Here is a 288,358-nt window from a genome sequence, read left to right on the forward strand (position 1 = left end):
TTGATGTTCCATAGACAATGCCTTACACAGCAAAGTGCTTCTGGGGATGGGAGCCCGCTGACCTTCCCTGGAATCCTGACTGCAAGTTCTGTTTAGAACATGGGGTCTCATTCTGAGAAGCTCTTAGTATTTATCATTCACAAGAAGTTCACAGGTTCCAGAAAACACTGGACAGCATTCAGGGGAAAGAAAAGGGGCAGAGATGGAGACACCTGGTCAGTTTGGCCAGAGCATCCTGGGCGAAATGCACTGAGGGACAGAGAGGCAAATGCACACTGGTGGTGGGGAGAGGAGCAACGCAGATAGCAAAGACACTGTCCAGACAACCTCCCAACTCAGGAGAAGGGACTGAATCCAAGAGGAGAAGAGGAGGCATGAGGCTGGGTGCTGAGGCATGCCCCGAAGTCTATGAAGTCTATGAAAATCAGACACCTGTAGACTTGATTTTGGTGTCCTGATAGAAAAACAAAACAATGCTGGCCATAATTTTTAAAGGCTTTCATATTTTGGGAAATAAGCTTCTCATTTGAGGGTAGATTTAGTTCCCTCCCTCTGAAACGTGTTCAATTCATGATTTCTACTTAATTCAGATTTTCTAGTTTTGTAACAACTTAAGCTGGTTGATCTAGCTTGCAGGCAGGCAGGCAGGCAGGAAGGAAGAAAGGAGGGAAAGGAAGGAAGGAAGGAAGGGAGGGAGGGAGGGAACAGTAAAATAAAAAAAAAGGAAAGAAGGAAGGAAGAAGACTACAAAAGTCTCAACATGAAGTGTTTCTGCAAGTAAACAAGGAATTCCTGCTTTTGTACCAAGGACTCCATAGTTGTCTGGACTCCTTAGGGGCCACAAGGCCACTGGCCCTGGTGTTTCAGTGAACTGTGAAACAAAGCACTGACCCGCTGCTGTTCCACCATAATGCCTCCAATCTCTGGGCCTCGAGGGAAGATAGTATTCGTTCATTCTGCAAATACTTATTTAGGATGTACCACTTGTCGGGTGAGTGGTGAGCGTGATGGCTGACAGGCAGACACAGACAATAATCAAGTACACAAGTAAAGAGTAATTAAGTCCACTTATTTTGGAATTAAATAATTTGGGGTTCAAGTCATAGTTCAGTTTTTGACAACCACGTCACTTTGGGTGAGACACTTAAATGTGTAGAGCCTGCACTTCCTCACTTGTAAAGGGGAATTAAAAATGTGGGTATTGAGAAGATAGAAGTAGATAGGTTAGGTAGTGCTTAGAAAGCAGTTCCAAGCACACAGCTACTATTCTTCTTACGAATGTTTTGGAAGGTTAGAGTGCCCCTGAATCATTGAAACACTCTTATGGGAGCCATACCTTAACACATATGACTGAAGATTTTAGGTAGAATTGTCGAAAAACACAGAAAAGTAACGAAGAATGTGACAAGCCCTTGAGACCTGGGGAAGGCCAGTCAACTGAAGTCTTAGGACAGAGCAGAGGGAGATGGATTAGGGATATAGGGCCATAAGCATGACCCGGACCTGTGCCAACGCACTATCTCTGGTGAGCTTTTTTCCATGGTTTGATGTAGGGTGAAGGAGCCCCTGGGCCCTTGGGGGTTTCTCAGCCAAAACAGCTCCCATCATCATTGCTTTCTCCCCTGTTGTTTCTTGGTTGTTGAGCCCAAAAGTGTGTGATGCCTCGAAAGAGGTTAAAGATGGGCATCATCTCTCCCTAAAATGCAAGCTTAACCAGCAGTGGCCCATCTGGAAGGCTTGTGTTTTTCTCCTTCTTCTCTTGCATATTCTCAGAAACATAATAAGTACATCAAAAAATGACTTTTCTTGATTTCTAGCAAGAAAAATCATGACTTCCTTGATTTTTAATGGACTGACCATTGTGTTGTCCTGGAAAGCCAGATGTGGAGCAGACAGGAGTGAACATTTGCCTTCAAACTTCAGTGTCCTGGCCTGTTCATAATTTGATGAAAAAGGCATTGATTTGTTTAAAAAATGTAGAATATGTGAATGTTTAATTACCAGATACAGCAAGTAACCCACCAGCTCTCTGGCTTATAAACAATAATGGCCCACATCCCCTCCACCTTGTTCCTAGAGCACTAAGCCTGTCATTGAGGTGGCTTGGTTTGGAAATTTCGCTTTGAAATTTCTAATGAATAACTTGCTGGTGGCTGTTTTCAAGGATTCTCAGAGGACCTTAGCCTTTTATCCTCCCAGCAGTTTCATCTGTTATTTTTCAATCATTTTTTAGGTGAAAAACAAAACAAGTAATCATTATGAAAAACATAGAAAATACAGATAAGCAAGACAAATGGGGGGAAATACCCAAAGACTCACCTAAAATCCAACTATTCTCGTTGGCCTGCTGAAACCAGTGGTTAACTGGGAACACACTCCTCACTTACGTGCCAAGCACCACATTCGCCTTGTCGTGTATTATGGCATTTGATTATCAGAATAACCCTCATCCCTATTTTACAGATGAGTACAGTGAGTTTAGAGAGGTTACAGAGCTTGCCCCAGGGTGCAGGGCTAGTGAGTGAGGAAGCCAGGATTTGATCTCAGGAGGTGGAACTCCAACAGGAGGGGATGCAGTGCTGCAGGGGTGTATGGGACCCTGGTACTGAGAGCTGGCAGTCATTAGGAGAATTGCAGGAGGACCACAGGGGACAGTTTATGCTAAACCTGACCTTCACAGTTCACAGGAGCAGCAACCAAAACACCACATCCCTCCCAAGGGCCCCAGCCGAGAGGTCATTTCCCAGCATACAGTTCCTAACTCTCACCTCCTGCTTCCATTCAAAACTTCCTCAAAAGCACTTCCTGTTTTCTGTGACTCTCTGTTGAGAGTCTGTTTTGGAGTTTCTTATCTCCAAGTTTTGGAGAAATCTAATCTTGTCCCTGGGGTTCTGGAGCAGGTCACAGAGCAGGTGGAGGGTGAGATGGAGGGGAGAATACTCACAGTCTGACCTCAGTCTCATGCCTGCAGACCCGTGGTGTATATAACACAAGGGGAGTGATACTTTCTTGTGCAAATATGACTTTTTTTCCTTTTTTGTGTTCCCTTTACAAGGACATTGCCCCAATACAGACAGGGATATTGTTTTCTCACAGATGATCAGAATTTTAACAATAGGAATGTAAAGAGAAAAAAGAATCAGTGTTCAGAATTAGACTTTCCCGATAGATTTCTGAGTTCACAATGATCCAAAAGCCAAGGCTGAAGAGAGAGGAAAAGATTTTCTAAATTCCTGGAGCCAGTCTGAAAACCTGTCTTATGAACCTAGAGGTCAGTGTCATCAAGGAATTAATTGTCCATAGCTTGGTGGAGTTGGAGAAAGAAGAGAGAAGAGTCACCTCCCAAACTTGGGGAGCAACAGGGGTTTTCTGCAAGAGGCTGAGGGCTGTAGCCTCCTTGCACTCACACCTGGGGTGGCTGAGCTTAGAGCATGTGGGCTCTGGAATATTTCCACACCCAGGCTTGCATGGAGGATGGGAAGGCAGGTCAGACAGGTTGGGATGACCAAAGGCAGCACACACGGACTGCTCAGAAGACCCCGGGACACTTTCACAACCATGGGACGAGGGGTGGTTCCCTGAACAATGAAAGAGACTAGATTTAGGGGAGTGCGATGCAGGCCAATTTATTTCAGGAAGATTAAAGGAATATGATAGTTCTGGAAAGCATACTGGAGTAATGAAGCCCAAGAGCAAGGTTACTGCATGGGTGAAACAGAAAGGGGCTAATTAGTTCCCAGAAAATGGGAGGAAATGGTCAAGTGTTGATGAAGCCTGAAGTTTACAACCTCTCCTTAGGCCTATACTATAATTCCCATGGCTATGCTCTCATGTTCAGTTTTATTCAGGCATTAACAAGGACAAAGGTTGACAAACATAGAAAAGCAATGCTAGAATCTCTTTAATGGTGTGGACATTCTCTTCATCAGCCTCATGAACTCAGATTTGGGATGATGCTTCCTGGCTGTTGTTGTTCTTCCCCACAACTTGTCTTCCTCCTAGCTGACTTCTCTGCATCATTTGCATGGCGGAGTGTTCAGGGAACTTGAGGGATCTACACACTCTGTGTACAAACCTCCTCCTCCACGATACCTGCTCCATTATTTGTTAGCACAGCTATGATGCTGCTCACAGATTGTTTTCACTCCTAAAGACAGTGGTGCAAGGCAAGGTGACCTGGAGCAAGGCCATCCTGAGTGCCCACCCAGCTTCCCAGGAGCCTGTTGGAATTTGGAAGGACATTTGCCTCTGTTTATAAAGCCTGGCTTTTTGCTGAAAGCCAGGGTCTCAAAAATTTTGTTTTGTTAATAGAAGCTAAGCCCCAAACATTTGGCTCTTTTTCGTTCCATTTCCCCTTTCACAATCTTAACTATTCCCAAGACAATGGATACCTCTGCCTGTATCAAGCGCAGATTGTCAACAGGAAGAAAGTCAACAGGAAGTAAACACTATTATTTCAAAAATACTATCCTCATCCATTTAAAATTAAAGGGCTAGGAGAAAAGGCTGTGCCAAACAGTATTTTAGAATGGTCGAGGCTTAGTGCCCAGGATCACCCATCCAGAGGCTTTGCAAGGGTTGGACAGACATGGCCCTGAGAGAACCCATGGCTTGATGAGCTGAGTGCAGGCTGAAATTCAGGCCGCACGGGCCCTCCCTCTAGGCAACTCTGAGCAATCTACAAAGTCTGCATGAGCAGACAGATAATCTGCTGCTGCATACAGGACACACAGAGCTCACCCCTGCTCACTAAGGCTTACCTCCTAGGATGCCTCCTAGGCAGGCAGAAGTTAAGGCTGGCTTGCCACACTCACATTCTAGGACCAGGGACCTGCACCTGCCCTTGCTACGCTGACCAGTCTCCCAGGCTGTCACCACTGCCCTTGGAAGAGCTCACACTGCTGATATTCCAACTTCCTTTCTTGCTCTTGCCAAGAGGTGGCAAGAGGGTTCCCTTATTCACCTGCCCACTGAAAACCAAAATTTTTTTTATTATAGTAAAATAGATATAACATAAACTTGACCATTTTCACTATTTTTGAGAGCGGCATGAAGTTCATTCGCATTGTCGTGCCACCATCACCACCATCCATCTCCAGAACTTTCTCTTCATCCCAAACTGAAACTCCCAACCCATTCAACAGTAAATCTTCATATCCTTTTCTTCTAGCCCCTTAATTTTAAATGGATGAGGATAGTATTTTTGAAATAATAGTGTTTATTTCCTGTTGACTTTCTTATCGACAATCTGCGCTTGATACAGGCAGAGGTATCCATTGTCTTGGGAATAGTTAAGATTGTGAAAGGGGAAATGGAACGAAAAAGAGCCAAATGTTTGGGGTTTAGCTTCTATTAACAAAACAAAATTTTTGAGACCCTGGCTTTCAGCAAAAAGCCAAGCTTTATAAACAGAGGCAAATGTCCTTCCAAATTCCAACAGGCTCCTGGGAAGCTGGGTGGGCACTCAGGATGGCCTTGCTCCAGGTCACCTTGCCTTGCACCACTGTCTTGAGGAGTGAAAACAATCTGTGAGCAGCATCATAGCTGTGCTAACAAATAGTGGAGCAGGTATCATGGAGGAGGATTCAAGGTGTCTTTATAGCCTGGAAGACAGAACAAGGGACGAGAAGTACAGGTGGCAAGTGTCAGCTCACGCAGGAATTAAAATCTGCTTTTCTAATCCTCCATCTCTGGGACCATTTGAGCGGAGACCGACTGACCCTCGTATTTCATGGCCGGTGATGCTCTGGCTGAACTTCAAGACATTCCATTTCCTCCTGACTCTTGGATCCTATGCCCCTATTTTAAGAGCAACCAGAAATACTGTGCTTCCTAAAGTGTGGCCCTCCCTCAAGGGCCTTGGGTAAGTTTTAGTGTTCAGGGGATGGAATAAACATGGTCATGAAATATGTCATGAGATGGGGCCTGAGGGCTTTTCCTGAACTTCTATGCATAGCCAAGAGCAAAGGCTCCTGAGCAAACAAAACACAGCAGTAAACCTTTAGAGTCATGTGGCCCATGGTGAACTTTTCACAATTCCAAGGAAATGGAGAAAAATGCGGAGCACTGGGTAATTTTTTTTCCCCTAAGATTAAGTTATTCCATTGAAAGGAATGTTAATTATTCTAAGACTGTACCCTTCCTACTTTTTCTCTCTCGTTTCCTTCCTTCCTTGCCTTCCTTGCTTTTTTTTTTTTTTGCTCTGTCGCCCAGGCTGGAGTGCAGTGGCACTATCTCGGCTCATTGCAGCCTCTGCCTCCCGGGTTCAAGTGATTCTTGTGCCTCAGCCTCCCTGGTAGCTGGGATTACAGGAGCGTGCCACTATGCCCGGCTAATATTTGTATTTTTAGTAGAGACAAGGTTTTGCCGTGTTGGCCAGGCTGGTCTTGAACTCCTGGCCTCAAGTGATCCACCAGCCTCGACCTCCCAAAGTAATGGGATTACAGGCAAGAGCCACCGTGCCCCACCCTTCCTTGCTTCTTTAATTTTTTTCATTTGGAATTTTTTTCTCTATTTATTAATTTCTTTTCTTTCTTTCTCTTGGGGCACTATGATTGGTGACAGCATTGGATAGTTACTGCAGTTTCTGTGTTCTTCGCAAAACAAAGTGTCAGAGTGTCAGTCCTCCATGTTCTTTAAAAAGTTTGCTATTTCATAACATTCTCAAAGTGTGGGAACCACTGGCAATAGCAAGGCTTCTCAAGGTTTAAGCGTCAGTTAAAAAAAAAAAAAAAGGTAGCCAGGCACAGTGGCTCATGCCTGTAATCCCAGCACTTTGGGAGGCCAAAGTGGGTGAATCATGAGGTCAGGAGATTGAGACCATCCTGGCCAACATGGTAAAACCCCATCTCTACTAAAAATAGAAAAATTAGCTGGGCGTGGTGGCACGTGCCTGTATTCTCTGCTACTTGGGAGGCTGAGGCAGGAGAATCACTTGAACCTGGGAGGCGGAGGTTGCAGTGAGCCGAGATTGTGCCACTGCACACCAGCCTGGCGACAGAGCAAGACTCCATTTCAAAAAAAAAAAAAAAAAGCTACTCTTTATTGGAAATAGCTTTAAGGGGCAGAGAGAAGTTATAAGATTCCTTTTTATTTCTCATTTTCAAATAAAAAATGAAAATAGTAATTCCAAAATGACAAGAGAGAATCTAATCAAGCCTTTAGTGTAGTTTTGCCCAGCTTGTGGAGGGATAAGATAAAAATGTCACTGGGTGAAAACAATGAGATAAATTCACAGCTGGGAACATTGTACAATATCACCAGTGTTGCATGTTTGCTCGGTAGCTGGCTGTTCTCCATGTCAGCAGGATGTATGTGGCTTGTTTTTACTCAAGGTTCTCCAGGAGTATGTGTCCAACCACCAAGGTGGGCAGCAGAGTTTGGAGGCTGAATCCTTTGGTACCTGGAGCGGGATGGCAATGGAACCACACAGAGAATGGCCCAGAGCACTGGGAAGGCTGCCTTCCCAGCAAAAGGCACCCGCACAGAAATTCAGCCCATAAAGCCAGGCAGAGAAGGACATGAATGACAATTGGATAATGAGTGTTGGCATTAAAAAGCATTTAAAATAAGTCACTAGACAATTAAACTTGCAATGTCAGAAAATCTTACAGCTTATGTATAATCAAATGAAACTAAACTTGATAGAGTGTTCACCAGATTTGACAATAATCTTTAAAATTTATGACATTGCCTGTAATGGGTTTTGAAGCTCAAAGTTTTCTAAATTGGTAATGAATGTAATTATTGAGTAATTAATCTCTCATGATGGTGGAAAGAATGAATTTTTTCCCTTCTCGCTAAAAGAGTAAGATTACAAAAGCTGTTATATGTAGCAAAAAATTTGGTAAAAATTATTATAAAGTGTGTTAGCCATTGATTACTAAAATAATGTTTTTCTGGGAGAAAAGAAAACCAGATAGAGTGCAACATAAATGCAAAGTTTTGCTCAGCGATTAATGTTTTCTCTTTTTGGATTTTAATTGTTATGTACTGACAGCCAAAAACCCCCACATATATCATGTCCAGTCCGAAATACAGAAAAAAATGTGCATAAAGATGTTTAGCTTAGCTTTGTTTTCAACAGGGAATAACGCCTGAGTGTTTCACAGTAGGGAATTGGGATATGACAACATTATTATAGTATTTTGCAGCCGTTAAAAGGAATGTTTCTGAAAAGCTTCTAATAACATTGTGAAAAAGCTGTCATAATCTTCCGTTTTAAAAAAGCAGGGTATAAAATTGAACACTTCATATGATTTCAGCTGCATTAAAACATGTCTAGAAAACACAACCAAAGGGAATAAAAACTTTCATTGCCTCAAATTACCCCAAAGGCAAGGGGCAGCCCGTGGCCAGGGAGGGCCAGCCTCAGGACTGAAGTTGCTGACTTGTGCCTACGGCGGCAGCAGCTGCTGGTTTCTCCTTCCATGTTAATCTGGGTCACAAAATCTCGTGATTTACAGAAGCAGCTCTGGCTCATTCTTGGGTGACCGGCCTGCCTTCTTGGAAGACAGGATGATGCTCATCAACGCTGGCTGTGACGCAACCTGAGGGCTCTGCAAACTTCCCGTGGGTCACACACTGGGGCAGGAGCCCCAGCATCTGAGTGTCCGCTCTGAGGATGGAGCGGGTGGGATGGGTGAGGCAGAGAGGAAGAAAGTTCTCCAGATGTCCTGGTTAGTCACCCTGATTGTGGGAAATGCACACTCATGGCTGAATCAGCAAGAATCAAGTCTCTTGGTCAGAAAAACAAGCCATTATGGCCTAAGAATCTCTCACCACACACACACACCACACACCAAACACACACACACACCACACACACACACACCACACACCAAACACACACACCACACACCAAACACACACCCCACACACCAAACACACACACACCACACACACCACACACCAAACACACACACACACCACACACCAAACACCCCACACACACCACACACCAAACACACACACACCACACACACCACACACCAAACACACACACACCACACACACCACACACCAAACACACACACACCACACACACCACACACCAAACACACACCCCACACACACCACACACCAAACACACACACACACCACACACACACACCACACACCAAACACTCCACACACACCACACACCAAACACACACACCACACACACCACACACCAAACACACACACACCACACATACACACATCACACACACCACACACACCCCCACACACCAGATACACACATGCACACACACCACACACACCACACACCACACATACACACATATGTACACCACATATATGCACACACCACACACACCCCACACACAACCCCCCCCACACACCACACACACATGCACACACACCACACAAACACCACACACACACCATACCACATGCACACCATACAGACGCACACACCCTACACACCTCACACACACCACACACACATCACACATACACACACCACACACACCCCCACACACCACATACACACATGCACACACACCACACACACCAAAGCACACACACATGCACACACATCACACACACATATATGCACATACCAAAGACACAGACTTACCCCTATATATACATGTGTATACACATACACATGCACAATACACATATACACATGTGCATATGCACACTAACTCTGCTACACATGTGCACAACACACGCATATACATTAATGTACATGTACACAAATGCACACATTTATGCACAAAATACAGATGCATACACCTGCATATACATGTACTCTCATGACACACACATGCACACACACATATATACTGCAGTATAATATACTTAGTAGAATACGATGAAGGGCCCTCGGTTGGGGTCAGATGGCCTGATGCTTAGTTTGAATTGTTAATAATGGAACTGTGTAATTTTGTCTAGATCTTTTCATCTCTGCTTCCAGCCGCCAGAGTGAGGTCGACTCAGACCATCTGGGAGTCTCTTTAGTTGTAAAATTCTGTGATTTCAACGGAAAGGACGGTATCATTCACCCAGAGCTCACCTGAGCTCCTTCTCTCTACCCTGAGGAGAATCCTGGGGGCTGGAGTCACAGCATAGGGTGCTTGTGAGGCCGTCCTCACCCAGCACCAGCCCCAAGAGTGTTGCCACCAGGGATAGCCCAGCGTCCCCGAGGACCTCTGCTGTGGGCAATCCTGTGGCTTCTTCCTCCTCACACCGACACACTTCTTCCCTCCTTTCTGATAAAGAATCAAGAATTTGCTGTGGGAGCAAATAGGTAGGAATCAGCAAGCTTCTGAGGCTCAGCGCTTCCAGGAAGAGATCAGCAGCTGTCTGTCCTGAAGGCATTTCCAGAAGTTCCTTTCTGCTCAGCGGAGGTGGAAGGGAGCTCACTGCTCCTTAACTCTCCCTGTCAGAGGTGCCTCCCTGGCCCACCCTCTCTGGCCATGGCATTCATTTAGGGCAGACAAGCGGTTCCTGTCCTGAGTCAACATCTGGAAGCCACCAGGCCCTGGGCTGGGAGGATTTGGAGCCTGTCATCAGCATGTGACTTTTGGTTGTGATGCTAAAGTCTGACCTCACCCTCAGGTTGCCACCCAAAGCCCAGCTATGATCCGGATCGCTGAAGATTGCCCTTGAGAGCAAATTCCTCAGGCAGCTGTGGAGCTGAGCCCTGAGGACTCAGTGAGCCAGGGCTGGGCCCTCACCCTCACGCTATTCCTCATAAACAGTTCAGTTTAAGTTCTCAGGAATTCATAGTCCTGCAAAGACTGTGGTGCCGGGTCTCAAATACGAATTTAAACTAAAAACAAACCCTCTGCCAATCAAAAGAGGAAAGAAGCCAAACAGAACTCTCACTTCTTCCCCCTCTGAGGACCACTTTAAAGTTTTTTTTTTTTTTGAAATAACAAATATTAAATTCTTTAAAAAGCAATCAATCCCTTTTCCTGTCCCCTTTTTCTGGGGGGGCTCCGCTTTGCTGAGCTGCTGTAAATACAATAGGTAGTCTTGTACATTACTCTGCCAGCTTTATTGTTACCTGGACATTTTTAGGTTTCAGCTTTATCTTTTTATTTTTATTTTTTAAAGAAAACTGTGGTAATATATATAAACACAAAATTTACTACTTTACCCAACTTGAACTGCACAGATCAGTGGCGTTCAATACATTCACATTGTTGTGCCATCATCACCACCATGCCCTCCAGAAACTTTCTTCGTCTTGCAAAACTGAAGCCATCTTTTAACTAATTCATTCATTTATTTTGAGATGGAGTCTCGCTCTGTCGCCCAGGCTGGAGTGCAATGGAGCAATCTCATTTCACTGTAACCTCTGCCTCCCGGGTTCAAGCAATTCTCCTGCCTCAGCCTCCTGAGTAGCTGGTTTTACAGGCGCCCCCTCACCACGCCTGGCTAATTTTTTTGTATTTTTAGTAGAGACAAGGTTTCACCATGTTGGCCAGGCTGGTCTCGAACTCCTGACCTCAAGTGATCTGCCTATCTTGGCTTCCCAAAGTGCTGGGATTACAGGTGTGACCTGCCACGCCCGGCCTCCATCTTTTTATTCTTTTTTTTCAGACGTAATTTTTGCGCTTGTTGCCCAGGCTGGAGTGCAGTGGTGCGATCTCAGCTCACTGCAACCTCTGCCTCCTGGGTTCAAGTGATTCTCCTGCCTCAGCCTCCCAAGTAGCTGAAATTTCAGGCATACATCACCATGCCTGGCTAATTTTTTTGTATTTTTAGTAGAGACAGGGTTTCACCATGTTGCCCAGGCTGGTCTCAAACTCCTGACCTCAGGTGATCCACCCACCTCTGCCTCCCAAAGTGCTGAGATTACAGGCATGAACCACCGCGCCTGGCCCATCTTTTTATTCTTAATGAAAGCTTCCACTTCTAAGCTCAGATCCCCGAACTTCCCTCTTGGTTTTACAGCCCGGCTGTTATCTAGCCGTTGTTTATGCAAGAACAGCCAGGCTGGGCCCCTCACTTTGGAGTGACTTTTCTGTAGTCACTCTATCAGGGCTCAGTAAGACCAGTGTGGACTCTGAACAGCGACAGGGCCAAATTTAGTTTTATGATTTTTGTGAATCCTGTAGTTGTCACCCTAACACCTTTTCTACAAAAAAGACCAGCAAAATTTCCACTGAGTTCTGATTCTTTTTAGAAGTTGAAGGGGTTGAGATTTTGGAATCCATTGCAACTCCCACAAATGCCTTCAAGCCCACACCGTACTGGCTTTGGGTCCCTGGGATACTTTTGTCCACACTGGAGACCTCAGGCACCCCAAGGTGGCCCAAGTTTAGACGTGGTACCCAGAGGCTGTTACACTATAGTAAAGAGGTGACAAGGAACATGGCACCTGAGTGCATTTCACAGCAACTCTAAGAGACAGGGTCCCATGATTGGCTTTTCTTTCTGACTCCTAAAATTTGCACCTTTTGATTCTCACTATGGACACAGGAGGTAAGCTATGGTCTTGTTTCCTCCCTTCTGCAGGGGAGACAGCCAGCTACACATAGTGAGCAGTGGCCAGTTTCAGCCTGACCAGAGCTCCTGGTACAGAAGACTCCAAACTGCCCCCTGAAGAGTCCCCCAGGGCATTTCCCAAGATGGGGCAGTGAGTTGAGTGATCCTTAAGCTCTTTACCTTTAGGTTGCAATGATTCCTGACTGTGGTCCCAACATTTCAGGAGCCCGGGGACCCCACAATCATATGAACAGGTGCCTGTCCTAGGACTTGCATGAAACAAAAGCACTGGCTGGGTATTGTGGCTCACGCCTGTAATCCTCTCACTTTAGGAGGCAGAGGTGGGAGGTTGGCTTGAGGCCAGAAGTTTGAGACCAGCCTGGGCAACATAATGAGATCATCTCCTTAAAAAAAAACAATTAGCCAGGCACAGTGGTGTGCACCTGTAGTCCTAGCTACTCAGGAGGTTGAGTTGGAAGGACTGCTGGAGCTCTGGACTTTGAAGCAACAGTGAGCTATGATCATGCCACTGCACCACAGCCTGGGTCACAGAAGCCAAGACCTCTCTCTCTCTCTCTCAAAAAAAGTATTAAGACTTTTGCAGTAACTCAAATGTGTCTTCCCAGCATCCTCCCTCACCTTTCTTCCACTAACAGAACCCTAGTCTTGGGGAGAGCTGCTCCTCCCCCAACAGCTCACTGGGTGATGAGGCCAATCCTAGTAACTCTGTCTTTTCCAAATTTGCACAGGGATAGCTATGTGACCCAAGCGAATCCAGTCAGAGTCCCACTCTGGGATTTTACATATAGATGCTGCAAGAGACAAACCCCTTCTCTCTGGTTTTTAGCTTACCTGCTGCTATAGGAAGCAGTCTTTTGAAGTAGGAGAGAGTGAGGCCAACACTCAGGAAGGAGCTGAGACAAGAAAAGGAGTTTCCACTCCTTAAGGCGACCACAATTTCCCTTTCAGTCTCATCCTTTGTAGACACAGCTATGTCTAGTTTTAATTTTATTCATCAGGACTTCTTTTCTCATTACAGAAGTTAATCATGTTTATTGTAGACAACTTGCTTGAAACAAAAATGAACTGCAAATGTAAGAAAGGCATGAAGGTCTTTTTGCTGTAGGTTTTCTCTTCCTCCTGGTGCCGTCCCCATCATTGAGTAGAAGTCGCAAAGCTTCCTCTGTTCCCTGTTGCCAAAACTAAAAGAGTCAGTTTGGTTTTTTGGTTCACCCAAGAAAAATCTGAGGAGCCTGTTTTATTTGCAATGGGAAGAAATGTGAAAATTATCTGAACTCTTTTCACTTTCCCACACCATTCCTAATTTTAGTAATAATCAGCATCCAAATAACCCTGAGAGTTGAGGTGTAATGATTTTCTAAGTTTTGGACTGGGTTGTCCTGCTATGTGGGGTGACAACAGTAAAAACACAACAAATAAAAAGAAATCCTTTTGAATTAAAGATCGAAAATACTAATGCAACGAGCAACAGTTTATTTATAAAAAAAGAAAAAACAAACAACTTTTTAACGACATTTTATAGATTAAGTAAAAATACCAGTATTAATATATATGTATATACATAGTGCATATATATATATACATATGATATAACATTAACATTACATGCTTCTCAGGACAGAAGAATTAGGACATGTTCCCTCATATCAATTTAAAACTCGATCACAACTTAAAATCATGGAAGAAAACTTGCTTCCTTTATTTTCTGCTTTTAGACTTCAAGTACAGGAAGTTATCAAACCAGGATCTAAATGTGGAAACCATCTGCTATGCATCAATTACAAGGGACTGCCACAAATGATGAGTCAGGGGTCTTCTGAATTCTTACAGTCTCTGTAACCCTACAACTGTGTCAGCCTTCTACCTGAGATGAGAGGGAATGATGAAGCGTGACAGTTTGTAGGTTTCATGTGGACGTTCACATTGACATTGGAACAAAAGCAAACTGAAAAATGTCTTCCTAGAGCAACAACACTGATCATAAAATCACCCTGGAGGAGGATTCCCTTCTCCCCTTTCCTTGCCAAACAAAACAGAGAAACTGTCAGAAAACAATACAAAACAAAACTCAGGGTGAAGCACCTCTGGCGATGATCAGCATACAGCAAGGGACAGAGAGGTAGCGTTTCCTTGGTGACAGCTCCTGGCTGACTCTGATGATTTCAAACACACCCTCTTCTGCAAAAGGCACTCACATATTGTCTGTTTATAAATCACACAGTGGGATTCCATACATGGGAGTTTCTCCTACAAATATAAAAGAGATAAGCTGAGGAAATGGTATAACAAAGAAAAGCGTATAAGAAATACACATTTTGGATAAATATGCACTTTTCTTTTTTAAAGGACAATCAATATAGTAGTTAAAAAAGGTCATTGAAAAGTTAGGGATTCCAGCAAAATTATCAGTAAGAAGCAAGGTACTGGAGGATGAGAGATGGAGTCCAAAACACTGAGAGGAGGTACACTAGCTTTTCAAGTGGCCAAAGTAAAAGATTTGTTCTGCTCTTAAACTGCAATGACCATCCACAGACAACGGAATGAGAGGGGGAGGGAGGTAGCGGCAGAGAAACAGGTCAAGCTGGAGGGAGGAGTGGCATCCCCCTGGCTGTGGGTGCAGGAAGAAACACCCTCAGCATCTCCAAAGGGAAGGATGGGCTACATCACCCCCTTGCTTCTGCAGTCCAAACAGACCCTGCCCAAGCCAGAGGCTGCCCTCACCGGGACACGACAGAGCTAATGGAATTGTAAGAAGTGCCGCTGTTGCAGCTCGAGGCATAGGCCTCCTGGCCATTGCCATCCAGGTTGATTTTGAACACAGAGGATGCCTTCAGCAAAAAGTCTGCGGCATCCCGGCGACCCAGCTCCCTCAGTTTGGACATGAGGGTGCCCACTGTGCTCTCAGGGTAGGTGGTCCATTCCCGCAGCAGGGCGTGGAGGGGGCTGGGGAGGAAATCCTTGGGAGCCCCGTTATTGGTGTTGTACTTTGCCACGAGGTCAGGGAGGCCTAAGTTCATGGCGAGAAGGCACCAGTCCTTCCCCAGGGGGTCGGGCGGGTCCAGCAGGCGACTCAGTTTCCTCCGAGTGAGGAGGTTCAGGTCTGATGCGTGGATGTCCATGCCGAGGCTGGCCTGTGAGTAGACGTCATGACATCCGAAGCACATGATGCTGCTGAAGCTTTCCTTGTACCCCCCCATGGTGTTGGTCAGTGAGGTTTCCTTCAGAGTCTGTGCCCGGAAGAAGTCCCGTGGCTGGTAGATCATGACAGGCTCGTGGTGCTCCCGCAGCTGCTGGGGGCTCAGGTAATGCTTCACGGTCAGGAGCCCTGGCAGCGTGGTGGTCATGACGTTCTCAATGGTGCTGCACACTGAGTCCAGCAGCAGGCAGCACTTGATCTTCTCCGTCTCCAGGCCGCGGACCTGGACCTCAATGCCCTGGCCGTGGTTGACCAGCAGCACCAGCAGCTCGGCCCCACGGTTGGCCAGCTTGCAGCCATTCACCCACAGGCGGATGTCCGCGTCGCCCTCCGTGCTTTGCTGGTGGATCCACCGGCACAGGTTCACCTGGACCTTGTGAAAGATGCCACACGGGAAGGGGGTGAGGTGCTCCACAGGCACGATGCGCACGCCGCCATACACCATCACCTCGTCCTCCTCATCGGCCCAGGAGCGGTGCAGGTTGTCTGTCTTGATCAGGGCTGGGATGTCCACCATGGTTCCGCTGCTCAGGTCCCGGGCGCAGATGTCCATGGCATCGAGGATCTGCAGCAGCTCCTCCACGTCGCTGTCGGGCACCAGGCGCTGGATGTCCTCCACGGTGTAGCGGCCCCGGTAGTGGTGCAGCGCCCGCGGGGTCTCCACGGACAGCAACTTCCCCAGGACGTTTGTGCAGAGCCAGCGGGGGTCCAGGAGCAGCACGTCCTGAACTGTTTCACTTTGCATGATGTTGATCTGCGGGGGGACAACAGAAAGTCACGCTTAGGGGCAGAGCCCTGGCCAGGTGCACCAGCCACTTAGAGCACTAAAGGGCCTGATCCCGGCAATAGAGGCTGAGCAGATGCTCTAAGGGGTGACCCGAGGCCATTCCACATGGATGCGTCTCAAAAACCAAACACCGAGTGGAGAAAAGCAGCTTGAAAATGTCAGAATAGAGATTCTGAAAAACAATTCCCCTGGAGTCTCCAAAAAGGCCAGCGAAATGAAAGAACTAAAAAAAGGGAGATGGCAACCAAATGCAATGAGTGATTTTAGACTAGATTCTGAATCCCAAAAGAGGTACATAAATAAAAATAGCTTTAAAAGAAATTATTGGGACCAGGGGCAAACCCTTGTATGAGGACGATATATTCAACCATAGTACTATATTAATGTTATGTTTCTGGAATCATCAATTATATTGGGTTATGTGGGAAAATATCCTTCTCCTTAGGAGATATAGGCTAAATTATTTAGGGAAGAAATGTCATCATGTCCGCAAAATAAATAAGTAAATAAATAGAAAGGAAAGGAATTGAGCAAATGTAGCAAAATGTCAACAATTGATCAGCTTACATGTAGTAGGCCGGGCACCGTGACTCATGCCCGTAATCCCAGCACTTTGGGAGGCTGAGGCGGGTGGATCACTTGAGGTCAGGAGTTTGAGACCAGCCTGGCCAACATGGTAAAACCCTGTCTCTTCTAAAAATACAAAATTTAGCTGGGTGTGGTGGCTCATGTCTGTAATCACAGCTACTCGGGAGGCTGAGGCAGGAGAATCACTTGAACCCAGGAGGCGGAGGCTGCAGTGAGCCGAGATTGTGCCACTGCACTCCAGCCTGGGCAACAGAGTGAGACTCTATCTCAAAAAAAAATTAATTAATTAAAAAAATAAATAAATGCAGCACATATGAGAGTTCATGGTACTATCCTTGCAACTTCTCTAAAGGCTTGAAAATTTTCAAAAAAGAGTCAGAACATTGTATTATTATACCATTATGTGAATGTTTAACACATACACATAGAAAAGGCCTGGAAGAATATGCTGCCACGATAATAGTTGGCCTCAGAGAAGGGGAGAGAGGAATGAGACCAGAGATGATGGCTCAAGGGGACTTTAGCTTTTTGGTTGTGTTTATTTCTTAAAAAAATAAGAAAGGAAAAAAAAGTGACAAAAAACAGAAGGAACTTTCCCTTTATGGAAGAGTTCTGCTTCCTTTCTTGGAGAGTGGCCATCGCACTGGACTCCCTCACTTGGAGGCTCTGACTCCACCGGGGACCACACGGTAATTTCCCGCCCACAGTCTGGCTTAAACCTGAAAGATGCCCCCTGTCTATGAGTCTATTCAGAATTGAACCTAGGTTGAAAATTCCTGGAGGGCAGAGCCAATATTGATCTAGTTCCTGATACAGCATTTGCTGGAATACCATTTGCAGTTTGGTCCTAAACACTGCTCATCACCTCAGGCTCAGGAAAGACGAAACTGTCCCATAGTGGAGGAGAACAGGGAGCTAAGACAGTCAGCTAAACGTAGTGTGGGACCCTGGGCGAGGAAACAGAGTCAGAAGGGCCATTGGGGAGTTCTGAAGATCTGCAAATTAGATATGGAAGGCAGGTCTGGAGGAGGCCTGGGGCCAATCCAAGTCGGGCCACACAGTGTAGTTCCTGCTGCTTCATTTCCCGCCTTCTTTATGTCTTCATTTACTTACTAAAGTCTCAAGAGCAAGCAGGGATGTAATGACAAATAAAGGAGACTATATGATATGATCTAGAAAGTTGCTAGTCTACTACTAGAAAGCGAGGGACTCCTGTGCCAAAGGAGTTTAGAATTAGAATTGACACATTTTTTATATCCAGCAGTATCTTGTCATCTAAGATGTGGTCCTTCACCTGTGTTCTTCCTTGGATTCAATCACTTTAAAGTATTCCTGGATGAGTTGGCAGATTCTCTGGCTATTTAACTGGGAGTTTAAAGGCTGATGAAATTACTGCCCGGCGGCTCCAGTTTTCAAGGTCACTGGCTTGTGGATTCAGGTTTAGTTTCAAGAAATTTGTATGACTCATATAAACTGGCTATAGGGCCAGACCTGGCACCTGAGATTGGGGAGGTAAGCATCTGGCTTTTAATAATCTCAGAGCTGCTTTTAGTTGCAATATTCAGAACTGCTCTTCTTGGCCCACACTAGTTCATGCAGGCTCCGGATTTCACATGGTGGAGAAACACGAAGGCACCGCCCCCTTTCTGGGGACAGGCATATGACGCCATTAGAACAGGGTTTCCAAACCGTGCCCCGGTGCTGAATGTCACAGAACCAGAGCAAAGCCTCCCATTCTCAAACATTTCTGCTGGGCATTGCTTGCTAGAGTTTTTTAATGTGCATCTCTAATTATGATTACTCTGTGTATCTGTGCACTAGAGTTCTCTGTCTCTGTATCTCCACACATTGTCTCCACAAGGACACCTCACTGCCTTTTCTCAACTGTTTTCACACCCAGGAGATCTGTGTGGAGCTGATAACTCCATGCTGATAGAAAGAAGTCATCCTGAAGGCTGCCAGGAGTAGCAGATTAAGTTCCTGGTGCCCAGGGGGAGTGAAGAGAGACCCAGTCACCCAGGGCAGCGGGCACTGCACTCCCAAACTAACAGACTCTGGAAACAAAAGCAAAACACGACAAGACAAAATGACAGCTCCTAAGGTGAGCCGAGAACTGCAGTTCAGAGCGTCACTTGAGGCTGTGTTTGTCACACGTGTGGAAATGTTGTAGGTAGCTGGACCATTTCCACACTTCTTCCCCAGGCTCACACCACCTCCAAGAGCTGGAATTTGGGACAGGCTGAGTCCCTGGCACCTCTCACGACCCCCTGCCTGGGATCCCAGGGGCTCACCTCGCCTGTGCTGTGGAGCTGCTGAGCAATGCGCCTGAGGTCCTCCTCGCTGGCCAGAGGGTTCAGCTGGTCCTGCACGTCGTATACAAACTGCTGCAGCGACATCAGCTGGTTGGGTCCATTGAGCTTCCTCCAGGAAGGCAGCGTGGAGATGATTTTCTCACACAGGTGAGTCATGGGAGGGCAGACCTAGAGGGGGCAGGGCCAGACAGGTTAACTCACCTGCAGCTGTGGGTGCTCTGAGCCGAGCCACAGTGGAAAGGACACCTTTCATTCAGGCGCCTTGCAGGTGATTTGATGAATGAGTGAGTGGGTTTTTTGTTGTTGATGATTTTTTTTTTCTTTTTTTAGACTGGGTCTCGCTATTGCCCAGGCTGGTCTCAAATCATTGGGCTCAAGTAATCCTCTTGTCTCAGTCTCCTGAGTAGCTCCGACTACAAGTACACACCACTGTGTCCGGCTAGTTAGTGTTTTTTGGGTTGAGTACTGGGGCAGTTGTCTTTTAGACTTGCTTTTAAGCCTAATCTATTGCTCAAATATAAAGTTTTATAAAGGCTTTTTAGTTCATGTTAAATAGATTTTGAGTCTTCCAGGAATGTTTTTGGAATTGTGGACTCAGTCACTCAATCAACTAATGTTCACCAACTCCTAATGTATGTTTTACTCCCTCACTTTTTCCTCCCTCCCTCCTTTCTTCCCTCACTCCCTCTCTCGTGACTGTTTCACTCAGGCAATTATCACTTTATGAACAGAGGAAAAGAGAATGAGTATCATCATCAATATTAGAATGAGTGTTTACCAGTAAATTAGGCACTCGTGGGGACTGTTGTTGAAATATTGTTTCCAATTAGACCCATTCTTGGTATGCAGGCTGAAGTGGATTTTTAACCTTTTAACTTGGTTAATTAAATCAGCATATGTTACAGACTCATGTAATCCACATACCTCTGAATTAGAAACCACACAAGCCACAGGCTGCACTGTGCCATTAATTCCGCACTCCCCTCTCAAATTCTTTTATGTCAGCTAAATTCTACTCTGCATTCAAAAACAAAATTCTCAGGGTTGAGTGCAGTTGACGTGGCAGGCTCCACCTGCCTGAGCTCAGGAGTTTAGGGGTTGGGCCGGGGGTGTCTGAGAAGCAGCAGATCATGCCAGAGCCCAGCTCAAAATTCTCCAGGGACGCTCCCTCCTGCCTCAGGAAGGCAGCCCCAGTCCAGACCTGGTGGGGAAGCACAGGGGCCCTCACAGACTACTGTTATCCCAGATCACCGCCCGGTTTCTGTGACGGATTCCTCCCAGGCCTCACCGGACTACCCCTATCTTCTGATGATGCCACAATGGGACCCCAATGAGGGTATCTGGTGTGAAGGGCAGGGTTTTCTGGAGACAGGAAAGGGTTTCCCGAGAATTCTGGAAGCATGTCTGGAACCAGAATCTGGTGTGGGAAGCACAGCATTTTCTTATTAGCAAAGCAGTTAAAAAAAAAAAAAAAAAAACACCCAGAGGCAGCTTCAAAGGTAAGAGAGGGAGATGGGCATCTGCCCGCGTTTGTCCTCAGGCCTGGGCAGCAGGAAGACTCCAGAGTGAATGCCACCACTTCTCCACTGGGAAACTTGCCCTTTTCTTTCCAATTCCGGAGAGTTTTTGAACATTACGGTGTGACCATTTACCTGTCCAAAGCATTGAGAATGCTTTTTCCCAGCCTATTTCACCTTTCAACTTTGTTTACTTACTTGTTTGCCAGAAAAAATTTTAAAAAATGTTTAGATTTTCAAATAGGCGTATTTTCTTTTAAAACTTCTAGGGTTTTAGATCTTGGGTTTAACAGGTTTCCTCAGTCCCTAGTTATTTTGAAAATACACTCTCCACAATTTCTATTCAAGATATTTATTGTTTTATGTTTTTACATTTAAAAGTTTTAATCCACTTATTTTTGGACTTTGTAGGGTGTAGGAATCCAACTTTATTTCCTTCCAGACAAATAGCCAGTTGTGCCAGGTTCATTTATTAAATAATCTTTACCCCATTAAATTCAAATGACATTTATTTTCCATTATATTTCTAAAGATATTATGATTTACTTCTATACTCTCTAAGCTTTTCTTCCTATTTAACTGTATTGATTATCAGGGGCTTTATAATATGTTTAATTAATTTTTCCATGGAAATTTTAAGATAAAAATCCCAATCCCTTCAACCCATTCAGATGCTAACTGAAATTGTATTACATTTATATAACTAGGGAAAAATAAAATATTTAGTCATATCTTGCAACCCAAGAATGCAGTCTCATTTCCTTTGTTCATTTATTCTATCTTTCAAAAAACTTTGTGACTGTTTTTCTACTTTTCCGAATTTTCTAAATATTCCACAATAAGTTACTGTTGAATTATTATTATTATTTTTTTTTATTTTTTCAAAATTGGCCAGGCATGGTGGTTCACACCTGTAATCTCAGCACTTTGGGAGGCTGAGGTGGAAGGAGCACCTGAGCCTAGGAGTTCAAGACCAGCCTGGGCAACATAGTGAGACCCCGTCTCTAACAAAAATCAAAAAAATTTGCCAGACATGGTGGTGCGTGCCTATAGTCCTAGTTACTTGGGAGGCTGAGGTGGACAGATTGCTTGAGCCCTGGAGTTCAAGGTTACAGTGAGCTATGATCACACCACTGTACTCCAGCCTGGATGACAGTGTGAGATCCTGTCTCTGAAAAAATAAAATAAATAAATAAAATATTTTTAAAGAACCCAATAAATCGGTAAGAATTTTGTAAAACTGAAGTGGTCCACTTTTGCCCATAATAACCCTTCAGCTCCCATCATCTCCTTGTTTCTCTATTCTTCCTTTCTTTTCCCAGAGCACTAGGATAAAAACATGTCCAGGCAGACACCTCTTACTGGGTCCTACTATGAAGCAGTTCCCTGAAACCAGAGGCAAACCAGGAAGGAAGTACAAAGGGGTCCAGGCCCTCTCCAGGGTATACTTACTGCAACAATCTGGCTTCGTATTTCTTGCAGATGATTTCGAAGTACCTTCATGTCCTTTGACCCAGAAGCCCCAGCATCCAGAACAAACAGCTTATTTGAAATGTGAAGATCATTTCCAAACCTAAGGGAAGAGCAGCAGTCTCCTCAGCAGTGAGTCAATCTCCCCAGGCCTTTCAATGGGGGGACCAGGCTCCTACTGGCTCAAGAGGCTGGTAGGGGGGAAGGAAAGTTCTGGTGTCCTTGCAAAGGCCCCTCCCCATCCCTGCTGTTGGTGGGCTCTGCCTCATCACAGTGGGTGCAGAGACTTGGGGAAATTGGCATATGGTCTTAGTCATAGGAGCGGGACCTTCAGGTTTGCACGAAGCAGCAGGAGCACAGCATGGAAAGATGTCAGCTTCTCCCGAGGCAGGAAAGGTGAGGCCTAATGCTCGCACCTTACAAGTGAGGACAAGAGATACTGTGGAAAGTGGAGGGACTAAGAATAGAGGTGTGAATGCAAAACCTACATCACTGACCTAAAAATATTAACAGAAGCCCCATTTTTATATCTGAAAACAGATATAGTGTCTCAACACAATAGATAAGCGTCTCAAGTTGATAATGCAAGATCAGAGATACTAACATATTATATAAAGCTGCAGGTTCAAACTTTTTTGATACACTCTGAGTAAAAACATATATTTTACATCATAATCCTGTACATACCCATACTCATCAGTGAAACAAACGTTTTACAAAATAATACTTGACACATCTGATCTATCCTATTCTGTCCTGTTCTGTCTTTTCCTGTCCTATCCTATCCCGTTCCATTCCATCCCATTTTAAAAAGAATTGGCCATGACTTTCTAGATGAGTTTTAAGACTCACTAGTAGGTTGCAACTTATATTGTAAGATATACTGATTAGTGTTTCTGAACACTGAATACTGCGTACTGAAATCTAAACAGCTAAAAGAAGTCACCTCCGGGCAGTGTTGCTGGGAGGTAGAAAGAAGGGGGTTGCTTTCATCACGTGTTCTTCATTTGTATTTGATTTATTATGTGGATTCATTGTTTTAATAAAAATGAAAAATAAAGATTATGCATCCCTAATCCAGAAATCTGAAATCTGAGATGTTCCAAAATCCAAAAACCTTTTGGACAAAGACAAGACATGCAAAGGAAATGGTTATTAGAGCATTTCAGATTTAGAATTTTTGAATTAGGACGTTCAACTGCTGTATACGTAAATATATTAAAATCCAAACAAATATGAAATCAGAAACACCTCTAAAGCCGATCATTTCCAATCAGGGATACACGACCTGTAGAAGCAAAGAGTTGACCAAGAAAGAAAGACCTTTAAAACCTTTCTCTGGTTCATGAGACTTCCTTTGTACTTTTCACACCTCTGCTTCAGTTCTCAGGGAGAGGAGGCTACCTGTGAGCTGGAGACTAAATGGCTGCCCCTCACCTGTTCCTAATCTCTTTCAGCAACGATGTGTCTTTGTCATATCCAAACTCGCCTCCAGCCGGTCGAGGAACATTCATGATGTCAGCGTGGGTGGCCACCAGAACAACTTGGAGTGGGTTCTTCAGCTTGCCACCGAAGGCTGGGGGCAGAGAGGGAACTGCTTCAGGGGGTGGGTCCTCCTACCTGGCTGCCTCTCCTGCCCAGGTGAGGGGGGTGTGTTGGCCTCATGCCCAGGCCGACTCTCCAGGTACAAGTGCAACCTGCCACAGAGATGAAGGCCCCATGCCCGCTGTGCACCGTGACCCTAGAAGGCCCCAGCATGGCCAACGACAGGATGAGCCCATCTCCTAGGCCACAAGGAAAGTTGCTCAAAGTGGACCAGAATGACTAAAGGCAGTTTCTCAAGTCTCCAAATAGCCCCTACTTACAAGGAGAGGGAAAATTTAACCTCTGACAAAGGGGATGCCATTTACAGGACCAAAGAGAGACGCCTGAGCACAGCAACACCACAGAGATGGGTCAGAGATAAATGACCTGCAAGTCACACAAAGAGTCTCCCACTTTGTGGAGTGTTTAAAACAAATGAAAAAAAAGGGAGAAAGAAAGAGGCAAAACTGGCAGTACCCAGAGGGGCATTAAGCCCAATTCCTTGTATTATTATATGCTTTTCCGGAAAAAAAAAATTGACTGCTGAGTATTGCGTTTCACCAGGGAAGGCTGCTTCTCTTGTTGTGGGCAAAGACCAAAAGAAGTTTATTTCATGTTATCCTCTCCTCTAGGAATAAAGTTAAGATAACACATTCAATCAACATGCTCCCTTTCTTCATTTCCCTCTCTCTTTTTTTTTGAGACAGGGTCTCACTGTGTCACCCAAGCTAAGTGCAGTGGCACGATCTAGGCTCACTGCAGCCACAACCTCCCAGGTTCAAGCAATCCTCCTGCCTCAGCCCCTCAAGTAGCTGGGACTACAGGCACATGCCACCACACCTGGCTAAGTTTTTGTATGTTTTGTAGAGATGAGGTTTTGCCATGTTGGCCAGGCTGGTCTTGAACTCCTGAGCTCAAGGCATCCGCCCACCTTGGCTTCCCACAGTGCCAGGATTACAGGCGTGAACCACCGCACCCGGCCTCTTTCTTCGTTTCTTAGTGGAATTACAGGATGAAGAAGAGCTCATCCTGCTGACTAATTCTGTACCCTTTAGGTAAAGGTGCAGTAGCTATCCAAGCAGGGATTCCATTTTGCACCCAACATACAATGACCATGGCTCTCAAGGGTAGAAAAAAAGTGAGAAATGCCTCTCAAAGGATTGTTCAGAAGTGGGCCTCTGAGGCAGGAATATACAATCATGAAACAAAAACGAACACCTGAGCCCCAGGAAGCTTCTCATAGTGGAAGTCTCCCAGCAGGAAGGAGAAAGGAAGTTGGCTCAGCTGTTAGCCACAAACGGTGGGATCTGCTCATGGCCCGGTGCAAGGCCAGCAGCAGCAGTGGCAGGAGCCTGGAAGGAGGAGGCGATTCCTGGCCAACCACAGGTAGGACATCAATGGCCTGCAGGGACTTAGCTCACCTATGGGTTCTTCAACTGGGACAAGGGACTTCAGGAAACTGAGCCAGAAAATCACTTGGTTCAGCTGGATCTCATAGGGCTCTTCTAGACTAAAGACAACAACATGGATTGACGTGGGATCATTTGCAGCAAAATAGTCATAACAGCAGAAATACACAGGATTTCCAGAGAACTCCCACACGCTGAAATCGCCAACTCCTACAGAAAAAGAAAAATGATAACAATCGTGAAACACCACTAACCAAATTTCAATCATAATTTCTCTTAGCATTCCAAGGATTCGAAGTAGGCATAGTGATACTTATGGCATTCTTCTGTATGTGTATACATCTTGTTATGACTTGGGTATGGTTTGTTCCCCACTAAAACTCACACAAATCACTCAGTGAGGTGATGTGGGAGGTGAGGCCTGGTGGGAGGTGTTTGGGTCCTAAGGGCAAATCCCTCCCAAATGGCTTGGTGTTGGTGGGAGTGAGTGTGTTCTTGCTCTTGTGAGAGTGAATTTGTTCTCATGGGAATGGATTAGGTCCTGAGAACGTGGATTGATGTAAAGCAGGTTTTTGTCCCTTCCCGTGTGTCCACTTCCCCTTTGACCTTCTGTCACATTTAGACCCAGCTCAAAACCTCTCACCAGAAGCAAAGCAGATGCTGGTGCCATGCCCCTTGAACTTCCCAGTCTGCAGAGCCATGAGCTAAATGAACCTCTTTTCTTATCAATTACCCTGTCTCGAGTATTCTGTTACAGCAACACAAAATGAACTAAGACACACATCTACTGAAGTCCAGATCGACTTGTGTCACACTTACCTATCTATAGCATGTATATCCATGTCTGTTTTTCTACTTATGTCTGCACCTGCTTAACTCTTTCCCTAAGTACCTTCATTATTATGTGTGTGTATATATATATCTATATCATGACTACTTCTAATACCCTGGAGTGCTACACACACACACACACACACACAACATGTACACATATATGTGCATACCTGGGTGCTTACATGGAAATGTGTGTGTGTGTCTGTATACATATATATTTTGTATTACTCCCCCTCAAATATTGGTATATTTAAAAAAAGAGAGAACCACCTGGGGAAAAAACAAAGATCCATCAGGTCATATTACACAGAAGTGTGAACATCACATCCACAATGACACGGTTGTAGGCTCACATATCCTTAATACAGACACTCCACCTTTACTTGCAGAATTTACTCCTGACAAGGAAGGAGCCAGGGACAAACTGCCCACTTTAGGTTTGTGATTCCCAAACTCACAAAGTCCCACAGAGGATTAAATGAGAGAAGGTGGGTGAAAAGATTTTTTGTCCTGAATAAGTATACATGAATTTTGGAACATGCCAGGGTATAGGATATTGAATGTAACAGTGACTATGAAAAGTCACCTGAATTTGGCTCAAGAGGGACTGACTTGGCCAGGTGAGTGAGGGCCCTGTCCAGGCTGCTCAGAAGAAGCAAGAAGCATGCACCGGTGTGAGATGCAGAGCTCAGCGGTTCTGCCTGCACAGGAGGTGGGTGGACCTGGGAGGAGGTGGGGTCCTTCAGGCAGGAAAGTGTCAAGCACGGGTCAAAGGTTGTATGTGGGGGCAATTGCTTTCCCATACTGGAGCTGTGCAGGCTGCCCGTTTCCCCAGAAGTATCTGCAGGTGAGATTCCACCTGCCGCTCTCAGGATGCCCGGAACCTCCAGTGGACCTGAGATGCCTCCTGTCTACACTGCCACATCCTGCCAGGACTGTGGCCGCCCACCACTGGCCTCTGCGGCGGCCTGGCAGGGCCACTTCCATCACAGGATTTGAAGGCTCCCTTCACCTAGTTTACCCCTCAGTGCTTACTCTGCACCCGAAATCCTGCAGTCAAGATGCACTCTGAGATCTAAAGGGTTTTTCTCAGCCTTGTAGTGAAGCAGGAGGGACCACCCTCCAAAGCTGGCTGCTTAGGCCAAGCATGGAAAGTTCTGGTACCCAGAAATTGGCTCTTGGAGTGTGGGGTCCTGAGGTGGGTTGGGGCTGGGGCTGTGAGAGATCAGATGGGAGCACGGCCTGGGGTCCCAAGACAAGTTTCTCTTCTCCCTGTGCTGCCACGGCCAGCTCTGCTCTGGGGAGCTCAGAGGAAGCCCAATTTTTAAGAGAGCAAGATGCACACAGACCATGAACTCCTGCAATTTTTGCCCCTGGTGCAGGGGGACTCTTCACCCATGTGGGCCCTGAGATTAGCCGAGGGAGCTGCCTGGAGACTGCATAATGGCATTGCTCCAGAGAGGGAGCTCAGGCTGGCTCCCACGCACTTTCTGAGTCCTAAGCAGCTCTACACTGCAGCACCATTTGTATATTCCAAACACCCCTAGACTGCATCCTGCTCTGTAGCCCAACGGCCTTGGCATCTCCACATCCCTAGAGCCCCACTGATATCTCCGCCTGCAGCCACCACCTTGGCTGGCAGCTGCCACCAAGGTCTAGGCATGAGCCATTGACAGAGACCCCACTATCCCTAGCAGAGTAGTGGCAGTGCATTTTCATGTGCCCTAAGGGTGGAATCCCCTGTCTGCAGCCACTGCTGCTGTGTCCACTGGGTCCTGAAGTACGTGCAAATCACACACTCCCCAGCTGGCTGCATACGGCTGCTGACACTGAAAGCAGGACAACTCTTCCCAGTAGCAGAGCCACAGTGCAGCCAGTGCCTCCCTGACTCAAGCATTTTGCAGGGGCTGGGGATCACATGTACCACCAGGGGACCTGAGGACAGGCCTGCTGAGCTGGACTCCACAATCCCCTAAGTGCCTGAGTATGCTGTCTGGGGGCCTGGGGATCACCTAGCCCAGTCCACCACCACTGGCACCTGAGCACTCCTCTTAGTGGCCTGAGGTCACACCCAGCCAACCTACCACTATCATCACAGCTGGCGCCCACCTGTATATGCCACCTGTGGGGCTAGGTACTGGCCTGCCTAGCCCATTGCAGCCACTGCCAACATCAGCACAGATTGCTTGGGAGCCAGAGGGTTGTCTCACTACGACTACTGCCATCACTCATACCACGCCTGCTGCCCAGGGAACTGCTACCCACCTGGCCCACTGCTACTACTACCAGCACTTGAGCAAGCTGCCTGGAGGCCCAAGAATCAACCTACCCAGACCCACTGGTATCAGTACCAGCATACACCACCTTGGGGCCCAAGGACAGACATGCTTAGCCCACCACTGCCACCACTAGGTTCTGAGGACTGGCCCACGTGGTATCCCCATCTCCAGAAAAACTTTACCACAGCCTCTACTAACAACCATACCCTAAGCCACTGAGAAAATTAGACACCACTGGAGCAGTTTACAGCTGCAAAAAAATCATATGGCCACTATGCTACTGCATGCACCCAGAATCAAAGCCAAAGTGCCCTACTCAACCAACACCACAGACACATCTTCAGGAAAATGCCCTCCCCTATGAAAGCAAGTTCAAAAAGTTCAAAGAAGTGACTATTATACCAGATGCACAGATATCAATGTAAGGACATAAGAAACATGAAAAAGCAAGGAAATATTACACCTCTGAAAGAGCACAATAACTCTCCAGCAACAGATTCTAATGAAAAATAAACCTATGCAATCTAAAAAAAGTACTCAAAATCATGACATTAAACAAGTTCAGTGAGGTACAAGAGAATCCAGAAAAACAATACAAATAAATCAGAAAAACAACTCAGAATATTAATGAGAAGTTTACCAAAGAATCAAAATAGAAATTCCAGAATTGAAGAACTTTTTGAATAAAATAGAAAATTTATTCAAAAGCTGCAACAATAGACTAGATCAAGCAGAAGAAAGAATTTCAGAAATTGAAGATAGGTCTTTTGTAATAATCCAATCAGACAACATTAAAAAAATAAAAATAAAAAATAAACAAAGCTCTTGTGACATATGGGATACCATGAAGCAATCAAATATTCAAATTTTTGATGTCCCAAAGGTAAAGAGAAACTGAAGGAGGTAAAAAATCTATTTATTAAAATAATTGTTAAAAGCTTTCCAGGTTTGACAAGAGATTTGGAAATCCAGATGCAGGAAGCTGGAGAGATCTCCAAATAGATGCAATTGAAAAAATGTCCTCTCCTTGGCACATTATAGTCCGATTGTCAAAAGTCAAAGACAAAGGGAAGTCTGAAAACAGAAAAAAAAAAAAAAGTGTAGTCACTTACAAGGGAATGCTCATCAGACACACAGCAGATTTCTCAGCAGAAATTCTACTGGCCAGGAGAGAATGAAATGCTATACTCAAAGAGCTGAAAGACGAAAATTGTCAGCCAGCAAAGTTAGGCTTCATAAGTGAAGGAGAAATAAAGTCTTCCCCAAACAAGAAAAGCTGGGGGAAGTGATCACCACTAGATCAAATCTACAAACAATGCTTAAGAGAGTTCTACACCTGGAAGTGAAAGGACAATTCTTCCATCATGAAAACACACGAAAGCATAAATCCACTGGTAGAGCAAACATATTAAGGAAGAGAAAGGACTCAAATATTACAACTACAGAAAGCCACCAAAGCACAGTGATAATGAGGGAGAAAGAAAGGAATAAAGAATATACAAAACAACAAAAAATCAATTAATAAAATGACAGGAATAAACCCTCACATATTAATAATAACCTTGAATGTATATGGATTAACTTTTTCACCTAAAAGATACAGACTGGCTGTTTGACTAATAAAACATGGCCCAACTATATGCTGCTGACAAGAAATCCATTTTATCTATAAAGATACATATAGATTGAAAGTAAAGGGATACAAAAAGATATTCCATGAAAATGGAAACCAAAAGTGAGCAAAACTTGCTGTACTTATATTAGATAAAACAGACTTTAAGCCAAAAACAGTAAAAAAAAAAAAAAAAAAAAAAAAAAAGAAGGTCATTATATAATGCAAAAGGGACCAATTCAGCAAGAAGATATAACAATTCTAAACATGTATGTATCCATCGCCGGAGCATGCAGATATTTACAGTAAACATTATTAGATCTATAGGAAGAGATAGACTTCAATACAACAGTATTTGGGGAATTCAACGCCCCATTTTCAGCATTAGGCAGATTATACAGACAGAAAATTAACAAAGAAACACTGAATTTAAACTGCATGTTAGACGAAGTGGACCTAACAGACATTTACAAAACATTTTATCCAACAGTTACAGAATACACATTTTCTCATCAGCACACAGAACATTCTCCAGGATAGAACATATATCAGGACACACGAAAAGTCTCAACAAATGTAAAAAAAACTGAAATCATATCAAGTATCTCCTCAAACCACAATGCAGTAAAACTAGAAATTGATTAACAAGAAGAACTTTGGAAATTGTACAAATACATGGAAAGTAAACAACATGTTCCTGAATGACCACAGGGTCAAGAAAGAAATTAGGGGAGAAATTAAAAAAAAATTCTTGAAACAAATGAAAATTAAAGCACAAGACCAAAATCTACAGCCAAAGCAGTGCTAAGAAGGAAGTTTATAACAAAAAGCTACGTCAAAAAATCAGAAACGTTTCAAATAAATAATCAAATGATGCACCTCAAGGAACTAGAGAAGCAAGAACAAGCCAAACCACAATTTAGCAGAAGAAAAGAAATAATAAAGGTCAGAGAAGAACTCAACAAAACAAAGGCTAAAAAAATACAAAGAACTGATGAAATGAAAAATTGTTTTATAATATAAACAAAATTGCTAAACCATTTGCTAGACTGACCTAGAAAAAAAGAGAGAAGACCCAAAAGAACAAAATGAGAAATGAAAAGTAAGATATTACAACTGATGCCACAAAAATACCAAAGATCATCAGAGGTTATTATGAACAACTATATGCTACTGGAAAATCTAGAGGAAATGGATAAATTCCTAGACAGATAATTTACAAAGATTGAATCAGAAAGAAATAGAAAACTAGAGCAGACCAATAATGAGTAATGAGATTGAATTGGTATTAAAAAGCCTCCCCAAAAAGAAAAGTCCAGGTTTGGATGTCAGAAGAACTAATGATTCTCCTCAATCTATTCCAAAAAACTGAAGGGGAGGGAATTCTGCTTAATTTATTCCATGAAACCAGCATTGCCATGATAACAAAACCAGAAAAGAATGTAAAAACAACAACAACAACAACAACAACAACAACAACAACAACATCATTACAGGCCAAGATCCCCGATAAACACAGATGCAAAAATCCTCAACAATATACTAGTAAACCAAATCCAACAGCACACAAAAAAGATGATACACCATAATCAGGGATGCAAGGATGAGTCGACATAATACACCACATCAACAGAAAGAACAAAAGCCATATCATAATCTCAACAGATGCTGAAAAAGCATTTGACAAAATTCAACATCCCTTCATGATAAAAGCTGTCAACAAACTAGGCATAGAAGGAACATATCTCAACGTAATAAAGGCCATACATGACAAACCCATACCTCAACATAATAAAGGCCATACATGATGAACCCATAGCTGACATCATACTGAATAGAGAAAAGCTGAAAGCTTTTCCTTTAAGATCAGAAATAAGACAAGGATGCCCCCTACATCACTCCTGTCCAACACATTACTGGAATTCTTAGCCGGAACAATCAGGCAAAGGGAAAGAAATAAAAAGCATATAAACTAGAAAAGAGAAACTCAAACTGTCCCTCTTTGCAAGTGATATGGTCTTATAACTACTAAAGACTCCACCAAAAAACTCTTAGATCTGCGAAATAAATTCATAATAGGTAAAGTTGCAGGATACAAAATCAACCTACAAAAATCAGTAGCCTTTCTATACATCAATAATGAACTAGCTGAGAAAGAAATCAAGAGGGCAATTCCATTTACAATAGCTGCAATAAAAATAAAATACCCAGGAACAAATTTAGCCAAGGAGGTGAAAGACCCCTACAAGGAAAAGCACAAAACACAGACGAAAGACACTGAAGAGGACACAAACAAATGCAAATACATGCTGTGGTCATATATCAGAAGAATCAACATTGTGAAAATGCTCATACTACTCAAGGCAATCTACAGATTCAATGCAATCCCTATCAAAATACCAATGTCATTTTTCACGGAAATAGAAAAGACGATCCGAAAATTTGTATGGAAACAAAATAGTGGCCAAATAGCCAAAGCAATCCTGAGCGTAAAGAACAAAGATAGAGGCATCTCACTACTTGACTTCAAAATACACAGCAAGGCTATAGTAACCAAAACAGCATGGTATTGATATAAAAACAGACACATAGACCAATGGAACAGAATAGAAAACTCAGAAATAAATCCAGGTATTCATAGCCAAATAACTTTTGACAGAGGCACTAAGAACACATATTGGGGAAAAGAACACCCTTGTAAATAAACGCTGCTGGGAAAACAGAATATCCATATGCAGAAGAATGAAACTGGACCCCTGTCTCTCACTATATTCAAAAATCAACTCAAGATGGATTAAAGACTTAAATGTATACCCTAAATTATAAAACCAGTAGAAGAAGACAGGCTTCAGGACACTGGTCCTACAAAGATATTGTGGATAAAACCTCAAAAGCACAGGTAATAAAAACGAAAATAGACAACTTAGAGTGTATTAAACTAAACAGTTTTTGCACAGCAAAGGAAACAATCAACAGAGTAAAGAGACAATCTGTAGAATGGGAGATAATATTTTGCAAACTATTTATGTGACAAGGGATTAATATCCAGAATATACAAGGAACTCAAACAGCTGAACAGTAAAATAACAAACAATCCCATCAAAAAGTCAGCAAAGGTCTACAATAACCAAAACAGCATGGTACTGGTACAAAAACAGACACATAGACCAGTGGAACAGAATAGATAACCCAGAAATAAAGCTGCACACCTACAGCCACCCAATCTGCGACAAAGTTGACAAAAATAAGTAATGGAGAAAGGACTCCCTATTCAATCAATGGCGCTGGGATAGCTGGTAAGCCATATGCAGAAGAATGAAACTGGATTCCCACCTTTCACCATATAAAAAAATTAATTCAAGATGAATTAAAGCTGTAAATGTAAAACCTCAAACTATAAGAATCCTAGAAGAAAATCTAGGAAACACCATTTTGGATACTGACCTTGGGGAAGAATTTATGACTAAGTCCTCAAAAACAATTGCCAACAAAAACAAAAATTGACAGGTAGAACCTAATTAAAGAGCTTCTGAACGGTAAAAGAAATTACCAACAGTGTAAACAGATAACCTACAGAATGGGAGAAAATATTCAGAAACTATGCATCCAACAAAGGCATAATCTAAGATCCAGAATCTATAAGGAACTTAAAGAGTTCAACAAGCAAAAACCAAACAACCCCATTAAAAAGTGGGGGCAAAGGACACGAACAGACACTTCTCAAAAGAAGACATACAAGTAGCCAACAGACATATGAAAAAAAGCTCAACAGCACTAATCATCAGAGAAATGCAAATCAAAACCACGAGATACCATTTCACACCAATTAGAATGGCTATTATTAAAAAGACAAAAAAACAAGAGATGCTGGTGAGGGCATGAAGAAAAGAGAACACTTATACATTGTGGGAATGTGAATAAGTTCAGCCACTGTGGAAAGAAGTTTGGAGATTTCTCAAAGAACTTAAAACTACTGTTTGACCCAGCAATCCCATTTCTGGGTATATATCTGAAAGGAAACAAATTGTTCACCAAAAAGACACATGCTATAGTATGTTCATTGCAGCACTATTCACAACAGCAACGACATGTAGGTGTCGTTGTAGGTGCCCATCAATGGCAGACTGGATAAAGACAATGTGATACATATACATCATGAAATACTATGAAGCCATAAGAAAAGAAGACAATCATGTCTTTTGCAGCAACATGAATGGAGCTGGAGGCTATTATCCTAAGTGAATTAACACAGGAACAGAAAACCAAATATGGCATGTTCTCACTTATAAGGTGGTACTAAACATTCGGTACTCATGGATGTAAAGATGGCAACAATAGTAACTGGGGACTACTAGAGGGGGTGCGAGGGAGGGATCATTTGTACCCTAAACCTCAGCATCATGCAATATAACCAGGTAACAAATCTGCACAGGGACCCCTGAATCTAAAATACAAGTTGAAAAAGAAAGGAAAACCAAAATGAGCAAGAACCTGAATAGAAATTTCTCAAAAGAAGACATACAAATGGCCAACAGGTAAATGAGAAAAATGTTCAATATCACTAATCATCCAAGAAATGCAAATCAAAACCACAGTGAGACACCCTCTTACACCAATCAGAATGGGTATTATTAAAAAGACAAAAAAAAAAAAAAAAAAAAAAAACCAGAAGCTGGCAGTGATGCAGAGAAAAGAGAATTACTATATACTGTTGGTAGAAATATAAATTAGTACAGTTATTATGGAAAATAGCATGGAGATTTCTCAAAAAGACTAAAAATTGAGCTAACGTATGATCTAGTAATTACACTACTGTGTATTTTTCCAAAGGAAAGGAAATCAGTATATCAAAGGGATACGTGCACGCCCATGTTTACTTCAGCACTATTCATAACAGCAAAGATACGGAATTGACCTAAGTGTCCATCAAGAAACAAATGAATAAAGAAAACGTGGTATACACATAACAGAATACTATTTATACACAGACATAAAGCAGAATGAAATCACGTCATTTGCAGCAACATGGATAGAATTGGAGGTCATTATGTTAAGTCAAATAACCCAGGCACAGAAAGATAAATACTGCATGTTCTCATTCACATGTGGGAGCTAAAAAAGTTGACTTTATGGAGGGAGAGAGTAGAATGATAGATACCAGAGACTGGGAAGGCTGTGTGTGTGTGGAGGGGGGAATGAAGATAGGTTGGTTAATGGGTACAAACATGCAGTTAGATAGAAGGAATACTTTCCAATGTTCAATGGCAGAATAGGGTGACTATAGTTAACAATGCATTGTATTTTTCAAAATAGCTAGAAGAGAGGACTTGAAATGTTCCCAACACATAAAAATGACAAAAACTCAAAGTGATGGACACCTCACATAATCTGACTTGGTCATTACATATACATTCTATACATGCAACGAAGTATCACACGTACCCCATAAATACGTACAAATATTATTAATTTACTCAACGGTCATTTATCAAGCACCTACTGTATGCCAAATGCTTTACTAGGTGCTGACAATATCCCAGTGTTTAGTTTTACTGTTTAGGGATGGCAGCCAGCCATGCTTCAGTCCTGGCTCACTCTGAATATCAGTCTGTGTTGGATTTCCTTCTGGAAGCGACAGATACAGCTCAGGACAAGCTCCCTTTAGGGATGACTTACAGCCCCGTTGAAGGGAAACCTGAGGTCCTTCCCTTGGGGCAGGCAGGGCATACCATTCAAATAAGCGTTCTGGATGTCGATGGCCTTGGTGGACTGGTCATCGGCCGAGCAGTGCGGGTGGTGGGTCGGGGCCACGAACACCTCCAGCATCCCTTTGGTAAGGCCCGGCTCGAACATCATGCTGCGGCTCCTCACGCTCACGTTCTCGCAGCCTGGGTACAGGTTGTTGATGCTCACTGAGACTGCAGGATGGAAAGGATCACATGAGTACTTGCAGGGGGCAGTGTGTGCCTGTCTCCCTCCCAGGCTGGCCCTGAGGTTTCCTTATCTGGAGCACGCCTCTGTCCCCACTCCAACTCTGGCTTCAGGGTGAGTGTGTCTGCCCTCACACGCGCAGGGCAGCAGTGTTCCCAGCAAGGCTGTGGGCTTTTCCGCTTGCTCTACCTCCCCACAACATTTTCTGCCCCGCCCTGTCGCCCTGGTGGCTGGTCCTAGGGATTGTGTCTCTAGGCTGGCTTGCCATGTGATTTCTGCTTAGGGTCAGCCAAGGGGAGGCTGTGGAGAGGGTGGGAGGACAGAGGTCGGGTTTCTTCCCCTCTCACTTCCTGCTACTTCTCTGATACTCGCAGTCTCTGTCTTCCTCCAGCTCCCACTGAGCGACTTGTCTCTCTTGCACATGAGATTATTATTGCAGGTTAAATGGAAAATGATTTCAGACAGTAGCAGGCCATAGCATTAAATAACGCTGAATCACACACTGTGAAAGCTACTCCTTTTTGAAATTCCCTTGAAGGCCTTGCAGTTGTTCTTGCAGCAAGTCTCCGCTTGAGGCCTTCCGATTTTACCATTTCCTCAATACCTGCTCATCTTCCCTTTTAATAAAGAGGGTGTGGGCATCAGCGTATAGCTGGATTTTATTCACATTGGTTGCTATTCACTGCATTTATTTTTACTTATGGCAGTGACACTGGGTTCCCATTTATGATAGGGATATTAACTTTCATTTTCAAATCAATGTATTTTAGTACATTTTAAAAAGTGAGTCAGTTTAAAGGAAACATTATGTAAACAATGGTGAACTTGTGGGTGTTGTAGGGTTGCTGAATAACAGAGTCTGGGTCCCCTGCGTTTGGGCATAGAGCCTGTGCTTCCTCACTATCTCAGTTACTCATTGGCCTGCCCCTCTCCCTGTCTCTCCCACCAGGCTTGTGCAGGCAGAAGCTGCCTTTCTGGTCAGGACTGTGACCCAGGGCCCACGGAGGGTGCTCTGCAAGAACTTGGTGAACGAATTGCATTGGAGAAGGGATTCATTAATCCTAACTGCAGTACCACTGGTTTACAATTAATACAACAGACATTGCAAGGCATTAAAGAAGTGACCGTTTCACCTGGGTATCTGACTTTAAAACAGGCGATCCAAACACCAAGGTAATCCCTTACTTAAAGACCAAAGAGTTAAGACTTCGGACATGGATAATGGGGGTATCCAACGGAGGGGATGAGGAGAAGAAAAGTGGATCCTAAGGGCAGGGTTAGGTACAGGGAAAGGAGAAAGGGCACTTGGAGGGCAAGATTTATTCTTAAAAACACAAACGCATGTTATATTTCTGTAGGAAAGTTGGCAGATAGGAATGTAAATAGAAAACAAAAGCAAAATGATGTAAGCCTTGATGTCATCGTAGCTGCCATTTTAGTGTATTTCTCTGCATATTGTTAATCCCAGTCTGACAAAAGCTGTGGGGTTGCCCAAGAATGGGTCTGTCCATTTCCCTGCGACCTGGAATCTGTGTCTGGGTGACTGCCTGTCAGGAACAAGCCTTGTTTTAGTGGCATGTGGCCGTGTGCTTAATGAGAGCAGACGTTGGTAAATGGCAGTCATTCCTGCTCCTTGGTGGCAGTTTTCGTTGGGAGGATAAAAGGTTAGGATAGGCTTTGTACAAGGTGTTATGAAAACAGTAATTTCATGGAGAAGCACTGAAATCTCTCTCTCTCTCTCTCTCTCATATCCCACCCTCCCAACCAGAGGTTCAGGCTGCAGTGCCCTTAACCACAGCAGAAGCGTGCTGCCTCCCTCTAAGGGAGCAACTAAACCCCACTTAAATCCTCAGGTAGAGCAGAAATCACACTGGTGGCCAGGCACGGTGGCTCACGCCTGTAATCCCAGCACTTTGGGAGGCTGAGGCAGGTGGATCACAAGGTCAAGAGTTTGAGACCAGCCTGGCCAATATGGTGAAACCCCGTCTCTACTAAAAATACAAAAGTTAGCCTGGTGTGGTAGCATGCACCTGTAGTCCCAGCCACCTGGGAGGCTGAGGCAGGAGAATCGCTTGAACCCAGGAGGCGGAGCCAAGTTCCTGCCACTGCACTCCAGCCTGGGCGACAGAGTGAGACTCCGTCTCAAAAAAAAAAAAAAAAAAAAAAATCACACTGGAAAATGGAAAGGTGTGCCCGTGAATTCCTTATGCAGGGTGTCATTGACAAGCACTGGCTCAGGCACCAGATGTTCTGGGATTTGCCACCTGTGCACCTCAGGGAAGCCAACTGACCCCTGAAGGCTGCAGTGAAAACAGCGGTAAAAACACCCTGGAAGTTGTCACGTGGATTAAATGAGGCATCGTTCAGACCATATTTCTCCCAGTTCCTGGCACACAGTGCTCTATAAATACACACGTATCAGCAATATAATAATACAAATTGTAACTCTGTTTTGGTTAGTCTTTCTTCTCCTCATTTCAATTCTATAGCTGTGTTCAGAGACCAGAAGTTGAAAAGGGCATATAAATCTCAGCCAACTCTCCACTAGGAGCATGGGGAGTTACCCATGCTCCCCAGCGTCCTCCCTCATTGAGGGGACGTAAGAGAAACACAAACTGTAACACATTTGGCATCAACCTGGGCAACAGACCAGGCTCTTCTGTGACATCATATATAGAGAATGAATCAAGGCACAAAGCACAAAATTGTCCTGGTTTAGGAAACTCTTGGAAGGTCTCTTATCTTTCCACAAACTAACTCGCTCTGTCTAAAGGAGGATTCAGTTGGAATCACACCCAAGATTGCATCATTTTCTCTTGCTCACTGCCAGGTGCTTCCTGATGGCCCCCTAATATGAATCAATAACCCTGTCTGTGGAAGGCCCGGAAGGCAGCAAAGCTTCCCAAGGAGGGTGGATGTGACCAGAGAGACCATCCCTGAAAACCACTAAGGAGCCTCTGGAAACCTGTATCCAACCTTGAACTGAGCAGGATGGTGCTTCCTGGAAATCCCTTTTTGTTGCTCTTTGTATCTACAATACTGGGTCTGCCTGTAGCACTCCAGAAAGAAGGATAAGGAGTGAGGACCCTTCCTGGGCTGGTATTGGATCTGTGCTATGCTTGGACTGTTTGAGTTTGAGCTCTTTTTGTCTCTAAGGCCAGAGCCCCTGAGTAGAATGCAATGCAATTTGCAATTGTGTCCCCAAAGCTGACTGTGCAAATTCTGCAGTTTACACATTTATACGGATGGACCTTTGTGTCTGTGGCTGCGATTTCAGTGAGGCCCTTGTTTTGCAACTGCCAAGTCAGTTTGCTACTGCTGGACAACAGGCAGCACACACAAGGCCACCAGCCAACCTGGACCTGAAACCCACTAAGGCCACAGGGTCCAGTACAGGCCAAGTGACCCAAACACAACTCCCTTCCCCCCTAGACCTTGAGAGGAGAGAGTGCAGAAGCCAACACCTGCTGGAGAGACAGGGGCCAGCGTGGAGGTTCCTACCTGTAGGCTTAGAAGCCAGGGGTGAAGGTGGGAACCTGCTGGAGTTGGTGGAAGACAGTCTGGGCCGACGCCTTCTGAAAAAGCTCCTCAGCAGCCCACACTTGAGAGATTCTACAAGGGTGGTTTTTCCGGATCCCGAGTGGCCAAACAGCTTGAGCTTAATTCTTGGCTGCAGGTTCTGTGTGGGTCGGAGCTGCTGGATGAAGAGTCCTCGGTGCGTATCCTGAACATGGATGAGAAAGAGCCAGTGAGTGACAGAAAAAGAGGCAAATAATGATTCTCAAGGTTCCTAATCCCTGGTGTGCAGTTTTTACCCATGCTGAAGATATGTTTCTTTCTTTCTTTTTTTTTTTAATTGAGATGGAGTTTCACTCCTGTTGCCCAGGCTGGAGTGCAATGGCGCAATCTCGGCTCACCGCAACCTCTGCCTCCCAGGTTCAAGCGATTCTCCTGCCTCAGCCTCCCGAGTAGCTGGGATTACAGGCATGTGCCACCGTGCCTGGCTAATTTTGTATTTTTAATAGAGATGGGGTTTCTCCATGTTGGTCAGGTTGGTCTGTAACTCCCGACCTCAGGTGATCCGCCCGCCTCGGCCTCCCAAAGTGCTGGGATTACAGGTGCGAGCCACCGTGCCTGGCAGTATGTTTATTTCTATCTCCAATGAAAACTTTGAAAATTTAGGTAAGATTCACCTAACATCAAAGTCACCATTTTCGAGTGTGAAATTCAGAGGCTTTTAGTGCATTTTCAATGCTGCACGACCATCACTGCTGTCTCCTTCCAGAACGTTTGTGTCACGCCCAAAGGGAAGCTCTGTATCCGTGAGCAGTCACTTGCCATTCCCCTCTTTGCTCAGCCCCTGGCAACCATAGAGATGTTTTCTGTCTGTAAGAATTTGCCTATTTCCATTGCATTTTGCTGCATGACAAGTTGGGTGGAGCAATTGTGAAGCCTTCAATTTTTTTTTTTTTTGTGGAACCCCCCCACACTTTATTTAGAAATTTATCAGAAAAACATAATTGGATGGCCCAAATGTCCACCTCATAACTGTAGGTCTGGAATAGGAACCTTATCTTACTGTTAACTACCTACTAGCACTTTTGATTTAACTTCATAGCAATGTCACCTGTATGTGAATATTAAAAATATCTACCATCACTTTTGGTTTCAACCACATGGCAACCTAAGAAGCCTAGGAACAGACCTACAACAAACCGGGCTCACGCCTGTAATCCCAGCACTTTGGGAGGCCAAGGCGGGCGGATCACAAGGTCAGGAGATCAAGATCATCCTGGCTAACACGGTGAAACCCTGTCTCTACTAAAAATACAAAAAAAATTAGCCGGGCATGGTGGCGGGTGCCTGTAGTCCCAGCTACTTGGGAGGCTGAGGCAGGAAAATGGCATGAACCCGGGAGGCGGAGCTTGCAGTGAGCGGAGATTATGCCACCGCACTCCAGCCTGCGCGACAGAGCAAGACTCTGTCTCAAAAAAAAGAAAAAAAAATTAATATATTACCGAACACATAAAATAAAAAGTATAATCAAAAATTTACCCTAATCAAGTAAGAGGCTGAAAGAAAATGGAAATCCAGGAGATCGAGAAAGTTAGAAGCCTTCAATTTAATCATGAAATAGGATCAGCCCTGTCTGACCAGCAAGAGCGTCTGTCCCTCTCTATGTGGAGGGGTCTGGATCCTTTAAGGCAGTAATGAGACAAGAGGATGAGAGAAGGGGCACTCCAAGGTACAAGCTCCATGCTGCAGAGGGGGCTGGGAACACAATATCCTCATTAGTTTCTTCTTTTTCCATCCGACAGGGAGAAGCAGGAGGCTCCACAGAATGAAATAGTTCACTACTCACTCACTCCATCATTCATCAACCAGCATTTCGGGAGGCCCTCCAACCCCGTGCTAAGCACAGTGCTGACAACAGGAAAATCTAGGCTCAGCCCAGATCCATGGTCTTGGGGAGATACAGACATGTGAACAATTTCACATCTAATACCAAGTAAGAGCTTTTAACAGGATAGTATAGGCAAGGTGTTCAGTGCACCGAAGGGAACCTACTCAAGGTTTATGTGATGTGGCACTGACCATGCCACCCTGGTGTCACACCCTCTCACAAGCCACCGTCCCTTCCCACCACTCCTGCCCTGCTCCCTAACAAGGACCTGTTTGGAGCCGTGAGGTGCAGCCTGAAGCGTCTTCCTCACCCTTACCCAGGAGGACCCCCTCTGCTTTAACCTGCAGTTCCCACAAACCCACAAAACCTGTCCTGCCTGCCATCTCCTCCTGGAAGCTTCTTCCCACCATGTGTGGCTCTCCATGGTGACCCCCTGGCCTGTAATTATGGGGTGCTCTGCCCCTCTAGACCAGGAGCCCATCTGTGGGGACAGACAGAATTCCCAGCCCTGGCAGGTGTAGAATCTCCATAAACCAGTGTCATATAAATGACAGAACTCAGAGGGACCCATGCAAGGGCGTCTCCATGTGATCTACACGTGGCGGGACCATTCCTTCAGTTCTAAATCCTGGGAGGCGCTCACTTACTGCTGATCTCTTCCAGCAGCCAAAGCCAGTGTTACTTTTGCTGTTATAACTGCATTGCTACAAACTCATACATAACTCTCCTGAAGGCTTTGATTTTCCTGTCTCCATTTTCAATTCCTAAGCCAGGACCAGACTTCCTCAACAGGAACTACACTGACCCCTGGTGGGCACTGGGGAAATCTGAGGTGGCATTTTAGTTCCCACAATGTTGAGAGGATGCTCCTGCAGCTGGACGCTGGGTGTTCAGACACCGTGTAACAAAATGCCCCTCACAGCGAAGAATTCTCCTGGGTCCCCTGACTTCTGAGCATCTGATGAGCATTTATATAGTGGAAAAGCCTGTTTACAATCATCTGAGCTGAGAACTTAACTACATTTTACACATCATCCAGAGGGTTTTGGGGGCAGTATTTAATACATACTGAGTTATCAATGAATGCTGCTATTTTATAGATTGGCAAATAATTACACTTTGCTTTCTTCCTTTTATCTTTGTTGAGTGCTGTCTCCGATTTCTGGGCATCAGCTCAGTATGCTGCTGTGGTGCTGGAGCTGCCATCCCAGCCCTCCAGTGTCCATGGGCGTCTGTGGGGGTTGCACTCAGTGATCCTGTGGGTGGGTGAAGGGACCAGCCAAGTTTCCCAGCCTCCTCCTACCTGTGTCCCAGCACATGCATGCTGACATCCAGCATATTTCACTATGCACATGCTCCCACAAGGTCTGTGTTATATTACAGTTAGGGCACGCTACTGATCTTTTGAATCTATCTGTGTAGTAGGTGCGCCCCTGTCTATAAATTCTACTTTATGAGGGCCAAGGGAGCATGACACAAGGTGTGTTGTAAAATGCTGGGGCAGCTGGGGTGGAGGCCATGATCTGTAGAACACGAGGTGGTCCTTACTCTGGTGTCTTCTTCTGACCTCAAATCCCAACAGGTTCAGAGACAGAGCACCACAGGGAAAGGAAAGGGCTGGGGGTCTTGACAGCAATGTCCCTGACTGATTACCTGAATCAGCAAAAAAGCTGGACAGATTCTATTATGAGGAGTTACTCATTGGGGGTGGCACCTGTCAGGCTGGAAGGAATGGGGCTCTGAATTCTCCCCAGCGCCACGTGCACCAGGTGCGCCCATGCTGCTGGGCTGCCACCGACCCTGGAGCAATTCCACCTCCCAGCCTACTCCAGCCTTCCGCAGCAGTCCTGGGTCTTCCTTGTGAGTCCAAGGCTGTACCCACACCACGCCATGCATGAGCACCTGAGCTGCGTCCACTGTGCTGAGCAGTGGTCACCTTCCATGGTGAGCGTCCTACGGGGTAGATAAAAACTTCCCCATCTATTCCCTGAACGCAGCTCCCGCCACACAGAGATTCTTGGTACTGGCCCAAGTCTGCTTCATCTGAGACCGGGGGAAGGCAGAAAACTGCTCCTGGTTAAATCCAGTCACCAGATCCCGGGTGCCCCCATTTTGGGGAAGAAACTGTGCCATGAATCTGCCTACAGCTCTTTCTTCCTGTTTCGTGCCTGTGGATCTTGACACTTTGAGCTTCAGCACACACGTCTGTCCTGTCTGCAGGAATGGGGCAAGCTCATTCCTTCTGCAGGAGTCCCACAGGCCCTTCCACTCTCAGGAGACTTGAACCATGGTGAACTACAGACACCGCTGCCCCTGTGAGAGGCTTCTAGAAGCGACTGAACCTGCAGGCTGACTTGCTCCTGTGTATGAGGGCAAGCTATGCCTGTGACTTCCCTGTACTGACAGTCCAGCTCACTCCTTCAAATTCCACGCAGGGCAATGCTGGTTCAGAAGCTCCTGGCAATCTGTTTGCCTGTTTCATGGGCCAGCACAATAAATGCAGAAGGAGGGAGGAGGCAGCAGGAGGAGTTGAGACAGATGTGTTTCCTGTCTGCAGCAGTAACTTCCACGTGCATGGCGCCTTCCAGCTCATGCTATGCCTTCACTCACATTCCCTATGAAAACCTCCAAAGAACCTTTGTGGTTAATACCATCCTTCTCCCTTTCAGATGAGGAAATTGAGGGTCAGAGGGGCCAAGGCACTTGCCCAAGGTGACAGAGCAAAGCCAGAACTCACTACCAGGTCTTCCTCCCACTGCTGGACACTGAAAGGGAGGTGGCAGGTTCCTCAGAAGCAGAGGAGACAGGAATAGACAGGGATATGCACATTGAAGGTGAACTCCACAGCACTGAGGACCATCCAAGGAGGGCCCCCCACGGTGCATCCCACTCGGAAGGCACTTCCTGAATAGGGCACCCTTTGGAGTGAAATATTTCTGTGGAGGGACTCACCTGTCCTTGGTGCACCCCCTTCCCCTCCACCAGGAGCTGTCAGCCTTGGCTGAGATGTGCCCACTCACCCTTCACCAAGTCTTTGGGAAGAGAGGCCAGGAAACTGCACTGATCTAGACTTACAGAATTCACCATCATCTTGAAAGGCAAAGAAAAGCAAAATATCCTCGGTTATTTCCCTTCACAAGAAAATCTCAGCTGATCCTGGAAGATGACCCCTCATCCTGCTCACTAAGAACCTTGGGGAATCTAAGCACATCCGAATATATCTCCCTCATTGGTGGAGGCACGTTTCCACGTTTCACTACCAGATGGCAGATAGGGACGGCTGGGGCGCAGGGGCCTCTCCCTGGGAAAGCAGCTTTCATCCACTCAATGATCTGTCTCCAACTCAGAGGGGGCTCCAGGCCAGGTCTAGAAGGTGGTAGGAAGACTGATTTATTTGGAGGGGGAGTTCAGTAGTCCTTACACAGTGTGTTTAACACAAGTTACAAGACAACCCTGAGATCCTGCCGGCACGAAGCCCAGGCTGGTCGGGCCCTCCCTGGCTGGGCCAGGTGGGAGCCATGTGCAGCCAACACCTCTAGGGGAGAGGAGAGGGGACTGTGGTGCCACCAACATTTTTGGCTCATGGCTTGAAGTGCTCTCCAGTGTGTGTCCCCTAGGTCTGTGGGTGTGGCTGGAGGGTACTCAGGAGACCTGGGGCATCCAGGGTCTGGGCAAGACCTCCTGCAGTCAGGGCGAGACCAGGCTGGGGAGAGGAGGAGGCAGAACCGAACTCCAAGGAGCGCAGAATTCTGACTCAGAACCTTCCAGGTGGTCATAAGGGTGTGTGTGCGTGTGTAGGGTAGAATATATTTACCTGTATTAGCTCTAGTCACATCCTTTAAATATTTACACAGGAGTAGGAGCCTCCCTGGTATTCTTGCCCAAGGCTCACTAAGTAATAGAGCCTGGACAGCCCCAGTCCAAGCACCGTCACATCTCCCCTGGCTGCCAAGATCACCTCCTATCAGGTCCCTCTGCTCCCCCTCCTGACCCCGAGGCTCCAGTCTGGGCAGCCGGGGGAATTCCTAAACCTAAGGCAGATCTCACACCTGCCTGCACTTGGCCCAAACCCAATCTCCTCACCCCCTGGGTAAGGTCTATAAAGCTGTGTGACCTCTCGGGTCATGTTGGGCATTGTTCTCTGCCTGCACCCCCGGGTACATCCTCTGGCCCTAGCCCAGTTACCCTCCTTCTTTGTTGTTTTATGCTTGAGCTCCTCCAACCCTTCACTACCCAGCCCCTTGCACTCCCTATTCCTCTGTCTTCCTCCAGCCCTTCCTCGGGCTGCTTCCTTCTTCTTGCCCTTCAGGTCTTGGTTTCAGTGTCACATCAGAGAGGTCTTCATCAGCCAGGTGAAGGTAGATTCCACCATCCTCTCATCTCACTTCATCCTGTTTCAATTCCCTGCATGGCACCTACCCCAGGAGGCAGCAACCCTTTCTGTAGAGGGCCAGATGGTCTCTGTGGCAACTCAACTCTGCCATGTATGAACACCAGCCACAGAGAAGAGTGTGTAGCTGTGTCTCAATAAAACTTTATTTACAGAAGTAGGCAGTGGGTTGTAGGCCATTGTTTGCCACCCCTTGAGCTGACTTACACATTTTTCTTATCGGTTTCCTAGCTGGGTTCTGCCGATTTTGTTCACTGTGGTCTCTGCAGTGCCTATAACAGCTCTTACAGTAGACACTGGAAATATCTTTTCAGTGTGTGAGTGAGTGAATGTTATTTGGTAACTGTGTTGCTCTTTGAAGCCCTGGTAAATCTCCTAGTTTCTACTTTTCTTTCTTCCAGTGCTATTTTTTTCCCCAGCAACTTAGCTTTCACTTTCTCATCAGACAAGAGGACTAAACATTAGCAAGCTGATGGGGAAGACCATTCACGGTCTGGGAAGGCCAGATAAGAGCACTGAGAGGCGATGTGGCCTCGCCCATGTGGCAGGGTGCAGTAAGACTGCACGGATGGTGCAGCAACTTTTAATTATGCAAATGCAGTTTACAGGTGGTGAATTTTTCAATCTGGGCAGCTCCCAAATTGTTTTCATTTTTCAAAATATTCCTGGCCACCTTTCTTCACTGTTGGGTCTTAGGTTTAGTAAAAGCAAACTACTTTTTTTTTTTTTTTTTGAGACAGAGTCTTACTCTGTCACCCAGGCTGGAATGCAGTGGCATGATCTCAGTGCACTGCAACCTCCACCTCCTGGGTTCAAGCGATTCTACTGCCTCAGCATCCCAAGTAGCTGGGACTACAGGCACGCACCACCATCTCTGGCTAATTTTTTTTGTATTTTAATTTTAATTTTTTTGTAGAGACAGGGTTTCACCATGTTGTCCAGGCTGGTTTTGAACTACTGACCTCAGGTGATCTGCCTGCCTCAGCCTCCCAAAGTGCTGGGATTACAGGCGTGAGCCACCGCACCCAGCCTACTTTTAATTTCAGGCTTACGGAAAATCTGATTAGAAGGACGACCAAACAAAATAAAAATAAGCCAACTCCTCAACCCCCTTGAAATTCTTATTTTAAAATCAGGTAAGAATGGGGCTTGCAGTGATTATAGTAAAAATGGATGCTGATATAAAATCTAGATCAACCCCTCTCCCATAGAAGGGGTCCCTCCTTTCTTCTAGAAGGAGAACTGGGTTTGGCTGAGCAACAACACAGTCCTCAGGCAGGTTTGGACAGCTGCATGGGGCTTTGTTACTGACTGAGCACAAGGAAGTAGAAGGTACAACTTCCTTCTGTGATAAAGTGGTACCTACAGCCAAGCAGGGGCTCTCAGGGATCCCCCAAAGCAATGATGAACCTATCAACAACCTTTGGGAGGGAGAAGCAGACTTCATCTCTAGCATTTGCTGATTCCTGCGGTGCAAATGCTCCCTCCCTGGCTGATTTCAAGACTCCCATGTGATGTCACCAGGTTGGGAAGACAAGTTCGGCTCTCAGGGACAGCACCAGAGGCTCCTGCACACCACTGCCCCAGTTCACTCAATGTGGAGGTGGGTCAGAGTCGATCCCATGCAGCTCAGCCCTGCCCCAGGTTCCTTCTTCCCCAAGAGCTGTAGCCTTGGCCTCAGCAGTCTTCAGTGCTCCTGCCCCTTGAACTCTCCAGTGATCAAAACAGCCAGTCCCTCTCCCCTGCACACATCTTCCACTACTGTGGGCAAACAGGATGATTTTGGTTCTATTTCCAGATGCCAAATCCCATTGCTTCCCTAGCAAATATAGTTTAAAGACACATTCCTAGGCAATGTCAACTGATGAGAGCTCAGAGCATAGATAGAAAGTATTTCTTTTGCTCAATTGGCCCATTTGGAAACCAAATAAAATGGCAGGCAATGTAGGGCCACCATCCTCAGCTGTCCCAGATACAGATCTCTCCCCAGGATTGTGCTTTGGATCAACCTGCAGTGGTTCTTGCAGAGTGTGGTAGCACCCTAGGGGCTGAGGGAAAATACGTGGAAGGATTCTTTTGGTTTTCACAATATGGCTGTAGGGAACGCTAGCATGTTAGATGCTTGGAGGCCAGGGACAAGAAACATCCTGCAAGGACAGGGCCTCCCAGTCACCCAAACTGCCAACAGCATCCAGTGAGAAACACTGGGGAATATCAAAGAGAAATGAATGGAAAGGAAAATGGTCCTAAGATGCTCTGCAGGGTGAATGACTTCTTTCCCTTCCCCTCCCCCATCATGTACCCGATTATCTCCTCCTCCAGGTGACCCGAGTTAGAACTGCAGGTCAGTCCCCTTCCTGGTGTCCTCCACAGGCACTGCCTGCTCCTGGGCTCCCACCACAATCCTCAGCGATGCATTCTCCAAGGAAGCTGCTGCAACAGCTCAGTCATTTCCAATAACCAAATTCCAGTACCGGGTGTGCCCAGGTGCCAAGCAGTTACTTGCATGGGGATTTATATTCATACACAAGGAAGAAAGACCGCGATTAGCAATGCTTGGCAGACAACTCCTCCCATTCTGGCTAATCAAGAGCTAACGTCGAGAGCCCACTGAGGGATGATGAAGACAAACAAATTCCAGGGGCTCTTTGAACACAGCATCTAGAAGATTCTGAGGGAATTAGAACCCTGGGCCTCCCCACGGGAAGATGATCCCTGTGCACTACAAAGCAGGGCGGCTCAGCACAGGCACAGCAGCCAGTGTGGAAAAGACGCATCCCACCTGGCCAGGAATCTGCCCTGGAGCCCCCCGAGCCCATTGATTAAAAGCAGATCACAGGTATTTCCAGGTCAGGTCAGGACCTCAGGTCTGCACTGATTAGCATGCTGCTCACCTCTGTGAATCCGGGTTTCCTGCAGCAACATTCCCCTCTGTAAACCTTGGGGATGTTGTAAAATCACAGTGCCCCCTACACACACTGAGGACTCAATGGTGGCTGTCATCACAAATGACACTCAGGGTGCCCAGCCACAGGGGCCACTGCTGCACCTCACAGCTGTTCCAGAGTGGTCTGCAGGGTTCCAACAATAGCAAGAAACACGTGGTGCTTACTGTGTGCAGGCACTGTGCAAGGGACATCCTCTACATTGACCCATCCAACCCTTATCACGGTCGTGGGAGGTAGCAGCTGACTCAACCATTTGACAAGCAAGGACACTGAGGCACAGAGCTGTTGAGCAGCTTGCTAGCTCACCCAGCTAGAATGTGGCGGAGCTGGAGTTGGATCCCAGGCCATCTGACCTCCAGTCTCTGCTCTCAGGCACTACTCTGTATTTTGCTTCTACATAAAGATGAGGGGGGATTTTTCACTGGATTCTGGGTGCTAAGGGGGATGTTGTCCTTTGATTAGGGCATTAAGATGACTATTCTGACCAGGTGCAGTGGCTCACACCTGTAATCCCACTGCTTTGGGAGGCCAAAGTAGGAAGATCACTAAAAGCCAGGAGTTACAGACAGCCTGGGCAATGTATTGAGACAGCCAGGAGTTAGAGACAGCCTGGGCAATGTATTGAGACATTGTTGCTAATACAAATGTTAAAAATTAGCCAGGTGGGTGTGGAGACACGTGCCTGACGTGCCTGTAGTCCTAGCTACTTGGGAGGCTGAAGCAAGAGGATCACTGGAGCCCGGGAGTTTGACGCTGCAGTGAGCCCTGACTGCGCCACTGCACTCCAGCCTGAGCCGCAGAGCAAGACCTCATCTCAAAATAAAAAAAAAAAAAGAAGAAAAAAAGGTGACTATTCTTTTCCTTGACCCCTCCTTTAGAGAAAAAGACCACAGGATAATGGTAAAACATAAAATAATATTTTGTATTTTATAGTTTTTTCTATTTTATAAACTATAAAATATATTTTATATTTTTGTACTTTGTATTTTATAGCTGTAATAGTCCACTTCCCATCTCTTTTAAAAATCTAGGCACCAAAAACAAAGGTACCAATGGATAGAAGAAAAGAAAATCCCAAACTGAGACAGGGTGAGAGCCCGCCCCCAGAAATTCAGAATTCTAAATGGGAACAAGCCCCTTTCATCGCTGAGGATTTGGAGGAAGCGCCGCAGCAAGGTGCTTTGCATCCCTACTCCTCTCTATGCCAGTCATCTAAGCAGGCTGCAGAAAACGGGGACAGAGGATGGGAGAAGGACCTCCCACCCACCGATCCGACCATCCCCGGCTAGCGCAACACTGCTCTCCCTCGGTCCTTTTTCTGGGCATTCCTTCACTGTTTTCAGACTCATCCAGGAAGGGTATATGTGGGTTTGCATCTCACACAGTAAGCTACTTTTAAGTCAAAGAAGGGACCATTGCTAAGGGGGCATGGGCAGCAGAACACAGCACAGCCCACGAGACGCCTCCTCCCTCTGCATGAGGTGGGTGTCCCGAGTGACCTGATGGGGTGTTGCAGGTCACCGTGCTGCAGCTGAGTGTCTGCCTCACAATGAGCTGACTGCAGGTCCCCCTGGCCCCTGCTCTGTGATACAATTTCTTAGATGGTAAACAGCACTTGAAGTTGAGAGCGAATGTGGTAAGCGGATTTCCAGAGGGCGGTAGTGGTGGAAGTGCTGGTGCTGTGTGAGCTGAGCCAGGGCATCACACACCTGGGAGGGCACAGCATGGGGACTCAGGGATGCAAGCCAGGTGCCAGGCACTGCAGGTGGGTTTGCAGCCTCTCTGTGTGGAAACCTGAGCACATCTGACCAAGCAGGCTTATGCACTCGGTAAAGCTGTCAGGCCTGTCGAAGAAGCCTTTCACCCTTCCTTAATAGTGTTTCTTCCTACTAGTGGAGCATAATAGAGACCTAATAACTGACAGGAAAAAAAACTGTGCTCTTTTAGCCTGTGCAAAAAACAGACTTCTCTTCTCCTTTCACTATCAATGGATGCTGCCCGGGTAATGGATGTACACTGGCCTATAGGCGTGAGATTCTGTGCCCAATGCAGGGCCCCCTGCTATGTAATCCAGCAAAAGCCAGAGGTTGCAAACCGGGGCCTGTGTTGTGTCTCTGGTTTGGCTGGTCCTCTGCTTCAAAGACAGTGAATTTTAAACTTAGGAAACTCTATGAAAAGGCTCATTCTTGAATGCTAACCATGACTCACGGGCTCTCCCTTGCCCCTGCTTGTTTTGCCTGTAAACAAAAAGGTTTACCTTGAGTTTCTAGTCCAAATTCGCAGGCATAATGACACAGTCCATAATGGTACAGAGTGAGAAATCACTAAGCCCATAATTGTAATTTATGAATTTCTGGTAAGAACAGGTGAGTAAGGCTAGGGAAATTTTACCTGACTTACCTCTTTCTGGATTTTCCAGGACAAAGGGGAAACTGAATGGCAGCTCTCAGAGGTTATTAACATCTGCTCAGTGCCTCTGAGGCCAGTTCTCAGAATCCAAAGCAGAAGGGTATGAAAATCAATCACCCATGATTTTACCCCTGCCAGGTCAACTCCAAAGGGTTTTAATATGCATATATGAAGTGTGTCTCTCCAAGTCTATATTCTGCATGAGGAAAGAAATTATCCCAATCTGTGGCCCCCCTGCCCCTGGCAAGACCACAGGACAAGTATGAAAATTCAAACTTCAGGGGCTGTGAAGGTTATGACCTCACCGCTTCTCCCCCAGGCACTTCTCAGTCTATGTGGCAAGAACTTTGTGGGATATCTGGAGCATATTTTGGACATTATCTTCTCAGCAAGCACTTAAACCAACTGAATTATCATTTTATTTCTAGTTTGTGGTTTTTAAAAAAAATGATTACCATTGTTATAACATTTTTAAAAAAATACAGTAATTAAACTTTTTTTAAATACAGTAATGGTTAAAGAAGAAAATGTTGAGTTTAATAGCAAAATGGAAAAACAACACTTCTATCATTTTCTTTCTATGCATTTTAACATAGTAGAGATTATTACGTATATACAATCTGTCTTCTGCTTTGAAGCCCAGTGACCCCCCCAAGCAATAAACTCCTATTAGTAAAACTTCTTAAAATATTTAAAAGGCCAAAGCCATTCTATTCTATGGCTGTAGGACCCTTTACTAGACATTACTATGGGTTATCTGTGCTTCCAATTTTTATTACTGTATTATAAATAATACTGTGGTGAACATCTTTAAGCATAAAACAGAGTTCCTAGATTAAAGGGTATGGCTATTGTGAAGTCTCCTGACACAACTGTTATGTGGTAGGCTGGAAAGGGTACACCTGCCTTTACTTATTTCTGTCATGTTTCTTTAAGCCTTAGAGCAACAATGTTTGATAAACAGGAGCTTAACAGCCATCTTGGAGCTCAAACATAAGAAGGAAAGAGGCAGAGTCAGCGTCCTCATTCTCTGCTACTTTGTGGGAGTGGTTTATTATAGAGAGAATGGGAGAAGGAAAACCAGGCACAGCAACTGCAAACAGGCTAAATGATTTCCAAGTCCAAATAGAGAAGAAAACAGATAGGGAGCTGATGCATTTATACCGACTGACATGCAAACCACAGGACAGGGACCACTGTTCCTAAAACCTGGCTGTCTAGAGCCTCGTTTTGCTCATTCTCAAATAAGGAAAAAGACTGAGACTTTTTCACATAAACACGGGTAGAGAACTTCAGACCCATAAACAGAACTTCTCACCTTTCGAAGTCTTGCAAGGAGACCTGCTACGTGCTCGTGCTGTTCCGATCTAGCAAGATCTTCTGCCGTCTTTCCATCCTATTGGAGAAAAATGCATTAGTTCTTTTCTCTGAAAAGGAGAGCTGTGTGTGTTCCATACCCCCATTCCGTGGGTCTGAGGCAGAAACAAGCATAGCAGGTGTGAGAAGCAAGCCAGACAAGCAAGAGCATGTCTTGGTGTGTTTCTCTGGCTGTGCAATCCTTATTTCACTTGACTGTCCAGGACAGGAAGGTAAGAAGCAGGAACAAAGCACATGCTGGTGTCTTCCTGTCCAACAGCGACACCTTTCAGGTCCACCGGTTTAATAACAACTCAACAGCCCCCTCAGCTGGCTGGTTCCTCCCTGTCCTGAACCCCTCTCTCCAATCTCCAATCAGGCAGACAGTAAAGATTCTCAGGTGCCAAATTCTAGTTAGTGCAAGCTACTGTGTTACAATCCTTAAAGGGACAAACTCAATTCTTGCATGATACCAGCTCCTGGTAATTACTGTGCATTTCAAAGGAAATACTTAGTTTGACAGGCAATTTTGATTGAAAGATTTTTTGGTGAACAGCAAACAAGGAAATAAGAGTCCACAGCACTTTTATGCTTGCTTTTTATTTAGAGATTTTTTCATAGGCTGCAGTTTCACACTGAATAAATTTGTTTCTGTATCTACACCATGAACATACACGATGACAGCAAGTATTTATTGAACACCACCTCATAATATGTGCCCGACCCAGCTCTCAGTGCTCTGCAAGCCTCAGTCCTTGAAGTCACCCCTGGGAGGCAGAAGCTGTCACTGTTCCCCTGCCACTGGGGAGAAAAGGGACATGTAGGGGCTGTTCTGTTGCAGTTTTAGAGATCACTAAAAATTCAAAAGTAGAAAAGATGAAAAGCAATTTAAAAAAATGAAAATGAATGTTTTTTTTTTTAAAATAAAAAAGTAAGGATCTGGTTTATCTATCAGTGTGTATCAATAACAAAGTTGCATCCCTGTAGAAGCTTAGGGATATCCGAAATCTACTTAACAGCAACCTCTCAGTTCCTCAACCCAAGTCACTCCCGGAGTCATGCCTGGGGTCCCATTCAGACAGTGTTGCTCAATCTTGCCAACACTGACATTTTGCACAGGCAATTCTCTGTTGCTGGGCCTGTCTTGTGCCTCTTAGAAATTTTAGTAGCATCTCTGGTTTCTACACACTAGGTGGCAGTAGCACCCCCTAACTCCCAGTTGTGACAACCAAATAGGCATTGGAAATTGTTGGGGGTGGGGGCAAAATTGCCTTGCTGAGAACCACTGCCTTAGGCTGCCAGTTGAAGCCCAGGTGGCTGCTCCGGTGGAGGCTTGCTGTGCAGTTAGAACTGCCCGTTTCTCTCTGTTCCTTTAAATTCCTGAAATATCCAAATATCCCCCAGTGGGCAGGCCAGGGCTTCAGGCTTGCTTTGGGGGTGAATTAAGTGCCTTATCAGACACTGCATCTCCAACCAGGGATCCATGCCAAATGCTCTAGTTTTTTTTTATGGACACAAGAAAAGTCAATAAAGAGAAGGGCGTTCTCCATTACACTCTGGAATCACCTGTAAAACTTGAAAATATCCTGTCGCCCAGCTCCCACACAGGCACTGCTGTCAGCAGTATGGGGTACATCCTGGGCTCCCAGGTTAATTCTATTATGCAGCAAGGTTTGGGAACCACTGCCCTAGTTAGAAGAAATCTGAGCCTTGACTAAGTTTCCTGCCCCTGACATGTCTGAACAGGACGTTCCTCTTGCAGAGCTCAGATGCACACAAAACACAGGCAGAGGCCTTTCGCCGACAGGATGAACTCTCCACTGTTCAACCTCTTCAAAGTCAAGAGAACCACCATCAACAATACTTCCTCACAGCCAGGCATGGTGGCTCATGCCTGTAATCCTAGCACTTTGGGAGGCTGAGGTAGGTGGATCATCTGAGGTCAGGAGTTTGAGACCAGCCTGCCCAACATGGTGAAACCCCGTCTCTACTAAAAATATAAAAATCAGCCAGGTGTGGTGGTGCATGCCTGTAATTCCAGATACTCAGGAGGCTGAGACATAAGAATCGCTTGAACCTGGGAGGCAGAGGTTGCAGTGAGCCGAGATCGTGCCACTGTACTCCAGCCTGGGCGACAGAATGAGACTCCGTCTCAAGAAAAAAAAATATTATATATATATAAAATAAAAATGTTTCTCACATTTGCACTGCACTTTACAGCTTGCAAAACATGTTGCTCTAAAGGACACTATTCAGACTTTCAACAGAAATGCCTGGCAGTGCAGGAGACAGTCTAAAGTTGGGAGAAGACCCAGTTTGAAGTCCTGAACCCACCCCTCACCGGCTATGTGGTGGGTCACTCAGCCTTCCCAAGCCTGGGTTTCCTCATCTGCAAGATGGAAAATGGCACCCTCCCTGCACAGGTTCTTGAGCAGGTGAGAGAAAACCAAATGGAAAGAACCAGCACAGTGCCAGGCACAGAAGAAGCAAGCAGTGTTGGAAATTATTCGTAGAAGAGCTGAGAATTGCCCTAACTACCTGGCCTTCTGTCTGAGAGGGAAAGGGGCAGAAGTCAGATGTCTGCATTTCGATCTTGGCTCTACTGGACACCCCGACGGAGGCTGCAAAAGCAACACTTACACTTGCTGCCCTCCTCCTTACCAACAGGACTCATGGACTCAATGAAGTGCATGCATTGAAAAGATATAGAAAGATGGCCAAGTGTCTCGGCACTCAGCTGTCCATCATCTCAACGTGAGCCTTGGGGACCAAGTGGCTGCAGAAGGGTGAGTTGGGTCCAGAAATCATGGTGTCTCTTGTGCACCAGCAGCCCCCAACACTACATTCTAGACTGTGGGCAGTGATTCTCAAGTTGGCCCCATGACATAGAAAGAAATCCATGGAAAGGTGAAAGGCCACTTCACTTATTGTGTTCAAGAAGCCAGAGCCCCACAGGCCAGCCAGTTTTAGGAGCCTGCCCTTCACAGACATGCTGCTTATTGACGTCTGGGGAAATGCTCACAGTCAGGACTTCTAGTGACACGTGTAATATGCTTTGCAAAGGAACGGATGGGGTTTCAACTGAGGCAAGCATTGACAGGGAAACCTATTTGTGTATCCCCAGTGAAAAGATGATCTGAAAGAATGTGCACAGTCATTTAAACATCTTTAGATAATGTTGCGGAAAATACGGATTTTTTGTTAACCTACAGAATTATAAGGGCTCATCTCCTTAGCACTCGGTCAACAAACACTCCATGTCCTGCCTGGACTATGGTGCCATTCATTTTTTCCTTCCTTCCTTCGTACTTTCATCTAGCAGGTATTTACTGAGTGTGTATTATGCACAGTCCTATGGATACAGCAGTGAATAAAACCAACAAAAGTCCCTATTTTCATGGGATCCAGAATCTAGTGGGGAGGGCCGACAAGAAACAAATAGGTGAGTAAAATGCAGTAGGTCAGGTAGTGATAGGTGCTATGAAGAAAAACGGGGCAGGGGAGATGAGGGGCAGCCCTGGGGGGTGGGGGAGGGATAGGATTTAAAATAGGGTGGTCCAGAAAGGCCTCCCTGAGAAGGTGAAGCTCGAGTCAAAACCTGCAGAAGGTGAGAGCGCAAATCACATGGTTACCTGGGGAAGGGCCGCTCAGGCCCGAGAATAGCAAGTGCAAAGGCCCCAGGGCGGTGGATGGCAGCACTTTTGAAGAATGTCAAGGAAGCTCATGGGGCTGATGCGGAGGGAGAGGGGAGGAGGCAGAACAGGAGATGGGGGTCAGGGAGGCAATGTCAGGGGCAGATCCTTGGGGAAGCCCCCATTTGAAGGGCTCTGATTCCCATGAGAAGCTGCTAGAGCATCTGAGCAAGAAGGACGAGATCTGACTTATGTCTGACCAGGTGGCTGCGTGGGGACCAGGCTGTGGACAGGTAAGGGTGGAAGCAGGGAGCCCACTTACGAGGCAGCAATGAATTCCCAGTGATCCCTGCCCAAGGGCTCACTCCTCCTAGGAGAAATCAGGATACGATTCCAATAGAGCAAGGAAGGCGAAGGGACTACCAGCCCATAGGGGCAAATCACACACGCCGGAGAGGCTGGGACAGAGGAGTTTTCCTGGGCTGGAGGTGAATGTTGATGGATGAGGAGGAGTGGGTGCCACGGAGTCTTCCCTGAATGTTATGGGCTGTGTGCCCGCATGCCCGTAGCGGGCATTCCAAGTCTCTCTCACTCTGAAGGCAGAGTGCCATCAGGTACCCTCAGGGCAGAAGTGGGCAGAGAGATGTGTGCCTGTGTGTACTGACGCTGTGGGCACATTATGCGCAGGGGGTGAAGGGGGAAAGGGGAGTCCAGGGTGAAAGAACAGCAGGTGACAACTCCATGATGGGGGAGCCGGCAGGGGCTTCCCAGGACCCGGCCACAACTGAAGGGGTGCAGAGGGGAAGGGGAGGCTGGGCAGAGGCTGCAGAGGTCACATCCTGAAGGCAGAGGAGCCCTAGATGGAGGTGAAAGTGGAGCCCACCGAGTGGCTGGCATTTCTAGAAAGAGAACCGTGGGGCTGGGATGGACTGGTCCCAAGGGGCAGGAGGCTACCATGCAGGGGTGGGTTAAGAGTCCGATTGGTCTGGAGGAGACTAAGGTTAAGGGTGACACCCTTAACCAGGTGGGGGCTGGAGGGGCGGGTGCTTCGTGGTCATGGAGAATTGGGAGGAAACTTAGTAGGCTGCCGGCTAGATGCAAACAGGTGAGGAGAGAGTAAGGAGGGTTTCCGTGATCCTGGGCAGGGTGACAGACAGGTGCTGAAGCCCTTTGCAGAGGCTGAACACTGGGGTGGAGGACGCACAGAACTGGAGGGAGGGATCCTGGTGTGGGGGGTGCCAAGGGTCTCTGAAGGTGCTGTGTAAGGCTGGCACTCAGGGGCAAGCAGGGACCAGAGACCTGAGCATGGGCCTCAGTGTTGGACAGCTGCAAGTCTGGGGGCCAGAGAGGGCCAGGGAGATGGAGAGGGAGAAGATGGACCAGCAGGAAACAGAGGCCTGGGGAGAAGCAGGACGCGGGGACTTTCTCATCCCAGGCAGGAGTGTCAGGGTGCACCAAGGGCGCCCAGTCCTGGGGATATCCAGTGAAAGAGGCTCAGGGGCAGTGGCTGGGGCTTGGGTGGAAAGATAACAAGGAAGCAAAAGGAAGAGCTGGCTTCGAATCAGGGACGGGCTCACAGTGGGCGGGAGCGGAGGCAACAGCTGGGCCAGGCTCATGGGGGCTTTGGGGTGGCTGGGAAAGTTCTATTCTTGACCTGCGTGGAATTCAAAGGTGTTTGTCTTATGGAAACCCACTAAGCTTTATATTGGTTTATGTGCTTTTTTCTATTTATGTTTTATAGTAAGAAAGTTTAGAATGAAAGCTGTCAGGAGGTGAGTGGGGACTCTGCTGAGGGTTACGTGGAATGGAAGGCAAGACAGTGGAGGGTGCAGGAGTAGGGGAGGCAAGGACAAAGAGGGGACAGGACACGCAGACTTGTTCAGGTCATCCTGGCTGAGGACTCAGCGGAGCAGGAAGGCGGCAGCAGGGGGCGCTGGTGGTCAAGGGTGGTTCTGAAGGAGAGGAAGATGGAACTGCTTCTGGAGGGTAGGAGGAAGGCCTAGGTGCTGGGCCTTCCAGGAAGACCAGAGGCCCCTCCCTAGGCCTTGACTCAGCCTGAAACCTGGGGAGTAAGGATGCGCTGTGAGTGCACAGAAGGAAAAAGCTTTGTATAAACCAAAGAACGTGAAAGATCTCAATAATTTAAGAATACTGGAAGTCCTCACCAGATCAACTAGGCAAGAGAAATAGAGGCATCCAAATTGGAAAAGAGGAAGTCAAATTATCCCTGTTTGCTGATGATATGATTTTATATCTAGAAAACCCTGAGGATGTCACCAAAAAATTCTTAGAGTTAATAAATTAATTCAGTAAAATTTCAGAATACAAAATTAACATACAGAAATCAGTAGAGTTCCTACATACCAATGACAATCCAGCCCCAAATCAGGAAGGCAATCCCATTTACAATAGCTACCAAAAAAAAAAAAAAAAAAAAAAAAAAAATCTAGGAATATATTTAACCAAGGAGGTGAAAGATCTCTACAAGGTAAACTAAAAAACACTAATGAAACAAATTGTAGATGACACAAACAAATGGAAAAACATCCTGTGCTCACAGATGGGAAGAATTAATATTGTTAAAATGACCATACTGCCCGAAACAATCTACAGATTCAATGCAATCCCCATCAAAATACCCACCTCATTTTTCACAGAATTAGAAAAAACAACTCTAAAGTTCATATGAAACCACAAAAGGGCCTAAATAGCCAAAGTAATCCTAAGCAAAAAGAGCAAAGCTGGAGACATCATATTGCCTAATTTCAAATTACACTAGATGGCTATAGTAACCAAAACAGCATGGTACCCACATAAAAACAGACAATGGAATAGAACAGAATAGGGAACCCAGAAATATAGCCACATGCTTACAGCCAACTGTTCTCTGACAAAATTGATAAGAACATACACTGGAAAAAGGCCACCCTTTTCAATAAAGAATGCTGGGAAAGTTGGATAGCTATTTGCAGAAAAATGAAACTGTATCCTTCTCTCTCACCATTTGCAGAAGTCACCTCAAGATAGATTAAAGACTTAAATGGAAGATCTTAAATTATAAAAATACTGGAGGAAAACTAAGGGAAAACTTTCTAAACATGGGTCTAGGCAAATAATTCATGACTAAGACCTCAAAAGCATAGGGAACATAACTAAAAATAGACGAACAGGACTTAAACTAAAAGCTTCTGTACAGCAAAAGAAATAATCAACAGAGTGAACAGACAACTTGCAGAATGAGAGAAAATATTCGCAAACTCTACATTCGACAGGGAACTAACATCCAGAATGTACCAGGAACTCAAACAATTCAACACAATAAAAACCCCCAAATAATCCCACTTAAAAGTGGGCTAAGGACATGAAGAGACATTTTTCAAAAGAAGACAGCCAACAAACATGAAAAGCATGTTCAACATCACCAATCATCAGAGACATGCAAGTTAAAACCACAATGAGTATCACCTTAACACCAATCAGAATGGCCATTACTAAAAAGTCAAAAAATAACAGATGTTGGGGAGGATGCAGAGAAAGGGAACTTTTATACATTGTTGGTGGGAATGTAAATTAGTACAACCTCTATGGAAATCATAGAGAAGTTATGCATGGCAACTTCTCAAATGACTAAAAATAGAACTCCCATTCGTTCCAGCAACCCCACTACTGGGTATCTACCTGAAGGAAAATAAATCATTATGTCAAAAAGATACCTGCACTTGTATATTCACTACAGGACTATTCACAGTAGCAAAGGTAGGGAATCAAACTAAGTGTCCATCAACAGAGGACTGGACTTAAAAATTGTGGTATATGTACACAGTGGAATACTACTTGGCCATTAAGAAAAGGAAATCAGGCTGGGCGCGGTGACTCACGCCTGTAATCCCAGCACTTTGGGAGGCCGAGGTGGGCGGATCACAAGATCAGGAGCTCCAGACCATCCTGGCCAACATGGTGAAACCTGTCTCTACCAAAAATACAAAAATTAGCTGGGCATGGTGGCTTGCACCTGTAGTCCCAGCTACTTGGGAGGCTGAGGCAGGAGAATCACTTGAACCTGGGAGGCAGAGGTTGCAGTGAGCCGAGATTGCCTCACTGCATTCCAGCCTGGTGACAGAGCGAGACTGTCTCAAAAAACAAAAACAAAAACAAAAAAATAAAAAAATAAAGAAAAAAGAAAAGGAAATAATGTCCTTTGTAGCAACATGGATGGAAATGGAGGCCGTTATCCTAAGTGAAACAATTGAGACACAGAAAACCAAATATCACATGCTGTCACTTAAAGTGGGCACTAAATGATGTGTACACAGGGAAGAACAGTGTGGAATGATAGACAACGGGGACTTGGAGGGGTGAAGAGGAGGGAAGCATGTGGAGGATGGGAGTTTGTTTGGTGGGTACAGTGTGCTTTGCTCCAGTGATGGACACACTGAAGACCCTGACTTCACCCCAGTGTAATATATCAGTGGAGAAAATTGCACTTGTACCCCATGAAAATATAAAATAATAAATCAATCAATAAATTTATTGACAGGTTAGTATGATAATATTTGCATACCTTGTGCTAATATATTATTGAAATTCATTTCCTCCGTTTCTTTTTCCTTCTTCCATGTGGCTGCTAGGAAACTTAAACCGAGGGATGTGGTGTGGTCACGTTTCTGAGGGCGACATCCCCAGTAAGGCCCTCCAGTCTGGAGGATCTCCCTGGCCCTGCGGAACCCTCCCCTGGCTGCCCCGCGGGAGAGGAAGCCCCGGTTCCCTGCGGGGAAGGCCGGGCCCACCCAGCTCTGCTCACTCTCCCATCTCCTGGGCCTCCACGCCGGCTCCAGACATTGCGCTCCCACCGCAGGAGGGCACTGGAGGCCGCTGAGCCCTGGTCCTGAACAGGGCGATCCTCCCGGGACTCTGTCTGGCAGAGACGGCGCCTGGCCTGCAGGTTCCAGCGATGCCTCCCGCAGGGGCACCCCCAGCCCCTGTCCATGCCCTCAGGACCCGCTCCTTCCTGTCATCACGCAGTCCCATTCAGTGACTGTAATTGACGGCTATGACTCTCAGGTCAGCATCCTTCTCCCATTTCCAGAAGTCTCCTGAGGGGCACGTGCCTGTCTTGTCCCTCTGGACTCCCTGCTCTCACCGCGCCCCCAGTGTGTGCGGAGTGACTGCGGGTGCGGTGTGTGTAGAGTGACTGAGGGGGCTGCAGAATGAGCGCTGCAGGTGCGGCTCCGAGGTTAGCTCTGGGCACCGTGGGAGGGTCCTGGGGACAGAAGATGCTTTTCCTGCGGTGGGAAGCGGGAGAGCGAGGAGGTGCACGGAGGGACCTGAGGAGGAGCCAGGCAGGGACCACCGATACAGATGTCGTGGGGAAGGGCAGAGGGGCCTGCGGCTCACGGAGGGACCCCACACAGGGGGCCGCACATTTCAGCAGCCCCAACCCGCACTGCGGTAATCTGCAGCGTCAGCTGCTGGCATCTTCAATAATGGCCTGGCTGGGTCTTTCATGAGGCCACACATAGGACAAAAATATTTCTTCGTCTTGAAAATGCATATAAATGCTCTGTTAGGGAGTAACTGGAACCTGTGCCCAAGCATGGCTGGGTAGGGCTTGACAATGGCCAACCAGATCTAGCAAGGCAGGCACAGCAGGGTGATGTGGGTATGGTGTGTGCGTTTGTGGTGGGTGACCACATGCCCCAGAAAGGGGCCTCATCCCATGTGAAGTACTGGTAATAACTGGGCCAGCAGCGAAGGCACAGAGCTGGGCCCCCCACTGCACAGATCAGACCTATTCCTTCTGGGGAGGGAATGACATCCCGGTAACATGAGTGCATACGGGGAGGCGACATCCTAGCCCCAGCGGTCAGCAAACAATTTCTGTCAAGGGCCAGGCAAGTAGGTGTTTTGGCTCTGTGGCCCATATGGTCTCTGTCACAACTGCTCAGCTCTGACACCTGGCGTGGAAGCTGCGAGGGCCAATACAAACCTTGGGCATGGCTGTGTCCCAATAAGACTTCATTTACAAAAACCAGCAGTGGCATATGGCCCGTGGGCCATGGTTTGCTAACCTCTGGATGATCTCCAGGAAATGAGGCTCTCTTCCAGCCTCAGGGCCTGAGGTGGGCTGACACATTAAAGCACCACTTGGTCTCCTCAGAGAATCACGCTCTGTCAGCAAAGCTCTAATCTGTGACTCTCCCACAAAGACTGGACGGTCAGCCTACTCTCAGGCCAGCAAGCACTCTAATGGTAATATTTCACTCCAGCCATAAAATTGCAACCATACCTTATTAGCTGATGCATTTTCCTTCTTGGGTATTTCATGAAATGTGAATCAAAGGGTTTCCTCAGCAGGGAGGTGCTAGGTCTGGCATCCGGAACAGGGAGTGAGGGAACTGAACAGATCTCACTTAAAATACTCCACAGGCCTAAAGCAAAGCCGGACTCTAAGCAACTCCCGCTTATGGCACCCGGCAGCCTGGTCTTGTGGGGCAAACGTGGAGACTGCACCCAACACCCACTGAGGATTCTTCCTCCCCCAGCTCCTTCTAAAGGGCAGGGGCTCCAGCACCCTGGGGCAGAGGAGCATTTAGGAAGGGGAAGTACACACACCCCACAATGCAGGGGCCCTGGTGTGTGACACGAAAAACAAAAAGGCCAGCGGGAAGCAGCGGAATCCCTGGCAGAGCAGGGTGTGGTGAGATGAGAAGAGGAGGAACATTAAGGAGACATTAGGCTGGGCATGTGTGGGCAAATGTCTGTGTTACTGCAATGGAGGAGCTGCGGCTGAAGCCTGGCTGCTTTAGAATGCAGAGTTGCCATGCAAGCCCTGTCCCTCCTGCTCTGGAGGCGCCAGAGGCTCCCAGCAGCTCCCTCCTGCACGAAGCCCTGTGGGCACTCACCGCGGTCAGCGCCTCCACGCTGGCTCCCATCAGACAGAGATACCGGACAACGTCTAGGATTCCGTTGTTGGCCGCAAGGTGCAGAGGTGTTCGTCCATACTGGGAAGAGAGAAAAAAGGCCAAAGGTCATTCTTCTCACGCAGTTGCTGAGGATGACATTCCGGAGATACAAGCTTAAGGAAGGGGTCAGGGCCCACCAGAAAGGAGGAAGGAGCCATCTCCCTTCTCCTGAAACTTGCTCTCCACTGGGGCAGGCCAGCCAGGAGAACCTTTCCAAGTACTTTGCAGTTAAAAGAGGAGCTTCAAAATACAACTTCAAAGGTAACTTAAGTTCAAGTTTCCTCCTGTGCTGGCCTGAAGGACACAGGAGCCAAGGGCTCAAAGTCCAGGGTTCCAGCAAGATCTGTACCATAGTTCAAATTTAGACACAGCCAGGGAAGAAGACATGGAAGACAGATATTGAAGACATCCTAATTAGTGAAAATCCCAGGACAAGCCCATAAGCCCTGTTTGTGCCTGCGGTTCCCAAATTGTGTGCCAAGGTACCCCAGGGAACGGCACTGAATTCTTAGGGGTGCCCACGAATATCTAAAGTTTTTGATAAGAAACGTGGTTCTGAGACCAGGTGAACTACTCGCTTGAAGTGGTGCAGAGTGTCATCATTAGACTGCACCACCCTGCCTTCCATGACATCATGTCTTTCACAGCGGGGGGTTGGTGGCTGCCCTGAGAGGAACCAAGAGTCTTGAGGAAATCACTGTGGACAGGAAATGAGGCCGTGTCCACTCTGAGTCCAAGGTTTCAGAAGTGCAGTGCCCAATGGGAGCACTCATCAGATTGTATGTAATGTGGTCATGGAAGAAGGAAAAGAAAATATTAGTTTTCTTTCCGTTTATGTGTATTACCTTTCTCAGCTGCTGCTAAGCTGTTAGGACATAAGTGGTTACTAAGTTGTTTGGACTGAACCACTCAATGAACAGAACTGTTAGGGATTTCTTTTGATCTAGGGGAACCATGAAAAAATAATTACTGAAACCCTGAGGATGTTGTGAACTGAGAAAGTTTGGAAATTTTTTAATGCTATGTATTTTTAAATATCAGTTTTTGTTATAAAGTTAACACATGCTCTTTTTAAAAATCCAAGCAACCTAGAAAAACATATAATACAAAATAAAAAACTTCCTTCTCCCCTCCCGCCTTACTCTCAAGCTCTCTGGCTCAGAGCTGTCCCTGTTTAACATTTTGGTCCCTTTCCTCCCAAGCTCTTATCTATGAATCCTCAAAAGGAGAGAAATAATTTAAACAGCCCAGATGTGGTCATAGCCCACCTTCCACTCTGTCCCTTGCTTTGTCCACATAACAGTAGATTGGAAACACTTTTCCATGCCTGTAACGGGAGGGATCACATTCTCGTGAATGCCTGAATTGCACCCACTGTGTGGCTCTCATGATTCATTCAGCCACCGAGGGGGGACACTAGGCAGTTCCAATTCCCAGCTAGTGTAAACACTGCTGCAGTATGGGATACGCTCATATTTCTTTATTATTATCTTCTGCAGTAATGCAGAAAACAGATACTAAGCTTTCAAGCATTCTAGAGTTCACGTGAGAAGGAAAAGGGAAGGTTTTGAAGACTGGGTGAAATGTTTAGAAGATGTAATGTAAGGGAGATGTAATTTTGGTTGTAGAATGCACAGTTTTCTAGAAGGGAAGAAAGCTGAGGAAGAGAGTGTGATGAAGAAAAGGGCAGAGGAAACGGCCACTGTTGAAGGGCCCAGGTTGGGACAGAATGACACCAAACCCCTTAGCCTGAAATTCCAGGTCTGCCACCACCTGGACCCAATGTCTCCAGCTTCATTTTCTCCCTTCCCCATAACCCCCTCCCTAAATACCTACCCCACACCCCCTGTGTGTCAGTGACAGCCCACAGCAGACACACTGGCTTCCCTTGGTGGAAAACAGGCTTCCCTCTTCTCCATCTGTCAAAGCCTCGATCATCTTAAGTGATCACCTCTGAAAAGCCTTCCCTGATTTCTTTAATATATGAATTGTTGCTTCTGTGTTTCTGGAGCACCTTGTGCCCATCACAGCAGCAATGACAACATGAGATGCTGCTACATCTGAATGTGAGTGTCTCTAAAAGGAGCCTGAGGGCAGAGCCATTCACCTTGGCATCTACGAGTTCCTCCCTCCGCGCTGGGCACAGTGCTGCCCTGGAAGGGCCTCGATAAACACCTGACAGGCAGGGAGTCCTCTCTCATCCTCCCAGATGCATGCGTGTGCACAGCGTGCCTTCTGTCTGTCCTTATGGGAAGCACCGACTCAAAGAGGGACAAATGGGTAAGGGCCGTGCATTCTGCGCCATCTATTCCCTTTCCTTTCCATGCTTTCTAACACAGCAAGTTAAACAGCCACTCTCCTGATTTCCATACAAGAAGGAGGAAGAATGCAGAAATGTCTGTTTCACTGCATGAGCATCAAACATAGCCATGAGGTCCTGTCACATACTGGTGACAGGGTAGAATTTGAATGGCCATTTTTATTTCTGGAGGAACTTAATCCAGATAAGGAAAAGGCAAGACCATGCAATGGAGAAAGAGCAACAGCCTCCTTGTAGAATATGGATGCCACCCCACGCTCACTATCAGTTACTTGAGTGAATCTCTAGAAAGCTGGATGTGCTTTGGTGGGAAGCGATGCCTTCTGTTATGTACCTGTGCTTCTTTCAAGCCCTTCTAAAGCCCCCATCACCTTTCCTTTTAAAAAAAAAAAAATAGCAAAACAAGCCTGACAGCAACCCTTCTGAAGAAGCTGTGAGATCCCCAAAGTCAGGGTGTGCTGATGATGGGAGCGCCAAAGCCAAGCCGGGGAGCCTGTCTGCGGGGGCAGAGATGCAGAGCTTGTGTGCAGCCAGCACACTTTTGTCCAGATGGGCTCTGAATTACGGGTCTGAATCTTGCTGCTAATTCCAAGGGGTTGAAACTGGAACTGATGATTTTCACATCAGCTGAGCTTCATTCAATGACAAAATCATCTACAGAAGGCCCTCTATGTACAGCTGCTCTGCCATAGACAGTGATTACGCAAGTTTATGTCAGCATTTATCGACTTTACTTATAGATATTTGTAGCCTGAAAAATGTGAGACTTTTCCAGTAAATAAGCCAGTGGTTTCAAAACATGAAAGTCTGGGACTGTCTTGTGGATTTTTTAAAGAGTGTATTTAACAAGTCAAGTTGTGCATTTAGGTATGGAGTGAAACTGGGAAGAACACATTCCCTGTTTAGGTTAGGGCAAAGCACCATGAGATGCTCAGCTCCTCCTCTCTCCTCTCGCAGGGGAGAGCTGATTCTAGATGCTGCACACATAGCAGGCCCCTGGGCGCACAGTGGGAATGTCTACAGAGAGTCAAATAAGTGCAGATGTCCCTTGAAGCTGCTTTTGATTCATTTGAAGAATCCTAGACGGAAACCCAAGGTCTTGATGCTACTTCATGCTACACTTGGCTTTCCCCTTAAGCCACTTACACAACTGACTTGGCAAGATTAGAATGGGACAAACTAAGAAAGCAACCAGCAGCTAATGGCTAACACCTGGGATACTGCCTTTCCACACAGTCTCAGAATGTGAAATTACCAATTTCAATTTCTGTTTGAGTTAATCACATAACATGCAAAAGGAATAAGTTTACATAAAAGTATAACTTTCCAGCTGTTTCAGATATCCTTTTACCTCCAACAAACCATACTAGAATCCTACTGGCATTGTACACGCCATTCATAAACATTTCCTGAAATTAAAAAATTAATTGCGCTTGGACTTCATTTTTAGCATAATCGTAACAGCATAACGCTTGTCTTTAATACAGCTACAGGGCCAAAATCACAGGAATCTGCAATATTCTATGTTGTTTGGTAATGAACATCTATATGGAATTCAGAGAAAAGGGAAGGTGGTGGCTAAAATATAGAAGTCAACATTTTTTATGAACCTAAAAGCACAGTTATTTTCATTTCTCCATTTTTCACCAAACGATAGCATCTCTTTGGTCTTATCACATTTATTTAGCACAGAAAAAGGTACTAGGAACTTTTGCCCATAAAACTCTCAATGCGGAAAGCTAAGAAGAAAAATATAGGGCCAGGTGTGATGGCTCATGCCTGTAAACCCAGCACATTGGGAGGCTGAAGCGGGCAGATCACTTGAGGTCAGGAGTTTGAGACCAGCCTAGCCAACATGGTGAAATCCTGTCTCTACTAAAAATACAAAAATTAGCAGGGCATGGTGGCACGGGCCTGTAATCCCAGCTACTCAGGAGGCTGAGGCATGAGAATCGCTTGAACCCAGGAGGCAGAGGTTGCAGCGAGCCAAGATTGGGCCACTGCACTCCAGCCTGGGTGACAAGAGTGAGACTCTGTCTCAAAAAAATAATAATAATGATAATAAATAAAATAAATAAAATAAGAGAAATACAGTCCTGGGATCAAATCTTAATGTCACTAGACATTTTCTTGAAGACTTGGTGCTCTAGAAAGATGCTACAATTTTACCATGCCTCTCTGATTCCTCTACAGAGCCTCATGCTCACAGGCATGTACACACACACACATACACACACACACACACACACGGGATTTCCATCAGTGTACACCGAGTTATGGAAAAAGTACTTGTTATTATAATAATTTTCTGTTTATCTATGAAATTATTCAAAAGTCACATGTAAAATGCAACCTAAGATGGCAAAACCCAGGCCGGGCGCGGTGGCTCACGCTTGTAATCCCAGCACTTTGGGAGGCTGAGGCGGGCGGATCACGAGGTCAGGAGATCGAGACCACGGTGAAACCCCGTCTCTACTAAAAATACAAAAAAATTAGCCGGGCATGGTGGCCGGCGCCTGTAGTCCCAGCTACTCGAAGAGGCTGAGGCAGAAGAATGGCGGGAACCCAGGAGGCGGAGCTTGCAGTGAGCCGAGATTGCGCCACTGCACTCCAGCCTGGGCGACAGAGCAAGACTCCGTCTCAAAAAAAAAAAAAAAAAAAAAAGATGGCAAAACCCTATAAAAAAGTACATGTCCATATAAAGTAATATTCACTTTCAACAACAAACACATGCAAATAGAAACTTGGCCAAAATCCAGGATCAGGTGGGAGCACACAGAATCAGGACCCAGGACTTGGGGGATGGACACAGAATCAGGACCTAGGATCAGGTGAGAGAACACAGAATCAGGACCCGGGATCGGGGGGTTGGACACAGAATCAGGACCCAGGATCAGGTGAGAGAACCCAGAATCAGGACCCGGGATCGGGGGGTTGGACACAGAATCAGGACCCGGGATCAGGTGGGAGGACACAGAATCAGGACCCGGGATCAGATGGGAGACACAGAATCAGGACCCGGGATCAGGTGGGAGACACAGAATCAGGACCCGGGATCAGGGGGTTGGACACAGAATCAGGACCCGGGATCAGGTGGGAGGACACAGAATCAGGACCCGGGATCGGGGGTTGGACACAGAATCAGGACCCGGGATCAGGTGGGAGGACACAGAATCAGGACCCGGGATCAGGTGGGAGGACACAGAATCAGGACCCGGGATGAGGTGGGAGGACACAGAATCAGGACCTGGGATCAGTTGAGAGGACACAGAATCAGGACCTGGGATCAGGGGGATGGACACAGAATCAAGACCCGGGATCAGGCGGGAGGACACAGAATCAGGACCCAGAATCGGGTGGATGGACACAGTTGGAAGCTGTAGGGATCCTGTTCTCTGTGCATACCTTGTTTGAGATGTCCAAATTGCAGTTTGCTTCACAGAGGGCCACCACAATAGGCATGTTGCCATCTTTACACGCCACGTGGAGGGGAGTATTGCCGTGCCTGTCTTGATAATCGACGAAACACCCTTGGCTGAGGAGAGTCTTGATTACCTCCATCTGACACCGTCTCACAGCCAGATGAAGGGCAATGTGTCCGTCCTGGAAACAAACCCCAGAGATCATGAGAGCTTTTCACTTGGGCATGTGGCCTCCGTCTCTCCACCTTTCCTGCCGCCACCAAGTGAGGTTTAATTGGCAACAAGATCACTACTAAAAGGCCTAGTGGAGGATTTAAATGAAGAAACTTTACTCCTATAGCAGGGGTAAGGATGCAGAAGATGCGGAGCTTTACATGTTCCTCTCTAAATAATCACAGCCTAAGCTGAACACCAGCTTGATTCATTTAGGCTTCGGCAGTACAATCAGATAGAACATAAGTAATTGTTGACACTCCAATGCCCTCTTTAATCAAAGCATTTGTAAAACATTTTTAAAAACATTTGCCCAGCAATCTCTGCCAATTTCCTAAATAGAGAGCCTATTATTTTACTTTGCACCAGGAAAAATGTGAAAGTATTGTGAAATAACTTGCTCAAGGGCTGTCATATAAATGAGAAGCAGATTTAACATGTGTAACCTCTGCATCCTGTGAAAAACCAGCCCGGGCATTCATTCTACTTATTACAGAATCCCTGATGAACAGATGTGTTGAGTTTTAGGAGCTGGGTGGAGAGTTCTGAAACATTTCTAAAACCTACTGTGCTAGGGTTCCTCAGCCTCAGCGCTACTGGCATTTGGGGCTGGGTGATTCTCTGTCGAGGGGGCTGCCCTGTGAGCTGCAGGATGTTTAGTAGCACCACTGGCTGGGATCGATGAGACGCCAATAGCAACCCCCATCTCTAGTTGTGACAACCAGAAAGTATCTCCAGACATTATCAAACACCCCTGGTGGCAAAGTCGCCCCCACCCAGAACCATTGCTCTATATCAAGAAAATAACTTCACAAAGGGCGGATATTAAATTAACTACAGAATCCCAAATCTAACCGTATATAGCAACATCACAGGCTTGTTTTAAGTACAGATCACAATAAAAACAGATGAGGCTGAGTTTGTTTAACTAAAAACATGGAACACCTGGTCTAGCATCGAGCTTGCCAGAAAAGAGTGGTTTATTGTCTTTTTACAACACAGCAGATGATAGAAATAAGTAAAACATCTATTTCTTTGTTTATCTAAAAATTAATAGTGTGTTGCCAATGTTAGTCCTCAATGAGAACTGTCTCGGATTCAGTGAACATCACTGTACCTGCTCTAAAGCTAAAAAAGCTAAAAATTATTTAGAGACCAAAGTCAATTGATCAATTCATGAATTTTGTTATGTGCCACAAATTAATATTAATTGTTAAATACGATATAGAAAAGTTCACAGAATCTTTGGAACAGAGAAGAGACGGGGTAATTACAGTTTGCTGCATTCAAGTTTATCTTAGGGAAACAAACTGAGGAGTCTTGTGGTCCCTCTAGACCCCTAGACCACTTCCCAGTGACTCATAAGGCAAGGTGCCTTATGAGTCTTCCCCCATAAGGCACCTTGTCGCAAGCATTAAGGTCGGCTCCATGTTCGGCCAGACATTCCACGATGTCGTGGTAGCCCCTGGCAGAGGCTGTCAGGAGGGACGTCTCTCCTTCTCGGTTCTTGATGTTCACGTTACAGCCGGCCTCACAAAGGGCTTTGGCCACAGAGTAATAGCCGTGCCAGGCAGCACAGTGCAGGGGGGTTTCTTCTTCCTGGCCAAGGAGGCAAGTACAGAGAGGAGGAGAACACAATAATGAGAAACAAAGTATAAAGCAAGGTGAGAGTCGCTGTCAAATTTGCCACAAATGCAACCAAGGCAGCAGAGGGAAAGACCTCATAGGTATTGGAGTGAAATATTAATCTGGAATAAAATAACAACATGAGTGTGAGCCACCAGCATTAAGAGGTAGATCTGATGTCTCTCCTTCATTAGTTTTCCTTCCTCAACACTTGTGTGTTTGATGAATTTGGCTTTCTCAGCATATGACCGACAATTTACTTTCAGGAGCCCGTTGAAACCATTGGCCCTGCTTCTCTGAACAATAGAGCCTTCGTGCAGGTGCATTATAGCATGTTTCTAGTAAGTGCCTCGCTGACCTTATCTGAAACTACTAATAGTAGGTGAGCACTTCCCTGGGCATGAATTCTTCCAGCAACCTTGATGCCTCTAGCTTTCTGTCATGTTTACAACACAAGGTGAGTGGTAACAGTATTGTTGCTTCGGCAAGAAAATAATTAGGAGAGCCACACTTCAAAACGTCAAGGGAAGCCCTTATAGACCGTGAGGCCTGTATCTTCAGGATCAACATCGTTAGATACATATATGCACCGATGAGAGGCCACCCTCGTGCGGTGGTTACAAATGAGGACTCTGAAACCAGACTGTGTGTTCAAGCCCCAGCTCTACCACTTCTGAGCTTTGTGAGCCTGGGAAAGTTACAGAAACTTTCCCTGCCTCAATTTCCTCATCTCTAAAATGAGAATGATTACAGTAATCCACCTCATAGGGCTGTTCAGCAGATTGAATGCATGAATGAATGAAGTGGTTAAACCCGATCCTGGCAGTAGCACCTTGCACACCTTAGCTAGTACTTCTGTTTGAGTCCCTGTCCTTTGAGCCTTGCCCTCGGTAGTGGAAGACAGAAAACCTAGCTTGGATAAAACTCTAAAGGCCCCGACTGTACCATCTGGCTGCCTGTACATTCATGTATAGAGCAGAGGAAGGGAGGATGTCAGCCACGACCCACCTTGTCCTGGATATTGGGATTGGAGCCGAAGCTGCACAGTAACTGAGCCACGTCAGCGTGGCCATAGCGAGCTGCCACGTGGAGGGCCGTCTCTCCAGACTGCAGAAGTAAAAGAGCTGGTGATTCAGAGCCACATCCGTGAGCAGGCTATGGAGATGAGAACCCAAGGCCTACACCCAGGCCTGCCTGGTTCCTCTCCGTCCCCTTTGGTTCCACCCACCCACCTCGGGCAGATGCCCCTGTAGTGGCTAGGATGGGGACCTGAGGTTGGGGTGTCCACGACACAATGAGTATTAAGCCCACACACTTGGCTCATCCTGTGAAGTGCAAACAACTCAGGAGAAGGCGCTCCCTTTTCCATGACAGCTGTTCTCAATCTTCTTTATGTGCTGATACTTCTAGCTGTGTGATTTTCTTCTTTTTTAAACACAACATTCTCTTTTTACTATTGGGTTCATCATTCAGCAGTTACTTAAATGAACAATTTTATTTATTAACAAGCTTCTCATTTCATTGCCTATGATTAGAAACTTGTTTTATTATACTCTCAGATATTTTCTCAGAAATTTTAAAGAATGTCTCTATTTGCCCATGTAATAACGTTCTGTGAATTAGTAACAGGTGCAAATCCTTTAAGATACTTTACTTCTATCCACCTCACAGAAAATCATCAGAATAAACAAATTTTAGAAGACAAAACAAGATATAGTGTTGCCACCTTCCAGATAACTGCCATAATAAATGTGTGTCTCTGATATGAATGTTACCCCTCAGATATGGTGCAGTGCACAACCCATGCAACTGTGTGTGGCAGCTTGACTAAGCGTCGAATTAGTCTGCCAGTACTGGAAGCAGAGAAGTGTCGTACAGTAGAATAAATAATGGATGAGTAGGTAGGAATCCCAGGTTCAGGTTCCAGCACAGCCAATTAATTCACAGAATTGTTGTGTGAACTGAATGAAACACACACATATGAAAACAAGGTATCTTGATAAATCAGTAACTTTTATAACACTGTTGTGCCAAAAAAAGCCTTACTTTATTACTTTATGTGCATTGTCTCATTAATATCTTCTAGTGTCTGTGATTGTCAGGTCAGCACTGTCAGCCACTTCAAAGAAGAAGAGAATGGGAGAGATCCGCTTAAAAGCACAAGGTTGAGTCAGGAAGAAAATCGAATAGAGACCGAGGTCTCTGTCTGGTTGTCTTTCTACTAGAACTTTGAGGTTTTTATGTTACGGGGATTATAATTCAATGCGTGTGTATTATGGCAACTACCTGAAAGATTTTGGCTTAAGGCTGATTTCAGTATTACACCAAACCACAGGCAACAAGAAATTTCCAACTTAAATGTTCTGCAGGTGAATTCTGGTCCTGATTCCTTTCCTTTGGGTCCCGATGCACATGGTAGGCCAGCACTCACACTCACATGCATCCATTTACTACCTCCTCATGTTCCTCCTAAGAGAAGTGGCCTTACCTTGTCTTTCACATCCAAAGGGCATTTGTTCTCATTGAGAAATTTCAAGGTATCGACGTGGCCATGCCGAGCAGCCCAGTAGATGGCATTGGACCCGCCCTGCAGGAAAATCAACCTGAGGTCACGTTTCTAGAGAGCTGACAGCACCAGATGCATGCATCCCTCAGAGTCACTGTATTTCCCTTCCTGTGTGATGACAAACCCCAGAGGAGCAACTTCCCAGAGGAATAAAACCCTCATTCTATTTTACACCTTTGACAAACGTACCGTGGTTACACAAGATGCTAGCACTAGGGGCACCTGGGTGAAGCAGATAATGGAACTCTCTGTACTACTTTTCCAGCTTTTTTTTGTAAATCAAAAATGATTTCAAAATAAACAATTGCTTATAAACAATTGTTTTATGTTTGCAAACCCTCATCTCCCCACTCTGATTAGGATTCCCTTACTGCAGAGGGCCAGATCTACTCCACTTACAGCTCTGCTGACGTCTACAGAAGCAGGTAAACACATTTCTCATGAGAATAATTAGATAATAAAACTTTTTCATGTGTGACATCTAACATTGTTGAGTAAATGTGATCGGTAAGAAGTAAAATCTGGGTAGTGTACAAAGAAATGCTGATGTCAAGCAGCAGCGCCAAGGGGAGGATAAATGATAAATGTTTGCCTCTTTAACGCATGTGTCAGGCTGTACCAAGCTGTTTAAAAGCAGCTCATCTTCCTTTACAGGAAACTGAGAAACAAGTTAGGACATACATTTTTTTCCTCTGTTACCCCTATGATTAAGAGACACTTGAAAGTACTTTAAAATTCAATTCATTTCAATAAAAACAATTATGACCTTATCCTGGACATCGATTCTTGAGCCTCTTTTAATGAGCAACTGTAGTATTTGAATATTCCCACAGCCAGCAGCAATGAGTAATGGAGGTGTCCCGTGCTAGAAAAGGCAAGAAAAAAATTACTAATTTTCAGGTTTGGTAGGAAAGGAAAAGCCCAAACGACGATTGCTGTTCCCACACACCTTCCCCTGTCTCAACAAACATAGAGCTACCACTGCGTGGCAGGAAGAGAAGACAGGTGGAAGGGTATAAAACCTTTCCTTCCCCTTTTGGATTCTCATCATCGGGGACATTTTCATTAGCAGGATGAGAAGATCTAAAATTTCATGGGTAGAGATATAATATGTGAATGAAGGAAGGCCCTCAATGCAAAAAGACCTTATTTGTAACTCTAATCACTTTCTAAACAGAAGTGATTTTCCCCACAGTATGGAGCTTCCAATTGGAAGGGAGAATGGAGAAGCAGATAGGGTCTTTCCTTGGATATGGAAGGGCAAGGTCACTGTGACCCACCCCTCTACCCTGCTGCAGAACAGAACCAGACCTTGTTGGGTTGGTTAACATCATAGTTGGACAATGAGCCCAGAAGGTGCTGCAGGCCTGGGACGTTGTCATCGTTGATGGCATGGATGATGGCTTTCATCACAAAGGAGTCTTCCTCATCCTTGAGAGAGACAGCCAAGATGGAAACAGAGTTACATGGCTAGCCATGCTTTTCTTACCAACATAAAAGAAACCTGTGCTCACTTGTTAACAGGGGCATTCGGAGGAAGGTAAGCCATTTACTCCCCAAATCCATACAGTCACGGAGGGACCTAGGAAGGAATTTTTGCTCCTTCCATGTTGCAAACAAGCACTATCTACTGTTTATCTGGGCTTTAATGTCACCTGCAGTATAGCCCAGAGACACAGTGTCCAAGATCCAGATTTCAAATAATGATGATGACAAGTAACCCTTTGTTTCTTAAGAATCTGTCAAAACATAGTGCCTAAAACCACTGTGAAAATTTTTAGGTATAACACAGACTCTCTTCCTGGATAAGGAAAAAGAAAAGCCTATTGCAGCAAAGAAATGATGCCTTTGAATAAGATATTCTCAATTTGCAATTTTTCCAATTACCTAATTGTTTTCTGATCACTTGAATTTCTTCCATTGCTAGGTATAGAATAACATGGCAAAAATCTCTGAAAGCTGGTCCCAATTATAAAAAACAGAAAAATAAAAATTAAAAAATAGGCTCTAAATAAAGAAAATAAAGGCTAGAAATCAGAAAACTGATGCATTTCTAATTACAAAGGAAAAATAACCAGAAGAGTAGTGAACAAAAACTGGAAAAATCTTTGCCACTCTGTCAAAATTCACATTAAAACTAAGGAATCAGCTAGAAAAATCCTAAACAAAATTTCTGAACTTATAAACACAGAATTATGACCACTGGAATTTCAAATCTGGAAAAGTGTATCTACAGAGGCTGAATCTCTGCTTGTGGGGGAGAATGGAGAAAACATTTCTCTCCATCTGCTTTCTCTTCTCTATAGATCTGAATCCAAACACTTTTCATGTGGGTTTTAGTAATATTTGTATAAAATGCATGTTTAAGAATGCCACTGGTTTTGCTTTTCTATCACAATTCAAGTCAATGACTAAGAGGCATTTACATGAAAGTGCAAGTCAAGAGAAATGGGGAAAACAGAAGGAATAAAGCAGATTGTTATGACTCATCCCCATGATTAGAATATGGAAATGAGGGAATCTGACCTCTGGGAGGGGATCTTTCCACCTGGAGCTCCTATAAGACCCGTGGTCCCTCTTCTACCCTAAACTTTTCACTGTGACACATGTATTGTCTCCCAGTTGAATATTCAGTGATTTCAATTTGCAGTCTTTAATCATTCTCATTATCTTACATAGAGTCACAGTTTTTATCTTTTCACTGGTTGCGCAGCCACCCTCTAACAATTCCCAAACAAAGCCTCCTCTTCTCTCTCTATTCGCCCTAACCTGCTTCTCTTTTGCTTTTTTTTTTAACATCTCCAATCCCATTTCTCTCCACAAGGCTCGATGTGAAGCCTCAGTGAAGCTACTAACTTAAGGAGAAAAAAGGGGAGCTGGTGTTTGCAGTTCCCACCCTGAAGTACTTGGCTCCACCGGGAAAATGCTGACTGTTCAGTTAAAGGGGCAGGGTAGTTCCCGCAGGACGACTGTGGCTGCCTTGTCTGGAGTCCCCTTCACCTCCTGACTTAACAAAGCCCCGTTGTTTGATTGTCAGGGGAAAGTCTTGTTGAATTCAGATGCTTCCACTCATATCTGAAGAGCTTATCTGTGATTAGGTTTCAGTTTGGATTAGAGGGGAAAATAAAGGCTAGAAATTGGAAAATGAATGCATTTCTAATTACAAAGAAAAATAACTAGAGAGTACTGAACAACAAATTTGATAAATCTTTGCCACTTTGTCAAAGTTCACATTAAAACTAAGAAAGTTGGAGTTATATTCAAGGGCCTTGGGCAGTCAACACCAGGCCAATCATGCAACCAGGTTTGGCCTTCTGGTCTGCTAGGAGACACATCAGCAAGCAGCACTGCATTCTCCCTGATTCTTTGGTGCGAGTGTGTGGGAAGGGAGTGGCGGCTGTCTGTCCCTCCTGTGCTACTGTTAACCAAGATTCTTCTATGTCAGCGGCTACAGTTCATGCAAATTAGGATAAGCTCTTTTCTCTTCTGCTGGCTAACCTCTCTTTTACCAAAATATCAGTGCGTGTGTCTCTGTGTGTGTGCCTTTGCTGTGCGTGTGTGTGTGTGTGTGTTGGGGGGGTGGTCTGTGCCTATGTTTGCAACAAGGTGGAGGGTAGTGTTAGAGGTATGGGGCTATGACGGGGGACAGCACCATCCAAATTAAAGAGAAAAAAAAGAGGAAAGAAGCAAGAGGGTGCATAAATCAGCACCCCCAAGCCCCTTCGAGGGGATCAAGAATAAGCTTGCCATTTCCACAACTTCAGGTTCCTGGGAGGTTGAACAAATAGAACAGCTGGGACATTCTGAGTACCCAGTGCTGAGAAAGGAGCACCAGGGCACACGGGTTTGCTTACCAGAGTATCATCGCTTCTGGCAACACTCATGTTACTTCTGGACAGGAACGACCTGGATAATCTTTGGCACAGTGATATCAAGCGAACGGATTGCTTTTTTTTTTAAAAAAAAAAAAAGGGAGGGCGGGGAGAAAAAAGGTAGGGTGAGAGGAGGAGAGACAGCTTATGTAACAATTGTCAAATGAGTACAAACGACAAAGCCTTCGAGATCTTGTTCATTGCTATCAGCATGTACTCTCCCAGGGTGGGCAATCCTACAGCAGATTGGGTTGCATTTGCTTAAAGAATAATTTTAAAGGTCTTATAAATCAAGACAACAGGATATAGAGATTCTCCTTCCATGTTTCATTATTGAACTATAGAGCTGGACACCCCACATCCTTTCTCTCTATATATTTTCTTCTCTGCTCTTTGGAGAAGGTGATCTGACCCTTGGTCCCCCCTCAGAGAAGCACAGACTGCAGGGGCCTTGCTCTGTGTCCTTTGTGCCACACAAGCAGTGATGGTAGACAATGTGATAACCAATACGCAACAGCTGTTGGAAGTGAACAGCTGGGGGACCTCTTAGTCTATAGAACAAACATCTCTGCATTTACTCTCAAAGGCAAAAGTACAGTTAAAGAATGAGAGCGAGAAAGAGAAATGGTTGCTCTCTCTCTATTTTAAGCCTAATTCTAAGGACTTTTGAGAATCTAGTGCTGTGGTCTTCCTCATCCCTACCATGGCACCCCAAAATTGGTAGGTGTGAAAACGAGGTACATTTCTGGCCCTGAGCTGGGAAGACACGGTAGGTACCCACTTCCTCTGGGTTTGACATGACCCTGGGCACAGGAAACCATCCCATCACCTTCTTAGCCCTGAAGTGTGATTTGTTCCAGGAGGTCTGCAATGCCTTCAGAGCTATGTCCCACCCAGCCCCTGTGGAGGCCATCCACACTGAAGAAGGAGAACAGGCCACCCTGCAAATGCTCACGGCCCCACCCCACCCCCACTCCAACCACTCACAGATAAAGGCTGGGCTGAGAGACCCATTTACCCAAGTTACAGCACAAATGTAATCTCATGCTGCTTACCACAAAGAATGAACTTATTTAAAATGTGGCTTGTAGTATTAGAAAAAGATTTCACTATAATTTTACAGTGCTGCTATAAAAATTTACACTGAGAATGGTTTTGATGAAAAAAGCACAAAATTACATTTAACGGTATGAGTTAAAGTGACTAAAATATTGTTTTTGCTTGTTTTTGAAAATAGAGTAATGGTGCAGAAGACTACAGGGTGGATTAAAAAGAGGAAAAGATGTATTTTCCATTTTACCAGTATCAGAGGAGATGGACCCTGACCACACACTGCTCTACACAGGAAACAGAATTTGTTAATCCCTCCACAACAAACAATCTTACTTTCCATTTTTTCCGGGCTGCAAACTTCTTGAATTTCTCCATGTTTACTGCTGATGCTTTTCTACTAAGTGCCTGTTGTGTATCTTTAGGCTAAAATAAAAATCCAGGAAAAAAAATTAAAGCTCTCAAATTACGAAAATGTGTTATATGACAATTTCTTGAAACATCTCCTTATTCAGGATGCTTACACATTCACCTTATTAAATTAGCATAAGAAGTTGGGATAACATGGAATACCTAGGCACCTTGTCTTAGCGGGCTCACTCTTCTGAGGGTTTCATATCATCCATGAGCACTGGGGAGAAGTAGAGCTTGGGGTCAAACTAAATCACGACTTTCCACACTGATAGTTTGGGAATGGCAATATTCATGGTGAGGCTATGTTATGAGGCATTCGAACTTGGGTATCTTCAAGTAATGTAGAGTTGAGAGGGATCTCAGAGGTCAGCAAAGTTAGTTTGGCCTATAGCAGGAGAATTCCTTGTACTATATCTTTTTCAGTACATGTATTTAGCTTTTGTCCTCCACCTCTGGGAGGAGGAGACACCATAGCTGGCTAGGAGAACCCAGGTAACCGCTGGGAACTTGCACAGCAAAGCTATTTGCCCCCAGAGCCTGATTCTGTGATGTTCACTTCTCTGTTTCATGATTTTATTCTGTAACTATCATACTTTCCCACCCTTAGCCCTTTCTGCCCTGGATTGAAGATACTTTAATCCAAATGTCAACCAGGCCAGGCAGGTAATGTAAAGGTGTAATGTTCCAGGGGGCCCGGTTCCCCAGCACCAAGGCGCCTGTGCCACTTCCCGAGGCCACGTGGAATGAGGGCTTAGTGTCAGCAGATCTTCAGATTTCCCAAGAGAAGCTGGAAATCCAGATTTGATTGATATTTACATGCTGGAATCAACATAAAATTTTAAATATACTGTTTGGGCCAACACCCCACAGGTCACTTCAAACATAGTTGTCGAGTGGGCTTGACCTTTTACAATCCTGCTCTGTGCTGGCTTATTCCTCTCTCCCCACCTCTGGGATCATTAGGATACAGTCTAACCTGTCAGCTTTTCTTAAAATATGATGCAAATAGCAAACTTAACACTCCAGGTGTGACGTGTGGTTAGCAGTACTCTATGACACATGAATATCAGGGTGCCCAAACCAATCACATAGAAAGTGATCTAAACAGTTTCGTAATATGCAACTCACCTTGATCCAGGGATGCTGCAAACTATCTTGAATTGTCATTCTCTTCCTTGAGGGGAGGGGGAGAAAGAAAAAAATGCTGTGACCATAGCAGCAAATACTAAGGTTGTTTTCATGCTGGCTGGGCCTGCCAAGCAGACACTCTGGAAAATGCAGTTCAGGGAAGAAAGCCAAAAACAACATCAGTCTTTTTGTGATTATTTCACTGTGCCTGCAGGGACTGACTGAGTGGGGGCAGAGGGCCCTGCTTGCATTTTCTGAAGCGTTTCACATGGCATGCTGCCCTCTGGCAGATGAAGCAAGCAGGGTCTGAGAAACGTGGCCCTATGCATGGAACAGACACAGGCTCTGGGCTGGCTGAGGCCGTGGCCAAGCACCTTTCAGGAACGTGGACACTCACTTTGGATCCTTGACCAGAAGTCTTCTTATGAAATCTTTGGCTAGGGCACTGGTATTACTGAAGTATTCGTCCTCAAATTCGTAGTTGACAGCGGATACATTTGCTAACGTTTCTTGCTTAGTGTCTCCAAGAAATGGGGAGGCCCCACTTAGGCTGTTAAAAATAAAGTTGGGCACAGAACATTAATGATGACCCCTTGGTGTTGTTATTTTGCTCCTATAACATCTGGAGTGTGGAATAATTATAATTTAATTATTATAATCTGGTGCTCGAATAGTCACTTTAGAGTTTGATTATATTTCATAGGGCTTTAACTGTCAGGAGCAAATGCTTCAGCTTCAGGCAAAAGCATTCACTTAACAAGTTAATTTGGAACAGCGTCTGGTAGTTTAAAGGAAACCTGTTTTCTCAGCAGTGATGGACAGCTATGCTTTCCTTCAGTGATTATGCTACAGTTTCTGATGACTCATTTCGAATTAGGAGAACATGTTTAATTAGTATAAACTAAACATGTTTTGGGGGTGTAAAATGAATATGTTTACATCAAAAGCATGCATAAGCTGAAAAGATCAACACAGCACATTTAACGGTTAATTAAACCTATGGTCTCACAGAAGAGAAGAGAGTATGAGTTTTGAATTCTGGTACTTACAGGATATAGGTTATTACCCCGATACTCCTAAAAACAAAACAAAACAAACAAAAAAACATGTCAGAAGAATAGTCAAATAAATCAGAAAGCAAACAACACCAAGGACATACTCCTTACCACATATCTGCCTCAAGACCAAGAGGTTCATAGTTGACTATCTCAGGAGCTAAGAGGAAACAAACACTCATTTAGCTTGGGAGGAAGCAAACTAACCGATTCTATCTTCATACAACAACCAGGAACATGTACCAGGGAAAGAATCTTCCAGCAGGGGAGGTTTGCCAGAATAATGTTTATGAGATGTAAATGACCACAGGAGCAAAGAAACTTACCGACGAACTCTGGAGTCCCAAATATGTTTTTAAATTCATTTCCAAAGTCAATTTTATGGGCCAACCCAAAGTCAATGATCTTGATCCGAGGTTTGGGGACATTTCTATCCAAAAGCATTATGTTCTCAGGCTTGAAAAAAAGAGAGAGATAAATAAAAATCTATGATATGTTATGCTGAGGACAAGATGGCAGAACAGTTCTCTCCAAAAAAAAAAAAAAGGCCAAAAATTAGGGAAGAAAGGGTGGTTGGAAGAGAACAGGAGGAAAATACATGTCTTGCTCTAGGTTCTCCCTGAAGCAGGCCTGAGACAAGGATTCGGATGCAAGTGGGTTATGTGGGAGGGGACACCAGGAAACACTTGGTAGGGGAAGCAGATACAGGAAACAGAAGGAAGCTGCTACGAGGTTCCTATCAAGGTGGGGGTAACTGGGGGAATGGAAGAGGAAAAGAACTCAGCGTTATTCCAACTGTAGCATGAGGGAGCTGGGGTCTTTATCCACCATCTCTCCATCCTCCATGGCTGACAGCTGCTTCTGTGGAAATTTTTATTTTGCATTTCCAGCTCCCAGGGCCAGAAACAAGATGCCAGGAAGAGTCACAGGTATTTGCAGCAAGCCCTCTGTTAGGCTGTATATGAGTGTGTGCCTTTGCATGTTGTTTGTGGGGCCAGGGGGGACGTGAATGGGACATTGACAGCTCTGCTACAAAAGAATGGGGAAAATCCTCCCTCCTCTGAAATCCTATCCCAGCTCTACTGGTCTGAATCAACTACTCGGATGGAGCACACGCTGCTGTACCAGACCACTTCTCGCTGCCTTGAACTGGAACCTCCCACCATTGCCACTTCCTATTGCTCCTGTTGTGTCTTCCCTTCCCAAAGAGACTACACCTCTGTCATGGCTGGGAGGACGGCTTACATGCCCTTTCATCTCCAACAGCGTCCTGCATCCAGCCAGGCAAATGCCCCAATTAGCCAATCTGAGTTTGGTTTGCTTGATTATTGGTGACAGAGTTAGGCCATAAGCCTTTGCATCACTCAACACATTTTCTATCTTAACATGCCCAGAGCCACAGAAGGAACCAGTGCCAGTCACTGGCTGCTGGCTAATGTCCCAGTAGCCAAGAGCAGCCCCCTTACTAAAAAACCTGGCTCCTAAGACCCCTTGTATTCGTTACCAAGAATTCCAGAATGTGGCCAGGCGCGGCAGCTCACGTCTGTAATCCCAGCATTTTGGGAGGCCGAGGCAGGCGGATCACGAGGTCAGGAGATCAAGACCATCCTCGCTAACACAGTGAAACCCCATCTCTATGAAAAATACAAAAAATTCGCCGGGCATGGTGGCGGGTGCCTGTAGTCCCAGCTACTCGGGAGGCTGAGGCAGGAGAATGGCGTGAACCCGGGAGGCGGAGCTTGCAGTGAGCCGAGACCGTGCCACTGCACTCCAGCCTGGGCAACAGAGTGAGACTCCGTCTCAAAAAAAAAAAAAAAAAGAATTCCAGAATGTAATCAATTATCGTTAAGCCTCTATCCCACAAAAAGGTTAGCCATCCCAGTGGGAGGCATGTACTCTATGCTTGCCGATTTATATTGATAATTCTGTTTGTTAAACTGGTACAGGAAAAATAATGTAACTCTTTCAGATGCCTCAATTTTTCTTAGCAGAGGAACCACCAAGTCTGTGATCTGCACAAGCTTCTATCTGGCTTACACTTTGAAACGTACCTTAAGATCAAAGTGGGCGATTTGAAGGGAGTGCAGGTAGTAAACACCATTAAGAATTTGTTTGAGAAATTCAGTTGCTTCCTCTTCAGTTAAAGATTCCTTTTCAGCTAAGAAGTCAAACAGCTCGCCACCTGCAACGCTGAGAACCCGGAAGCAGAGGTTATTGGTAACAATTCTGTTTCATATTGATTCCTTCTCTCATAGACTATTGGTGCGCTCAGACTTCAGACAGGAAAACAGCATAAAGACTATGCTGAAACCGCCAAGCACGGAGTCAGAATTCTCTGTGCAGGTTGTTGACAATTCTGCATTCAGACACATTTGTGCTTGAAAGCACTTGGGAACCATTTTCCTAAGGTTCCATGTTCACAAATGAGAGGAGGTGCAGAGATGAAACGTTGTGAAGAAAATATCAGTGTATCTTTAAAACATTTTAATTAAACATATTTAGAGGTGATGTCTTAACTCTAATGACGAGAAAAAATCTGCAAGCCAGCTTTGTACAGAATTTATAGTGTATATCTTCTTATTTCAATTAGAGAGTACTTGAAAAGTTCATAAACTGCATGTTTAATTAATTCTTTAAAACTCAAATTCACAATATACAGTCTGATAAGGGATTTTTCCTTTCTTGTTTAGTATTGGTTTGTATGTAAATACTAACACATTTATAAAAATCACATTTAGTAGCCTGGGCGCGATGGCTCACACCTGTAATCCCAGCACTTTGGGAGGCCGAGGCGGGCGGATCACAGGGTCAAGAGATTGAGACCATCCTGGCCAACATGGAGAAACCCCGTCTCTACTAAAAATACAAAAAAAAAATTAACTGCGCATGGTGACGTGTGCCTGTAGTCTCAGCTACTAGGGAGACTGAGACAGGAGAATCGCTTGAACCTGGGAGACAGAGGTGGCAGTGAGCCGAGATTGTGCCACTGCCCTTCAGCCTGGTGACAGAGCAAGACTGTCTCAAAAAAAAAAAAAAAGAATACATTTACAAAAAAAGCAAAATGTATGTGGTTGGTTGTGGATTTTTTTAGTTTGTTTCTCTGTCCAGACTGTAAGTGGGTGGAGGGGAGTGGTCAGCACCTCCCACCCCAGCTGATGGCTACTGCTGTATGCCCCACTGCCCGCACAGAGCCAGGCACACAGCAAGCATTCAAAACTTTATCAGGTGGATGGACGAACAAGCTCCCCTAAAAACTCCACGGTAGCGATGAATGGCAAATAACAGGGAAGTTTTAATAAGAGTTTTTATAAGTTAATCTTTATCAAGTTTAACCATACATTCACAACATAATAATTAAGTGCAATTATGCACAAACTGCTGTATTCATTATCTTTCTTAGGGCAAGAGCGCTCCCTAAACATTCTTACTCCATTCAGAGTAAGAAAATTGGTGCTCACAAGATCAGATAAGAATGACAAAAAAGCTGTTTTCTTAGAAGTTTCAGATCCCACACACCTTCACCCTCCGGGTCAGTGTTTTCCTTAGCATGGTCTAGAGTCCGTGGGCATCAGAATTGTTTGAGGATGCTTTAAAAATGAAGATTCTGAGCCTCACTTTCAATCTGCTGTGTGAGGGCTTCCAAGAATGGTGACCAGAAAACTCAGCATTTTTAACAAGTACCTGAAAAACTGAGACCATTTTCCCACCTCTTAATTCCACACTCCTGCTGCAGGGCCTCCCACTGGTTTATGGGGATGGTGGAGTGACTCTCCTACCCTCAGGGGCCTGGCAGAGGTAGCCACACCCTCCTGTGAACAGTCTACAGGCCTCCCCTATCCTCCAGGGGACACAGCAGGGCCTGGGCCCAGTCAGGATGCCGAGGAGTCCAAGCGAAAGGTGTCCTGCATGGACCCTGCCTCAGGAGTGGCCTTGCTCTCCTCCCGACCCCTCCCTACACTCCCCACCCTGCTCTTGGGAGATGCAGTCTGCCCCCACCCTCTCCCCTCCCAGGTGCCCTTGGCCTCACAGCCCCCACACTGTCTCCCCATGGAACAAGGCAAGGCCTCCCACTTCTCACTTTTGCATCTTATTCTTAAACAACAGGGGGAGAGAAAATTCTTCAACTATAGGGGGGGAAAAAGAAAAAGTGGGAGATTGTGAACCAACCCCACCCAAAGAAAGCTCTCCCATCACACCTGGGTCTCCAGCCCTGGCTTCTGTGCTCTCTGGGGCACCCCGCACCACTGGGGCTGACTCAGGCACCGTGGCCACGTGGTGTGGAGAAGTCAAGTGCCCGCATCCAGTCCAAGTCTTAACTTCTGCCATGCGCTCACCCTGAAACCTGGAAGGTTATCCCTTCTTTTGAGCCTCATTTCCCCAAAGAGGAGTCATAAGACCTCTTCCCTTGAAGGTTATGAGGATGAAAGGTAATAGACATGTGTAACTGGCAAGGCTGGCACATGGGTAAGGTCCAGCTTGCAGGAACGAGTATTGTTATAAAGAAGGCCACTGTCACCCCTGTAGCATACCACTGCTTCCTACAGGATCCAATATGAAAGCCCCTTCCTGCCCGCTCCTCCTCCTTAAACTGGTCCAATGGTTGAGCCTAACCACTGTGCTTCCCAGGAGGAAGGTAAGGGGAAGGAAGTGAAACTTCTGCTGTGAATGTGGTGCCCAGCTGCCGGCTTTCTCTCCGTGGCCCTCTTCAGGGCCTCCCGACCCCACCTCACTCGCACTCTGCTTGTGTTGTCCTAGAGTACAGAGATGCATTTTTCAGACAATGAGAAACGTCTGGAGTTTGGCTGCCTGGTTGGGGTGAATCTTCCAGGACCCACACAGCCGGCACAGCCTGCTAGCCCTGAGTCCTTTCCAGGGGCTCCACTGTCCAGCCTTCTGGCAACCCCATGCTGCCCCGGCCTTAGGCTTTGCCGCTGTTCTCTGGCCAGGTTTCTCTCCCTCCCTGACAACCTAAGCTTTCTTCGGATCCACGATCTCCTTCTCCTGCTGGCTCCGTCTTCTGTGAGGCAGGATGGCAAAAACGAGGGGACCGTGGTTCAAATCCTGCCAGGACCTCCAACCTTGCTGAGCCTCTGACTCCCCTTCTATAAAATAAAGGGTAACATCATAGCTTACGGAGTCGTCCTGAGGTTCCAGGACATGTAAAGACCCTTAGTGCTCGATAAATGCTGCTGTCTTTCTTCCCATGTGGCTTCAAACCAGAAGTCCTCCCATGGCAGCAGGGGTGTGCTGGTGAGGGTTTAACAGCAGGCTCTTTGGGGTTGGGGTGGGCAGAGTCCATTCCCGAGGTGTCACATTCCCACCATGGCCGTCTCAAACTCCCCACGTGATGTCAGGGACGGTGGGTGGAGTTGGGGAGGGAGGGGCACTGGAGCAGTGACCTGGGTGAGCTGGGATTGACACGGCACTGCCAAGCAGCCACCTGGCCTGCCATGGCATTCCACATTTTTCCAAAGACGGTCTGACAGCATCTCATCCTCATGCTCTTCTGCACCGTGATCGTGCCATCCTCCCTCAGGCAGTGGGCGGCATCTGTGGCTCCACCTCTTGAATCTGGGCAGGCCCCGTGACCACTCTGACCAATGGCACAAGTGATTTTGCCAACTCTGCTGCAGCTTTTCATGGACTGGGGGCCTCCAGGTCCCACCTCCTGAAGCCCTCAGGTAAGATGCAAGAAGTATGATGATGCCAAACCACTGTGCCATGTGGAGAAACCCAGGAAGAAGAGATGTCCTTGGAGAACAAGGCCAAGGAGCCTTGAGCAAGGAAGGCACCTTAGAAGGGGACCCACCAGCCCGGCCGAGGCCACAGAGGTCAGAGACTGTCCATTCAGTGACTGATCAATGAGGGAACATAACAGGGCCTGCCAAACTTCTACCAAGGGCAGATCCTAGATATTTTAGGCTTTGCCAGCCTTGCAGTCTGTCCCAACTACTCAGCTCTGCTAATGTATCATGAAAGCAGCCACAGATGACATGTACATGATGGGTGTGGCTGTGTTCCAATAAAACTTTAGTTACAAAATAGGTGGCAACCTGGGTTTGGCCTAGAGGCCATAACTTGCTGACCCCTGATATAAAGACTAGGTCATCTCAGCCCAACCTGGGGCAACTCTCAAGGGTCATTCTGGCCCCAGAACTCCCTGTTGGCCAACTGGGGCTGCCACTAAACCCATTCATGCTCCCTTCTCCTCCTCTCCAAATCTTGATCCTAAGTACAGTTCTTAATAAACACCATGCACACTCTTCTCCATCTCAGAGTCTGCTTCCCAGGGAACCCAATCTGCACCCCACTGGGTCTGGGGTAGTTTTTTACATAGCCATAGAAGGCTGGAACATGCACCATCTTGAACTGGGCTTGTTTACTAGGCTCAGCCAATGGAAATTAGGCTTGCCCTTCTCTGGCCTGGTCATCTCGTGCCTTATTCAGTATCTGTATCCTCAGAAACTCAACTCCACAGGAGTAAGGACAATGAATAACCCTGGAACCCCAAGAGTTAGGGACCAGGACTGCAAAGTGGTGGTGCCTGATCAAGACTGGGAGAAGGAGAGCACTAGTTGATCCTCTTAGTTTTCATCATTGACCCTTCTCACAAGTCCCTGTTCAAATCTCAACTAGTTATGAAGCAGTCCATGTCATGGCTTGTCCAGGCAGCCAAGTCCTTCAGTTAGACATTAGAAAGGTTAGGAGAGCCCCTATCCCACTAGGTCAGGACTTATAAACTGATGCCCAGAGGCCCTATGTATTCACTCCATCCCCCCTCACCCATACACACATATACTCATCTTCCTTCATATCTACATATGTACACATCCCCTTTCATCCCTACATACCCATCCCCTTTCATCCCTACATACCCATCCCCCTTCATCCCTACATTTCCTTCATTTCTACATATGTACTCATATTCCTTCATCCCTACATATGTACTCAATCGCCTTCATCCCTACATATATACTGATCACCCTTCATCCCTACATATATACTCATCCTCCTTCATCCCTACATGTATACGAATCTTTAGTTCTACATAAGTACTCATCCTCCTTCATTCCTACATATATATTCATCTTCATCTTACATATATACTCACCCTCCTTCATCCCTACATATATACTCATCCTTCTCATCCCTAATGTATACTCATCTCCCTTGATTTCTACATATGCACTCATCCTCCTTCATCCCTACGTATATACTGATCACCCTTCATTTATATATATATATATATACTCATCCTCCTTCATCCCTACATGTATACTCATCTTCCTTCATTTCTACATATGTACTCATCATCCTTCATACCTACATATGTACTCAACCTCCTTCATCCCTACATATATACTGATTCTCCTTCATATCTACATATATACTCATCCTCCTTCTTCCCCACATATATACTCATCCTCCTTCATCTCTACATGTATACTCATCTTCCTTCATTTCTATATAGGTACTCATCTTCCTTCATTTCTACATAGGTATTCATTCTCCTTCATCCCTACATATATACTCATCCTCCTTCATCCCTACATGTATACTCATCTTCCTTCATTTCTACATGTATGGTCATCTTCCTTCGTCCCTACATATATACTGATCACCCTTCATTCCTATATATATATATATACTCATCCTCCTTCATCCTTACATACACACTCATCCTCCTTTATCCCTACATGTATACCCATCTTCCTTCATTTCTACATATGCACTCATCCTCCTTCATCCCTACATATGTACTCATCCTCCTTGTCCCTACATGTATACTCATCTTCCTTCATTTCTACATATGTACTCATCCTCCTTCATTCCTACATATATACTGATCACCCTTCACTCCTATATATACTGATCCTCCTTTATCCCTACATATATACTCATCCTCCTCCATCCCTACATATATACTCATCCTCCTTCATGTCTACATATATACTCATCTTCCTTCGTTTCTACATATACACTCATCCTCCTTCATGCCAATTCATGAAGGCAGATGTTTTTGCCATGAACTCTGCTTATAAAATCTTAGGTAATTAATCAAAATTATTGAAACTAAATGATTTCAGCAAATATTTGGGAGCATGATAAGCATTGTTTGGTAATTTATTCCCTGTTTGGCCCCCAAATCTCTGAAGGTAGAAAATGACTTGAGGATTTTTCACATGCATGCTGAGAACCAGAACTCAAATGCTCACAATGTTGCTGAACAGCAGAATCTGGTTAACAAGGGAATCAGTCAAAAAACCTTGCACTTTTTCTCTTTGTTCCAAATTCTACAATTTGCTTAGGAAAAGGGAGGCTGATGGAAGGAGAGATGAGCAGTCTGTGCAGCAGATTTAGAAAGCAAGTTAACCTCCTTTATTAGGCCTTTGAGTCAGTGTTTTAAATCACGGCTTTATCAGGGAAATCGTGTGAAATGAATACTAATGAACATTTGCTGTTTTCACCAAGAGAGCTGGAAAATACCACAGTTCTTTCTCTTCCCAACATGTCTTTTACTACCACCAAAGCCTCCCTAAAAGTTGGCCATGACAGAAGGTATTTAGGACATGTCACTACATGAAAAACACAGTGGGCCTTTTAATAATGCAGGAGAAGGTATTGCAAGATTCCATTTTCTAAATTAAAACATTCTGGAGGGTTCCTGACTTTTGCTAGGAATTGCCCAAAATATAACAAGACTTGATTTGGGATCCACTCTGGTTATCATCTAAGCTGCAGAGGACCCCTGTCTACATACTAATTACCCCGTGAGGCCCATTTCAAGGCAAACGTTAGGTTTCTTCAGAGTGGAAGAAATCAGGCACCAAGTATGCTCCCCCAGGGCACACCTTCGAGGCCTGGCTCCTCGGTCACAAAGCCCTGGGAGGCAGAGGCACCAGCTCCAATTCTGGCCTCAAGGGGTGGGTGACTGGAAGAGATGTAAGGAGGTCATATCACCTATCTGGACCTCACCTTTGCTCTATGTACAATGAGAGGACTGAGTAACCAGGTTAAGTGGTTCTCTAACCTTAGTGCACACAACAATAATTTGGGAAATCTTTTTAATGTAATTTCCTAGTACCTACTTCCTGAGTGAAGCCCCAGAATCTGCATTTTAACAAGACTCTGTTCATCCTGATGCAGAGATGACACACAGATAAGCTCATTTCTCAAGGCCCTTCCAGCTCTGGTATTTTAAGATCCTCTGATCTGTGTGCAGATGTGGCAGAGCCTCGGCTGTGTTCCCACCATACTACCCTGTTTCTTGCAGGCCCACAACTAAGGGGCATTTCCCAGCTCCTTGAATCCAGGACTACTTATAGCTAGTAGAATATGGACCAAAATGATGTGTGCCATTGCCGACGTGGGCCCCAAAACATCCGATGTGATCCCCCACCCACACTCTCATCTCTCTCTTTGGCCACTAGAACACAGGTGACCCAGCACAGGACTCCAAGAAGGACCAGGAGGCAGCAAAGACTAGGTAGAAGGAATGTGGATCCCTGAGTCACTGCCTGGAGGAGGTCATCAACCTATCCTATCTGCATGAGACTTTGAATGAGTGAGAGATAAATCCTATTATGTTAAGCTACCAGATTTTGTGGTTGTCTTCTGTCTGCTTTAAATAATAAAACTATTTAATCAGAAGTAATATTGTAATACATTTTATAAATTAAAAGAAAGTGACCAATGCAAAGCACAGAGCATGCTAACTGTTGCGGCTATCTATTGCTGTGTAACAAATCTCCCCAGAACGTTAGGCTTTAATCATGACAATTATCTTATGGGTCGGGAATTCAGGAAGGGTTGGCTGGGCAGTTGTGGCTTAGGGTGTGTCATGGGGTTGTAATCAGACAAAGGCTGATGCTGAAACGGCAGGGGCACTGGAACAGCTGGGGGGCAGTCTGGGCACCTCTCTCCTTGTAGTCTCATGTCTCTGGGTGGTCTCTCTATAGGGGCTAGTTTGGGCTCCCTCATAGCACATTGGCCTCAAGACAAGTGGACCATTCACAGGCAGGTCAGGGCTCCACATCAAGTGTCCCAGCAAGCAGGTGGATGCTGCCTCAGAAGTAAAACAACATCGAAAGGGCCTATCCAGATCCAAGGGAAGGGGGATTTAGAATCCAGTTCCTGATTTCAGGTGTTTGGCCCTACAGGTAGGACAGCAGATAACACTGAAGCCATCTTTGGAAAATATAATGTCACACTGACTATGATGAAGGAAATGAAATTTCCAATTTTATTTGATCCTAAATGTATACTTTAAAGGAGTTAGGCCCAGGCATGGTGGTTCACACCTGCAAACCCAACACTTTGGGAGGCCAAGGCAGGGTTGCTTGAGGCCCCAAGTTTGAGACCACCCAGGGCAACACAGTGAGACCCCCATCTCTACATAAAATTTTAAAAAATATATTAAAAAAACAATAAAAAAGAGTTAGGTATAGGTAGTGCATTAGTTTGCCAGGGCCACACTAACAAAGTAGCACAAATTGGGTGGCTTAAAATGGCAGAAATTTCAGGTTACAAGTCCAAAATCAAGGTGTCTACAGAGCCATGCTCCCTCTAAAGCTTGGAGGGGAATCCCTTCTGGCTGCTTCCCAGCTTCCGGGGCTTTGCCAGCAATCTCTGTGCTCCTGGGCTTGTAGAGGAGTGCTCCCATCCCCGCCTGCACCTGGCGCTTTCCCTGCATCTCTCCCTATAGGCTGCCCTCCACACACGTCTGTGTCTGCATCCACACTCCCCCTTTATGAGAACACCAGTCATATGGATTAGGGCCTACCCAAGTGCCCTCATTTTAACTTGGTTACATCTGCAAAGAATGTAACCAATGAGAAGAATGATCTCTTTCCAAAGAAGATCACATATTCTGAGGTCCTGGAGGTTAGGACTTCAACATATTTTTTGTGGGGGAGTATCCAATCCAACCCATAATAAGTAATAACTCCTCACAAGCTGCAAGCAAAATATTATTACAGGTTGGCTAAAGCAATTCAGGAAACAAAGAGAAGGAAAGGGGAAGATAATTAGAATCCACTGAAGTGTTTTCTTAGCCTTGCATTTGGATTCCCCTGTGAAGGAAGGGCTCATTCATGTACTGCTATAAAAATGTTTTAATTCAGGTCAGAAAAATGTGGGTGAGAAATATATATCTGGTGCTCTCTTTGGGGTTTAAGTAACTCCCCAAGCATTTTGAGATGATTCCTCCTTTACCGTAACTATCCTGGTGTATACAGCGTGAAGGAGTGAGGTGGTCCCCAACTACCTCTTGGCTTTGCCTCTAAATAAACCAAGAACTACCACTCAATGCTCTGTCATCACCACTGTGTTGAATGTTCTTTCCTGTTAATTTAGGGGAAGCCTTGAAGGGTGTTCACACGCTCACCTCTCACATTCTAATTTCAGTTCCTTGGGTCGCTGGAGGACTTCGCTGAATGAAAACTGAAGCTGGGAACAGGAAGGGAAAGAAGGAACACGGGGCATTCCTTTCTGCATTTGTCGAACAGGAGTGGATTTAAGGTTGGAAATAGATTCAGGGGGTCAGAGACATTTTTTGCTTCTATGCTCTGTTTCCCTCAAATTAAATGAATCATATCAACGAAGTTCGTAACCCTAAGGCCTCCTATGAATTAGCCCTATCTTCTTTAAATTCAAAATGCAAGCTGTATCTGAAAATACATGTTCTGTCTGTTTTCACCTCAAATTCAAGTTCAAGTAACAACTTAAAAGGAGCTGCATGGATTCTCATAGAACAGCATGCATGCGCGGCACTCAAAGCTCATGGGGGAGGGGATCTTTCCTTTTACCCAGGGAAGTGGTGTGAAAGCAGGAAGGAGCCTCCTGAAGGTCTCTAGAACAAACCCCTATGGGAAGAACATGGCTCAAGGGTTCAGAGGTACTGCAGGCAGTAGCCTGGTTTGCATCGGGCTCTGTGTCCTCAGAGAGGTTAAGTTACTTTCAGAGGCACAGTTTCCGTGTCCAGAAAATGGGATATTAGTTCCTATGCTTCTAATGGGATTGATGAAGAGAACATGGCTAGGATATGAGCATCTGGCACATGGCAACGGTGCAGGATTCCCTGCAGCAATCCTTGGCCTGAACTCCTCACAGCCATAGGTGAGAGGAACCCTTGAAGCTCCTGTGAGTGCCTCTTGCCCAGGTCCTAGGTTTACAGCGTGGGATTCTGATGTGGACCTCAGGCTAATGACGGAATAAGGCCCGCACTCCTGTGGTTAAAGAGTAGGGTTTTGCTGAAACAGATGGACATTCCTGGGGCCAAAAATCTGGGGAAGAGGTTGGCTCTTAGACAGGAAACAGGTAAGCTGGAAGGTGGGCCACGGCTACATGGGAGAGGGAACACTGTCTGCATCTTTTCTTTGGGTCTAGACACAGTGGAGTTTAGATATTCCTGAGAGCTGCTGGGGGCAAGGGGAGAGGGAGCAAGCGAAGTGGGTGGGTGGCCAGGCTGAGCAGGGAGGAGGTGTTGGCCATTCCAAGCTTGGCACAAGAACCCTGCGATTTATAAGCAACACCACCTACTTACTGTGACTCTATTTTCCTCCTGTCATTCTCAGCTCTCAGTAAAGTCTTATTTAAAATTCTTCAGTTGTCCCAGCTGTGAAATAATAAATTAAGCAAAAAGCATTCTTCTGCTTAAGCGAGTGTCAAGGGGACCTGAGGCCAGGATGGAGGTCATAGATGTGATGAGAGAGGACCCTCAGGAGCAAGGTCAACCTCCTGGGCCGAGGCAACCACACCCAGCCACCCCTCTCCATGTGGGCGCCTCCCCATGGCCAACCTGCTGGGTCTGAACTTGCTGAGGAAGATGGTAGGTTTCTTTACAGCCACCGTTCTGTTTGGAAAAAATTGAATTTTGGCTTGGTGTCTTAAAAATACACTGACCTTTAGAAAAATTTAAACATCTAGCTATAAAACTGAAGCTGCTTCTGAACATCTCCCCTCCTCCCCAATACTGGCCCTCCCCCTCCCTACCTCCCCAAAAGCATGCACTATCACGAGTATGGTGTACAGCCCTCCGGAACTTTTTATATGAAGTCTATGCACCATATGGCATTGTTTTATGTACATTTTAAGAACATAAATGACGTCAGAGTCTATGCATCAATCTGCAATTTGCTATTCTACCTCAGCAATACCCATTGCTATCGATCTCTTGCATCCTCATCATTGTAGCCTAATGTTCACCTGAAGGTCTACCCTAACCGATGGTCTTTACATCCATTCCAAATTTTCACTATCACAAACTAGAAGGCAATGATTCCCTGTGCACCTGACTACTCCGAGGATGTGACAGGTTTTCTAGGCTCTAGGCTATCTAGCCCAGTTTGGAATTTCTGGGTCAAGGTGATGCTCGGTTGCAGGCTGGGCTGCATAACCTTATATTCCTCCAGCAGCAGTTCATGAAGTTGTTTTGGCTTCACGTCCTCACTTGCTTGTTGTTGTTGTTGTTGTTGTATTTTAAAGAGACAGAGTTTTGCTCTTGTTGCCCATGCTGGAGTGCAGTGGTATGATCTCAGCTCACTGCAACCTCCACCTTCTGGGTTCAAGTGATTCTCCTGCCTCAGCCTCCCGAGTAGCTGGGATTACAGGGGTGCACCACCACACCCAGCTAGTTTTTTGTGTTTAGTAGAGACAAGGTTTCACCACGTTGGTCAGGCTGATCTCAAACTCCTGACCTCAGGTGATCTGCCCACCTTGGCCTCCCAAAGTGCTGGGATTACAGGTGGGAGTCACTGCACCTGGCCCTTGCTTAGTATTATAACTTTTACCAATCGAATAAGTAGAAAACATGAACCAATGTTTTATCATACACTCCCCTGCTTAGTGGCAAGATTGGTCATCTGTCATGTTTAGTGGCTGTTTGTAACTGAGTGGGTATAAACTGCATGTCCACGTCCTTTGCCCATTTTCTTACTGAACCATCATAGTCATTAACTTTAACTGATTGATGGGTGCTCCTTACATATTCTGGATACCTCGCCTTGATCTCACATATTCTAAATGTTTTCTCTCAATCTGTTATTTGCCTTCTAACTTTGCTTAAAGTCATGTTTTGTTAAAGGGATGTTTTAAATTTGAATGCAGTCAAACTTATCAATCTTTCTGCAGAAATCAGGATTTTCTAAACCAAATGTGAGAACAATAAAATCGCATGTGGAATTTAGCAGCTGCGTGGCCCAGGGCAAAGTACTTAATCTTTCTAGGCTTGTGGATGTTAACAACGGCTGCCTGTGGGCCCAGAGCAGCAGATGGCACCTCACAGAAGTCTCCAGCACTACTGTGCCTACCCAAGACCCTGCAAATCTCTACTGGGAGCTATTCGAGGGCAGCATTACATACTGATGATTGCCTGAGCCCATTACAGTGGAAACTGGAGCTCCTGAGACAGCTGACCGTGTGCATCTCCTCCCCACTCCGCATTTAGTGATGCTATGCTGGCAGCTGGAGACTGGCCATGTGGGAGCATTTATACCACAGAAATAGGCAAACATTACCAACCAAAGCTCTCTCCCCTAGGGAGCCTGTTGTTAGAGCTTTACCAGCACACCACTGACTTATAGTGTCCAAGGCACAGCATCTGCCTGCATGGCCTTCAGCTGAAAGCTGCTGTTCCTGCTGACGGACAACTCTCATTAGAAAATTCATTCCTATAGCGACCCGAGATCTACCTCTGGTCACATAGGTGCTGGTTCTGCCTTCTGGGACAGCGATTAACAAACTGTTTCTGTGAGAGGCTTGCTGGGCCATGTACTCTCTCTTGCACCTGTTCAACTCTGCTATGTATTCTATTTTGCTTTCATTCTTCCACCATTTGAAAATGTAAAAACATTTTCATTTTCTTCTTAAGGACTACACATATGCAAATGATGGTCTCGGGCCCACCGGCTGTAGTTTGTCAACTACTCAAGAACAATGGAGGTCACAGAACGCCAGCCACGCTGTGGCCTGCACAGTCACCCTCCCACATCCGAAGATGGTTATCATATGCTCCCTGGGTGTTTTCTTCCCAAGCCTAGGGTCCTGCCAGTGTTGCTCTTAAAGTTAATTCCACATAAAGGTGATTTAGGAATGCTTATAGAGTCCGCTTCGCTGGGCCTCTGGAGCTGTGGTGGGCATTGATGCTATAGGTACAGTTGATGGCGAGAAATGGACACAGAAAGCTGACCCGAGGTCAGTCGGGTGCTCTGGCCAACTCAGGATCTGGAAGAAATCAGGGGATAGGGGTCCTGTCCACTTGCTGGCTGAGTAATCCAGGGGAAGACACTTAACCTTTCTGCACCTCTGGTAGAATAAAGATGGCCACAAACCCTTTGGCACTACCCATTGAGAGCTGTGGTCTCTTTTGCTGCATCACCTTGAATCTGAGCAAGCTCTGTGCCTGCTCGACCAACAGAATCTGAAAGAAGTGATGCTGTGCCAGTTTCCAGGCCCAGGTCTTAAGAGACTGTCAACTTCCATGTCCTGTTTTGGAGGACCTGCCCTTAGGTCTCAGCCGCCATGCTGTGGGAGAGCCCAACTAGCACTGTGGAGGAGCACAGGTGGAGTGGAACCAACAGCCCTGACTGAACTCGCAGCTGACAGCCAGCACTACCTTGTCAGTCATGTGAAAGGACATCTTGGAAGGGGGTCCCCTCTGAGTGATCTGCAGCATGTCAGGGGCCATCTAAGTAGGGAATCCTCTAGCCCCAGGCATCTGCTCCAGCTGTGGCTGCAAGGAGTAGGGAAAAGGTGTCCCTGCTGAGCCTTGTCCTAATTTCAGATTTGTGATCAAAACAAATGACTGTTGCCACTTCACATCAAGAAGCTTTGGAGTGCTTTCTTTTGTAGCAATAGAATCTCAGAACCCTGCTTCCTTGGGCTTTTGTGAGGATTAAATGACACGATGTATCTAATACACCCGGCATATAAAAAGTGCTCGGTGAATGGCAATTATCAGCATTCAGAAAAAATAAAGCTGCTTGAGTTCCCCTCCCAGTCCAGGAACAAAGTGTTACCTCCTATCTGAGGGGTTTTGCTCCTCAGGCCCAGCTTTCTACAGAGGTGGATGTTTTTTCACGGTCTCTACATTAAATGAGATCAAATGAAAGGCACTTATGAGCAAGAGCATGGCACACAGTCCTTGCTCAGGAAATGTTAGCTCTATCCCCGCCACAATCTCTTCCTCTCAGGAACCCAGAACTTTTCATCAAAACCATCTTGTCTTACACCTCCACTCCCAACCCACCCTCTAGCCCATAGCATCACCACTGCACCCGGTCCCCAATGTCTCCCAAAACTAACAGGCAATTTTATTCCAGTTCCTTTGTGTCCTGCTTGATGATGGGGACAGACTGTCACTATCAGCACAGAAAACCTTATGTTTCAGAGATGTATGTCTCGTGCATGAGGGACCAAACCTGTTAGCTCTGCCAACTGTGCCAAGAAAAGAAAGATTCACATTTGGAAATACTTTGGGATTCCCAAAAGGTCTCTACCCTCAAAAATGTGGTCTTCCACAGGCATGAAAGACTAATCTGTGAAGCTGCATTAAGGTCCAGCCTGTGTGGAAATGGAAGATTTTTAATGTAATCACTTTCATTCGTAAGTGAAAAAAGCAAAACCATGACTTTCTTTCAGCATCCAAGATGGAAACAGAATGCTGGATTGGTGAAAAGAAAATGCACCATGATTTATTAATACCAGCAGGCCCAGGAGGACATGGGGCCAGACCACTTTACTCAGCTGTTAAGAAGGTGGAAGTCATTACCAGCACAGCATAATAAACAATTGTGCTTTCAAGTCCTAGTGGGCCCCTTATATGATTACCCAACCCACTGACTCAAATGATGGCATGCTCAAATTCAGGGCCAAATGATCGAGTGGCAGTTTGCTGAGGCGCGGACTTTCAAACAGGAGGCTGCAGTTCTCAGCTTGACATGGAATTTTTAAAAAGTCCTTATTATTGATTTTTTTTTTTTTTTTTAGAGATGGAGTCTCACTCTGCCACCCAGGCTGGGATGCAGTGGTGCAATCTTGGGTCACTGCAACCTCCGCCTCCGGGGTTCTAGCAATTCTCCTGCCTCAACCTCCCGAGTAGCTGGGACTACAGGCGCGCCCCAACACGCCCGGTTGATTTTTTGTATTTTAGTAGAGATGGGGTTTCACCGTGTTGCCCAGGCTGGTCTCGAACTCCTGAGCTCAGGCAATCCACCTGCCTCGGCCTCCCAAAGTGCTAGGATTACAGGCGCTACAGCGCCCAGTCTATTTTTTTCTTAAATTGAGGAAGCATTACGTGGAATATAAGGAGGCATTTATAAAACAAGCCAACAAACCCAAAACAATCTTTTTTCTCTCTCTTCCCCTTTCAGGGAAGAGAATCTACCTTCCCTCTACCTATTGAATATATCAAAATGACTGGAGTTCTTGAAAATGTGCTCTTGGTTCAGAGACAACCTTCAGGAGAAGACAACCTTTAGTGCTGTTTTGTGAGGTACCGGAGCCTGCTGCTCAGGCAGCAGGGTGACACTCACACCCTGCAGGGTGTCTGGTGTAGGAGGTTGTCACACCTACGAAGGATTCACAGAAACCACAGCCTCCTACCCCAACACTGGGCATTGGCTCAGTTTCTGATTCTCTGCTTGCATTTTTGTTTCCACAGGGGATAGGGAGCGAGGGGGCATGGGAAAGAGAAATGGATGGGGGAGGTACCATAAAAATACTCCAAAGAGATGAAATCAGAATTTGTTAAAGTTCCCAGAGACCTCTTAGAAATGAAAATGGTGGAGGCCATCAACTCAGAGAAATAAAAAAAAAAAAGTGCAAGGCAGCAAGCATGAAAGCCATTCTAGAATGGTGGCTCAATGTGCATCCCAAGTCATTCCATGGGCCCAAAGGATGCCCTTGGAGAGAGATGGTAACGTGTGAAAAAGGGCTCTGATGTTGCCGAGGCTCTACCGAGCCCAGTGCAGATGTGGGGGAACTGCGGATTGCTGGATTGCTGATGAGAGGCTGACGGTCTAGAGTCACCCAGCCCACAGTTCTAACAGGCAGGAGAAGGTAGAGAGGGGCACTCAACAGTATCCACTTCAGGTGAAATTAAAAATGAATTCAGATGAGAAACTGAATGAGAGAAAAAAGCCCAGAGTCAAAGTGGATCCTTAGCTATCTGCATCAGGAATGCAACTGATTTCAAACCCAAAGCAAGAGGCAGACCCCGTAATGTCCAACATTCAAAGAACTGCAGACCACAGACCACCCTGAGCTCTAGATTTCAAGAGAAACACAGAGTCTGGAAAATACTCAGAAAATGGCACACCAACAATGGGAGTGATACACACGAGGAAGACGAAGAAGACTGTTTCCTCCCTGGGAAGGTCAGGGAGGCCGGGAGATGCAGAAATGCTTACTGCAGATGGCTACAGGAATGGAGGAAATCTGGACTAGGTGGTGCAGGTAGGAAGCCCACCAGCCTCTGGGATGGCATCGCCCAGTTCAATGGCCGAGCTTGACAACCGGGTTGCTGTGAATGAGATGTAGGTGTGTAGAGGCACAGGCCTCTCCCCACACCTTTGGGTGTTGCATGGGGCCCTGGGGTATCCGGCTGGACCTTCCGGGTGATCATCTCCAGCCACAAACAACCTCAGCCATTTACCACAGTGCTCAAAGTAAGTGGTCATGACCAATGCATGCTATCCCAGGGCAGGAAAGGGAGGGAATCCTTGCTCTAGGCAATACTTAGAGGAGGGAGGGTAGAGAGGAAAGTGCCTGACAGACAAACTATAGCTCCATCCTCCAGTGGGCACATGGAGATTCCCGGGCTGGAACTAAAGAAAGTGCTCAGGCACAGAGCAACAAGACACTTAACAGCCAGAGTGGCCGCAGCACATGCCAAGTCTCTGGTTGCTTTAATGGCTTCAGCCCAGGCTTTGGAGACCCACAGAAATAATTAGGCCAATCAAAAGTGGGGCAAATGGAAAAGCAGGGGCCGCCAGGCATCTCTTCAGCCTGGGTAATTATAACTGGTGCTGGAACAAAAGGCTGGCCAGAGTAAACCAATCAGGGACAGCCATAGATGGGTTTTTTTCCAAAATCAATCTGCCTGGGCTAGTTGAGAACAAGGGAAGGCTATTATCCAGGGAAACACAGACCACCACCACCTCCTCCTCCTCCTCTTCCTCCTCCCTGGCCTACTGCTGGTCCTCCTCCTCCTCCTCCCTGTCCTACTCCCGGTCCTCCTCCTCCCCCTCCTCCTCCTCTCTCCCTCTCTCTGCCCCTACTCCTTCTCTTCCTCCTCCTTGACTGGGCTTAATTCTCCCTGTCCTTTCATGACCTGGAAATCCCAGGACAGAGGACCACCAGCCCATCAGAGGCACACAGCTGATCCAAAGGATGTGCTGCCTGTTCTTTAGCCACCTTGAGACGTGGAGAGCTGCAATTTTAACAGGCATAGAGCAGAGCGATTCTTCCCTTAGTCTGAGGAGGGGGAAGAAGGGTTTGAGGAGGAGGAAGTGATGGAAAAGGGGAAAGAGCTGGAATTCACTCAGCAGGTGGTAAGGCTGTCACATGTTTTCTATCCCGGTTTCCCTCTTTGAGCTCTAAAAAACCCGGCCCTGAGAGGAGAGGGAATCAGAGACCAAGGAGGGGCACGAGCAGAGGGTCTCCACCGCCCACCTGGGGAGAGGGACAGGGAGCGGGTGGCCTGAAACCCTGCTCTGCTGCAAGCAGGGGCTGAGAGCAGAGATCTGCCCCCACCAGAGGCCTCTAAGGAGAGCAGATGAGGTTCGGATCTCCTTTTCAACAGCATCGTCTGTCTGGGCCCATGCATGGCAGAGTGAGAGTGGGGTGCGTGCCACGGAGGATGCTGTAATGGGTAAAGGAGACTTAGGATTGTCTGAAGAGCTCATCAGCTTTCTTTCCTTCTTTGCAGAAATATGCATTGGCACCTGTTATGTGATGGGCATGACTCTATCAGATGACAACAACAATCAGCAGCATTAGTTTCAACTGCCCACCTCTGACTGTCATTGGCCTCTAGCATGACAATGCTGGCCATATAATAGGTTCTCAATGCCTGTCCTGTGGAGTCCCATCGACTGTCCTTCTATTGGGCTCCTTCCCATCCCATGCATCCAGCTCGAACACATGGTCCTGCGTCTCAATCCTCTCAGGCCCAGGGTGGAAATCAGCTCTGCTGACAAACTGCCCTGTTCTCATGAGAGAGGACTACTTAGAGTATGGCAGGTCATGTGCAAGGCAGAGCCTTTGGGAAGCAGTGCCTGTGGCTCTGTTTCCTCTCTTCATCCCACTGTCCTTGCCATGAAAAATCTCCTCATTGCAGTTCCTCAGGGTCCTTACTGTTGTTTCCCAGCCAGTCTCTCTGACAGAATTCAACTTTCACCACTTTCACTGGGTACTGACAGTGTGCTAGCATGTACGTCCTCTCCTACAAGCTTGGCATAGAAAAATAAATCAGTAAAATTCAGGAAGCTCACAGTCCACTGCAGGAGAGACACATAAACGTTTAAAATACAGTACAGTATGTGCTATAATCGACACACGCCTAAAAAGTGAGGAAAACACAAGTACAAAAACAATTAAACCTAACTGGAGTGGGCAGGAAATCCAGAGAGGGTGACATGTGAGCTGGGTTTTGATGGATGAGTAGGAGTTCTACAGGGGAACAGGTGTGATCTGGCAATGGCAAGACGTTCTCTGTGGGTGGAGCATCAGGGCAGAGGCAAAGTGGCATGGAAGAGACATGGATGGATATGGGGAGGGGCCTGGCCACAGGTTCAAAGGCTCTGAACCACTCTACCAATCATGGACCCCATTCAGTGGGCGGGAGGGAGCCATCCAAGATTAAATCTTTCTTGATATATAATTCACATGCCATACAATTCACTCTTTTAAAGTGTACCACTCACTGGGTTTTAGTATTTTCAGGGTTATGCAACAATCCCCACAATCTAATTTTAGAACATTATCACCCCCAAGAGAAGCCCTGTGCCTATGAGTAGCCACCCCCCTCCCACCACCCTCCCACCACCCTCCCATCACCCTCCCACCTGCCCACGGCAGCCACGCAGCTACTTTCTGTCTCCACAGATATGCCTACTCTGGACAGTTAATGTCAATAAAACCATAGGGTGGGTGGTCTATTGGGTCTGGCCTCTTTCACTTAGCATGTTTTCAAGGTTCATCCATGTTGTCACACGCACTTATTTTCCTTGCCAAGTAACAGCCCATTGTATGGACATACCATATTTTGTTCACTAGCTGAGGGACATTTGGTTAGTCTCCACTTTTTGGCTAGTGTGAATAATACTTCTACCACTTTCATGTGTAAGTTTTCATGTGGAAATATATTTTCATGTCTCTTGGATACAATCTGAGGAGTGGAAATGCTGAGTCCTATGGAAACTATGTTTAGCATTTTGAGGAACAGACAAACTGTTTCCCAAAGTGGCTGGAACAATTTACATTCTAACCAGCACTGTTTGAGCATTACAATTTCTCCACATCCCCACCGACACTTGAGATTGCCTGTCTTTTTGATTAGAGCCATCCTAGTGGGTGTGAAGCGCCATCTCACAGTGCTTCTGAGTTATAGATCCTACTGACTAATAATATTGAGCATTTATTCATGTGCCATTCACCAAAGATTCTTCAGCAAGAGAAGCAGCTGTTTTGTAATGAATCCAGGGGTGAGCTCAACAGGAGAGAAACTAGAGGATTCTGTAATAATTCAGGAAGAATTCTTGAGATTCTGGGCCATGGCCAAAGTAAGAGAATGGTAATAAGGGGAGACTCAGAAGCTCTTTCAGCGGCAGAGCCTGCAGGACATCACGGAAGACTAGATGTGTGGCACAGTGGAGAATGGGGGAGAAGAATGAGGCAAAGAAAGCTCCAAGGTTCCCAGTCTGAGTAACCAGGAAGATGCAGATGCCGTGGACTGAGCTAGAGAAGCAGAGGGGAGCAGGGACTATGGAGGGAATGCTATGAGTCCAGTTTAAGACACGTGAAGTTGAGGTACCTGGGGAGACCCGTTTGGGTGGAAATGTCGAGTAGGCCACTGGAGAAGCCAACTGTAGGGCTCCAGAGAGACCTAGAGATACATCTGTAGGGATTACCAATTTATTAGGAGGTGACAATTCAGTATCATGGGCTGCATACAAATTAATACATTTTGCAATAAATATCAGAAAGTTTTGGCAGCACCCTTTCAGTGGCAGTAATGGAAATGGAAGGTAGACGAAAGTGATCTGAAGAGGGAATTGCATCCATTATAAACATGGATGCCAAGGAGCACCAAGACCACTCGCATCCCTTCTGAGATGGATGCGGCACACAAGGGGTAGAAGAGGCAGGTGGTGTGGAGCTTTCCTGCTAGGCAAGTGGCCCTGGCAATGGAAAGCTATCACCTGCCAAAGAGCCAAGACTTCTGACCCTCACCCTCCATGTCTCTACCTCCCCATTCCAATAAGGAAGTAGAAAATAGGAAAACAAAAGGGGATCATGCTTCCAAAAAATGTACTCCCTTTTAAAGAATTTCTGATGGGCACAGAGTCTTTGAGAGAAGAGGGCATGAGATCAAATGGACCCTAACTATGCAGTAACAAATTGTGCATTTTTCAGTGGAAGGATGCCATTGGGGGAGGGGGACACTGGGAAGTTTGGGTTGTAAATACTTAGCTACAGCATCAGGACTGAAGTGTCAACTGGACTAGAGAACCAAGACAAATCTCTTTGAACCCAGAGCAAGGTTACTTTCTCTCTGCCTCTGCAAATCTATGCTCCAATCTCCTATATCCACTTCTGGGTTTAGGGAGGCTGCTCATAGAGACTGAATCAAAAGGTTCCCTTGAAAACAGGACACTAGTTTGGTTTGGCCAACAGGTAGCCCCACAGAAAAGAAGAACAGTTTCCAGCCATGTGGCCGTGGATTTGGCTGAGGCCTTCTACTGAGGCTCAGCTTGTGTTACGCAGTGCTCTCCAGGAAGTTATCCATTCCAGGGTCCTCACACCACTCCCCTGTTTTACTTTTCAGGCCCAAGGGTGATGACAGCTCCATTCTCAGAGGGTGCTTCCCCATCACTTATCATGTTCTCTAAACCTTGCACACATGTTTGTTAAGTCTCAAATTTCCCTGTTTGTGTGGGTCATCTGCTTTCTGGTAGGACCCCAACTGACCCAAACCCTGATACTCAAGAGGATGGGGTACTTTGCTCTTTAGGAAACTCCGTCAAGAGTTTTCTGAAGCTCATGCAAGTAAATCAACGTTTCCTCCCAAAACTGTCCTTCTCCCGGGTCAACTAACTGGTTCAAAACTGTCCTTCTTCCTGGTCAACTAACTGGTTCTTGAGCCACACGTGACTCTGTTTCAGATCCTGCTGTTCTTCCTGCTCTATCTGGACTTGACATCCACGTATTGGGCCAAGCACAGTCTTAAGTGATGTGGGTGCCACAGTAGGACGTAGTCTTGCCCTCAAAGAAACATATCCAAGGGGCATATAGGCACATGCCACTATCACACCAGAGCCCCCATGAAGCCATCCCACTCCTGGGCTTCAGCAATCCCACCGGAAAACTAGAACATCTTCTACCCACCCCTAACTTCATGGAAATGCTAAGAAATGAGGGGCAAGAACAATGCAGCCACGCTAGAGAAGGAAGCAGAAAGGTGAGGGGCCCTGGGAGGCCAGGTTGGCTTTCAAAGCTTCTAAATCACTGCGTTCAAATGGATGAGGAGCAAATGTGTCTCCAGAACCACTGGAATGTGAGAGTCACTCTCAAGAAGGAAGAGCAAAGCTGGCCAACCAGCCCACAGACAATGGGGCCTCGGAGGCAAAATCCTACAGCGGCTTAGCAGAATCCTAGGGCTTGGAAAACTAAAACGAAAGAATTCCCTCCACAAGGGGCTACTGTCTGAGAATGAGCATCTCTCTGCCCGCTCCTGCGACCTATATGTGGACAGAGGGGGCACAGCGTTCCTTATCTGCAGGGTGGTAACACCACTCTCCCGGAGTTGCACACAAGGATTAAATGAGATCATTTCAGGGAGGTGCCCACTGTGGCTGACTCAGAAAGGTAAAGTGAAGTGCAGTTTCCCTTTTCCTCCAAGGAAAGCCACTCAGTCATTTAACCATATCCTCTCTTCAGGCAGTTTGGGAAGACCCATGCCTAAGTGCGAGTGCCTTAAAAGTAGTGAACATTCTACCCTACATTTTTGAAATAATCAACTCTACTTGAATTTTCCTATCAAAATATTAAGGGAAACATCAACGACACTTCTGTCATCCAGGGAAGACCAGGTCCTTGAGCCCATTTCTATGTAACTCTGTTAATTGAATAGTGTTAGCATCTCACGGTAGCCATGCTCGGTCACTGCCTTCATTCAGAGGCTGGAAATGAAACTGACATTTCAACACGGAACAAGCACATATTCTCAGCGGTCCCACTGGAGCCCTGATGTTCCTCATTTGCATTGCAGTAATTTTGACAATATTAAAAACAAGTTACACACAGGGAAAAAAAGAGTTGTTAAATAGAAGAAGGTGAGGTAATACTTGGTTATCAGGAAATACAAATTAGGAGAAAAAAGCAGTATGAGGTTGTTCTTGGAAGTATTTGCTTGTTAAACCAGATTTTGCAAGGACGTGAGGCAGAAGGGGATGCTCTGAGGGGCTCAAGGACGTCCTGGGAAGACTGTCACTGACCTGCTTGCAGATACTGATCTAATAAGGCAATGCTCCCATGACCTGCGGCCTAGGCGCTCTCTGTCTTGGAGTACCAGCTGGAGACAAACCATCCCCGGATGCCTGTCTCCAACCCTCACCCCAGTCACCATCCCAGAATTCTGGGCACAGCAAGACCTGGATGTGGACTCCGTATGACCAGAGTGGAGGAAAGCCAAACGGAAGGCTTGAGTGGAGCCTGACCACCAAACGGGCAGTCCCATGGCCTGGAAGGGACTTGGCTCTGGGTGGAGAGAGGCAGCTGCCCGGCCAGGATGGTGGCAGCCACAGTGCCGGGGAGCGCATGACAAGGATGGGGAAGATACTGGAGCAGTGAAGAGAGGGAACTGGGCAAGAGGCAAAACCAGTACACGTGAGTGGACAGCTAAAGCCACAATTCCACAAAGTTCTCTTCCATTCCACCCACTTGATGTGCAGGTTGGGGAAGCGGTTGGCCAAAACAGGAAGAAGAAGATATGAGATCAGGGAGAGTTTCTACGAGGAAGTATGAACAATTTGCAGGACCTGCACCACCCCAGAGAGTGGTGTAGAAGAGTCCAGTCCCTGGGAAGGAGTGTAAGAATAGTCACCTGCCTGGAGCTGTGAATAAGCAGCATTACCTCAGTTTCCCAAACTTTAACCACGATCATGGGTCTTTCTTGGAGGTAAGCAGAGATTCCAAATATTACTTATAGCTCATGTATTCAGCATGGAGAACATCATGGCAGATACTAAAGTTATGACTATATCCTAAAAACTACAGATCTATGAGCTCACAGATACCACATGGGGTTTGTTTGTAAGACTCCTATTGTCTCAGTTTTTCTTAAGACCATGCAGAAACAAAATAATCCACTTCAGTGAGTGAAAATACCTATTTAATAACATTAAGGGAACACGTTTCAACTGAACTGGCAAGAAGTGAGAGTGTGGGGGAAGACACACACAGGGTTTTCTTTCTCAAGAGAATGCCTGGATGGAAAATAACCTATTTTACATGATTTAGCTCTGCTTTGAAAGGCAGAGACTGCTGCCAAATGCACTTTACTTCTCTGCCCTTGCCTAATAGTAGATATCTGAGGAGCGGGATGCCAGAAGTGGAACCCACAAGAGCTCTTGAAATTACCTTTGTGAATAAAGACAAAAGTTCAAAAAGTCAAAAGAGCTGGCTCGAGCTCAGAAAAGAGAACAAATGTGGCAGCAAAAGAAGGCATTGAGGAAGTCAGAGAGTGTGCTACTGTGGTTCGTGAGTGCCCAGAGAGAAGCAGAGACAGGGAGACTGAAGGGCTCTGCGCCACACACCCCATTTATCAGCTTCCCTAAGTCCCGACCACCACATTCAGCTCTGTACAATTTTTGCCACTTTTAAGATCCTTTGAAACTATCACTTTAATCACTGCATGTGTTTCTTGAAAGGCTCTTGTGATTCTGATCTTGCTGACCAAGGCACCATGTGTTCGTCTACATACATGCACCATGCTGACATACAATGAAAAACAAAGTTGTATTTGCATTCTGATTATTTTGCATCTCAGTTTGGTTATGAAAGAGAGAGTGAGCCAACTGAACCGTGATCCTACATAAAGCGACCTAATATTGCACAAATGTTTGAATACAACTTAGCAGTTGTTTGTGATGGGCAAACTGAATTCTAGAAATTATTAACTTAGCCAAAGTAAAACACAGAGCTAAAAAGAAGAGTTGTTCAATTAGGCACAGCATTTCAGTTTTGCAAGACGAAAAGGCTCTAGAAATCTGTTGCACAACAATATGCATAGAATTAACACTGCTGTACTGTGCACTTAAAAATGGTTAAGATGGTAGATTGTATGTTGTTTTATCATGATTAAAAAAATCAGTAAAATTTACCTTTTTAAATATAAAAAATGCATTATTCACTCCACGCTCTGCACTTGGCTACAACCATAGCAGACTGCACTAATTAAATGGAATTTCCTGTCACAAAGAAAGAGAGAGAAAGCTAAATGGGGTTACTCTGTTTTAAAGATGTGCTTCGAAATGGAAGCAGAACAAATAAGGGGAGACATTTAGGATTGGAGAACCAAACCGCCTTGATTTCTCTGGAACAATCCACTATGCCAATACTTACTTGGCCATCTTAGCACTTTTACTTTATAATTCTTAACATGGTAACCCTTCAGACATGTGATCCAGAGCCACTTGGGTGACCATCCTGAAGCAGGCCAGAACCTGGTGATGTCCATTTCTTCCTTATCTTATGTTAGACTCCAAACCCCCATCCCCTCTCCAATCCTTCTATGCTCAGGCTATCTGCAGGGAGTAAGATGTATGTATTGCATCATTTTGCAGTTACCCGATGGCATTACCATAATTAGGCATTATGTTTTGTTTTGTTTCTAACTTGCTTATAGAATTTTAGATTAACATGCGAGTAGGTTCCCAGTCCAGGAAATCTAGTTTCTGTCAACTGGTGCCTCTGTGTTAGTTTCCTAGGCCTGCCCTAACAAAGGACCACAAATGGGGTGGTTTAAAACAACAACTTGTTATCGCATAGTTTTGGGGGCTGGCAGTCCTCAGTACGTTGGCAGGGCAGGTCCTTCTAAGGGATCTGAGGATGAATCTGCTCTATGCCTCTGTCCTAGTTTCTGGCAGGTTCCTTGGCTTATAGATGCTTCACTCCACTCCTCTGTCTCCACAAGGCCTTCTTATAAGGACACCAGTCCTATCAGATTAGGTTCTCTGTGCTACTCCAGTATGACCTCATCTTAACTAATTACATCTAAAACAATCTCATATCCAAAAAGGTCATGTTCTGAGATACTATGGTGCTATGGTTTGAATGTTTGTCCTCTCCAAAACTTAAGTTGAGATTTAATTGCCATTTAAGAGTGTTGAGAGGTAGGGACTTTAAGAAGCAATTTAGGCCATAAGGGCTCCTCCACCTTCATGGGTCGGTTTAGTACCTTTAAAAAAGGGCTCCTGGGAGTGGGCTCTTGCCCTCTTACCACGCGATGCCTTTTGCTATGTTATGACAGTAAGAAGACCCACATCACATGCAGCAAAATGGACTTCCTGCCTCCAGCACTGTAAGACATAAACTTATTTTCTCTATAAATTACCCAGTCTGTGGTCTTGTTATTGCAAAACCCAAAATGAACTAAGACAGGGACATAGCACTTCAACACATCCTTTCTGGGGAGCACAGCCTCTCAAAAGATGAACCCAGACCAGCAGCATCCGCATCACCCGGGAATCTGTTAAAAACGGAAATTCTGGCTTTCAAGGTTAGGAAAAAAGAAAAAATTGAAATTCTGGCAGGGTGCTGTGGCTCACAATTGTAATTCCAGCAACTTGGGACGACAAGGTGAGAGGACTGCATAAGCCCAGGAGGTCGAGACCAGCCTGGGCAACAAAGTGACACTCTGAAGCTACAAAAAATAAAAAATAGCTGAGTGTGGTGCGACACACCTGTAATCCCAGCTACTCAGGAGGCAGAAGTGGGAGAATCACTCAAGCCCGGGAGTTCAAGGCTGCAGTGAGCTATGATTGCACCACTGCACTCCAGCCTGGGTGACAGAATGAGACCCTGTCTCAAGAAAAAAACCAAAAAGTCAATACTGAGCTGGGCCCAGTGGCTCATGCCCAAGTCCCACCTATTTAGGAGGATGAGGCAGGAGAAGCACTTGAGTGCGGGAGCTTGAGGCCAGCCTGGGTAACACAAGGACACCCTGTCTCTGCGAAAAATAAAATTGAATAAAAATGCAAATGCCTAGGTCCCACCCCAAACCCACTGAACACAAAACTCTAGAAGCTTGCCAAATAGTCACACAAGCCCTTCAGGCAATTCTGATGCATGCTAAAGTTGAAGAGCCACTGTTTTAAACTGTATATTTAAAAAAATCATTTTATAATGCTAAGTGTGCATCCTGCCCTTCCCATAGAATCACTAACCCTTTGAGGCAGTCTTTCTCATGTTACTTCTCCTATAGTAGTGATCAACTTATTGCTTACATAAAACAGGCTAGAATTTGGAAGTCTGTGCAAGACATGCAATCTTCAGATGTTTTGTCTGTTCATGAATACTATGAACTGACTGCCAATATTAAAAATCTAGATTACAGACTTTTCCTGAAAAAACTGGAAGAGCTGACAACACTGACTCCAAAATTACACACAAGAACAATCAACTGATTGGTGGCTGTCCCTTCGGGGTGGGGCCTCAGGGCTCCAGTGGGTCACAGTCTCCACGGCTGGTGCATCCCTGACACTGAGGCTTCATGGAGGCCAACCATCCTCATTTACATTGTATGCCTAGCCCCTAAGGGCACTTGGGTTTTAACAATGGCTGGGCAGACAAGAGCCAGACAGAAAAATGCATAACTATCCACAGACCAAAATACTTAGCTGTTTCTGAGCAGCAAGTTTAGGAATGGAAAGCTAGAAGCCAGGGCTGCTGATGAACAATGCCACACACTTTAGAAATAGCATCGACTTTAAGTTCTGTGAGTTTGGCTTCGCCCTTCACCGGATAACAAGGCAAGTTATGAAATGATTCAAGCACTGAAGATAAAAGTTTTGTAGTGGCTTGCCCGTGTGACGATGTGTGGGTGAGCTGCAACACAGTAAGAAGAAATTTTGGTATCGGCACGACTTCATTAGAGAACAATGAGACATGGAGGACATGAAACCTGAAATCGTGATTTTAAGAAATCACATTTGCCTCCTTCAGGTATATGCTATGCTGAGCTGCAATGACAGATCCTCTGTGAAATGATTCTCCAGTGAAGCAAGTGGGGGAAAAACACATGACTTTAAAGCGACTTTCAGGCTTGCAAAAATGGTAAAGGGCAGATCCTGGACTGGGATTTGACAACTGCACCATTAATGCAGATCCCAAATAGTTTCTGTACAAAGGACAGAAAAGATACCTTTTTGGGTCAGTGGCAGTGGTTCATGAAATACCAAGTGAAGGGGTAGTTTGGGATGTTTATTTCAGTGGGAAGGATGGGCCTGGAGTCTAGAGGAGAGAACTCACATATATAAGGTAGAGACAAGTACAAGGCTTCAACAAGGGGACCCGTTTCATCAGTAACCCTCAGAGGAAGTTCGACTTGCCTTGGAGTTCATGTCAAAGCAGTAAATCCAAAAACTATATCCACTCAAAAATTACTGAGCCAGAAGATTCAGACAAACAGCCACTATTACCTCATGGGGTTATATTCTGACAAGTTCTTCATTTTGATTCTCTCCTTAACCACCACTGTACTTCAGCATTCTTAAGAAAGAAAAGTGGAAATAGAATCTGTCACTGATGACTAAAGCTTCTGTTAAAGACATTAGAATTTAGGATGATAATTTTCTCAAAGGCAAAGATGACTGTTTCTCCTGGACAGATTTAATATTTTCAATAGTCTATTAAAAATTATAAAACATAACCTCCGCCGGGCGCGGTGGCTCACGCTTGTAATCCCAGCACTTTGGGACGCCGAGGCGGGCGGATCACGAGGTCAGGAGATCGAGACCACGGTGAAACCCCGTCTCTACTAAAAATACAAAAAAATTAGCCGGGCGTGGTGGCGGGTGCCTGTAGTCCCAGCTACTGGGAGAGGCTGAGGCAGGAGAATGGCGTGAACCCGGGAGGCGGAGCTTGCAGTGAGCCAAGATGGCGCCACTGCACTCCAGCCTGGGCGACAGAGCGAAAAAAACATAACCTCCAAAACAAGTATAGCAAGAAGAAAAAAAATTGTAACACACCTCTTTAAGGTAATGTAAATATATAAAAAATGGGACAGACTTCCAAGATAATAGTAAGGGTGCACTTTCTGTTCTTAGGTACTTAGTGCCACTGTATTATCAGGGTTCTCCAGAGAAACACGCATTGTACTGTGCATATGCATCCTACGCATCATATGCATATATAGGAATTTGCTCACATTATTATGGAAGCTAGCAGGTCCCCAAATCTGCAAGGTGAGTCGGCAAGCTGGCAACTCAGTAGAGCTGATGGTGTAGTTCCAGCCCAAGCCAGCAGGCTCAAGATGCAGGAAGAGCTGATGCTTCAGTTTAAGTCCAAAGGCAAGGAAAAGCTGGTGTCCCAGTTCAAAGCCACGTTAGGCAAGAAAAATGGTCTCTTACTTAGGGTCAGCCTTTTTGTTCTATTCAGGCCTCCTGCTGATTGATGGAGCCACCCACATTTGCGAGTGTGTTCTGCTTTATTCAGTCTACCAATTCAAAATCTAATCTAATCTCACCCCAAAAACATCCTCACAGGCATGCCGAGAATAATGTCTGACCAAATATCTGGGCTCCTCATGGTCCAGTCAAGTTGACACATGAAGGCAACCATCACAACCCCTCAGATGCCTGGGTGGTGAAGAGGCAAAAACAGTCAGCTCCCACGGGACACTAGAATTTATGAAGAGCAAATAACCAGGGACCTGTCTAGCCCTGTGAAGGAAGTGGCCAGCTCCTAAGGGCCCTCCCGCTCACTCCATCTAAAAGCTGTTCCTAGTGAGATGGCTCAGCTTTCATTTAGGGTCATCAAGCAGTTAACAATGTAAAGCTGTATGCCAAGATGCAACTATTAGAAAGCCTACAATTGAAAAACAGTACAGAGCCCCACTGGTAGAGCAATTGGAATTCTCACCCATTGCTGCAGCGACTGTAAAACGGTATGCTCACTTTAAAAGACAGCTTGGCAGTTTCTCATAAAGTTGAACATACATTTACTACATGATCCAGCAATCCCAAGATCTCTAGGTATTTGCTGAAGAGAAATAAAAAGCTATGCCCACACACAAGTCTGTATGCGAATGTTTGTAGCAGTTTTACTCATAATTATCAAATACCAGAAACAACCCAAATGGGTGAATGGATTATAAAAAATCCATACAATGAAATCCTACTCAGTAAAAAAAATGGACTCACTCTTCATGCACAAATCTCCAATGCATTATGCTGAGTGAAAGAAGCTAGTTTCAAACACTTGTATACTGTATGATTCTATTCACTGGACATTTTCAAAATGAAAAAACAGTAGTGATATGGTTTGGCTCTGTGCCTCCATCCAAATCTCATGTCGGATTATAATTCCCAATGTTGGAAGAGGGACCTGGTGGGAGGTGAATGAATCATGGGGGTGAACTTCCCCCTTGCTGATCTCCTGATAGAGTTCTCAGGAGATCTGGTTGTCTGAAGTGTGTAGCACTTCCCCCTTCTCTCTCTCTTCCTCCTGCCAGCCATGTGAGGATGGCTCTTGCTTCCCCTTTACCTTCTGCCATCATTGTAAGTTTCCTGAGGCCTCCCCAGCCATGCTTCCTGTACAGCCTGCAGAACCATGAGTCAATTAAATCTCTTTTCTTCATAAATTACCCAGTCTCAGGTCTGCCTTTATAGCAGTGTGAGAATGGACTAATACAAACAGTGATGAAGACCAGCTCAGGGCTTGCCAGGGGTTAGGTGGTAGAGGGCAGGCGTGAAGGAGTAGTATTAATACAAGGGGTACTAGAGTATTTAGGGGTATGGGAACTGTTCTGAGTCCCAATTAGAGTGCTGGTTACATGATTTACATGTGTTAACTTTCATAGAATAACACAACCCTACTCCAACACTATATTTGCTGTATTATAAATAAAATTTTTACATAATCAAATGGTAAAAAAATAATTACATGCCACCCAATTTAGGCACAGAGTAAATGCACCTAATGGGAACTATCTATGAATTGGGGTCAGACAATAGAAGCTGAATGCACAATATGTACACGTAGAAAGGCACAAGAGGGGCAGTGACTCATAGGCATCACTCAAATATTTTAGTATGAAATGAGAATAAGTGGCATGCTTGAGTCACTGGGCACAACCTGGGAATTATTTGAAAAGGCAGAATAGTTGTGATTTGTTATGTTTCTTTTTCCAGGCACTTTGTATTCACTGTCTTAAGGCAGGAAATGTAGGCTTAAAGACAAGAAAGGATTTGCCCTGGATTTTGAACCCAGTTCTGTCTGGTTCCCCAGCCCCCATCTTCACTCTAGGCTGTTGCCTCCCAGGAGCCACATAAAGCCACAGTGAGGATTACACCATGATTTGTTCCTTTTTCTCTGTCGTACCCTAAGCAAGTCCTTAATCTCCTGGCCCCTTAAAGCTCTGTTCTTCCTTTAAAGCAAGAGTTCTCAGTTGCGAGGGTGGGAGGATACGGGGGGAGCAGGAGATTTTGCCCCCAGGGTACATGTGGCAATGTCTGGATATATTTTTAGTTGTCACAACACGGGGGAAGAGTGCTACTGGAATCCAGTAGGTAGAAGCCAGAGATGCTGCTAAACATTCTACAATGTTTAGGACAGCCTGAAGGAAGAGTGATTCAGCCCAAAATGTCACTTGTGCCAAGATTGAGAACTGCTGATTTGGAAGGGGGGAGGAAGGGAGGAAGTAAGGAGAGAGGAAGGCAGGGAAAGAGAAAAGGAAGGGAGGAAGGGAGGAAGGGAGGAAGGGAGTGAGGGAGGAAGGAAGGAAGGAAGGAAGGAAGGAAGGAAGGAAGGAAGGAGAGGGAGGGAGGGAGAGAGAGAGGGAGGAAGGAAGGAAGGAGAGAGGGAGGGAGGGAGAGAGAGGGAGGAAGGGAGGGAGGAAGGAAGGAAGGAAGGAAGGAAGGAAGGAAGGAAAGAAGGAAGGAAGGGGAGATGGAGGGAGCGAGAGAGGGAGGGAGGGAGGAAGGAAGGCAGGCAGGCAGGCAGGAAGGAAGGAAGGAGAGACAGAAGGAGGAAGGAAGGAATGAAGGAAGAAAGGAGAGAGGGAGAGAGAGAGAGGAAGGAAGGGAGGAAGGAAGGAAGGAAGGAAGGAAGGAAGGAAGGAAGGAAAGAAGGAAGGAAGGAAGGGGAGATGGAGGGAGCGAGAGAGGGAGGGAGGGAGGAAGGAAGGAAGGAAGGAGAGACAGAAGGAGGAAGGAAGGAACGAAGGAAGAAAGGAGAGAGGGAGGGAGAGAGAGAGAGAGGAAGGAAGGGAGACAGAGAGAGAGGAAGGGAGGGAGGGAGCCTATTAATCTCATCTACAAACCAGCACAGTGTTAGGTATTTAAAAATTCTTATCTCATTTATCTTCCCATAAACCATCTGAGATATTATTAACCCCATTTTATGGTTAAGAAATTTGTAGCTGAGACCCATAAAGAAATGTGCCCAAATCTCAGTGATGAGACAAGATGCCGTGGGGACCGCAGGCACCTGGGATTGCAAAGTCGAGGTACCTGCAAGGTGGCGCCTGGGAGCTGGCCTGGCAGCTCTGCCAACCTTCTCCTCTGGTCTTGAAAATCTCTTCTTACGCCTAAGGTATCTGCAAAGAAGGAGGCCATTGGATCGCAAAGAAGGGGACTGTTGGATGGGCAACAGGGCAAATCTGAATTCAAGAGGCTGAATTCAATGGATGGAGCCTGTCATCACTACGAGCCACTGAGGATTGGTTTGCCTTCAAATCTTCTTTGGTTCCATCCATCCCTCCTCCCTCAAGGCACTCACATCTCGCCTCCATCCCAAAAGCCCGGAGACAGAGCAGATGTGCGCCCCAAGCTGGCTTCCTGTCCTCTCTCGCCAGCATGTGCTGCTGGACTCAGCCACAGGGAGTGGGGCCCCACTCAGCACAGCAGGCAGGAAGCTGGGGACCGGAGGGGTGGGAGAGGGAGATGAGAAATGCCACAGAATAACCCGCTGCAATCAGTTTCCCATAATAACATCCGATGGGCATGGCTTGCCTGAGAAAATCAGCAACTTGCTTTAAAAACAAGCCCTTTTTGAGCGATTCTGGCTCAATTTTACCCATTCTTATAATTAGTGTTGATGGAATTAACAGTTAAAAATGGGGTTCATGCATTTAAGATGGAGGGGGAAGAGATGGGGGAAGAGATAAAGATAACAGAGGAAGAAAGGCAGAAAAACAGAGAGAGGACAGGAATAGAGTGAGAGGGGAGAAGGACATATGTTTGAAGCTTAACAGGAAACTCAGAAAATAGATGTGCTCATGACAAAGATGAACCCCAGAAAGTGGTGAACCGCAAGACTGGGAGACGCTCTCGCAAACTGGGTGAAACCACAGTGATGGGAGCTGCTCTTTAGAGTTTGTTCTAGATCCCTGCAGCTGGGTTTCAGGTCAGGCAGCAAGGCATTGTTCTCACACACCTCATACAGCAGAACCAATTCCTGATCCCTCTCTTGGGCTCACTGTGGCGTGGTCCAGCTGGAACGAAGCTGCCAGCTGATGCCCACCATACCCTCTCCCCAGCCTGGCCCAGGCAGCACTCACAGTTCCAAGATCAGAATGACGTCCGTCTTGTTCTCATAGACCTCGTGCAGGGTGATGACATTGGGGTGCTGGATCTCCTTCAGGATGCTGACCTCCCGCTCGATGTCCTCGCGGCTCACACCCCGCCGGCTGGACTTAGTCCTCCTTTTCTTGATGAATTTGGCGGCATACTGGAGGCCGGTGCTTTTCTCACGGCATTTCTTCACAACCGCAAACTGTCCACTGAAAAGAGAAGATGGAGGATTCTTTATCGTTCATAAAAAAAAACAGGATTTGAGTGAGGACGTGGCATGGTGCAGAGGGGGACAAGAGAACTGTGAATAGGAAAGTTCCAATTGTGGAAAGTAACAAATTAGGTAGGGATGTTTCTTATCATCATTCAGTTACACTAAGCCTGTTTCTTTATAAACAATCCTGCAAGGAATATACTTTTAAAGTATATTTTATTGAAAGAGTGATCATGTCTCCATTTCTGTCCTCTCCTCCTTCCCTCCCACTTCAGGTCCTGGGACAGCAGCAAGGAGCTCTGTGATCTGACCTCACTTCCAGCAAACTCTTTTCCTGCACGTCTAGTCTCTGAGCCTGAAAAACAAGGGATTGAGACCAGGGAATCGGTAAAAAAAAAAAAAAAAAAAAAAAAAAAAATATATATATATATATATATATGAAGTCCTGCCTTCAACAACATATTTCTAGCACCAATATTAACCAATTTAAATACACAAAACAGAAAAAGGTCTATTATTTTGTTCACAATTAAGCGACTGATAAGTCATATGTACCAAATATTTGTTGGTCACTTCTCCAGCATTATCTCCCCTCTCCTCCCTTCTCAAGGTATTTCTACCCAGGGATGTTTGTGGTTCTGGGGAAGCCAATTCCACTCCCAACTGTAAATATGGATCATGTGACCTAGGCTGAGCCAATCAGTTCACTCCATTCTCCTGACCACAATGCCAGGTAAGACCCTTCAGAGGATGCAGAGACACAGGCTTTCTGAGACTCTTTTCTCTTTTGAGTGTGCTAGAACCCCCCAAAGCCGCTGCCAACTATCTTGGGACGACGAGGAGGGCCACTCTTAGTTTGAAGACAACCACTGCAGAGGCAGAGCCAGAAAAAGGAAAGAAACCAGGTCTGCAGTGACACCATGGAGTTGCTGGATCAGCCCTGGCCTGAAACCATCTGCCTGTGATGTTTCAGTGACATAAGCCAATAAATTCCTTTTATGGCTCAAGTCAGTTTGATGGGTTTTCTACTTCTTGCAGAGGAAAGTACCCTAAACGCCACAGCAAATAACCAGATTCCCTTTCCCATATATTAAAGACTATAATAACACAACTTGACTCAAAATAATAAGGGGTAGGCAGTAAGTGGGTGAGACAGTGAGAGGTACACAGGCCCCCCTGATAGTCAGTGGAACACAACAGAAAGACCCTCTTGGACCCATGCTGGTGCCCTTCGTTCTTCCCTAGTGCCCGAGGAAGGGTCGATCCACGCATCGCAGGATCTGTATGTTTCTTGGTACCTGCTGGAGAACTGCTATGTAAAGAATTACCACAGGTATTTTTAGCTGGCTCTATCCTCACATGAAGACAAAAGCCAGAAAGAAAAGCAAATTTAGGATAATATTTTGATGTTAAAGAATGGATACTTTAAAACATTACTCATTTACTTTAGCAGTAGGAGGCCAGTGAAGAAGAAATGCAGAGAGGATTACCTTTATAGCCGTGTCAAATTTTTTGCATGACAGGTTGTTAATACCCGCTTTCCCCCTGCAGCAGGATAGCTGAGAAGCTGAAGAATAAATCACACTGAAATGCCAGCACCGACTGCCTGTAAACTTGCTACCTTAAACAGTTATGGGCTCTATGTAATGACTTTATTACAACCAAAATACAATTTCTCTGAGGAGTAAAAACCTTTCTTTATTGTGGGGTGGAGGGTGGCAGAGATGGGGCATATGGAGAGAAGAGGGAAACCAGCCTGAATTCAAAAGACAGTCAGCTGCTTCCTTTAGAGTCCGGGCCCCTCCTTACAAAGATGTTATTGTGTCCCCACCAGGCAGATTCAAAACGACCCAGGATAGGGAGGCCAAGCCCAGGCCAGCCAACCAACAAGCAGCTGATAGTTCCAGAGGCTGGGCCCATTCATACCTCACACATGGCCATAGCAACTTGTCTCAGAGACTTACAACTCAAGGCAGACTCAGTAGTTTCAATCGTGGTGCTTTAAAATTCAAAACCAAAAAGCAGAGAAAGAGAGAGAGAGAGAGAGAGACAGAGAGAGAGAGAGAGAGAGAGACAGACAGACAGACAGAGAGACAGAGAGAGAAAGACTTTGGGAGGCCGAGGCGGGTGGATCATGAGGTCAAGAGTTCGAGACCAGCTTGGCCAACATGGTGAAACCCCGTCTCTATTAAAAATACAAAAATTAGCCAGGTGTGGTGGTGCGTGCCTGTAATCTCAGCTACTCAGGAGGCTGAGGCAGGAGAATTGCTTGAACCTGGGAGGTGGAGCTTGTAGTGAGCCGAGATCGTGCCACTGCACTCCAGCCTGGGTAACAGAGCAAGACTCCGTCTCGGGGAAAAAAAAAAAAGAAAAAAGAAAATACTTCTGGCAGGAGAGTCACAAAGAATTTCAATGCAAGCCTAGATACAAAGACTCTTCCATGTGCGTTGTCACCTCCAAATGTTCTATATTGGAAGTTTCTCCATTTTATTTATGGGAAGATGGTAAGTAAAGGCAGGTTAGCCCTGATGGCAGGATGAAGGCAGATGCTGAATGTCATGTGTGCTCATGCCCGGGTGAACTGTGACGCCTTCGTTTACAGCGAAACCTGGGGAATGCACTCTGTCACCTGACAATGGATCCCTCACTCACACTGCAGGGTCCCCACACGAAAAGTGCTGGCTGGTGAGGAGGGAATAAGAGCTGGTGGGTAGGAAGGCTCTGTGTGGATGCTGGGGTACTGGCTAACCCTGACTGCAGAGAGTAAAATGAGGGTCTAGAATGAGCTTGAGAAACTTGTTCTAGACCTACTGCAATGTCACCTCTTTTAAGATACCGTTCCCTATCTTCCCTGACACCCCTAACAATCTATTCCCTTTCCTCCAATCTGCCATATCCCTGAGTCGAAAGAGTCCCCCGTACCCCTCAGGGGCACCTGCTGTTTTCTGCCCATTCTTGCCTTTCCCACCCTCCCAGACTGCCAATGCCTGGGGGACAAAGGGCTGCCAGGCTCATCTTCACATCTCCCAAGGCCCTGGGTACAGACCTACTTCATGTAGTCCATGCACAACGCACATATGCTGCAGCTGACGCCTGAATCTATAACCCTGAGAACCCGAGGAGTTAGACAAAGGGTTCTGCATTATAGTTCAACAGACTTGTGTAGCGGCTAGGAGCCAGCTGTGTAACCCAAGGTTTATTTAGGACTTAGCCACTCTAGGCCTCAGTTTTCTTATCTGTAGAGTGGGCATAATAAGTGCCTGTCTTGGAGGGAGTAGGATGAAATGAGCACATGAAGTGTTTAGGACAGCACCTGACCATAAGGAGTCTTCAGTAACTGTTAGCTATTATTAATCTGTGACAACTGGAGTTATTTTCATCAGCACACTGTTGCCTCAGTCTCACAGTGATGCAGTATTATCCCCCCAAGTACCTACCTCTCATGACTGCCAGAGAGAAAAGAGCTGTCATAGGACCAAAAAAAAAAAAAAAAGCCCACGAAAGGGCTGTACTGTGCTAACGATGTGTACAACTATTGCTAAATCCTCACTCCCTTCCTCCTTTTGCTGCCTGTCCCTACCCAGAGGGTGCGTTGCCACTTATAACTGCTCAGGCAGGCTGGCCTTGGGAGCTCAGAGTCACAAGCTGAGCCAAAGTGCCAGCAGCCAGGCCCACCTGGGGGCCTTTGTGTATGCTGGGTAAGCCTGTTAGGCATTTCCATAGCACAGTCTCCTCAGGCAGCCAGCAAACTGTGAGGACAGACTCCTGGAGGAGCAACTCTTCCCTAATCAGAGTAGTTTGCTTTGTGAGGTCTAATTCGAGTTGGACTGTTGGTGAATTGCTGCTCCGATCCCTTCCTTCCTAGGCAGCTGGGCCTGGACCCGCTTTCCACCCTGGATCGGGACTCCTTTTGGGGGACACTTCCTCTTCACCCATCCTCTGCCTCCCCAAAGACAACAACAACTTAAAAAAACAGCTTGTGTTTACTCTTCTGGTGAGAATTCCTAAATCGTGTGCCCCCCAGAGGAATACTGTGATTCAGCTTCAAGGGCAAGCTCAGACAGACCAGGGAGCAAAGCGGCCACACACAAAGCAGCAAGGCCACTGCCGCAACCATGCTGGGGGCGCTTGTCCCTTCTGCCCCATCCTCACACCCATGCACTGAGGCCAGTCAGTAATTAACAACGATACGGATGGCTGCATTATTAATTAATTGCCATTAATACAGCTAGGGCTGTTCAATGGATGGGGGAAGGTAGCTCTTTACTGGAAAACAGAAATTCTTTGCATGCTATGACATTTTATTTTGATAAAGCAGTACAAGTGATCCTTATTATTCATGGATTTTGTACTTGTGAATTCACCTACTTAGTAATTTTTTTTTTCTTTTGTTGAGACAGGGTCTCACTCTGCTGCGTAGGCTGGAGTGTGGTGGTGCAATCACAGCTCACTGCAGCCTTGACCTCCCGAGCTCAAGCAATCCTCCCTCCTCAGCCTCCTGAGCAGCTGGAACTACAGGAGCATATCACCACACCTGGCTAATTTTCTTTTCTTTTTTTTTTTCCAGAGATGGAGTCTCGCTCTGTTGCCTAGGCTGGTCTCGAACTCTTGGGCTCAAAGCAGTCCTCCCACGTCAGCCACCCAAAGTGAGGGAATTACAGGCATGAGTCACTGCAGCAGGCATAAAATTTATTTGTAACCTCCAAGTCAATATTTCTGGCACTTTCACAGTCACTTGTGGACATGCACGGATTGTGGAAAATTGGAGAGGATCGTGGAAAACTGGAGAGGCTGCTGCACACGTTCCTAGCTGAAGTCAAACAGCTGCCTTCTTGCTTCGGCTCTCACACCGTAATCGAGTGTGCTCTCCGCAGCCCATTTAGTGTCACGTTTTTTATTGGTAATTTCACTGTATACAATGACCCCCAAGTATAGTACTGTTGTGCTGTCTAGTGTTTCTAAGCACAACAAAGCTGTGATATGATTCAGGGAGAGACTACATGTGTTAGATAAGCTTCATTCAGGCATGCGTGATGTGCTGTTAGCCGTGAGTTCAATGTTAATGAATCACATATATATATAATAAGATGTCTTTAAACAGAAACACACATAAAACAAGGTTGTGCAAAAATGACAAAAATGATTTGACCAGAGACTCACAAGAAGGTAACCCTGGGTTTCTTTTAAGAGCAATGGTTTAGTGTTTGCAGTGAATTTCTAGAGAATAACTCTCACACATAATGAAAGTCAACTATATGCCAACTTTTTTTTTCCAAAAAATGCACTAAAATTCTTTATCATTTAATAACTGACAGAACAGTCTGTTGCATTAGATATAGACATCACATTAATTTTAATATTAAAAACTTTCCACTAAATGTAATAAACATTTATTAACTACTCATGGTCAGATCCAGACAAAGATAATGAGACACATTCTTCCTTTAATGAGTTTTATATTAAAAAACTTGATTCAAATGTAATCACCAATTTTATTAAAAAGAGGAAACGCATGGCGAAAAGGAGCAAGCTTCATAAAGAACAGGCTGACATCTAATTTCTCTGTCTGACTCACTAATATATTTAATCTGACTACTACCTCTGCAGTCACTGAAGAAACTGTAACCAGGATTATATGCAAGGCTCTTTACACATATTTCTTTATTAATAATCACAGCTCTATGAGATACACATCGTCATCTCTTCTGACCAATGAGAAAATCAGGTCTCAGAGAGATTTTTAAAGATTGTCCCAAATCACTGAGCGAGTAAGTTGCATACTAAGAAATGAACTCAAACTCAAGTGTATTTGCCTCCAAAGCTCCAGGTACTGAGCCCCATTGCTGTGTGGACCTTGTACATATTATGTTTGTCATACAAGTCATCTCACTGTGAAGTTACAGACAGACTCCAGCATCACTCTAGGAAAGTGTTTTGTGAGGGGAAAGCAAAGGGCGGGGGTTTGTGGTTAAATCTGTTTGGGTCATGTTGCTTTCTCCTCCCAATTGAAGACACACAAGGTGTTTTAATGAATTAAAACTTTTGCTTTAAGATGCTCTGAGGTGCCATGCAATAAAAGTACACCACGTTTGTGCATTCAGGAAGCATTCTAGTAACAATCAGAAAGAAACCCAAGTTGATTCTCAAGGTCAAGGCATAAGGATGGCAGCATTCCTGTTTCTGTAGGTCTTCTATAGTTCCTGGTGCCTTAAAAAGAAACCTGTTTAACTTCTGTTTAATCCAGTCAGTTCTTACTGTCAACTTTATTTGTGGGAGGCTCTGTTCACATGGGAGAATGAAGGTGTGGACATACAATGTCAGAGAAGACGTAACATTCAGAATGGAAGGAAAAAGCATAATCTGACTGGACATGACAATTAATGTCTCTGCTGCATGAGCTGGTGCCAAGCCCAGGGTCTAACCTTTTCATTGCTGGCCCTGATCCAGACACGCCATTAGAACAAGTTCTCACCCGGAGCAGGTGGGTGCAGATCCAAAAAATAAAGTGACGAAAACAGCATCTCCTTCTTCATGTTTTTACTTTAAATATGCATCTACCCAATACATATGCAGTTAAAAATTATTTATGGTAACTAGTATTATGATGAATTCTCTACATTAATGCTGGAAACAGATCTGGTATAAATCTAACAGCTGATATGTTCCATCTTTACACTCCTCCCAAGTCTTTGCAATATGGTTTCTCATTAACACAAAATAATTTCTACTTTTGAACTCGTTATCAAATCCCTGGCTCAGTTTTAGTGGTGGTTGATGGGTGATCTATTTTTGTAGAAGACTTTTGCTGCCAGAGTAGCAGGCAGCTTGAATTCTGCCAGAATATTAGAATTACAGGTTGTAGGTAAGGGGTGAGGAACAGAAACGGTTTCTCAAGGATGAGTTAACATCTGATAATAATTCACATTTACAGCAGGAGATAAGACCCTGAGGGTTTACAGACTAGGGGAGAGACAAGCATGAAATACTTCACTGTAGGAAGAGGAAAAAAGGGGACGCAGTTGCTGTTGCAGAGAGGGTGCAGTTAGGAGACCCCTGCCCAAGCTGGCCTCCTAGGCTGTGCCCTGAAGGCTGAGCGTGATTCAGGAGTGGAAGAAGGTGTGTGTTTAGGGACAGGGTTTCCGAGAGGAGGAACAGCGTGAGCAGAGGCAGGAAGGCATGAAAGAGCCTACTTCGTATTTCTAGAGGAAGAGAGGAACGGCAGGGAGGCGTCAGGTCAGACACACAAACAGGGCCCTGTGCAGATGGAGCAATGTCAGCCCCAGCTCTGCCAATAAGTTGAGAAAGCAGGAGGCCTCTCTGAGCCTCAGTTTCCCCATCTGTGCAAGTATGATGACAACATGAAATGAGGCCATGCATGTGAGCGCACACTGTTTTCTCTAAACACATCAAGCACATGGAAAGGATGAAAATTACCAAGCTGTCTAAGCTTCGTAAACTTCTCAGAGAAGCCAAGAAGACAGGATTTCAGGAGCTGAAAAGCAGCACCAAACTTCTCCTTGACATTTTTCTACGCAACAACTTTGAAATCTAAATGTTAAGTCTCTACATTTTTTCCCCCATTGGAACTCAACAAAGCTATTTTCATTTCGGACGGAGACATATTTGGTTTGCCTCCTTTGGTCCTCAAAGGCCCCTGCAGCTTTGCTTAGATGCTGAAGCTTTCAGCTGGAGGTAGGTGATGGGAAGCAGACAGCATCTTCCAAAGATGGATTCAGCCATCTTTCTATCCCACATGCTCTCTTGAGTGTGACCCTCCAGTCTCTAACCCTTGAATCTGAGCAGGCACCAGTAACTTGCCTAACCCACAGAATGTGGTAGAAGTGATCCTGGAACTTCTGCCTGAGTTCTTAGAAGCTCTCTCTTGGAAGCCAACCAGCATGCTGCGAGAAGCCTAGGCTGTGTAGAGAGGTCACATGCAGTTGCTCCCGCCCGCAGCTCCAGCTGAGCTGACAGCAGCTGTCAGAGGCCAGGCACGTGCGTGAGCCGTCATGGACATCTGGGCCATCAAGTCTTCAGATGGCTATAGGTCCAGCCAACCTCTCAATGAGACCACCTGAGAGACCCAGGCAAAACCCCCTAAGCTGGGTCCAGGCATCCCACAGAAGCATGAGATTTAAGAGACCATCATAAACTGTTATTTTCAGCTACCACGTTTTGGAGTGGTTTGTTACGCAGCAATGGGTCGGCAGAACAGCACTGAAGAATCTGGGATGGTGGGTTTAATAGATCACCCCAGAAGTTGTGCAGGGGAAGGACTTGACAGAGAAGGTGACTAGGTCGCAAGCAGCCTCACAGGAGAGCATGGGAAAGGAGTGAGGGTGTCCAAACCACCCTGAATGCAGGCCCCGTCCCAGGCTCAGAAAAACGGGCCCTCTCATCCCATCAGCACGCATGGATTCACTTTTCAAGTTCTCTGCTTCTCATCATGGCAACAATTTCCCACCTTTCAAGGAAAGTGCTGCGTCATTTAGGAGGGACCTCAACACAAACAACAAAACCCAAAGACCCTCACTGAGATGCCTTCAGTGTTCTGGCTGGGCAGGGCTTGTTGCTGGCCTCCAACTTTACCTTCCCCAGTCTCTGCAGTGAAGCAGATCTCCACCCTGGGAAACACACAAATCCCAAATGCTATACACGATCCAGTAAATGCAGCTACCTAATCTTCCTCCTGCCTGGTGTGAATGCCCAGTGCGTACCTATACTGACTTCACCTTTAGCAGAACGCATGTGAAGAGGAAACACTCTCTCTGCACCTTCAGTGGGAACCCCTTCTTTGATCCTAACCCCAACAGGTTCACGGATTTCAGCACAGGATGAAGGCAAACCCTGTATGGGAACTCAGTACTTCAGCACCAAGTGGTACACAATTCCCTTGGAATGTAGCCCACATTTGGAGTTGTTCTCTTTCTGCCCTTTGAGAAGCTACGAGGCAGAGGAAAGCAATACTTTTTACCAAAAAAAAAGCAAAGCAGGTGATTTTAAGAAAATTATTATTATCATGAAAAAAAGTACAACCCTCCAAGAACTATTTTAAACTAATACAAGGGCTCAGTTAAATGGGCTGTGATTTGCAGAGCAAGCAGCTCAGGTTGCCACGGCACCAACAGGGAGAAGCGGAGTTTACTGAGGGGATAAACAGCAGTCCGTCACCCTGGGAACCAGAACAACACACAGAGGTAGGAATGAGATGCAGAAAGAGAAGCGCGAACAGCGCAATGGGCCAAGGAGAGCAGAGGAGACGTCGGTCCCTTGGCGAAAGCATCCTTCCAAGGACAAGGTCTCCTGGAAGACTGCAGAAGAGAAGAAAGTGGCATAACCGAGGACCCAATGCCAGCATGGGTCGGGCTCCATGCACTGGTTTGGTATTGCAAGTGGGGACAAAGAAACCAAATATGCTGAGAGTCAGGTAGCTCAAGATACCTCTTTATCATTAAGAAATTTACAAACCAGAGCAGCTGAGGATTAAACTGAGGGGAAATTAGAAAGATAGCAGTGGGTGCCTTCATTCACTCCCTCTTGTTCCTATGATACCTCTTTGCAGGAGGAAGGTCCAAGATCCATCTGGAAGAATATTTCCCAAAGTGGGTCTTTGGAGCTCATATAAAGAGATGCTGCTTGGAGAAAGGGTGTCATGGCCAAGCAAGTTTAAGCAAAAGTAGGTAAACAGAGTCACAACAGGGTGCTCTATGCAGGACTCAGCAAACTGGCCCTTTCCACGAGGGGCAATAGCATTCGGCATTTCACATGGTTTGGGGTTGCTGTTAACCACAAAACCTTTTTCCTTCCTTACATATTTTTGGTTATGAAGTATTTTGAAGTCCAGTTTTCTTGGGAAGGTGTGCTTTGGTCCTCTCTCCCAGTTAAATGGGCAGCTTCCTGGAAGTGGACTCTATATTCACTGTTTCCTTTGCATTTTCACACTTTCAGATTATTCCCTAAGGCAGGATGCCAATCACAGTGCCTGCTCCTTCATGGGCTGGAGGGCCAAGCACAGAGTTGGAGGTGGGAGGTGCCCAGGTGGATTCAGACCTTCCTGGGACTGACCCATTAGAAGGGTGTGGACCAACTGACTCAGGCCTGGGAGAGGAGGCCACCCACCTCCTCAGGCCTGGTGCTCCTTCTGCCTCCTTCTGGCTACTGGTGAAAGGGCTGCTTAGAGGCCACAGGCAAATCTATGATGGATTCAGCCCTCTTCACCACTTGAGACTGGCAAAGGATTTGGAGTTTTTCTTTTATTTCGGGCAGGCAGTGGGGCTAGGTATTTTGGGTGGCAACTGAGAGCAGATGGACTGGGTATAGAGAGCACATATTGGCCATGACAGCTACCTCCAAGGAAGAGCATGGTGGTGATAGGAAGGAGCCCGGAGCCTGGCAGACTCCTTAGAGCACAGCCCTGAGCCTAGAGATGCATCACTGCCTTCCTCTAGGCCCAGTTCCTTCACTTTCTGGGACTCACTGCCATAGTGAATCCTACCTGCTTCAGATATGGTCCATGACTTCAGGAATTTACTAACAAGACACGTCAGTGCAACAGACTTACAAGTGCCCAGTGGGCGGTGTGCAGAGTGAGCAGGGGCCCTGACTCCAGCTAAAGGATACGTGAACTGCACCCACTTTACTCAGCACCATCCCTAAGACCTAACACAGAACACCCGCCTGCTGCTTGCTGTTTGTTTTTGTCTGTAAAGCCACAAACAACGGAAAGGAAGGAAGAAAGTAAGTGTTGGGAAAGCATAATTTGATACAATCTAAACAGGGCCTCTGGTGGATCAGACAAATAAAACAAACAAAACAAACAACAGCACTCCATATGTTTTCTCCAAATATAGTAAACCCTACATCAGAATCATAGCTGAACTCTTGAGTCCAGTTTTACGGAGACTAAAATGCCCTTATACAGAGAAGGTAGCTACAGATTACTGTTATGCCAGGATCGGCTGTTCCATTTCAATGAATGCTGACCACATTGGATGACTGGAGGTCAGAGCTTCCTGCCCCAAGACCCCAGTTGAGCCCCCTGGCTCTCGAGTGGTTCTGGCTAAGACTCAGAGAGGTCAGCTCCGTGTTTGATCACTTTGACTTCACCATTCTATTGCCTTGAGCCAATCCTATCATTTGATCATCCTGACTTTGTCATGTAATCCCCTTTCAGCCAGCGAGTCAAAGTTAACTGGACCATAAGGAATGATTTGTTCTCAACTTGGCAAGCTGCTCTCGGCTGAAAAAAAATTGACAAAGAAGGCAGGAGGTTCATGTAACTTCATGGGGAAAGAGAAGACAAACAAAAAGCTAAGCTGAAGTTCCTTATTCCATGGCCAAAAGAAGAAGAAGAAAGTCAGATGTGTTTAGGGTGCTAAGATTCAAGACAGGGAAGAACCAGCTAAAGGGAAAGAAAAAGGACAGAGCTTGGTGGTCTGATGGCATAGGTCATTACCGTGTGAATACTCTACTAAATTGCCCAGATTAAAATACAAATTGTGAGATACTCTCCTCCAATATTCACCCTGCTCAGTTCTGGAGCATGAGAGAAGAACAAAGGAAGATGAACAAAGAAAGATGTCTAAATATTTACATGGTTTCTCCTCGTGATTTAAGTCAAGATACTATTCGCCTGCATGTTTTTAAAGGGTAGGTTTGGGACCCTCTGTCAGGCTTTGTCATTGGAAGAATTAGCTCCACCTCATACTAGGAAGTCTGCTCTGAACTGACGGAGAGTTTGCACTCAGTGTCTTGGGAGAAATTCAAATATGCCTGGCACTATGTGGCATTTAGTGCAGTTGGGTGGCCAACATGCTTGGGAGACACCATTCACAGGTCTGTCCTGCTCTGGAGACTGAATACAACTGAGGGTAGCCAAGCTCCTTTGGGGTCTTCCGTGTCTGGGGTTGCAAGAGTTACAGGCCCAGGTCTCAGGGAGGCAGTGAGTGGGTGTCTGGCTGTCAGCCCGGCAAAGAAGAATCCTTTTCACAGTGCTCTAGGCCAAGCCATTTCCCATGATGTCTACAGATCTGTCACCTTGGCTCTGAACCAAGTGGGGACTCACCTTGTGGAGGAAGTCCAGGGGGAGGAGAACATGGGGAGGGGATCGCAGGGTCACTTCAGGGCAGGCAAGAAGAGGCTGGCAGGGAAAGGCACTGCTGGAGTTACCTGAAGTGACAGCCACTCAGATAAAACTGAAAGATGATAAGTTAAAGAGAAACCGGAGCTCCCGGGAAGCCTGAGTATTCTCAATGGAAGCAGAACTCCCTGGAAGTCAGCCACAAGGCTGACTTCACCCCCACGGCCCGATCCAAGCAAGCATGCAGCTTATCATGAGAGCTAGGGCAAGACTGTATCCACCACGGCCAGGACAGTAAAGAGACCGATGGCGTTAACTCTCGGAAGTGCCACTTTTGAAGAGAATGTGTCACTAATTAAGTCTCAGGTCAAACACTAAACAAAATAAAATACAATTAGTGTGAATGCAGTTTGGAGGTGGTATCTCCTGAAGCAGGGATTGTAAACCTGATGACCTTTCCATGGACCATTGCTTCCAAAAAAGTGTGGAATATGACTTCCATGGGACATGAAGTGATCATCACTGGGGGGCTTTAGAAGCTCTGTGGATGGAAACATAATCCCCTGGCAGGGAAGGGGGTGAAATGGGAAGTCCACTGGTAGGCGAGAAGGGGGAATGACCTCTCCTACAGCCCATGCTGGGTTTTGGTGGGAAGCCCTTTCTCTTGCTGGGTTTCCTCCTCATCATCTGCAGTGGGCTGGGGGCTAAGGAGCTCTATACCCCTCCCAGCATGGGTGGCCTTGGACCCTGCAGAGCTGGGGGTCAATATGGTCTTGTCACTTGGATCAAGAGGCTTTGCTTGTCTGCAGTGATATGGAAACACTGAGGCCAGACAGCCTGGCCTGTTTAAAGAATCCACCATACTCAGCATAATGGGGCCTAAAGGAAATGGTGGCAATGGACCTGGAGCGGAGGACGGTCTACCAGAGAAGCAAAGATGCCTCTAGTTACACGTGTATCACTACAGGCCTCCTGTTTCGACTTTCTACTCCAGGGTACTGACTTCCATAGGGCTCTGCAACGCCTCCAGAAATGAAGGCAACTGGACTTTCAGGTGAAGAGGTGGCTTCACGGTGGAGGTAAGCTCTGAGCAGAAGAGGCTGGCTACAAAGCTGTACGATCTTAATAAATCAAAATCTGGAGCTTACTTTCCACTTAATGGGTGTGTGAATACACAATAATAGAACTCATTTTTCCAGCTACTTTATCATTTGTTAGACATGAGATACATCGCTAGTCACTACAATGAGAACCACAAACAAGTAACATGAATACTAGAAGAACCGGTTTGTTGAGTTTACATTTTAATTTGCTTCATAGTGACCCACCAATGCATTAGCTTTTAAAAAATTTTTAAGCACCCTTGTATATAGGATTCTTTCTGAAAAATTAATACCACTTTTGAATCCCCAGAGCCTAACATAGTATATTGGAGAAATTTTTACTATTAATACATGTTGACTCTCAATGCTTTATCGGTTCCTAAATTTATGTGCTGACTACCTATCTGTTTAAATTGTTTCCACTGACTTTCTGAACATGGAAAAACAATTGCTCCAGCATTGAAAAACATCATGCAAGATGCCAAGATGCCCATCATTTGCTTTAAGAACATCCTGGCCCAGGGCAGTCCACATGCGTTTACTTTTCTCATTTACTGGGCTCCGATTATTTTACTAAGCCCCAACGGGCCCTGTGGGAGCTGCCTACATGCTTTTAGAAGCCTAAGGGACAATCGGTGTATTTCAGATCCTGTACATCCATCTGAAAAGCAAAAGTATAGGACAGACCTCACATGGGCCATTGACAAACTTCAGGGCAATTCTCCTGGTCTCCTAGAGGCTAATTGTTTTAACTAAGCAGTTGCCTTCAGCCATTTCAGGTAACTGGGTAGATTCCCTAATTGGAGCACAACCTAAATATTTTGTAAATAAGAATTTTTCATAGTCATTTAGTAATTTGTAATTGGCCCTTGAAAGGATAATGCAGTTTGTTAACTCCATGAGGTCAGATTTCTAAAAATTGGGAAACTGGAAAGTAGGACTCAAGATCTTGTATGAATACAACAGAATGGCACAAATAGGTGGGGTGCAGTGGCTTACGCCTGTAATCCCAGCACTTTGGGAGGCTGAGGTGGGAGAATTCCTTGAGCCTGGGAGTTCAAGACAAGCCCTGGCAACATAGTGAGACCCCATCTCCATAAAAAATTTTTAAAAATTAACTGGGCTTGTGGTACACGCCTGTATTCCTAGCTACTTGGGAGGCTGAGGTGAGACGATGGCTTGAGCCCAGGTGCTAGAGGCCACAGTGAACCATAATCATGCCACTGCATTCCAGCCTGGGTGACAGTGAGACCTGTCTCAAAAAATAAACAAAATTTTTTTTAAGTAGCACAAATTATTCAGGAAGCCTCAAAGAACTGAGAATTGGAAAAGAAAAAAAACTCCAAAACTTAAGTTTCAGTTCTGAGAAAGAAGATGGATGGAAAAGGGTTAAAATGGCTGATCAGAGTTGATGGTGGAATAGGAATATAGGACACAAAATTAGGCAACTCTTTTAGCTTCCTTTTTCTTTTTTTTTTTTTGAGGCCAATGATCTGCACTTGGGAAAGCATCAGGAAAACATTGTTAAGGTGGAACCAAAGCTTGAAGTAAGAAAAGAGATAATAAAAGATTGCCTGTTAGGTATTTTTTTAAAAAATTCGAGTCTCCACGTCTGAGTAAGTTAAGTCACAGTGTGGCAGAAGCAATCTCATATCATTGCTGGCAATCATAGGCAAATACTAATGAGTGAAGCCACATTGATGTTCAAAGGGAACCAAATTGGAGCCCTCGCCAAGATTAATTAGCTTATTAATTCCTAGAAAACATCAAGAATCAACTTTTGATCTGATGAATTAGAAATACTTAGCAAATGGTCAATGAGAAGCAAGAACTTTCCCCTTGCCCCAGTTGGGTTGTAAGAAAAGTAGAATGGAAACGGATATAGATTTTAAAAGTGTTTTGATGTCACCAAGGCCTGTGACCTCATTTTTCATGATATTTTGGTGGATGAAATGTGAATCACCATATGGTAGATTTTGGTGAGTGGAGTGCAGGCTCCTGTATTTATGCTGTGTCCTCAATAAGGTATTTTTCAGGACATCCTGGCCCTGATACTTCATTAGATATGTCATATGGAAGCATATTTATCACACTTTTGAATGGCTAAGAGAGCCAAAGAGGAATGGCTAATATACTCACTGACAGAACTTGGAATCTAAATTCTCCCAAGAGGCTGAATAATCAAATTTGCAAAAGGAATAAGCAGGAATTTCTGTATTTGGGTTCAAAGAAATGAACCTCACAAGTACAGGATTGGGGAGGCCTAGCACAATAGCAGTTCATATAAAAAAAAAGTACTTGATGGTGCTAGCTGACCTGTCTAGTGTCACAAATGACACAAGTGTAGTGTAATCTCCCTGCTAATGGTGTGAATGCAGCCCCTGGTGAGTTTAAGGGGTGTTGTGCTCCTGTGCTCGAGTCTGGGCCCTTCATTTAATGGGAAAGATGCTGATTATATACATGGCAGTCAAGAGAGCACAAGCATAATAAAGAAGGTTTTGCTTCTGGGCATGAGAACTGTCCATATCGGAAAGGTGGTAGTTAGACCATCTGCCATGAATTCACAAACGTATTTCAGCATCAAGTGGGAGGCTGGAATATGGTCTCTAAGATTCCTTCCAACCTTAAGATGCTCTGTACTGGCCGGGTGTGGTGGCTCACGCCTGTAATCCCAGCACTTTGGGAGGCCGAGGTGGGAGGATCACCTGAGGTCAGGAGTTCAAGACCAGCCTGACCAACATGGAGAAACCCCGTCTCTACTAAAAATACAAAAAAAAAAAAAATTAGCTGGGCGTGGTGGTACATGCCTGTAATCCCAGCTACTTGGAAGGCTGAGGCAGGAGAATCACTTGAACCCGGGAGATGAAGGTCATGGTGAGCTGAGATTGCACCATTGCACTCCAGCCTGGGCAACAAGAGCAAAATTCTGTCTCCGCCCCCCCCCCCCCCCCAAAAAAAAGATGCTCTGCACTAATCTGGATGGTTCTCATGGAGATTTTCGTTTAGTGCACTTCTCATTTAATTAAAAGCATACATAGCATGGAGTAAAGTAAAAATCCTGTAATAGACTTTCTTCTTCATGCATTTTCTGAATCTCTGTGATCATGATGTTTCCAGACTGAAACTTAAAATAAATCCATATTTCCATCAACTTCTCTAGTCTCTATTTGGAAATATATTTTATGCATCTGTGCCTTCTGAGTGACAGAGAGTATCTACAATCTGAGAGGAAATGCACAGTTGGGAGAAAGAATGCTGGATGCTGCCCTCCTCTGCCATTTGCCATCTGTGAACGCTGATCCTCACAACCTTTGCTGAGTCTCAGCATGGTCATTTGGGAAATAAAACAAAACAAAACAAAACAAAACTGAATTGAATAATGCTTAGCCTATAGGGCAGCTGTAGCACTCAAAGGAGATAAAAAGGTATGATTATGTTTTAGATACTGCCTGCTACCACACAAATATAATGTTAATATCTGGAAGGGTTTAAAAGACATCACAGCTCGGAATAGAACCGCTGTGTCTATATCCAAGGATCCCTAATAGGTTTAGGTCAGTTTCTAACAGGGGATGGAAAGGAAGGAAAGGATCCTTTTTCAACAGGATTCAGAAACCACCAATTCAAGTCTTCCAAAACTAAAACTTAGCATAAATATCCAGACAGATAAAATTATTTTAATCTCCTGCATGGCATTATGACTTATGCACTTTGGAGGCAGAGGGCTTGCTTTTATATCCTGGCTTTGCCATTTACTAGCTGTGTGATCTTGGGCAAGTTCCTCAACCTCTCTGTGACTCAGGTACCTCACTGATCGACAAACAACGTATTAACCATATCTTCCTTAAAGGGCTGTTGTAAAGATTAAATGAGTTATATATGTAAAGCTCTTTCAACAGTGCTTGATATGTAATAATATGATTACTATTATTGCATATAGTTGCTTAAAACCACCTGCATCTTTTTGGCATGTGACAAAGCTCATACATTGTTCTATTGGGGAAAATGAGAGAAGGCAAAAACTAAGCAAGCTCTACTGTTTTCTGAAGAAGCCATCACGAGCGAGGGCTGCTGAATGGATCTCCATGAAGGCTGCTGGCTTAGGGACACCTCAGCATGTGGCAGTGGTTGTTTCCCTTTCATTTAAAACTGATTATGCTTATGAAACACTGAAGTATTGATGGCAAAGGAAAGCACAGGAACAAAAATGACCAATTCCCACGTCTTGGGCCCTTGAGTAACATTATTCGGATGTCGTTCTGGCCTTAGAAATGGATGGCCAAATTTTGTGGGTAACCTCACCCTGGGATAATTATAAGTTATTGCTCCATCTCTTGGAGAGCCACAGAAGAAAGACTCTAACTGAAGCTGTTTGAGGCTGTTTCTAATTTGAGCTTGCATGAATTCAAAGAAGCCTCAAATTTCTCATGCTGACTTTGAGGCTCTGATCATGTAAGACCAGTACTTATTCCGTATAAGAAACACACGGTGAGCATGCTCCTGAGAAATGTTCAATGTTAGAAAACAAAGGTTGAAAGTAAAATTTAAATAACCTAAGGGAACAGAGAATGATCTACTTTTTCTTCCGTTATTATTAACGTTGATGTAAAATGCTGCTGGCTGCCTTACACGAAGGCAGAGAACATGGCGGAGAGCTTCCTGCCAGGAAGACTGGCCCCATCTGCCCAACTTTGATGAACTAGGCAACCTGTACAGCGATTACAACACATCTGCTTCCGAATCTCAGCTTTAGGTGAGGGAGAAGAAGGAGTTTGATCTTGCTAAGGATATAAAAATTTAAAACACAGAACAGTGTTCTACATCTTCTCCTCTCAGCAAACACTCACTGGACAGGTGGGTGAAATTGATTTACTCAGCCTTGGTCCTTGGAATTCCAAGTTTCTCTTGTTAATGTTTAATTTATTGGCTCAATCACTAAACAATGTTACTTAGAGGTTTTTCACTATTAGCTACTTAAACTATGATAATAAGATAGGTAAACAAACTGAAGAAGGTGACTTTTAGGACACTCGAATTAACTTTCCAAATGCTGGCTGTCACAGGTTCAGAAGAGTTAATGTTAGTGATTCAGAATAAAACATATGAAAATGAACTTTGCACTGGTTCCAAAATTCTAACCTCCCTCAGACATAGGCAAAAAGAATAAAACTTTACACAATAAAATCTATGAAAACTTATAGTCTGATTATCTTAAAGTTGACTTGATATACATTAATGTATTTAAGCACTAGTGTCAATTATTTGTTTAGATGACGTGTCCAATAGTGTTTTATCACAGGAAGTAGGTTATAGTTATGTAATCTTCAAATTACATAATTACATAAGTATATACATATATATAACTATGTGCATAGTATAACTGTATGCATATACATACAGTTAAATTTTAAGCAATAATCATTTATAAATTAAAACAATGACTTACTTTGAGACAGAGTAGTCCATCACAAATATAATACAAGCCACAAATGCAAACCACATGTGTAATCTGAAATTTTCTTCTCTTTCATTGGAGACAGGGCCTCACTCTGTTGCCCAGGCTGGAGTGCAGTGGGGCGCTATCTCAGCTCACTATAGCCTGGAACCCCTGGGCTCAAGTAATCCTCCCACCTCAGCCTCCCAAGTAGCTGGGATTACAGGTACACACCACCACATCTGGCTAATTTTTGTATTTTTTGTAGAGGTTGGGTTTCACCATATTGTACAAGCTGGTCTCACACTTCTGGCTCAAGTGATCCGCTCGCCTTGGCCTCCCAATGTGTTGGGATTACAGGTGTGAGCCACCATACCCAGGTATAATTTGAAATTCTCTAGCAGTCACACTAATAAAAGTAAAAAGAAACAGGCAAAATTAACTCTAATATTTTGTTTATCCCAATATATTGAAATGTTATAATTTAAGCATGTAGTCAACAATGAAAATGATTATGATAGATTTTGCCCTTTTCTGCGTGCTTGAACCCCAGTGTGTGCTTTACACACACACAGCACATCTTGTTCAAACCAGCCCTACTTCAAGTGCTCGACGGCCACAAGTGGCCTGTGGCTGTCATGTCAAATGGCACAGCTTCAGGCTAATTTTATAGCTATAATATAAAACTAGGACATAGCTTAATTATTTATAGAAAGGAAGCAGAGGAGATAGTTGTGAAGTCACTCAGATGAACCATAGCTAAGTCAGCACATTAATCATCGGAAGATAAAAGGTATGACTGTTCACCTTATTAGAAGAATAACAGAGATCAAAATTAGCTTAGAGACCCAGACTGTGTATTCTGGATAATTTTCTTAACATGATGTGAATACATTTCCAGCTCATAATTTATGTGCACTAAGATAGTTTTCTTTTTAAACATATTCTGCTGTTTGGAGTACAGAAGCCAAATAAACAACCTACATGCTACAATAAGCATTTGTGTACTTGAAGGCATCTACAAGTCTCCATTCAGCCTTGTTTAGCGAATTCCTGTTAGTATAACCACTGGTTCAGGCAGATGAGTTTATGGCTCCAAAAAGGCAAGCATCAAGATTTCTATGGTCTGGGAAATGACTTTCTGGATATGACCCCAAAAGCACAGGCAACAAGAGCAAAAATAGACAAATGGAATTACATCAAACGAAAAAGTTTCTGCATAGAAAAGGAAACAATACACACAGTGAATAGATTACCTACCGAACGGGAAAAAGTATTTTGAAACTATACATCTGATAATGAGTGAATAGTCAAAATATATACATGGTACTCAACTCCAAAGCAAGAAAACAAATAACCTGATTTTAAAATGGGCAATGGACTTAAGAGACATCTCTCAAAAGAGGATATATGGCTGGATGCAGTGGCTCACGCTTGTAATCCCAGAACTTTGAGAGGCCGAGGTGGGTGGATCACCTGAGGTCAGGAGTTTGAGGCCGGCCCAGCTAACATGGTGAGACCCCGTCTCTACAAAAAATACAAAAATTAGCCGAGCGTGGTGGTGGGCAACTGTAGTCCTAGCCACTCGGGAGGCTGAGGCAGGAGCATCACTTGAACCTGGGAGGTGGAGACTGCAGTGAACCGAGATCATGCCACTGCACTCCAGCCTGGTCAACAAGAGTGAAACTCCATCTCAAACACACACACACACACACACACACACACACACGCACACACACAATGAGCTATCATTTCTCACTTGTTAGAATGGCTGCTATCAAACAGACAAAAGACAAGTGTTGGTGAGGATGTGGAGAAAAGAGAACCCTTGTACACTGTTAGAGAGAGTGCAAATTAGCAAAGCCAGAATGGAAAACAATCTGGAGGTTCCACAAAAAATTAAAAATAGAACTACCATATGGTCCAACAATCCCACTAGTAAGTATATATCCAAAGCAAATGAAATCAGTATGTCAAAGAGATGTCTGCACTCCCATGTTTATTGCAGCATTATTCACAATAGCCAAGATATGGAATCAATCATCAGTGGATGAATGAATAAAGAAAATGTGGTATATATGCACGGTGAAATACTATTCAGCCAGAAAAAAATAGTAAGAGAAATGAGTTCAAGAGAGCTATTTTACAACATGGTGACCATAGTTAATAATGTAATGTATTCTTGAAAAATGCTAAGAGAATGAATGTAAAGTGTTCTCACCACAAAAAATAATAACCATGTGAGGTAATGCATATGTTAATTAGTTAAATTTAGTCATTCCACAATGTATACATACTTCAAAACATCATGTTGTACACAGTAAATGCATGCAATTTTATCTGTCAATTTAAAAAATAATTTTAAAAAGATTTGTATGCAGCATACCAATAATACAGCTACAAAAATGTATCCAGCCCCAATATTAAATAAAAATAGAGATTATGATTCAGCTGATTTTAAAAGTATGGTCCTCCTTGGTAAGCGGATTTTCTGTATGATCTTAATTATTTCATAGTTACCCTCACCCTCCACCTCCAACCCCATGAACTGAAGAAAGAAGAGCAATGATAGAGAAAACATGGTAGGCTGAAAGCTTCCAACGAGGCTGAAGAGTTATCATGATGGAAAGGGTGGACTAGTCAGTGGGAAGGAAGTGCTGTGAGTATGGCTGCCTGGAAATGGAGGTTTGGGTGGAGTTTCTTGTGACAGCAGTGCAGTAGAGGAGAAGGTGGCTGGAAATGAGGAGGTCAAGGAACTCCATGGTGGGGTGCAGGTTATGACAGTGGGGAGACGAAGGGGAAGGCCGCAAGCTTAGATTTTCACTGCTCACAGAAGTCTGCTCTTTCTCTATGCATCACATTTCTTAAACTTGGGGCCAATTCATTCTTCTCCACTTTCAAGTGATCACAGTACTGATATTCATTATTTCCCCTTGCTTGTCAAAGTTGTAAGAATTAGCAAACCTATTGGTTGGGGCTCGTTACATTTGCTGTACGCATTTGCGGGTACAGTGCTGAGTGCTCCTGCCTAGTGGCGAGTTTAAATATGCTGAGGAACAACTGGAGTCTCTACCTGCATTCCCAGTGACTGCTACTTACATTCATTGATTTATTAACCCATTCAATGAGCATTTCTTGAACACTTATGTGTCAGGCATAGTATATGAGATACCACAATAAAGGGGGAATCTGTAATAATGAAATACTATTCTTCCCTATCCTGGCTGTGAATTACAACCTCTTAAGAGTCTTTCTCCTTATTTACCATTTCTTTGCTTATTTCCTTCATCCTATTAATAACAGAAAGAAAAATGGCATGCCATTTTTAAAGTGGCCAACTGTATATACCCTTGACCTGGAGAAGACAAATCCCGAGATCGCAGAGGTCAACCGCTTCTTGACAAAAGATGAAGGAATCTGGGGTCTCAACTTACCATGCAGCAGCTGCTGCTGCTGCTGCTGTGGTTCTGATCACCCAGTATCTCAAGGTCTTTTATGGTACAGTGACCCCATTAGAACCAGGGAGAACTGGCTGGGCATGGTGGCTCATGCCTGTAATCCCAGCACTTTGGGAGGCCGAGGTGGGTGGATCACGAGTTCAGGAGTTCAAGACCAGCCTAGCCAAGATGGTGAAACCCCGTCTCTACTAAAAATACAAAAATTAACCAGGAGTGGTGGCACACGCCTGTAGTCCCAGCTACTCAGGAGGCTGAGGCAGGAGAATCGATTGAACCCGGGATGTGGAGGTTGCAGTGAGCTGAGATAGCACCAGTGTACCACAGCCTGGGAAACAGAGCGAGATTCCATCTCAAAAAAAAAAAAAAAAAAAGGTGGGAAAATTGGCAAAGTATGACCATAGTAAGGAGAAACACTTCATGGCCATCAGTAAATATAGCAGAAACAACTGAGGAGGTGCGTCAGTCTCGACAAACTTGCCAACTGCTCCTGACCACGTTTTAGGTCTTGAGCACCGTATTGAAGAGCAGTGAAGACTGTCACTCAATGTCAACCATTACTAAGCTCCAACAGGCTAGACGCTTCAGTCCCAGAGACTCTAATGATCGCTGTTTCTCTGCTGGCTTTTTCATGACATAACTAGCCTTTTATAATAACTCATTTCACCTCCAACTCCACTTTGCTTTCACCACTTGGTACAATCAGAAAAGAAGCCAAAATTCTAGCAACTCTTTCACAATTGTTTTACGTAGACCCATTTCAGATCTCACTAGCTACTCCAGCTCATTAAAAAAAGGAACCGGAGGAGAAGGCTGCACCTGGTATAGGGCCACATTCCAGCAGAGTACAAAATCAATCTTTGTTAAAAAACATAAAGTTGATCATTTTAAGTGGTATATTTGAAGGCCTCCTGGATTTGTTTTCTTTTTAAACCTTAGTTATTTTTTGTAAAGCACCAAACTCTGTATGTGAGGCCCTATTCAAATTAAATTTCAGTTAAAATGTCTTACTACATTAAGCCCAAGAGTCTCAAATTAAAGAAAATGAGTGGGAATAAATATTTAAAAATACATATGACCTCAAGGCACAAGATCTATTCCAGATGAAAGGCACAAGATGAATTGCTGGTTTGTTCCCTGGCGGCAGACATCTTCCTGTGTAGCAAAGTTTCTCCAAGTTTCCAAATCAGTCCAGTCCTGGAAGTTTTAAGGCTGACTCTGTTTTGTAGGCTGGTCATGTGAGTACATTGCTTTTGACCCAGAACAGCTTATCTTCCACAGGCCAGAAGGGAACTAGGGTAGTTAGGGGGAAAGAATCAGATTCCAATTTACAACCCAAACGAGCTACAACTACACACAAACAGCTGAAATGGGCTGCAAAGACTCCAAAACCACAGGCTGTGGGGCCATATTCTCTAATTATCGGTCATGATAAGTATGCAATTTTAAATCCATTTTGATTTCAGGATATTGTTGTAAGTAAAATTAACTAAGTTTTTTTTTTTTTTTTAAGTTACAGCTTGATTCCATCATCATGGCTTGTACTCAGGCAAACCAGACTTTATTTGCCTACAAAGAGATTTTAATTGCCTATTTACTTAGTATCAGGATGTTCAAGGGTAACCCCTAGCCAGGTGCCATTCATTGCTAGTCCCTGCTCCTCCCCTCAGAAGGGAAAATGAAAACAAAGGCACAACTATGCAGTTTGAGGAAAGCAATGTGTGTCCAAGGAACAGAGGTGTCCATGCGTCTCCCAAAGCTATGGACGTTTGGAGCCTAGTCTGAACAGCTAGGGAAAGAGTGTGCAACAGACTTTTACATGATGATTTTGAAAGCAGTTAAGGAGACGGAAAACAAGTGGAGAGAACTCAGATAAGTTACACGATAGCTATCTAACTGCATCACGCATTCATTCTGCTAACTCTGTAGCTGAGTGGGAGAGGGTTTAGTGGTCCCATGGAGTTCCGTGTAATTTACATTTCACGGTAGTGTCAATGTCAAGTTGTACAAAGGGCACATGCTAAAATAATGATCAAATATTCACATTAAGTGTCCCCACATGCTGACGGACCCTACTTGGAGCACTGCTTCTCCTTAAAACTTCAGAAAACCTCTTTAGAACCTTAACCGCTCGGTCCTACGTGGGAGACCCATATATGTCTTCTTTACAGAGGCAATCTAATCACTATTGGGATATCACATAAGGCCAAAGCGATGGGAGCTTTAGAGCAGGTAGTAAAGTCATACAGAGTAGGAGCCGGTATTAATCTTTGTATTTGGTCTTATGCTAGCTGTAGATATAATCTTGTATACAGTAAGTGCTCAATATCCAATGAACTCAACTGTGAAGCAAGAAATTCCTCCAAAGCTAAAGAGATAAAGGATAGAATTCATTACTGTGTTGTCTGCTATGGAGATATTTTCCAAACAGAAAACTAGGGCAAGTTATCTAAAAAGTAAAAATATACTTATGAGAACAAAATATTTGAGATTGCTTTGCATTGGGAACCACCCTCATGTAGGTTTCCAGTTGCCATCTCTGGAAAATCCCTTTTACCATAGAAGGTAACTATTCACAGGTCCCAGGGATTAGGAGGAGGATATGTTTGGGGGTCACTATCCAGCCACATCTCCAAAATGAGCTGATCATAATGACATCCCTTTTTATTTATTTATTTTTAAAAATAGGAACTGAAAGGAAATATCAGGAAGAAAGAGCACACAGGGCAGTTTCATCAATGACCGTGAAGTTCTCCAACCCACAGTTAAAGAATTTCCCTGCCTGCCTCTTCAACTGCTTTATCTGCTGTAACCACTGCCATTAAATAATGAGGCCTTATATAATGACATGATTCTCTATGTTTTTCATACAGTCCAGCTTCAATGAAAACAGCATTCTCTATATACCAGTGAGTCCCCACCAAGCCACCACTTGGGCCTCCAGACACTTAACACACATTCCTGTGTTATACATCACTGCTAGGCTTTAGAAAACCTTGATCCACAGTGGCTACTTCCTAGTAGTAGGTTGGATAATACTACTTAATACATTTTTATTGGAGGAACGGATGGATGGATGAATGAATGGATGGGTGGATGGAAGGATGGATGAATGGGACAAAACATGTTCAGGAACCTTTGGAATAAAAGTAAGGCGATCATTCATTCCTGCAGCTGATTTCCCTGAATTGTAAAAAACAGAAATAGACGAATCACTTTGAAATAATAGAAGAGAATGTGTAAATGTGTGGCCAGAGTAGAAGATTTCAATTCTTCTTTCTGCTCTTGTCCTTCCCAGCTTTTCCACCTCCCAAGTGATGCCCAGTTCTGGGTGCCTCTGCTATTATTCCCAACGTAGAGCAACTAGGATGTAAAGGTGCCAGAAGCAGCTTTAAAACTATGATGGATCTACCATTTCCCCACCACCTTTCTGGCACAGAGCTTCTTCTGGGAGGGTCCCAAAACTAAAGCTATTAACCTGCATGGCTTTGCCACTGTGTCAAGCTAGGATGACTGCAAGATGTTAAATGAAAGGGTGGAAATGTGCTCTTCCTCTTCTCTATCTGGGTAATGCACACTCAGTTTGAAAGGAAAGTATGCAACAAGTCATTCTCTGTTTCAATCAAACATCATTTATCAAGGAGGTCCAAGAAGATGGATTATCTGATTATTTTAGTCAGAGGCCCTCAAAGACTTCCCTTTGTGATGCACTGAAGAAGTGCACTTGAGTGAGTGTGTGTGGAGCGGGTGGGGAAATGTGTGTACTGGTGGGGAGGGGGTGCAGTGTCACCTTGGAATAGATTATATATACTTTGGTGAGCCTGAATAATTTAACTTTGCAATGCTATGTGTGCCTTTTGCTGCAGTATCCCAGAGCATTGATTAAGGGCCTTTATGAGGGTGTCATCCTAAATGCCACACTGGTCTAGGCTGGTGTGCATGGCACAAAGAGGCTAAATGGTACAAAACATTAGAGATGAAGCCCAGATACAATAAAGATGGAGCAGCAAGAGCAGAGCTGAGAAGCCCAGATGGCCTCAAATCCCAAGATAAGACGAAAATCCCCAAACTAAAGCTGTCAGACATTGAAAGATAAACATGACTCTGAAAGATGAGTAAAAGGAAGATGAAGACACATGGATGTAGGAATCTGTGACCACATTCACAGAGAGCTGCTAGAGGTCAAGGGCATGAACACTTGGCTCTGCAAAGTGGCAAATGGGATTGTTTTCTGGTTTTGTTTGGGTTTTGTATTTTAAGATAATAGCCAACTTTAGCAAAAGTACACGGAAACAGGCACTGTCTTATTCAGAGTGGGAGTAAAGACAACACAACCCTTCTGGAAACAAATTTAGCTCCATGTAACAAGAACCTTTAAAATGTTTATAACTTTTGGCTCAGTGCATCTACTTCTAGGAATCTATCCTAAGGAAATAATCAGAAAAGCAATCAAAGATTGCTTTACAAGGCTATTGGTACCCACCATGGAAGAAAAGAATGACATTCACCAGAGGAAAACGGTGGAGCTAATTATGATAAATCTACATGGTCAATCTGATGCCAGCTTTGAAGATGAAATTAAAAATATATCATGCATTATCATAATGTAATATTCAGTTAAAAATGTAAGCTATGCAACTACAAAAATCGGTATGATCCTAATTTTTTATTAAAAAGGACATATAGATGCAAGGCTGCAAGCTAATATAGCAAAATGTTAACATTTAATGGGATCTTTCGGGGCATGGGATTATGAGAGAGTCCTATTTTCTCCTTCAAAGTTTTCTATGTTGTTTTCAAACTTTCTACATGAGCATGAGTTACATTTAAAATTGGAAGAAGGCTGCCACCAAAAAATATCAGAGCACCAGGAAATGAGGTAAAGGCAATGGAAATGTTCTATGGCCTGTGGGTAGCTTCTCGCCTCATCCCTGTCATTGCCTCTGAGCACCTGCTCCAAAATAATTCTTCCTCCAGTTCCAACCTCCATCCCTAGGAATAGGGGAGGGGAAAGGGAGAGACTGAGACAGAAATTCTTTAGAACAGAATTTTTCAATCCTGGTTACACACAGGAATCACTGGTGGAGTCTTTTTTTATTTTTTTACTTTTCCTGAGATGGAGTCTCGCTCTGTCACCACACTGGAGTGCAGTGGCACGATCTCAGCTCACTGCAACCTCCACCTCCCAGGTTCAAGCAATTCTGCCTCAGCCTCCTGAGAAGCTGGGACTACAGGCCTGCATCACCAGGGGCCCAGCTAACTTTTGTATTTTTAGTAGAGACGGGGTTTCACCATGTTGGCCAGGACGGTCTCGAACTCCTGACCTCAAGTGATCCACCATCCTTGGCCTCCCAAAGTGCTGGGATTACAAGCGTGAGCCACTGTGCCCGGCTCACTGATGGAGTCTTTTAAAACATCCTCGTGCCTGGGCTCTGCCCCAGACTCATTAAATCAGTATCTCTTGGGGGGGACCCTGGCTTTCGTATTTTAAAATGTTCCTCAGGGAAGTCTAAGATTCAAGGAGGTCTGATAACTTAGATGTAGAGACTAGTAGCTCTCAGATGTTAGTACTCATTCAAATCACCTGAAGTCTGGTTAAAACACAGATCGCTGGGCCCCACCCTGAGTTTCCAATTCCGTTAAGTCTGGAGTGGAACCTGAGAATCTGCATTTCTAACCAGTTTCCAGGCGATGATGAAAATGATGCAGGTCCAGAAACCACACTTTGAGAACCACAGCTGTGCACACACAGCTTCTTAGGTTTGCCTCGTTGATCTTGAGTTCTATACCAGATTCCCATACATATTTGACTGTTCAAACCAGAATATTATCTCTTCCCCTAAACACTGAGCAGCAAAGTTTTGATCCAAAGAAGGCAAAAGGACAATCAAGGCAGAGAAAGGAAATGCCCATTTATGGGGCAGCTGCAGGTTGCTGGGCACTGGGCTGGATCCTGTGTGTCCATACCCTGGAGCTCCCCTTGTGCACACAGCAGTGCTATAAGGAGGGCACTGCCATTTCTATTGTAGGACAATTAAAACCGAGATCCAGGGCCAGGCGCAGTGGCTCACGCCTGTAATCCCAGCACTTTGGGAGGCCGAGGTGGACAGCGAGCACTTGAGGTCAGGAATTTGGTACCAGCCTGGCCAACATGGTGAAACCCCGTCTCTACTAAAAATACAAAAATTGGCCGGGTGTGGTGGTGGGTGCCTGTAATCCCAGCTACTTGGGAGGCTGAGGCAGGAGAATCACTTAAACCTGGGAAGCGGAGGTTGCAGTGAGCCGAGATAGCGCCATTGCACTCCAGCCTGGGAAACAGAGAGACTCCGTCTCACAAAACAAAACAAAACAAAACAAAACAAAACAAAACAAAACAAAACAAAAAACAAGATCCAGAGAAACACAGTAATTTATCAGTAACAGGCAGCTCATGAGGGGCAGAGGCCAAAATGCAACTAAGGCTCACCAGTCACCCAAGCCTGCTTTCCTTCCTCCAAGAACAAACACATTTGACAAGATAAAACTATCCCCAGAAGCAAATATGCGCCTGAAGAGACATGATTTAGATGACAGTGGAAAACATAAGAGCAAATATAGGAGTCCACTGTGCTTTGCTTTTTATTCTTATAATTATTAGCACAGATAATGAAGCAACACACTCACTACAGGAAAACATTTGCTCAGCTTGCCTTTAGCACAAACTCAAACACATTTTCATTACTGACCCGTGTGTGTGTGTACGTGTGTACGCATGTGTGTGCATGTGTGTGTGCATGTGTGTGTGTGCGTGTACGTGTATGAAAAATGAGCTCATCAAAGTCCACCCAAGTTTGGAATGCTGAATGCTAACATTAAAGAGATGCTCAAACTGAGACATCTGACTACCGCTAACCTGAGCTTGTTAGAGAAAAAGCAAAACGTTGAACCACGGAAAGCATTTTCTTGGGTTTCAGGACTTCACTGCATTCACAGCCTTCCTCCCAGGCACGGCTGGGTCTATCGTGGGCCCCATGAGGTATCAATTCTATCTGTACCTTCTGTTCTGCCTTGGACTTCCCTTGCCAGGGAGCACCTTAGTGCCTGAGAATGTGAGGGTTGTTTTGTTCGAGTTTGGGATGATTAGGTTGAAGAAAATTATTCCCATTTTTCCACCACTCTTCGTACATTCTCTTCTAAAGGGAATACGTTGTGTTTGCTGTTAGGTCAAAAAAAAGTCGGGAGGGAGAGATAACGTTCAGCCCACTTATGAGTCTTCATCTGTACAGAAATTTGGAAAATTGCCACTCAGCCCTGCACTAGCTCTCAAAATCTATTTGATTCTCAACATTTAAATAATATTGATGCCACTCCTCAAATTACTCCTTTGTAACCCCCATGGAGGAACAGTGACACGCCTGGGACTTCCAGCTCGGGGCTTTGTTTTTTCGAAATCGGGATCTCAGAAACCACATGCTCCTTAAGGTTTCTTGCCCTTACCACACCCCATAAAGCACCCAATGCGACACAGACCCATGCACTCCTTCTGGTGCTGAGGCGAGGCCCATTTTTCTACTCCTGCTGTGATTGTTATTGTGAGGCTCTTTGCCGGGCTCCAAACACACGTGCACATCCCCAGCAAGCTGAGGCTGGCACGAGATAACAGCTATGAATGTATGCATCTTGCCTTCTACCTTTATTTTATTTTATTTTATTTTGTTTTGTTGAGATGGAGTCTGTTGCCCAGGCTGGAGTGCAGTGGTGCAATCTTGGCTCACTGCAACCTCCACTCGGGGTCAAGTGATTCTCCTGCCTCACCTCCCAAGTAGCTGGGACTACAGGTGCACACCATTATGCCTGGCTAATTTTTTTGTATTTTTAGTAGAGATGGTGTTTCACCATATTGGTCAGGCTGGTCTTGAACTCCTGACCTCAGGTGATCCACCCATCTCAGCCTCCCAAAGTGCTGGGATTACAGGTGTGAGCCACCACACCCGGCCTTATTTTATTTTTTTGAGGCAGAGTCTCGCTCTGTTGCCCAGGCTGGAGTGCGGTGGCATGATCTCAGCTCACTGCAACCTCCACCTCCCAGGTTCAAGTGATTCTCCTGCCTCAGCCTCCCGAGTAGCTGGGACTACAGGTGCACAGCACCACGCCTGGCTAATTTTTTGTGTATTTTTAGTAGAGACGGGGTTTCACCATGTTGGCCAGGCTGGTCTCAAACTCCTGACTTCAGGTGATTTGCCCACCTTGGCCTCCCAAAGTGCTGGGATTACAGGCGGGAGCCACCATGCCTGGTCACCTTCTACTTTCAAATTTAGATGACTGCCAGCAGACTTCTCTTTATATTTGCACTCCATGCCAGCTGTAATTAATTAAATTATTAAGCCATGGTTAATTAAAATCACCTCTAAGAGCCAGCTCTGCCTCCTCTTGGAGGAACGATTAAGAGATCCAGCATGACTGCAAACCTCCTGTGATATATATAAAATGGCTGGGAAGCATCTGTTGGAAATTTTTGGGCCAAATCCAAACATTACCTAGGTTTGAATGACCTTAAGACCCCAATGAGGTGGAGATGGTAGTTTATCCCAATATTTGATCTTCACTGTGTCTTGGGTCCTAGAATTACCCATTTTTAGCTGAGAATCTGGCATTTGGTATAAAGATTACTTTTCCTAGTCTTTCTTATGGCCACATAACTAGCTAGCTGTGGCCATGTTGTTATGTTCTGACCAACAGAATGTAAGCAGAATTATGGTGTGCAATATCCAAGGAATGTCTTTCATGCGAAAGGACATGCCTTTCTTTCTGTCTTCTTTCTTCTTGCTGGGTGGAATGAAGATGTGATGGCTAATGCATGAGCAGTCATCTTGGGCCATGAAGTCAAAGTCTCATGCTTAGGATAGCACAGTGGCATAATAAAAGGAGCCAAAGTCTTTGATATCACAGAGCTGCCATATCAGCCTAGACTCCTTCTATATGATATAGAAATAAATTCCTATTTCTTTAGGTCATTATTATTTGAGGTTTTCTGTCACAAGCAGCCCAAACTAATCCTAAGCATTCAGTAATGAAAACATCTCTAAAGAAACCTTCAAAACTCAAAATAATCAAAGATCAGCTCCCATTAGAATTATAGAGATAAGGGGCATGAAGTCAACCCTGCAAGAGCATTTCTCACAGCTTGGTCAATTCCTGGACACTAGCTCCCTAGCTTGGTCAATTCCTGGGCACTTGGAGTATTGAAGCTTTAAAGAAGTAACTAGATAAGATCAGAGTCCTGAGGTGACAGGACACTGACATAAAGTGCTGACTGGAGTTGAAGCCACTTTCTTCTTCCAGAAGTCTGATCCTTGGTGGTCAGGAAGAGGCGGCACAGCACAACCATGTTGGGGAAGCCCTCAACTGTGCTGTCCTTCTCTGCAAACACACCAAGCCTCCTTCAGAGCTACATATCCCCACTCTTCCAAACTCACCCCTCACTCCCTCTCTGCTCCTTCTCCCATCATCTCTGGATGTTGTATTACTGTATTACTGTGTGCAATGAACAGAAAGCCAGTATCACCATCTCTCCAGGGAGCAGAGTTTCCATCCAGGAGAGACAGAGCTTTAGAGCCTCCTATGAGGAATGTGCAGTGCATGATGGGCTTGCCTGGAGGAAGACGTGGCTCAGGTTACAAGGTAGGAAATGAAGCTCATTCCCCTGGGCATCCGAGGTGGGTTGTCAGCTGTGGCAGATGTCAGCAAGAAGGAAAGACACGAACTTGTACACACCCTTCAGCACATGATACCATTTAACATGCAGTCAGGGCCATTTAACATGCAGTCAGAGTTATTATGAGGAGGGAAGGCGTTCTGAACCCCAGGAGGCTGGGTGCTGTCCGTGTGGCCTTGCAGAGATCACAGATACGCTTAGAACCCCAGTTTGCTCAGTGTTTTGTAAAGCAAAACTCCTGTCTTCAGAATCAGCATCTGGAAGGTGGGAGGAGAGCTGTGTGTTTCAGAATCTCAGCCAGGCTTGGCAATCTCTAGCTTAGAACCTCACCACCCAATGCATTCTGTGGGCTGCAGCATGGGCCTCATCTGGATGTGTGTTTTAAATGCAGAATCTCAGTCCCCACCCAGACCTATAGTGTTAGGCTGTTCTTGCAATGCAAGAAAGAAATACCTGAGAACGGGTAAATTACAAATAAGAGAAGTTTAATTGGCTCACGATTCTGCAAGCTGTATAAGCACGGCACTGGCATCTGCTCGGCTTCTGGGGAGGCCTCAGGGAGCCTTTACTCTTGGTGGATGGTGAAGTGGGAGCAGGCACTTCACATGGGGAGAGCACAAGCAAAGTGAGGGGGAGGAACTACACACTTTTCAGCAACCAGATCTCATCAAAACTCACTATCACCAGGACAGCATCAAGCCATGAGTAACTTACCCTCATGACCCAAACACCTCCCACCAGGCCCCACCTCCAACATGGAGGATTACTATTCAACACGAGATCTGGGTAGGGACAAATATCCAAACAATATCGCCTACTAAATTGGAATCTGCCTGATCCTCAGGTGACTCATAAGCACATTGAAATTTGAGAAAAGCTGGCTCCCATCTGTAATGGCACGACTTCAAGGAGAGTATAATATATTTAGTAGCCATCGTCATAGAACCCAGTCTAAATACTTGCTCTTCATTTGCTTCATTAAAAAAAATAAAGACCTCTTACTATGAGGATTAAAAGTGTTAATGTATAAAAGGCATGGGGCAGTGTGAGACGTTAATGAATGCCAGCTTTGTTTTTGCTGCTACTACTATGATTATTAGCTGCTATATTCATCAGTCTAGATTTACCAAAACTCAAGAGAACCACTGAGGGATGGGAGTCGCCAATGCTGAGCAAGTCTTTCTACTTGTGACTTTTTTATTCCCAGCCGTTGGCACGACAGAATCCTCCCCAGTGAACAAAGAACTCTTAAAAGGTGGCCTTGGCTGATCCACAAAGGCAAAAGAAAACACAAAGCCCTGGAAGGAAGATCCCTGGGACTCCAGGGTCTGCAACCAAAGAGCTGGCTCGAGCCAACAGCAAGGCCAACCACTTAGCCCCTCAGGAGAGAGGCCTCCAACCCCCATGTCCCCATCCCAGGGGACACAGAGGCACCACCTTCGTGTGAGAGAATAATCAAGGGTATCCCCCAAAACTCCAAAGGCCCCCAAACTCTCTCATTGGCACACATGCACTGCCTGCAGATCACTGTTTAAGGAAAGTGTGCAAACGCTCTCTACATGGCATCAGCTGAAGCTGGACTGCTGGCAGACAGATGGGCAGCCGTAGGATGCAACCATCAATTTGTGTCACTGGAACGTTTGCAAGGAGACAGACCAAATGGGAGAACCAACCCTCTCTGTTCCCTTTTCCCTCTCTGCCTGCTTCGCTTCTGGTCTTTGTGTGTGTGTGTTCGGGGGTGGGGGATGGGGCCTAGGCTCTGGGTCTCTTCACAAGAAGTCAGGTTCCCCACAGAGCCAAGTTCCCCTCATGTTTAAGTTCCAGGAGAAACCAGTCCATGATTACAATTTCACAGGCAAACACCAGCAACAGCTCAGACACTTGCTCCAGGGTTCCCAGCAATGCTGACTCTGCAGAGAGAAACAGAGAGCAGAAGCCTGGGGTCTCCCATCTTGTCCTCAGGTAATGGCTTTTATTCCCAGGGTACAATTAAGTCACTGTTCCCTTAGTGTGTGTGTACCAAATACACAATGCCTTCTATTCTCAAGGCCTAAAGAATACAGGCGTTGGCATGAGGCATCCACATTTTCTTTAATGAACTAAACAGCCCAACCTGAAATTCAAGTGCTAAACTTTCAAAAGCAAACAAAAGGCTCGTGTTCCAGTCCAGTTCACTGAAACCAAGTGACTTTTCTATCAGCCTCAAATCCTGGGGGTGTTTACTTACTTATTCTTCTCTTATCAGCACAGTTAGGGGTCAGTTCCACATGTAAGCAAGGGAAGCAAACTGAGCATACGACACTTCAGATGGGAAGAAAAAAATCTCTGAGACTCTTACTCGACACCCTATGTGTTTCCCAATGGTTTCTCTCCCCTCTCTGCTGTTCCCGAAATCTGGGGAATCAGGCATTTTGAACAGCTGAACAGGCAATTCAATCTTTGGGATGAAATCTTCTAAATCACTGCCATGAATGATGACTCCTTCCTATAAAGAATTCCCTAAGAAGTGCACGTCTGGGTTAAGCCAGGTTTTCACTCCTCAAGCAGTCCCTTGTTTGTAGGTGTCACATAGACTACAGTTCTGCAGAGGAAAACACGTATTATTTACAAGAGGTGCAACTGGCTGTTTGGGTTTTTTTTGCATAACAAAATAATGAAAAGAATGGGAAAGCTCCTGTCCCAACCTGGGGCTAATATTCTTCAAGGTAAAGCAAAGTATTTGATGATATAAAAAGAGGCATCTGGCAGATTTACATCAAAGCCATTTTAGGCTGTTATAAAATTAGTTCCCTAAACATAATTTTTCTCTTCTTTGCTAATGGACAACTTCTAGTACCTCTCCGTGTTAATAATTAGACAAAGCTGGAGTCAGAAGTGAAGTTTCTATTAGACACAGAGGCATAAACAGAGTAAGAATGAACTGTGTCTTGTGTACATATGAGAGGGAAAGTGAGGTTCAAGAGTCCATAAAAGCTTTAGTAATATTTGATCAGCAGTGTTTGTGCCTTCTTTTTCCTGGACTGCAACTAACATAAATTTTTCTCTTATCAAAGTGATAAAAAAAAAATAGAAAGTGACTCAGTTATGCAAACTTCAAGATAAGGTGTAAAAGAATCTGATGCAGGAAAAAACACACATTGCTTTTGTCTTATAAGCATTTCTAGCTCATTAAGACTCAGAAACACAAATATAATAAGACCAGAAATAAAATCATGACATTCAGAAGTCTAGAAGTAGTAGTTTACAGTGATTTCATTAATCAGAAAGTAATACCTAAAACTTTACTTACCAATTTAGTGAAAGTTGTTTTCTGAAGTCTTAAAAATAAAGGAAGAGGACAAATAGTTCTCAGCCTTGCATTTATAGCTGTTTGGCACCACTTCTATAAACCACCATTCCAGCCAAGGAACTTAACACAAGATTAACGGACTGGAAGACCTCTCGTAGGGAAAGCCTGGGTTTAACCAAAAGGCACTGCTACACACCCGAATGCATCCGCGTTGACACTGACAGGACCCAGTTCTGCACCCACTTCCTCTGAAAAACATGGCCTATCAGCCTGAATTCTCCAGCAGTGAGAACTTAGGTGATCACACGTTTTGAGCCTAAACTGACATCCATTTCAAAAAATCGATTTCCCATTCAACTGCTTGTGAAAAGTAGGACACTAACGTATCTATAGGTATTAATTGCAAATAATGAAATAACCTATCTGTGTATTTCTATACGGGCACCTGCGATGAAGCGCGTATGTCAATGATCACCTGAGTCTCACTGGAGGTAGAGCTTTTAAAAATACAGGTTCCTGGGCTCGTCCTTGAACTCTGGATTCAGTCCATGGGGCAAAGCCCAGCAATCTGCATTTTAACGAGCTCCTGGGTGCTTCTGATGCACAGTGAAGTCTAAAACTCACAGACTGGAGTAGTAATTCTCAACCATCGTCAGTGGGGGAGCTGTTGAAAGTCCACATGCCCTCACCAGACTCCACACCAATTAAGTCCTAATCTCTGAGGCTGAGCCCAAGTACAGGCAGTGTTTAAAGTTCAGAGGGATTCCCCAAGCAGCCAAGGCTGAGAGCTACTGAGGTTAATGCAAAGGGATGCTGCTTATTAAAAAAACTACAGGTGACCTGGCGAATTTCCTCTATCAAGAGAATCTGCCTCGCCCACACTTTCCAGTATTTTTAAATCACTTCTCCTAAGTAAGCTGGATTCTGTATTCCTCTAAAATTCCTTTCTCAGTATAAAGTCTGCTCATCACATCAGACTACCACACATCTGAGGACAAGAAATGAGTTCTTTACTGTGGAGAGCTCTCCTTTCCCACCCAGGAAGTAAATGATCAAGGCCTGCAATTTGGAGGTGGACCAGTTTTGCAACAGCCCCAACACTATATGGCTCAGATACCCATTACCCACTCTGCAAGGATTTTTAGAAAATGATTTGTAATAACTTGGGTGCATCACACAAAGTACATGTGACAGACTTCCCCTTCCATATCCTAGTGGGTTGTCACCTTGTGCAGAGAGGATGGAGGAGGCACAGTCAGGCTGCAAGGTGACGCCACCCACACTGCATCCCACCTTCCCACTCTCTTTAGCCAACATTCCTTGAAGCTGGGGGATCCGGAGCAGGCACAAGAAGATGCCTCCATGAAAAAACATCTCCCCCACAGACTGCATTAATTAGAAGCTAAATCGCTTCAACAAAACTCTTTTCAAATGCAAGTACCATCAAAAGAAGCCTATTCACCAAGGAGTGTTGCTTTAATCCACTGATCACAACTGGAGTGTTGTGTGGGATGGTGTCTGTTTGATCCAGAGCAATGGGCACAGTGTTTTGAAAAGAAGTGAATCCACTGTCAATATTTTAAAACTCTGATTCCTAGCAATGCATGAAGACTTGGAAGAGCTGGCAGCGTTGGCCCACGGCCTGCAGGCAGTCAGTGCCCACTGCATAGCGACTGCCCCTTCAGATGGCCCCATGCGCTCCAGCTGGACACAGGCCCGCAGCTCCCTAGTGCCTTATGCCTGGGCAGCTTCACTCCTCCTCACTGCTGTCTGCAGAGCCAACTTTTCTTTCATCAGTAACTCACCCTAAAGGGGCAGAGCTGGTGACAGCTTTGTAATCACAGTTTTGGTCTTCTACTCATTTAGCCATGAGACCTTGGACAGTCTTCTTGGAGCCTTAGTTTCCTTAGCATTACTATTTCAACTGATAGTGGCAGCCTTTTTGCAGTGTCTATAAATATTAAAAGAAACTGAAAGTGAACACGAAAGCATTTGGGAATGATGGAGCAGTATGCCCATGTAAACGATCGCTAGCCAATCCATTCAACACAGCAACTCAGAACCCTTGAGTCATGCTTGGGAGGGATGCCATGGAGGGAGGTCCAGTGGGGTGGGGCTCACAGACTCATTCAGAGGCAATCTGAGGAATCCAGGTGGTGGCCCTATGAGTGCAACAACTCCATCTCCAGCACTGAGAAAAGCTTAATCCGAACGAGGGCTCCTACCATGGGAAACGTGCTAGTGGAAACCAAGAGGCTACAAGTTCTTGAATTCAAATGAAGAGGCTACAAAAAGCATCCTCACAACCAAGCCTAATTCCCTGGCTACTTCCAGTCTGACCCTGCATCTCCAATTGTGACCGAGGTCTACTGATCCACACCTGGTCTTTCTCTAACAGGAAGAAACACAGGAGGATGGAAAGACATAGAGGGGGAGGAAGACAGTCACTTATTTCTTCCCCACGCCCCATTCCTTTCCCTACCCCCATTCCCCCACAGCCTGTATCTCCTCTCCCTATATTATCAGTTTAGTAGGATATTTGCATTTTGGCAGGACTTCCCTTTTCCAGGGCCTATCAGCTGAGTCGAGGAGACAGCAGATGGCCTGCTACACAGCTCATTTGAGTACATATTCGAGACAATAATCAGCTACAGATTGACTTGGCACCAGCCACCATGGGAGGAGAGGCCAAGCATTTCTAAAGTCCACCACGTTCCCATGACTTTGCCTTCACTTGCTTTGCCAATAGAAAGAGAATATTTTAATCTCACAATAATTTGTTTTGGAAGGAACTCTAGATTTCACGAGCAGTCCATCTATATCTTCAGATGAACTGCCAACGTGAATTCTGCGGAGCTTCTCTGTGCATTAGCAACCCTTCATTAATGAGCTTTCTTGCTATTTTTCTTTGCAACCAGGCACCTGAATGTATAGGTATTAGTTCATGCTCTTTCCATAGTGATTGCAAGGAGGGACCTGCCAAAACCCCCTGTATGCTGTGATAAATTTCTGTTTCATCAGTGCAATGATGTGTTCAGATAAAGAAACACGGTTGGCCTGAGATGACCAGCTTGTTAGTGTTTGCTGCTTTCCTTTCATCCTTCCAAGAGTCCAACCAACGTGTCCAACCCATCCTTGTTCTTCTCATTCCGAACATCAGTCTACAATTTTGCTTCATTTTGTGTTTATATTTAGTATTTGTCACAATCAGCCAGGTTTGCTCTAGGCTAGTTCTGTAGTCATCACTACTTACATAATTGATTCTCCTCACCTTATTTTTGGTAGATCCTTTAAATAATCTGAGCTTACTTATTTAGAAAATTTCCTTACCAATAACTATTTACCTCCCTCCACTTTTCCTCTTTCATTGGAGCATTTGGGGCATTGCTTACAGCCTCAATTTTTGGAGGCCCTACTTTGTTGAGTCATATCATCTTGGAGATATATAGATTCTACTTTCCTAAAGAACAAGAATTGCTTAATAGTTGACTACCAACTCTATAATGACATAGCTGAGGTGCAGTTCCAAGAACTCTTAATAGAATGCAGAGGGCTGGGTGCAGTGGCTCATGCCTGTAATCCCAGCACTTTGGGAGGCCGAGGCGGGTGGATCACGAGGTCAGAAGATCGAGAGTATCCTGGCTAACATGGTGAAACTCCGTCTCTATTAAAAATACAAAAAAATTAGCCGGGCATGGTGGTGGGCGACTGTAGTCCCAGCTACTCGGGAGGCTGAGGCAGGAGAATGGCGTGAACCCGGGAGGCGGAGCTTGCAGTGAGCCAAGATCGTGCCACTGCACTCTAGCCTGGGCCACAGAGCAAGACTCCATCTCAAAAAAAAAAAAAAAAAAAAAAAAAAAAAGAATGCTGAGACAGAGAGACAAAAGGTTCAAATCTCAGCACTGCCACTAAATGCTGTGTGACCTCAGGCAAGATGCTTAACTTCTCTGGGTCTCAGTTTCATCACTGGCAAAATAAAGGGAATAATGCCTACCTCTCAGGGTTCTTAGAAGAATGAAATGAGATAATACATGTAAAGAGTTTAGCACAGTGCCTGCCATATGGTAAAGATAAGTGTTCGTGTACAACTAGGAGTAGCGAGTAGCAATAATAAAAATGATAGTAGCAGTGGAAACAGGATGATAAAAAGAAAGAGTGAAAAAAGGGGAAAAGAACAGTAAATTGAAAACAGTAGGTCTGGGTTCAAGACCAAACCTCAGATTTCAAGAAGTCAGATTTGAGTTCCTCATCATTTTACTTCTCTTCTAGGCAGAAAGAACATCACACATTCAGCCTTCTTTGGAGGTCCAGAAGCTCAGAAGGTAAATTCCCTTCAATCTGTAACCTGAGTTAGTGCCATTCTAGCCATTCTCCTATTAGCCTGCTGCAATGACCTGTAGTGAGGCACTTCACCTCTCCTGGCTTTACTTTCCCCAACTATAAAATAGGGGGCATTGGAAGACATGACCCCTCGAGCTCCTCTGCTTTTGATCCTGAGAGCTGCATCCTCAAGTCAGATGCTGCTCTGGACAGAGCATGGGGTGTGATTCTTCAGCGTTTTGCTTCAATCCCTCAGAGAAGCTCCCAGAGGCAAACTTGTCTCCCTGAGTTCTGTCTCATGTTTTTCTTTCTCTTTCTCTACAGCCTGGACACTTGTTTTTCATGCTCTCAACTGTTCGCCCTCCAGGCTGCCAGGACCTCTGCAACGTATCCTGGGAGTCACCAAGTATCCTGGGAGTCACCAAGGAGCTGCGGTGGTGCTTTCTGGAGCATTCGCGACCTCAGGCCCTTTGAGCTTCTGTGTGAAAAGTCTTTCTGGGAATTTAAGCGCTCAGCAAAATGTGGATAGGGTCTTCCTGGTTTTCACTGTGTTTTCCCGGACACAGTGAAACCCACTTGCCTTCAGCCAAAACCAATGAAGAAATGAAACCACAGGGCTATCAGCTCTTCCTCTTCAGAAATCCAAGAGTCTTTATTGCTTCTACCACATAAGAAAGTTGGAATCAGAATAGCCAGTGGCACTGGCTATGGTTTGAATGTGTCCCCCAACTTGATGTGTTAGAAATTTAATCCCCAATGCAACAGTGTTAAGAGACGAGACCTTTAAGAGGTGACTAGATCATGAGGGCTCTGCCTCATGAATGAATTAATGCAGTTATTGTGGGAGCTGGTTCCAGATTAAGAGGATGAGTTTACCTTGCTTCATCTCTCTCTCCCTTCCTCCCTCCCTCCCTCTTGCTCCTTCCTCCTCTCTCTCTCTCTCTCTCTCCCCCGCTCCCTCCCTCCCCATCCTTCTTGCCTTCTGCCATGAAATAACACAGTAGGAAGGCCATAACCAGATGCTGGTGACATGGTCTTGGACCTCCCAGCCTCCAGCACCATATGCAAAATAAACTTCTATTGTTCATAAATTACCCATTCTCAGGTACTCTGTTAGAGCAGGAAAAAGTGGATTAAGACAGAAACCCTCATTTCCCAGATAACAAAAATGAGCCCTAAGTGGTGAGTCATTTGTCACATGTCTCAGTGAATGGGACAGCCAGGACTGGTCAGCCATACCCCCTGACTCCCAGCACAGTGCTCATGATCACATAGTAGTTATTCTCTATGCCTTGTCACCCAATAACCCACCAAGCCTACTGTGTGCCAGGATCTGAGTCAGGGCCCAAGAGCCAGTAGAGAGAAAATAGACTCTTTTCCTACAGAGGTCAGCATCAGACTAAACTGTAAACAAATCAGCAGCGTGCAATGTAGAAAGTAAAGTGCCAGTAACAGAGATGTGTATGGAGGGCACCAGAGGGAATCCGGAGAAGCACCTGGGTTTTGAAGACAGGAAAAAGAAGCTCCAAGGAGGAAAACGGGAGACAGGCATCCTAAACTAAATAAAGAACATATCCAGGCCGGGCGCGGTGGCTCACGCTTGTAATCCCAGCACTTTGGGAGGCCGAGGCGGGCGGATCACGAGGTCAGGAGATCGAGACCACCGTGAAACCCCGTCTCTACTAAAAATACAAAAAATTAGCCGGGCGTGGTGGCGGGCGCCTGTAGTCCCAGCTACTCGGAGAGGCTGAGGCAGGAGAATGGCATGAACCCGGGAGGCAGAGCTTGCAGTGAGCCGAGATTGCGCCACTGCACTCCAGCCTGGGTGACAGAGCGAGACTCCGTCTCAAAAAAAAAATAAAATAAAATAAAGAACATATCCAAAATGGTGCCAAAAACTATGCCATTGTGGCAAGAAGGTCTGTGCGGCTGTCACAGAGGGCATGAGCAGGGAATGGACACCGATCAACCACTGGGCACGAACACACCACTCCAACCTTAGAGGCCCAAACGGCAATCATTCACATGCTCACAACTCTGTGGGTTGCAACATGGGCTGGGCTCAGCTGGACAGGTCATCTCCTCCTCCTGCTGCTGGCTAGGCTCAGCCACGTGTCTGCAGTCTGAGAGGCGGGGGGTGGGAGGTGCTGGCTGCTGGGCTGACAGCCTCACCTGAACATCTGGTGGTGTGTGCTGGCTGATGGCTGGGCCTCTCACTTCACATGGCCTCTCATCCTCCAGGAGGCTTGACAGAGCATCTTTACATAACAGCAAAGTGTCCCACAAGAGCGAGGTCTAACCTTGGACATCACACATGTCTCTCTGCAAGACTCTGCTGGGCAAAGCATGCCACAAGACCAGCCCCAATTCAGGCAATACGGGGAGTCAAGCCAAGATGCAACAGGGAGGCACAGTTCTCTGAGACCATGAACACTACAACCCACCCCAGAGTGGAAAGAAATAGTGTTAGTGCAGGTGTTCACACTGTATCTTTCAAATGGGAGTGTGAATCCCTTAAATTCAAAAGCATTCAAGGAGCTTAAAAATCATATTCATCTTTGTGCCCTCAATTGCTACTCCCATAATTCTTCCTCATACAGTATGTGTTTAATAAATTTGTGTGGATTGGTTGACTAAATTCTGACAAATGCATGTACTTATAAACTTAGAAATTGGAGTTTACCAGGAAAGAATGCCCGAAGGTACAGTTAATAAAGAACAAAGAGTCTCTTTTGCTTACAAAATGCTTCTAGACAACAGAATAGAAACATGAGCATTTCACAAAGAGGGGCCCAAGATCTGCCCTGAAATTCACCAGTACCAAATCTCTAGGCGGATCATCACCCTCCTTCCATTGTCCAACCTTCACTCCAAATCACATCATTTGTCATGAGGAAAGTAAAAAAGCTTAAGAGGTCAGCACTTGTTTTAGGTTCTATAAAAAAGCTAAGCAAGTCATCATGCCTGGGAAGAATCCTCTTTAAATCATTCCTTAAGTTTAATATACAGCAAATTGTCTTTGCTCTGCAATAGCAGCAGACTTTTGCTTCAATCTGTCTTCCAAATTTGGGCACCTGACATGTTATTATTTGATGAGTTACACCTGGCAAGATTTATTTATTTCCTTCTGGACATTGTGCTTTAAATTAGGCAAAACAGTATGTCAGGTGGTTACATGGACAATCTCAACTTCTTTCAGGTGTAAATAACATAGAGACTTTCAGTTAGCAAATGACTCAATTCCTAATACTTTTCTATAAAAATATTATATAATTCTCTATTCAAATAACTACTGTGGCATTGACAGTCATCAAATATTTCAGGGTCCTCTCCTTTCAGCATGAGGTAGGAGGACACACCCATGCTTTCACATTGAGTGTGGCCATGTGACTTCTGGCCAATGAAAGTGGGCTCAACTCCTCGTGTTGGTTCTGGACGAAAGCCTCAAGAGTCAGTCCTTAATTTGTGACAGCCTCTTCCTCACCAATGTGACTGCAATTTTCCACACGGTGAAGGCTTCATTAGCTTTGGTCCTGGAGTTATGACACAGGAGGACAAGGCTCCAACTAACTCACGTTCGCTATTGGGATTGTTTGTCACAGTGGCATGACTTTGCCCATCCTAACTCAGTATAACTATGATGAACATATATAGCTCAACTGCTGTGTCTTCGTTCCATCACCTGAACCCCAAGAAGGTAAACACTGAAGACCATCAGGTGGATACAGAACTGCAGGAGGCCTGCCCTGCACACCCCCCTTCACTCTCCCCATGAGAATCCCCACGAGAATCCCTACATTACTCAGGGCAGCGATGAGTCTCTTCTCCATGCTCTGGGGTGGAGTGAGGGTCCCTGTGGCCCAGTCTGGATGATGAGAAGTGCGCAGAGCCCCTTGCAGGTAGCTCACAGGGATGCCCATTCAGGGGGCCAGTAAAGCCGGAGTGCACCCACTTTTGCTTCCCTTCCCTTCCCCTTGCTTGAACTCTGGGCATGGTGGATGCAGCTCTGGTTGACACCCTAAGGAAGGGGGCAGAACCCAGGGGAGCCTGGGTCTCCAATGGCACTGAGGAGCTGCCAGGTGAGCACCGTCCACACACAGCCCCACTTCTGGATGAGAAGAAAATGAACCTTTAACTTATGTAAACTGCTGTCTAAGGGGCTTCCATTTCTAGCACCCAAATGCAATGCCTATCAAATTTCCATGGAGCAGGGGACTCCCCCAGGGAAGGTCTGGGGAATTTCTTTATTCAATGGGAAGTTAATGACCCAGAGAAATAAAAAATCAATGAAAGGTTTCATTAGAATAGAAATTCACTCCGGCTAACATATTTGGTGTATTTTTTTTTTTCTTTTGAGACGGAGTCTCGCTCTGTCACCCAGGCTGGAGTGCAGTGGCGCGATCTCGGCTCACTGCAAGCTCCGCCTCCTGGGTTCACGCCATTCTCCTGCCTCAGCCTCCCGAGTAGCTGGGACCACAGGCGCCCACCACCACGCCCGGCTAATTTTTTGTATTTTTAGGAGAGACGAGGTTTCACCGTGTTAGCCAGGCTGGTCTCGATCCCCTGACCTCGTGATCCGCCCACCTTGGCCTCCCAAAGTGCTGGGATTACAGGCGTGAGCCACTACACCCAGCCACATATTTCATGTATTTTGTAGCAATGATTGGGGAGGGCATAAAGACTCTACTCTTGCTGCCCAAAAGATAGGAAATAAGCACAAACTGCTCCTCATCTAATATATTATTGGTTCAGATATTTTAATTTCATATTTTATTTTGGGGAAAAGGAAGGGAAAGCAAGAAAAACTAAAAGACAAGGGCACTCAAATGTCCACTAATGGATGAATGACTACATGACATGTGATTTGTACACATAATGGAACAGAATGCAGCCTTAAAAAAGGAAGCACATCCTGGCCAGGCGCGGTGGCTCACACTGGTAATCCCAACACTTTGTGAGGCCGAGGCGGGTGGATCACCTGAGGTCAGGAGTTCAAGACCAGCCTGGCCAACGTGGTGAAATCCCGTCTCTACTAAAAATACAAAAGTTAGCCAGGCGTGGTGGTGGGTGCCTATAATCTTAGCTACTCGGGAGGCTGAGGTAGGAGAATTGCTTGATCCTGTAAGGCGGAGGTTACAGTGAGCGGAGATCATGCTACTGCACTCCAGTCTGGGTGACAGAGCAAGACTGTCTCAAAAAAAAAAAGTACATTCTGACACGTGCCTCAACATGGATGAACCTCAAGGACATCATGCTAAGTGAAATAAGCAGGTCACAAAAGCATAAATATTGCGTGATTCTACTCATGTGAGGTATCTAAAGTAGTCCAAATCACAGAAACAGAAAGTAGACTTATATCTGCCAAGGGGTAGGGGAAGGGGGAGTTTGTGTTTAATAGGCACGAAGTTTCAGTTTTGCAAGATGAGAAAGTTCTGGGGAAGTGTCACGCAACAATGTGATATAGCTGACACAACTGAATTGCAGGCTTTAAAATGTTTAAATGGTAAATGTAATGTTATGTGATTGTAACCACATATTAAAATAAAGTTTCAAATAAATTTTAAAGTTCCAAGGGCAGGCTGCGCATGGTGACTCACACCTGTAATCTCAGCACTTTGGGAGGCCAAGGCAGGCAGATCATTTGAGGTCAGGAGTTCTAGACCACTCTGGTCAACACGGAGAAACCCCGTCTCTACTAAAAAAAAATACAAAAATTAGCCAGGTGTGGTGGCATGTGCCTGTAATCCCAGCTGCTAGGGAGGCTGAGGCAGGAGAATAGCTTGAACCCAGGAGGCGGAGGTTGCAGTGAGCCGAGATCGAGCCTGGGTGACAGAGCAAGACTCCAACTCAAAAAGAAAAAGAAAAAGATTCAAGGGCAGAGGAGGGAAGAAGAGAGAGGAGTCTTCATAAACCAAGCGGGGGCCGGAGGGGGCCACAAAAGAAGCCGATGGAGGCAGAGGAAGGGCAAGATAGGGGGCATGAAGGATGGGGGCCCTTCTGAGGAGTGGGTACATGAGTCTGGTGACACTGGGTCACTCACTGGGGCAGCAGGCATCAAAGGTCCACACCAGAGTCCTTTCTAACACCTGGGACTATTGTAGACATTGGCCTGCTCACTGGTCTCAGTTCAAAAAGAATCATGGAACAATTCTTGAAGTTCAGAGATTCTCACAGTCTGAGCTGCTTAGTACCTAGTAGGGGCTCAGCAAAGATCTTTCAAATCAAGCAAATGACCAAACAGTGCTAACCAAGTCCAAGGCATCCTACATCCTGCTTTTGAGAGTGTTCTGGGAGGGCCCACAGCTGCAGGGAAAGTCCAGCACGGTAGCTACTAGTCACGGTGCTAGTGAAATTTAACTAAAATGAAAGAATATTAAAAATATACCTTTTTGGAAACACTAGTCCCATTTCATGTGCTCAACAGTCACATGTGGCTAGTTGTTACCACATTGGGCGGCAAATAACATTCCCATAATTGCAGAAAGGTCTACGCGCAGCACTGGTGTAGATGGTACCCTACCCTACCCTACCCTGCCCTGCCCTACTCTACCCTACCCTACCCTACCCTATCTTGTAATAAAAAGAAGCCTACCTGGGGCATTAGAAACTCTAGAGTACTAGAAATGACACATAACCTCTACCTTAATTTCTTCATTTGTAAAACAAGGATAATATTTCATCTAACTTATAGAGTTAAGTGGATTAAATTAGATAATACACGTCAAGCACAAAATCCCTGTCTCAGAGTACAGGCTCTAGGAATGCCAGCTGTCATTTTGTTGGGGAGAAGGAGGAGATAGCTGGTGCATGCATGTGCACACACACGCATCTGTGATTTCTTACAGAGAGAGACCATGACTTACCCTCCCCTCCCCCAGAGTGGGAACAGTTTTCAACAAATGACTGGAGTGGGTGGTACCTCCCTGGTGCCCCACTGGGTAGAGGCCCTGTGGGCAGGTTCCAGGCAGTCTGGTTTCTCCTTTCCCACCTGCTTAACAGGAGTCCGCCCACATGGAGCATGGGAATCATGCTTTCAGCATGTGGGAGCCCAAATGGGTAGATGCAGCTCACAGAGCGGGCTCTAACTGAGCCCCCACGTGGCTACAGCAGGCTGTCCAAGGAATCCAATGAAGCAATGAAGGGGTCCGCAGACAGGAACTACCAAGTCAACAAAAACTCCCTCCAGCACAACCCTTCCCTGTAATGACAAGTAACAAACAGCAGAAACCAAGAGACCAGCTAGCATCGAGGAATTGTTCCTTTTCGTCAAAAGGGACGTTGGTGTGCAATGACCACCTTACAGCTTGTGTATCTGTACTCATACAGCTATGTGTGTGTGTGCATATGTGTACTTATGTATGTGGAGCATATTATTAAGTGATTCTGAGATCCCGTATTCATGGAAGATTTTTAGTTGCAAAGCTTATTCAACTAGATGCCTTCATTCTTTTTCATCTTGCTTTATTTATTCTGTCCTGTTGATCTGTGGGTATATCCTCAGGGGTGCAATGCAGTCCAGTGGGCTGCTCTTGACAAAAGAGCATGATCCATTTTGGTAAGTATCTCCTGGGATGCTTCAGGGAGAGGTGCTGACAGGCCAAGATGCATACCCACTGTGCAGTAACATGCGAGTCCCTAAGAGAGTCCATGACCACCACATGAAACCAGACAGACCACAAGCTTCTGACAGCTCTCAAGGGGCTGGCAAGACGACAGGACTGTGACAAGCTAACTGCCCATTACCACACTGGGCAGGACCTTACAATGCTGATGATCAAAATTAAAATGAAAGATGTATTATGGCAGAGCAAGTAAAAGAAGGAAAACATCCAAAAGATTCCAAACTGACTTATCCAACAAGAGACACACCTGGCTAAAGGATTCAGTTTTTGTTTGTTTGTTTTCAGACGGAGTCTCACTCTGTCGCCCAGGCTGGAGTGCAATGTCATCATCTCAGCTCGCTGCAACCTCTGCCTCCCAGGTTCAGGTGATTCTCAAGCCTCAGCCTCTCAAGTAGCTGGGACTACAGGTGCATGCCATTACACCGAGCTGATTTTTGTAATTTTAGTAGAGACATGGTTTCACCATGTTGGCCAGGCTGGTCTCGAACTCCTGAACTCGAGTGATCCGCCCACCTCGGCCTCCCAAAGTGCTGTGATTATAGGCATAAGCCACCGCGCCCTGCCAAGGATTAGGTATTTTTTAAAATCCAATACATTTTTCTTTTAATGGATCACTTCTCCATGAGTAATGTTTTAACAGGAGGGGGTTCTGTAAGAGATAGAAAAAAAATCTGATGGCTTTGTCCCAAGATCATTTGTCAATAAAAGCTACTGACCATTTAATATTATTTTAAATTCATAATTTCTTAATCAGCATGGTTTTAGAGCTCACAAAAGAGGATGTTTTGAATCACAGAAAGAAAGCTGTATTTTCTTCATGAGATGAATAATCTAATTTGGAAGGACGAGGAAGGCAGTGGATCAAGCGTAGAAAGAACAGGACGGGAAGGTACAGGACAAAGGGTCTCCCCTGACAGGGCCATGGTGGGAAATGAAGATGTGGGTTTCCAGACTCTTCTCAGTTGGATCTGAGCATTCCTCACGGGGCTGCCTGGGTGGATGTGTGGCTGCCAGGTAACACTTGCTTTGAACAAAGGTTCTGAGCCAGAGGTTTGAAAATCACTGGCCTTACAATACCAGACACTGAGCTTCGAGGATGTTGAGGAAGAGCTGCTCCTCCCCACAACACTGCCAAGAGGGAAGGGTGAGGAGAAGGGCCCGGCCGCCTTCCTCTTTTCTGTCCTTTATGAGATATGAATCCCTAGAGGCCAAGGGGAAAGCTGAAGGTCAACTGCCCACCTCCCCCAAGGTTCCTGATAACACATCTCAGAGAAGCTCCTCTCCCACCCACAACTGCAGGGCTGGCTCTGCCCAGCAGGCACAACTCATGTCTATTCTCACTCCCTACTAGAAACAAGGACCAAGAAAAGCAATTCCAAACCTGAGGAGAGCATTCCTTCTCCTGAGGGTATGGACTGAGGACCCACACAGGCCTCGGCTGGAATGTTCTCCAGCGAGCTCCTGGAGCGGGAAGTACCACGGCCTTGTACCATGATCATGAGTGAAAGACCTCACCTTTCAGAGACCAAACCCCGCTCTGTGAAAGGGTAGCTGAGGCTACTCCACAGGGTTTCAGCAGGAGACCGCCACCCTCTCCATGCTCTGCCAATCCCCCGCACTCTTCCTGACATTAGCATGATGGGGCCAGACTGTAGCATTCACTGATGTGGCCAGAATACTGACCCATGCGTGGCTTCCCACGACACTGAATAAATTCATGATTCAAAGACAGCAAATGGAAGCCCCTTTGCCCGTGACGGGCAGCATGCACAGTGGGTACGGGCACACACACATGGGCACCTTCCCCAGCTCTGTGAGCTTTGACAAAGGAAGCTTGGGCAAAGTACCTTGCGTCTCTGCACCTGTTTCCTCCTCCACAAAATCAACATAATACTTGTACCAACCTCACAGCGCTGTTATGAAGATTAAATGAGGTAACACAGGAAAAAGCACTTAGAACAATGCCAGCCCACACAGGTGCTGGGCTGCATAAGTCATTATTAACTACATGTCCACCCAAAATGTTCTTCTATTTTTGGGTCCTGCATCACTGATAAGTTTCAGTGACGGAGATTAGAATACAAAAAAAACATCTCTTCATCTGCCCCTGGGCAGTAATTACCATGGTGGCATTTACTCTTGCTTCTTTCTTCATAATACCTCATTTTCTCATTTGTCTTTTTAGGAATAAAACAGTATCTACTGGCAACACATACTAGTGACTACTTCCATTCCTTTAAATAATAATTTTCCCGTGCAATTGTTTAATCATATTGATGTGGAACTCACCTACCTTTTAGTTAGCTGGTAATTTTTAATAGTGTGCTCTTGCATGATTGCATATTTGTTCTTAACAATAAGTTTTAAAGTGCTTCTGGCCACAGTGGCTCACACCTGTAATCCCAGCACTTTGGGAGGCCGAGGTGGGCAGATCACCTGAGGTCGGGAGTTCGAGACCTCAGTTCGAGACTGGCCTGACCAACATGGAGAAACCCTGTCTCTACTAAAAATACAAAATTAGCTGGGTGTGGTGGCGCATGCCTGTAATCCCAGCTACTCGGGAGGCTGAGGCAGGAGAATTGCTTGAACCTGGGAGGCAGAGGTTGCAGTGAGCCGAGATCGCACCATTGCACTCCAGCCTGGGTAACGAGCGAAACTCCATCTCAAATAAATAAATAAATAAATAAATAAAATAAAGTGCTTCATGATAAATAAATTTCGCTTTGTTTTTTCCATTGTTGTTTGTGTTACTAATATTTCTTGAGGAAGAATATCAGATAACCGCAGGGTGTCATTCTCATCTAGTCCTTGTGTCTGTGACAGAGAAGGAAGAGAAGGCAAAAGGGAGGGCAGATATGTAGCTTAAAAGGTCAAGACAAGGCTTATCTGGGACCTAATTGTCTGACTTAATGTCTGCTTAAGAAGGTGCTGTATTACGGAAATGCCCTAACAGGACAGCTAGATCAGGAACTGGGCTTTCTGGGACCATGAGGTTTAGAAATAAGGAACTTCCTTTGCTGAGAAAAAGGGATGTTATGTAAACTCCCAAGTCCTTAAGTCATAACACTGAGGCTGCCATTGAGGGCAGGGTGATGAGATCTCAGTGCACACCCACATAGCTTTCCCCACCTCTTTGCTCAGGACTCTGAGAGGTCCATGCAGGGTTCCTGCACGTTCTAGAAAGTTCCTTGGCACTCAGAACCCTCTCCAGAGATCAAGGGGCCTCTACAACTGATGCCATCATTAAATTCTCACTGTAGATTGTGGCAGAGAACTTGCCACCAGAAGGGCTTCCCTTTAATGACCTCCAGGAGAACTGGCTGAAGCCAAGGGCAGAAGCCCTGCCACCCTCAGACCTCCGGTGGGGGTGGGAGAAATGACTACACAGCCTGGGTGGGAGACAGCATCAGCTTCCTCCCTCCCTCCAGAGCAGTCAGGCCGAGGCCAGCTGATGGCGCTTTGCTCATTTGGGTCCAGGTTGCCATGGAGATCAGCGGTCTCCCTAGATGGCTCCTGACTACAGAAGCAACTAGCGCATTACTGCCGAGGGAATCTACATGAGCGCCGTAAGTCCTACTGTGGAGAGGGCCTTCGTGTGGAAGGCTCCTAAGGGTGGTCCTATCCATCTTCCGGCTTGAGTCAAAGACAGAGTTCCAGCATAGTCACTGTTATGTCCAGAGGTAAAAATTCTTTAAACTGAATTTCCTAGATGAAGTAAAGACATTTTTTTTTTAGTATTACATTTTATTTTTACTGCTTCTTCCAGTATTGCACAATCCCATAATTATTGCTACTCAGCTAAAAACATGCCTCGAGGCATTGCAGAAGAGAATAATAATTTTAAAAACTGGAGTCAGCAACACGAACTCTTGAAAGCACTAGTATAAAAGCATTCAAGAAATAACTTCCTCTGGTTTCCTTGGACTTGTTTAAGAGATCACTAATGGCAAAATCAAGTGGAAATTTTAATGGATCAGTAGGTCTTTATGAACTGTAAGTTCCCTAGATGAAAATCAAAATGCTGCCCGTGATGTATACCTTAGAACGGGATTGCTGACCTAAGGTCTGGGAACCTGCTAAGACTATGGGCTTATGCACTGAGTATTTGAGAGCATTTTTCTGAAAAGGGGAGCACAATAGCTCTCAACTACTCTCCAAGGGGGTCCCCCAAATGTTAAATTTAGAGTTTGCTTAGTTGACAGCAGAGTTTCCCGATCTGGTTCCCTTTTGTTGCTCAGCGAACAGGTAAAAACTCAGTGAAAGGCAGACTAGGAATGTTCTCCTGCCTCCCCTTTCTGCCCACAAGCCACATGTCTCATCCTTTTTCTTCCACTTTCTCTCCTTATTGCCCTCATCTGTGGAATAGTGAAAATAAATATTGAGGCCAGGCATGATGGCTCACGCCTGTAATCCCAGCACTTTGGGAGGCCCAGGCGGGTGGATCACTTGATGTCAGGAGGTCGAGACCAGCCTGGCTAACAGGGCAAAACCCCGTCTCTATCAAAAATACAAAAATTAGCCGGGCGTCGTGGTACACACCTGTGATCCCAGCTACTCAGGAGGCTGAGGCAGGAGAATCGCTTAAACCTGGGAGATGGAGGTTGCAGTGAGCCGAGATCGCACCACTGCACACCAGCCTGGGCAACAGACCGAGACTCCATCTCAAAAAAAAAAAAAAAAGAAAGAAAAGAAAAAGAAAATAAATATTGAGCACCCTAAGCGCCAGACATAGTGCTCAGGGCTGGGGATACAGGGACAAACAAGACATAGCCCACGTCCTTAAGGGGTGGAGAATCGGATAAAAGAAAAGATCCCATGAATGGCTAACTGAATGCACATACTAATTATCAAGAAGCATATGCACAGGATGATGGCAAAGGCAGAAAGACTGCTGTGTAGATACCAAATATTTCCAATCACCCAACCCCACCCACATGACAGACACAAGTCAAGGAAAAAAATACTCAGGTCTGATGAGTGAGATTTTGTTGGTTTTCTGCCTAGCTGGCCAGCTGGAACTTAAATATCAACAATGTCAGGACCAGAACAACGTGTCTTCTCAAAAGTAGATTTAAATTCAGAGACAGAAAGTAGAAAGGTAATTGACAGGGGCTAGGAGGAGAAGGAAACGTAGTTAATATTTAATGGATACACAGTTTCAGCTTGGGATGATGAAAAAGTTCTGGAGATAAATGTTAGTGATGGCTGCAACACAACGTGAATGTTCTTAGTGCCACTGAACTGTGCACTTAAAAATGGTTCAAATGGTAAATATAGCCAGGCTCAATGGCTCACACCTGTAATCCCTACACTTCGGGAAGCTGTGTGGGAGGATCGCTTGAGGCCTGGAGTTCTAGAACAGCCTGAGCAACACAGAGACCCCATCTCTACCAGAAATCTAAAAAAAAAAAAAAAAAAAAAATTAACTGGGTACAGTGGGGCATGTCTATAGTCCTAGCTACTTGGGAGGCTGAGGCAGGAGGATCACCTAAGCCCAGAAGCTGGAGGTTGCAGTGAGCTATGATTGCACCACTGCACACTAGCCTGGGCAACAGAGCAAGACCTTGTCTCCAAAAAAAAAAAAAGTACATTTTATAGCACGTGCATTATACAATAATAAAATTATTTTAATTGATTTTTTTGTCTGTACTTGATAAAACGAGATGCCACCACTGCCTATGTGTGCCCGGGTGCTAGAGAAAATTAGTGTGTGGGCCACAAGTCTCACAGCCCTAACGTACATTAGGTTCTTCCATATTTTCCAGAAAGTGGTGCCCCTGTCACTGTTCAAGCTGGCACACTCCTTCCAGCTGCAGACATCCCTCCCTTGTCCTCTTTGGGATGGGGTCAGCGGGGTTGGGACTGAAGTCCTAGGTACAGAAAGCCCTGGGCTGTGGTGTTCTGGGCAGACCAAGCCTCACACTCCCTCCTGAGGACTTCCTGCCAAACAGTATCCCCTCCCTACTTGCTGGCCTTGCCAGGCTCTGGGCTCCCTACCGGCTCCTGGAAGCTGTGGGACCCCCGGCAGGGCCCTGCCTGGGCTGAGAGGCACAGTCTCATGTTTCCAACACCAGCAGCCTGAAAGGTGAGCCGGCCTCACAAGGCCTGCTGGCTGGTTTAGAACTTGATCTTGGTTATCACAGGGACTCCTCGCCCTCCAAGCCCCTCTGGCTTACTGGCAGCTGAGATTATTCTAGAGTGTAGTTGTTCATCTAGATTCCAGCTGCCCACAGAGGCATCTGAGACTCGCATCTGCTGCAGGCTAGACTTTCATGTGTCTATCAGCAGCACCTGCCCCTCGGAGATGACAGCACAGGGTGATGCTTATCTTCGGGTCTCTCCTCCTGGGCTCTGCGGTGACTCTCTCCGGCTTGGTTACAGCTTCTCCACGTCGCTGTATCAGCACCTGCACTGCCCTGAGAGAGTTCATGGGCCCCTCACCTTCCCTTGAGGATGAAGGAGGATGTGGCTCTGGGCCAGCTCCCAACTCCCACCATGGGCCCACGATGGGTCCCTGGGTCCCTTCTCTCGCCCTTATCCTCAAAAGCAGCTGCTGTCCTGTCCTTCATCCACTGTTGCTACTGTCCTGGGAACAGGACCATCTCCCCAGCTCCCCACTTCCTTACTGGTCCAGGTGACCGGATCTTAGTCTTTAAGGACTTCATCACCAACCTCAAAGGGAAACCAACAGATTGGCTTAAAATCTAAATTAACAGGCTGGGCACAGTGACTCACACCTGTAATGCCAGCACTTTGGGAGGCCAAGGTGGGTGGATCATAATGAGAGGTGACAGCATTCTGGCAGTCCTCACAGCCCTCGCTCGCTCTTGGCGCCTCCTCTGCCTGGGCTCCCACTTTGGCGGCACTTGAGGAGCCCTTCAGCCCACCGCTGCACTGTGGGAGCCCCTTTCTGGGCTGGCCAAGGCAGGAGCCGGCTCCCTCGGCTTGCGGGGAGGTGTGGAGGGAGAGGCGTGAGCGGGAACTGGGGCTGCGCGGGGTGCTTGCGGGCCAGCTGGAGTTCCGGGTGGGCGTGGGCTTGGCAGGCCCCCCTACTCGGAGCAGCCGGCCGACCCTGCCGGCCCCGGGCAATGAGGGGCTTGGCACCCGGGCCGGCGGCTGCGGAGGGTGTACTGGGTCTCCCAGCAGTGCCAGCCCACCAGCACTGCGCTTGATTTCTCACCGGACCTTACCTGCCTTCCTGCGGGGCAGGGCTCGGGACCTGCAGCCCGCCATGCCTGAGCCTCCCACCCCCTCCATGGGCTCCTGTGCGGCCCAAGCCTCCCCGACGAGCGCTACCCCCTGCTCCACAGCTCCCAGTCCCATCAACCACCCAAGGCTGAGGAGTGCGAGCAAACGGTGCAGGACTGGCAGGCAGCTCCACCTGCAGCCCGGGTGCGGGATCCACTGGGTGAAGCCAGCTGGGCTCCTGAGTCTGGTGGAGATGTGGAGAACCTTCATGTCTAGCTCAGGGATTGTAAATACACCAATCAGCACCCTGTGTCTAGCTCGAGGTTTGTGAATGCACCAATCGACACTGTATCTAGCTGCTCTGGTGGGGCCTTGGAGAACCTTCATGTCTAGCTCAGGGATTGTAAATGCACCAATCGGCACTCTGTATCTAGCTCAAGGTTTATGGACACACCAATCAGCACCCTGTGTCTAGCTCAGGGTTTGTGAGTGCACCAATCGACACTCTGTGTCTAGCTGCTCTGGTGGGGCCTTGGAGAGCCTTTGTGTGGATACTCTGTATCTAACTGATCTGATGGGGACGTGGAGAACCTTTATGTCCAGCTCAGGGATTGTAAACGCACCAATCAGCACCCTGTCAAAACAGACCACTGGGCTCTACCAATCAGCAGGACATGGGTGGGACCACATAAGAGAATAAAAGCAGGCTGCCCCAGCCAGCAGTGGCAAGCCATTCGGGTCCCCTTCCACATTGTGGAAGCTTTGTTCTTTTGCTGTTTGCAGTAAATCTTGCTACTGCTTACTCTTTGGGTCCACGCTGCTTTTATGAGCTGTAACACTCACGGCGAAAGTCTGCAGCTTCACTCCTAAGCCAGTGAGACCACGAACCCACCAGAAGGAAGAAACTCCGAACACATCCGAACATCGAAAGGAACAAACAACTTCAGACGCGCCACGTTAAGAGCTGTAACACTCACCACGAGGGTCCGCGGTTTCATTCTTTAAGTCAGTGAGACCAAGAACCCACCAATTCTGGACACAATAAGGTCAGGAGTTCGAGACCAGCCTGGCCAACATGGTGAAACCCCATCTCTACTAAAAATACAAAAATTAGCCAGGCATGGTGATGGGCGCCTGTAATCCCAGCTACTTAGGAGGCTCAGGCAGGAGAATCACTTGAACCCAGGAGGCGGAGGTTGCAGTGAGCCGAGATCGCACCACTGCACTCCAGCCTGAGCGACAGAGCGAGACTCCGTCTCAAAAAAAAAAAAAATCCAAATTAATAGACGTGATGATGTTGCCCAGTTTTAAGAAGCAGGATCTGTGGTTTGTAGCTGCTGTCTCCACCGCACTGAAGCGGCACTGGGGAAGAGCTGTCCTGGCTGCTGCCCAAGGTGGGGGGACCCACCAGCTGGGCCTTCTGCCTTCAGGGGACCATCCTTCCACATCTGTCCCCAGGTTAGCACCCTCCCCAGGGTCAGAGTATGTATCCAAGAGAAATAAAAGCACATATCCACAGAAACACTTGTGCAAAAATGTTCCTAGCAGCTTTATTCGCGACAGCCACAAATGGCGTCCATCAACAAGCATGGCTTGCTACAGCTTGGCTTAGCTGTAGTCCATTTCTACAATGGAGCACTACTTGGCAGTAACAGCAAACCACTGGTACATAAAACAACCCAGGTGCTGGTGTCATAGGTTGAATTATGACCCCCTCAAGTTTGTATACTGACGTCCTAACCCCCAGTACCTTATTCGTAAGGTAGCTTTATTTAGAAATACAGTCATTGTAGATGTCATTAGTTAAGAAGAGTTCATCTTGCAGCAAGTTGCACTCCCAATTCAATATGATGGGTGTCCTTAGGAGGACCATAGGTCCTTAGGGGGAAATTTGGACATAGAGAAGCAGAATGCCATGTGCAGACTGGAATTATGCTGCCACAAGGCAAAGAACTTCCAGGAACTAGCAGAGAAGCCTGGAACACATTCTAAATGACACCTTGATCTTGGACTTCCAGCTTCCCAAACTGTGAGGTAATAAATTTCTCTTGTTTGAACTACGCAGTCTGTGGTATTTTGTTACGACAGCCCTAGCACACTAATGTGGCTGGCAACAGAAGTCTTACACAAAATAATAAACACACTCTAGGATCTCATCTACATGAAGTTCTTGAACAGGTTAAACGAACCTATGGTGAAAAAATCAGAACACTGGTTTCCTTTGGAGGGATGGGGGTGGGAATGATTGAGAAGGGGCAAGAGAGAACTCTCTAGGGTGATGGTTAATGTTTTGTGATTATCCTGACAGGGGTTCAGGTTACACAGGGAATGCAACTGTCAAACCTCATCAAAGGACATGCTTAGGACTTCTGCATTTCACCACATATAAACTTTACTCAACACAGAGAAAACCAGCAACAAGTACCAAGCTCTAGGAAATGACACCCATGACGAAGTCTTCAAAGGGTGAGGTATACAGACACCTGCAACTTACTTTGAAATGCATAAAGTAATGAAGATGGTGTGATAGAGGGAAAGATAAAAAAAATGTTCATTGTGGATCTGGGTAACAGACACATGGGTATTCATGATACTTTTTTTCCCCCACTTTTCCATATATTTGAAATTTTTCATAACAAAATGTGGAAAAACATTAACACTGATCATGGTTTCTTTCAGTGCTCTGCTACAAGTTGTACAAGTGCATTGCTGAGGCTCTAGAAGGCACGTCATAAAAGCAATGTAAAAGGAGGGGCGAGGGGACATTATTTTGTGCTGAGATGTGTACTGTTTGTGATGAGAAGTGTTCTTCACTCTACATTCTTTGTAAAACTAATTTAAATTGTGTGAAACGCCTAATTAAAACAGAGTAAGGTTTGGGTGATACTAAGAATATTTTCGTCATTTCAGAGACAGTGAGGATAACCCAAACCAACAAACTACATTAGAATGAAATCCCCAGCAATCTCGTTACAATATAACCCCCCCATATAAATCATTCTATTATAAAGATACATGCATGGGTATGTTCACTGCAGCACTATTCACAATAGCAAAGACATGGAATCAACCCAAATGCCCATCAATGATAGACTGGATAAAGAAAATGTGGTACATATACATCATGGAATACTATGTAGCCATAAAAAGGAATGAGATCATGTCCTCCGCAGGGACATGGATGGAGCTGGAGGCCATTATCCTCAGCAAACTAACGCAGGAACAGAAAACCAAACACTGCATGTTCTCACTTATAAGTGGGAGCTCAGCAATGAGAACACATGGACACAGAGAGGGAAACAACACACACTGGGGCCTGTTCGGGGGGATGCTGGGGCCTGTTGGGGGGATGCAGGGAGGGAGAGCATCAGGAAGAATAGCTAATGGCTACTGGGTTAATACCTAGGTGATGGGATGATCGTGCAGCGAACCACCATGGCACACATTTACCTATGTAACAAACCTGTACATCCTGCTAATGCACCCCTGAACTTAAAATAAAAGTTAAAGGCCAAAAAAAAAAAAAAAAAAAGGAATGAAATCTACTCAGTGGGTGATGAACTACCAAAAGATGCATTCTTTACAACCTACTGTGGAGGGTGGATTTTGTCCATAGCCCCACAAAACAGAACCAGACCCTGAAACATACACACGAAGACTTGGCTGAGAACCTCAGGTACAGTGCAAGGCAAATCTTCAGTGCACACTCACCAGGAGCAACATCAGTACTGTGTTCCCAAGACAGTAGCCAAATCCATGGAACACTGGCTCAGAAATGGTTATCCCAAAGAAAAGATTTACAAAATAATAAGAATGCCATGCTTTCCTCTTTGAGTGAGGGAAGAAACTCTGAACACAAAATTTAGTTGTTGTTGGGGAATCCAGTGTTTCGGCATGAGCTTAAAGAAAAGAGTATCAATCAATTCCACTTTTCAATAACCAAATGTTTTTTATTGATTACGTTACCAAGCTTATATATTGCAAGAGAACAGACCCAGGAACAGGAGAAATGTAGTCCACAAAGTGGTGAGAGAGATAAAATATAGGGGAGAATCATCATTCCCATTTTACAGATGGTGATACTGAGGTTCAGTGTTCCACGTCACATAGCTATTTAGGGGAAAAACCAGGGGTCTAACCCAGGCCTTCTGACTTTGGCCCTGGTGAGAAAAAAAGATTTATGTTTAGGAAACAGCTTTGCCCCTCCAAGCCAAGGGGGCCTTGCGAAAGGTGATGGTGATGCACACAGCCTCTGCCGCCAAGCTGGAGAGTGAATCCTGATTTGCTGGCTGTGTGACCTCAGGCAAGCCTTACTCTTTGTGCTGCATTATTGTTGCTTAGAGAAGGTAGCATAACAATGTTCATCTGACGGAAGCCCCAGTGAAGTGCTTAGAAAAATGCCCGGCCCTGTACATGCCGACCGAATCCAGGCCAGTGCTGGTCAGCACTTCCGCCACCAACTGGGCGAGGTAGGTGACTCATTTTATGTGTCAACCTGACTGGGCCCTGGACACAGATATGTGGCCAAACGTTATTCTAGATGTTTCCGTGAAGGTACATTTACCAGGAGCGTAACATCTAAATCAGCACACTCTGAGTAAAGCCAACTGCTCTCCCTAATGGGGGTGTGTGGGATCACCCAATCAGCTGAAGGCCTTCAGTAGAAAGAGACCAACCTTCCCCAGGAAGAGGGGATTCTGCCAGCAGACGGCCTTCAGAGTCCAGATGCGGCATCAACTCCTCCCCAGTCTCCACCCTGCACCCCCACCCCTAACCCTGACTACCCCAGCAAATTCTGGACTTGCCACCCTCCACAATCACAGAAGCCAATTCCTTAAAATCAATCCCCTCCTACACACACACACACACACACACACACACACACACTCTCTCTCTCTCTCTCTCTCTCTCTCTCTCTCTCTCTCTCTCTTCACACACACATATGGTTCTGTTTCTCTGGAGAACCCCTAATACATGTAGCTATTTAAATTAATCTTAAATTAACTAAAGTCCACAAAAACTAAAAATGCAGTTCCTCAGTCTTACTATCTGAGTGCTCAGTAGCTACATGTAGGTAGGGGCTACTGTACTGTTCAGCAGATACAGAACATTTCCACCACTATGCAAAGGTCTTTTGAACCGTGTTGATCTAGAGAAGGAAATGCATCTTTTCTCTGGAAGCCAGTAACAAGTTTGCGAAGACAACGGAGGAGTTCTTGGCATTATCATCATCATCATCATTAATCCAACATCAGGATTTTATTGATTATTTTTATATCAAATTATTATTATTACTACTATATTGGGTTTCCAAAGCCGCCTATAATTTTTTTGTTTTTTGGGACAGGGTCTGGCTCTGTCACCCAGGCTGGGGTGCAGTGGTGTGGTCTTGGCTCACTGCAACCTCCACCTCTCAGGCTTAAAGCATCCTCCCACCTCGGCCTCCTGAGCAGCTGGGACTATAGGCACATGCCAACACACCTGGCTAATTTTTGTGTATTTTGTAGAGACGGGGTTTCTGGCCCAGGCTGATTTTGAACTCCTGAACTCAAGAGATCCACCCACCTCAGCCTCCCAAAGTGCTGGGACAACAGGCATGAGTCACTGCACCAGGCTAACTTTTTTTTTCTTTATAAAGGTAATATGGAATGCAGATTGCTCTAGGCAGTGCAGCCTCTTCTAACCTCATCAGAGTCCTCTGTTAAAAGAACGGGTAGGGAAAACAAAGAGATGAGATGGAAAGGAGGGAGAATGGAATACAAGAGAGAAAAGAGAGCTGGGTAGAAAGAGGATGGGGAAAGACAGAGAAAGCCTCATTTGTCTTGTCACCCAAAGCCAACATGCTGTCTCTGGATTGATTCCACATCTCTGTTTTCTGCATGTTTGATGCTTTAGCATTGAGGCCTTGTTGACCCTCGAGGCACTGCCCCTCCCAGAACTAGCGGATTCCTAGAAACTGTAAACTCACCTGCACATCTTTGCTATGCAAACCAACCAATCCACAGCTCAGACCACCCACCCCTACCTCCTATGGGCCAGAATTCTGCCTTAACCAACCAAGGATCAGATGCCAGGCAACCAGGGACAGTATCTACCTCCCAGAGCCTGCTGAAATTCCCCTAACTAGCCAGCCCTAAATCCTGTCCATTCCTTTCTGCAGAAACCACAGTAGAGGCTCTTGCCCTCGTTTTCCGCTCACTCCCATTGCCTCCTGACAGATCCTGCTGCTTCTCAGGGCAGACTTGCATCGCATGGGATGCTCCTCCTCTTGGGAACTGTGAGATCTTTTCATTGGCGGCCATCTCCCAGATCTGTAAGCTTCACCATGTCTGAATAAAACCTACACTTTAAAATGGTTTTGCTCCACCACCACCCAGTCTCACCACAGGAAAGCTCAAGTTTATTTAACTGAAAATCAACTTCCCAGCCAAGGAGCCGGCTGGACTCTATGACTCAACCCTCTATGCTATGGGAAGTACTGAGAATCTGTAAGTACTGCAAAAACAAAAACAAAAAACAAATCCTCTTCTTTTACACTTTCTGAGGATACAACAAAATGGTCTTACAGAATCATGAGCAATCACTGAAATATAGCGTCTTATGGAACTGATGAGACAATCAGATGAACCCCTTTATTTTAAAGCTGAAATGCGGCTGGGTGTGATGGCTCATGCCTGTAATCCCAGCACTTTGGGAGGCTGAGGCGGGTGGATCACCTGAGGTCAGGAGTTCGAGACCAGCCTGACCAACATGGTGAAACCCCGTCTCTACTAAAAATACAAAATTAGCCAGGTGTGGTGGTACATGCCTGTAATCCCAGCTACTTGGGAGGCTGAGACAGGAGAATCGCTGGAACCCGGGAGGCAGAAGTTGCAGTGAGCCAAGATCCTGCTATTGCACTCCAGCCTGGGTGACAAGAGCAAAAACTCCATCTCAAAAAAAAATTTTTTTAAGCTTAAATGCCTCACCCAGGCTCACCAGCCGAGTCAAGGCTAAACATTCTGACTGATGCCTGTCTACTTTGCCTATTTTCTTCTAGTACCTTCCACGTTCGCCTAAAATTGAAAGAAACTAATGAATTAGAGTTCTTGCTCGTGGTCTACTGATCCTCTAGTATTATGTATATTTTAATTAAAGCAGCCATTACAATCTCTTCATCCCAAGTAACTGCCAGAGCTGAGATTATTAACAACAATTTAGCTGTTGGTTCAGGAACCCTTTCTAAAGCTCATTAAGCACTTCCTAACACTGCACCCGGGAGCCTGGTCTGCAAGGAGAACTGGGGAGACCAGTCAAGTGGAGGCCTCGGATTTTCTGAATAAAAGGTGTTAAGCACTTTGGCAGCTGGTCTCACAGCCTCTGCTCTTCAGGAGTTTTGTACTTGCTGCAAAGTGCAGGGATAGCTGATGATAATCTTCCAGATAGGAAGGCAAATTTGAACAGCCATCCATCAAATTCTGAAAGTAACCTAGAGTGTGTGAGGACAACCACCAACAGTACTGAAGATGGGCTTGTCCTCAGGTCCAGAGTGGCCTTGTCTGTGAGAGGCTGGGGACTGGGCTGCAAGGGTGCATGGAAGCTGAGCTGTGTCACTACCTCACCTTGCGGGGGTAGGGAATGGGACCAAATTAAAATCTTCATTGTTCAATTTCACCCTCTAGCAAAACGTCTTTCTTCCTGCATTTTGGGTACATTTTGGGTAGGAAAATTAGCTTTATGCCTGTCTTAAACACGCCTTTTAAAATGATCGTTTTCCAGCTGTCCCTTGTTCCCAGTTTGAAGTCTTACATGCATAATCCATCTCACCAGTAAGGGCCCGAGAAAAAGGACTGTCTGTAGGGACTACCCAAAGCCAGCTATTAAAAATAAATGTTACAGCCACTAAAAATATCACAAAAATAATAATTTTCAGAAAGCTGCATATTGTGTTTGGAAGGAACATTAGAAAAATTTTCTGGTGTATGTGTATACTTATATGCATATTTATATGTACATACATTAATGTACACAAGTGTGTATGCATGCATACACACACACATACACATTCAGATATATTCTCATGTACTATATATTCTTCACCATATCTATAAAATTTTTCCCTGTTCATACATGCAATATCTAAAAATGAAAATTTGTCATTGTCAAAAAGCTGTATTAACTAAAACTCATGACAGAGATTTGAGTGAGTGGAGTTACGGGTGATTTTTCTCATGTTTCTAAAATTTAGATAATGAATTATGTTGCTTGTATAATTTGTAAAAGTTAAGCTAACATATTTATATACTTATTCATGTATGAAAATTTGTCATTGTCAGAAAGCACTTATTAACTAAAACTCATGACAGAGATTTCAGTTAGCGCACTGATGGGTGATTTTTCTCATTTTTCTAAAATTTAGATAATGAATTATGTTGCTTGTATAATTTGTTAAAGTTAAGCTAACATATTTATATACTTATTCATGTGTGTTCCTCTTTTGAAACTTTAACTGAAATAATTTCATAGATTGAATCCCTGCCTTCCAGAGGATTATATATTTACAATTTCTACCTTTATTATTTCAACATGAGTTTGTTTTTAAATATGACAGACTGCTAATTAAGGCCACATGAAATCTTCTGAGTCCTCAATCCTTAAAACTGTAGCATAATACTATAATAAACAAAATCCAAACACACAAGACTACAAAAACAAAAAAGAAAAAACAAAACCCTCTTCTCTTACACTTTTTGAGGATGCAACAAAATGGTTCATCTTACAGAACCATAAGAGATCACTCAAACATAGCAAAGATAATGCATTTAATCTAGATATTTTTAAAGTGAGTCTTTTACATTTTTCCCAAGTTTTTATTACCTTATCCAGCTCACAAACTGTATTGCCAAACAATGTAATGCTTAATAAAGCAACTATTTAGAAAAACCTCAGATAAGGACAAATGATTAATTTGCAGAAGGTTCCATGAAATGAAAAAATAATCCTGAGTCATTTTGGCTGATTGTGTTGTTTTTATTAACTACATAAGAATCCACCTATCTACCTCTTCAGAGAACATTTATTAACAATGTATTTTAAAGAAACCGCACTCTCAAAATGATTCATAGTCATATTCAACTATTATTAGGCAATGGAAATTGTGTGTATGAAAAGTGTTCATTTGTAAGTGATAAGCACTGAGAGAAACTCAGACATAGGTCCATTAAGGAGGCCATTATAATTTTGTTTTTGTGTGAAGGTCTCCTTCTTGCCTTTTCTCCTCTACTATGATAAGAGCAATTTTCTTATCAGATCATCTGTTTTAGACATTCTTAAGCAGAACTATCACAGCCCCGACCAAGAATTGTATGTTGTTTTGCACATAAATGTGAAACCTTAAGTAGCATTTTTATACGTTCTTTTAACACTCTCTAACTTGCTCTACACAACATGTCCCATATTTTAAATCCCTACTTATTAAAATAATTCTTATAAAATGTCCACAAACTTCATTGCAAAAGCAATAAAAATTTGTTTTCTAATGTCACCCATGCAGTCTATATTACGCTAATTAATGGTAAAAAGACATGCTAGCTATGAGCCAAGTTACCAGAACATCTATTTATGATTGTGATGCCATTTCATGCATGTCCATGAACTCTGTCCTGGGGAGCGTGAGGCATGCATGCAGGCATCCCATTGCTGAAGGCCCAGTGAGGGGTTCCATATTGACTCCAAAGCCAGACAGATCTGGGCAATGGCAAAGCCATTAATCTCGGACTCAGACAGACTTGAGTTTCCCCTTCTCACTGGCCATTTGTCTTTAGGCAACTGAGCCACTCAGCCACAGCTTCTTCATCCTTAAAATGGGAATGATCTTTCCTACCTCAGAGGGTTTGGCAAGCCTTCCATAAGTCACTGAGTGAAAGCTAACCAGTACCATAGTTACTTGGTAAACACTGATTTCTCTTACGAAGCAGAGACCATACACAGGAAAAGCCAGCCAGAATCCCTATGGCACAGGGCAGCTCTAGTAAGGTAAGGAATGATGTGCATGCTGGTTACAGTGTCACACTGAAATGCTAACCACAGGGTCAGGGATGCCTGGCTCAGAGCATGCCTTTATTCCTTACTCTCTATGTCACTGTCGGCAAATCCCTCAATTTCCTCACCTGTAAAATGGGCATGATGGCATCAGCCTCTTAGGGCTGTTGTGATGATTCATGAGATGATCTATAAGAAGCAATGCTAAACACTGACACTGTCTGACCTGTCTTCAGTACTCAGGAAATGTTACCTATTATTGTTCATACAGAATTTCCCACCTTAGAAAACTCAGTATTAATCTTTCACTGCCAATCTGGGATTAAATTGAGCTAAATCATTATGAAGTCCTAAAGGTACAGATTAGTAGGAAACTTTGCTGACCCCTAGGAAAAACCCTGTAAGCTATTTTTATCTAAATAAGTCCCTGACTCTTTCTCATCAGAACCCAGGGTTTGTAATTCCTGCTGCTGTCATTAAATTCAGGGTCTAAAACAATCTGCTAATTTCTATTTCTTGAAAAATGTATTTTGATTCTGTGTTGCTATCAACACCACTTTCCAGATGAATGAAGGCACTCTCTGATCTGAGACCCAAACAAACAGGAAAAGCATAAATATGCATGGCCTATGTAGACATGTGATAGATACAGAACAGGAAAGCATGTATCACATTGGGTAACGGCAATGGCTGTACAAGTCACCATAATATTTGTTGCTATATAATACATAAATAGTAGTTCATGAAAACGTATCTTTGAGAAGTTCTACCTCTTCTTAATTGTCTTCAGTTTGAAAATAAGTCTCATATTTCCTCCTCTGCATTTCTTGATTGGTTGACTAGAGTGTTTTTTTCTGAAAGCCACATGATGCTTCTAGTTGGATCTGTCCAACTAAACTACAACAGCCTATAAAGTCTTTCTCCATCTTTTTTGCTTTTTTTTTTTTTTGAGACAGTCTTGCTCTGTTGCCCAAGGTGGAGTGGAATGGCGCCATCTCCGCTCACCGCAACCTTTGCCTCCCTGGTTCAAGCAATTCTCATGCCTCAGCCTCCCGAACAACTGGGATTACAGGCACACACCACCACATCCAGCTAATTTTTTGTATTTTCAGTAGAGACAGGGTTTTGTCATGTTGGCGAGGCTGGTCTCAAACTCCTGGCCTCAAGGGATCTGCCCGCCTCGGCCTCCCAAAGTGCTGGTGTTACAGGTGTGAGCCACCATGCCTGGCCCTCCATCATCCTTTAAAGTGCTGACAGAAGAACCACTTACACTCGGTTTGAACATAAACTACATAGGAACACATAAGCCTTTCCCACCAGTGGAATAAAAGTAGGAACCAATATCCAATGTTTATTAAAAAGACGTTCTATTGAATGTTGCAATTTTGTATTTTCTAAGAATGGTTTTGACAATGTGTACAGAATCAATACTACTACTGTTTGAAAAATCTGAAGTATTTTCATAAAAACGTGATAAAGTACGAGACTGTTCCTGATAATTATTTCAAATTATTTTCATTCCTGCGTGAGGCTTAGATTGGTAAGAAAAACTCAGAACATATTTCTATGGTGTGTATGTCACAGTCCAGATGAACTCGGGGAAAGAGAAAACAGTTCGGTGTGAGTTTGCTAATTCAACAATTATAGGTCAAGTATATGTCAGCCCTAAAAGTTAAAAGATAATTAGATGCAGGTTCCCTTAAGAGACAGGTAAGTGAGCAACCACATTGTGGTATGATGTATATAATAATGGAATTATTTACTGTGGTCACACTGATAAGCCTATTATCAGTTATGATTATTTATCTTGGCAGACTGATTTCACAGCTTTCAGGAAAAGGTTACCTAGTAGTTCCCCTTTACTCACAGGGGATTCATTCCAAAACCCCAGTGGATGCGTCAAACCATGGAAAGTACTGAACACTGTATCTACTCTGTTTCTTCCTATATATACATACCTGTGATGAAGTTTAATTTATAAATTAGACATGGTAAGAGATTAACAACAGGCCGGGCATGGCAGCTCATGCCCGTAACCCCAGCACTTTGGGAGGCTGAGGCAAGAGGATTACCTGAGGTTGGGAGTTCGAGACCAGCCTGGCCAACATGGCAAAACCCTGTCTCTACTAAAAATACAAAAATTAGCCAGGCATGGTGGCACATGCCTGTAATCCCAGCTACTCAGGAGGCTGAGGCAGGAGAATCGCTTGGGCATGGGAGGCGGAGGCTGCAGTGAACCGAGATAGTGCCACTGCACTCCAGCCTGGATGACAGAACGAGACTCTGTCTCAAAAAAAAAAAAAAAGAGAGAGATTAACAACAATAATTAGTAATAAATACAATTGTAACAATATACTGTAATAAAAGTCATGTGAATGTGGTCTCTCTCTCTCTCAAAATATCTTCTACCGTATATCTTAGCAACCTCAGTAAATAAGTTTTTTCCTTTCCTTAAGCCGAGAACTTCCACCTCTTCACTTAAAGGAAGCACTTGACGGCTTCTTTTTGGCACATCCGAATTGCCAGCATCACTACTCTTGGGCTTTGGGGCCTTTAAGAAGTAAAATAAGGGTTCCTTGAACACAAGCACTACTAGACTATGACAATTATTGATCCGCAGAAGTCCCTGAGTGGCTAACAGGCAGGGAGTGTAGACAGTCAGCGAATATAGACAGACATCGTGAATAGCTGGACAAAGGATGCTTCCAATCTCGGATGGCATGAGACAACAGGAGATTTCATTGCTCTCCTCAGAAAGGTGCGAAATTTGCCTGGGCCCGGTGGCTTATGCCTGTAATCCCAGCACTTTGGGAGACCGAGGTGGGCAGATCACCTGAGGTCCAGGAGTTCAAGACCAGCCTGGCCAACATGGTTAAACCCCATCTCTACTAAAAACACAAAAATTAACTAGATATGGTGGCAGGCCCCCGTAATCCCAGCTACTTGGGAGGCGGAGGCAGGAAAATCGCTTGAACTCGGAAGGCAGAGGTTGCAGTGAGCTGAGATCATACCACCGTACTCCAGCCTGGGTAACAGAGAGACTCCGTCTCAAAAAAAAAAAAAAAAAAAAAAGGTGAGAAATTTAAAACTTATAAATTGTGTATTTCTGGAATTTTCCATTTAACATTTTCATATCGAGGTTAAATGTGGGTAACTTTAACCTCAGAAAGCGACACCAAGGATAGGGGAGGACTACTGTACTTAGCTTTCACAATCACATAAAACCCATAGCTTAAACTACACATCCGTACATCTTAAACTTCAGTAACTGCTTTAATATAATACAATTCTTATCACTTTCAGACTAAATTTAAGCTAACATACAAAGAGTTTTCATAAAGTCTACCTATATAAGATATATGTAGCATCCATATGTTTATACACATGTAGTATACATATTTTTATATATGTAGGCTTTTATGAAAACTCTTTGTATGTTAGCAATAAAATTAATCCTTAAATTAGTTATAATTTAATTTTATATTTTAAACTATATATGTTTAAATATAAATAAAGTAGATATTTTAAGATATATTTTAAATATATAAAATCCAGTGGGGCTGTTTAGCAGATTTCTTAGTATCCAAACAAACTTACTGTCTAACAAACACAAAGATTCATCACAGCCGATGACACAAACACACTTAATTTTTAAAACTCAATAAATTTTTTAAAAGCCAATAAATAGTTTATAAAGCTCTAATAATTCATTGCGGTTTTGTAATTTATTTTTTTAAGTTACAAGTAACATTTAATGTCAAGCAGACGAGGTTTTGTTTTTTAATCTGTTACAATTTTCTTTTTCATATGTGGGCAATTCCTGTGGAATCAGCCAACAAGAAAACAGCTCGGCAGAAAGTCACTCCCATAAATACTGGGTCTCACTTATTTCAGTATTTTAAAAGAACTGTTCAAATTTTTGTTCTAACAACCGTCTCAAAGACAAATGAACCGTGTTACTGAAGATTTCAGTGGACTTCAGTTAAAGGCATTTCAAAGTGAGAAAATAATAGAATCTTAAGGCGAATGAAAGGATATAGCTTTTATGTATATAACATGAGCACAGATCTGCGAAATAATCCAAAATAGACATCTACTCACACTCGGACATCTACAGATATGCTCGGGAAATGACTGAATATTTACAATGATTCTCTTTGGGAGTGGAATTTTTGGTGATTTTTTTTCTTCCCAGTTCTCCACCTCCAATGGCCGTTATTACTTTGATAATTAAAGGGAAAAATCTTTCTTCAAGAATAAATGGACTCCAAGAGGGCAAACCCCCCAAGTCATTCTTTAGTGCCATTATTTGGCTCAATTATTAGACTATATATACTTCAGTGGGAAATTAACATCTTAAATTTTCTCTGAAAAGATTCCACAACTATTGTCTTGGTGAATTCATTTAAACAATGACATTGAGATTGTAGCTTTAACTTTAATTAGAATCCTTTTGACCTTAAAGTAAAAATGGGAAGATACTGAAGTCTTCAAGCCATCTGCTGAGTTACAAAGCATTTCGGGCCAGTAAAACAACTGTTAATTCCTAAGAGATTTTAGATAAAAAGCTGGCAGCCACTACTTTTGTAAATGAGAGCACATTGTGACTCCTCTCAATCCCCAGCTTGCCTCGGCCCCTGCTATCTGATGTTTACAGCTTTAGGGGCTTGATTTTATGAGGATACTCCTTCCTGGGCCTCAGAACCAATCTGGTCCTTACCAAGATTTTCTTCTAACTTCACAGCTGCACACTTCATACCATCTGCTGCTTCCAGAAATCCTTCTCCATTAAGAACAGATGATAAGAAATGCATCCTCCCTGGCATTCTCCAACGCTCCTGCAGACACACTAATGCGCACACACAGATCATACCATATATGCCGCATACATATATCTACACTTACCATGTATGCCACACATGCTACACATCTACACACATGCCAGACATTCCAGACATGCACACCATATTCCACATACACACACATATACCATGTATATCACATATACACACATGCACATCCCATCCACAAACTACACATACAAAATACACAAGTATACATACACATACCACATTCACAACACACCACACACACACACACACAAAACCCCACACTATACCCAGAAACATCTCCCCATACACCCAGCCCATCAAGCAGAGCTGGCTGGCTGCATACACACTATGTGATGGAGGATACTGATGCACTGAAGAGGGCCTCCAAAACACGTGAAAATCTCATAGGGGCCGGGTGCGGTGGCTCACACCTGTAATCCCAGCACTTTGGGAGGCCAAGGCGGGTGGATCACGAGGGCAGGAGTTCGAGACCAGCCTGGCCAACATAGTGAAACCCTGGCTCTACTAAAAATACAAAAAATTAGCCAGGTGTGGTGGTGGGCGCCTGTAATCTCAGCTACTTGGGAGGCTGAGGAAGGAGAATCGCTTGAATCCAGGAGGTAGACTTGCAGTGAGCCAAGATCGGGCCATCCCACTACAGACTGGGCGACTGTGTGAGGCTCCATCTCAAGAAAAAAAAAAGAAAACCTCATGTCTCCAATATCAACTTTTTCAAGGTAAAGTTTAACCTAAAACAACTATTACTGCTCTGATAGTAGAACTAACACCACTACTCCACTAGAAAAATATAAAATAATCAGGTTAATTAAAGTTCTTCCCCATTGTTGAATTTTGAATAAATTTATTGTTACTGTGCCTATTCAAGACAATAAAGAATTTAAATAAGAATAAAATATTCTCAAAGAGAATATAATTTGCCCTCAAGGCAAATAACATAGGAAAAGTAGCTACAAATATGCAAAAGAAACAAGATAATCCTAGTTAAATTTAAGTTCGACATGGGTAGGGGTGGTGGGGGAAATTAGCTCCCTGATTTATTTATTTATGCAATAATAAATAAAGCACTTAAATCCGTATTTTAAGTGCTTTAATTTTTATTGTGTTATTTATTGGTTAAGTTAAAATTATTATTCCCCAAAAGATTTTTACAATTCCCACATGACTTGCAGATTTTTTTTTTTTAACTAATTGTCAAAATCTTAGGCTCTTGGCTTTCAAAATCAGTATAGACAGATAAAAGCTTTAATTATTTCGCATTTCGCCAGAGGAAAAAGTCTGCATCATAAACCACATCTGGGCAGCATGCTCATGCACATGGTGTCTTAAAAACACCTTCACTTGCAGATAGGCACCAAGACTTACACCTTCTACCCTCGCCCATCCTGAGAACGTTTGGGAGCTCTCTGTGCTTTGTGGGTCCAAGAACAAACCAGAAAACCCAGACACCTCACACTAGTACCTCTGCTACATGTCCTTAACCCAGAGGCTGTAGCTTTAGGGAAGGGGCTGCTTTGGGGACACCAAACTGCTCCTGAGCTCCTAGAGAACGCAAGAGCTGATGTGAGCAATATACTAACCTAGAAAACAAGAAAGAACATAAATGAATCAGCTGGCAAACCCCACTTCACTTGGGAGGGGGAAGAGGCTGGGGAACTGGTATAAATGACCCTCTTTGAAAAATCAAGTATCATTTTGTTTCTCATTACCAAGGTAACAGTCTGCTGTGGAAATTTCAGAAAACCGATGAGCAAATGGAAAATAAAAAGCACCCAGATGCAATCCTCTGCCCAAAGATAAGCACCATGGGCCTTCCGGTTTACATCTGTGTCACCTTTTTTTCCCCTCTTACATACAAACATATTAAGTTGCCTTAACTCTGTGTCTTGGGGGAAGGATATTACTATACCATTGCCTACTTTATTTAAAATAATATATATTTATCTAATGATTTTGCAAAGAATTTCTTTAGAAAGTTTATGAATCGCCACAGTCTAAGATACCTTGAATTATGTTCCTATGATAAAGAGAAATAAAATACTGATGGGCTATATATTTAGGTTAAGTAGGGCAGAGACTAAACTTTCTTGGAGAAAAAAAATCACATTTATAGACAGTATTACATTAAAGGAACATTATATATTTGATATCAAAGGAGACCTTCACACATGAGAACCCCAAATTAGGATCCCATATAGACCAAGTTTCAAATGTTCAGCTGTTTTTTAATCACACTCAAAGCTTAGCAGGGCTTATAATTTTTATGTAATTCAATATCAAAAGACAGATTAGTTTCCCATAAAATACTAGAATTAAACACTAAAATAAATCTAAAAAACACTAGTGTGATACAGCATGCTCATAAGCATCTCTGTGCTGATTTTCTGCTTGACGATGCCTGGAGAACAGTAATCCCCCCGTCCTTAAAGTGCAGGAAAGGGGGGCTAATGGAAAAGCAGTTCTCAAGCCAGAGGTGACACCAGAAACAGGGGCCATTACAACAGACAGAGCTTGGCAGGATTTGCCTGGGGCTAGAAACACACAGAAAACAGAAAAATGGATGGTCTCTGTGTCATCTGTGTATCCAGTTCCACCACGGGCTTCAAGAAACTAAGAACTGATGGTGGGGATTTCTCCTTTAATCTTCTGAATAATGCTTTCCAGAAAGTGCTCTTCCTATTGATAAACACATTTGCACACATCAAATCAATTACAGAAAATAAATCAAGAGTCGGACGCGGTGGCTCACCCCTGTAATCCCAGTACTTTAGGAGGCCGAGGAGGGCAGATCACCTGAGGTCAGGAGTTCGAGACCAGCCTGGCCAACATGGAGAAACCCCGTCTCTACTAAAAATACAAAAATTAGCCAGGCGTGGTGGCGCGTGCCTATAATCACAGCTACTTGGGAGGCTGAGGCAGGAGAATTGCTTGAACCTGGGAGGCGGAGGTTGCAGTGAGCCCAGATCATGCCACTACACACCAGCCTGGGTGACAGAGCAAGGCTCCGTATCAAAAAAAAAAAAAAAAAAAAAAAAAAAAAAAAAAAAACAAAAGAAATGAAATCAAGAAAGGACACCTCACACTTTAAAAATAAGGGTATCTAACAGAAGGCATTTAAACCATTCACTCTACCTGTCCCAACAATGCTTACCTAACGAGAACACTGCAGATGCATAAAGTGATTTTTGCTGATCCTCAGGTTGGAAATGGAATCCAAACTAAGGCATCCTACTAATAACTCAAAATAAACTCAATGGAAAGTAAACATTTATGGAGTATCTGCCTGGAAATCAGCATTGTATGTAGGGCCTTCAAAGATCCAATGAAATGTCCAGTGTGGTACCCCTGCCCTTGAGAGCAATGACTGGGAGAGGCAGAAATTGTCAATTTCAAAATTGCCAAGCCAAACCAATTGGAACAGCATGGCAGCATTAAAAAAAAAAAAAAAAAAAAAAACTGTCAAAATGAGCCAACTGCATTTTGGCCTTATGTGTGGTATATCACACATTGCACATATACTGAAAAGTATGCCTAATGTTTACCATGCATTTTTTCCTAAGAATTCATAGCAGCTTGCAAAATTAAAAAAAAAATCTCCCAGAAATTGGAATAATAATTACCACAGGCTCACAGTCTAAGAAAAGTGTTTTTAAAATTGCAAAGCATTATGCAAATGTATAATTAAATGGGCCTAAATGACAGGAACCTGAGAATTGCTGTTAGAAAATGAGGGGACACGGCCAGGCGTGGTGGCTCACACCTGTAATCCTAGCACTTTGGGAGGCCGAGGTAGGCGGATCACCTGAGGTCAGGGGTTCGAGACCAGCCTGGCCAACATGGTGAAACCCCATCTCTACCCAAAATACAAAACTAGCCGGGCGTGGAGGCATATGCTTGTAATCCCAGCTATTCGGAAGGCTGAGGCAGGAGAATCGCTTAAGCCAGAGAGGCGGAGGTTACAGTGAGCCCAGATCATGCCACTGCACTCCAGCCTGGGCGACAGAGTGAAACTCCATCTCAAAAAGGGCAGGGCAGGGCAGGGCAGGAAAAGAAAAGGAGTGGACACATGGACCAATTAGAAATTGTTCTTATCATAAAAAATTTCTTTGACCGTCAAAAGTTTCCTCACTGGTCCTTCAGGTAGCAGGTTGCCTATGTCTTTCAAAGCTCCAGGAGCCTTCTCTGCTCATCTCTGCTCCCCAGTGGTGGCTAGCACCCCACGGGAACAGGTGCCTTCCAGCCTGAGTTGGCCTGCGGTCTTGGACCTGTCCACCTGGCTGGTGCTGCCTGTGAACACATGATCACTCCTTCTCCTGCCCTTCCATGCGGTCTGGGAGAACATAAATGTATTGTAAAAGTTAAAGATGTCAAAGACTTCAGCATCTTTACTTTCACAATACTGGTCTGGTGCCTAAGCACTGATAAATGTCGTTCTCCCAACAGTTTCTCAAAGACTGCATTACTTTATGGACAATTTCATTCTTTTATTTTTACATGTAGATATGCATACATATATACACACACGCATGTGTATATATATTTTATGTGTGTGTACACAAAATTTACAATGTGTGTGTGTGCATATACAGGCACACATTTTTTTTAAGCCAGGCCTTAATTACATTATATCATTCTGCTTGTTCCCATCTGCTTTCAACTCCCACCTTTTATTCCATTCAGGAAATGAAAATATTCCATACCCTTCAGACTATGCCTAATCAACAGTGGAAATAAAAGCAACCCACTGTTGAAATGTTCTAACATCTGCAACTTATTCTGAAATACATCAAAACTGAGATGGACAGATGATTGTACAGAGAGGCGATAAAGGAAATGTGGCAAAATGTTAGTAATTACAGACTCTGGGTGGAGGGCAAATTGGTGTTCCCTGTACGGTTCTACCAACTTCTCTGTATATTTAAAAATTTTCGTAATAAAATGTTGGGAGAAAAAAGGGAGAGGTTAGAAGAGGAGACATGAGGTTTTTTTCTTCTCTCAAAGCATCAGCTGGCTCTATTATGAATGGCTGGATCCATGTATTCACCAGTTTACACATTTCTTTCATTGTCTAGCATTTTCAGTTTTGCATAGGGGGTATAAAAACGCTATCAAAATAAAAATTATTACATTATAATCTACATGAAATGAACACATTTTAGATTTTAGAATTTTCTTAAAAAACATAGGATAAAGGCACAACATGCCTACCCTAATGATATAAACCAGGGGTCAGCAAACTTTCTGCAAAAGGTTAGAGGATAAATATTCTCAGGTTTGAGGGCCACATGGTCTCTGTCACCATGACTCAACTCTGCCATTGCTGTGCAAAAGCCACCAGAGACCAAACAAATGGGCATGGGTGTGTTCCAGTAAAACTTTATTTATGAATACTAAAATCTGAATCTCATATAGTTTTCACGTGGCACAAAATACAGTTCTTCTTAAAAATCTTTTCCAATCATTTAGAAATGTAAAAACAATTCTTAGCACAGGGGCTCTATAAAAACACAGTGGGCCAGATTTGGCCTCGGAGTTATAGTTTACTGACCCTTGAAGTAAACCATAGGGCCTTGGCAATGTGTGGCACCGGTTAATCATGGCACTGTGTGATTGCCAACATGAGGAAATCAAAGAGTGGCATTAATCCCAATTTGGCCAGAAAGAAGAGATCGAGCCTAGCTCAGCACTAAGGCCTGTTCAGGAACGTGTTTGTTAGTAATGATGATGCCTCTTAAAAGGCAAAACCAAGAGTCGGGCCCATAAGCATTAAGCATTTCCTAGAACACATTAATATCAGCCCAGGGGGCACATGGGGGGAAAACTACTGCATAATAAGGAGGCCCTTGGGGATTTCTCTGAACTCATCCGCACCTCTCAGACTTGCCTCTCTTCCTGCATTCCAATATTCTCTAATATTCTGTGGACATTCCTTTATGTTCACAGGAAACAACAAGACAATAGTTGAACTTGCAGGCAACCAGCCTTTTAAGCTATGTACAATAGACAGCACCTGTATAAAATCCTGGGCATAATTCTGGTTGTGACAGTTCAATGCCCTACACTGGGGAGGGGACTGTTTTTTCTCAGCATTAAACTGAAGTGACAGCTCCTCTGCCTTTTTCTACTCATCCTCAGGTCAACATTGCAGCACAGGTTTGCACCAGTCTGAGACACCCCAGTCTTTGCTGTGCAGTGAATGCCTTCTTACCCCCAACTTCTCCCTTCACCACCTACAAAGGCTTCAGATGGACTCACTGTCCTAACTATTCTTCTTTCTATTTATTCTGGTTCCCCAAATTACAAAGTATACTCTATGAAGAAAACATAGGAAAGCCCCAAGGGAAAAATCACACCCATTTTCAAATATTGTTTCTTCTTTGAATGACCAGGCCAGAGGCTGGTGGCACCAGTAATGAACTCCAGCCAGCTACTGGCAGTGAACATCGGGCATGGATAGAAGACCAGCCCTCTAGTCAGAGGGGACTCACACACAAGCTATGAACCACACTGAAGTGGAAACGAAAAGCTCGCTGAGCCCACTTCATGCAACAATGCAATGATCAGAGCCTTTTTTCCCTAAATAATATTTTTGATGTAGATCTCTCCCCCTAGCCCCTTCTCATTCCAGAGAAGGAATTAGATAGATATTTTAAAATATATCCACGCTTCCACTTGACTACCCAAAGGGTAAGCATTTCCTAAATTCACTGGTCTCTGTTTTTAAAAGGCCTGATGCTAATGCTTGGTTCACAGCTGCTCCATCCCCCTGGGGAAGGAAGTTACTTAAAATCTCCTTTGAAGAAGAGACCTGCATGAATATGGAGAGGTCACTGGTCTGGCCCCCATGACTACCTTTGTTCCAGGGAGGATGACATTCAAAGGGGCCCCTGGGGGTTTCCTTGGATGTTTGTTCCCACCTGCGACAAGGAGGCTCCCCTCTGTGCATCCTTCATGTGGCTCCAGTACATGAAACCCCAATGTCACAAAGGGAAATTGGCTCAGTCTGTCCCATAATGTCAGAATTCCCTAGATGGTGGGGTTTAAAAATTAAATAGCATGTCTCTCTTTTTAAAGAACCAACTTCATATTCCTCAAACAGAAAGAAATTATTGTGAAATTTCTGAAGAAGTACAGTGGATAAAAGAACTTTTCATCCATTATTAAATCTAAAAGGGAGTGCATGGGGCTGCATATTAACTTCCTCTTCCAATTTCGAAATGGCTTAAGGAAAGTAGACATAAGATGTGACCCTTGGAGACACAGAGGTTGTTAATGTGCTTAATATAAATTCCCCTTACAAAACAGACTTGAAATTAACTTGCACATTTAAAATCAAGCTACCCTATAGAGGGCTAGATGTAGGAACTGGTAATACAGCCTGTGTTGGTTAGGCAGTGTCTTTGAGATTAATACTAAAAGTTACAAGATCTCTCAACTGCTTCCCCAGGACTTCTGATGACCAAATCAAAGTGGCAGGCTCAGGTTCAGCTTATTCCTCACATTCTGGAAAATATTCTAAGTTATGGTGAGTGGAATAATAACAATAGAACATAATGGGACCCATATAAAGTTCTCACTGGGGAAAAGAGAGGGGCAAGATTAGGCTGTGCTTTTTCCATTCCAAATCCCAGAGGGGGAAAGCCTAAATAATAAAAACAGCACTGCGTTGAGGACTTAGGCACATTCTCTCATTTCGTCTGCACAGATCTCTAAGGAAGTTCTCATTATTTTAATGAGGAAGCAGGGGCTCTGAGAAGCTCGGGTGGCATTAGGGAAGTTAGGGAGGCATCAGCTCCTCCTCTGCACCAAGCATTCTTATGAATCCCAAATTTAAAGGGCCAGAGGTGGGTAGGAGGAAATTTAGAGCAGATGACCACAGAACAACAGAACAGGTCTGACCTGCTCTAGGGGCAGGTGACAGGGACTTGCCTCCTGGCATTCTCCCAGCCTAGCCTGAGCCCAGTGGGTCTGGTGGCTTCTTTGCTCCAGGCAGCCTCAATGCAGTCAAGGGTCCTTGCAGATAAAGGAATGTCCACTGCATTCCATGTACTGTTAAAACTCTGTCCCCTCCTGTGCAACCTGGGCCTTCCCTCTGCCTTTGCAGCCAAGAAATAAGCACAAACTGATAATCCAAAGACCGTGCCATGCATCCCCCAGAGCACGTGGTATACACTCCCTAACTTTTTGCTGAGCATCCACTACGTGTCAGGCACTGTTGTAGATGCTTGGGATAAAACAGACACCAACTCTCCTCAAAGAGTCACAGAATAAATGATACCCTTAATTTTTAATTTAAAAGATAAATTAGTAAGATTACGTTAAAAATACCTTAGAAACTACTAGGTACTAGTGTTACTGGCAGCAAATCTGTACGGGTCTGCAGCAACCTCAATTCTTTTCTCCTCAAAAGAAAGAATTCGACCAAGGGGGCCTAAGGCAGAAGAAGAGACTGAGGCAAGTTTTAGAGCAGGAGTGAAAGCTTATTAAAAAGCGCTAGAGCAGAAATGAAAGGAAGTAAAGTACACTTGGAAGAGGGCCCAGGAGGCGACTTGAGAGATCAAGTACGCGGTTTAACATTTTGACTTGGGGTTTTATACGTTGTCATACTTCTGGGGTCTTGTGCCCCTTCTCCCCTGATTCGTCCCTTGGGGTGGCTGTCTGCATGCTCAGTGGCCTGCCAGCACCTGGGAGGTGAGCACACACAGTGTGTTTACTGGAATCATACACATGCTTCCTTGAAGCATTCTTCCCTTACCAGTCGAATGTCCCTAGAAGGTCATATACCAGGGTATAGTGCGGCAGAAAATGGGGTATGGTGTGAGGTTAGAGGTGGCTTTTTTTTTTTTTTTTTTTTTTGAGACGGAGTCTTGCTCTGTCACCCAGGCTGGAGTGCAGTGGCGCGATCTCGGCTCACTGCAACCTCCGCCTCCTGGGTTCAAGAAATTTTCCTGCCTCAGCCTCCTGAGTAGCTGGGAGTACAGGTGCACACCGCCACACCCAGCTAGTTTTTTTGTATTTTTAGTAGACATGGGGTTTCACCGTGTTGCCCAGGCCTGAGCTCAGGAGTTGGAGGTGATTTTTATAGGGAGGTCAGTTTGGCTTCACTGAGAAAGCGACATCTGAACAAACGCTGCAGGAGATGAAAGTTAGCTGTGTGGCTCTCTGGGGCAAGAGCATTCCAGGAAGAGGGATTAGAAAAGGCACGGTAGGCTGGGCGTGGTGGCTCACGCCTGTAATACCAGCAGTTTGGGAGGCCGAGGCGGGTGGATCACCTGAGGTCAGGAGCTCGAGACCAGCCTGACCAACATGGCGAAACCCCATCTCTACTAAAATTACAAAATTAGCTGGGAGCGGTGACGCACACGTGTAATCCCGGCTACTCGGGAGGCTGAGGCAGGAGAACTGCTTGAACCCAGGAGGCGCAGGTTGTAGTGAGCTGAGACATCACCACTGCACTCCAGCCTGGGCAACAAGAGAGAAATTTCATCTGGAAAAAAAGAAAGAAAGAAAGAAAGAAAGAAGGAAAGAAAGAAAGAAAGAAAGAAAGAAAGAAAGAAAGAAAGAAAGAAAGAAAAGAAAGAAAAGAAAACGCACTGTAACAATAAGCTTCCAAATGGATAAGGCATCAAGGTGCCTATGCACGCTCAAGTTCTCTGAAGTCTGATTCACACTGGCAAGTGTTTAAAGTATGCTGCTCTCTCACAGTACATTAGTATCAGTGTCAACGCAAGTGGCTTGGTGCACAGAATTCAAACTACCTATATATGTATTGGTGTATGAAATATTGTGGGATGCATGTGTGCAATCAGAAGGTTTCTGAAATTTAATTTTCCATTTCAAAGTCAGGAGAAAGGAGGATTAATGACTTTGGCATTTTGGTCAGCAGACAATTGTTCGCAGACAAGGTCTCAGCCATAAGATTGCTTTCCACCCGAGGATTTTCTCCTGGCTTAATGTGTGTGCTTCGAAGAAGTATTTTAAATGTCACTTGCAAGAGGAGGATGTGAAATAAGCACCTGGGAATAGTCCCAATAATCTGGCCAGTAACAGTTCAGAAAGAAGCTCAGTGTTTGGAAACTGTCCAAAGAAAACATTAGGCTTGTGTTTTGATATATTTGTTAATGGAAGACAATTTTGCACACACACCTATTTAAGTGACGTTTAAAGGCTTTGGGGATCTTTTGCCAGCTCACCTTCCTGATAGACCTAGATGCAGAGAGCATCTAATTCCAGGAACGGACCTCGCCTCAGTAGGAGCAAGCTCTATTTTGTGCTCTGCTGGAGCCAGCCTGGCCAGCCCTGGCATTCCCTGTACAGTGCATGGTCATCCATGTAAGGTCGGTGAGTGACAATGGAAGCAGAAACGTTCCTGTGGCATGGAGTTGCTGTTTCTAGACTTGCAGACCCAGCAGGCTGCAAAGACTATTGGGCCTGAGAGGAAGGAATCAGTGTCAGCGACCCAAGAGCCCCATCTCCTCCAAGCCCCTCAACCTAGAGCAGAGGATCTGAAGGCAAGCGATTAACCCAAGGACGTACAATGCGCAAGAGCACATACGACAAGGGCAAAAGCAGAGTGTCTTCAATGCCACCCTTGGGTGGTTTTACAGTCACTGGGAGACCAACACCTAAAGAGGCAGAGTGAATCTCTACACCAGGCTTTGCTCTTACAGAATGTTTATGGAATTTTGTTTCCATCAGCTAAATAATCACAACTAACAACATCATGGGTCCTTTACCTTCAGGTGTCCTCTTTCACAGTCGAAGGCCCTGGGCAACCGGTTCTTTCTTCCCCTTCCTTCTTGGCCCCCACTACTAATGGGAAGAAATTCTGTCTTACAATCCTCCAACTGTTTTTGAAGTAGAAACAGCATATGGGGATAGTTATGTTTGGGTTCTGAGTTTTCACAGAAGTCCTTATAACATGTCTAATTGGCATCAACATCAAAGAACGTATGTTGTTCACCAGAGAGAGGAGAGAATAACCAAGGATGGCTGAATGGTTAGCTGTCAATCAGACTTGGGCACGGTGACACCACCACTACCATCTCATCACCATAAAGGACCACTCAGTACACAATTATACAGGACGACTTGGGGGATGCTGCCCAAAAACCTTTGCCCTCAAAAAGAATACCAAATATACCTGGTTAGAATCACAATGATTCTCTAGAAAGCTTCCCACAGACTAGTGGAGGGAAATAGAATACCAGGAAGGCATTGGAAAAATCCAAATGTCATTCAGTTGGTGAGTGAATGAACTGTAGCATATTCATACAACAGAAAACTAGCAATAAAAAAGAGATGAACTATTAACGTAGACAGCAATGTGGATGAATTACAAACGTGTGATGCTAGCCAAACTTAAAAGGTATATACGCCATGATTCTATTTCTGTGTCTGTCTTGAAAAGGAGACACTGCAAGAACAGAAAACTGACAGTGGTTGCCAGATGAAGTGAGGTGGGGAGCATTAACTCTAATACACACATGGAAATTTAGGGGATTATGAACTATTGTACGTCCTGATTACAGTAGTAGTTCCATGACTATGCATTTATTAAAACTCAGAATTGCATATTAAAAGGTGTGAATGTTACTGAACATAAACTATACCTTTTTTCCTTCTTTTTTTTTTTTTAATTGTAGAGACAGGGTCTTGCTACATTGCCCAGGCTGGGGCTGAATTCCTGGCTATAAGCGATCTTCTTGCCTCAGTCTCCCAAAGTGCTAGGATTACAGGCATGAGACACCACTCCTAGCATATAAATTATACCTTTAAAAGGAGCCAAAAAATCTAGTAGAAATCAGTAAAAGAGCAAAACCCAACAAAAATTTTAAATATTTACTGTTTCTTGGTAAATTCAATATTTTAAAAACAAACTTAAAGGGATACTCGATCTGCAGGCCTATAGCTCAACTGACTATTAAGCCTGGTCGTGAGCTTCAGAGCGACTGAGCCCTCACCCCAGGCAGAAGGCAAGAGAGAGGGGAAACTAAGCTCCTCAGACATTCAGCACCTGCCCCATGCTGGGTGTGAGGAGCTGGGAGCAGCCACAGTGCCAGGTCTGAGAGAGCTCACAGTGGGAAGAGAGAGGAAAACATGGAGGAGGTGGAACCGAGGCCCTCAGCCCTAACAGGGCTGCTCTGACCAAAAGAACCGCCTCAGGTTCTTTTTGGAAACTGACATTTTGGCCTTCATTTATTCAACGCAATTTTTAGGTAAGCACTGCATTGGGCAGGGTGAAAAACAGATGTAGAAAGTTCTGGTACTCATCCAAACACACAGGAAGACACAGTCTTCCACCCAACTGTTTGTACAGGGCCATCCACAGGCTCCCAAGGGGTACAAGGGACCCCAGGGAGACCTCAGGGTACACCATTCACACTGTTCGGTTTTTGTTTTTGTTTTTAATCTTTTTATTTCCATAGGTTATTGGGGAACAGGTGGTGTTCAGTTACGTGAGCAAGTTCTTTAGTGGGGATTTGTGAAATTTTGGTGCATCCATCACCCGAGTGGTAAACAATGCACCCCATTTGTAGTCTTTTATTTCTCACTCCCTTCCCACCCTTCCTCTCTAAGTCCCCAAAGTCTATTGCGTCATTCTTATGCCTTTGCATCCTCATAGCTAAGCTCCCACTTATGAGTGAGAACATACAATGTTTAGTTTTCCATTCTTGAGTTACTTCACTTAGAATCATTGTCTCCAATCTCATCAGTTTGCTGCAAATGCCATTAATTCATTCCTTTTTAGGGCCGAGTAGTATTCCATCGTGTATATATACCATAGTTTCTTTATCCACTTTTTGATTGATGGGCATTTGGGTTGGTTCCACATTTTTGCAATTGCGAATTGTGCTGCCGTAAACATGCGCATTCACACTGTTTGAGGTGTGAAAGGACCTGGCTGGTGTCCCCTGGGATTCTGTGAGGAGGTGGTTCTGGCAAGAAACCCATCCCGGCTCTACTGTTAGGCTCTGAGAAAGAGGAAATTCAAGGGCTCAAGCATGTGCTTCCCAACTTTCCACGTCAGCTTAGGGAACACACAGAACTGATCTCTATGTCCCCTGCAGCCTGAGGGAACCACCTGAGGGCCCTGAGGGTGAGGGGGTCCCAGGCCCAGCATGGCTGGCACATAAGGGGTGCTCCCTGACTCTCGGGTCCAGCTGCGGAAGGAGAGATGCAGTGGGCCCAGAGACCTGAGGAACAGTTCCAAGGTCAGGGCATGCTGGAGTGTGCAGGGCCTTTGGGCCAAGAGAAACAGGCACCCCTTCCCCCAGGGAGAGGCCCAGAGCATCAGTGGACTCCAGCCCCTCCTCTTTAAGAACCTCTATCGGGGAACAAAGGGCTCATCCACCAGGAATGCTTTATCCAAGACACTAACTTGCCTCTCATGGGCTATACCTGTTTCATCCACCTCGCTGAGTAGAGATACTGCAGACCATCTTTCAACATGTTTAGACAGTGAACTCACTAGCATGCTTGTGATTCTGAATATAGCAAACATAAACACCGTAAGGCCTGTATTTTCCTAGAGTGGGATTTCATCAGTCTAGCTCAAGTTTCATTTCTGAAGCTCTTCACTCCCCAGCTCACAAGAGCTCCTGGAAATAGCAGCTTTGCTGATTCCCTACAGCTACCAACAGTGCAGGAAATCTCCCTGGTTGAATCCAGCCAGCCCTCAAACCATGTTTTGATGAGCAAATGGTAACTGAGGGGTTCTGGAAAAACTACGGCTGGAGCCACACTTCACACTTCACACCAAAATAAATTCCAGGCAAATCACAGATTTAAACATACAGAATAAGCCATCAAAGTACTAGAAGAAATTATGAGAAAATACTTTAAAAATGAATTTAAAGTGGGCTGGGCACGGTGGCTCACAACTGTAATCCCAACACTTTGGGAGGTCAAGGTAGGCAGATCACTTGAGCCCAAGAGTTTGAGACCAGCCTCAGCAACATAACAAAACCTCTTCTCTACAATAAATTTTTTAAAAATCAGTCGAGTGTTGTGGCTTGTGTCTGTGGTCCTAGCTACTCAGGAGGCTGAGGTGGAAAGATCTTTTGAGCCCAGGAGGTCGAGGCTGCAGTGAGCCATGATTGTGCCACCACACTCCAGCCTGGGCGACAGAATGAGACCCTGTCTCAAAACAAACAAACTCAGAGTGGTAAGGGCCTTTCTAACTGTGATACAAAACCCATAAAAGATTAAATCAATTTGATAAATCCGACTACTTTAAAAAATATAGCTGTCTGGGACAATGAAAAACTTCTGGAGATGGATAGTGGTGATGGGTGCACAACCAATGTGAATGGACTTAACGCCACTGAATGTGCACTTAAAAATAGTTAAAATGACAAGTTTCACATTTTATCACAACACAAGAAAATATAATCATGGGGAGAAAAGCACCAGAAACAATGCCAAAAGACAAATGACAACCTACAGAAAAGATGTGCAAATCATAACATGAACATAAAGCTATTTAATATATAAAGAGCTCCTACAAATTAATAAGTCTACAAACCTAGAGAAAAATGGGCAAAGAGTATGAATAGAAAGTTCAAAGCAGAGACAAATAGTTCTTAAACACACTTGAAAACATGCTTACACTTATTCATAAAAATTGATGAAACTACACTTATCAAAGTGGCAAGAATCAAGCAGCTGTGAGACAGAGAAAGAAGCCAGCTTTCTCTTGTAGTTGGGCTGAAAACTGACTTACAGTCTATGAAGAGTAACTTGGTAACACCTACAAGAATGACGGATGCATGTTCTCTTTCATCCAGCAATTCCACTTCTAGGAATTTACCTACAGATAGCTTCAACATTTTATACAACAGCAATCATTGCAGAATTGCTTATAATAGAAAAATTAGAAAAGAATCCTAGAAGTTCACAGATAGAAAGGATTAAATAAATGACAGTAAATCATAGAAAAGAAAAAGGCATTTCTTCCTATGTAGTAATGGAATGATTTTCAAGATATGCTATGAGGTGAAAAAACAAAAAAGCCAAAGGCAGAACAATGTGTATAACATGCTATGATTTCAGTAAAAACATGAAAAAATTTATGTTTATCATCTTAAATAGGCACAGAATATATATGGAACAATCTCAAGAATCACTAGAAGGAGCTAGTCACTGGAGGGCAAGATACTGTCTTTGACTTTTGAACTATGTGAATGTATTACATATTTCATTTTAAAAGATGTAAAGGGACCTGTCTGAGAACAAAAATACAACTCTTGTTCTCCATAACTGGCCATTCTAGTTAAGTATTGTTGGTGACTACTGTCTTAGTCCATTTTCTGTTGCAGAATGGGCAATTCATAAATAAAAGCAATTTATTCAGCTCGTGGTCCTGGAGGCTGGGAAGTCCAAGAGCATGGCGCTGGCACCTGGTGAGCGTCTTCTTGCTGCATCAAAACGTGGCAGAGGGCATCACATAGCAAGAGAGCAAGAAAATGCTCACTAACTATGCTCGGGCCTCTCTTCCTTTTATAAAGCCACCAGTTGCACTCCCACAATAACACATTAATCCATTAGCCCTTTCATGCATTAACTCATGTATGAATTAATCCATTCATGAAGGCTCTGACTTCCCAATCACCTCTTAAAAGCCGCACCTCTCAACACTGCCACACTGGAGATTAAATTTGAACATGAGTTTTGAGGGGAAAAATATTCAAACCAAAGCAACTACCATAAGTCATCAAACTGCTAGATAAGAAGATCTTCTCTTTCCTAAAAGATTGGGAATAAAATTGCCAAAAGATTGGATAAAGCTGGAAAAAAAGTACACTGAGTGAGACGTCATCCTTCTCTTCTTTTCTGTGCCCCAGTGCTGACATCCTACCAGAAGGCAGGACATGGCAGTTGAGTTCTGACAGGGGAGACAGTCTCTGGTGCCCCTCCTTTCCTGTGATTCTTCAATGCCCACCCCTGACCTTGTCCTCATGGGATAAGAACTGGAGTCCCATGGACTGGCTCCTGGTCCCAGCTTTGAAACCTCATTCATCCATCCCACCAATATTCACTGAATCTCTCTCTAATCATACATTCAGCACCTCCTTGGGTCTGGGGCTAAAGACTGAATAAGACAGACAAGCATCTGCCTTTCCAGACCTTGACAATGGAGCTAGTGATGTGCTCCAGCCTGCCTGTGCTGGCTTACAAGACACAACTGTTCATTTTTCAGGAATTTCATGACCCGGTTGCTAAACACAGACACGCTTAGGTGATATAGAATCCAACAATGCTTCAACCCCTGCAACAACACCAAAAGCTTAAAACATGGCTAGCACTATTGCAATCAGCAGTGCTGAAGCCAAAATGAAGCTCAGCTGAAGGAATATAATTTGTACAAGGTGAGAAATAGTCTAATAGTAGATCACATATTAGATTTAATGGTAATAAATTTACTAGGTAAAAACTAGTGAATTGGGATGCAACTCTGTTTGTCAAACCATTGTCAGTCATAGGTTGGCCCCAGTAAAAATCAATAAAAGCATTCTGTGGGCCTACATTGGCTGAATGGAATTCATAATAAAGAGTGCACATAGTTTGTTATTGGCTGTAAATTGTGGTATATACCCTTTGTATCAATACTTGTATAGATGTATGTGCATGTCTATTTATACTAAGTATGTATATATACCTATGTATGTATGCACACAGGTATGTATGTATACAAACACAAACATTTCAATTCACCACTGCATTGAACTCTGCTGCCTCAAGCTTAACTTATTTGAGCTCCGGTTTCCCAGTTTTTAAAAGAAGTATAGAAAACCACTTCCCACCTATCTTTGAGGGTCAAAAAGAAACCATATAAGCTATAAAATTGTTACTGATATCCTAATTCATCCCCCCAAAGTGGCTGATTTTTGAATACCTGCTTCAAACAACTTTCCCCTTGTCTTCCGGCGTTCAAGCACCTGTCTTCTTGTCTTCAACCTCTTTATTATCACAGGAAGAAGTGCAACCCAGAGAACGAGAGTTCCACAGAGCTGAAAACTGCTGTCTCCAGCTGTGCCTGTCCCTGTCTGAGCAGGGAGGACTTGGCTCTCCAAGGTCCTTTCACAGCCTCACACCCCAGCAGTTCCTCCACTTCCTCCCAGAGTGTGAGGAGGCTAATTCACACCTTGTTGTGATGCTGGCAAGGCTCCCAAACCCTCAGCACCAGAAGCCTATTTTTCCATCAATCCATTTACACAATTCTGGAACCCTCTGCTTCTTCTCCCTAGGTGCAACTCCAAGCTCTTCCTATAGAACTAATTTTAAGCCATAATTAAATCCTAACCTGTTAGAACACATGATAGGTGTATCTACAAGCATGAGAAGCAATTAAAACTTACCTGGGAAGAAGTCAATTCTATATTAAGACTTCCTTCTTCCTTTTGGGAGCTCCAATTTCCTTTTTTTGTTGTTGTTTCCTTATCTTTATTGACCAAAAAAAAGTCACAGCATTTCAGACTACTCAAACACACAAATACTAAAAAAGCCACCCACAGTGACAGCCTCGTCCCTAGTGTCTGGATCAAAGGCCAAGCTGGAGAGCAGGTATGTCCTCTCGGCCCTATTCTCTCAGCATCCCATGGCTTCCCTCCCACCCCCACTTCACTGATGCCCCTGAGAGCAGTTACAACTGTGCAGAAATGAAGCCACTTTCGAGAAGGTTGGGCCCCACCTCATTATCACAGAAAAAGACCAGGTCCTGAGGAAAAGTCAGTAGTGGTGCTAACTCATTGCTCGGAGGATGCTGGCTGCTCCTGGGCCTGGCTGCCATCCCTGTGTCCCAGACATGGGGCAGAGAAAAAGGCAGAAGGACACTCCCCAATTGGCAGTACTGGGCAGCAGACAGAGCGGGCCACTGGTCAAGTGACAGCCCCAATCCACCAGGCAGATGTCTCTGACATGATCAGCCAGACACTCCCAGGGAATATGGCTTTGGTTCATAAAAGGTTTGGGTAAACTACTCTCCCAGAAATCATAGCAAATCAACCAATCATACTCAGATTCCTGGAGCACCGGGGCAATACAATTGCCATTGGGTTGCAGCGAGGAGGGACACTGGTAAACATCAGCCCTCCAAGAGGGCAGAAATACCACTCCTGTCTATTCCAGAGTACTTGGCATGGGCCAACAGCAGTCTTTTTATAGGGGCAACTGTGGAATCCTGAGAAGAGGAATGAAGGTAATGGTGCATGCGGGAGGTGCCTGCCATTGCTGCCTGCTCTCCAGGGCCCCGTGCTGAACCCAGTGATAAAGCTGGGGTTGGGACCAGGGGCATCGGCCGGGCCCAGAGCCCCAGCCCCAGGAAAGCAGACAGGGACAAAGGCCTAAACAAGCAGGACTGGGCACAGGGCCCCAAGCTAAGCTGCTCTTCCTCCTATCAGTCTGATGTTACTTAATCGACTTGGCCAAGGAGCACCTCTTGCAAAATCCTCTGTTCTAATCTGCTCACAGCAGTTCTTCCTGCGATCTCTACTTTTTTTTGACTACGCGTAAATCTTTTTTTTTTTTTTTCCTGGAAAGATATTACTGGATGGATGCCTGTGACCCTTTTGAAGGGGTGGCTGCTTTTACTGAGGGTGGAAGTTCATCTAACATTTTACAGCTGCCAAATACTGGGCACGAGCCAGACTCTTCAGGCACCAACATGGATACCCACATAGCTGTGTAGACACTGATGTGTCAGCAGAAACCTTTGTACATACAGTTCTACGCTACTCTACAGATACAGAGAAATAAGGAAAAGGTGACACTGCTAGAGAAAAGTTAAGCCATCTGGGCATGGTCAGATCACAGGCTCAAAAGACATTTGGCATAGTCTACAGTCATTTCCAGAAATTACCACCCTAGACCCACCTAGTAAACAGTTGTGAAGCTCCAATTTTCAAGCATCATTAAAAAAGAGCAAGATTTGACAGGATTGACTGGCCAACATCAATGAGATTGGCAATGGCAAAGGGTTAATATCAGTTTCCTTAGGTTTTCCCTTTCAAAGGGCAAATATGGCTGGGTGCAGTGGCTCACGCCTATAATCCCAGCACTTTGGGAGGCTGAGGTGGGTGGATCACCAGAGGTCAGGAGTTCAAGACTACCCTGGCCAACATGGGGAAACTCCATCTCTACTAAAAATACAAAAAAAAAAAAAAATTAGCCAGGCGTGGTGGGGCACGCCTGTAATCCCAGCTACATGGGAGGCTGAGGCAGGAAAATCACTTGAACCTGGGAGGCAGAGGTTGCGGTGAGCCAAGATTGTGCCACTGCACTCTAGCCTGGGCGACAAAGCCAGACTCCACCTCAAAAAAATAAAATAAAATAAAATAAACGGCAAATATTCCAGGGCAAACAACTGTGCTGTAAAAACACAGGTTCAGCGACAGATGAATGCTGCTTTCTTTCAGAACCCCACTAGCCATGCTATGGGGCAGATGGGGACCCAGGCACCCACGATCACTGGTGCCCATTTCCTCTTCTGTAGTAGAAATGTGGTCAACCACATTTTATTCCCACTAGACTCACCTCCCCATTCTGCTTTCAAATTTAAAAACATGACACTGGGACTAGCTAACATGGTAATAAGTACCAACAGATTTGGGGAAAATCATCAATGGGATGGAAAGGAAACAGCCATTTTATCTGAAGCCTACTCTATCCCAGCTAGCAGAGAGTGATCTGGGACCCCACTTTGCACCTTTATGGGGCTGTCACCTCACAGGGTTATGCCAAGGATGAAAACATGTGCACAACACACTATGCATCTTAAGGAACTTTTCAGCAATTCCTCAGTTTACCTTTAAAACTCATAGGAACCATGGCTACAATCCTTCAGTTCAGGATTTTGTAATTCTGACCAGTTAATGAAATTGATCATCAAATAACAGGTATTTCTGAAGGGCCTTGCAAGATGTGGAGAACAAAAGAATTATGACACTTTACAGGCTCACAATCTAGGAAAGATGTGCACACAGAGAGAGGGGCGGGGGAGAACAGTGGGGAGTCTTAGTGCTGGATGAATGTGTCAATGAGGAATTACCCCAGGAGTTTGCAAAAGGAGGACACTGCTTGAGGTGGGAGGCTCAGGAATGCCTTCAGAGGGAAAATGGACTATAAACCCAGTCCACTGAGAAGTAGAGAGGCCCAGCAGATGAGTTCTGCAGATACTGACCACCTGCACCCCCAGAAGAAAGTAGTAATGCAGCAAGCCTGCAATCGGCGCCCACTAAGTGGACGCCCCTTCCTGGTTATTCTCCATCTGTCCCATCTGTCTGTCCTCCCCTGCCCCCAATCGCATTCTTCACTCTTCCCTATACACTGCACCACCCTGGGTGGCTCCCTGCAGGTGGTTCCTGTTAGGTTTGGCTAATGAGAGGCACTGGTGGGACTGTGGGGGCAGGAAGAGAGAGGTTGTGATGTTTCTTCCCCAAAGTGGCATGTACTGGTGACCCCCCTCTATGGCTCCAGTGCAGCCCTAGGCATGGTACATGCTCCCCTTCTGCTGCCAGACAGTATGTACCTGACCATCCCATAACCTACATCTGGACCATCAGAAGGGCCCAGTTGCCTGCCAGCACCCTGACTGCCACACCTTCCTTTTGCACAATACCCTCCAAATCCACCCCTTCAAGCTTCTCCAATCCACCAAGCCTTGGTTAGCACATGGGAAAATGCCCCAACCGCAGGGTGCCTACATACTGTAGGAAGCATTCTTCATACCTCCTGCCAGGGGGCTGAAGAGCTAAATTAAGCCATGTGGGCTGCCCCTGGCCACACACGCAGCATGCTAAACCATCCAGCCTGCTGGAGAGGCAGAAACCAGAGGCCTAAGAGAATAAGAAACAAGGAGTTACCTGACATTGAAGAAAAATTAGAAACCAGCCTGAAAAAAAATCACGGCTATTAGGCAGTTTAGAAACAATCACCAAGACAGCAAGCAGGATGTCACCCTTGGGACAGAGCAGGGCAAAGCAAGGTCAGATAGCAATGGGAAGTTGCGGGGCCATGACTCATGACTCATGAGGCCTGCTCAGCAGGAAAGGCAAGGCAGAAACTCCATGTTTGCCATGGCTGGACTGAACCCCAGGGAGAATAGGCCCGCTGGGAGAACCCGATATGGGAGAACCATAGCTATGACCTGGCTGGCTCTTGAGCCCCAACAGTATGGATGCTGCAACGCTGGCAGTGTGCAAGAGGATCTGGAATCCAGTAGAGACATAAGGGAAAAATTGGAGTAATGCTGGAGACAGAATCCCAGCTTCCACGCCAAGGAGAAGGGCAGAAGCTGGGGGGCAAGTACAGCCAGAGAGTGAACTCCAAGTTGGCAGCAAACAGCAAGTGGCCACATTTATCTGCATCCCTTCAGAGGCAGGGACGTGCTGGCTGGGATACTTGGGCAAGTCCATAACTGTACAACTCTCTGCTTTGTGTTCTCCCTGGGGATTCAGCTGAGTGTGCGGTGAGAGCTGGGAGCTAGGGAAAGGAGGGCAAGGGCAGCTGCTGACCACTGCAGGGAAATGGGGGGGAGGCTGGTAAGACCGACCTGCAGGAAAGGGTCATTAGGAGTGGGCAGGAGAGGTCAGCAGGATGGACTCTGAGAATGGGAAGAAAATGGCAGCTACTTGCCCTGCAGCTCCTGCTCAAGAGCACCCTGGTGGAAGCTATTTGTTACCCACGTGGTCCCCTTTGTTGATGACCACAGATCCACAGAGTTGGAAGGGATCCTCAGAGTCTATCAGCTCAATTTCCTCCCCAAATCGGCAATCCTTTCCTCAGTATCCCCACCAGGTGGGTACTTAGTGCAAACACTGCAGTGTCCACCACTTGTAACCTCACTTGCAGTCTGCTCTGCTATTGGACAGCTGAGTTCTTCCTACTAAGCCAACCTCTGCCTCCTCATGGCTCCCACCACTGACCCCCAGTGCCACCAAAACAAGCCTATCCCCATCCAAAAGACCATCTATGTGTGTTTTCATGGGCTTCAGAGCCAGAGAGGTTCAGAGCTGAATTTCAGTTCTGCCACTTACTCATTTCAGCAAATTAAATTACTTAATCTCTTTAAGCCTTGGTTTATTCATCAATAAAACAGAGCAGGGCTTAGCAAATCATGGCCCACAGGGTAAACCCAGACCATTGCCTGTTTTTATTAGAACACAGCCACACCCTTTCGGACACATAATGTCTGCGGCTGCTTTTGAGTTACAACAGAGTTGAGTTGCTGCAACAGAAACCATGTGGCCCACGAAGCTTACAATATTTACTATCTTTACATAAAATGTCTGCCAAGCTCTGAAATAGAGGATCCCCATAAGAGGCTAGTTTGAGGTATTAAATGCAGTAATATTTACAAAAAGATGCACATGGTGATCGACTCCATAGCTAAGTAAAATACATTATTCATGAGATACTCGGGTTCTCTGGCTTTCGCCTTCTTTGGACTCCCCCAAGTTTGTCAGTGTCTCTCCCAGAACAGAACACTCTCATGTACCGGATGCAGAATGACCTTAGCAAAAACAGAGAAACCAGCAACTCCCATTGTAGACATTCCATTTCTATGGTATAGACAAAAGCTGTATTTTCTTCTCAATGCAGTCACGAGGCTACGGGTTCCGCAGACATTTGTAATTATCAAAGCTCTCAGACTCTTCTCCAAAAGGACACTGTCATGACAAGTCTCCCTGCTGCTGCATTTGAGCAATTGCTTTTTCTCTCCAACTTAATTGTCTGGCTTCATCTTTATATCTGTTACATTTAATCATGTTGGGCTTGGTTCAATCCAACAATTAATGGGAACCCTCCTTCCATCATTCATTCATGTCACTCACTTAAATGTTCAGTTTGGGGCTGGTTCTTGTGCTCAATTCAACAACCAGAAAACAAGTCACAGACCTAGATCACGGGAGCTTCCAGTCTTAAGGAAGAGCGTGACATTTGAAAGTAATTATAAAAATAGGTATGGAATTTCAGTGGCTATTTGAATGGAGAGGGAAAAGTGATTCAACAGGGCTCTGACACCCGCAAGTCTCACCAGCAGATTCTCCAGGTCATACTCATTGTCTGTGTCAGCCCAGACCTCTGGGACACAGGAAACTACGCACTCCTGGGACAGTCCATACAAATCAAAGTACAACAGCAACTGCCCTAGACCTCACACTCAGACCATCTGGCAGCCTTTTCTCTTCCCTCGCCAGCTCTGGACACCCAAGGTCAGTATCTTCTCTCAGCTCATTCCACAGGGGTGTTTTCTTTGCCTACTAGGTGCAGGCTCCTCCTTCCCTACACCAGCTCTAGCCCCCTAAGCACATCAGTCAAGACTGATCTCTCTTGATCTTGTAGTCCTGTGGTTCTCTATGGAGGGTGGGGGAATTTCACGCCCCTTCACACATTTAGCAATGTCTGGAGACATTTTTGGCTGTCATAAAGAGTGTGAGGAGGTGGCTGTTACTGGCATCCAGTGGGTAGAGTCCATGGATGCTGCTAAACATCCTATTATAAATATCCTATCCTAAAATACAATGCACAAGACAGCCCCCACAACAGAAAACTATCCAGAACAGGCTGTCACTAAAGCCGAGGTTGAGAACACCTGGTTTAGAGGAAGCAAAGAGAAAAACAGGCATTGAACATATCGTATGAGCCAGCACTGTGCTAGACATTTTAAACTTCTTTAAACTTCCCTTCCAAGACAGTGACAGTAGAACAGGTCACAAAATGAGCTGCACCACCCACCACCCAATTTCCAGACATGGCTTAGCAGCTGGGGAGTCCAACTATTGCTTCCAGCATTTTAAACACACTATTCAAGGCCAATCATCTTTCTGAACCTCGGTTTTCAAAATGTGAATTACAATACCTACCTCCAGCTGCTGGTCTAGAGTTCCTAGCAAATCTTAGTTTCCTTGTCCCCATTTCTTTCATGTCTTATTTCCAGTTTTCTCCAAGGAAGGCAAGGGTAGAGACACACACACATACCCACACTTGCACCCACCTGCTTACATTTTTATGTCGTCCACAATAATCTGAATGAAGGAATGAAACCACGTCAAAATGATCTCTCCTTGGCTGAACTCCAAAAAACATTTTTCCATGCTTCATCTCACTTCCTATTTAGGCTTTCCAATACTGTTGGTTGTGCAAAAGTCTGTCTATCCTACATGACTAGAAGCTTGCTGAGATAGAGGGCCCTGCCCAACACTGCAGCAAGATCATTCAGATATTCAATTAGCCCTTGAGGAATGAATAAATGATGGGCAAATATTACGGTTCAAATGACAGTTTCGTTTAACAGCCTATTTATGGTACCTGTTTATAGCTTATTTGTTGTCTATTTGTTAGTTCCCTTGACGTTTTACCTAAATTCACCTTATAGACCCAATTTCCGAGCATTTTCCTTTTCAGATTTTGTCAGTTTTATGTTACTTTTACAAACTAAAGATACCCACCCAGCAAGCCCAAAGAACAAGAAAGAATTCTTTAAAAGAAAGCAGCCTCTCAGCCAGGCATGGTGGCTCACGTCTGTAATCCCAGCACTTTGGGAGGCTGAGGTGGGTGATCACCAGCCTCTGAGGTCAGGAGTTCGAGACCAGCCTGGTCAACATGGTGAAACCCCATCTCTACTAAAAATACAAAAATTAGCCGGGCATGGTAGCACACACCTGTAATCCCAGCTACTTACTCTGAGGCAGGAGAATCTCTTGAACCTGGAAGGCGGAGGTTGCAGTGAGCCGAGATTGCACCACTGTACTCCAGCCTGGGCAACAGGGCAAGACTCCGTCTCAAAAAAAAGAAAGCAGCCTCTCACGCAGCAGCCATGTTTCTTGAACAAACCGGACCCCACTCCAGGGGAACAGAATGAGTACTTAGACATGTAAGTGGGCATTTACCCGCAGCAGCTGGCAGGGCCTCGCCATTCAGTACATCCTAACAATCCAGCCTTTCAGCCACCAACCTAATAGGCTTTTCTTGGCACGGACAGTTCTGGCTTGGCAAAACACTCATTTTCACTTCTTAAATTGGTACGTGTCACAACTGAATGGAGCTTCAGGATCTGCCGTCTGTCTCACATGCTGCACTAGGCTTCTCTTGGTCAGGGACTCAGGTGTCCACACTCATCTCAGACTCCTTTCTCCATAAAGATCCATGAAAAAAAATCAATTATTTGTATCCCTAATCAAATTCCCAGCGTCTTATTTGGCCACTTAAGATGGCTTTTAAGCCAGGTGTGTTGGCACATGCCTACAGTCCCAGCTACGCAGGAGGCTGAGGTGAGAGGATCACTTGAGCCCAGGAATTTGGGGCTGCAGTGAGCTATGATCACACCACTGTGCCTGGGTAACATAGCAAGACCTTGTCTCTAAAAAAATAAACAAACAAATAAAAGATAGTTTTTCATTGAAAAAGCAAGCTAGAAAAATAAAATCAAGCCGGGCGTGGTGGCTCACGCCTGCAATCCCAGCACTTTGGTAGGCCGAGGTGGGCAGATCACCTGAGGTCAGGAGTTTGAGACTAGCCTGGCCAACATGGTGAAACCCCATCTCTACTAAAAATTCAAAAAATTAGCTGGGCATAGTGGCAGGTGCCTGTAATCCCAGCTACTCGGGAGGTTGAGGCAGGAGAATCGCTTGAAACCAGGAGGCGGAGGTTGCAGTGAGCCAAGATTGTGCCACTGCACTCCAGGCCAGGTGACAGAGTGAGACTCCATCTAAAAACAAACAAACAAAAACAAAAAAACCACACACACACAAAAACAAAAACAAAAAAGAAAAAGAAAATCTACCTTTCAGGAACTGAAGCACACTGCATTAAAAACAAGAATTGATGTGCTCACGTAGTCTCAGGTTCCCTATAACACCAGGATGATATCCCTCAAAGCATTTCCAAGTAGCCTCCTTGCCGAGCAGCTAACTCCTCCTGGCTACAGAGCGGCTTTTAGTTGTGTCTGCTTCCTTAAATGCATCTCTTCCCATCTTAATAGATCTTCCTTAACATGAAGCTTTTCCTCCCTTTCCCATGGTGTCTTGTAGACTTTGAAAAGGGTATCCCTTGAAGTTCTGCCTTCAGCAGCCAACTTTCAAATGCACAGCTAAATTCCTAGTCAATATGTTTCTTAGGAACCCTAAGCATCATCTAATGAGCACATTAATAAGGTGGACTCACCAAGGGAGCCTGGCACATAAACTGAGTCCAGCCAGAAGGAGGCAGGCATACCTAGAAAAATGGATCAGACAAGCAAAGGCAAACTTGGCAGAATGAGCCCACCAGGCAGGCTGAGCCAAAGAAGAGACAGGCAGAGAAGAGAACGAGGAAGGATGAAACTGAGGAGAAGTGAGCCCTCACCCGCACTCTGCCTGTGGGAGGCCAGGCCAGGAATAAATGAAGAAGAGGTAGGACCCGGGAACACAGATTCGGAAGCATGTTATACGGTCTCTCTCCCTCTCTCTCTCCTGTTTCTGCTCTGCCTTGTTAAACAGCGTCCACCTCGCGAGCACTTACTGGGTGCCTAGTACCATGCCAAGCACTTTATACATATCACAGACATCCTCACAACTACCTTATGAAGTAGCCATGATGACTATCCCCATTTTACAGATGAGAAAAACTAAATCTCACAGAAGTGACTTTCCCAAAGTAACAGCTAATGTGTTTTGTGGAGACAGGGATTTGGGTCCAAAGCCCTGAAACACTGTTCTAAGTTCTGCATATGTACCTTTATAAGGCAACTAAATAAACATGGCTTACTGTGCACTTAGCTGAATCCCAACCAACACCAGAGACAAAAGGCCATGTTCTCTACCCTCAGAAAACTCGTAGTCCATAGGGGAAGCCAAGAATCCCACGCATAAGTCCCCTGTAATAAGAATGCCAAGTGGCCAGTTATCTACTCCAAATCGTGAAGGAATACAGGAAATCAGAGCAAGAGCCTTCCTGGAGGAGTAGCCTAGGACATGCTCTGGAGAGGTTGCCAGGAGAAACTGGCTGGGCCATTTCGCATGGGTATTTCCTTCTCATTCTCCAGGTTATTATAACTTCTCTCAATGCAGATAAAGTTTATCTGCACTAAAGAGAATGTTGCTTCTAAAGACAAGACCTACAAAAGGATGGTTCATATTAATGAGTAATATTCTTAAAACAGGATCTACTCATTCAATGCCCAAATCACACTGAACAAAACCAAGGGACTTCCTGCTTCTCCATGGCCACGAGGCTGACATTCTCCTGTCCACTCCATACGTGTCAAGCGTTATCTCTTCCAGCCAACGAAGGGGTGGGGAGGAACGCACAGACTGACAACGTTTCATCCTGTAGATATTCCACTTGTGCTAATTCACTTCCTCTCCCAAACAATTGAAACGGATGCCTGAGGCTGTACGTAATGGAATATATGATGGAGCCCGGGGCACACCCTTATTGATTCTAAATGGGCGAACTGTAAATATCTTCTGTTTAGTCCATCTATAGTGATTTAGAGAAAGGGCAAAAGCGGCCTGGCCGTGAGCTCACTGGTGCCACTGCCTCCATGAATGGCAAAGGAATGGAGCAAGTGAGAAAGAGGCCTCCTCCATGTGCTGTGGTGCAGAAGGAAAAGAAACCGCGATCATCTGACGCCAGAAGAGCTCCCAGGAACGAAATCTGTGAAAGATTCTGGCATTGCTCCCAGAAGTTCACACACTGATTGTAGAGACTTTGAGTGGCAAAGCCAATATCTAGGAAGACAATTTTCTATATTCCCATCCTAAGTGCACAGAAAAAAACACTGGCAGGATGGCCGGGCACGGTGGCTCATGCCTGTAATCCCAGCACTTTGGGGGGCCGAGGCGGGTGGATCACCTGAGGTGGGGAGTTCAAGACCAGCCTGACCAACATGGAGAAACCCCATGTCTACTAAAAATGTAAAATTAGCTGGGCATGGTGATGCATGACTGTAATCCCAGCTACTCGGGGGGCTGAGGCAGGAGAATCGCTTGAACCCAGGAGGCGGAGGTTGTGGTGAGCTGAGATGGCCCCATTGCACTCCAGCCTGAGCAACAAGAGCAAAACTCTATTTCAAAAAAAACAAAAACAAAAGAAAAGAAAATGCTGGCAGGCTGTGCTTTCAATTATACTGATTTATAGGCCAATGAAATATTATTTTAAGATAACAAATAACTTTTTAGCGCTTTTTGCCTTACCAAATTCCTAAGGATAGCTCTTCTGTGTATTATGTACCATTCAGCATCTCCAACGTCAGCAGCACCCGTTAAAAGTCTGTTCTCTACAGGATACGTATACCTGCAGCACCTGTAGCTTTGTTTTTATAAAGCCAAACAGCTTGTAACTCCTAGTCTATTAAATATTACACTCCAATGGTTGCAGCCTTTTATCACTTCGCAGAGACACACATTTCTGCTGCTTACCCATAAACCACAGATGGCCCCAAAAATTGAGCTTTACACAGAGGCGGCAAAACAATTTAGAAAAACCTCTCAAAGGAGGGTGGAAAGATCGGAGCTGAATCAACACTAAATTCTGACCTCTTCTCTCTGTCTGTCCCATCGTATTCTTCTGCCACTTTTTCTCTTGCATTGCTTTAGGTGTACCTATCCTCTCTCAGAGGCAGCCCAGTCCTGGATAAACATATGAGGTGATAGGCAGACACACAGACAGGCAGCTCAAAGGAAAATCTAATCATTTTCATGAATGGGGAAAAAAAAAGAATGGCATTGATGACTTTCTCTACATGTCTTTTTCACCTGGAAAATTCTACACTGTGGGTCAGGTGTCAGGGGTTGTAGTAAGGTCTCAAAAATCCTGACAATCTTTTTAAGGTAAAAAGGAAAATTTGGACCAGTGCGGAAGCTCACGCCTGTAATCCCAGTACTTTGGGAGGCTGAGAAGGGCAGATCACCTGACATCAGGAGTTCCAGACCAGCCTGGCCAACATGGTGAAACCCCATCTCTACTAAAAATACAAAAATTAGCGGGGCGTGGTGGTGGGTGCCTGTAGTCCCAGCTACTCGGGAGGTTGAGGCAGGAGAATCACTTGAACTCAGGAGGCAGAGGTTGCAGCGAGCCAAGAGCATGCCACTGCACTCCAGTCTGGGCGACAGAGCGACACTCTGTCTCCAAAAAAAGGGAAAAGTTTATACAGTTTCAAAAGTAAAAAGCAATGAACTAAGACATAACTATTCAACAATGAAAATTAGTTCATTCTTGTAGGTGAAAATTTATAATATCAACTGCACTTAAAATATTTACCAGCCAGCCTCATTCATCACATATTTCCTAAATAAGAATAATCAGGCAGTTTTGACAGAAAAATAAAATGTGTCCCAAAAGAAGTCCGTACCTCGAGCCAAATTTCCCAGCCAAAACCCATCAGGCTTATGAATATAAGCGCCATCAATATAAACTTTTCACACTTCAGAGATCGGCAGTTTACAAGCATTCATTTGCTCAAACATTATGTTCTTCGTCCAAAGTTGTATGTGTTTATAAAGGGAAAAAAAAAAATCAACAACATTCTCTCAACCTCCTTCCCTCCCCTCCCCACCACTCTGGCATCTCTAATTATATGTTAGGTTACTGAATAAAATTTTTCAAGCTCACAACTGAAACATCGAAAGGTAGTACACAAGGTAAAAGCCCCGTGAACACCGGATGTGGTGGCTCACGCCTGTAATCCCAACATTTCGGGAGGCTGAGACGGGCAGATCACCTGAGGTCAGGAGTTCAAGACCAGCCTGACTAACATGGAGAAACCCTATCTCTACTAAAAATACAAAATTAGCCAGGCGTGGTGGCGCATGCCTGTAATCCCAGCTACTTGAGAGGCTGAGGCAGGAGAATCGCTTGAACCCGGGAGGTGGAGGTTGCAGTGAGCCGAGATGGCGCCATTGTACTCCAGCCTGGGCAACAAGAGCGAAACTCCGTCTCAAAAAAAAAAAAAACCAAAACAGAAGGCCCCATGATCACTTCTCAGAGGTAAGCAACATTATACTTCAATGACCACGGTGTGATCCATAAGCCACACCAGCTGTCAATGTCACCTAAAGACCAAAGTGACGAACGCGCGTCACTATGGACCACGCTTGTCAGGTATCTCCAGAGATTAGTTACTATCACATGATTGTTTTGTTTCGTTTTGGATTGGGACAGAAGATAAAACCCAATTATTTTAGGTTTTAGGTTTTTTATTTGTAAAAACCCACCTAGCACATTAACTCTAGAGCTGGGATACAACTGTACTTACCTAAGAAAGATTTACTAGTTAGAGAAAGTTAGTTTAAATCCATTTTAGTTAGATGATGTGGAAAATCGGAGTGTCAACTTCTTTTTTCTTCCACCCTTTTCTAACTGCACCTTTAAAAAAATTCATTTATAATAGAATGTACCCAAAGTCATACATTGAATTTATTATAAATAATTGTACTGTCATATAACCTCTTCCAAGGCCAAGAAAGGATGCATTCCATTTGGATAATTTACCCCAACAAACCAGAAAAAAACAATTAAATATTATCTTCCACATAAAGTCTCAAACAATCACATACCAACTGTAAGCTAGCCAGACTAGCTGTTGTGTAATGAAGTGAGAAACTGTTGGTCTTGGGCAGGTAGGTGCAGGGGTCAGAGACAAGACTCTTAGACATTACATTACTCAAAAGTTAAATAACAATGAAAGTGTTTTTGGAGTTTTCTGAAAAGGTAAACCATTAACTTGGGACTTGAATAAAACTATGCCACATGTTAACATCATTCCAAACTGCAAGGTGCAAGCCATTTGGAAAAGGAAAGAGGGTCCCAGTGTGTCGTTAAGGCCTGCGAAAGTTCTGAGCTCAAAGGGCAGACCCTGTTGCCTTTGGCTGGGCTTCAAATGAAAACCTCCCATGAAGCAGCTACTATTTATCCCTAACCATTTTCTCCATGCAAATGCTGAAATAAATTGGCATCAAATGGCTGCCTACTTCACCTCTCTTAAATATCAACTTCCTCTGGCTTTCAAAAATGGAAAATTGCCAAATCCTATGTAGCGCAGATAATGAAATAGGCCTGGCCCAGGGTTCTGGGTCCATGTCTTGCCACCTTTTAATCAGCTGCCTGGAGAAAGCCACTCGACCTGTCTAAACACAGGTGGATAAAATGTGAAGGGAGGCAATACTCAGGCTTCTTCCAGGTCAAAGTCCCGGCCAGGCGCAGCAGCTCACGCCTATAATCCCAGCACTTTGGGAGGCCAAGACGGGCGGATCACTTGAGGTCAGGAGTTCAAGACCAGCCTAGCCAACATGGCGAAACCTCACCTCTACTAAAAATAAAAAAATTAGCCAGGTATAGTGGTGCATGCCTATAATTCCAGCTATTTGGGAGGCTGAGACAGAAAATCACTTGAACTGGGGAGGCAGAGGTTGCAGTGAGCCAAGATCGCCCCACTACACTCTAGCCTGGGCAACAGAGCAAGACTTTGTCTCCAAAAAAGCAAAAGGCCAGGCGCAGTGACTCACGCCTGTAATCCCAGCACTTTGGGAGGCCGAGGCGGGCGGATCACGAGGTCAGGAGATCGAGACCACGGTGAAATCCCGTCTCTATTAAAAATACAAAAAATTAGCCGGGCGTGGTGGCGGGTGCCTGTAGTCCCAGCTACTCGGAGCGGCTGAGGCAGGAGAATGACGTGAACCCGGGAGGCGGAGCTTGCAGTGAGCCGAGATTGTGCCACTGCACTTCAACCTGGGTGACAGAGCGAGACTCCATCTCAAAAAATTAAAAAAAAAAAAAAAAAAAAAAGAAAATATTAAAAAAAAAAACCAAACCAAACCAAAAAAAAAAAAAAAACACACACAAACAAACAAAGTCCCTGAGCTCCCTGGGGTACTCTTCCCCAATGGAAACCACTCCCCTCTTGTCAGAAGAGTGGCTTCCTTTGTCTCATAATCGGAAATAAATTTCTACTAAAATAATATTCACTTAATTTATACAAAATGTTAGGTACTCATGGCAGTTGGCTAGAATGAAGGATGAAAGTTCCTAACACATTTCCCTGCTGAGTCAGGCAATATGACCTTGACCATGTCACTCCAGGATATCAGATATCCAGCAGCTTGGCCCCTCACCCCCAATCACCTGGAAAGAAGTAGTCTGGATTACAACTCTGCTAGGAGGGAAGAGAACAAGGTGGAAGAGCCAATGTTGCCTCTCCTGATATAACACCTGTATACAACTACAGTCAGCCCTCTGGATCTGTGGGTTCTGCATCCATGGATTCAACCAACCTTATACCAAAAATATTCAGGGAAAAAACTGCATCTGTACTGAACATATACAGACTTTTTTTTCTGGTTATTATTCCCTAAACATTATAATGCTACTATTTAGGTAGCATTTACATTGTACTAAGTATTATAAGTAATCTAGAGATGATTTAAGATATATGGGAAGATTACATCGGTTATACGCAAATACTATGCCATTTTATATAAGGGACTTCAGCATTTGTGGATTCTGGTGTCCCCAGAGGTCCCGGAACTAATCCGCCATGGATACTGAGGGATGAGTGCACTGGAATTTATCTGGGCATCCATCGCTGTAGGTTTCTTATGAGTTTTTCATGGCTTTGCAGAGGCATATACCAATGATATGGGGCCTTCAGCTTCCTCATTGGCCAGGTGAGACACAAGCTGAGGGCAAAAGAGCATCGGGGACCAAGAAGTGAGCTTCCGTGTTCCCTGGCTTCCCGACCAATAATAAGCACCTCCACCTACTCTGTTCCTGGCCCCCTTGAACCTAAATTTGATGCGTGCCCTAGTAATCCAGCAACACACTCCCAGTGCCAGCAAGCAAGCATTCAACCAAACTGCCACTTACTAACACCATCATGCTTTCCCTTCACATCCTGGAAGATTATTATTAGACCTTCCTAAAATGTACACACTTTAAAAATCACTAACTGTTGCCTTTAATCTATGTATCTGAACTTTATCTCTCTTAAAACTTTGGACCCTTTCCTATCAGAGGAAACATCTGAGAGCATTCTGAGTCAAAAATGCTAAGAGGAAAAATGTCACATTCAGCACAGTCCTATAAGGATGTAGAAACCCACCAGTGGCCTGTGGTTCCCATTTCTGAAGAAAAAACATGCCAGAAAGTCTCTCCCCTTCTATGAGCCACACAGGGTTGCCATTATTCTTAGGACTGACTCCGGCAATCCGCAGTAAACCAGCCGAGAGATGCACTTGGACTGCCAGGGCTTATGACGATTTCTTACTTCAATTAAAATGCCTATGGATTTTATGCCAAAAGGGGAATGTTTTAAACTTGAATTATTAGCTTCCAATGACCATCCAAAGCAATGTAAAATATTTAATGCTCCACTTCATTTGTTTTGTTGAAAACTGATCATGTGCTTGAAAATTTTGGCTGCTGTGCTCATTACTGTTCAGCCACGAAGAATGCAAAAACAAGAGCAGTTTTTATTTTGATGAGCGGCAGCCATTATATCCTAAGTGTTCATCTTCACCACAAGCCATCATTTATTGAGGGCCTAATACATACATATTCTTTCAAGTTGCTTTACATATATTGATCCACTCAGTCTAGTCTATCAGCATGCATTTACTGAGCACCTTCTAAGTGTCATGCATCAATCTGGGCATTAGAAATAAAAAGTGAGGAGCAAGTCCAAGGCAATGGCCCCATGGAGAAAGCAGATCATCAAATAAGCAGTTACTATGCAATGCAGTAAATGCTGTGATGGAGAAAACAGGTTATTAAAAATAATAAAAATGATATATTAGAGGCCAGGCACAGTGTCTCTGCCCTATAAACTCAGAGCTTTGGAAGGCCGAGGTGGGAGGATTGCTTGAGCCCAGGAGTTCAAGGTTACAGTGAGCTATGACCGTGCCACTGCACTCCAGCCTGGGAAACAGAGTAAGACCCTGTCTCTAAAATATAAATATATATATATATACATATATATGTAAATATATATAAATATATGTAAATATATATAAATATATGTACATATATATAAATATATATGTAAATATATATGTAAATATATATAAATATATATGTAAATATATAAATATATATGTAAATATATATAAATATATGTAAATATATAAATATATATGTAAATATATAAATATATATGTAAATATATATACACATACACACACATATATAACATATATACATATATATATTTTAGACACATGACACTAAGTAGGTGTTCAGTAAATGCATAATATATCTATCTATAGACTAGAAACACAGACAGATATTAGCTAGTGACTGCATGTCAGATGTTTAAAGCCATGTCTGTAATTCTCACAACACTCTACCAGGGTAGATGTCTCCCCACTTTCCAAATGAGCATTCTGAGGTTCTTCCACACTGCACACTGCTTCTCTAACAGCATCATCATCGGCATCATCGTTTGCATCCTACATCCCCATTCTGGTCTCAAAATTGCAGCTGCCAAACTGCATTACTGAGGCATGCATTAATCCCGATATTGATCATAGATACCAATTTGCAGGAAGTCTATGGCACCCTGCACACTGTGGGGAGAAAGGACCACAACAACTCCAAACCACAGGGCACACCCCAAAGAAACTCACAAGCTGGCTGCAAAGAGCAATACAAGACTAATAAACATAAAACAGGATGGAACATGTCACTGGGCAGTCTATGGTCATGGACAAAGAGAGTCTCAGAGAAGTCACTTGACTTTAAAAGGGGAAACTCATTGTTGAAGGATTCATTAAGGAAGTAGGACTTAGGTCTTAGGATCATATAAGGTCAGATGGTGCAATAGGAAAGAAGGCCAGTCCCTCAGGAAAGCAGTGTACACAGAGAGGTGCCCAGGAGGCTCGCAGGTTAGGCTGAACAATGGCCAAGGGTGTAACTAGAGCCCGACAATGGGGCAAGTCAGCCTGCAGCTGCCCGAGGTGCCAACTGATAAAGAGATGCTAGGGCATCCTGGGGCATTAAAACAACTCGGTATAATAGCAGATTTATAAGAACTCCTCCCAGAGACTATTACACATGATAGAGGCAGTTCTTTGTTCCACCTCCTAGGACAGAGGGTGAGACCCTAAAGGGCCTCCAGGAGCCAAAATTGAAGGCCACCAAGCACTCTTCTAAAGATAACAAGTGCATCGGCTGCAGGGACTTGCTTCTGCTTGGAGGGTGTGCCAGCTCAAGGTCAGGGCTGCATTATTCAGAATCATAGTGGAGGCTGAATGCTGTCAGCAACCCTTCTCCCCATGACCCTTTTCCTATAAGGCATCCCCTCCCAAAGCTGGTAAACAGAAACTTAAAGAATATAGACTTGCCGGCCAAGTTATTAGCTTGCCTGGGGCACCCAGATGTCTCAGCCAGTCTACAGATAATATCTATATTTGTTTAACTCTCTACTGCTGATAAACTACTTTTGCAAGTTAGATTATTTTTACAACAGCCATGAAAAAAGCACTAGACCTCTCATATTATAGAGGAAAATCCTGAGTGTCAGAGTGGGTAAATGGCCTGTTCAAGAAAACTAGCAAGTTGCAGAGCCAGGTTTTGGACCAGGGTATCTGTCCAGTGGCCCATCTGCTCTATTACTGCTACAGATGGACTGCTGCAATAGTTGTAATACTTTATAAAGTTCCTGACAGTTGACAGACAGCTTTTACAGAAGTCTTAGGCAGTACACACAAATACGAACATTTTCAATTTTCCTAAAAGTAAAATAATGTTAACAATAATACTTGTACTCTACTTCTTTAAAAACCCATCTTTCCTCCTGGCTATGTACTTTGTCTCACTACATTTATAAGGTAAGTGAATCGTTATTATTTAGATGACTGCTAAAGATATGTAAGTCTTTTTTTTTTTTTTTTTTTTTGAGACAGAGTCTCGCTGTGTCACCCAGGGTGGAGTGCAGTGGCGCAATCTCTGCTCACTGCAATCTCCACCCACTGCAATCTCCGCCTCCCAGGTTCAAGCAATTCTCATGCCTCAGCCTCCCAAATAGCTGGGACTACAGGCGCGCGCCACCACACCTGGCCAAGTGAAGTCTTAAATCTTAGATAATTTTTTTTGTATTTTTAGTAGAGACAGGGGTTCACTATGTTAGCCAGGCTGGTCTTGAACTCCTGACCTCGTGATCCGCCCACCTCAGCCTCCCAAAAGTGCCGGGATTACAGGTGTGAGCCACCACGCCTGGCCAAGTAAAGTCTTAAATCTTAGATACTGGTCTGCTAGTAATTCACTGCTTAGAATGACCTTGCATTTGTGCCACATATCTGCCCATTTCCATTTTCCTGCCACCAAACTCCTGCCTCCACTCCCAGTCTTCCCTCAGTGACACGTGATGTCATATAAGCAGCATCTTCCTACATGTCCATCTTACATTAGGACTTGTTTTCAGGAAGTGGCTACATCCAAGGCAGACATAAAATCACAAGACTTGAAAAATTTTCCAAAAAACAATCATTCACTCATTTTTTGGCAAAAACAATAGCAGTTGTGAGTCTGTACATTTCATTTTTAAAAACTTCAGACTTCCAGTTTTTCAGAGCATTTCTTTAAAATTCCTAGGTCACATAAATTATTTAATAAACAATTTGTCAATTTGTCTTGCACAGTGGGGAGAACGTTACACACAGAAATGTACACTGAACGAATCAAAGTGCTAGTGACAAATAAGCAAGCCACCTCCCTCCCCTCATCATCACGCCCACGAAATAAAGATCAAAAACTCCCTTCGCCAACCACAGGGAGGCCTCTTTTTCTATTTCTTTCTCATAACACATAATTGTAACAAAAAATCACAATGAAAATAAGGTCAATATACTTAGTCCATAATATAATAATCTCAACTAATTTTAGTCATCTCTCTAACAACACTTAAATGATCAGGCCACACTATGCAAATCAAATTAAAATTTTTTTTTTGCTTTTTTCTTCCAGTCCCAAAGGAAAACTCCAAATACCACTCATCTTGCTGAAAACCACAGGAAAGTTATTTAATTCCAGTTAAACCAAGTATTTCACCCGCACACTCTTAAACTTTAATCTTAAACATATCCATGAAATGTGATTTTTGAAGAGCTTTCCTTATTTACTCACCAGATCATCAATATACAGAAAGCTCTTCCTAAGCACAGGCCCCCATCGATGTTTTCAGTCAATACTAAATATTTAAAGAAATATTCAGCTACAGTAACTTTTTAAAAAATTCTACACTACCGTTTGAATTTAAAAAAAAATTTAGTTAAGCTTAGTTTCCATAATTCTCATTAGGTAATCCAGGATGTGGGTGTTTTTTAATTTCCTTTTCATGGAGAAAAAGGAAGCTTTGTATCGGGACATCAGATGTATATGGGAAAATACATATTTCAATGCACATGTAAGTAAATACATATTTTGTTTGTTTAAAGATCCTTTTGCCTACTCCACTCACAATGTAAATACACCACAGTCAAATTCTATAAATTCAGTTTTAAATGTACGTATGAAAACTAGGTTTTCTACTAAAGTTGACCAGAGCCCAAAACACTCTGTCTAATACACAGTCAAAGGAAACAGCAATCAGCCCTTAGATGCCCCGAAAGAAACCATTCTTTGTTTACCTAGAAACTGAAAGATTTTACACTGAGAATCACAGCTGCTACAGCAATGGAGGTATGCTCTGAATCCAGATAGCCATATTAGACTCTCATTGATTTGTTAAAAATTTAACATTGTAAATGAAACCAAAGCAACCACCAACACCAACCAGGTAATTAAATTCCTGGTTGGAAGAAGTTTCAAAATCCAAGCCCAACATCAACATCTGGCAAGTCTCCATTTACCACCTACCAATACTTGCTCACATTACACTGAAAATTTAGATACAAGGTAAAGTACTAAGATTTTTAAAACCTATTAATTAGTTTGTATCCTCCATTTAAATCACACATAAAAGCTAACTGCAATTGCAATTATCATCTTAGTGTTTGTCCTGTTGTCACAGAAGGGCAAGCGCTGACAAGAGTTAGCGCGAACAATTAAATCTGATTTTGTCCAGGGGACTTGATCAATATACTGTGCATCATAATCTAGCCCTGAACTGCTGCCTCTCCTCCACCCCCAGGCCCTTGGATCAGGCGGTTTACCGCTGGGTTAGTAACTCTTTTCTCTATGATTTGCGCATCTCCAGAAAGGGCGAGGGAGACGCCTGATTCAAACTGCATTTGTTTATCACCCAATGGCCCCATCGTTATGCATTTCCACAATCCAGGAGGGTACGCTTCTGGCACCCCCTTTACCTGCCAAGTTCCTCGCCGGTGTCGTAGTAATCATCCACGTTTTCCTGCCTGAACACAGTCATGATAATCTGTCACGCCTCACCAAAGCCCAGCGCACTTCAGCTCCGCTTCCCAGACCATCACCACCGCTCCTGCGCCTCCGTGGCCCCCTCATGCATCAGTCTCCAGTCCTTTTGGAAAAAAAAAAGGCAATAATAATAGTAAAATGGCAACCCCAAAAGGAAGTAGACCTCCCCGGCGCTAAGACTCCGCTCGCTGAAGACCGGGTCTCCAGAGCTGCCCCTCCTCGCGGGGTGGAGAGGAGCACTCACCCTTTGTTAAAGCTGGGCGGCCAGGGACGCCCCCGACCCCTCAGCCCCGCGCGCGCGTGGGGCCGGGCACCACGGCACCCCGAGGTCCGCGTCCCCGAACGCTGGGCGGTCTGTTCGGATCAGAACCGGCTCCGGAAGTGACTGGCCTCCCCGCCTCCCCTTTCTCTGCACACACGCCCACCCAGCTTTCCCACCTTCAGGGACGCCGCGGAAGAATGAAGCCCTCACCCAGACGGAACGCGCCTCGCTGGAAGCATCTCTCTCCAGCCTGCGGCAACAGTGGCACCTCCGCGCCACCTCTCGGCTCCCGCGCCTCTCCTAACACCGTGGCCACCCTCTCCCCTTCCCCGAGCGAGGCAGTCCCCAGAGCCACATTCCTGGCGACTCCCTCTCCGTTACCCGGCCGACCCGGCGTGCGGCCGCCCGGGGGAGCAAGGGAGGGAAGGGAGCGGCCCACCGAGGCGCGGCCGTCAGCTCCAGATCCCCGCGCCCCGACACAAAGCGCCTGGTCGGGCCGGCGCCACCTGTTCTCACCCGGCCCGCGGGCTGGGGAAGCCTCCCGGCTGCGATCGCACTTCTCCCCGAAGCCAAGTTTCCCTCCTCCTTGGCCTTCCCAGTTGCTCGAGGCACTGCCCGGGCAAACCCCACCGCGCCCTGGCCGGGAAAGCAAAAGCTGGCGCCGGGGGTCGCGGGGACCGGGGAGCCGCGCCTGGCTACTCACCCGGGCGCCTGGGAGCTCCCCCGGTCCCTCTGGAGCGCTGTCGGAGGCCGACCGTAGGCGCCAGCGCCGAGACTAGCCGGGCGGCGGCGGGAACACAGCTAGGGAGGGAGTGGGGGGCGCAGATCCAGCCCAGGCGCCGGCTCCAGACCCTGCCGCTGCGAGGGTTGCCGAGTCCCCTCCGCGGAGGGAACAAAGTCCCCGGCGTTGGCTCGGCCCGGCTGTCCTGCTCCGACTCCAGAGCAGCCTCTCGGCTCCTTGCCGCCTTTTGGGCGGAGGGCGGCCGGCAGGCGGCCAATGGGGACCCTGCAAGCGGGCTGGCGGCGCGGCCCACCCACCTCAGACCTGCCCTGCCGGGCCGGCGCTGCGGGTTCTGCGCGGCGCTCGCTGCTCCTCCCAGCTCCGCGCTCCGGGCTCGCTGGCGCGCTCTACCGCGCACACCCCGCACACACCCACTCGCCCCACACCCACGCCGGCCGGGGTGCCAGTGCGTCCGGCCGGAACGCGGGCGCCCCACCTGTGACACATTGCTAAGCTGCCCTCTGACTGGGTTCTAGGGAAACACGGTTCTTTCGTCCCGAGATGTGTACTGGGATCCCAGCTTGTGCCGGGCATGGTGCTCGGTATGGGAAAATCACATAGAACAAAACATTTTTTTAAATCCCTGCCCTCTGGAAACCTGCATTCTGGTGGGACAGATAGATAATAAATATCTAAGCTAATTAATAAGGTAATTTTGGAGGATCAGTCCTACGTTAACCACGAAACAGGTTAATGGAATAGAAAACGGCAGGAAGGGAGCGGACCTCATTAGACTGGGTTCCTCTGCCGGACTGGTGTTGGAGCTGAGGTTTGAGGACAAGAAGGTTTGCAATCTGAAGAAAGGGTTGAGGTCTCCGAGAACCAAAGAAGCAACAGAGACGAAGAGTTTATTTGTGCTATCCCATATGCTATTGGCTATTGTTGAGCTGAAATGTAGCTAGCCCCAAATTAATTGTGCTGTAAGTGTAAAATACACATTAGAGTCCAAGACAGTATGGATATGAGAATGAAAAATATCTCATGAATATTTTTATATTCATTACACTTTCAAATGATAGTCTTTTGGATACGTTGGGTTAAACAAACTATATTATTAAAATTAATTTCACCTGTTTACTTTCTTTTTTGAGACGGAGTCTCGCTCTGTCGCCAGGCTGGAGTGTAGTGGCGCGATCTCGGCTCACTGCAACCTCCGCCTCCAGGGTTCAAGCGATTCTCCTGCCTCAGCCTCCCCAGTAGCTGGGGACTACAGTCGCGCGTCACCATGCCCAGCTAATTTTTGTATTTTTAGTAGAGACGGGGTTTCACCGTGTCGGCCAGGATGGTCTCCGTCTGTTGACCTCGTGATCCGCCCGCCTCGGCCTCCCAAAGTGCTGGGATTACAGGCGTGAGCCACTGCGCCCGGCCTCACCTGTTTACGTTTTAAAAGGTGGCTACTAGAAAATATAACAGTACCTATGTGGCTTGCATGAGATTTCTGAGGACTGTGCTGGTCTACACAAAGATCCCATATCCACTGGAGACCTCTACCCACTTTCTCTAATTCCCACCCCATGCTCCCACCAAATGTTTGGGTGGGGACGAAGAAGGGTTGATTCCCCACATCCCACTGCTGGAGAACCCCAAACGGAGAAAAGCTTCTAAAGGGAAATCTATTTTACTGCCTAGAATGATGAAAACTGACAGATGAAGAGATTTCTGATCCACACCGTTGTTCAAATCCCCAGGCTTTCTAAACTGAGTTGGTTCAAATCTCTGTGGTTCAACAGAAATTTTCAACTGTGAATATTTTGACCTCTTGAAAACAAGGCAAAACAAAAGAATGCCCCTCAGGCCTTATGTCAAATCCTAGTCTTTTATTTTTTTATTATTTTTTGAGACGGGGTTTCGCTCTTGTGGCCCAGACTGGAGTGCAGTTGTGAAATCTCGGCTCACTGCAAACTCCGCCTCCCGGGTTCAAGCGATTCTCCTGCCTCAGGCTACCCAGTAGCTGGGATTACAGGCATGTGACTATGCCCGGCTAATTTTGTATTTTTAGTAGAGACGTGGTTTCACCATGTTGGCCAGGCTGGTCTTGAACTCCTGACCTCAGGTGATCCTCCCGGCTTGGCCTCCCAAAGTGCTGGGATTACAGGCGTGAGCCACTGCGCCCAGCCAAATCTTAGTCTTAAATAACATTGCATTAATGACCCACAGGAAGGGCACACAGGAATCAAGGGGAAGTCCCCAAACTGAGAGATGGTATTAGCTTAAGCGGTGAGCTTGATAATACAAAAGGGTCTTGAGAGGTGAGAAATACAGTCAAAAATAACAAAAAAAAAAGAGTGACTCATCTGGGAAAATGCAAATAAATACATCTGTTAGGAGAAAAAATTTAAAACACAGATGTTTGGGATAAACTTGGAAGGTGTTTATGGATGACTGCCATATGGGCAATATTTATTTTCTGCAAAATAAAAAATATATTTTCCGAGGCAATTAAAAGGATTGAATCTATTTGGCAGCTAGAATGTCTTAACTACCCTAATGGACAATGATGTTCACCGGAGATTATCTGGAGTAGTGAAAAAGAGCATGAAATTTGGAGTCACAAAATTAGATCTAGTATTGGTGGAACCATTTAACAGCTTAATAACCTTGGATGAGTCACTAACCCCCGAGCTTTACGTGTGCACCAATTTAGACAAGCATTTTAGAAAGGGGAAATGTGGTCATTTAAAAACATATTCACAAATTCTTTGACACTCCCCCAATCAATAGGTGGAGTCTAATTCCCCTCTCAATAAATATGCACCAACCCTATCTGCTTGCTTCTAAGAAGAGGTAGTGGCAGTGGCACAGTGTAATTTATTTCCAAGGTTAGGTCATAAGGCATTAGAGCTTCTGCCTGCTTGCTTCTCTCTCTCTCTCTCTCTCTCTTTCCCTCCCTCCCTCTCCCCCTCCACCCACTCTAAAGCCTTCAGCTGTCATGATTACCCTAGGGCTGCCGTGTAGAGACATGTGACAAGACCACAGAAAGAACGAGAGATGTCCAGAGAAGCCAGCTGTCCAGCTCCACCCTCACTCCCAGTTGTTTATATCTTCCAGTTCAAGTTCTGTGAGCAAAATCAATGACTTTTAATGTTTTAAGTCATTATTTCAGAGTGGTTTGTTATGTAGCAATAGAATATGTTTTTAAAAAGAAAAAATAAGAAAACTTAACTCTTAACACATACCAGGTTCCAGACAGACTAAATAATTCTCTCAATTAATCTTTGAATAAATTAGTGGGGTTTTTATTTAATAAATAAATAAATAAGTGGTTATTTCCACTTTATATGTAAACGTCTCAGTTTCATCACCTGTGAAATGAGGATGATTATAGACTCTTACATATTCCTTGGGTTTGTTGGGAGAATCTAAAGAGATGATGCATGAAACAGGACTTTGTACATTATAAAATACATCAGAATGTTGGATATTTTATTTTCTGTTATGTCCCTAGCAAAAAGGACTCAGAGAGGCATCTCATACATAGAAGGCAACAATATAAGAAGCCACAAATTATGAGATGCCAGTTGAGAAGGACTTCTATAAAAATAATTATGATACAGACTGGATTATAATAATCATGGCGATAATATTTTAAACAAACCCAAGTGTAGATTTTAGAACATTATTTTACAGCCGTATTAGGGTAAAATAACTGTTGCTATAAGACCCAACAAGGGCCGGGCGCGGTGGCTCACGCTTGTAATCCCAGCACTTTGGGAGGCTGAGGCGGGTGGATCACGAGGTCAGGAGATTGAGACCACGGTGAAACCTCGTCTCTACTAAAAATACAAAAAATTAGCCGGGCGTGGTGGCAGGCGCCTGTAGTCCCAGCTACTCGGAGAGGCTGTGGCAGGAGAATGGCGTGAACCTGGGAGGCAGAGCTTGCAGTGAGCCGAGATTGCGCCACTGCACTCCAGCCTGGGCGACAAAGCGAGACTCCGTCTCAAAAAAAAAAAAAAACAAAAAAACAAAAAAAGACCCAACAAATCTCAGAGGTTTAACACATTAAAAATGTGTTAATTGCTCTCAGCACAAAGGTTTGCAGGGCATAAGCAGAGATCGGCTCCACAGTCGTCATTCAGAAACCCAGATTTCTGCCATCTAATGAATCCCTGCTCCTCCAGTGTAAGTTCCTCAGTTGATCTTTTCCATCTTTTGGCTGACGAGAGAAGAGATAATACAGGGAAGATTGCACTGAAGGTTTATGTAGGAGGTCAGATTTGAAGTCTGAAACAACCATTTTCTGGCAAGATGTTCTCAGCTCAATCAAAGTGGATCATATTATCTCAGTTCCACCTTTTGGTTGATTTTTTGTAACATGGCTTTGGTTTTATCAAGGGCTAATATTTTTAAGAACGTTTCGCACTTTGGGAGGCCGAGGCGGGCAGATCACGAGGTCAGGAGATCGAGACCATCCTAGCTAACACAGTGAAACCCCGTTTCTACTAAAAATACAAAAAATTAGCCAGGCGTGGTGGCGGGTGCCTGTAGTCCCAGCTACTCGGGAGGCTGAGGCAGGAGAATGGCATGAACCTGGGAGGCAAAGCTTGCAGTGAGCCAAGATTGTGCCCCTGCACTCCAGCCTGGATGACAGAGCAAGACTCCGTCTCAAAAAAAAAAAAAAAAAAGAATGTTTCTGCATTGCGGTTTCACTGTTAAAGATTCTGTCCATTATGCAGTTGAGAGCCTCTGATAGAGGTAGTCACATGACTGATTCCAGTTCCTCCCAGCATTGAGTGCTAAAAGTATTCATTTCTTCTCACCAAATCATATTTTCTTTTATCAGGCAAAAGTATAGAACTCATTCTGTTTCTCATTTTGCCTTGGATTCGCCAGAAAGCATGTGGCAAGCTCAGAAAGCACAAACCTCCATCTAATGCCCAATTTACCGCCTTCTCTGATCCCATCCGTAAGCATTTTTTGAGTATGTAGTGTCCACCAGATGTTAGGGATGCAGATATAAGAGAAACATTCTCTGTCCTCAGGTAACTCAGCCTGATGAGGGAGACAGATCAACGAATAGACCTGCAATTGTGCTAAATATAATCCATTCGTCGCTCTACATCTAATCTACTCTCTGAGCAGTAAGATTATTTTAACGCATTCCTTGTCCTCTGGTTGCTGGTAGGTTTAGCTAATGGGGCACCTGACATGAGATGAAGGAGAAGGAAGGAGAATGAAGCCAAGATAGTCATTCCTCTGCTCTCCTTCCTGCAAGATTGCCTCAGTCCACAGCCAAACAGGTTGCTGCTCCTCACCAGGTCCCCTCTTTTACCTGGTTTTCTCTTTCTGGGTTTTGGTAACCACTCTCTCTCCTTTGTCTCTTCGAGCCTAGGGTTGGTGCCAGCTCTGCTATTACTAACTTGGGTTCCTGCTCCATCCCTTATGGTACCCCTGCAACTCTCTCACACCTCCCTGAATTGTCCTAATTTGAGCACTCCATCTCTGCCCTCTGGACCCCTGAGTGACAGCATAATGAGAAAGGAGTCTCAGAAGATGATGAAAACAAGCAGGGAGAGTGCTTAATTCAGATAAGGGCCGGTGGAGGGTGAGGGTGGAGGGAAGGCTGGGATTTCAGGGAAGTTTCGTAGAGAAGCCGACATCTCATGAAAAATTTGAAAAGAGATTAAGAGTAAGCAGGATAAAATGGTGGACAATTGGGGTGGTGGGTTGTGGGACAGTGGGGATTGGAAAGGAGGGCATCTAGGCGAGGAAAACAGCAAGGGTACAATCCTGGATATGAGAAAGACTATGACTCATTCAGGCATCTGTAGGTAATCACAACCAAGGCAAGGAAATGGCAAGAGGCAAGAGTGGAGAGGAGAAGGGTCTCTTCCATCATGCCCAGAACTCGGATGAGATGAAGGGGTGAACCAAGGTAGAGCTTGAAGGTCCTTGTCCATCACGCTCAGCATGTGGCTGTATCACTCTGAAGATAGTTAATTAGTACTAATTTAGCACAGATGGTGGGTATAGAAAATAATGAGATACTTTAAGGCGGTAGAAATCACAGGACCTGGGAGCTTGGTACTTGAGGAAAAGGACACAGAAAAATGAGATACTTTAAGGAGGTAGAAATCACAGGACCTGGGACCTTGGTACTTGAGGAAAAGTGACACCCCAAGGTTTGGTTGAGTGATTAGGTACATCTTGCTGCCATGTAGGCTGAAATACAGGTATACATGCAGTTTTGGGAGTGAAGATGAGGTCAGTCTTAGGGTTACAAAGATTGAGTTACCCATGGGGCATCTAGATGATGTCCAGGAGATGTCTGGGAGATGGGTGATGGGTACCTGAGGGATGGGGAGAAAGTGAACCTGGTGTATATTCCAGGGGGGCTGCAGGCATAGAAGAGGATGAGGACACCTAAGGACAGGGTGTGAAGGATTGAAAAGAAGAGTACTAGTGGCAGAACCTTGGAACAGTAGCATATGAACCCAGGCAAATACAGAGGGGCAAGAATGCCTGGCCAGTAGCTGGAGCTTGCCAGTTGATCTGATGAGCAGCTAAGGGGTTTTGTTTTGTTTGTTTGTTTCTTGGGCAGAGAACAGGTGGAGCCAGAATGGGTACCATCAATGCGTGGTGAATTAAGACTTCCTGCATATGGAGTGCCTCATTATGCTTCCGGCATACAGTATTTATCGCATCATGAAGATTTGCTGTCTTCTTGGTCTGGTAGGTCCCTAACTTCCTTATCTATGCTTAACACATCCTATGATTTTCCTTCATTCCATTTTCTTTTTCAGAGCAGAAATGAATATTCACAAACAAAATAGCAAATGCACATTATTACTCACTTCCTGCTGAGCTGTGAGTGATTTGCAGTATCTCTCAGATACCTTCTCCCAAGATTTCTCCAGTCTCCCAGCCCTTTTGTAGTGCAAGGTTTTAAAGATGAGGGGCTTCACATTACCTGCCTGGCCATCTGAACTAGTTTTTGATCCCAGTTTTAAGGCGCCATTGCCTGTGTTTTTTGCCTGTCCTCCCTAGTCCTACTTTCTCTCTGGCTCAGGTTTTTTTTTCCCCCAATTTTCATGTATTGTGCCCTGTGGTATTGAATGCATTAAATTCTTTGCAAAAACAGGCAGTGTGCAAATATGCACTTACAAGTCACTGACCAGTGATCTGGCGTTACAGGTTTACTTTTCCCTTTAGCCTAATTTCTTTTATGCCTGGACCAATTTCATTTAGGTTCTGTCACTACCTGAAGCAAAAGATTGGTAACACTAAACAGCATTTGTAAAACTCAAGACTCAGAATGTCAATCAGGTTCCTAACTGAATTGTCACGGAGGTGCCTCGTAGTAGTGTATGTGTCACTCATTTTGCTAGCATGTGCAAATTTAGCTTTTGTATAACATGTACACAGGACTCATTGGCTATTGAGATTTTATGCAGTTGGCTACCAGATTCTACATTTCCTTGTAAGAATATTTGAATATATTAGTTGGCCCCAAAATAATGGCAAAAACCACAATCACTTTTGCACTAACCTAATAATTGAAAAGGAGAATAAGACACTCAAAAGAGTTTCTTTCTGTTTTGTCAAATAAACATCAAGCAAGACGGAAACATGTCACCCAGAAAGAAGCGGTCAGCATTATTCATCCATTAGAAATGGATGTACCAATCATAATTACAGATAAAATCTGAACTTATATCTGCATTGATTTATTTTCTATTGCTTCTAATTTTTTTTCTCTTCCGATGACTAATGAACCTCTTTCAGACCATCCAACTTAACACCATTGATTTCTATTTATTTTCCTTTCAGCAAAAATTATGGTAAAAATATTTTCAGTCAGTATCAAAATTCATCTTTTTGAGTTGGATAGGTATTAAATATTACAGAAGATTCAATATCAGTGAAAGCCTCTAGGTTTCCTGGCATGGTTTCATGAAATAAAAGTCCCATTACTCAAGCCAGTAAAGTGATTTACAGCCTTACTCATAGCACTTTGGTAGGATTTATAGAAACATTGCTTTTAAAAAAAGACAAATTTGCCATAAATTTTTCCAAAAGGTTCTGTCAGTTTGAAGATTTGCAAAGACAGCAATAATCTTTGATCAATTCAATGCTGTATTCACATACCAAGAGCTCTAAACGCACACACCTATAAAATTGGTGTCTTCTGTTTATATAGACTTAATATGTCCAAATAGACTCTTTTTTGACAACCATATCAAAATATGGGTGCAATTTAACGTGTTGATTAAGCATTTTCTATTATTTTCTCTCTCTCTCTTTTTTTTTTTTTAATGTTTCTGACAACGTCTCTCACTCTGTCACCCAAGCTGGAGTGCAGTGACGTGATTACGGCCCACTGTAGCCTCAACCTCCCAGGCTCAAGCAATCCTTTCTCCTCAGCCTCTCAAGTAGCTGGGACTATAGCTATGCAACACCACGCCTGGCTAATTTTTTATTTTTTGTAGAGATGAGGTCTCTCTGTGTTAACCAGGATGGTCTTAAACCAAGCGATCCTCCTGCTTTGGTCTCCCGAAGTGTTGGGATTATAGGCATGAGCCACCACACCAGGCCTCATTTAATTATTTATTGAGTAACAAGGATAGCAGTGAAAAAGACACAGGGAAAAGGCCAGGCATGGTGGCTCACGCCTGTAATCTCAGCACTTTGGGAGGACAAGGCGGGTGGATCATGAGATCAGGAGATCGAGACCATCCTGGCTAATGTGGTGAAACCCCGACTCTACTAAAAATACAAAAAATTAGCCGGGCGTGGTGGTGGGTGCCTGTAGTCCCAGCTACTCAGGAGGCTGAGGCAGGAGAATGGCGTGAACCCGGGAGGTGGGGCTTGCAGTGAGCCGCAATCACGCCACTGCACTCGAGCCTGGGTGACAGAACAAGACTCCATCTCAAAAAAAAAAAAAAAAAGACCCAGGGATTTGTGATGTAGAAGCACTGCGATCACATGTTGTATTTCTTTAGACTCCTCTTAAAGAAAGGCTGTACTTGGGTTTTTTTTTTAATTTCCTGCTTACATTTCTTAAAATAAAGTCAGGAAGTGGAACTCCCTAACTACAACCAATCCCCTAATCCAGGTTATAAGAAAGGCAAAACAGTTGAAAATGCATTGCCCGTCTCTTCTGCCCACCTTCACTCCACTTCCCTCCTTTTAGTCTACCTCACCCTCTTAAGCTTTAAAAAATACCCCTACAATCCTATCCAAGCTTTTGCACGTGTGATTAATTTTTCAAGTATTAACAGATTATTTCATCTATTACAAAGTTATATCTTAAATACATCTTTTTAAAAAGCTATATCTTAAATACATCTTTTAAAAATGTTTCTTGACTTTGGAGTAATTTGATTAGGCATTTAATTGTAGGCCACATTATAAGCTTTTAAGAAACTTGTAGGCTCACTGAGCATTACAAGTCTATGTCTTTTAGAAATTTGTGTGTTACCGCTCCTGTTCAACATAGTGCTGGAAGTTCTGGCCAGAGCAATCAGGCAGGAGAAGGAAATAAAAGGTATTCAATTAGGAAAAGAGGAAGTCAAATTGTCCCTGTTTGCAGATGACATGATTGCATATCTAGAAAACCCCATTGTCTCAGCCCAAAATCTCCTTAAGCTGATTAGCAACTTCAGCGAAGTCTCAGGATACAAAATTAATGTACAAAAATCACAAGCATTCTTGTACACCAATAACAGACAAACAGAGAGCCAAATCATGAGTGAACTCCCATTCACAATTGCTTCAAAGAGAATAAAATACCTAGGAATCCAACTTACAAGGGATGTGAAGGACCTCTTCAAGGAGAACTACAAACCACTGCTCAATGAAATAAAAGAGGATACAAACAAATGGAAGAACATTCCATGCTCATGGGTTGGAAGAATCAATATCGTGAAAATGGCCATACTGCCCAAGGTAATTTATAGATTCAATGCCATCCCCATCAAGCTACCAATGACTTTCTTCACAGAATTGGAAAAAACTACTTTAAAGTTCATATGGAACCAAAAAAGAGCCCGCATCGCCAAGTCAATCCTAAGCCAAAAGAACAAAGCTGGAGGCATCACGCTACCTGACTTTAAACTATACTACAAGGCTACAGTAACCAAAACAGCATGGTACTGGTACCACAACAGAGACATAGATCAATGGAACAGAACAGAGCCCTCAGAAATGATGCCGCATAGCTACAACTATCTGATCTTTGACAAACCTGACAAAAACAAGAAATGGGGAAAGGATTCCCTATTTAATAAATGGTGCTGGGAAAACTGGCTAGCCATATGTAGAAAGCTGCAACTGGATCCCTTCCTTACACCTTATACAAAAATTAATTCAAGATGGATTAAAGACTTATATGTTAGACCTAAAACCATTAAAATCCTACAAGAAAACCTAGGCAATACCATTCAGGACATAGGCGTGGGCAAGGACTTCATGTCTAAAACACCAAAAGCAATGGCAACAAAAGCCAAAATCGACAAATGGGATCTCATTAAACTAAAGAGCTTCTGCACAGCAAAAGAAACTATAATCAGAATGAACAGGCAACCTACAAAATGGGAGAAAATTTTTGCAACCTACTCATCTGACAAAGGGCTAATATCCAGAATCTATAATGAACTCAAACAAATTTACAAGAAAAAAACAAACAACCCCATCAAAAAGTGGGCAGAGGACATGAACAGACACTTCTCAAAAGAAGACATTTATGCAGCCAGAAAACACATGAAGAAATGCTCATCATCACTGGCCATCAGAGAAATGCAAATCAAAACCACAGTGAGATACCATCTCACACCAGTTAGAATGGCCATCATTAAAAAATCAGGAAACAACAGGTGCTGGAGGGGATGTGGAGAAATAGGAACACTTTTACACTGTTGGTGGGACTGTAAACTAGTTCAACCATTGTGGAAGTCAGTGTGGCGATTCCTCAGGGATCTCGAACTAGAAATACCATTTGACCCAGCCATCCCATTACTGGGTATATACCCAAAGGACTATAAATCATGCTGCTATAAAGACACATGCACACGTATGTTTATTGCGGCACTATTCACAATAGCAAAGAGTTGGAACCAACCCAAATGTCCAACAACGATAGACTGGATTAAGAAAATGTGGCACATATACACCATGGAATACTATGCAGCCATAAAAAATGATGAGTTCGTGTCCTTTGTAGGGACATGGATGAAACTGGAAAACATCATTCTCAGTAAACTATCGCAAGGACAAAAAACCAAACACCGCATGTTCTCTCTCATAGGTGGGAATTGAACAATGAGAACTCATGGACACAGGAAGGGGAACATCACACTCCGGGGACTGTTGTGGGGTGGGGGGAGGGGGGAGGGACAGCATTAGGAGATACACCTAATGCTAAATAACGAGTTAATGGGTGCAGGAAATCAACATGGCACATGGATACATATGTAACAAACCTGCACAGTGGCCTACCCTAAAACCGCCTATATAATCTCAGCACTTTGGGAGGCCAAGGTGGGCGGATCACCTGAGGTCGGGAGTTCGAGACCAGCCTGACCAACATGGAGAAACCCCGTCTCTACTAAAAATACAAAATTAGCCAGGTGTGGTGGTGCATGCCTGTAATCCCAGCTACTCAGGAAGGCTGAGGCAGAAGAATCGCTTGAATCCGGGAGGCAGAGGTTGTGGTGAGCCAAGATTGTGCCATTGTACTCCAGCCTGGGCAACAAAAGCAAAACTGTCTCAAAAAAAAAAAAAAAAAAAAAAAAAAAGAAAAGAAATTTGTGTCTTAGAATACCTCAAAAAGTTCAGGAGTGTGGGACTAGGCACACAGGCAATATTTAATTCTGGATTAATTGCTTTTTTTTTTTTTTTTTTGAGACGGAGTTTCGCTCCTTTTTCCCAGGCTGGAGGGCAATGGCGCGATCTTGGCTCACCGCAACCTCCACCTCCTGCGTTCAAGCGATTCTCCTGCCTCAGCTTCCCGAGTAGCTGGGATTGCAGGCATGCACCTACCATGCCTGGCTAATTTTGCATTTTTAGTAGAGACAGGGTTTCTCCATGTGAGTCCGGCTGGTCTCGAACACCCAACCTCAGGTAATCCACCTGCCTCGGCTCCCAAAGTGCTGGGATTATAGGCATGAGCCAATGCGCATGGCCTTAACTGCTTTTTAGTGTAATGAATTAACTACAATAACGTCCTGATATACAGGTGGTCTTTACTTGTAACCAAAATGCATTTCAGGAAACTTGAGCATTATGCAGTTCTTGGTATAACAGAAAGCTCTTTTCCATTAAAGAATGCAATAATTGGAAGCCGTACTACTGACCAAGAATTTGGCAACAAATAAATCATGGCAGTAAACAAAAATATGTCATGAAAGCCAAGGCTCAGCAACTATAACCTCCTTGGAAATACAAAGCAGTAAGATTATGCTCCAAGAATAATAAAAAGGGGCATAGAGACACTATACATATCCACCATAGCACTTCATTCATCGTTATAGTTCAGTGTGTGTGTGTGTGTGTATGTGTGTACAAGATCACATAAAATGCAACTTTATGGTATTACAAATTCTAGTTAAAATAGGATGCCGAGTAAAACAAACATGAATTGAACAGTTGACCAATAATTGTGCTGGCCTTTCTAGAGTTTGGAAGACTTTTGGGTGGTAATTGGAATGGGCCAGATCCCTAATATCTGTCCAAGAAATGTTGAGCTCATTCCCTTTTCTCTCTTAGAAAAGTTCCTTAAAGCAACAAGAGGCTTTCAAGTTCATTGTCACTGCTGGCAGATCCAAAGGATGGGATGAGGTACTCAGTGTGTTAGTTCCTGACATCAATGGTTGCTGCACAGAAAAGTGGTTTTTTAAGGATCTCATATTTGACCAAAAAATCCCCCCTTCACTTTTGCATCTTCAATTTGTTTACAAACACTATTTATTATTAAAAATAAAAAAGGTCCCAGAAAAGAATAAACAAGAACCTTTTCCAGGTCATTGGAAAACCTTGAACCTATAATTGTTTTATGTATTTTTCATACATTTGCTGAATGAGGCATATAAGAAAATCCAACCAACCTGAACTGTTCCCTTAAGACTCTGACAGAAACCACACAATGGAGGGTAAAGGGTGTTCTGAATCTGGCAGGATGGTGAACAACAAACTCAAAAACCCTCTAGCTACAGGGTACTAGAAACATATTAATAACATAGAGCAAGCATCATTTAAATGTACATCTGCCCCTGAAAGAAAGTAAGGAAGAGGCTGGCCACTGTGGCTCATACCTGTAATCCCAGCACTTTGGGAGGCCGAGGCAGGTGGATCACTTGAGGTCGGGAGTTCGAGACCAGCCTGGCAACATGGTGAAACCCCATCTCTACAAAAATACAAAAGAATTAGCCAAGCGTGGTGGCACATGCCTGTAATCCCAGCTACTTAGGAGGCTGAGACAGGAGAATCGCTTGAACTCAGGGGACAGAGGTTGCAGTGAGTCGAGATCGCGTCATTGCACTCCAGCCTGGGCGACAGAGTGAGACTTCATCTCAAAAATAAATAATTATGGAAGATACAACCAGCTCTGACAGCATGGGGGATAGGGTTGGGTTGGGTTTTTAATACCCAAGTGAGACAGACAGGAGATGAGACTTTTAGCACTTTTGTCTCTAAAAGACAAAACTTTCAGTAAGAGGTAGCCTCAATGAAAATTCACCCACTTACAAAAACTGATAACAAAAAGCTCATCTGCATAAAATCCACAAGAATTTATATAACCTCAGGCCTCATCCTCACATGGAATTGCGTTTAAAATTTACATTTCATGATTGGTCCAAAATCATCTTAGTCAAATAAGTGTTTCTCCACTGGTGAATTCTTCTGGAGAGACCTGTCCTCATCCCATGCCAGGGAGAATAACCAAGTCCCACTGAAGATGAGCTCACAATGGAAGCCTGCAAAACCTTTGAGGAACCAATGTAGCATAATTAGGTACAGCAGATTTAATAAATAACCAAGATAGTTTCACTCCCACTAATTTCAGATAACAGGACAATTGGATAGAGACTGTAAAATAAGAATGTTTAAAATCATTAAAGACATAAAAGAAGGAATCACACTTAAAAATGTTAAAAAGACAAAACTTAAAATAGTTGACAGCTTGTTAATGGTTAATTGACAGTTGTTAGGCAACTGTCAAGCAGCATGGATCACAGGAATTTCAATCCAAAAAGAGATGACGCAGCTGGGCGCGGTGGCTCACGCCTGTAATCCCAGCACTTTGGGAGTCCGAGGCGGGTGGATCACGAGGTCAGGAGATCGAGACCATCCTGGCTAACATGGTGAAACCCCGTCTCTACTAAAAATACAAAAAATTAGCCGGGCGTGGTGGCAGGCGCCTGTAGTCCCAGCTACTCAGGCAGCTGAGGCAGGAGAATGGCGTGAACCCAGGAGGCAGAGCTTGCAGTGAGCCGAGATTGCGCCACTGCACTCCAGCCTGGGCGACAGAGCGAGACTCCGTCAAAAAAAAAAAGAAAACAAAAAGAGATGACAAGTGGAAGCTGTGGCTCTCACATGTTTTGACTGCACTGGATTTTTCTCCATACACTGTATTCAACCATAATTCATTTTAATGTCTGCTATTTCAAAGCAAGAATAAGGTGGAAGTGCACCCATTCCCAAGGAGAAATAATAGATTTGTTTGGTTTAAAAAAGTGGATCAGGTTGGGTGGAGTGGCTCATGCCTGTAATCCTAGCACTTTGGGAGGTCAAAGTGGGCTGTTTGCTTGAGTCTAAGAGTTTGAGACCGGCCTGAGCATCATAGTGAGACCCTGTCTCTACAAAATATACAGAAATTAGCCAGGCATGGTGACATGTGCCTGTCGTCCCAGCTACTCAGGAGGCTGAGGTAGGAGGGTTGCTGAGCCCAAGAGGCCGAGGTTGCAGTGAGCCATAATTGCACCTCTCCACTCCAGCCTGGGCAACAAAGCAAGACTGTGTCGCTAAATAAATAAATAAATAAAAGGAAAAAAGTGGATCAGATATTCCTATGGAATTGGTTAGTGATTGCAAATTCTTATTGGGACCATCTCTATGCATTTGAACAATTTTACACTTTAAAAATCGCATAGTGTTTTCCTTTAATCAAGTTTTTACAATTTTACTTGTATTTGGCCATATTTGAGTAGGTTAGACTTTAGGCTCCTATTTTTTTCCTCTCCAGACCAGTTTTGATACTGTTCCAATCTCTTCATCTTTTAAAATCACATAGTGTTTTTCTTTAATCAAGTTTTTAGAATTTTACTTACATTTGGCCATATTTGAGTAGGTTAGACTTTAGGCTCCTATTTTTTTCCTCTCCAAACCAGTTTTGATACTGTTCCAGTCTGTTCATCTGTCTTTATGAGAGTATCAGGACATAGATAAGGAAGGTTTTGTAAGGCAGAACCTTGTAGAACAAGCTGGAGACTGGAGTTGAGGAGACTTGGCTTCCATGGCTCACTGTACGATTGACTCTGCCATGGGGCCTTGAGCAAATGGCGTAACAGCTCTCAATACCGATTTCTCCTTTTTTAATTTTTTTAAACAAAACTTTGTGCCAGACGGATAATATGAGTAGGTAAGGTGGCAAACAAAACACATATGTGAACCAGATTTCACTGGTGTATAATGCCTACTTGACTGGATTTTTTTTTTTTTTAGAGACAGGGTCTTGCTATGTTGTCCAGGCTGGAGCTCAGTGGCTATTCATAAGTACATTCATGGTGCAGTATAGCTTTGAACTCCTGGGCCCAAGTTATCCTTCTGCCTCAGCCTCCTGAACAGCTGGGACTACAGATATGTGCCACTGCACACAGTGAATAGATTGTTTTTTAGAGCAGTTTTAGGTTCACAGTATTATTGAGCAGAAGGTACAGAGATTTCTTATATAACCTCTGCCCCCACATGCAGAGTCTCCCCCATGATTAATATCTCCCACCATAGTGGGAGTACATTTGCTCCAATTGATGAATCTACACTGACACATCATCACCCAGAGTTCATAGTTTACATTAGAGTTCACTCCTACTAGGTACATTCTGAGAATGTGGACAAATTTATAATTGTAGCCACCATCATAATGTTATACATAACAGTTTCACTGCCCTAAAAATTCTCCATGCTCTACCCGTTCCTGCCTCCCTCTTCTCTAACACCCAGCAGCCACTGATTCTTTCACTGTTTCCATAGTTTTGCCTTTTCCACAATGTCACAGTTGAAATCAGAGTTTGTAGCCTTTTCAGATACGCTTCTTTGACTTAGTCATAAGCATTTAGGGTTCCTCCATGGTTTTTCACGGCTTGATAGCTCATATCATTTTAGCAGTGAATAGTATTCCATTGTCTGGATGTACCACAGTTTATTTATCCATTCATCTACTAAAGGACATCTTGGTTACTTCCAAGTTTTGGTAATTATGAATAAAATTCCTTTAAACATCTGTGTGCAGGTTTTTTGCATGGACATACATTTTCAACTCCTTTGGGTAAATACCATAAACCTTGATTACTGGATCCTAGGGTAAGACTATGTTTGGTGCACAAGAAACTGCCAAGCTGTCTTCCACAGTGGCTGTACCATTTTGCATCCTCACCAGCAATGAATGAGACTCCCTGTTGCTCAACATCCTCGTCACAATTTGGTATCATCAGGGTTCTGGATTTTGACCACTGTAACAGGCAATATAGAGGTATGTCATTATTGTTTTAGTTTGCATGTCCCTGATGACATATGCTGTGGAGCATCTTTTGATAAGCTTATCTTTCCATCATTGTCTGTTAAGGTCTCTGGTCCATTTTTTAGTGGATTGTTTATTTTCTTATTACTGTGGATCACTATTTCCTAAACTGTGTTCCATGGCATTCCATTCTTTGACATGCTAACAGAAGTGATCTGTGAGCAAAAAAAAGCATTCCACAGTCAGATAAACTTTGGGGAATTCTAAAGTAAAAAGAACAGTTTCTTTTCAACACAACTTCTCAGACCTTTAATAGGATAGTGTGCAAGGGGATGCTCCAAGGCAGGAATTTGGAGTGCCAGGTTTCTCTAACTTATTGAAACTTATTTTGTCCAGGAACATGAGAACAACAAGAAACACTAAATATTTGCAGACTGCTTTGTATATCTTTCCGCTCTATTGTTCTGAATATAGCCACAGGGATACATTCTTGTTTATGTGCTATTTCTAAGGCAATTTAGGCAGATACAAATATAGGTAATACCACTTCAATGGAAATTATGATTGTATATACCAGAGCACTACCAAATTTGGAAACTTTCTTTTAGAATATTAAGCATCCCTGGCCAGGCGCAGTGGCTCACACCTGTAATCCCAGCACTTTGGGAGGCCAAGGCGGGCGGATCACGAGGTCAGGAGTTCGAGACCATCCTGGCCAACATGGTGAAACCCCATCTCTACTAAAAATACAAAAATTAGCTGTGCGTGGTGGCACGCGCCTGTAGTCCCAGCTTCTTGGGAGGCTGAGGCAGGAGAATCTCTTGAACTGAGGCAGCAGATGTTGCAGTGAACCGAGATCACACCACTGCACTCCAGCCTGGTGACAGAGCGAGACTATGTCTCAAGAAAAGAAAAAAAAAAGAATATTAAGCATCCTTTAGGTCCAGCTCCTGTCTTGTTTTCTCCTTGAAACTTTTTCTCATATTTATGGTCTACATTGATCTCTCTTCTCTAAACTGCTATGACCCTTTAATTATTTCTATGCAATTAACCCCCTAAATATGTGTTCCTTTGAATAACCTTTATTATTCCATGTTTGATTATCTCATCTCTCAAAACACATTGTTCTTCAGGAATGTGCCTTGTATTATTACTGCTCAGTGTCCCACAGCCGAGCGTAATGTTCTACATATGGAACACTTTTAAGTAAAACTGTCAAATAATTGTTTTTTTTCTAGATATTTATTCCTTCCTTCCTTCCTTCTTCCCTCTCTCCTTTCCCCTTCCCTCCTCCTCCCTCCCTTCCTTTCTCCCTCCCTCCCTGCCTCCCTTCCTTCCTTCTCTAGCTTTTGATTAAAGATATGCTAATTGAAAACATAACAGTTCTATTCTCAGAGAGGATCACAGTAGTGCTAAATTAGATCCATTGGCTTCTAAAACTCACTGCACCAATGCATAGGTGTTCCTGAAGGTGCAAACTTTATGGCACCTTTAAGTTACGCACCATGACAAATTTTCCCCATGACCAATAGGCTGTACACCTGCCAAGAAGCCGAGAAAAATTTATTTAATGATGACTAAATGCATTGTATTTTGACAGTGAAATAAACCATTTTAAAATATGATCGCAGCAAGGCAGACTTCTAAGCAGCATTGCAAATGTTTAACACATCATGTCCTGCCTTTGGAGTGTTCTGTAATATTAAATAGGATTAGCCAGGTGGATTTGTCAATTTTCTGATGACAATGCAGAGGCAACCAAATATTGTTAAAATCTGTCATCAGGTAAACCCAGGCCTTTCAATCTTCTAGCTATTGAGAACTGTCAGTTCTGTACAAATGGTAACCTAGAAACAGAAGCAACCAAAATACTTGAATTTAAATGATTCACATGATTGGGGAAAACTCAATACATGCTTTTGACCAAGGACAATCACCTTTAAAAGGAATTGCAAAATGTGCTAAATATAATTTAGTTGTACTCTGAAAACAAATAAATTACAAGAAAACTTTTTAAAACTTTTTATTTTTAGACAGGGTCTCGCTCTGCTGCCCAGGCTAGAGTGCAGTGGCTTAATCACCTGTGGGAGATCAGCCTTGATCTCCTACCTCAGCTGCCCGAGTAGTTGGGCTCACAGGTGCATACCACCATGCCTGGCTAATTTAAAATTTTTTTTTTTGTAGAGACAGGGTCTTGCTATGTTGCTCAAGCTGATCTTGAACTCCTAGCTTCAAGCAATCCTCTCACCTTGACCTCCCAAAGTGCTGGGACTATAGGCATGAGCCACCACACTGGGCCAAGCTTTCTTTTAAAGAAAAGATTTGTAGAATTCTCTTCAAAGTGATATAGAGAGTGCTCTTGGAATTCTTGAAAGAGTACATATTGATGTGTGTGATAGAACATAACATCTTGTATTTAATTTATGGTATGTGCATCCTCTTAAAATCTTCCAAGTGTGGCTGAATGAGTTGTAGGAGAAATGGCAGAATTAACATCCTCTCAATTGCTGCTATGACAGTTTTGTTTAAAATAATTGTTTACAATTTTGTGTTGAAGGGCAATGTCTAATGCAATGACATGCAAAATACAGTTTTTTAAAAACCACTTTATTGAGGTCTGGTTGACATAAAAAGCTGTATATGGCTAATATGTACATCTCAATAAATTTGGGGATAAGTATACATCTCTGAAACCATTACCACACATCAAGGCCAAAAATAGAGCATGAGGCCAGGTGTGGTGGCTCATGCCTGTAATCCCAGCACTTTGGGAGGCCAAGGCGGGCAGATCATGAGGTCAGGAGATCGAGATCATCCTGGCTAACACGGTGAAACCCCGCCTCTACTAAAAATACAAAAAAATTAGCCGAGTGTGGTGGCGGGTGCCTGTAGTCCCAGCTACTTGGGAGGCTGAGGCAGGAGAATGGCATGAACCTGGAAGGCAGAGCTTGCAGTAAGCTGAGATCACACCACTGCACTCCAACCTGGGCGAGAAAGCAAGACTCCGGCTCAAAAAAAAAAAAAAATAGAGCATGATAAATTTTTTTTTTATAAGCTTTCATTGTCTTATTTAACACAGGATGTGTTTATCCTGGAGCAAGGCCATTAATTATCTGAAAATAGACAGCAAGATGTCGCTTTGCAAGGACACTACTCAATGGTTATAAACATGCAAATACCCCAATAAAGCATTTGTTAATTGGCACTGAAGGGTTATGCTTTGCCTATTATGATAATAGGATGTGACCTCAAAGAAGTCGTGTGAGGATCTAGCAATGGAAGTTTTCAATTGGTCCCTTTGCCTTTATGTATATAATTTCCCATTGTCCTGCCTTTCCCTGGAGGTGTCCAAACCAGTAATTTACAGGGTTGGGGATGTGATTCACCACTTAATGTTAATGGACAAACATATACGAGTTACATTTATGCTTTGGTCCCACGATAAGAAGATATGATTACCTAGGCAGACATTAAGTTTCTTTTCTAACATCACCTCTTGCAGTCTCATGTTTTATTAACAGTTATGACTGCTGAGGTCTTATCTTTCCCTGTTTTATATTTTCTTCAACAAGACTTCCATTTAATCCGGCAGGCAGAACACGAGGGGAGACTTCCTTGGAGCTGTCTCCAAAGGTTGTCCCAAGTGACAGAGTGCTGTATTTGGTTTAGTTAAGCATTAAATGCCATGTCATTGTCAAAGTGGCAACATGACCTCACCACCTTCACAGTGTGGGTGAATCTCAAAAACTGGTGGTCCCTTAACATTGTGAACAAGGGAAGTGAAAGGGGAAGTGAAGAAAGTGCTACTGGAGGCATCTTCCTGGGCTAAGAATGGTCACGTGGTCAAGGAAACTTGCAGTGGCCCAGCCACCACAGAAACCACACACTCCTGGGTGCTCTCCTGCCAGGTGTTACTCATGGCTCCAGAGTCCTGGGGGAGAGGGGAGAGAGAGAGAAGCACTGATATCAGCTGTGCTGTAAGACTCTCGGCCAGGAGCAGTGGCTCACACCTGTAATCCCACCACTTTGGGAGGCCGAGGTGGGTGGATTACTTGAGGTCAGGAGTTCGAGACCAGCCTGGCCAACATGGTGAAACCCTGTCTCCACTAAAACTACAAAACCAGCCAGGCGCAGTGGCTCACGCCTGTAATCCTAGCACTTTGTGAGGCCGAGGCGGGCGGATCATGAGGTCAGGAGATCGAGACCATCCTGGCTAACACGGTGAAACACCATCTCTACTAAAAATACAAAAAATTAGCCAGGTGTGGTGGTGGGCACCTGTGGTCCCAGCTACTTGGGAGGCTGAGGCAGGAGAATGGCATGAATCCAGGAGGCAGAGCTTGCAGTGAGCTGAGATCCTGCCACTGCACTCCAGCCTGGGTGACACAGTGAGACTCCATCTCAAAAAAAAAAAACAAACAAAAAAAACATAAAACCTAGCTGGGCATGGTGGTACACCCCTGTAATCCCAGCTACTCAGAAGGCTGAGACAGGAGAATCGCTTGAACCCAGGAGGCGGAGGTTGCAGTGAGCCAAGATCATGTCATTGCACTCCAGCCTGGGCAAAAAAGCGAGACTCCATCTCACAAAAATTAAAAAAGAAAAAAGAATCTATCATATTCATTTACAGACAACATTTTTATATATAAACATTCTAGGGGCAGAACTAACAAAATAGAATCAAATCTACGCAAAGGCCTTCGTAAAATGTAAGGCCCGCATTTGCAAACTACAGCTAATTACTTACCTTTATCCCTGCTGTCTTTCTCCTGTCTTCTCCATCTCCTTAAAGCTGGTAAAACTAGGATACTCCCCTCCGCCTCCTCTCTCACACCCCCATTCCAGCACCAGGCTGGGCTGCACTCCCTGAACTGTGAGTCTGTGACCCGGGCGGTCCTGCTGGGTTTCCAGGGGCTTCCCTGAGCTCCCTGGTTATCAGCTGACCTAGGAGAGGGTGCAGCAGAGCACAGGCCACACGCAACCCCTCTAGCACCCACAGCCCCCAGGTTGGTTCCTGCTCTGTGTGGGCTGGCCCTGTGACAGCCTCGCCTTCAGTCTTATTTGCATTCTGTTGTGAAGCAAAGATTCATTTTCCAGGCCCTGTTCTCCTAATTGCCCCTGAAATGGGGGTCTTGCCCTGAGCCCTATCTTGGGATGGCAGCCCTGATACTCTTGCCTAGTTTATCAAAGCCCTGCTCCCAGGAGAGGGAAGATGTTTATTTACCTGGGATGGTGCTGTGGTGTGACCCCTAACCGAGGTCCCCTTCAGGGACTGCAGGCTTCACTTCCTCAGCTAGAAGTGCTCTTGGGACAACACCCTTAGGTGTCAGCCCACCGTGGGACTTGCCCCAGCTAAAGAGAGCCTTCTGGCCCAAGGCCATATCCCCTAACTGGAGCAGGCTGCATCCACTGGAGGTGGTCTCCTGAACTTGACACAACTCTGAATGGGTTATTCCAGCTCTAAAGCTCCTGGAGGAGTTGTCTGTAGCCGTCATCATGGCTGCTCCACTTTGCCCTCTGCCAATCCTATTGAGAGGTGACAGCATGCTGGCAGTCCTTGCAGCCCTCACTCTCTCTCAGGGCCTTCTCTGCCTGGGCTCCCACTTTAGTGGCACTTGAGGAGCCCTTCAGCCCGCCACTGCACTGTGAGAGCCCCTTTCTGGGCTGGCCAAGGCCGGAGCCGGCTCCCTCAGCTTGAGGGGAGGCGTGGAGGGAGAGGCGCGGGCGGGAACCAGGTCTGCGTGACGCGCTTGCGGGCCAGCGCGAGGTCTGGGTGGGCGTGGGCTCGGCAGGCCCCGCACTCGGAGCGGCCAGCGGGCCCCACCAGCCTCGGGCAGTGAGGGGCTTAGCACCTGGGCCAGCAGCTCCTGTGCTCAATTTCTCAGCGGGCCTTAGCTGCCTCCCCGCGGGGTAGAGCTAGGGACCTGCAGCCCGCCATGCCTGAGCCTTCCCCACCTCCGTGGGCTCCTGTGCGGCCCGAGCCTCCCCGACGAGCGCCGTCCCCTGCTCCACAGCACCCAGTCCCATCCACCACCCAGGGGCTGAGGAGTGCAGACGCATGGTGCCGGACTCGCAAGCAGCTCCACCTGGGGCCCCGTGCAGGATCCACTGGGTGAAGCCAGCTGGGCTTCTGAGTCTGGTGGAGACTTGGAGAACCTTTATGTCTAGCTAAGGGATTGTAAATACACCAATCAGCACCCTGTGTCTAGCTCAGGGTTTGTGAATGCACCAATCGACACTGGTATCTGGCTACTCTGTGGGGACTTGGAGAACCTTTATATCTAGCTCAGGGATTGTAAACACACCAATCAGCACCCTGTCAAAATGGACCAATCAGCTCTCTGTAAAACAGACCAATCGGCTCTCTGTAAAATGGACCAATCAGCAGGATGTGGGTGGGGCCAGATAAGACAATAAAAGAAGGCTGCGTGAGGCACCAGTGGTAACCCGCTCGGGTAGTCTTCCACGTTGTGGGAGGGTTATTCTTCAGCTCTTTGCAATAAGTGTGGTTGCTGCTCACTGTTTGTGTTTGCAGTGCGTTTATGAGCTGTAACACTCACTGCGAAGGTCTGCAGCTTCGCTCCTAAAGCCAGCGAAACCACAAACCCACCAGAAGAAAGAAATACCGAACGCATCCCAACATCAGAAGGAACAAACTCCAGACACGCTGCCCTTAAGAACTGAAACACTTGCGGCAAGGGCCGGCAGCTTCATTCTTGGAAGTCAGTGAGACCAAGAGCCCACCAATTCCGGACACGCTATCTCCTGTCCTTCCCTTCCTCAAGTATTAATCCCAAGGGCATTCGCTAATTAACCTCCTGCACACCAGTGCTCCCTAGATTTGACCTCCAGATCTTCTGAAATGGCAACCTCTGCTTACCTGTGTTCACATCTTCAGAGCCACCTGGATTCCCTTGCTAAACTCTGCCCACCTGGTTGGCCACCCACTTTTCAGGTAATTCTTGAAATTAGAACAAGTTCTATTACTTTAAATATGTAGAAGATAAGTTTACTGAGGTTTTATGTACAAGCTGAAGGAAGCTTTCCCCCTGCATGAAAAGCAGAAATGACAGTATTTTCTATGCCTGATAGATCTTGATGCTGTATTACAGCTACTTTTTTCTCTCTTGTTTTGCAACAGTTTTTTTCTAGTTATACTTAGAACTCACTTTTCTGGACAGATGAGACCCATCTCTGTCAACTTCAAACTGTTTCTGCTTAGTTTGGCTGCTCTGGTTAATAAACATACTCTTGAGTTCAGGACAGGCAAGGTAAAATGCCATATGCAAAGGCAATCTGGTTAATAAACATCCTCTGAGTTCAGGACAGGCAAGGTAAAATGCCATATGCAAAGGCAGAACAAAACAGCAAACAGCAGAACTGCACTGACCAACATATACAATTATTTGTGTGTTAAAAATAATTTTTTTTTTTGAGTTGGAGTCTTGCTCTGTTGCCCAGGCTGGAGTGCAGTGGCACAATCTTGGCTCACTGCAACCCCTGCCTCCTGGGTTCTAGCAATTCTCGTGCCTCAGCCTCCCGAGTAACTGGGATTACAGGCACTTGCCACCGTGCGCAGCTAATTTCTCTGTTATTAGTAGAGACGGGGTTTCACAACGTTGGCCAGGTTGGTCTCAAACGCCTGACCTCAGGTGATCCGCCCGCCTCGGCCCCAAAGTGTTGGAATTATAGGCGTGAGCCACCGTGCCCAGCTAAAATAATTTTTTTAAAAAACTGCACCAACTGTCATTTTATCTTTTCTGTAATGATCCAGAAGGCACCATGAGATCTTGAATTGTGAGCATCTTTTATGGAAATTCCAGTTAACAGAGATTTGGGGCTGCTGGGATGCTGCCGAAACCTGTTTATTGCTACACAGCGTGAACAACTATCACATTGATATTCTTGTGTCTGTGTTTAACTTGAGCTCTTGAATTGACTTTTAAAGCCATGCGCTTTTGCCTACACTTACTTGTTTGAGACGCCAGTAGGTTAACTAGATAGTGAGTTCTAGTTCTACCAAAATCTTTGTGAATCTGGGTCACTTTGGTAAAGCGGGAGATTGGGTTGGATGTCAAGCTGTATGTCTATGATTTCTCATAGTTTGCTGCATCAGAGGAATCTCATTTTTTATTTTTAGAGAGGGTCTTGTTATGTTGCCCAGGCTGCTCTTGAACTCCTAGCCTCAAGCAGTCCTCCTGCCTCAGCCTCCCAAATTGCTGGGATAATAGGGGTGAGCCACTACACCCAACAGCATCAGGGAAATCTTTTTTTTTTTTTTTTTTTCTTGGGAGGGGACGGAGTCTCACTGTCGCCCAGGCTAGAGGGCAGTGTCGCGATCTCGGCTCACTGCAAGCTCCGCCTCCTGGGTTCACACCATTCTCCTGCCTCAGCCTCCCCAGTAGCTGGGACTACAGGCACCTGCCGCCACGCCCGGCTAATTTTTTGCATTTTTAATAGAGACGGGGTTTCACCGTGTTAGCCAAGATGGTCTCGATCTCCTGACCTCGTGATCCGCCCGCCTTGGCCTCCCAAAGTGCTGGGATTACAGGTGTGAGTCACCGTGCCCGGCATGGGAAATCTTAGGGTTCTTAAAGTCAGGTAGTTTTAGTGAAGAGCCTCCTGAGTTTTCACCTTCCACTCTGTAGCTTATTCTAGGGAGTAGATTCAGAGCTCACCTTTTGACTGGCACCTATCCTGAATGACAGATAAGGCCTACTTATCCACAGTGTTTCCCTATGGAGTATTTATGTTTATGTGTTCTGCCTCCATAAAATGTAGTTTTGAACTTTCAAGAAGAAAAAGAAAAACAAGAAAATGAAACCTTACAATTATTTAGTGGGAGTTGTACACAGTGTTATGGCCACAAATTGTCTTTGCAGGCAGATGCTTCATTTTACATTTCGGCTCCCTTCCTGTATAAACATGAGCAAATTACTGAAATTACCTGTACCTCAGTTTCCTCCTTAGAAAAATGAGGATAATAGTATCTACCTCATAGGGTTTCTGTGAGTTTTAAATGTCTGTATAGCCTGGAGCTTGGCATACAAGAGGGCCCAATGAATATAGATTTTATTTTTATGATCTGATTGGCAATATCATGCCCATCACATAAAATTGTGAGGAACTGGATGATTACTGTTATATATCGTGGAGGTATAATTAAGATAAAAATAATGACAATGAAAGGGCATCATTTAATTTTAAACAATAGCTAAATGATTACCCTATATTTCCTGTTATCATCATGATCATAGAAGGGAGAAAGACCTGGCATTGACTGTAGCAGGAAGGTCTAGAGAAGAGATAACAAGTGAATAGACAATTTTATGAGCTCAAAGTGAGCTCAGAATTCATTCCTCAGCAAAAATAGAACAGTACAGATTTCTCATATACTCTACGTTCTGAGAGGAAAAAAATAACTCACTGAGAGAAAAGGATAAAATAGTGTAGGAGTATTTCAGAGTGGTCGGGGAAAGAAAAGTCTTCTGGTTGCTCCTTTGAAGTTAGATTGAAATGAGTCTATTCCCTACCCAAGAAAAGAAGACATCATTTGCAGTGTATATTTAATTTTTGCTAAAAATATGTAGCTAAGAGAAAGCCAAGGAAATATTTTCATTTAAGAGAAGCCAACTTTGGTGTTGTTTTCTGTGTGGGCGGAAAGTGCTATGTTTTTATTCTTGCCAATCAATAACCAAAATTCACAGTCTCAATACACATTCCCATTCAATGATTATAACCTTATCTCAGTCTTTGGGGAGGCTAATGTTCAAAGCCGCCAAGTTCTCCTAGGATAAATGTTTCTTTCTCCAGTTGATGTGTGAATTTCCCTGATGGACAACCAAGAAGTTACTTCTACTATTCTACCAACATTTTTTACTGCTTGAAATTAAGCCGCATTCCACTCGGAGGTTGCATCTGAACATAAACTAGACCCCTTGACGTATTCTTCCTGGTATGTTTGGAGCAAGGCTGGAGGCGTGCCACATGCTGGGGTGGACAGAGCATAAGTTTAGAGTCAGATAAACCAGGTTCAAATCCCAGTGCTGCCACCTTACAAATGAGTAAGCCTCAGTTTACTCATTTGTAAGAGGGGATAATGATACGTATCTCATGGGGCCTTTGTGAAAATTAATGAGGTCATGTATGAGTTCATTAGGGAGGTATGATGAGTAGGGCCTAAAGCTCTGGAGATTTCACACTGCCTGAATTCGAGTTCCATTTCTATCATAGTTGCGTGACATTTGAAACATTGGGGTCAGTTTTCTTTATCTATAAAGTGGGAAGAATGATAGTTACTGCCCCGTTAGGGTAGTTGAGATGATTAAAAATAAGTAATAGGCCGGGCATGGTGGCTCACACCTGTAATCCCAGCATTTTGGAAAGCCGAGGCAGGTGGATCACCTGAAGTCAGGAGTTTGAGACCAGCCTGGCCAACATGGTGAAACCCCATCTCTACTGAAAATACAAAAATTAGTTAGGTGTGGTGGCGGGTGCCTGTAATCCCAGGTACTCAGGAGGCTGAGGCAGGAGAATCTCTTGAATCCAGGAGGCAGAGGTTGCAATGAGCTGAGACTGCACCACTGCACTCCAGCCTGGGCAACACAGCAAGACTCCATCTCAAAAAAAATAAAAAAAAAGAAAAAGAATATATGAGAGCTAACACGTGCTTGGCTACTGTTAATCAGTATTATTTCTTTTTGGTCTTCTCTGTTGAGAAGGCTTTATTTCTTTGCTCTTTTATCATGGGGATTGTTTTCAACCCTCTAAGTTTCCTTGACTTTTCATTCTGAAATCCGGCAGCAGTTTTTTGCACCTCTCTGACAGCACTGTTCCCATGGGGTAGTTATTTTTATGTGTCGGCTTTGCTGGGCTATAGTACCCAGTTACTCAAACACTCATCTAGGTGTTGCCGTGAAGGTAGCTTGTAGATGAGGTGAACACCTACAATAAATTGACTTAAAGTAAAGGAGATTTTCCTGGATGACATGAGTAAGCCTCATCTAGTCAGTTGAAAGTCCTAAGAGCAAAAACTGGGGTTTCTAGAAAAGAAGAAATTCTGCCTCAGGACTGCAGCATCAACCCCTCCTTGAGTTTCCAGCCTGCCAGCCTGCCCTGTAAATTACAAACACAGCAGCCTCCACAATTGCATGAGCCAATTCCTTAAAATAAATAAAAATTTCCTTATCTGCTACTAGTTCTGTTTCTCTAGAGTGCCCTGATAATTACGTGCCACCTGCTTATTTATTATGAGGACTATATATTTATTTTTTTTACTTTGCGTGAAAATATTAGTTGTATGCATCATTTGCCCTCCAGGATAGGAAGCTACCGGAGGGCAGGACACATTATATAGATCTTCGTGTCTGTCGCAGTTCATACCTGGGGCTGTATCTGCTCCATGGCAGATTGAGGCCATAACTTTGCATGCCCCAAGGTCAGGGCTTTACATGCTCCCTGCATCTGAGTTCTGTTTGACCGTTTCCACGTGGGTCGGTACAGTGTTTTTATTTTTTATTTTTATTTATTTATTTATTTATTTTTGAGACGGAGTCTCGCTCTGTCTCCTAGGCTAGAGTGCAGTGGTGCGATCTTGGCTCACTGCAACCTCTGCCTCCCAGGTTAAGCGATTCTCCTGCCTCAGCCTCCCTAGTAGCTGGGACTACAGGCGCATGCTGCCATGCTCAGCTCATTTTTTGTATTTTTAGTAGAGACGGGGTTTCACCATGTTAGCCAGGATGGTCTCCATCTCCTGACCTCGTGATCCACCTGCCTCAGCCTCCCAAAGTGCTGGGATTACAGGCGTGAGCCACTGCACCCGGCTTGGTACAGTGTTTTTAAAAATTTTAAATTAGTTACCAATGTTTAAAAAAAAGAATATTTCACATAAAAATTTGGGGATTAAGCATGTAAAGTCAGTAGATTTGGAAACATTGAGCCCACATTCCTTGATGGCAACAGTTGGGTGGAGTTTCATGGGGGTTGTTTGTCCAGACAGTTTTTTTTTTTTTAAAGTATATGTATATTTTTAGAGACAGCATCTTGCTGTGTCTCCCAGGCTGGAGTCCAGTGGTACAATAGCTCACTGCAGCCTTGAACTCCTGGGCTCGGGGGATCCTCCCGCCTCAGCCTCCCAAAGGGCTGGGATTACAGGCATGAGCTACCATACGTGGCCTCTGGGTTCTCTTAAAAGCTGTGGGAAGACTGGGCATGGTGGCTCATGCCTGTAATCCCAGCACTCTTGGAAGCAGGTGGATCACTTAAGGTTAGGAGTTAGAGACCAACCGTCTGGTCAACATGGTGCAACCCCCGCCTCTACTAAAAATACAAAAATACAAAGTTAGCCAGGTGTCACGGTGCATGCCTCAGCTTTTCTGGAGGCTGAGGTGGGAGAATTGCTTGAACTAGGGAGGAAGAGGTTGCAGTGAGCGGAGATGGCACCACTGTACCCCCAGCCTGGGTGAGAGAGTGAGACTGTTGTCTCAAAACAAAACAAAAACTCCTGAAAGTTGTGGGGGCCTAACCATCTGCAGGGCCCCTAAGATTATGTGTGTGTGTATATATGTGTACTTTTTAATCTAAATTATAACCTAAATATTTCATTAACCTAGGTTTCTATGCCACTTACATTCCAGAGTGGGGGAAATAAATAAATACTAGAGGAAAGGGCCTTTAATGTAAAATTCCAGCAATGACAGGTTGTGACAGTGTTTTGGCTAAAATCCTCCAAATGAGACCAACGCCTTGACACAATTGAATTGTTCATGGAAACCACAGATGCATTTTTATGGTATCAAGTAGATTTAAAGTTACTGTGAAAACTCAGGGCTGCTTTGAGTTCAATCCCGCGCCAAAGCAGCCATTTCTCATTTTCTATTTGTTTACTGTTTCTTTGGTCCTATTTGCTTTGCTTCATTGTGCTTAATGAAAGGATTCTGAAGCCTCTCCTGATTCATTTCAAATTAGAACCAGACTGAATTAACCTCCAAAAATGGACCATTATGGTTGGTCTCTGTGAAATGATTTAAGACCCAGAAAAGTTATATTTTCTGAAACTAGAAACTTGAGACTCTTTATTTATTTATTTTTTTGAGACAGTCTCACTCTTTCGCCCAGGCTGGAGTGCAGTGGCACAATCTTGTCTCACTGCGAGCTCTGCCTCCTGGGTTTACGCCATTCTCCTGCCTCAGCCTCCCAAGTAGCTGGGACTACAGATGTCCGCTGCCACGCCTGGCTAATTTTTTGTATTTTTTTTAGTGGAGATGGGGTTTCATCATCTCCTGAACTCGTGATCCGCCCGCCTCGGCCTCCCAAAGTGCTGGGATTACAGGCGCGAGCCACCGCACCCGGCCGAAACTTGAGACTCTTTATTAAAACATTAAGGGGGTACAATTTTAGGCCTGTGTGCATGTATTATGGGCAATCTAAAGACAAATGCCAGCCACATTCCTGGGTGGGTTTGCATCATAATGGAGAAACCAGAAAAAAGAAAATTGCCTACCATCTTAGCCTAGGAGTAACTACCAGGAGATAAAGGGCCGAGCAGTGATGGACCCTCCTGGTTGGACAATTCTTAATCAAGGAACACTGGGCTCATGGCTGGGAGCCTGTCCCCACATCTGTTTGGGGCCTCTAGGGTCATCAAAGAGGAGCTGACAAGGGGTTTTACTGACCATCTTGTGAGATGTGCTTGACAGTGGTACCAATTTAAATTATTAGGTGATGGAATTACTGGGCTTGTTTAAAAAGAAACTATAGGCCGGGCAAGGTGGCTCATGCCTGTAATCCTAGCACTTTGGGATGCTGAGGCGGATGGATTGCCTGAGCTCAGAAGTTCAAGACTGGCCTGGGCAACACAGTGAAATTCTGTCTCTACTAAAATACAAAAAAATTCGCTGGGTGTGGCGAAGTGCACTGTAGTCCCAGGTAGTTGGGAGGCTGAGATAGGAGAATCACTTGAACCTGGGAGGTGGAGGTTGCAGTGAGCCGAGATCCAGCCATTGCACTCCAACCTGGGTGACAGAGTGAGACTTCACACCACCCTCCACCGAGAAAAGGAACTATAGTTAGCTGTTCTGGCTATGTCCCTGTTGGGAAGGGAAGACTTTTCCTCTACCCACTGAGGTTCATGTCAGTTTATCCATGAAATCAACTGACAACAGGCAGATTAACAGGAGAAAAGGCATATACGTTTATTATATGCACAGAGGCATCACAGGAAAAACAAAAAGTAGCTATCTGAAAAGCCAGTGAGATTTAGGAGCTTGTATACCCTCTTCATATGGGAGAGGGGAGGGGGGATATTGGCAATTTAGGGGAGAGTAAATGGATTTGGGGGAAAGATGGATAGGCCCTTGGAAGAACAGATGAGAGCTGGTAGCAAAGTTTATCTGGGTGTGGAACTCTCTTCTAGCCTCCTCTTCTGTGATAAGACTTAATCTTCTCTGGTTGATGAAACTCCCCAGATGGGGATTGATGACAACTGAGTTTCTTCTGGAGGATCTGTCTTTAGGCAGATAGGAGTTTAGAGAAAGACTGCATTTTTGTTTTTCAAGTGCCTTCAGCTGAAGGCAATCAATATACCAAAGCAATATATTTGGGGGCGGCATTTTCTGAACTCCTTTGCTCCTGTCCCCTCAGCTGTTACGATTTTAGCACGTGCACCTGCTAGCACTGCTGTCTTTGCTTGAAGGCTTTCTCTGTCTGCTGGAGCTCACAGGACATGGTAGGACAGAAGTGCCTGGGAATGAACGCATGTGCCCCCCCGCCCCCAGCAGCTTTCAACGAAGGACTAATGGGAAGTGGTATATAAACAACCTAGCTCCTTCACCATGGGTGGGGGACATAGCTTCCAGGCACATATTTCATAGTATTTCCTAAAGTTCCCAGCAGGACTAAGCCCCAACTGCCCACCATGACAACTGGTTCCTAACATACCCTTTACTGCCCTCCTTGCCTTCCCAGCTTCACTTCTTTACTCCTCTACCAATATTGGGGATCTCCTTCCACATAGACCACTTGCGCTTGAACCTCAGTCTCAGGAAAGGCCTCTAGGGGAACCAAAACCAAAATACCATCTCTTTTCCAAGTTTCTGCTTTGTCTGTAGAATAATACTTTGCGTGACTGGGTTGTCCTTCGTCTATGTTCATTCATTCATTCATTGACTCATTTCGTTTCCCAAAAAGAAACAAATATATATTGATTGAGTGCCTACTTGATGCAAAATCACTGAGCCAGCTCCCGGAAAGACAGCAGAGAACAGACATAGGCCTTGCCTCCAGAGCAGCCTGTCCTGTAGGAATACAATGTGAGCCACATATGTAATTTAAAGAAGAAGAAACTCAGTATGTCCAACAGACTGCCATTTCAATGTGTGCTAGGCCTTTGAAATCCTGTGGTCCTTCTCCATTTGTAGCTGTGCTCTGTTTGAACTAGCCATGGTTCAAGTGCTTAATAGTCATATGTGGTGAGAGGCTACTGGATAGAACAGCCTAGTTCTTAAAGTTTACTCTAGTGAGGATGGGGGCATCAGGTCCTTTAAGAGGTGATCAAACAGTCGGCGACTGGTCACCCAAACTGTTGGTTCTCCAACTTGGTGAGCATGCAAATGGCCTGCAGAGCCAATAAGAAACATGGAGTCCAAGAGTCATGGAAATACAGGGCCTGGGCCTTCATATTTCACCAAGTTCTCCAGGTGATCAGGATACACACCAGTGTCTGACAACTGCTGCCCTACTTCACTCCCTAATCTAATCTCCCCTCTGTCGGTTGTTTATGTAAGGCACTCTGCCATCTTGTTTGCATCTTGGATATACCTAAAAAATACGAATGCTTAGGTCTCATCCCCAAAATTACTATTTAAGTGATAAGAAGTGAGGCCCATCTATCAAGATATTTAAGATCTCCCCAGGTGATTATAAGATACAGCCCAATTTGAGAATGACTGGCTTAAATTATAGCGGGTAATAAAACAACACATCCTGTTTAGTTTTGTAAAATATTATATGTAGGGGGTGCCAGAAGGAAGATTCTTGAAGGAATGGACACATTTTCCATCCCACAAGAAGCGATGATGAATATTCTTTTTTTTTTTTTTTTTTGGGACAGAGTCTCGCTCTGTCGCCCAGGCTGGAGTGCAGTGGCGCAATCTTGGCTCACTGCAAGTTCTGCCTCCCAGGTTCACGCCATTCTCCTGCCTCAACCTCCCGAGTAGCTGGGACTACAGGCGCCTGCCATCGCGCCCGGCTAATTTTTTGTATTTTTAGTAGAGACGGGGTTTCACCGTGTTAGCTAGGATGGTCTCGATCTCCTGACCTCGTGATCCATCTGCCTCGACCTCCCAAAGTGCTGGGATTACAGGCATGAGCCACTGCGCCCAGCCTATTGTGAATATTCTTTGCATTCATTCTGTTACTGGAAAGGGGCCCCAATCGGACTTCGCACAAGAAAGAATTTGGGGTGAGTCCAGAGAGCAAAGCCAAAGTAAGTTTATTAAGAAAGTAAAGGAAAAGAATGGCTACTTCATAAGCAGAGCAGAAGCATGGGGTGCTCAAATGAGTATACTTAGAGTTACTTCTTGATCATATGCTAAACAAGGGATGGATTACTCATGAGTTTTCCAGGGAAGGATTGGGCAGTTCTGGAACTGAGGGTTCCTCCCCTTTTTAGACCATATAGACCATTTGTAAACTGCCATGGTGCTGGTAAGAGTGTCTTTTTAGCATCCTAATGCATTATAATTAACATCTAATGAGCAGTGAGAATGACCAGAAGTCACTTGTGGCCATCTTGGTTTTGTCTGGTGGGTTTGGGCCTGCTTCTTTTCTTTCTTTTTCTTTCTTTTTTTTTTTTTTTTTTTTTTTTGAGACCAAGTCTCGCTCTGTCCCCCAGGCTGGAGTACAGTGGGACAATCTTGGCTCACTGCAACCTCCACCTTCCAGGTTTGAGTGACTCTTGTGCCTCAGCCTTCCAAGTAGCTGGGATTACGATGTGTGCCATGATGCCAGGTTAATTTTTGTATTTTTAATAGAGACTGGGTTTCACCATATTGGCCAGGCTGGTCTCGAACTCCCGACCTCAGTGATCCTCTTGCTTCAGCCTCCCAAAGTACTGGGATTCCAGCCATGAGCCACCACATCGGCCTTTTGGCCTGCTTCTTTACTGCAACCTGTTTTATCAGCAAGGTGTTTGTGACCTGTATCTTATGCTGATCTATCTCATCCTATGACTAAGAAGGCCTAACCTCCTGGAAATGCAGCCCAGTAGGTTTCAGCCTCCTTTTACCCAGTCCCTAGTCAAGATGGAGTTGCTGTGGTTCGAATGCCTCTGACATTTCTGCTCGTCTCTGTTTTCTGGCTTTTCTTTCCTAAGTGTGCATGACATTTGAAATAAAGATCGTAAAACAAAAAGCCAATTAAAGAAACAATATAAAAGTTGGATCTAGGTTTATCTGAAATTTTTGTTTAGAAAAACCCTTAGGAAATTGGTGTGGCCAGTGAGCAGGCTTTTGAAGACTAGGCCAGATGTACGGGTGGTGGGGGGCCTTACTACTCGCATTCCTGGACCAGGTCAGGTGGGCCTGTTGAGGTCCTGAAACCTACTCAGCACCTGAGTGCAAATGCATGATGCTTTTTCCTGGGTTTGGGCTGTTAGGAATAGAAAAGAAAAAAAAAATCCTGGCTGGGCACGGTGGCTAATGCCTGTAATCCCAGCACTTTGGGAGGCCAAGGCAATTCGAGACTATCTTGGCCAACATGATAAAAACTCATCTCCACTAAAAATACAAAAAATTAGCCGGGTGTGGTGGCACGTGCCTGTAATCCCAGCTACTAGGGAGGCTGAGGCAGGAGAACTGCTTGAACTCAGAAGGCAGAGGTTGCAGTGAGCCGTGATCATGCCACTGCATGACAGAGCGAGACTCCGTCTCAAGAAAAAAAAAAAAAAAAAATTCTAAAATGTCAGGCATTGGCTTCAGGCATAAACCAGCTTGCATTTGAATTAAATATTGAGTGACTTTAAGGCTATAAACATTGATCTACTCTTAGACCAGTCGCATTTATTTCTGAGTAGTCAAATTTAGAGGTGCTAAAGTTTGTGTGTTTATGTAGATAATCCCCCATGCTTGACATTGATCTGAGCGCATTAGTGAGCCCAACCATTTATTATCGAAATGGAGCCAGGTCTTCTATTTTAGCTGCTCTGTAACATGGTGTTTCAGTGTATTCATGGAAGTCACATAAGGTGTTTTTTAAAGTTCACTTTGAAAAGTTAAAATGAAATTAAGCTTAAACTGTTGCTGTCTTTTAAAAAGTTGTCCAACAGCGACTTGATCTGGTCTTATGGAAATGACATATTTAAATCAGAGGAAGGGACAGTATTTTCATTGTTTGGTTTTTGTGTCTTCTTTGGTTTTCAGAGCTATGTTTATGTGTTGCATTTTGCATTCCCTTCACGGTGAACTTGACCTGAAAATTTTTAGGGCGGTCAGGTGTTAAACTTCTTTTAGCACCATGCAAACTGGTTTCATTCTTCCAAAACAGGTTTTTGCTTTGGAGTATAAAATGACAAGGGAAATGCATGTAGCCAAGATCCTTATTTGAGCTCATTCACACTGGTCTAGACCCGTCCAATGAGCTGGGGGCAGGTCTTGAAGGTGTGATTTGCCTGAGCTGATTTGCATCAGGCCTGTGTATTGTTAAATAAAAGATAAGGATGGTTATCTTGGCCTGGGGGAAAGAGAGAATTGGGAGGGTGTTTTGGTGCTGGGTCTCCACCTTCCTGGCTTTGGTGGAGACATTGGTGCAGACTGCCAATTTAAAATAAAAAGGTTAGAATCTAGTTTAAAGAGAGTTTATTCAAGTGCAAAAGTTAAGGACTGCAGCTGAGAAGACACTTCCAAGTTGCCTTGGGGAGTGCTTCGAAGAACAAAAGAGAGGCTCACATTTTGTTTTGTTTTGTTTTGTTTTGTTTTTGTTTGTTTTTGAGATGGAGTCTCGCTCTGTTGCCCAGGCTGGAGTACGGTGGCGCAATCTTGGCTCACTGCAAGCTCCACCTCCCGGGTTCACGCCATTCTCCTGCCTCAGCCTCCCTAGTAGGTGGGACTACAGGTGCCCGCCACCACACCTGCTAATTTTTTTTTTTTTGTATTTTTAGTAGAGACGGGGTTTCACTGTGTTAGCCATGATGGTCTCGATCTCCTGACCTCGTGATCTGCCCACCTCGGCCTCCCAAAGTGCTGGGATTACAGGAGGAGGCTCACATTTTTTTAATGAAAAAAAAAAAAAAAAACAATCAGGAGAAGGGGCTGATTACTAAAGTTGTTTGTCAGGAATTCTCATTGGTTTACAGAAATAACATTGGTTAGTGATTGGCTCTACACTTTTGAACTATAGAGTGTATGGCATTTTATGACTACTTGGCCTCAGGCTGTAAGAGGTAATTATTTAGCTCAAAGGGGAGTGAGATGACTGCTGTTAAATTTAAATATCTTTCTGGGCCTGATAATTTGAGAGACTTGCATTCCTCAGATAAAAGAGTTTTCTTTTTCAAGACTCAGCTCCCTTCAGCTTCAGGTGACAAATTGTGGCCCAGTATCAGCCAAGCTTTCTCCCCAGTCTCCAGAGAATGTATCACCAGCTATCATTGAGGCTTGACACCATTGGGAGCATCCAAGAGAGTCTTGGGAATGGACTTTGACCTTCCTTTGATGGGCACCGGCAGCAAGGACAAGGTCCCCAAGTATCATCAGAAAGCAAAGAAAACACCGAATGGAAAGGAAGAGCGTGGGGTGCACCCTCTTGGAGAATGTGGCTGAGGCCAGATGTGAGAGCTCACAGGAGACACCAGCAGAAACATAGACATAACTTGTGACATTTTTCAGTGTTCTAAGACATGTCAGGTCAAGACTCTGGGCTTTCCCCATTCAACCACTCCATTCATACTCATGTGTTATAGACAAATTTAAACTGGAATCCCTTTGATTGCAGAAAGTCGATTTACATTAGCAACAGAAATGCTTGTTTAGCTGAATAGGTCTCTAGGTAGTAAAGGGACTCCACACAGCATTATTTCTAGTGAAGTCCTTGATTGACAGAAAGATTCTTAGAAATCTTGTGCTAGAGTGTAACAATAAACAAGCAACTGTTTGGATTTTCATGCAGGAAATGCTCTTGGCCAGCAATCACCCTCAGGAAATTGTCAAAAATGCACATGATGCCCAAAGAAGTGTTGTTTTGGGAATACCTAGTAATTAGTTCCAAAATCTTTACCAAACAGCAGCACAGGCCTATAATTTCTATGTAAAGTCAGCTCACTGTTTGAGTCATACTATGTTTCTTTTTTAGCTCAAGATTTGTCATCCATTACAAAAACCTCCTTTGGCTATACAAAATAGACAGCCACTCGAAATTGCTGGAGGGAAAAGCCAGTTTCTGCAATGGGGGTGGCATGTTTGGGTGAGAAAACCAGAGACTCAAGAGTCAGGAAATGCCAGTTCCTCCCTTCACTCCTGTGACCTAGAGCAAGCACCTTCACCCTGGAGAGTCTGGCCTTTCTTTCTTTCTTTTTTTTTTTTTTTTGAGACGGAGTCTCACTCTGTCACCTAGGCTGGACTGCAGTGGCGCGATAGCTCGCTGCAACCTCGGTCCTCTGGGTTCAAGTGATTCTCCTGCCTCAGCCTCCCGAGTTGCTGGGATTACAGGCACCTGCCACCACGCCAGGCTAATTTTTGTACTTTCAGTAGAGACGGGGTGTCACCATCTTGGCTAGGCTGGTCTTGAATTCCTGACCTTGTGATCCACCCACCTTGGCCTCCCAAAGTGCTGGGAATGTGTGAGCCACCACGCCTGGCCTGGCCTTCCTTTCTTGTAAAATGAGAGGGTTAAGTCCAGGTTCGTAGTTAGTAACTACGTGTTCAGTAACAGATTCGTACCAGGGATTTCCACAAACTTTCCCCAACCCAATCACCACCATTTCCTTTTAGGACTAAGATTTTCAAGGTCTGCTTCAGTCTTCATAGCTTTACATGTCTGGGAACTTATGTCTTAAATTTTTTTGTAAGAAAATTATCCTGTGTGTAATGGAAATGGAAATATCTCTCTTGCTCTCCTGATTTCAACCTGCTGAATAGAAATATTCCCATAACACAGCATTTATAAAATAAAAATCACTCATAAGTATATGTTTCAGCAGTAAACACAGTTCATATTTTAGTGTGGCAGCATCTAAACCTGTTTCTGTGGAGATCCACACACATTCATTTATCCTAGGGTATTTTCAGAAGTCTTCCTGGTCTCCATCTGCTTTTTTTTCTTGTTTGCCACATGTTACATGGATATCTTTCCATGTCAATATGAGATCGTTTAATGTCAAGAAATACAGATCAAGTCATCATTTTCATGTTCAATGGTTTGAGAACATTCCATCACATAGTTAAATTATAATTTCTGTAACTCTTCCCTATTGATGGACATTGAGGTTGGTTCCTTTTTTTTTTTTTTTTTTTCAGACTAAGTCTCGCTCTGTTGCCAAGCTGGAGTGCAGTGCAGTGGTGTGATCTGGGCTCACTGTAACCTCTGCCTCCGGGTTGAAGCGATACTCCTGCCTCAGCCTCCTGAGTAGCTGGGACTACAGGCATGTGCCACCACACCCGGCTCATTTTTTGTATCCTTAGTAGAGATGGGGTTTCACCATGTTGGCCAGGTTGGTCTCGAACTCCAGACCTCGTGATCTGCCTGCCTCGGCCTCCCAAAGTGCTGGGATTACAGGCACAAGCCACCACGCCTGGCCTTTTTTTTGTTTTTGGTATGAAAACAAAGCTAAGAGGCCAGGCTTGGTGGCTTGTGCCTGTAATTCCAGCACTTTGGGAGGCCAAGGTGGGCAGATCACTTGAGGTCAGGAGTTTGAGACCAGGCTGGCCAACATGGTGAAACCCTGTCTCTACTAAATAAACAAAAAATTAGCTGGGCATGGTGGCGGGCACCTGTAATCCCAGCCACTCACGAGGGTTAGGCATGAGAATGGCTTGAACCCAGGAGGCGGAGGTTGCAGTGATCTGAGATGGAGCCACTGCATTCCTGCCTGGGCGAAACAAAGACTCTGTCTCAAAAAAAAAAAAAAAAAAAAAGCTAGTAGAAATATCATTGTTTATTCAATGCTTATTTTTCTAAACTCTAGCTATATTGGCATTATCATCCTTTAAGATTTTTATAAATCATCAAGCAAAAGATGGCATCTTGTTTTATTTTTATTTCTTGGACTACTAGCAAGATTGAACATTCTTTTGTGTGTCTATTGAGTATTTTACTTTTTTCGTTTGTAAACTGGCTATCTATACCTATTTCCCATTGTTTTATTGAAGTGTGAATATTTTTTTCTCATTGCTTTGTAAAGATTCTTTCTATGTTAAGGGTATTCTTATGAGTTTTAATACAGACCATATACCTTCATTCTCAAATTACTCTCATTTTCAGTTAAAGTTAAATTCATCAATTAGCATATCATTTATATATTTTTATTACTTTTATTTTTATTTTTTTTTTTTTAGATAGAGTCTTGCTCTGTCGCCCAAGCTGGAGTGCAGTGGTGCGATCTCGGTTCACTGCAACTTCTGCCTCCTGGGTTCAAGCGATTCTCCTGTCTCAGCTTCCCAAATAGCTGGGTTTACAGGCATGTGCCACTACGCCCAGCTAATTTTTTTGTATTTTTAATAGAAACAGGGATTCACCATATTGGCCAGGCTGATCTCGAATTCCTGACCTCAAGTTATGCACCAGCCTTGGCATCCCAAAGTGTTGGGATTACAGGTATGAGCCACTGCACCCAGCCCTAGCATATCATTTATAAAATTAACATTTGAGGTATGTTGGAAAGAGGACGTTGCTGTATGTGAAAGGTCAAATCTTATTTTCTATGGTAAATTGATTTATTTTCAAAGTTCACATTTTTCTATTTCTTTCATATGACTCCCACTTTCCATACAATACCTTTTCCTTGGCCCCCAACTCCTACTTCAGTTCCCCAAAAGTGAGGCTATTAAGATGCTCACTTATTAGAGGATTTCAACATTTTAAAAGAGAAGTGGGTGGTGACGGCACATTATTGAAACTTGAAAGAGAGCCAGTGTGATATAATTTCACATCGGGAGCTGATCACTATGGCAACAGGGAACAGATTTTGAAAAATAAGTTTCAGTATAATAGAATTAGGAGAGAAAAATTGATTAGAAAAAAAACCTGACTGTCTTTTGTTTTACTTTCAGCTTGTTTATCATATGCACCAAAAATCTACATTAGCACCCAAGAAATGTGTTTCTGTTTCAAAAGCAAATACATTTTAATTATGTTTACATGGTATAAAGCCACAAAGAGGAAATGCTTTGTTTGTAATAATAGTGACAGTATCTCTTTGGAGTCTTTTATTTGAGAAGAAATAGTCTAATTAAAAATATGTGCATAACTTTGAATTCTTTTTTTTAACTTCTTTTTTTTTTTTTTTTTTTTTTTTTTTTTTTTTTTTTGAGATGGAATCTTGCTCTGTCACCCAGGCTGGAGTGCAGTGGCACGATCTCGGCTCACTGCAACCTCCACCTCCCAGATTCAAGCAATTCTTCTGCCTCAGCCTCCTGAGTAGCTGAGACTACAAACATGCACCACCACGCCTCGCTAATTTTTGTATTTTTTTTAGTAGAGATGGGCTTTCACCATATTGTCCAGGCTGGTCTCGGACTCCTGACCTGGTGATCCGCCTGCCTCAGCCTTCCAAAGTGCTGAGATTACAGGTGTGAGCCACCGCACCCAGCCTTGCCTTACTTAACTCATTGAGCCACTGTGCTAGAAATTTAGTATACAATTAACCCTTAAACAACACAAGGGCTAGGGACACCACTCCTCCTCATAGTCAGAAATCTGTATGTAACTTTTGACTTCCCTAAAACTTAATTAGTAATAGCCTGCTGTTGACCTTACTGATAACATAAATAGCCTATTAATACATATTCTGTATGTAATGTGTGTTATATATTGTATTCTCAAAGTAAACTAGAGAAAAGAAAATGTTATTTTTTTTATTTTTTATTTCTTTTGAGACGGAGTCTCGCTCTTTTGCCCAGGCTGGAGTGCAGTGGCGCTATCTCTGCTCACTGCAAGCTCTGCCTCCTAGGCTCACACCATTCTCCTGCCTCAGCCTCCCGAGTAGCTGGGACTACAGGTGCTCGCCACCATGCCTGCCTAATTTTTTGTATTTTTCGTAGAGACGGAGTTTCACCGTGTTAGCCAGGATGGTCTCGATCTCCTGACCTTGTGATCCGCCCACCTCGGCCTCCCAAAGTGCTGGGATTACAGGCGTGAACCACCACGCCCGGCCTAAGAAAATGTTATTAAGAAAATAAAATTTAAGGCCGGGCGCGGTGGCTCACGCTTGTAATCCCAGCACTTTGGGAGGCCGAGGCGGGCGGATCACTAGGTCAGGAGATCGAGACCACGGTGAAACCCCGTCTCTACTAAAAATACAAAAAAAAAAAAAAAATTAGCCAGGCGAGGTGGCGGGCGCCTGTAGTCCCAGCTACTCGGAGAGGCTGAGGCAGGAGAATGGCGTGAACCCGGGAGGCGGAGCTTGCAGTGAGCCGAGATGGTGCCACTGCACTCTAGCCTGGGGGACAGAGCCAGACTCTGTCTCCAAAAAAAAAAAAAAAAAAATAAAAAAAATCAAAACAAACTAATAAAAAATAGTACAAGACATGAAGTCCTCAGAGGGGAATAATACACACCAGGGGCTGCTGGGGAGTTGGGGGTGAGAGAAGGGAACTTAGAGGGCTAGTCAATAAGTGCAGCAAACCACCATGGCACATCTGTGCTTATGTAACAAATCTGCACATTCTACACATGTATCCCAGTTGTTGTTTTTGTTTTTTGGGGGGATTTTTTTTTTAGACAGAGTCTTGCTCTGTTGCCCAACCTCTGCCTCCTGGGTTCAAGCGATTCTTCTGTCTCAGCCTCCCTAGTAGCTGGGATTATAGGCACCCACCACCATGCCCAGACAATTTTTGTATTTTTACTAGAGATAGGGTTTCACCATATTGGCCAGGCTGGTCTCAAACTCCTGACCTCGTGATCTGCCCACCTCGGCCTCCCAAAGTGCAGGATTACAGGCATGAGCCATAGGGCCTGATCTGTTCTGTTTTGTTTTGTTTTAGAAGAAAAAAAAAAAAAAGAAATAGTCTGACATACTCTGTTCTCAGCTGTTCTTCAGAGAGAATCCTATGGAATCTTTTGAGGTGAACAGTCTAATTGAGAATCTTTCCGCAAAGGTGCTTATAAACAACTTTCATCTCCATCAAAATAAAAGCAGATGTATCATGGGGTTGAATTTGATGTTCACTGCTTAATTAAATAATAACTTAAGAAAAATGAGGGGGCTTTCCTATGTTCACTGATGCTCAACTACTCTATTAAGCAATTAGGTTTCATCATTCTATCATTGATAATAAGGATGATAATAATTAGTTATACAAGAGTGATACATGAAACTTAAGGAATTGTAGGCCATCCTCCCTACTGAGATGCTAAAGAGGTTTCTGGATCTGCCTAAATTAAACTTAATTTAGTCTGAAATAACTATGGGCAGCAGAATAATTATATCCAAAGTGTTTGTGTCTTCATATAAATTATGTAGCTCTCAGACCTGGGATCCCTTGAGATTTGCATATTTTTGAATCTTAATATAGAACACAAATTTCACTTTAGTTTATATTCAGGAAGATTGCTTGAAAAATTTTTAATAGTTAATGCATGAAAGCCAGGACCACACATGTATACTAATGAGTAGACAATTATGTTAATGGACAATAACTTTCTATTATAATTGTATTATAAAATTTAAAACTGTATTAATTAGACGTTTTACTAGCAGGTAGCTTTTAGAAGTTCCTTTTTCGAAATAAGGGTCAACTTATTCCCATTTTACAGAACGAGAAGCAAAGTTACATGGAGCAAGTGACTTGCTCAAGGTCACAGAAGCAAAGTGGGATGTGGAATTCACAGCCCTTGAGCTTTGGTTTCTTGCTAAGTTCTTCTCAGTTGCTTCTGTTCTGTTGCTTAGGAACAGTGGTGCTTCTTTACCCAATAGCATAATATCTGTAGAACGTGCTATTACCACTGTAGAGTTTTTAAGTGGAACTAAAATTCCCATTAAATCAGTTCTTTGAATTCTGTATGTGGAAAAAAAAAATCCTCAGAAGCAATCACAATGTGAGGAGATTGCAATTTGTTAAGTTTTTTTTTAAAAAGAAGTATTCTCCTAAGAACAAAATGTAGTGTCATTCTTCTCTTGGAATTCCCTCTTCTGCAGTATTTTTAATTAATTTATTTGTTTACGAGGTGATCTCAGTGTATTACAGTCAAAAGGAATCTGTTGCTTCTAGGAGAAAATACTAACGAAAGAACTTTGGAAACAACAAGATAATACTGATAATAATTGATTACTTACTAAATGCTGATACTGATTTGAACCTAGAACTGATTTGAACACCTACATGTGTCTATTAGGTTCATGACACTCTCCTGGAATAGTGCAGTGGTTATGATCCTAAGCCGTGGAATGAGATTCAACTTCCAGTCCTGGCTGTACTCTTCGTTGTCTTGAGAATATTGCTCCAATGCTGTGTTCTTTTTTTTTTTTTTCTTTTTCTTTTTTGAGACAGGGTCTCACTCTGTCTCGTAGGCTGGAGTGCATTGGTTGATCACACCTCACAGCAGCCTTGACTTGAGCTCAAGCAGTCTTCCACCTCAGTGTCCTGAGTACCTGGGACTACAGGCATGCACTACTACACTCGGTTAATTCTTAAACTTTTCTAGAAACGAGATCTCCTGAACTCCTAGCTTCAAGTGATCCTACTGCCTCGGCCTTCCAAAGTGCTGAGATTATAGGTGCAAGTCACCACACCCAGCCCACTCTGGTTTTTTCTTGATGCAAAACAGGGAAAGTAATCACGTTCACTTTAGATTAGTTAGGAGTCAAATGACATAATGCATGTAAAGTGCCTAGCACTGTGCCTGGCACACAGAAGGTGCTCTATAAGTGTCAGCTATCATTGTTTTTGTCAATATTATTAATCGGAAATGATATAGGCATGGATTGGAGAGACAGCATCTGCATGCATGAGGAAGTTTCTATGTACAAAATTTTGCAGCCTTTCAGAATTGGAAGGGATCTTTAAATTCACTGTTCAACCTCATCATTTTCTGATAAAGAAACTGATGTGGAGAAGGTCAAAGTGATTCATTCAAGGTCCCCAGGATAGACAAAGCCAAAGTCAATATAGTCAGTGTGGTTAGGCTGTGTCAGCCTTCAAGTGAGAGTTGGGAGAGGGATTGTGAACAAAGGCAGAGACCTGGGGTGAGATATATAATAAAACTGGGAATATAAAGCTGTATTCCGACAGGCCTTGAGAGCCAAAGCAGGCAAGTGTGTGTTTGTACTGGCATGGTGGTGAGAGCACGTTTTTCTCAGAAGCCAATTAGTTGTTATGGCTGCCAAGGGGTAAGTGGACACCATGGAACAGTGGAGCATGCAGAGTCCTGCTTATGAATACGTCTGATGGACAATGAAGAATGCAGATAGGGCTCAGCCATGGTAACAGGACTACAGAGCATTCCAGAGAGAGGCTCTCCCAGGGTGGAGTGCCAGAGAGGGCATTGCAAGGAGGTTGGAGGAATGCAGGTACCCAGGGACCACGTGGTCACGCCTGTCCATCCTGCTGCCACCACAGCCCATTTATTAGGGCATTAGCTTAGACAGGACTATCTCCAGACTCTGCTGGCTGCTTGTCAGGGGAGGATCAGGGCAGGCTGCAGGCAGCTGGGTGCTTGCTATGAATAGTTGCAAAGAGACTAGGACTTACAGCTATTAGCAACTCTATCAGGCACCAGAAACTTTTAACATAGTACCCAATTTCAGATGGTCTAGAACATTTTCATAATTGCCTCTTATAGGATGTGACCTTGGAAAAGATACCTAAACACATACAAAACAACTGACCACAATCTCTAAAATACTAAGTTTTTACTTCCAGGTCTTCATTTTTAGAATTGAATTCCTGCACTAGGCATTTTTTTTTTTTTTTTTTTTTTTTTTGAGATGGAGTCTTGCGCTGTCACCCAGGCTGGAATGCAGTGGTTTGATTTTGTCTCACTGCAACCTCCACCTCCCAGGTTCAAGCAGTTCTCCTGCCTCAGCCTCCCAAGTATCTAGACTTACAGGTGTGTGCCACCACTCCTGGCTAATTGTTTTGTATTTTTAGTAGAGATGGGGTTTCACCATGTTGGCCACGCTGGGTTCAAACTCCTGACCTCAAGTGATCTGCCCTCCCCGGCCTCCCAGAATGCTGGGATTATAGGCGTGAGCCACTGTGTCCAGCTGCACTAAGGATTTAAAATGCTATGTCCACTCTAATCCATGGTTCATCTATTACCATGCTGACTTTTCCTTGGTGAATGCTGATTGGGTTTTGTGCAATGGGCAGGTGGGAGGCGCCTCTCTTGGTGAGGATGCTTGGCTGGACAGTCCTGGGATGCTAAAGCAAAGCAGCATGTGGTAGTGGAGCTGGGATGGAGAAGAGCGCAGAGGAGCCATGGCCACATGTGAGATGGCCATCAGCAACTGAGGGGCAGGGTGGGGACAGAGAGAGAATGACCAGTGAGATGGGGGCCAGGTAGCTGAGCGAAGAGCTGGTAAAGTGCATGAGGCATGCTGAGGTGATGCTTTTGGGACTGACTCTGCAAATGGAGGCATCGTGTGGGTGCTTGTTCTATGCTGTGGTCAGATACGCCACAAAAGAGAAGCCAAGCACTTCTTTCATTTGCCACTTGACTGCAGTTTTAATTTTTTTTTTTTAACACATTGTATTAGTCTGTTTTCATACTGCTGATAAAGACGTACCCGAGACCGGGCAATTTACAAAAGAAAGAGGTTTAATGGATTTACAGTTCCACGTGGCTGGGGAGGCCTCACAATCATGGCAGAAGGCAAGGAGCAGCAAGTCACATCTTAAGTGGATGGCAGCAGGCAAATAGAGACTTGGGCAGGTGAACTCCTCTTTTGAAAACCATCAGATCTCCCACGAGAGCAGCGCAGGAAAGACCTGCCCCCATAATTCAATCGTCTCTCACCGGGTTCCTTTCATGACAGGTAGGAATTGTGGGAGTTACAATTCAAGATGAGATTTGGGTGGGGACACAACCAAACCATATCACAGATAAAGACATTTCAGAGCATTCGTCTCGAGAGTCTCTCCTGAAAATGACCTCTTTGGGCATAGGGCTATACTCCAGATTCTTCCTCCAGAATTAATCTTGGTTGCACATAACTGGAAACCCCATTATGCAACTTAAAACAAAATAGAGGTTATTTTTCCTTTGGTATAGGAAAGATCTGGAGGCAGACAGTCTAGGACTGAGATCAGGCAGCTGAAGTTCTCATGATCAGCAAGCTGGGCTTTGTTAGTCCTTCTCTTCCACCATGGCTTCATGGTTGAAGATAGCATCTGGTGCTTGACCCACTAACTCTGAATTTTCCTGTGGAATCCAGAAGGGAAAGTGGAAAAGCAGAGGAGTACCCTTCTCAACTGTCAGTCCCCTTTAGGGAAGGAGCATGGAAAGGACACTTCTGTTAACATCTCAATGGCCACCCTGAGAAGCATGGCCTTCTGGGAAATGTAGTCTTAATGAGGCTGTGGCTGCCTGAGGTGTCATTCAGTTCTGTTAGGGAGGAGGAAAGGAAAATGAATATTGCAGAGGCAGCTAGTGGGTCTCTGCCACAGACCATCCCACCCCCCTGCAGTCTTTCATGTCTCTCCCTGCTCTATTATCAGAAGTTTCCTGGCCTGTCTATGATTCCCAGCTCTTAAATTTTTTTTGGTGGAGGAGTGGGAAGAAGCTAACATGTTACAGTCTATGAGGGTTTAATATTTATTATGAAAGGGTTACTCTATGGATGAACTTTTAATAGCATAATTTCAGGTATTTGTGGTAATCTGAAGGAGAAGAGACATTATGAGGCAACTACGGGAATTACACATGGAAGGCCACACTGGATGTCACCTCCTCCCCAGGGTCCCACAGAATTGCTGGCCTCCCCTCAGCTCTCTGTTGATTTTTCAGAGCTGGATTTAACAGCTTCCTCACCTCCAGTCTTCAGGCTGCTCCAGTTTCCAAGTCAGTGAGTTTTAACCCTGGCTGTACACGAGAATCAAAACATACCTCTTTCCAAAATACTGTCAGGTGTGGCTTAATGACAAGCATAGGTTCTGAGAAATGCGTCGTTAGGCAATTTTGTCATTGTGTGAACATCATATGATGTATTTACACAAACCCAGATGGTATAGCCTGCTACACACCTGCATTACAAACCTGTGTACATGGGACTATACTGAACACTGTAGGTAATTGTGACATAATGGTAAGTATTTGTGTGGCTAAACATACATAAACAGAGAAAAGGTACAGTAAAACTATGGTATAAAAGACGAAAAAATTATAGGGCAGCCCCATTATAATTTTATAGGATTACCGTCATATATGCCGTCTATCATTGCTCAAAATGTCATTATATGGCACATGGCTATTCATGTATCTGGACTCCATTATAATCTCCAAGGTTATATTATCATATGCATTTTGAAAAAGCACCCCAGTTCATCCTGATGGGCATTCAGTGTTGAGACTACAGTTTTTGGACATTTCTGATGAATGTGGAATAGTTTTTGTTTTAATGCTTCAGACTAGTCTCAAAAATAAAAAATGGGGAGTTAGTTTGAGAATGCCCCCCCTCCAACAACCACCATTTTTGCCTGACCAGGGAAGCAGTGCCTGCTAGAAGATGGAATTCTGGAATTCTGTATCTGTAATTGAATCACAGAGCTGTGTAACTGAGGAGCTCCTTCTCTGATAATGGGGGTGTTTGCTGGAGCTGCCTGAGGGGATTCTGTAGTTTGCCGAATCAGATTTTTCCTTAAACCCTAATTCTAACTTGGGTGGCTATCTTGTGCAGGAAAGAAAAAAAAAACTTTTCCTCTACCCTCAAGTTTGTTGCTGGGTCCTGTGCATTAAAGTGACAAAGACCAATAAACAAGAGAAAAGGTTTATTTTTCATGCACATGGAGGAGGGCAGGCTTTACAGAAAAGAAATAAAAATCCCCCAAAGAAGTGGTTATGACATTTTAACAAAGGGTAATAAATTGTGATAACACAAAGGAAAAGTAATTTGGGCTGTGTGATTTTTATTTTTATTTATTTTTTTTTTTTTGAGACTGAGTTTTGCTCTTGTTGTCCAGGCTGAAGTACAATGGCGCGATCTCGGCTCTCTGCAACCTCCACTTCCAGGGTTCAAGCAATTCTCCTGCCTCAGCCTCCCGAGTAGCTGGGATTACAGGCATGGGCCACCACACCCGGCTAATTTTGTATTTTTAGTAGAGACAGGGTTTCTCCATGTTGGTCAGGCTGGTCTTGAACTTCCGACCTCAGGTGATCAGCCTGCCTTGGCCTCCCAAAGTGCTGGGATTACAGTCGTGAGCCACAGCGCCCAGCCTGTGATGGTTAATTTTAGGCCATATAATTCAGCAGTACCATTGGTACTTGAGTTCCCTAGGCTCAGTTGACAGAGGAAAAGACGACTAGGGCCTTACGGAGGAGTCTGCACAGTAAACAAGCACGTAAATTGTGCAAAAGTAAAGAGCTGTAGCACTTTGGCTCTCTTCTAGGACATCCTTAAGGACAATAATGAAAGAAAATCTTCACAATGGGCAGAACTTCATGCAGTTCACTTTGCTTGAAAGGAGAAATGACCAGATATATGATTACACACCAATTCATGGGCTGTAGCCAATGGATTGGCCAGATGGTGAGGGAATTGGAAAGAACATTATTTGAAAATTGGTAACAAAAGAAAATGGGGGAAAAGGTATGTGGATAGAGCATTCTGAGTGGGCGAAGGATGCAAAGATATTTGTGCCTCATCTGAATGCTCACTAAACGGTGACCTCAGCAGAGGAGGGCTTTAATAATCAAGTGAATAGGATGACCCATTCTGTAAATACCAGTCAGCATCCTTCACCAGACACCCCTGCAATAGCTTAATTGGCTCGTGAACACAATGGCCATAGTGGCAGAGATGGAGGTTATGCATGGGCTGAGAGACATGGACTTCCACTCCTCAAAGCTGACCTGGCAGCAGAGACCAATACTGAGCCCCAATATGGCACCATTCCCTGGGGTGATCAGCCAGCTACCTGGTGGCAGGTTGATTACATTGGAGCATTTCCATCATGGAAAGGGCAATGTTTTGTCATTACTGGAATAAACACTCTGGATTTGGATTTACCTTTCTTGCTAACAAGGTTTCTGCCAAAACTACCATCTGTGGACTTACAGAACATCTTATCCACCACCATGGTATTCAACACAACATTGTTCTGACCAAGAAACTCACTTCAAAATCAAAGAAGTGTGACAATGGGCTCAGACTCGTGAAATTCACTGGTCCTACCATGTTCCCCACCATCCTGAAGCATTTGGCCAGTAGAACTATGGAATGGCCTTGTGAAGCTGCAGTTACAGTGCCAGATGGGTAACAATACTTTGCAGGGCTGGGGCAAGGTTCTCCAGAATGCTGTATATGCTCTGAATCAGCAACTAATATATGGTTCTGTTTCTCACATAGCAAGCATTCATGGGTCTAGGAATCAAGGGGCAGAAGTGGAAGTGGCACCACTTACCATCACCCCTAGTGACCCACTTGCAAAATGTTTGCTTCCTGTTCCCATGACTTTGTGCCTTGCTGGCCTAGAGGCCTTAGTTCCAGAGAAAAGAATGCTTCCTTCAGGAGACACAACAATGAGTCCATTGAACTGGAAGTTAAAGACTGCCACCCGACTGCTTTGGGTTCTTCATGCCTCTGGGTCATCAGGCCAGGAAGGGAATTAGGGTGTTGGCTGGCATGTTGATCTTGACTACCAAGGGAAAATACTACTACTACACCAAAATAGAGGTAAAGAAGAGTATGTCTAGAATACAGAAGATCCCTTATGGCATCTCTTAGTATTACCACATCCGTGATTAAGGTCAACTGGAAATTACAAGAACCCAATCTAAGCAGGACTATAAAATGGCCCCGTCTCTGTAGGAATGATGGTTTGGGTCACCTCACCAGGTAAAGAACCATGACCAAGAGGTGCTTGCTGAAGGTAAAGGGACTACAGAATTGGTAGCAGAAAAATGTGGTTATATATGCCAGCTGTAAACATGTGGTCAGTTACAAAAATGAGGACAATTGTCATGAGTATTTCCTCCCTATTTTGTTAAGAATATATGTACATATATTAAGCAAATATTTTTGTTTTCATTTCTTTCATTCCTTTATCATATAACATATTTAGGCTTTATATTAGTAGTATCGCCATTGTTACATTATAGTATTTATGTTATGAAATACCAAGAGAAAAGTAAACTTACCTCCTCCTCTTCTGGAGAAAGAATTTTTTTTTTTTTAAACAAGGTTTTGTTCTGTTGCCCAGGCTGTACTGCAGTGGTGTGATCATAGCTCACTGAAATTCCTGGGCTCAAGCAATCCTCCTCAGCAGCTAGGACTGTAGGTGTGATATTGTTTGGGTCTGTGTCCCCACCCAAATCCCATGTTGAAATGTAATCCCCAATGCTGGAAGTGGGCCCTGGTGGGAGGTGATTGGATCATGCGAATGGATCCTTCCTTCATGAATGGTTTAGCACCACCCTCTTGGTGCTGTCTTGTTAGAGTTCTCATGAGAATTGGTTGTTCAAAAGTGTGTAGTGCCTCCCACTCCCACTCTCACTCTTTCTCTTGCTCCTGCCACGCAAGACGCCTGCTCCCACTTTGCCTTCCGCAATGAGTAAGAGCTCCCTGAGGCCTCCCCAGAAGCAGATGCTGCCATGATTCCTGTATAGCTTGTGAAACTATCAGCCAATTAAACCTCTTTTCTTTGTAAATTACCTAAACTCAGGTATTTCTTGATAGCAGTGTGAGAACTGATACAAGATACGTGCCACCACATCTCACTAATTTGTTACAGTTTTTTAGAGATGAAGTCTTGCTGTGTTGCCCATGCTGGTCTCGAACCCCCGGCCTCAAGCCATCCTCCTGTTTCAGCCTCCCAAAGCATTGGGATTACAGGCATGAGCCACTGCACCCAACCTGGGGAAGGAATTCGTGAATTTTCAGTTGGATGCAGGATAGCTGCATCACGTTATGGAGAATTACTACCTTGTTCTCGTCCTTACTTGAAGATTAAGTATGGTTTGAGGAGATGGCTGTGAGTGTCAGGGTGACAAGGAATGGACTTGTGATGATAAATTCTAGGTGTCAACTTGACTGGATTAAGGAATAGCTAGAGAACGGGCAAAGCATTATTTCTGAGTGTGTCTGTGAGGGTGTTTCTAGAGGAGATTGGCACATGAATTAGTGAACTGAGGAGGGAAGATCCGTCCTTAATGTGGGTGGGCATTATTCAATCAGGTAGGGGCCCAGATAGAATATAAAAAAGGCAAAAGAAAGGCAATTTTTTATTTCTGTTTCCTGGAGCTTCGACACTCTTCTCCCGTACTTGGGTGTCGGAACTCCAGGCTCATTGACCTTTAGATGCTAAGACTTACACCAGCAGCCACACCGTTCTCAGGCCTTTGGCCTAGACTGAGAATTACACCATTGGCTTCCATGATTCTGAGGCTTTCAGACTTGGACTGAGCCACACTACCAGCATCCCAGGGTCTGCAGCTTGCAGATGGCCCGTTGTAGGACTTCTTTTTTTTTTTTTTTGAGTTGGAGTCTTGCTCTGTCGCCCAGGCTGGAGTGCAATGACACAGTCTTGGCTCACTGAAACCTCTGCCTCCCATGTTCAAGCAATTCTCCTGCCTCAGCCTCCTGAGTAGCTAGGACTGCTGATGTGTGCCACCACACCCAGTTAATTTTTGTATTTTTAGTGGAGTTGGGGGTTTCGCCATGTTGGCCAGGCTGGTCTCGAACTCCTGACCTCAGGTGATCCCCCTGCTTTGGCCTCCCAAAGTACTGGGATTACAGGCGAGAGCCACCACGCCCAGCCCTGTTGCCCTGTTGTAGGACTTTTTTTTTTTTAAATTATTATTTTTGAGATGGAGTTTTGCTCTGGTTGCCCAGGCTAGAGTGCAATGGCACGATCTTGGCTCACTGCAACCTCTGCCTCCCGGGTTCAAGTAATTCTCCTGTCTCAGCCTCCCGAGTAGCTGGGATTACAGGCGCATGTTACCACGCCTGGCTAATTTTTGTATTTTTAGTAGAGATGGGGTTTCATCATACTGTTCAGGCTGATCTGTCACTCCTGACCTCAGGTGATCCACCCACCTCGGCCTCCCAAAGTGCTGGGATTACAGACATGAGCCACCGTGCCTGGCCAGGACTTCTTAACCTCCATAATTATGTGAGCTAATTTCCCTAGTGAACCCCCTCTCACATGTCTATATACATAGTCTACTGGTTTTGTCTCTCTGGAGTTCCCTGCCTAATAAAGCCTTCTAGGAGTGGTACACTGTGGGAAGGTAAATATGAGAGCAAAACAATTGGAAGGTAAAGGTTACTTAATAAGGTTTGTATATGCAACTCATCTCGATGTGACTTTTTGTCTCCTGTTACAGAGTTGTTGTCTATATTCTGGTAGAGACAGGAAGTGGACTCCTTTACCAAAGGAAATTTATGCCCCACTTTTAGGCTTCTGGAAAGGGTGAGAGCAGAGAATTCTTCCTGTGTCTGCTATTTCTCAATTGCCTTCCGCTCAAATTAATCCTTATGCATGGCATATTATGACTCCCCTTACAACCAAACTTTGAAAAAAAGTAACTAAAGTTTCAAGAACCTGAACTTCAGGAATATTTAGGCTCTTTATAAAGTTTTTCTCTGACCTCATCTGCTAAAGATTCAAACTTGTGGAAAAGCGAGCCTGATTGATCCAGCTTGGTGCAGTGTGCCAGCCTTTGGGGGTCACTGTAGCAGAGCCTTCTGCTTGGCAGCTCCATCGAAGCCACATAAAACAGGATTGAAGATGTGTCCCCAAGAAAGAGACATTCCCAGACACAAATAACAGATGTTCACTACAGTGAATTGTGGAATCAAGATAACAGGAAACGTGGTTTATTAGAATCAATTATTGAAATTAAGTAGTGAAATTTCTATGTATATACCAAAATACATAGAGGCCGGTTATAAACTGGCAAACTGCTAACTTAATTTTCGTCTGTAATAAGGTAGGACACAATGTACCACTGAGGGGGAAGCTCTTGAGAAGTAGGTAGCTGTGACTGTGAACCATTGAAAGAGAACGAGAAATGCTGGGAGCAATGCAGTAGGATGGTTTCTTCTAACATCATTGGATATTTTATTTTATTTTATTTTATTTTATTTTATTTTATTTATTTTTTTGAGGCAGAGTCTCGTTCTGTTGCCCAGGCTGGAGTGCAGTGGTGTGATCTTGGCTCACTACAACCTCCGCCTCCTGGGTTCAAGCAATTTTCCTGTCTCAGCCTCCCAAGTAGCTGGGACTACAGGTGCATGCCACTGTGCCCAGCTAATTTTTGTTTTGTTGTTGTTGTTGTTTGGGACTGAATTTTCCTCTTGTTGACCAGGCTGGAGTGCAATGGCGTGATCTTGGCTCACTACAATCTCCACCTCCCAAGTTCAAGTGATTCTCCTGCCTCGGCCTCCCAAATTGCTGGGATTACAGGCACGCACCACCACACCTGGCTAATTTTATATTTTTAGTAGAGACGGTTTCTCTATGTTGGTCAGGCTGGTCTCAAACTTCTGACCTCAGGTGATCTGCCTGCCTCGACCTCCTAAAGTGCTGGGATTACAGGCATGAGCTTCTGCGCCTGGCCCAATTTTTGTATTTTTAGTAGAGACAGGGTTTTACCATATTGGTCAGGCTAGTCTTGAACTCCTGACCTCGGGTGATTCACCTTCCCTGGCCTCCCAAAGTGCTGGGATTACAGGCATGAGCCACTGCGCCCAGCCATCAGTGGATATTTTAACAGCTGTCTCAAACTTTGAAATTCTTGCCACAAGACAGGAAATAAAACTCAAAAACTTTACAAGATTTTGGTTGAAATCCAGTATTGTGTATTCATGACTAATGGTTTTAAAATAACATAGAAGAGAAAATATCAAAGTATATTACATATAATAGGGGTAAGAAATGTTTCATGTAATTTACAATTCAATTATATGTGTATATAAACTTATTTATGATATAAAATTTATTTTATGATGTAGATAATAGCCAAAAATGCTTAGAAATCACTGAATGCCTTTGGCTTGTAGATATGGGGCTAAAATAACTAAAATCCAAATGCACAGGTTAACCCTGCAGATTGCTATTTTAACTTAACAATCTGACCAGGTCTCTTACTGAAAATTAAGGCTTTTACCAGAAATCCCAGTAATTAGAATGAGAGATACAGCAAGATTTGAAAGATGTTTTTTAAGATCCTCCAAACTTTCTAAAATGCCAGCTATAGCATTTCTCTTGACTGGGGAAGCCACATCTCCTATGTAGAAGAAAGAGGATAATTTTTCACAAGCCCCATCTCTTACTGATGCTTTAAAAATAACTGGGATTCAAACACAATATGATCGGGGGATGAAGTGTAAAATTCAAATGTTGTATGCGAAGTACCTGAAAAGATTCATAAATTTATGGCATTAAAAGTCTAGATACATTTTTTGAAACAGGTTTTGGGAATGTTTCACCACAGGTAGGACTCAAAGTATTTACATGAGTGTATTTTACTAGAGATTCAGCATAAAGTGGGTAGGATTAGCTCACCAGCAGTGGTTCTGCCAGTTCTCTGGATTAACTCATATAATCTTGGATTAAATGTTGGCCCATACTACATGACAGAAAAACCATAAAGGGTCATAATCAGGAATAGTGATTACAAGAATTTGTGTAACGTATGCAGGCCTGGATCTTTTTACCTTTTCTTTCCTTGACCCTTGATATATCCCTAGGTAGAACCCAGAAAACTTTCCCTTTACTCCTGCCATGAAGATGATGTTAACAAGAGACGCAACACAATGTTTAAAAGGAGCTTTACAATCTGTTCTAGAAAGATTTAAAATCTGATGAAATTGACTGCAATTGAAATGGGCTGCTTGATGTCAGTGTGGTTGAGAAGAAGCCAGGGTGTCTGAGTCCAAATGACAGCAAAAGCACAGTGGATGTGGTCACTGAATTATGCAGCAGAGGAAGCACAATGTGAAGACTTTAAGGGATTATCTGGCATTCATACATTTCTGGCTGTCATTTTTTAAATTGTGAGAATCTCAAGAATGAAACCAACAGGCAGCCCATGGCTGGATGAAAAAAACAAATTGGGTTAAACTATCACGTTAGAAAATAAGATTTCTTACTTTGTTTTTTATTTATTTTATTTTTATTTTTTGAGACTGAATTTCGCTCGTTTCCCAGGCTGGAGTGATTGGTGTAATCTCAGCTCACTGCAACCTCTGCCTCCTGAGTTTAAGCTATTCTCTTGCCTCAGCCTCCCAAGTAGCTGGGATTACTGGCATGTACCACCATACCCAGCTAATTTTTGTATTTGTTGGCCATGCTGGTCTTGAACGCCTGACCTCAGGTGATCCACCCGTCTCGGCCTCCCAAAGTGCCGGGATTACAGGTGTCAACCGCCACGCCCTGCCTAGAAAATAAGATTTCTTAATTAATTCTACAATTCGAGTCTGTTAAAAAATTCAAAACCATTTGAATGGAGGTGAAGCTGAGCACCATTGATGAAAGGTTGTGCTGTATTACTACCTATGTCTAGTAAGTTCCTTCTGGCATCACATTAAAATAACCATGGCTATTTTATTGGGAGAAACTACTGGATATCAAGAAAGATTAAGTGAATTCTCAGGAATATATAATGTTGTTGTTGTTTGCTGATCAGGGTGATTGGCCATATGCACTGAGTAGTAAATGGAACGCAAACTTCAATTTCTAGAGAAACTTTAGAGATTATGTTACAATCCAACACTTGAATCGAATGTCTAATGGTTCTTTATTAGAATATATTATTGCATTCTGATGTGTTTCTCAGTTTGGCCAGTGCAAAAAAATCTGATTTTGTATAATGTAAATACTACATCTAATTAGGTGGTAATTTCCATTGTGGATGATTGTATAGAATTTTATTACTGGAACACATTTATAAAGGTCTTGTACTTGGTGGGCAGTTGTTCAGCTGGTGTATTTGTTTTACATATTTTTTGTGTGTGATGTTCAGTCAGATGCAGCCACAAGAGGAGACAGAAGAAAGGCTTAGTAAAGCAAAGTTTATTATACTCACAGGCCTTAGAGACAGAGGTATGGCATACTATGCAGGCCACATGGAAAAACACCAGGGCGGTCAGGAGGCAGAAGACTGGAGCAAGTGGGAAGCATTAGGCCAGAACCACTTTTTTTAAGAGATGGAGTCTTGCTCTGTTGCCCAGGCTTGACTCAAACTCCTCGGCTCAAAAGATCCTCCAGCATCACCATGCCAAGTAGCTCGGGCTACTGGCCTGTGCCACCATGCAGAGCCTTTATTGGGGTTTCTTGCAGGAATGATAGGGTGAACAATTTAGAGTTGGTTAGTTTGAATGACTTTGGCAGACCCTAAGCTACAGCAGTAGTCCTTAGTTGCCTGGTACCTGACCCTGGGATGATTAAAGCACAGGAATATCTTCTCCTGAGGTGTACTGGCTAGATAAAAGAGGTGTGACTCTGGATTGGTTAGTTTGCATATCAAAGGCATGCTCTGGGCTGGATCTTTTGCTGTCAGTAAGAATTGGCTACCCCAGGGAGAGAGAGTCTCTCCCTAGCCAAAAATGTTGTTTTAAAGATGTCTGCTATGGTTTAATATGTTTCTCACAGTTCATGTGTTAGAAACTGAATCCCCAATGCAACAGTGTTGAGAGGTGGGATCTTTTAAGAGGTAATTAGGTCATAAAGGCTCTGTTCTCATAAATGGATTAATGCTGTTATCACAGCAGTGAGTTAGCTATCACTGATAAAAGGATGAGTTCAGCCCCTTTCCTTCCTTTCTCTCTTAGGCTCCCTTGCCCTTCCCCCTGCTACCATGAATGATGCAGCAAAAAGGCCCTCATCAGATGCTGGCCCCTTGATCCTGGACTTCCCAGCCTCCAGGACGAAGAGAAATACATTGCTGTTCATTACAAACTACCCAGTCTCAGGTTTTGTGTTACAGCAACACAAAATGGAATAAGACAATGTCAAAGCATCATAATATACAAAAAGAAAAAAATATGGTATATACATGTATACACAATGCAGCGTTTTTATCCATTTCAATAAATTGAAAATACCAGAAATATTTCTTTTCACGTGACAGGGTCAGCAGTACACATTTGCCGTATTCCCTCTAACTCTGTGTCACAGTCTAGTCCATAAAGAATGTAACCAAATCATCAATCTACAGTATTATACCAATGTCTGCACTGACATTATGCTGATAAACCCTGGAGAATAAGCAATAGTAGGTTCTCCAGTTGTTCTATTAAAACACACGAATAAAGGATGTTGCAAAATAGCTTATGTAAAGATTCTGGAGCTCCAGTGGTTTGAAGATGATTATTATCTTTTTCAATAGGAAACACATGTTGCTGAACACTGTGTTTCTTGCTACTAAAAAAAGAGGTGTGCATGGTGAAGCTTCTTCACCATGGGTGTCCTATTTGGACCAGTTTACCATGTGAATCCCAAAGTTGTTGGCAGCTTTGAATGGAGCCCAGAAGAAGATACGACTCTCTGCTGGGCTTGATTCCACTTTTGTCTTTTGGCTCAGAATATTCAATAGTTCCTGGAGTACCTGGAGTGTATATGAAGCTTGGCAAGTCCAGACAGGCAAATTACAACAGAGACCTTAAATATTATAGAGCAATGTTATGTTCTCTTAAACAAGTAACTATTCTCCTTTAAGAAACAGCTCCTGACTTGCTACTGGAATTTACTTAAATGAATGATCACGAACTAGATACTGTCTGGTCCATTCAGCCATGAAGTCAGGCCTTCAGTCATCAAGCATAAGAAGTATAGGATTAGGCCTAAGCCGGCCCTGATACAAATAGTGTTTCCAAGACTACATGGTCCACACTCCCCATATACCTTCTCCTGCCCACATTTTACTTTTCTTTAGTCTGCACTTGTGACTATATGAATGGCTCCCTATGACGAAAGGTTTTCCAGAAAACCCAGCTTGATCCTATTCACAGATGTTTTGGCTTGACATGCCAGCTTCCACCAGAAGTGAGCGATTAAAGAATTTCAACCTGAGACTAGTGGGAAAAACTTTGAATCGTATATCTCTGTCTACTTGGCCTGGAAGGGCAGATTGAAGAAAAAGATTGTATTCCAATTTCTGGACAGTGGTTCTGGCCAGATAAACAGGGATTCAGAAAGAAAAAGATCTGAAGATTTGGACAAGGAGATTTGGAGAGGGCATGACCCTTGCAGAATGGGCTCATAGTGTGAGAATCTTTATGTCTCACTTGAATAGTGAGGGAGAACTTGTCTGGCACTGCCCTGACCCTCACTGGGAGTTGGAGAAAAAGTACCCTCACTTGGGAGGGCCATAGGAGAGCCTTTCCTCAGGGAAAGGCATGAAGGTGGAGGCAATAATCAGTGGAGTCTTTGTGGAACAGGAGCTGGCAAAAGTGTTGGGAGGAAGGAGAAGAACGAGGTTTTACACTGTTGAAGCATAATACAGTGTGGTGCTAACAGTGAGGGGAGACTCCAGGTTCAACATGGGACTTTGGGTTTTGATTGAGGCTGATCGAGAGGGAGGACATGGTGGATTTATTTGTCTGAGGGAGTTCTGAATCACAGAAGAGTACCAGAGAAGGTTTTATTTAATAACTAGGACTCCAGCTGGACAGGGAACTCTGGCCTCTAGAGAAGGACTCAGCAGTGGACAGCCAGGGATCCAGGGAGGGACTTCAGTCTTGGGGTAGACACCCTCTCCTTCCCTCTCCTCTCCCTCCTCCTCTCCCCCATTCCCTTCACCTCCCCTCCCCTCCTTTCCTTCCTTCGTTTCTTTCTTCCTTTCTTTCCCCTTCTTTTTCTTTTTCCTTCCTTCCTTCCTTCCACAGGGTCTTACTCTGTTGCCCAGGCTGGAGTACAGTGGTGTGATTATGGCTCACTGCACCCTCTACCTCCTGGACTCAGGTAATCCTCCAACCTCAGCCTCCCAAGTAACTTGGACTACAGGTGTATGCCACCATGTCTGGCTAATTTTTGTGTTTTTTTGTAGAGAAAAACATGGCAAAGTGTGGTGGGCAGATGACTTAAGCCCCAGCTGGTCTTGAACTCCTGGGCTCAAGCCATCTGCCTGCTTTGACCTCCCAAAGTGTTGGGACTACAGGTGTGAGCCACCGTTCCTGGCCCATTTTCTTCTTCTTCTTCTTTTTTTTTTTTTTTTTTTTATGTTTTGTTTTGTTTTGTTTTGAGATGGAGTCTGGTTCTGTGGCCCAGGCTGGAGTGCAGTGGCATGATCTCGGCTCACCGCAACCTCTGCCTTCTGGATTCAAGTGATTCTCATGCCTCAGCATCCCGAGTAGCTGGGATTACAGGCATGCAGCACCACGCCTGGCTAATTTTTGTATTTTTAGTAGAGACGGGGTTTTGCCATGTAGGCCAGGCTGGTCTCGAACTCCTGACCTCCAGTGATCCACCCTCCTCAGCCCCCCAAAGTGCTGGGATTACAGGTGTGAGCCACTGTGCCCAGTCCCATTTTCTTTTTTCTTACTAAAATAACACAGTCTTTATTCAGGATGACATGTGCCTCTGCCCTAAATCACTTGATTTCTCAGGCACCCTAGCAATAGCATGTGACATAAATCTGAAATTCCATTGGTAGGCCTTCTTGCAATGCTGTTGTTTTCCTAACAAAAAGAAAGACTCCATAGGCATGCGCTTTTTTGCCAGTCAGCTGTCTCCCTTGTTGCCACCTGAACATAATCATGATGCCATCTTGTTTTTGCTACCTGAACATAATCATGATGCCGTCTTGCAACCATAAGGCTGGACGCTCCTGCAAATGATAGTGGAGAACAAAGTTAGAGGGATCTGGGTTCTTATGACTTCCTCAATCTGCTGCACCAGCTCTGAACTTCTCACCTCTGGACTTCTTGCTTAATGAGAAAAACAAACACCTTACTTGTTTAAGGCACAATGTTTGGGTTTCTGATACATGCACCCAAATGCAATCCTACATGAAAAAGCTTTGTGGGTGAAAATGGACACATGGAGAGAGGCTTCAAAAACTGGATTCTAGTCTCCAAATGTTAAACCAGTTGTCTTTCTGGGTGTTTTATTTTTGGACCTGGGACAGGATGAGAAGGTGATATTGTGGCATAGAGAAAAGGGCACCAATTAGAATTGCTTGGTGAGATATGGGCTTATTTTTATGCAATCAGTACAGCAAATCACCAAATAGTAGTGTTGCTCTGTGACAGCAAACAGCCCGGAAGCAGGCATATATATATGTTGCTGTAAATTCTGAACCCTCTGTACATGAAAATCTTGCCCATGTAAGATTTATAGCATGCAGAAGTGGAGGAGAACCAATGGGCTGTGCTATACCTGATCAGTTATCTTATCTCCCTGGGGCAGCGTGGTTAAGAGTTAGGGAGAAGCCTGTATTGTACTTTGAAGCATGGAGAAACATTAAGTCCTACTGTACTTCACACTTAGTCTTTCTAAAACTTGGCCAAATCCTTTCTTATGACTTCTCCAACATGTCATTGACCCAGGCCCCATAGGGCTCAGAGCTTATTCCATTCATCATGTTTAGAAATGAGAAAATACGTGTAAATCACTTCATATGCAGAACCTGGTGCATAGTGAATGCTCAATATAGTAATACAGCATCACTTAATTGTTAGTATTAGTAACATATGGGGCCAAGCGCAGTGGCTCACGCCTGCAATCCCAGAACTTTGGGAGGCCGAGGTGGGTGGATTATCTGAGGTCAGGAATTGGAGACCAGCCTGGCCAACATGGCAAAATCCTGTCTCTACTAAAAATACAAAAATTAGCTGGGCATAGTGGCGGGTGCCTGTAACCCCACATACTTGGGAGGCCGAGGCAGGAGAACTGCTTGAACCCGGGAGGTGGAACTTGCAGTGAGCTGAGATCATGCCACTGCACTCCAGCCTGGGCAACACAGCGAGACTGTGTCTCAAAAATAAATAAATACATAAAATAAAAATATATGGCAGGCAATTTAATGTATTAGAAGGATTATGATCCAGAGACCTGGGGTATAATTCTGGTTCTGCTATTAGCGAGTTAAACAGCTTAAAGTCATCTTTTCTAAGGCCCTTGCTTTCTTCATCTGTGAGGGAATTGATAATTTCTGTGCAATGTATCTTTAGCCTAGACAACAACGTAAAGTATATTTCCTGGAGCCATGCAATGTGGAGGCTGTGCAGTGGCCAACTTCCTGCAATAGTGAAGTCCAGTGAGAACTGTGACTTTCTCAGTTTGGAATCAATGCAATCTGATCACCCTTGCCACAGAAGGTGTAATCCATCAATCCATGGTGTGTGCTTGAAATCGGTGATGAAATGTCCACTGGGGAATTAGCCGGCCCTGCTGTAATGAGTTTTATGCATGCAAGATTGTAGTATTTGTCAAGTGGGAAGCCACAAATAGAAATCTAAAAGGGAAGCAGAAAGCTTACATACCTTCTGAAGTTCTAATCTCTAGAGGGGTTAGCCAATCAGGCTGACCCCTGGGTCCTGGACTTTAAGGACCCCCACAGATACTCTCTGGTAGGTTTCTGGTTCTGTAGGGACCTAGCAGTCTGTTGCAGGTAGACTTTAAAATCAGGTTGAATACAACTTTATTTGGTAAAATATTTAACAGCTGGGTTGTTAAATATTTGCTCCAGAAAAAGCAAAAACCAACCCCTAATTTAACACTTTTTTTTTTTTTTTTTAAAGGGATGGAGTATTGCCATGTTGCCCAGTCTGGTCTCAAACTTTTGGGCTCAAGTGATTCTCCCACCTCAGCCTCCCAAGTAGTTGGGACTACAGGCCATGCCACCACCACTGGTTCCTAATTTATAGGATTTGCCAATATCTGTGGTGTAAATACTCTCATGATGGCCAGTTTCAAGCTACCAGTGTACTGTCCCTGAAGGCAGAGTTGGGAAAAGATGTACACAATCTGCTTACATGAGTTGGTATCTATCACAACCCTGAAATAATTCTAAAGCTTTCTGTTTAAAGCAGGAGAGTTTCATACATCTGTCAATAATCCTGCAAACTCCATATCCCAAGAGGATTTATTTCAAAGGGTGAAGTGTTTAGAAAATAAAACAAGTCCGGGCGTGGTGGCTTATGCCTGTAATCCCAGCAATTTGGGAGGCCGAGGCAGGTGGATCACCTAAGGTTGGGAGTTGGAGACCAGCCTGACTAACATGGAGAAACTCTGTCTGTACTAAATATATATATATACACACACACACACACACACACACACACACGTAAAATTAGCCAGGTATGGTGGCACATGCCTATAATCCCAGTACTTTGGGAGGCCGAAGTGGGTGGATCACCTGAGGTCAGGAGTTCAAGACCAGCCTGGTCAACATGGCAAAACCCCATCTCTACTAAAAATACACAAATTAGCTGGGCATGATGGCACACGCCTGTAATCCCAGCTACTTGGGAGGCTGAGGCAGTAGAATATCTTAAACCTGGAAAGTGGAGGTTGCAGCGAGCTGAGATTGCACTACTGCACTCCAGCCTGGGCAACAAGAGTGAAACTCCATCTCAAAAAATAATACAAAAAAACCCCAAAAAACAAAACCCAAGTAAGTTCCATTTCACCAACTCACAGATATGATTAGCCTGAGTTTCCAGAAAAACAAGGAATGAAGGAGAGACTGCAATCCTGTACAAAGTGCCTAGAACAAAAACAAGCACCAAATTATTACTTGGAAAATGTCAGCCATATTTAAGAACTGGCTCTTTAGTTAAATTTTAAAACTGAGTTTATTTAAATCATTTCTTAAAACTTAGTTTTATCCTAAGCAACTCTGTTTATTCTTTTTGTATTTTTTAAATTTTCTTTAAGAGACAGGGTCTTGCTCTGCCACCCAGGCCAGATTGCAGTGGTGCAATCATAGTCATAGCTCACTGTAGCCTTGAACTCCTGATCCTCCTGCCTCAGCCTCCACACCCAGTCTGCCTTCATTCAATCTGATGAATGGCGAAATGGTTTTCAAACACATTTTAAAACAATTACATAATCTATAAAATAAATGTTTATCAGATAGTACCTAAAATCAGTTTGCATACCATCTGTGGCATCTGTACAGGGATGTGTACCATACTTTGTGAAACAATGCACCAAGTACATGTTGGACATTATTATTAATATTTATCTTTGGAGGCTGGGTATTCAAAGGCTGCCTCCAATAATGCAGGTGGTAAATTCTCAGTACTATGTTTAGGTAAGTCATCAGGAAACTTGACTCCCAATATCCTAAAAATCCTTTAGGAAAAGTGTATCTGGCCTTCTTTAAAGGTCACTGCTGCTAGGCAACATCTTTCTTCTGGGATGTGGACCACATTTCTTAGACTTTATTACCACATTTCTTAGATTTTATTAAAGCGCTTGTCATGGGTGGAGGTAGGGGAACACATTCTGCTTCTATCTACCATTTCAGCAGAGTCCTAAGCTCAGAGAGGACAAGATTCAATTCGGAAGAGGTCACGCATTTCCTCCTTTGTTTTGCAAATCTGTGGGGGTCGTGTGCTATAGGCAGTGTGCAGTGGATTGGAAAATGAGGAGCTCTGTGTTTCCACCTTTGAGCTGCTGCCTACTACCTGGGTAATCACTGGCCAGCTTCCCAACCGTAGGTCAGTCTCCTGTTGTCAGACCAGTTAGAGCAGGAGGCTGTCTCAACTGTGGGGAAGATCTGATTTTGGAAATGGAAGCTATTCTGCCCCATTCTCCCTCCTGAGCTGATCAATGGCAATTATTCACGATGACACATGGTGGGTCATTTTCTTTTAATTTATTGAGTTTTAACTTAATGGAGAGAACTCCCCTGTTGCAAATCTGGAGATGTTCTGTGCTTCAGAATTGTCCATCTTTCTCCTTGTTTTAAAGGGGACTACAGCATTCAAACCCAAATCTAAATCAAA

The 288,358-nt window shown here is 44.6% G+C and overlaps 1 protein-coding gene across 5 annotated transcripts; it reads right to left on the bottom strand.

Annotated features, from left to right (window-relative positions):
- Positions 1–13,921: 13,921 nt before the first annotated feature.
- On the bottom strand, positions 13,922–224,772 carry DAPK1 (death associated protein kinase 1). Of its 5 annotated transcripts, none has more exons than XM_003279033.3 (26): positions 224,681–224,772; positions 223,314–223,483; positions 115,757–115,978; positions 82,806–82,944; positions 81,081–81,210; positions 80,866–80,914; positions 80,749–80,775; positions 80,097–80,249; positions 79,700–79,745; positions 78,494–78,583; positions 77,090–77,182; positions 74,547–74,666; positions 74,002–74,100; positions 73,158–73,256; positions 71,678–71,776; positions 70,445–70,642; positions 68,814–69,011; positions 63,029–63,127; positions 52,457–52,534; positions 39,489–39,711; positions 35,786–35,974; positions 25,344–25,541; positions 23,776–23,914; positions 22,321–22,441; positions 19,331–19,519; positions 13,922–16,418 (listed from the first exon to the last, which is right to left on the bottom strand). In XM_003279033.3, exons 2-26 carry the CDS (start codon positions 223,373–223,375, stop codon positions 15,186–15,188), a joined length of 4,293 nt encoding a protein of 1,430 aa, XP_003279081.2. In that variant the 5' UTR covers positions 223,376–223,483; positions 224,681–224,772; the 3' UTR covers positions 13,922–15,185. The 5 variants fall into 5 exon arrangements, with proteins under 5 accessions (XP_003279081.2, XP_003279080.2, XP_012356182.2 ...); XM_003279032.4 differs by having other exon boundaries at positions 224,346–224,772; XM_012500728.2 differs by lacking the exon at positions 224,681–224,772 and adding an exon at positions 223,819–223,929.
- Positions 224,773–288,358: the final 63,586 nt, after the last annotated feature.

Source organism: Nomascus leucogenys, chromosome 1a, assembly GCF_006542625.1.
Source record: "Nomascus leucogenys isolate Asia chromosome 1a, Asia_NLE_v1, whole genome shotgun sequence".
Taxonomy (NCBI): Eukaryota; Metazoa; Chordata; class Mammalia; order Primates; family Hylobatidae; genus Nomascus; species Nomascus leucogenys.

Bases quoted from the DNA above. Each gene is read 5' to 3' on its own strand.
- DAPK1 (XM_003279033.3), bottom strand. From the start codon at position 223,375: ATGACTGTGTTCAGGCAGGAAAACGTGGATGATTACTACGACACCGGC. The intron at 71,777-73,157 runs GTAAGGCCACTT...TTACTTCTGCAG, and splicing joins CTTTGGATGTGAAAGACAAG to TCTGGAGAGACGGCCCTCCA. The intron at 70,643-71,677 runs GTGGGTCGTGGC...CTCCTTGGCCAG, and splicing joins ATCCCAATATCCAGGACAAG to GAAGAAGAAACCCCCCTGCA.